The sequence below is a fragment of the Leptidea sinapis genome, chromosome 8 (assembly GCF_905404315.1).
Source record: "Leptidea sinapis chromosome 8, ilLepSina1.1, whole genome shotgun sequence".
Lineage (NCBI taxonomy): Eukaryota > Metazoa > Arthropoda > Insecta > Lepidoptera > Pieridae > Leptidea > Leptidea sinapis.
The window spans coordinates 10,304,983-10,539,743 of NC_066272.1; the positions used below are offsets into that span (position 1 = coordinate 10,304,983).

General features: G+C 36.2%; 3 protein-coding genes and 1 non-coding gene across 8 annotated transcripts; 3 read left to right on the forward strand and 1 right to left on the reverse strand.

Annotated features, from left to right (window-relative positions):
- Window positions 1-3,922: 3,922 nt before the first annotated feature.
- LOC126965681 (autophagy-related protein 16-1) lies at window positions 3,923-226,756 on the reverse strand. Of its 2 annotated transcripts, XM_050809408.1 has the most exons (13): window positions 226,386-226,756; window positions 226,073-226,183; window positions 225,160-225,322; window positions 223,797-223,959; window positions 217,444-217,532; window positions 213,861-213,914; window positions 210,933-211,089; window positions 209,886-209,991; window positions 208,245-208,387; window positions 11,963-12,083; window positions 11,334-11,513; window positions 8,893-8,977; window positions 3,923-4,073 (listed from the first exon to the last, which is right to left on the reverse strand). In XM_050809408.1, the coding sequence occupies exons 1-13, from the start codon at window positions 226,477-226,479 to the stop codon at window positions 3,923-3,925; spliced, it is 1,617 nt and encodes a 538-aa protein (XP_050665365.1). In that variant the 5' UTR covers window positions 226,480-226,756. The 2 variants fall into 2 exon arrangements, with proteins under 2 accessions (XP_050665365.1, XP_050665366.1); XM_050809409.1 differs by lacking the exons at window positions 3,923-4,073; window positions 8,893-8,977; window positions 11,334-11,513; window positions 11,963-12,083 and adding an exon at window positions 113,358-113,623.
- LOC126965668 (uncharacterized) lies at window positions 138,342-187,339 on the forward strand. Its single transcript, XM_050809382.1, has 11 exons — window positions 138,342-138,514; window positions 160,868-160,915; window positions 181,561-181,982; window positions 182,160-182,320; window positions 182,395-182,596; window positions 184,437-184,531; window positions 184,779-185,020; window positions 185,094-185,338; window positions 185,425-185,674; window positions 185,759-185,929; window positions 186,060-187,339. Exons 3-11 carry the CDS (start codon window positions 181,585-181,587, stop codon window positions 186,558-186,560), a joined length of 2,265 nt encoding a protein of 754 aa, XP_050665339.1. The 5' UTR covers window positions 138,342-138,514; window positions 160,868-160,915; window positions 181,561-181,584; the 3' UTR covers window positions 186,561-187,339.
- Trnas-aga (transfer RNA serine (anticodon AGA)) lies at window positions 165,105-165,178 on the forward strand. The gene has a single exon. It is a non-coding gene; the product is annotated as a tRNA-Ser (tRNA).
- Window positions 226,757-230,500: 3,744 nt separating the features above from the next.
- On the forward strand, window positions 230,501-232,530 carry LOC126965702 (uncharacterized). 4 transcript variants are annotated; one of them, XM_050809444.1, is made up of 2 exons: window positions 230,501-230,604; window positions 231,211-232,530. In XM_050809444.1, the coding sequence occupies exon 2, from the start codon at window positions 231,256-231,258 to the stop codon at window positions 232,501-232,503; it is 1,248 nt and encodes a 415-aa protein (XP_050665401.1). In that variant the 5' UTR covers window positions 230,501-230,604; window positions 231,211-231,255; the 3' UTR covers window positions 232,504-232,530. The 4 variants fall into 4 exon arrangements, with proteins under 4 accessions (XP_050665401.1, XP_050665400.1, XP_050665398.1 ...); XM_050809443.1 differs by having other exon boundaries at window positions 230,573-230,707; XM_050809441.1 differs by lacking the exon at window positions 230,501-230,604 and adding an exon at window positions 230,614-230,919.
- The last annotated feature ends 2,231 nt before the right edge of the window (window positions 232,531-234,761 follow it).

Here is a 234,761-nt window from a genome sequence, read left to right on the forward strand (position 1 = left end):
AGGCACGAATATTACGATAAAGCTGTAAATGTTGATTTAAAAGAGTGGCAATGAGTTTCTTGCCACTTCTTATCATTAAAGCTCAACCTTTTCCGAAGTGGTGGTAAATGTCAACAGAAAAGAAAACTTTTGAGATCTAGACATTTTCTTGACCTACATGAATAAAATGGTATTGATTCGATTTGATTTATACATTGCACTGCCGCCACACAATTTTCGAAACAATGTAAAAAGAAGTGACAATCAAAAATCACAAACTGAAATGTCCAACTTTCAGAATGTTTCATTGTCAAATACCGTAATTGTTTTATCGGACTTCATTCCAGAAAATCGTTCCAAACCACAATCATGTCGAAATTGAGTTAAGAACACAAAACTGGTCACGTGATTCATATTAACGGACTGACAAAAAATGGTAGCCCCACTGTCACTCTTTAAATAACATCATGACTTAGAAGCCCAACTCACATGCATGGAATATATTAATATTTTAAACTTTAAACACGAATTTCTTAAAGTGTGATGTTTGTGGCTTGGAACGTTTTTCAGGAACTACGTCCATCATCGTATTACAAATGTCCAGTCCAGAAACTTTCAGTATGGCCCACGTATGCAGATGAGTAGATTCATGCATACATAGTGCTATTGTACTGTCTTTTGGTATCTTTTATTGACTTTTATTTATCTTTTCACTATTTTAACTTACCCTAGCAAGTCGATTCTTTTGATATTATGTAATCACTGTATTTTAACGTGCAATGAGTTTTGACCTGAATGAATTTTGATTTCATTTGAAAATATGCAATATATGTACTCAAAAACATACACTATTTAATCAAAAACTAACTTTGATAGGTGATAAAGAGTATGAGCTATTAAAGTATGTAATATCATACTCATAAACGATAAAATCAACGTAAGTATCAAATAACTTCGCGGAAGGCTCCGAAGCGATTAAAAGGAACATTAAATCTTGTGCTAAACTGGTGGATTCATAGGCGGTTCTAATTTTATTACAACAATTTTAATAAGTCTATCTGGATACCAGCTATCGATGTTGGGGATTTTATCGTAAAACAATTTTATTGTCGCATGTGGAACCCGTTCGCAATCTACGAAATGAGAAACAAACAACAAAGAGGCAACAAACACAATGTTTAGTTTGAATCTCATATTTCAATATTATTTTAAAGTAATTTGATATCAATCGACCTACGTATTACATCAATCTGTACTAATATCTTAAGGCTCGGTCTGTAAGTCCTTTTAAAACTCAAGAATGGCACGACCGACCCAAAAATTATCAACAAAAATATTTAGAAAGAATGAATCTGTAAGTACATGTACCTACATGTATGTAGATAGTTTTTCATTCTATACAAACAGAACAGGCTCAGATGATTTAGCGGGCGACTCGAATTTCACCGTTTTTTAGTAAACGCTAAAGTTGACTCTTCACTAAATGACCGTACTAGTTCAAGCTGTTCGGTTTACATAGAAATATTTTATTATCCCCAAAAATATTTTGATAGGATAGCAAGCTCTGCTACAACCGTGGGAACAAGGAACAACAACAATCTAATAAGCAGCATGTCTTGTCGTGGACCAGTGACACATTTACATAACACCATCTGCCTGTGAGAAATAATTTGAAATTTGAAATGAAAATGCCAAAGCAAAGTTGACAGTGACCTCACGAATACAATTGTCCGTGCGACCGTACCTACTCCACATCGAAAGCGACCGACTAAACAATGTCGCGAGTAAATTAAATGGTGAAATTCTAATTTTAAACAAACGGAAACGACTTTCAGACATGAGAGATGTCGTGAAATCTAAACTTAAGAGCTTTTAATTGTAGGCCGTTTTAGGAAAGTGTTCAATGTAGGTGATACAGGAAATAACAAATGCCAGATGCGGTAACAGAACGGGAGTCTCAAGTGTCAATAACAGTACACGAGTCAGCAATCAGACCAATTCACTTTCTGAAATATGATTTTTGATATTTAATTAGCGATACGAAGATTCGTCAAGTAAATGGAACCGTGAAGGTCTACGGATGTTAAGTCGCTAGCCGGCCATACTAATATTAGTCACTTATTTTTTTTAATTTATTAAATTCCACATTTCCAGAAACGATCGGTGCTCTGAGAGTCGGGCGTGCATCACATGCCGAGCTGACAGCACAGTGTTCACACCTCCGACTGGTCAGCGCATACCAACAAGTTCTCAGTCCAAACAACTAAGCGCTTGGTAAAGATCTATCAGCGATGTCATTGCAATCATTATGGCAATTTCTCTGCCTTGCATAGTTTGACGAGCGACGCTTTAAACACTTAAAGCAAAAAAATTTTCCGAAGGTCTATTTGATTCATCTTATCTTCTTAGTTCGTCACCTGTTTGAGAAGAGCAGAAAGCACAGTCAACCAATGCCAACCCTTCCACGCGCACTTCCTATGGGTTGTACTAACAAATATTGGATGCGCAGATAAATTGGTATGGCTGCTTCGACTTCTACATGACCACATGAGGTACTGTGTTTCTGTTAAGGGTCAGACTAACTAAGAAAACTCAGACTGTTTTTCCCCGTTACTTGAGGAGTCAAACAGGGTTTGCGTCTTGGCACCAACTCTGTTTGCTTTGTACTTTTCTTTCGCTGTGCGTGAAGCACTTAGTGGATTAGGCGATGGCATTGGTATTCGGTGTCGATTCGATGGAGGTATTTTCCACACCTCAAGACTAAAGTTTAGTACTAAGGTGTTGCATGCTATAATGACAGAAATAATGTATGAAGGTAAATTATGCTTTGTAACAAACTCGGCTGACACACTAGAGATGAGAAGTGGACAAGTCAACACAGCAAGCATTTCTATGGTCCTATACTATCCCCGTGGACACGACAAGATGACGCCAAAGCAGGTCAGCAAGTCACTTCTGCGGGCGCACGGGACGTGTTGTCATTTCAGAGATGTCAGTGTTATATATAAAAGACAGATGTTATGGCCAACATCAATGCGTCTATCAACTTGGCTCCTGGTATTAGGATCGAAGGGAAGGTCTGGGGGAGAAGATGTGTTGTTGTTGACTTATAGAGAAAAAATGTGGAGGAGTTTAACCTTACCTTACTTACCTTTAAAAACCTTGGGAGCACAATAACATAGAAATGTTATTTAGACTCAGAGATCAGCAGCAGAAAAGCTACTGCAGCAGCAGAAAAGCTACTGCAGCAGCAGAAAAGCTACTACGGCAGCAGAAAAGCTGCTACATCAGCAGAAAAGCTACTGCAGCAGCAGGTAAAGTACGACCTAAGATTTTTCGGTCTCATGATCTAAAACTCACCACAACAATCAGTGTCTATATGGCAGTTGTGCTTCGAGCCTACTCTACTCCTCAGAGACTTGGGTCTTATATCGCAAGCATATTCGTACACAGGACAAATTTCATCTCAAATGCTTTCGAGACATTATGAACATGAGGTCTGATTATGTCAGAAAAAGGCTCGTCTTGAAGCGTGCACAGGTCGGGGGCATTGAGATGTATCCGATAAGCCAACAGCTGCGATGGGGTGGTCATGTATCTCGCATGTCAGAGAGTAGAGTAGCAAAACGCATATTCTTCTCAGAACTCGCAAACAAACGTGGTGGGAACACCTAGGTTACCAGGATATTTCGAAAATACACATGGTAAGGTGTAATACGGACCTCTATCAGTTTTAAAATTTAACTCTCTTTGTAGATGGCAGTAGGCAGAGTATCGCCGCGTGCCCCATGCCGTGTGTCGCTTGCGACTTGCGGCACCGTAGTACAGGGACGGGACGGCATTCCGCCCAGGGCACTGTACCAGGAAAAATCTTCCATAAAAAAATTCGAAGGCACAACTAGTACCTACATATACAATTATTACTATGAAGTCGTATTTGTACTTACGAGTGGTCCTTGAGGATCGCCTCCAGCTTCCCCGTGTGCGTGTTCCACACGTAGGCGGCGCCCTCGGCCGAGCCCACGGCCAGCAGTCGCCCACCCGGCCCGAACGCCGCCCGCGACCAGTCACACCCCACTTTGAACGATTCATGACTGCAACACAAAATCAAATTTTATCTGACACTAACTTATACTGTTAAGTAAATAGTTAAGTAAATGTTCATTTATGACACAATAATAAAGGCAACATGTAATATAGCATTAGAAAAATAAAATGTCATATAATTGAACCCCACTCATATTTATAATTGATTTTCAACACTATCTATTTATTTATTTTGTACAGGAATTAGTGTTACCGTACGTTTCCTTCAGTGACATAGTTTTTTAAATACATACACATTCAATTGTTGAAATGTGTAAAATTAAATAGACTAATGAAATACATGATAAAAAAGAGCAAACAATTATTTTATGATTGTATATATTTCACGTATCTTGGAAATAGCTCTAACGAGTTTGATGAAATTTACTACACGGGGGCTTTTCGGAGCGAAAAACAGGCAGGTGTTATCTCTGGAGAAATGCGATTTAAAGATTTTGCATGCGTCGAAATCCAAATATCTCTCTTGTTCTCTCTACAAACATCAAGCGAATCTCAGTCAGCCAAGTACTCTATCATCATATAACAACACCTGTCATCTTGTCATCCACGGTCTTCACATACTTCCCTGGCTTACTTCAGTCATTCAATCTTATACTACAAGCTCTTTATTGTTGGTACTCTTGTCGTGGCCTCATCTCTGTATGTCTTCGATCTTGTATGTACGTTTAGATTAATTGTTTTTAATACCCTCATCATGCACAGTAAGCCCATGAAAAATTGCAGTCAATATTTTAATGCATCGTTTTCACATGTCTCCTCCCCTCTACACGTTTCCTATTCAGTGTCTATCACTCATCATCATTTCAGCCGGAAGACGTCCACTGCTGGACAAACGCCTCCCCCAAATATCGCCATGACGATCGGTCCTGCGCTGCACTCATCGATCCTACTCCGGCGATCTTGGTCAGATCGTCGGTCCATCTTTTGAGGGGGCCTATCAACACCACGCCTTCCGGTACGTGGTCGCCATTCGAGGAGCTTACTGCCCTAACGGCCATCTGTTCACCGAGCTTTGTGCCCTGCCCACTGCCACTTCAGTTTCGCAATCATTTGGGCTATGTCGGTGACGTTGGTTCTCCTACGGATCTCCTCATTTCTGATTCGATCTCGCAGTGAAACTCCGAGGATAGCCCTGTCTATTGCCCGCTGAGCAACAGTGACTTCCTCATAAGGCCCATAGTTAGCGACCACGTCTGTGCTCCGTATGTCATCACTGGCAATACGCATTGGTTAAAAACCTTCGTCTTCAGACACTGTGGTATTTTGGACGAGAAGATTTTACGGAGCTTGCCGAACGCTGCCCATCCGAGTTAGATTCGACGAGTGACCTCGAAAACCCCCCGTCCCGTCTGTCACTACATCTTCATTAACTCCACCTAGATGTCTCTTTTTTCAGCAATATTTATTCAAGCCCATGCAACATATCAATTTTTATGTCAGACACGCGTCAATTCCATGAGAATATAGCATAAGTACTTCGGACAGGGTCTCAGGTTTTCCGGTTCTTGACATACAAGTGTGTATACTTGGCACAAATTAATTGGGGGAAAGTTCTGACTATTAAGGTACACTTGACGAACAGTGAGAGCAATACCAACTTGATACAATATGTTTGAGAAGAACGAAAATTATTTTAAAGCCAAAAAGACACGAATTTTATTTTATTTCGACCGGTTGGGATTCAAGACAGGTAAAAAGATATTGCCAATCAGTATAAATCATTTTAAATGCCCTTGCACTTGAAGTACGTGGTAACTGCTTGTATAAATTAACTGGTTCAACATTGCAGCTATAAAACCTACAGTCAACCTTGAATACTTATTTTTTATGGTATCAACAAGTCACATAATTGAAAGTGATCACCGCTCCCAACACTTGACGGTGACCAGCGGGAGAATCTCGAAAGCCTGCCGCCGAATTCCAATTTCAAGCGATACGCCACAAATTAGGATATCATCCCCACCATCTGGATGTGTGGCGGTCAGCCACAGTGCGGTTTTCAAGGAGCATTCTTGTACGTACTATAAACCTGTCGAATGAGCTTCCTTGTGCGGTCTTTCCGGGACGATACGTTATGGGTACCTTCGAAAAGCGCGTACACCTTCCTTAAGGGCCGACAACGCTCCTGTGATTCCTCTGGTGTTGCAAGAGAATGTTGGTGGCGGTGATCAGTTATCACCAGGTGACCCGTACGCTCGTTTGTCCTCCTTTTCCATTAAAAAAAGGCTCACCACCTTTTAAGTAGGTATGCGTAATTCAAATGAAAACGTGTTTAGATGCGGTGAACGCCTTATGTTGTGAGAGCTATGAGTCAGCTATACGCTGGGCTATGGAACCCTTGTTTGTATAAAAAAAGTACTCGAGTCGACTAGTCAGAACATAAAAAGGCATAAAAGGCATTTATTCCTCAAAATTGATTCCTTTAGAATTCTTTTTGATGTCATTTCTAATATACTTCCGCTTCGCAAACAAATGGCGCTCTGAGAGAGAAGAAGTGGCACAAGACACATGAATACACGGAGAACAGGCTGCAGGGGAACCATTCCATAGTTTGGTTGTCTCTGATGTGATGACGATGCATTCTTTGTTGTTATTAGACAGCAAGTAAGTCAATAAATTTAAATACTATATGAACATCATACTGTTTTATGTTAATTCTTATTATCACACTAAAATAAAATTTAATGAGACTTGAGATCGACATTAATATTTATTTGTTTATTTATTTATTAAGGAAACATGTATGTAATATGTCGAGAATATAACATACTTATCAGAATTAAATATTAATTATTTACATTTACATAATTTATATACTTATTACTGTCGAAACACTTGGCCAGTGGGGCCCAGAGGCGCGGAGAATGTTAAGAACTATCTTCTCGCCTCAATACTGGCAACCCAAGCGCTGGCAGCTTTTCGGTCAACGGATCAGCCTAGCTATCCAACGTGGGAATGCTGCCAGTATTCTTGGTACTCTTCCCCGTAATGATAGTTTTAATTTTATGTAATCTTAGTATCTTTATATTTATATTAATCTAATATATAAAATTCTCATGTCGCCGTGTTTGTAGTTAAACTCCTTCGGAACGGCTTGACCGATTCTGCTCCTCATGAAATTTTGAGTGCATATTGGGTAGAATCGGACAACATCTATTTTTCATCCCCCTAAACGTTAAGGGTGGTCCATGGCAATTTTTTTTTAATTTTTTTACATTTTTTTTTAATTTTTCTGATTATGAGTCAGCATTAAAAAAACACATACAACTTCAAATTTTCAACCATCTACGATCAACAGTTACTTTTGTATCGCGATTTTAATATCGGCAATACAACGTTTGCTGGGTCAGCTAGTATAGTTATAAGATTTGTTTTGTTTGAATGAAATAATATATTTTATTCTTATTAACATCTTATCAGAAAGTATAAAGAATATCAATTGCAAGTCAGTGAGTCAGCGCGCACGCTTGTATGTGTGTGTGTGTGTGTGTGTGACACATCGCAACGCCCGCGCCACTCGTATTCGATCATTTCTTTTTATATTTTTCTTATCACCGACAAGTTTCTCAGTCCGTATAATTTAATTAATGTCTTCAAGGAATAATCTCCTACAACTACTAATAAAGACCCGTGGTTTCTCCTGCGTATAATATTTTTGCCACAAAATATTTAGAATGAAATGCACATGAATTTCTAGATATTTGGACGCATCCAACACATAGAACATATTTACGTACTACATACCATTACGCTAGCTTAGATGGATAAAACAATTTTCAAAACAAGGCCATTATTTCGGCTTTTTAACAATGTGCAGGTAACCAATATTTAAGGGGAACTATGAGTGTAGCCTCGCGCTCGTAGTGTCGGACGTACAAAATAATTATTCAAATCAGACTGGTAGATCCAGAGATCAACGTGTTCAGTCAAAAAAACAAAAAACTCTTCAGCTTAATAGCATTAGTACATATTACAGTATAGATATGAATAAAATTTTAAATTTTTTTCTTCTGTATCAACCCTCAAAGTGTACTGTATACTATATTTTTCGATCCGTTATTTGAGTTTCTGCTTCGGTGACGAGTAAAAATGAAAATAACTATATGAAATTTCTATACACAAAATCTTTTGTGGTCTTGTGCGTTTATAGAAGTTTTCCATGTCATATGGCCATTCTAACATATATGAGACATACTGGCTCCAAAGCTTGGTTGTACATGGAAGGATTGAGGAACCGCTCTACCTATGAAAAACCGATATATCCACATGGGGGAGTGGTATTTGGGTTACTTCTCTTCGATAGTGAGTTTACCAGTGGGAGGTTCCTTTGCTCATGATGCCGGCTAGATTATGTGTACCACAACGGCTCCTAAGCAATGTGTAAATATTACGGTGTTTCGGAGTGAAGGGCGCCGTAGCTAGTGAAATTACTGGGCAAATGAGTCTTAATATCTTATGTCTCAAGGTGACGAGCGCAATTATTGTAGTGCCGCTCAGAATTTTTGAGTTTTTCAAGAATCCTGAACGGAACTGCATTACAATGCATTATTAGTTACTTCTTCGAATGTTTGCGTTTGTAACTGTATACTGTACTTTTGATTTTTCTTTTTGTTAGGACGCATCTATATTTATATTTTGTATCTCTTTCCTATATTGTTCAGTTCTTGTGATGTGTTTGTTATGTTTCCTAATAAATAAATAAATGTAATGGGCAAGGCGTATCAATACCATCAGCTGAACGTCCTGATCGTCTCGTCCCTTATTATCATAACATAAAAAAAGAGTTATTATTACAAAACCTCTTACCTAAATGAACGTACGATGGAGTTCATCCGCAAGTCTATCAACTGTACCGTGTCGTCTCTGACGCAGGCCAACAAATAGTTGCTATCTGTGAACAACGTTTCATATTACTCACACTCTCTGGAAGAATATCCAACAAATAGAAGAAAAATAAAGTCTATTAATAGAAACTGAATAAAAACTTTATTAATAATAAAAAATAAAGGACAAAGGAGAATAATATATAAAAGTAAATTACATATTGATGAATTGGCGAATAGGATTAGTTCTGCAGCATATGCGGTTAAAAAAGTTAGACAGTTAACTGACATAGATACGGCGCGACTAGTTTATTTATTTTCGTTGTATTATGTCCTATTCTTTATTGCTATGGGGCAGTGAAGCCGATATTAATACCATCTCTGTGCTGCAGAAGAGGGCTATTCGCGCTATTTATAACCTAGGTCCTAAAGAATCACCAAGGGAAAAATTTAAAGAAATAAACATTTTGACTGCTGCGATAGAGATCAATATATTCTTGATAATGTTTATAAGCATATTAAGGAATTTGCTATAAACTGTGACAATCATAATGTTAACACGAGGGACAAATATTAGTTAGTATGTCTTTTATTGAGCGATGTGTATGCTTTTACAATATGATCCCAGAAAATGTCCAAAACAAATGTGTTACGAAATTTAAATGAATTGTTAAAGTCAATATTTATAAGTTGTTGATATGAGCCAAGTGCAAAAGACTGCTACTGCATGTAGACCTGAAGGTTCGAAGCTTTTGACTCGACGGACACCGCATGATATAACAGATGACCAAAACAACGGTAGTAGAGTGGTGTCGGCTTGACCGGATTGGAGGAAACTGTAGTGGATAAAACCATCAAGTGAACGCTAAACAGTGACCATAACTTTTCACGTCAGTATTGTTTTAGGATTGTTGCGTTATTTGACCTCGTGTTAGCCGTTGCGATGTTTGTATGCGATTAACGAATAGAATCCACATAGGTTCAGCATGGTAAGGCAAGCATCGACGCACGCTTTTCTCCGTAGGTCATTTAAATGATAGGGCACCCGTTTTAATGCAAGTGGGTCGGTATTGTGAGGGTGCTAACATCAAACCATGCCCTAATTCTTCGGTAGTTTACTTCATCAGTTTCTACCATTTGCATTTAATTCATTATTTCTTATCTAAGTGGACTGTCTCCACCGGTGTTCATTCTTCATGTTGAAGATTCCTCTTGGAAGTATTTTTTTTAAACAGTGCGTTCACTATCCTTATCCTCTCCGTCCCATCCGTACTCTTAAAGCCGAACAAATAAACACCAAGGAAACATTCTTACTTAAACTCACATATTATTATGATCTGGTACCGATGAATGAATGTTATAATAACTAAGCCAATCATAATTTAACTATCACAAAAACCGACCAGAATACGAATAAAGATGCCGCGGTAGAGCGACCATTCCAATATCACATTATATTACAATTAACACGACAAAAAGAGACTTTCTCTTTTTTCCAAAAAAAATTAGGCTGTGGCATTCAACGCGGTCCCGGTAAGAGTGGACGAAATAACGGGAGCCTTAAATATGCTTATAATTGTGATGCAAAAATGATTGCGAAATTATACAGACATAAACTACCCATTCTGACAATTCATCTTGTATACTGCGATCAGAGTGTATTATTAGATGCTTTATGGCTTTTCTATGTTCGCGAAAGGATTAACCTTTCCAATACCAAAACCTTTGCAATATAAGGTAAAAGCATGCGGTACCGCTATATGAAGCTGGGCTTTATTATTAAATTAAATAGGACTTTAACAGTCGATAAAATCTTGCCGCATCCATCATAAACATTATTTGATGTCAGGGAAAGCAAATGGGCTATCGTTTGAAAACTTTAACGATTGCTTGGAATATGATTGCGGCAACATGTTCAAAATTTATTGAGGCATCCGAAAGCTGGCTTAATATGGGTCTACTCGATAGCTAATGTTTTGTACGGTAGAGATGATTGATATTTCTGATAGATTCGGATCGAGCGTGACGTGTAACTGTATACTGACTTCCAACTTATTAGCAGATCATTCGAGCGAGCTCGTCAGAACATCGACGTGATCCAATCAGTTTCGGAAGCCGTGGCGTCCCGAAACTTTGAAAGATCGGAGGCATCTCGTCATTCGGTGCACTCGGCATACCGTTACCGACAAAAAAGGGTCCGATCGAGACACGCGTAACGGAAATGAGCTGCATGTAACGACGATGTACCGACACAGATACACTGCGCATGCAATTACCGACAAATTTAACATCGCATCAATCCGTACTGACGAATATGTTACGAGCTCCGAAACCGTTCGAAAGTAATACACTTTGCGATGGTCGTGATCGTGTGTTAATTAACTCGGAGATCAAAACCATTTGTACGAGAACTAGAATTTATACCTCTACTGAGGTCAAGCGAGGTGACCTTGCCCTGGAGCACGATGTGATTGGCCGACATTTCTGTCCGTATGTCCCAAAATCTTATTCGCTTGTCAAAATGTCCCGAGATGATTGTTGACCCCGCGCCGTCTGATGTAACAAGGTCATTGCAAGATGATCCTGCAAATTTAGTTTCCGTACCTGTAACACAAATTATATTACATCATAAATTCTTTTGTTATTTACAAATATAATAATGCTGTGTGGATTATCTATATGTATATATACAGTACTACTTCTGAGATTGAAAAAAATATACTTCTTTTAAGGGATAAGTTTACATTAGTCTTTTTACTCGAGTGGCTTGTGGATGTCGTAAATGTGTGGGGCTTATAGCGTTCTACGTGTCACATATGCGTTTAGGAGGCTGTTGGGACTACCGTGGCGTAGTGGTTTATTTAATACTAACATAGTCCAAAATATCTGTGATCTTTCTGAATCAAACAAATAAATAAAATAAATTACCATGAAGTAGTATTGACGAATATCGGAATATACATTATTTATTGATTGATCGTCGACTGCAAGAGGCCACAAAAATAACGATTCAAAATAATTTTACACTTTAATTACTAATTAATTTATCTTACACATTCGACTCCTAAGATCCCATATTTTAAGTGTTCGGTCGTGGCTCCCAGTTATCACTTTTGTAGGTTCTCCGAGGAATTTAGCTGCCATCACCTTCCCACTGTGGCCCGTAAGCGTGTGCTGTAACAAAAACAACTGCTCAGTAAAGAGTCTAACGAATTACAAAATACAGGCAACACGACGCACATGTAAACATATATTAAGCTTTTAGGTGACGCGACGATTGAACATTTGGATAAGGAGGGCGAACAAGCAGACCTGGTTGTATGTTGCGGTCACCGCATATCAGCCGGAAGACATCCACTGATGGACAAAGGCCTCCTTTTTAACCAACTTTAAAAAGGAGGAGATTATCAAATCGATCGGTATTTTTTATGTATTTACACCGATTACTCTGAGATTTATGATCCGATTTATGTAATTCTTCTTTTGTTTGATGCAAAATAGACGCCATTTGGTCCTATAAAAATTTTACATAGTTTGACCTCTCATAGGTGACTTCAAAGCTGTAAGTAGCACATATAAATAATAGTATTTTATTCATATTAAAGGTAAAGGTTTGCATAAGAGGTGTATTAAATTAAATTTTTAGTTATTTGATACTTTTCAGTATTTGAAGTCGGTTTTTTTAAACGTAGTTATTTTTTATTGGGACAAGAATATAACATAGCGCTTTTATTTCTCAATTCAATAACATTATTGTTAGTTAATCTTTGTTTCAAGAAGAATCATTGCATTCTTCTCGATATATTCCTGAGTGTGTGATCACGGTCTACATCATCATCGCGACATACGAAATAAACATATTATACGTGTTGACATAAAATACTATTGCATCGAGCGCAGCTATTCAAACACCATAGAAAAACGCCAACTGCACACAGTGTAAATAACAAATGTCAATTAGGTTATATTAGCTTTCAACGCTAGCTGTCAGGAAACGGTCACTGCACGCAGTTAGCAGGCAGGGCGCAGGCGCACTCCCAGACCAAGGATTACTGTTTATTGCACTGACCTCTACTATATACCACTAGACTGGCGGCTGTCAAAGTGCTTTTGTGCCTGTTTGATATTTTTTTTTATGGAATAGGAGGACAAACGAGCGTACGGGTCACCTGGTGTTAAGTGATCACCGCCGCCCACATTCTCTTGCAACACCAGAGGAATCACAAGAGCGTTGCCGGCCTTTAAGGAAGGTGTACGCGCATTTTTTGAAGGTACCCATGTCGTATCGTCCCGGAAACATCGCACAAGGAAGCTTATTCCACAGCTTTGTAGTACGTGCAAGAAAGTTCCTTGAAAACCGCACTGTGGAGGACCGCCCACACATCCAGATGGTGGGGATGATATCCTAATTTATGGCGTGTCGTGCGAAGGTGGAATTCGCCATTTTGGCGCTGTTGGCCATGTAGCGAGAGTCTGCGGTAATAAAACTAGTGATGTCAACCTCAGTAAACATCGATAGATCGATTCTTGAACTATAAATAACATGGACAACGAACGAAATTAATTCAAAATACAAAAATACTTCAGAGTATTGTACGTTCCTTCGCAGCCATTTGTATTATACGTAACAATTAGATCTCTGGACGCTCGCGAGTGGCACTTCAAATGAGCACAAAAAATTTGCTCTCAAACATATGGAACAGCCTATCCAGTGGTATTTATACGGGTCAGTGGTTTCTTGTGTACGATATAGTGACCGCACCCGCTCCACACCTGGCCCATGTCCGAAAGCCCGTGCTGTACGGACGTGTCACGCACCGACTATCTGCCTATTAGCGTATGGACCATCCTTGTTAAAATGTGCTGATTACTGGCGGTCGCTTTGATTCTATTGTTATATTTAAGTCATTCTTGTTGTTAAAGCTGGTTAGCAACATAGAGGTACCGCTCAGGTTATTGTTCCAGTTTATAAGCAGTGTCCCTGAATTTACATTTGAGAACTGAAGACAATGTTACACTTTACGTTTTTAAGTACTAACTTGGTTTGATTGATTCCGTCAGTGTTTGAATAATTGAGTATTACTCTTTCCACGATATACAATATCATAATAAATAATAATAAAAAATAGTAATGTATAATGTATATTTAAATAAATACTATACTAAGACTTAACTATTTTATTTTATTAAAAAGAGCGCAAAACAGAATGCTGGGAGAGTTTCTTGCGCCGTTAATTAATTTTGAGAAAATAATGCGTTTTATGCCTTTTGAGTACCTTTCGCTATTAATCATAGTGTCGGATTTGGTCATCGACGCCCACTTGAACAATTCACACTATATTAATATGTTTGTCAATTTAAATCAATAGGGTTAATTTAATGTTCAGAAACGGAATTTTATTTTCATTACAGTTTGTAAAACACAATGTCCAAAGCTTGTTTGCTGTGACGCAAACACCAACAATGCACGCAAAATGTTATTTCAAGAGAAACCCCAACAATTTCAAATACTTGGTTTATTTCACCTCCACTTAACACACTCGTAAACGTCTCAAATGAAATAGACTTATGACAGCCCTCACACCGCTAGCGTGCTAACTACAGCTGGAATGGTCCATCAGTCCGTGCCTGTGTAACCTACATCAATTGATTCTGGGCATTTATCATAATAATATTAGGTGACAAGACCAGTAAGACGTTCACCTACCGATGGGAGGCTCCTTTGCACAGATCGCCGGCTAGATTATGGGCACCACAACGGCGCCTATTTCTGCCGTGAAGCAGTAACGAGTAAACATTACTTTTTCGATCTGAAGGGCGCCGAAGCTAGTGAAATTACTGGGCAAATGAGACTTAACATCTTAAGTCTCAAGGTGACGAGCGCAATTATAGTGCCACGCAGAATTTTTAGGTTTTTCAAGAATCCTGAGCGGCACTGCATTGTAGTGGACAAGGCGTATCAATTACCATCAGCTGAGCGTCCTGCTAGTTATTTTCATAAAAAAAAACCTGATAGATGGCAAATAATACGGATACAGGATTCATTAAAATGTGCGCGTCAGAAAACTTTGGAATTAAATAGATGGAGGCGAAGACACGCGCCCTACGCTGGCTTTCGCTCGCTCTTAAGCTTCAGTGACAACCCTGCGATGTGTAGCCAATGAGTAGAGATAGATATGGGCAAAATAGGCCACGGGAATTGTAATGGAATGGGAATATTAAATGACAAGAGTTACATTTACAGTAACAAAATAAGAGGAGCGAGCACACATTCCCGGCCGCTAATAACAAACAATTATTCCTAATCTAGAAACATCACCATAACTCAGACTGTGGCAGCTGACCCGCTCTTAATTACAGACAAAACGCTCCGTTATCGGGCGAGCGTGTCTGTGAAACTCATTCCGTCCGTGTACAGACAGCAACATAAACAAGCGGCCATCGCGCACCCAACTGCAAACATTGGTCTGCACTCGTAGCGAGCGTTCTATTTGCATTTCGGAATCCCGTTCCGCCGCCGAGCACGACATCGCATCGCCGGTTACTCCGTCTGTACTGCGTAATGCACTGTAGATGAAGCTTCTCCACTTAACCCGACTAATATATCAGTTTCACATTAAACAATTCTCGAGTTTCTGCTTATTAAGATCATGATCCAGTTATTTATTAGCACAGAACAGGTAAAATCTCTTTATATACACCCATGCTTTAAATCCTCTATTAGAAGTTTTGTCTGAAATAGTTAGCTTATTGCCAACATTAAAACACCCAATGTCCTAATAACCATTAATCATCCAAACGAGTGTTGTAATGTTGTACTGAATTTCATAGCAACACTTCTTCCTTTCTTTCTTTGTTTTTTTTTCGATCCCTTCATGCGCAAAGAGTTTTAACAGACAGCCACATTCATATTGCTCGATGCTTGGTATCCGCATGAATTAAAAAAAAATTACATTTTCGTTTACGCGCGTTCCACACTACCAGAACGTCGCGCGACGTAAAAAAAAGTAGGTTATTCGAATCCCCGCCATTTTTCTTGAAAAAATGAGCAATTCAAGTTTTGACAGCACACCGCCGGATATTTTAAACGCTGCAAAAGTACATAATAATGAAGTAAATTTTAATAATTGCACTATACAAAATATACTAAACGTAAATAATTCTTTCATTAATACTTAGTTTATTTGTATATACTCAGTAATGGGTGATATTAGGTTAGTTACTAGGACTGGCTGTTTTAATGTTAGCGGTAAGCTAACTGTTTCAGAATCTTTTAGAGGATTCATATTCTGGGTGTAGATAAAGTCTTGTATGCAACTGTTGATAATTAGGTATTAAAACACTCATGTGATACTAATTACATAAGCCCACATTCGTGTTATAATACCCCTTATTACACAACAGTTGCATAAATAACTATTAAACTGTTCTGTGTTTAACAGGAAGGAACGTTGGAATTCGAAAAATAAACCATAAACCATCTAGGATAAATTTCGCATTGAATGACGGTAGTTTCGTGTCAATACGATCAGTGGTTTAGGCTTGAAAGAGCATCAAACAAAGACCATTATATGTATTTAGATATAGATATAATATAATTAATAATATTGAGTCATATTTTAAAAAAACTTATGTCAAAAAACTATTGTCTTAATACTGATCTAACCTCAATAAATATTACTTTAATAATTCCCCATAAGACATTGGATAAGTATAATATAATGCGTTCTAAAACTATTTGGTAATTGTGTTTATATATTTTATTAGTTTAACTTAAAATTATGTAATTTTAACTTTTTATTTAAAAATCTGTAAACAAGAGCCCATTTTAGTGTTTTAACTTTTTAACAATTTTCACAACTGTCCGCAGTCCTCGCTAACTGCCGTTCAATTTTAATGAATGTTATTCAACCATACGACATTTAAATGTTTAAAACGATCTATTGTACGCAATAAACAACCAATACCTTACGATAAAAAATAATTATTATACGCATAAAAGATCTACATCAGAAACAGGCTTAGCTTACTTCTAACAACATTGGTTTACTTTGTCAACAAGGGATGACGCTCTCAAATGGCTTAGCTTATTGCCGGCCATTTCAATAGACTGGATTCTAATAATATAGCAGATATTGAACTAAACGCACACAAGGGCTAAGTACACACGGTTTTTATTAAAGTTTAACCGCCCTTTTCAGTAATTATAGTATCATTGTGCAATTATATCGCCATAAAAGATAAACAACAATATTATCGCCTTGTTTTATGTGCGCTGGCCGCTGGTCGTCTTTCAAATACAACATTCTGCTAGAGCTCGCCTCAATTTCTATAATCGGATATTTCATGATATGTTTATGCTATAATTAAAATGCTTGTAAGTTTTTAATAGCATCCTGCAAAAAGTCTGCGTCGTATTCTCGCAGGAAAATGAAACAAATGGGGATTAAATACAATTCTTCCGATAGATCATCAAATCGAGATAGATATTATAATAATATCACACACTGATAAAATACAATGAAATTTGCACGCTTATTGCCTCGAAACATATCCAAACTAGCGTCTTGCTGATAGGCGTTACTTAATTTATTACAATAATATTTGCTGGCGTATGCAGTAATATAGAGATGTCTGTGAAATTAAAATTTTTTAACAATTAATTTTGGCTATATACCAAAATATAATGTGCCCAAATTAATATACACAAGATATTTAGATATGACTGCACAATGACCTCGCTGAAATCTGTCCGAAGATGTACCGCGAAAGGGAATTAATTAAAACAATTTGCAATATTCCATTACCCAACAAGTACTGCTTTATTGCACCAACGGGACCTTATCACTGCTTTTAAAATTTATAGCATAACGGCTAATTAAGAGTGCATTTGGATGGTCTGCTCATTTCGTCACGAGCTCAGGAAATCTTACAAGCTATCAGCTCTTAGCCGCGTTTCCTTTAACATGCTCTCGTTAAAAGTTACAATTGTTTAAACAAAACTAACACAACATCGCATATCAATTATGCTATAGACGGAGTCGATAGTGAATTAACATTTCTTCTTGATCATATACTCTACAAAAGGAAGTCAGACTTACCAAAGCAGTTATACGCTACATGCTTTGATCAAGTATCGACAATTGTCACAATTTAATTGAATTATGTAAAGGCCTCGGCGCCAATGAGGAGGCCGCGGAGACACAACATATCGAACCAAGCGCACAATCAGTGTTTACCGTGGGCTGGAGCGAGGTGCAATGTATAAATTAAGGGACTTCCCTTCAAGGAATGATATTAAAGACCTAGGTTATTTTATTTTGATTTTAAAGAATTTGCCTTTAGCCTACCTGGTAAATAAAAACATGATGTTAACCTGGTGAAAGAAATTCTAACAAATTTATAGCTGATTTCAAAACCATACTTAACTGCGTATTAACACTTTTAGTAAACATCAAATGTCTTTGTTAAATTTATATATTATTTATTACTTCGACAAAATATGAAAAACATAACCATTTTCATGAAATAAAAATTAACTCTTATTTTATATCGAAATTAAGTTACTAACGAGATTGTAATATGGTTTGTTTTTAAATGACACGGAATAAAAGTTTTATTCACTTAATCCAAATCATAAAATTATGTAGGTACTATACTTTTTTTCATTCAAATGTGAGACCTGGGAGTCAGGTATTGTTCGCAAACTAATCTGGCACGCTACATACAAGTTTGCTTAAAATAGCTTGATATGCTGTCTTAGTAGTAAGGAAAGAAGAGTTCTTTTGAAGTAGAGATCTAATAGACTTAAATACATATATTTTTTTTAAATATAACGTTAATGAAGTTTTTATTGATTTCCTCCTCCGAACCTCTTCCATCATTTAACATCAAACATAGTCTGCAATTTATCTGACATTCGGAATCTTGTTTGACATTGGGAAAAATAACGAAAGCAAGTGAATTACTTGAAGTACATGACCTCGTCACTCATCACTCGTCGACCAAATTAGGGACGTTTTGATTAAAGGAAAGGTCTGAAGCACCCGAAACCGGCGAGCATGTATGAAAAGAGTTATGAATGTAGAGGAAGCGCGTGAGGTTTGTAAGGATAGAAGCAAGTGGGAAGCTACTGTTCTAATTTCTATGATCTGATATTGTGTTTATCGATGACTCAATGTGTACAATTATCAGTCGAATCAGTCTTGATAAGTGTTTTTTGAAAAATCTTAAAAATTTGATAGTGTAGCTAGTGCGATATTAGATTCACTTTATTATAAAATGTTAACAGGTGTATAATTACTAAGACACTGACTGAAATATAAGTAAAAAATAGTAAGTTATTAATGGGGGCGTTAATTGCTCAATGTTAAGTCTCTTTCTACTCAGGTAGGCCACGCTGGTTTTGCTGAGTAGCGGAATATGTTGCGCAAATATAACACAAATGATAAAACACCGCATTTTGATAGCTATAGCTACGTAGGCCAGTCAGACCAAGACTACTTCAATAAATGAACACGATTTGTTCTAATTAATGTCATTACCGCGGAGTCGAGACGAGGTCCGCGAGGTGTACCGCTGCCGGTTCTCAAAGCGCATATCTGAAATTCGCTTCACTTATCTCCCCGCCATGAATTTGAATATCCGACTAGTTGTTTAGAATATATAAATAACCCTCGTGCTCCCACGAAATAATTCATTCCTTATAAATGTTGTGATTCGAAACTGCGGTTGCTCATTAGTAATTCCAACTGAGCAGCGCTGCTCACAAGATACAACACTTACTACTTTGGCTGCACAGTCAAAGGCATGCGCAATGCTTTAATCTTTCCTACGCAATTCTATACACGTTCAGGAAAAGTTCCACTCAGTTCATGTACAATCCAAAAATTTCCTATTTGTTGCCATTATTCAATCGAAGATTGGGAATCGCGTCGTTTGCTTTGTTGAGAACCAATAGTGAGCTTGGGATACTTGGTCTCGATGGTGTATCATTACCCCGTCCATTATATCATTCATTTAGCGCTGCCGATTCAACTTTACACACATTTTCAGAAAAAAAAATTATGAGTTTAATTATTTTATTTTTTAATGTAAAGACATTTGTACCATTTATTGAAAGTAGAACCTAGCATCCATTCGAAAAGATAATTGAGCCTCCAGCCTGTGAAGAGCGGGCGCACAAGCCCACAGAGCCTATACTCGCGAGTATCAACGTGCGTCTAGCGGGGCTCGAACCCGCACCTCAGTATTTATCACTCGATCATCGATCTTATAAACAGACTTGACCATTAATTCTTCTTTTAGTCTTTCAACTCTGTCTGAGTGGATGTCAACTTAATTAAATTGAAATATTATATTTTTTAAAGGCATTGATTAGAGTTTGGGAATGGGTTAACCCCGGAGTGTTTGAGAGCCGCGTCCGCGTATGGGTTATATTCTATGCATGCTGGCCCTTGCCTCCTTTTGTAGATACAAGTTTAGGGGCGGCAGGTTCAGAAACGCATTTATAGCTGCTCCCGGCGTGCACTTCATGGCTCCTGTTGTTATACCGCATGCAGTTCTTTGAAAGCTACCTACTTTGCAATAACGGTCACTTGGACAATATTCTTGCACCAGACCACTGTACCATATGGTTTTGCAATTTTGTACAAATTTCTACTTTTTTATTTTGCGCAATACCGTCGACTTCGCTATTCCAGGTAAGTGTGTACTAGACACATTCAGACTAGTGTTCAGTAGACCTTCTGGAGTGCAACTTCAGGTCTAAGATTTAAATTAATTTCTTGACAGGAAAACTTCAACCAAACTCCGCTTATGCAACATATAAATTTAGTGCCAAATTGATATGATCGTTTCACGATGTTATCTGTTTCCGCTTCCACAGCTATTTATCTCCAAACACCTAGTGCCGTTCTTATCAACGCAACAGGTTCCTAATATATGATTAGAACGAGTGCTATCCCACTTCCGCTGCTAATTAACTCTTAATTGAGATATGTCGATAGATGCTAACGGTACAATAATCGTCACTCATTATTTGGTAACAATGCCGGGTAATATTACGACGTCAGATTATAACAGTTTTTCTAATTGCTTTATATCGACATACTTATTAAAGATCCTCACAAATTAAAAAGATACTAAGTCCTAACAACACACGGTTCAATTATTTTTGTTCGCTATCGCTCATAAGCTCACATATATATAAATATCTCACATAATATTTATGTTTTTGATGACATACATTTCTCATACACTGATTGAATGAGATCTTTGGAGAAATCGTAGCACGATTAACTCATTTTAGGACCGAGCTTGCAAATTAGAATAATTGCCTTTTCCTCGCTTTTTTACTTGATATCAGCGAGTTCTATAGCAACCGACAAATGAACTTGAACGGGATAGTTAGTAGTAAGTACAATATAGACAAAGGATGCATCTTACTATGAACCAATTACAAAGCTAAGTTATAGCTATACAGTTTACATTCACAAAATATTAACATTATTATTATTTTAGCTTAATTTTAAGCAGTAACTTTTGTACACTGTGTCCTCTTCCTGTTAAATGTTTGTCCTCCTCTTGGGTCTTACATTATTACCGATTACACGATACTTTAGTCCACATTTGTACTGTTTCAGTTTATTCTACCATCGTTTGACCTACCGTCCTCCATTCCTCTTATAGCCTCTGGGATTCGATTATTGCTTTAGTTCATTTTGGTGTTTCATTCCGCACAGTAGCCTACGCATCGTCATTGAAACTGCTTATTGTTTTCTCTGATCGGATGAGATTGACGAAATGATAATAGAGTATGACGAATTCTCGAACATTAGCATAACATATTGACATATAAGCGAACACTAGTTTTACTTGAACCCTAATTAGTAGTTATTAGTAGTAGTAGTATAATATTGAGCACTGGGGATTTTTGATATATTAACGGTAGTACCAGAGTATGTTCCTATTATATTTGCCAACTAGGATGGAGGATTAATTCGATCAGTGAAGAGTTCACGTTCCCTCAATTATTGCAAGTCAGTATTAACAACTGTCCAAAAGTTTCTACTGGAAGAACACGAAAAAGATGATGGAGTAAAAGAATAGCGATTGGTTAATATTACATTGTGTTCTGTTACATACATAAAGGATTAAATACTAAATTTGGTTTACTCAATGCAATCATTATATATTAAGGTAATTTTAGATGGACAGGTCTTCAAGTTAACAAATTAAAACTTACGGAAACGTTGGTTGTGAAAATTGTGATAGTTCTGTTTGTACTCAATACTAGTATTTAATAAAATTCTGTATATCATCAATTCACAACAAAACAATTTATATTGCTAGTACCAAAATATTTTTAGGCTTCAACAAATTAATCTAGATGGAATTTATGATTTGTCGTATAGAAGCGAGTATTAACAAACAATGCCACAGTAACATTAAGTGATTATCTTAATACTCTATATCCAACGCACCTGCAATTTGCTACTTCCGATATATTTCCAAAATTTCTACTGCTCTCATTTAAAATGTTGAATATTAATTTTTTTTTTGCATTATTAAGGCCAAACGATTTATTAATGATTTATTATCACGCAACCATAAACGAAATCAAATTAAAGCTAAAAGAAAGAACAAACTTGACCTTAATCGCCTTGTTCCATTAATGTGCCTAAAGTGATGTGTTTATCTCGAGAAATTCGCATTTCAGGCGACTGCTGTGCGAATGGATAGCGATCACTAATTAAGGTATTATTTAAGAATATTATTTTTAATTAAATAAATTTGGAGCTTATCAGATACTCCAACAATTAAAGTGATGTTAATATTCTCGTGGAAACCGAGAGATGCATGATTTTGAGCGATTAAGTAGAAGATTTAAGGTCATTGTGCAGCGTGGGAATATCCTTAGCTTTATTCACTCAGTCTCTGTTTAATTGACCACAACTTAACGATTAATTTACCAACTCACATGCACATTCTAGTCATAAGCTTCACTTTAATCGTAATCACATTTGCTAAGTTTATTGAGTTTGGGCGTTTTGATCACGTAGATATAAAAGCAGTTTTACTGCACACATTTCCACAGAGCTATTTTGTGAGGTGGCTTTGTGAGCATTCTTGACGTGAATAATGTCTTTAAAATTTCTTCAAAAGAGGGATGCAATTAAAAAAAATTGTGTGTGTACAAAGTACACATGTCAGAAGTGAAACCTGCATTGTGCATGAACCTCTAAACTGCATATGAAGTCCTGGTACATGTTGCTAGGATGACACACGATTTCAACCGCTATGAAAGACATTACTAACACCGCTACCATATTTATGTTCTCCTGGTGTCTATGGAGTTATTAGTCGTGCGTATGACATACGAATATATTAAGGTATACCTGCTCGCGTATACATTAAAATAAAATAGTATGCATATTTCTGTCTCATTGTTTGCCGGTTTCATCCTACACATTTTTGTATTTGTGTCTCTTACCTGTCGTTTTTTCTGTTGCATCCGGTTTGAAATCACAACGATTCCATTTCTTGACTTGATTCTATTTCTTCACTTTTTTTAGAGTTTCACTTCAAAAAAGTGAAGTCATATATTTTGGTGATGTAGCTACATTTATATCTTCCACATCAGAAGTTTACCAACACTCATCGATAGCTTTAGATATCTAGCTTATCTATCATTTAGCGAACTTAAAAATCAAAGAAATTATTCGAAAGTAATTTCACCCGTTTCAAAATACCCTTTGGCTTGGAAGAGCTAGGGCACTTGTTTATTATCGTCACCTCTCGCCGAGATCTATCGATTGTTAGAATGTTAGTTGTTGATAGAATGTTATAGTAAGAATAAATATAATATTTGTAATGGAATACTCGTCAAATAGTCAGGAAAGCTTATCCCACAGTTTGGTTGTACGGAAGAGAGTTTCTTGAACCACACGATAGACAAATGGCTAGTTTGACTATAATTATTCAGGTTCTTTCTACTTTAGTTCTGTTATTTCTATATTACTCTTTTAGATAGGCAGACATACTTGCAGTTTGGAAAAAAGCGTGAATTAATTAAATAAAATTTTACAACTATATTTAAATAGAAAATTTGGATGCATTTACATCGCTTATTATATAATAATAATAATAATAATAAAAGCATTTATTCACAAATACACAATCCCAAAATTATATAAATTACCTCCGGCTTTCCTTTCAATTTTTTAGCAAATGAGCTAGAATGTTCCTTTTGTATTCACTTTTGGTATTGGGCTCATTTCTGATATGCCTAGACATACTATTTAACAGTTCTGGTACAAGAAACCTTCTAGCTCGTTAACCATAATAATTCTGCGTTCTATATATACATTTCTTTACGACGAGTGTTGTATTTATATGCAATAGGGTTTTCATAACAATTATTTTCAACAAAATTGCACCTTATCATGTATGTACTGGCAACACTTTACATTCATTGAATAGCATTTCATAGTTAGTCTCTTTACAAGAATTTTTAATGGTTTCATCTAAAAGCATTTCAAGGAACCTCTTTTGTAGTTGTTTTATATTATCCAAATATGTTTTAAATAACCTTCCATAGGTAGCAAGCCTATATCAGAACATAGTATTACCTTCCTGCTTTTCATAATTATGGAAATTATAATTAACCGCCAGTTCTTGTTATACCTTGAGGGTCACCAGTTCACCAACGACCGACATTACGGCTTGCGCCATGGTCAGTTGGCGGGCGATCTTCTGGTATACCCGACACAGGTGAGCGGCGGCTATCGCCCCGACATTAGCTTTTTTAACATAGTCATCGCTTATTGTATAGTCATCGGATATTATCCTGTATTAAGGCCACATTTAACCAAAATCATTAACTAATGCGACCAATCAATTTCCTAAAAAGTAAATTAATTGGAACCGCATTATTGAAAGGCATTGTGTGTTTACGTAGACAGGTACTCCATTCCGAAATTAATTATTCATTTCGACGCGAAATGTTTACAATATACAGAATACGGAAAGGTTATTTAACTTAAAGCATCGACAGTGATGTAAAACCAATCAAAGATAATTATATAGAAACAAAATAATATACGCAAAATTACGGTACATTTAGTATTAATATTGTACATAAATTGTATACCATATCATAATACAACGTCGGGCTGGTACAACTATAATATATCTTGTATCGTGGTCATTTAAAATGATCATCAACAGCTTATGGAGTTACCGACTAAATTATACGAATACAAACCTAGTAATTATACGAAAAATACTATAATCTGCAGACTACAAGTAATTTCAGTTTTAAATTAAATAACTGAATGTAATAAATTTGCAAGTATATAAATATACAATGTCCTCATCCTTGCCTATACTAGCTATAATAGTCCTCATTTCACCCACAGTAATTATTAGGTTATTGTTTATTAGGACTTAGAGCGCTTTCGCACTAGTACGATTCGAATCCGACCCGTACCCGTGAAATTAGGGAATAAAATGTTAGTTTAAAAGTTTATCTACCGACATGCTCATGTAAAAGAAATTTCTAGAGCAGTTAGTGAGACGCAGTGCCCTCATGACTTGCTATTTTTGAATGGACCAATTTAGTTAAACAGATAACTATGTTTTAATAATTAAAATATAATATTTGCAACGCATCATTTGCATTCATTCTTAAATATATCATACGGACTTTCGGATAAATTAGAAGATATTGCTCCTACAATATAGCCTGAAGTGTTGGCTGACACGCGTCACCAGCACCGTGTGAGAGGTCATGTTCGGCGACCCTTCGAACACATGTCTCTACTGGCATGGCGGCAGGGGCATGCATTGGTTTTTTAGCAAGGTAGGCACTGTGAATCTAACTAATCGTAGTTGAGCTTTAGAATACGCAAAGATTGCTTACCGTAGGTATTTAGTATCTAAATCCGTAAGTAAAAAATTCATGAGTGGGTGTTCAATAGAAGTTTTGTTATAAATTAACGGAATCAAATTAAACTAAATTAACTTTAACACTAGTGCTATATTTATTTTGGTTTATAACGGGGTAGTACTTGCCTAATTGTCTATATGATATGCACGCCCCTGCATGGCGTTCTCCACGCAAGGACAAGGGTTACGCACATTCTGCACGGAGTAGGCAAGTGTCATGGTGTCTACTATATGTCGTATATATATGTAAGTGTCGTGTTGTATTGTTTATATGGGTTAAATACATAATTTTTTACATTTTATCAGGGTTAAATAAACACTAGCCAAAAGATATCCCGGATATATTATGTGCGAAACCGTTAATGCTACTTTTTTCATTTTCGGAAACAATTTTTAAATAGTGCCAGGTAAATAATGCAACAAGTTCAATTGATAGTTTTTTTAATATTCGTATTACGTATGATTCAAGTGATACAATTGAGTATAGAAATAAACAAAACGGTACTGTATTTTGATCGATGGAATATTTGCGTCAACGTCGCGAGCATCCACATCCCATCTATCTAATGAATATCAGTGCCAGTGAAAACGTTCTATATTGCCATGAATCAACAGTGACATAAGCGTTCAAGCTAAACAGTTAAACTTGTTATTCAGCCATTAAATTTCTCTTTTGTTCTATCGGTGGTCGTGATATTGACTACTCGGAGAAAGGACAACAGGGTTGATTCCATGAGGTCAGGTGACTTCTTTTGAAAGTTATGGTCGTTGTTCACAAAGAGGATGTAAGTACAACGTAATAAGAGGCGAGACTGCCTAAGGAAAAATTGAAATTAAGTTTACTATGAAACGTGCAGTCATTTGACACAAGTTTGAAATAGTATTAATTAGAGTATCACGATTGGCGACCAAGTATAATCCGGGTAAGTTTGAGAGCGAACAGTTGTGCAAAACGTAGTGGATTTTGGCTATCTCCATTGTTTCCATCTCTCAATGACTGAATCGCTTTTTTCTTACAGAGTTACGGCTGGTTGTTCACACTAATTCGAAATGACGTTTTAAGATATCGCCGTTCGATATTTGATTTCACATTATTTATGTTATCAGACGGTGGATACCCGGCGTGGAGTGCATTGCACTGCTCATGCAAAAACATATAAATGACGCATCAAAAGCGTAGAAATTAATTAAGCCGTACAATCTCATGTTGTGAAATGATCGATGCGAACTCGGCTCGAAGACAATGGGCCGGGAGTGAAGTGTCGACAATCGAACGGCAAAACATCTTATCCCAGTTTCTGTAGAGTTTCTCACATTTAATTCGTTAATTAATCGCGTGATAACATCGCCTTAGATAGTATAAGTCGTCTATTTATGTTAATGTCCTCGTTTGCCAAGTGTTCGTTTTCGTGACCCGTATATTAGCAGTTCGCACCTGCACGCGTATGTCGCGTCGCACACGCATTCTCCGACATTATCAATGCTAAACATAGACTTCTCTTGTTACACAGTATTGGGCTGCAAGCATGCAATTCAAATACAAATAAATAATAGAATATATGTACCAAATACAATACGAAATACAATAGTGAAATTACTGGGCAAATGAGACTTAACATCTTATGTCTCAAGGAGACGAGCGCAATTGTAGTGCCTAGTAATTTTCTGACCGATCGTCGAGGACATCTTTGGGGGAGGCGGGATGACGCACACGTTCAATACAAGAGAATCAGTTCAAAGTACAAATACAGTGTCACAGGCACCTTGTGCTTTGACAGTTTACTTATGGCTAGACGTTGGCAGAAGGAGATTATCGTGAATGATTTAATTTTCTACATGCCTTAGCTGGATCTGTATGAGTGTAACGGAATCTTCACTATAACCACCTCCAAAAAGGCCTAGCGATACTTGAAAATTTGCACAAAATATCCCAAGGACCGAAGACAATACGATGGCCTTAGATAATTTATACGTCTAGATAGTCCCTTGCTATTAGACACCCGATAAAAACAGGCCAGGAATAATATTTTAATGTGCGTGACAAGCTACGTCTTACACTGGCAATTTGTATGACACTTTGTGTCAGTGTGCGTGAATTGCTCAAAATAGAGGGTGGTTCTAAACATAATCATTTTTCGACGTTATCACAGCTGTCATAGTCTATCTAGACGTATAAATGATCTAATACGATGGCCTTATATCCTAAATAAGATCACCACGACACTAAAAACTTCGAAATAATTTGATGATTTTTGCGAGAAAAAATTAAGAAAAAACATAATGGTCCAAAAAAAAAAATAACTCAATAAGACAACGAATTTAATAATAAATATTTACTTTTAGGTTCATATTACTACAACAGTTATTTTATTTTGTATTTAACCGTAATTAAAGAATACATAACATATAACTCAATTACTTAATCATAAGTGCTAAAATAACAACCAATTATGCTAAGGATAAATTAATATCGGCTTCATTCGTTTCGTTCGTAGAAATTAAGCTGTACATATAAATTTAACCGTTGCACCATTGAATTGCAATTAATGTTATATCCAATTAATTTAAAAAGTATTAAAACTCTTAAATATCAATAACGGCAACGTATTTGTGTCCGTATTGAAAATAAATTGGCAAAAGATATTTAATCAGAACATTTTACGGTGAAAATATTTTATATAGTCAGCAATAAAAAACGCTAATAAATTCATTACAAATATATTAAGAAGTTTTACCGTTGCGAGGCGCGAGTAAGTACGGTAAAATAATTAACAAAATACGACCTAAAGTTGGGACTAAACAAAATATATTTATGGTTGCTTCGTGCTTTATCGCGCATTGCGGAAACACAAGAAGTCACAAACGCTGTTACACTCGACGATAACATATTTATGCCTGATCTAAGTTTAGTCGAATATTGAACTAAATTTTGTTTACAACATATTTAATGACAATCTGAAATAAAAAATCAAGAATGACGCATAATTGGCAAAAAAAAATACCAATCGAATTGAGGACCTCCTCCTTTTTAAGGTCGGTTAAAAATTAAATGTTTGAACGATGATAGAGGTAATTTTCTTAACCACTAAGGAGGTTGCCTTGTACCGTCCAGGGAAGCATTAGAATGAATATCAATATTAAAAAGTATTGCAGTCCACAAACTAGATAACTAATTTTCCACTATCACAACATACTTTTAAATAAAGTCGCTTTCCGCTCTCTGTCCCTATGTATGCTCAGATCTTTAAAACTGCGCAATGGATTTTGATGTGTTTTTTTTAATAGATAGAGTAATTCAAGAGGAAGGTTTATATGTATAATACATGCATAATAAAGCAAAGAAACACTGATAATTTTAGAGGTTTTTCATATGATGTCTTCAACAAACACATTTTTTGCGCTTACACTGCAAACACTGGCTAAACCCTACTACGACATAGATCAAAATAAATGTACTAGAGTATTGTACACCTTAATAAGGTCTACAAAAATGTCCTTGATGGTTTATGTTTATCTCTTACGGCCGTTTTCAATAACCTATCTATCCTTAGTTTAACTTACTAGAGGTAGACAAATCTATCCTTTTACGCTTACTTACATTTCAATAACCTATAGACATAAAGCATTTGACTATAACTATATTGTACATAACTATGGATAGATAAGATCTTGTCATTAAACGGTGACAGCAATGTATCCGTAACTAGAGATACGTTATTGAAAACGGCCGTTAGGTTATCCTACAATAGCCATTTTTTACTAGAAATAATGGCTCATTTACGAAGCGATTTTAAGCAATCATAGAGCATTAATCGTTGTCCAATTAAGTACCTTAAATACCTTGTTCATTTAATATAGATCATTATATGGCTGTGCATGTAATTTAAATGAATATTTTTGAAGATATTACAGCAAGAAAATGCAGGGATATAGCGGTTGCGGTGGTACCGTACATTTGCGTTCTGACAGGACCTTTCTGACGGAAGTCAATGATATTCCAGTTGACATAGCAACTAATTTTGAGTGGGAGTCACAATACTACTCGGATTGCGTTTGCATTCATTTTAAAAATATTTGTCCAAATTATACAAGACGTACCATGTATTGACATCGACAACATTTTCACTTACGACTTAACAATAAAAAAAAATTATGAACCATAAGAATAAACCACAAATTAAATTAATTAATTCATTTATTGACTAAAACCAAATAGTCGCAGCTCAAAACAATTAGCAATGTTTATAAATACCTAGTCTTGCCATAAATACTGAAACAAAGAAAAAATTTTCGATCGCAAATATCATTTATTACTTTTTCAGTGTGTTAGTTTAATACATAAATATAAAACAATTTAAAATATAAAAAGCTTATTCATAGCATAAATACGGCCATTTTGTTTGTTGTTAAATGTCGCTCAATTGTAAAAATATTCTCATACGTAACAAAATTTGTCTGTGACGTCCCTTTGGGTACCGCCTCAGTAGTTGCTTCGATTTTACCACCCTATTCTTTTTTAAATTATCAGTTATGAAATGACCAGTACGTCTCTTGTAAGCTGCAAGTCCCAAGTCATCTTTTAAAATACGCGACATGGTTCTAGGTGCTATTTTCATCTCCCGAGATAAAATCTTTTGGTTACGTACAGGATTTCTTCGAATTCTTTCCCTTACTGCTTTGACCACCTTTCTCGTACGAACATTACGTGAACGGCCAGGTCTTTTTCTGTCATAAGCAGAGGAGATCTCGTTGTACCTATTAATAGCCCGGTTCACAAAAAATTTTTCCAATACCAAGCGTGTAGAGAGTTTTAAAAATTACATTTGCCTCCATACCTACTTTATGTAATGCAATCACAGCGATTCGGTTCCCCTTATCACCCCACTCCATTTTAATATCGCAAAATATTGTACAATGTATTGGCGCCAAAATGAGAAAAATCATTGAATAATCATATAAAATTGACAGATTCCAAATTCAAATATAATATTTTGTTTATTTTTAATTGTAGCAGTAATTATGGCCCTAATAAGTATAATTAATATTTATTTGGCATTCACCATTGACTTTTGAATTCTTCTTCAAAATGTAATCAACCTCTCTTTTTTAATGTACAGGAAATTCATATTTCAAGTTTAGAATACCAAAAAAACATCTCGAAAGTAATTTACCATCGTAAACAGAGGCCAAAGTGAATACGTCGGCCGTGGCGTCGTAAAATTGTATAGGAACAAAACCACCTAAACTACCTTTAGGAAACCCTCAAACAAGATTTTTTATGAAACACACTTTTCCATAATCAGTTTAACGACATCAGCGACGCTGCCCGCCGACACGAAAAATGCGTGAAACTCGTCGCCATTAAAAAGACTGCGTCGTACCATTTGTCATAAAAAAGACATAAAACTATTTCAATTAAAACACGTGTGTTGATCAAAAACTGTACTCCCAAATTACGATACGTGTACAGATGAAACTTAATGTAGTTCTTTACTGCTATGCTATAGCTATATGCTATAGAACTCACCCGAAGATATGCAGAAATAATAGCATTTGGTGTAAAAAAACAGAATTGGGCGGTCAAGAAATGATGTGGTGTTATGGATTATAGTAATGCTTTTGTTGCGTGAAGGCATCGCCTCTGAGTGGAGATATCGGTCTTAGTAATTGATAGAATAACTCATTACACACTGCACGTTAGTTAGTTTCATATACACACACAATTGTAAAGGTCATTAATGATAATAACGTCCGTAGTAGATTGTAATAAATGAATACCTTCGTATATAACAAAATGTTAAAAGTCAGGCTGTATTTTTCAAAACACGCAAAACGTAATTAGTTACAAGTGAAATTTTATGTTTTTTTTTCAGAGGGGGCAAACAGAGCCAGTGGGAGGCTCCTTTGCACAGGATGCGGGTTAGATTATGGGTAACACAACGGCACCTATTTCTGCCGTAATGCAGTTATGTGTAAGCGTTTCAGTGTTTAGGGCGCCGTAGCTAGTGAAATTACTGGGCAAATGAGACTTAACATAATATTATGTCTCAAGGTGACGAGCGCAGTTTTAGTATAATTTGGGGTTTTTCAAGAATCATGAGCGGCGCTGCATTGTAATGGGAAGGGCGTATCAATTACCATCAGTTGAACGTCCTGCTCGTCTCAGCCCTTATTTTCATGAAAAAAAAAGACACGTGAGTACTAGCCGCCCGTGACACATGCCATACCAGAGGTCGTGATATGTTTTTCGCCAGTAATGGTGTTATCTACTACGATTCGTGTTTATGATTTTGAATTATTTTATACTCAATCTTAGAGGAACACACAAGTCGCTTACAATTTATATGAGAATGGCGTTTCCATCATTCGAGGGGAATTTACGAGTTGTCTCAATAAAGCGAGATTACTACGAATTTCTTGCTTCAGCAAATAACACTGATGGCAGAAGTGTTTCGATAAAATAAATAAGATTCGCCGCGAACAGGAAACGCGTCTCGTCTTTTATACTACAAGCCGTAGACATAGTTGCACATAAAAACATCGCAAACAGCGCTCTTGTTCAAGAACAACTGTTCGAGTGGCATCGTAAAAGCTCTATAACAATAAACAATATCTAAGGCGCTTTCTATTTTTAGTTCGATGTGCTAGTAAAAGTCACATTCATGCATTATCATTATTAAAATTATCTCCATAATCGGCGAGCCCCAAGAGCTCCGCGCTGACAACACAAACGATGACCGCCGATTGTTTGCTCAAGTTTGCTCTGTCGATTTTTCTAATGGGCCATTCACTAAATTATACGTTTTCATCACGAGAAAGTTAGAGTAGGATTCAAATTCGTGCTAAATTGTCTCTTTAAGTGAAAGTAGTAAAATTTTTCGTGTTTAGGATGATCGTGCCGTGCGACGGGAAGTGACTGTTTATTGACTGACTGTGGGAGTAAATGAAGCCATAACGTGGCCGGCATCACAATGTAAGGTGTTGACAAGGTGGAGAGGTGTCGTCTTGTTATTTCAGTGCAAATATCGTTAATGAGTAATTGTGCCGGCCACATTCTCGTAGGCGTGACCGTCGAGTCCGCGAGTGTTGTTTGTTACAGTGTGTTTAAATTGTAACGAACAAAGCATCGTTCACATTCGCTGCGCACACAAGAATGAAGCTCGTAGCCAACTCCGGCTTGCTTCCTCACTTCATCTGTAATTCTATTGCTAGTTGTGAATGTAACCGATACTTATGATCTGTTATGAATTATTGCTTAGAATGTTTGCGTACTTTACCGTTTCTCGTTCCGCGACTTTAGCCGCGTACGTCTATTTATGTGGCAAGTTTTTATGCGTATGTGTTTTAATTTCCAAGGTTTAAATTTTTTGCGCGGCACCCCTATTGCTAATAAAAATTGGTCCGCTTAAGTTCATCGTCACCTCAATATACGATACTAATGATTTGTTGATTAGCCCAAAAAGAAAAAAATATTAATTTTTCAGGTTAAAATAAAAGGATATGGACAAAATGTACCCCAGAGTGTACAAAAGTAAATGTATTACAAATAACAATTTTTAAACTAGTTAAGAATTTTAGAAATCTACTAATTCACTATCAGCAGCTGCAGAAAAAAAATCTTAATAAAAAGTATTTTTCTGATTTCCAGATTGAGTACCAACGTTGCTTTATATAATACCAGCTTATTACCCACGAATTCGTCCGCGTTGAATAGTTACTTTGTGCAATTTTTTAAGCACACTCCTTCCTGTCATCTGCATAGCAAAGAATACTCCTGATTTGCAGCATATATATTGATATAGGAGAAGAAACAGTGTATGTATAGCACGCAGCCTTGCGGGACACCAGGCTTTTTGGCTTGAGCTTGCACCGTTAATTACAACCTTGATCCGATTGGAATCCCATAGGATGGCACTTTCGCTATAAGCGCCTTATGCCACACCCGATCAAAGGCCTTCGCTATGTCCAAACTCGCCGCCAACGCCTCTCCCTTCGACTCAACCGCTTGCGCTCATTTATGGGTAAGGTATGCAAGAAGATCATCAGATGAGCGACCATGACGCAAACTGTTCTGGCAGTCGCTGATAAGCTGGTGCTCCTCTAGGTATCCCAAGAGCTTTTGTATTTCAATATAGCCGTTTCGCTTTTTTGGTGAGTAGAATGTATAATCAAGGGGAGTTTCGCACTTTAGATTTCTTCGTGAGTACCGAGACTGTCGCCGATCAAACATTACAACAACTTATTATATTTTAACAATAGCATGGACACGATTAAAGAAAAATCTCACTTCATAAACATCTTCATCATCTTTTTGATTTAATCCATATATAACATATCTGATTGTCATTGGACGATTATGCATATGCACATTCTAGATTATCATATGGAATATTAATATGGGGAAACTGTAGTGAAATAAAACATATATTTATTCAACAGAAAAAATGTATCAGAATTTTAGAAAATATTCAGCAGATGGATTCATGTAGACCATATTTTATTAAACACAAAATTTTAACTCTTACTTCAATTTACATCCTAGAAGCATGTAAATTTGTTAAAAAACATTCGGACTTATACTCAACACTACCAAATAACAAGCGAAAGAATAGAAATTTAAACAAATTAAAAACTCCCCAAACAAGTATGTCATTAGTGTCATCGAGTCCTCACCACATGGCAATAAAAATTTATAATCACATCCCAAACGAAATTAAAAATAAAGAGAAGCCTTCTCTATTTAAAAGACATCTTAAAAAATTTTTAGTTTCAAAATGCTTCTACGATTTACCCGAATTTTTTAATTACAAGTGTGAGAATTAGTTACAATATACACTGGCCTGCAAAAGTAAGTATCACACTTTTCAAATTAATTTTTTTTCTTAACTATAGAAGGTAGAGATTTAAGATTAAAAACGTTTTGTTGCAAATTTTATAGGCTTTAATTCTTAGAAATTAAAATTATACATAAGTAACATTTTTAACTTAAAAATGATAAAACAATGAAAACAGACATTTTTAGTTTAGTGTAAAAAATTTCAACTAAAATGTATTACATGTTATTTAATTTTTAATAACTGGTATTGCCTCCTCGAGCTCTGATTACGGCTTCGAGCCGGTTTGGCATACTGAACACTAGGTTTCGGAGCCGATGTTGGGGAATATTCTCCCATTCTTCTACCAGGGCCTGCTTCAGTGCCCTGAGGGTAGTAGGTGGTGGTCTGCGATTTCTGACTAGCCTCCCAAGCTCATCCCAGGCGTGTTCAATCGGGTTGAGATCAGGACTTCTTGATGGCCAAGCCATCACGCTGATACCGACCTCTTGTACGATATGAGCCGTGTGTGGCCGGGCATTATCATGCATCAGCATCGATCCATCACCCATATTTGCTAAATACGGCCCTGCATACTCATTGAGAATCTTCAAGAGATTGCATATCTTTGCCCAGTGAGGGTGCTATTTTCTATGGCTACTAGCTCTGTGCGACCTTCTGAAGATATGCCAGCCCATACATGTACACTGCCTCCACCGTATTGGACTCTTTCTGAGATGCAGGCTTGAAGGTATCGCTCACCAGGTCGCCTGTAAACACTTCGCCTTCCAACAGAAGTGTAAAGGGAGAATAGAGACTCATCTGCAAACAAAATTCTTGACCATTCTTCTTCATCCCACTGCATGTGTTCACGAGCGTATCGCAGTCTCGCTACTCGATGCTGTCTCTCTAGTTTTGGGCCACTCGCTGGTCTTCGGGGTTTCAAATTTGCTTCAGCAAGTCTTCTTCTCACTGTACTGTCACTTATGTAGTCCCTCCGGGTCTGAAGTAGCTGTTGCTGGACTTCAACTGTATTTTGGTGGCGATTTCTTAACACAGTGGAAATAATATAACGATCTTCTCGGGCACTGGTACACCTGGGTCTGCCATTACAAGGTCTCCTCAGATGGTGTCCAGTCTCTTCGTACCTTCGCTTTACCTTCTGGACCGTTCGTACCGTCACACCCACCATTCTTGCAGTGCGACGCATACTGATGCCTAGTTCCAGAAAAGCCATGATCCTAGCACATTCTTCAACTGAAAGAGGCATGATAAATACATGTAATGTGCTTTTTAGCATAAATTTTTAAAACAAGACCCATCGATCTTGAAAAAAATTTAAAACAGAAAGAAAAATGTGAATGGTAAAATTGTAATTCGGAAACGTCCACTTTGAAAAAGGAATGGTTTTGTTTTTGAAGTTTTTTTTCAGCCAATTCTTAAAAGAAGTTTACCGACTATAAAGTTTTTATGTACAAAATTAAATTCTCTTTGTAGTCCTTTTTAATTCGAAAGTATTTCTTGTGAACTTAAAACGTTATCCCAATTTTAAAAGTGTGATACTTACTTTTGAAGGCCAGTGTAGTATAAGAATGTATAAAATGTATAAGACTTATTTATTTTATGTATAACGTTGCTGTGCCCTTGCAGGGCGTCACATATTGTCTACCCATTAATGTACCAACCATCCTACTGTAAAATGTGACTTGCAATTTTGATTTGATTTCATTCGATTTTGTCATTATAATTGGAGCCGAAGTATACGTGGATGCAAGTCAAAACTTTCAATACGAAAAAATTCGTGTTTCTTATTTCACAACAATGCCGTTACTCCGTGACGTCTCAAAGTTTGACGTGTGCAGTATGCGGTGTGTCGTGTGATACATTATATTATGCTTGACGCGAGGTGAGAGACGCAACGCTTACGTTATCTCGATTGAAATTGATCTGGAGCAACATGTAAATTGATGCAAAATTCCACGACCGACTTCACAAATTATACTCTCAGAATACATTTCTTTAAACACTAACGGTATTATTACAAAAAAAAAAAAAATTTAAGCATGACTAAGACACGTGTTTTGTTAAACAGTGACCTAACTATAACAACGTCAGTAATAATATAAGTAATAAGTATAACAATAACGACATTTAAAATGTAGTTTATTTTTTTCTATAATAAAACAGTATTAAGCTTGTGTTTAACTAAAACGTCATTAAGCACGACATAAACAGAAGTACACAAGAACAATTAAAGGAACAGAACGCAATTTTTGACACCTGTCATCTATCTGTCATCATATAAATCTAATCTAAATCTAATATATAAAATTCTCATGTCGTAGTGTTTGTAGTTAAACTCCTTCGAAACGGCTTGACCGATTCTCATGAAATTTTGAGTGCATATTGGGTAGGTCTGAGAATCGGACAACATCTATTTTTCATCCCCCTGAATGTTAAGGGTGGTCCACGCCAAATTTTTTTTTATTTTTTTTTGTAAAATTTGATTTGATTATGAGTCAGCATTAAAAAATACATACAACTTCAAATTTTCACCCATCTACGATCAACAGTTACTTTTGTATCGCGATTTTAATATCGGCAATACAACGACGTTTGCTGGGTCAGCTAGTATTCCATATAAATTTGATCTATCCGTTAGACATAACTTAGACAAGCTTCCACTCGTATAAGCAATGTCTAAAGATTGTTGGACGCTAAATAGCAGATAGACACAGATTTGTAAAAGTTTTTTTTTTAAAACACTTGAATAACTTTTCTGTATTACACATTAATTATTTTGGCAGCGTTCACATGATAAATGAATCCGTTGTTACAAGTTGAACGCATCCCATATGCGCGAGTGATAGTAACAATTACTGGAGTAATGTTCTGTTATTTCGAGTACGATTAGGGCCCACTGTGAGCGGGCGGTGATAAATGTAGAGTTAGCACGAACGCTTATGATTCACTGTGATTGTTTTGCTCGTCCATTTTTTGTGGTATATGGAGAAAACTAAACACGTTTCATATTTTAATTGGCTTAAAAATATATTCAAAGGAGCATAGAGCTTATTGTATATATTGTTATTTATTTTATGTGTAGATAAGTTTCAGAGACGCTATCATGGAAAAATTACTGCCTTATTTAAATAAATGCTTGCAGGTATCATTGAAGTTACTCTACAATAACTACTCTTACAATAATTCACACATGCAATAATAAAAAGCATAAAAGACATTTATTTTCTCAAAATTGGTTCCTTTAGAATTATTTTTGATGTCATTTCTAATACCTAGATGTTACTACCACTTCAGAAACAAATGGCGCTCTGAGAGAGAAGAAGCGGCGCAAGAAACTCTCCCAGCAATCTTTTTTTGCGCTTTGAAAAGCTTTTAATTATATATTTATAAATATTTATATAATTAATTAAGATATACTTTAGTCATTGCTAATATTGAATAAATACTTCTAACAAAATGGAAAGAAATAGACAAGAGGTTGTCATCTAGTTAGAGCATCCTTACAATAACATTATAAATGAGATTGTAAGTTTGTTTGTTACACTTTTACGGCGGAGCTACTGAATCAATTTTGATGCAATTTGGTACAGCGATAGACTAGAGCGTGGGAAAGGACATGGGCTGAATTTTATCACGGAAAAATCCATGGTTCCTGCGGGATTTATGAAAAACTGAAATTCATGTCGGTGAGCTGTAACTATACCAATAGTAGATTTAGTTTGCCATAGCAATCTTCCTCCAAATAAGATTCATATAAGTTAGAAACGGGAGCGAGAACGAGAACCGGAACTAGAATAGGACATGAGATAATCTTCAATTCCAAACTTATTATTATTTTTAAAAACCCTTTATCTACGCGGACGAAAGCGCGGGCACCAGCTAGTGATGATATAAAGTCTAGTAGGACGCACAATTAAGTTTCAAGTAGCCCTTGATGTCCTGGTGATGTGTCATCAGATTAACATTAAATCATGACTGTACCTAATTAATTTAACCATCCACGTCTAGCTTATCCAATTAAGTATAAATTCGCAGATATTCGTTCATTAATTACTACATATTATAAAACAATATCCTCCACCGCGTTTATTCGCGATAAACTCAAAAACTACTGCACCTATCTTCATGCTGTTTTTCTTACCAATGAAAAGCGTGTTTCTCGAGTTAGGTTTTAACATATAATTAGTTAAATTTTTGTATATATATTTCTATGTATTTACGAAATTTGTTGGAGATGATGAAAAAAATAAGCAATCTGCGAGATTTCAACTTAAACGCTGTCTAAACCCTTTGAGATATAATAAAATTATGTATGGTGGAATTGTGTATCTTATATAGGTCTACAGAAAAGTCCGCAATGCCATATGTCTATCTCTTAAAGATAACATACTATATCCATTTAAATATTTTCAAAATTGGCAATTATGCAGAGGTAATGTAAAAGCCGTTTGCACAAATGAGATTTTAATCCTTATCATTTTCTATTGGCAGAACAGCGGCTGTCGGGTCAGCTAGCTTACTACTTATTACTTATATACCAATCAAAGGTTAACCAAAATATTGCGACATAAGCCGGCTATATGTCGTTGTGTGAGCTAATAAGCCAGTATTTTAAATGGGCTTTCCAAAAGATAATTTTTAATTTAGACTCTTTAATCATTAGTACCTATAATGTCTTTCTCTATACATAACTCAACATTATCTCGTGTAGAGCGAGACAAAACTGTGACAACATTTTGAGCGGCTCATTAGTGCTTTTAACGATACACAAATTTATTTCTATGTCATAAGAACTGTCCAATAAAAATCCATTTTAGTAAGCTGGTAGGAATGTAAATGTTTTATTTCCGACCAGGGTGTCTACCTCATACAATATGCGTACGCGCATTATATGAAACATGTTGTTACAAATATCCACTCTAAATAATTTATACTTTAAAAACTACCTTTTACTAGTGGGAGGCACAGGAAGCCATATAGATTATGGGTATCACAACGGCGCCTATTTCTGCCGTGAAGCAGTAATTTGTAAACATTTCTATGTTTCGGTCTGAAGGGCGCCGTAGAAGCTAGTGAAATTAATGGACAAATGAGACTCAAGATCTTATGTCTCAAGGTGACGAGCGCAATTGCAGTTCCGCTCAGAATTTTTGGGTTTTTCAAGAATCCTGAGCGGCACTGCATTGTATTGGGTAGGGCGTATCAATTACCATCGGCTGAACGTCTTGCTCGTCTCGTCCCTTATTTTATAAAAAAAAAATCATTTAAAATGTAGGAGACAAAATTTAAAGGTTTTGTAACTGGAAATCTCGTGAAAAGATTCCGTGACATTCACAGATACATATTATATTAGTATACTGGTGGGGCTCATGAAAAGCGTATGAAAACATAAAATGTAAATACTTTACACTAACAATTAAAATTCTCTACACCCCTCGAACAAAAATATGCTTAGAGTTAATCCTTCATCAATCTTAATTTTTTTAATGCGACAAATCCATGAAAACAAACCAAATCGCTCCATAAGCGACGGAGTTCTTATGATACGTTCATAAACAGGCACATCACTTATAATCTCATTGGAACAGAAACAAAAGCAGCCAAAAAAAAAACAAAGGCAAATTATTAATTCAGAAGGAAGTTAGGTAATAGTTAGGTATACAGGATGGTTTTTGAGAAGGGCGGTGATGGCCAAGTCGGAAACTACGAGACTTAGAAGAAAGTCGTGAAAGGAGTCACGCGAAAGAAGCTTTGAACTGCATATTTAGTTTTTTAAAATTTCTTTAAACTTTTGACGGAAATCGAGCCAGTGATTTTTCAAAAAAAAAATACATCTTGTATTACTGGACAAATGGACTCTGTTGCTGATAAGGATCAATCTTTGCTAAGATATGTATTACTAAAAATGAAAGCAAATAGAAAAATTTTAAAAAATTGCTTTTCACATCTGACTTTTACCTAACTAATAAGTTGCTCAAAATGACTCCAGTGCATAAGTTTATACTCTCTAATGATCTTACTGCATTTGATACCATGACAGAATTTATCCTCGATAGAATATCAATAAAAAAGTAAGATTTCTAACAAAAAGATTTAACAGGAGGTCAGTTTTCTTCCGTGTAAAAATAATAAAGCAGAAAATTTAGTATTTTCTTTCATTTTTAGCAACATATATCATTGCAAAGAATGATCATTATCAGGAACAGCGTCCATTGCTCCAATAATACAAGATGTAATTAAAAAAAAATCATTCGGGTCGATTTCCGTCAAAAGTTCGAGAAATTTTAAGAAACGTTTCGAAAAGAAATAGAAAGAATAAATTGAGGGCATGACTCCTTTCACTACTTTCTCTAAGTCTCGAAGTTTCCGACTTGGCCATCACCGCCCTTCTCAAAAAACCACCCTGTAGGTATAACAAATCGACAATGCTGACTAAACAGACGAAACCTCACGAAAAGTGCGCAGTCGTGTGACATCACAGGCAACATTACTTCTGAATGTGAGATACTCCACAATCAAAGATTGTAACATCCAAAGCATTACGTAGGAACAGTGTAAATAAGGCGAGGCTGGAGGCGCGAGGGCATCTGCCTTCGAACATCAATGTAACGGTGCGGAACTAGGAACCGCGACACGACCGCAACAACCAGCGAGCCGACCACACGCCAAATTTCGCACCCGTAACTATGTACTCGCATTATACGCACTGCGGAACAGATGTTTGTAAAGTTCACTCACCCGGTAGTGTTTCATCGTTCATACTTTAATGACAAAATACGTTTTGTTATGTGACATGGGTAGCCCAAGAAGATTAGGCACAAATAAAATTTATTCATGTAGCTCTCAAATGGTTCGTATGAATATCATTGAAATAATTATTAACATTAACCTCAGCTTCGAAAGTGTGTCCACTCCAACAAATGGACCAGTGGGAGGCTCCTTTGCAAAGGATTCCGGCTAGATTATAGGTACCACAACGGCGCCTATTTCTGCCGTGAAGCAGTAATGTGCAAGCATTATGCAATATCAATCGCATTATTAATCATTGTCAGTACGTGTGCTATAACATGGTTCGTCATGCTCACTGAATGGCATTGCTTGCGGCGGCGTCGTGTGCCGGGTCGTCTCCTTCCCTTAAATATGAGCGAAAGCAAAGATGGCTGGTCCATGCGTCAACTCGTGAACGGGTGCTGCTTGTGGTGCCAGGTCGACGTGTAATAGTTAATGAATCATTGTATTTGTTGGATGCAATTACTAATTATTACAGTAATCACGACCATCATGTTCACGAAGCATCCTTACACAAACAATGAGTTCAAGCTCTGAGGTTGATGCATCCAATATGCGATAATTTATATTTATATATTATTTAAAAACGACTCATATATTGGGTGCAGCACCTTACAAACTATTTTGTTTTGTATATTACAGTTGAGTTTCTTATATTCTTCTCACGAGCTCAATTTTTTACGAACATATGGTAAATTCAGTCATTCAAAAGAAACATTTATAATGACCATTCAGAAGCGCTTAGTTTAAGCCTATTTGAATAAAGTTTATTTCGCTTTGACTTCGACTAACCTAATAACTCACAAATTGATGCTGACACGAACAAACGTTGCTCAGTTGCATACACCGACCACATACATCATTGACCAGTGAGTGAGTGACCATCACCGTGTCGCTTGAAATTCTGTCGTCACCACCGACGATTTACTTTGTTCGTCTTTCATTACACGTTTTCATTGATTTGTGAGGCCTGACGTCATAAGCGGCCAGAAGGTATTTGCGAGCGTTATTCGAAGTATATTGGTAATCATGTAATAATAAACGTTACAACTGCTTTTTAGCCGACTTCAAAAAAGGAAGGAGGTTCTCAATTCGACTGTATTTTTTTATGTTTGTTACCTCAGAACTGTCGACTAGATGAAGCAATTTTGATGATTCGTTTTTTATTTGAAAGGTGGTGGCAAAGGCATCAACTCTCAGGTTGAATCAAAATTTGTAACAAAAATTTAAGAACGATGCGAGACTCGAACCCGTGACCTCTCGAGTTCCGTCCGAGCGCTCTTACCAACTGACCCAACCGCTCGAGTACGCATGCGACGTAAATTTTGGTATATCTTGTGCAACTTCCAGGTGGTGACTCTATCTACAAATACAAATCTATATGCAATTATTGGGGGTTGAGAAGGTTATCAACTGTATAGTAGATCCTCACATACACAAACAAACAAACATACACAGACACTTACATACACTTTAATTTATACACATGCTGTTTTAATCTCTCGCTCGATGAATGGATGCGTTATATGATGATTGTTGGTGGTGCTGCAAGTATCGTTCACAATTACTTCGGTTGTCCTACAATTACATACAGTAGTATGATAGTTAAAAGTAATATACAGCTACGTGTAATTCGGCATTGGCACCATGGAGAAACATAACATGTACGAGTACAAAATATAAAGTTTTCCCATATCACCAGGGGTGTGCATTGGTTTTCTAGCAAGGTAGGCACTGTAGATCCAACTAGTCATAGTTGCGCTTTAGTCCGAAGGGACGGCATAAGTTGAATGAAACGCTGCTTGCTTCGTATATGCAGTCTGTATCCTGCCTGCCGTTGGTAGTAAATTTATTTTAACACTAGCTGACCCGGCAAACGTTGTTTTGCCATATAAAGTATAATTCACGCGATAGTTTTATAAGTAATAAAATATTGCTTATATTATAGCCTGTACATCATTTTGTTCTATTGTCAATAGTTTTTGCAGCGCACGCAAAAATAGGTTTTCGATTTTACACCTTGTGTTACAAAATAGCAATTGTATTATGGATCCCTAATTTTGAAAAAAAAAACATAGCCTATAGCCTTCCTCGATAAATGGACTACCCAACACTGAAAGAATCATTCAAATCGGACCAGTAGTACCAGAGATTAGCGCGTTCAAACAAACAAACACTGCAGCTTTATAATATTAGTATAGACTAGTGCTATACTTATTTAGGTTCAAAACGAGGTAGGCACTGCCTAATTGCCTATATGATATGCACGCCCCTGCATATCACATATTTATTAATAGAATAACCTGCACACTTATAACCAAAGTTTGAAAGTAATTTGAATACGTACTATATTGTCGATAAGTTTTATTTCCGAACCCAAATATATTCTGTTCAGGTGTAAAAACTACATGAAACTAATTTTCCGAGAGGTGTGTAAACAAACAAACAGGAGACAGCAAATAGATGGACAGGAATTCTAGAAACAGCTGTTTGTTTTCTATCAGTCTTTTATATTCAAATTTTATAAATTTATACTTAACCTCATACTTAAAAATATATGTTATGTAAAACATTAAAATACGAACTTTTTCTTTGTATGCAAAACCCGTAATACACAAGCCTCTCTTGTCTGGTTACTTATCCATATCATACATTTGAGCACAAACCACTTTTCAAGAAAAGTGCCGATTTAGACAAACGAATGAACGGGCACGCGGCCGTTCCAAGTAAACATTTACATTTGTTTCAATAATACTTGCTTGTGATGTTTGATTAATGACCGGGACACTGTCCTTGTCAAGCGAATTTGTACCGCAAGATATACCGTTCAAAACACGGCTTTGAAATAAAATATTATTCTGACTGGACCAGCGCGCCACACTAAGAAAATTGAAATTTAGTTTAGTACTAGCTGACCCGGCAAACGTTATTTTGCCATATAAATTATTTTTAGAGTTAAACCGTTTCTTGGACATTGCAACATTACTTTATTTTTATAAAATAAAAGACATTTTCAAAAATAAACGTAGCATAAGTTACTCCTTATTTCATCGGCTCCTTGCCAATAGTAGCCGGAACAAACAGACAGACAGACAGACAAAAATTGTAAAAAATATTATTTTGGTGTATATATATTCATATACATGTAGTCAATATTTCAATATTACGAACAGACACTCCAATTTTACTTATTTGTATAGTATAGATGAAACGTGCAATCATTAAAAAGTGACATAAGTTTGAAAGTAGTAATTACAGCATGGCTATTGGCGACGAAGTATAATCCGGCTAAGTTTGAAAGCGAACGTAGTAGATTTCGGCTATCTCCGTTTTTTACAAGATTATAGCCGTCATCTGTCAATCTATCAATGACTTAACGTTTCATACAATCGAGTGAATCGCTTTTTCCTTAGAGAGATTCGCTAGACCGGCGCCACATATTCAGTTTTATTTAAATACTTTTTTCTACTCCTCTAATTTTATCGGTCATTTATACAGCCACGATCACTAATATTATAATTACATACTTTATTGAGTCTTTGGAAAAGTCTATATTATATTTTCTATAGCCTAAAAAAGCATTTTAGAACGAACTTTAATGTCGCCAAAAAAGCTGTGCTAATAATAAGATTATTCAATTTCTTATTCTCAATCATTTTATTTAATGCGTGAAAATACTTAAAATGTGAAAGTGGTATAAATGATATGAAAAATATTTAATTTTAATTTCAGTGTGTCCCGATAGTAGGCGTTGCGATCAGGTTCACAAATTTTTTGTGTTTATTATTGAATTAGAATAAATCTCGTACTATTTGAATAAATGTAATTTTGTTTGTAACCCTTTCACGCCTAAACCACTGCAATTATTTTGAAAATTAAAATTAAGAAACGTAAAATGAAATAGAAATGATGAAATTTAGTACAGAGATAGACTAGAACTTGGAAAAGGACATAGACTACCTTTAATCGCGAAAAAGAGGTTTGGAGGGGTTGAAATAGGGGGTGGAAGTTTTTATCCAAGTTCGTCATCGTCGTTATTAAAGACTAGCTGACCCAACAGACGTTGTTCTGTTCATAATAAAAAAAAACTCTTGCGGATGGAATTTCGGAAAATCCGTTCTTAGCTGACCTCTACTCGGTGAACAGAATATTCCTACCAAATTTCAAGTCTTTAGCTCTAATGGTTCCAGAGATATCATGATGAGTGACTATATATACCTTGAAACTTTGTATTTAGTGACTTGATAAGAAATAAATATATATTTGCTCAAGCGTTTTTGAAATTTCTACCTGTGTAAGTATGAAAAATGGGGACGAAAGTTCGTATGGAGTCCAAACAAAATCACGCCTTCATGGCTAACTTTGAATTCGAATTTGATTATATTTCAAAAATAGACTAGACCAACATAAAAAAGGACCTAAGCTACTTATTGTTGTAAAAAAAGGGCATTAACGGGTTGAAATAAGGCATGAAAATTTGCATGGGAATTCGTCGTTTTCGAAGATAAAACCATGAAATTGGTAATCTTTAATAATGTTATAATTGGAAAATTGATGTAACTGTGTATAACTCACTTATTAATTAAAAAAAAATGTTTAATTTGTAACTTATTTTATATAATACCCTAAATTAATTACTTCTGTGCATGCTGTGTTTATTTGTAAGTAATCACTATATTTAGTTCCTAGTTTTTAGTTCTACTTTTTATATTTGTGTGTTTTATTGTAAGTGATTGTAAATAAACCTAATAAATAAATAAATAAACTTTGTATTTAGTCACTTTATAGGACGTTAATAAACATTCGTTCCAGCGTTTGTTAAACTTTGACCTTCATGGGAATGAAAAAGGAGATGAAAGTTCGCAGGGAAGTGTAAACAAATTGTGGGAAAAGTATAAAAATTAAATGGCGAGTGTTTCATAGTATCATTTAATTTACAATGACGCGCAAAGCTTGAAGACCAAGCGATAATTATTTCTAGAAAACATTAATCAGATTTTAAAAAGAGAAGAACACAAAGAATTGGGGAAGTTGGTGGTCATTTAATGCGAGAACTAGATTAGGGTACTGTTTTATTTACAGCCGTTTTCAATAACTTATCTATCCTTAGTTTATCTTACTAGAGGTAGAAAAATCTATCCTTTTACGCTTACTTACATTTCAATAACCTATCGACATAAAGCATTTGACTACTACTACTACTATTGTATTGGACATAACTATGGATAGATAAGATCTTGTCACTAAACGGTGACAGCAATGCACCCGTAACAGATAGATATTGAAAACGGCTGTAAAGCGACAAATTATGCAGGCCATTCTACATTTGAATCCAGAACCAAAAAAACTTAGCTTAAAAAATATCTTAAAAAATAACAAATCTACTCCACGATGACGAAGTCGCGGGTAAAAGCTAGTTAAGATATACCTAATTAGTATGTTAAAGGTTTTGAGGTGTATAAGCTTATCATATTGTACATAATATAGTGCAGAATTGAAGCGAGTATTCTACATGAGTGGGAGGCTCCTTTGCACAGATGCCGGCTAGATTATGGGTACCACAACGGCGCCTATTACTGCCGTGAAGCAGTAATGTGTAAGCATTACTGTGTTTCGGTCTGAAGGGCGCCGTAGCTTGTGAAATTACTGGGCAAATGAGACTTAACATCTTTGAATCTTGAATTTTTTAAAAATCTCCACTCACCAGAGTTGTGGTAATTTTGTATTTAATTTTTGTTTCACTTAAAATTACCTACTCGTAGAAAAATTATTGTAGCGCCGTTGTATAATAAAGAAAAACGCTCGTGGCGTAATTCATTGTCATTCATGTTCGCCTGTTTCTAACATCGCACCCACACCACTTACGTTTTTTGACCCTTCTTTTACAACTGTTGCGTAAAATACCAATCTGATCTTTATTACTTGTTTGTGATATCCATCGTCCATAGAGGTTCACGCTCTGTCAATAATATGAGCTGTCTATCCTTGATGCAACTTACTGACAGACCAAGCAAAAGAATTCGGCCACGGCTGCACTTATTTACTAGTGGGAGGCTCCTTTGCACAATATGCCGGATAGATTATGGATGCCACAACGGCGCCTTTTTATGCCGTGAAGCAGTAATGTGTAAACATTACTGTGTTTCGGTCTGAAGGGCTCCGTAACTAAAAATTGACATTACTGGGCAAATAAGACTCAACGTCTTATGTCTCAAGGTGACGAGCGCAGTTGTAGTGCCGCTAAAAATTTTTGGGGGTTTTCAAGAATCCTGAGTGGCACTGCATTGTAATGGGCAGAGCGTATCAATTGCCATCAGCTGAACGTTCTGCTCGTCTCGTCCCTTATTTTCAAAAAAAAACGAATAAAAACCTGATGGAATCACGGATGGGGCTATTGAACTAGCCATAATATTTTCCAATATCGAATTCACATGTAGGCAGTTTGAAGATGACGGCGCAGGAAAAGTAAAGAAATCTATGCCTACCTACTTACAACAATACCTAATAAAACCTGCCAACCTAAACACCTGCGAGGAATTTAAATGGTTGCACCAAGTTCGTTCGTTCATGACTGACTGTAAAATACTTTAAAACACTAATTAATTAATGCTGTACGTGGCTCATATTACAACAACCCAACCACAGCCCACGGCCAACTCGTAATCTATCCGAATCACATAAAAACAAATGTTAGCCGCGAGCTCCTGATTTATTAGTCACATTACAGATGCTACATCAAACATCTAATACATCATGTTTTTGTCGCAGTGCTCGCTAGTTCGATAAATTCGTGTAACTGTTCATATTGAGTGCGTTTTTTGTGTTGTAAGTATATATTTGTATAATCGTTGACCGATACTGAACTTTGTTGCACTCTTAGCGATTTATCAGTGTCTAATTATTCAATAACACGACACTAATTGAATGTTTGTTTTCGTTAGGGTTGTCGATGCCATAAAAATTGTGCGTCAAAACGTAAAATATAAAATATTTTATTTAATTAATAGTGGTTTTAAGTCTGAAAAACGTTCCAAGCCATAAACATCATATTCTAAGAAATTAGTGTTTAAAGTTTAGTAAATATTTGTGTATTCCATAGATGTGGGTTGGGCTACAAAGTCATGATGTCATTTAAGGAGTGACAGTAAGGCTGCCATTTTTTGTCAGTCCATTCATATGAATCACGTGACCAGTTTTGTGTTCTAACTCAATTTAGACATCATTGTGTTTTGAAACGTTTTTCTGGAATTACGTCCAATTATTAAATTATAAATAAACTCCTTTGCAAAAAACAGGTACTTTTGATTTATTTGAGTACTTTTAGTAGTAACAGTTGTAAAGTGGATTTGATGCAACAAAACAAAGTAAGTAAAAACGCATTTGTTTGGTAATTAGATCGATCTTAATTTGTTTAATTTTGATTTTTAGGAAATTACTTATTTTAACAAAAAATAAAATAACTTCAATTGACTTTCTCTGAGTCGGGTCATATCTACTATATAATATACTATCGAGTGTGGCCTCGCTGAAACTAGCTGAAATAACTTCTGCAATTCTTCGAGGCATGCTTTAGACTAGGTTTTTTATGAGTTCTTGGAGAATATAGTCCCATTCAGCCGTAATAGCAATTTTATGCTGCCACCAAATTTTGATGCCACCGTTTGAAGCTACTACCAGGAGGCCTTGTTCTGAGAAGATCGGGCAAGAATCTCACCAAGTTTTGTCCTCCCTATACAGTTTTCACAGTACCTATGTGAAAGATCACGGTACCTATATATACTTGAACTTTATAGTAAGCTTTCCTCATTAAAATTTTAGCTTAGTATCGGAAATTAGGTCTCGAATTTGGCGTCGAGGGAGCTGGGCGTCATAAATAGAGCACGGCAATACTTCAAGCTGGGCCATATTCCAGAGCTCTACAAAGCGCTCTGCATGTCAATCAGCCCAAACCATTTGATACAATATTTTAACAGTAAATAGGTACACCGGAAAATTTTACAAAGCCTTGGAAATTAAGCCAACAATTAGGAAAAATGTGCAAGTTGCCATATAATAACTTACAATAATATAATGTACCACGTCGATCGATATAACGAATAACAATATTAACTTAAATATACATATAAGTCAGGTTCTGGTTTGCGTCGATAAAATACAAAGAAGCTCCAACAAATTATTGTAATCATACGTTTTGTAATGTTGTAGATTTTCACAAAGGCGATAAGTGTGATGTTCTCGCTAATTCAGTTTATGTGTGGAGCGCGCGATAGCGATCGTGGAGACGGGGCGCGACGCGGAAGGATTCTGTTAAACAATGCGTGCGGCGCGCAGTACGCAGGTCGCGTACAGCGGCCGCGGTGTACCCACGAGGCAGGCAAGAGATAACGCCCGTGAACATCTAGATACGAGAACTTGATAGCCGCAGTTGTGTGTTGTGGAGGATTAAGCTAAATACATTTGTTTTTTATGAAAATAAGGGACGAGACGAGCAGACTGATGGTATACTCTCTGCCCATTACAATGCAGTGCCACTCAGGATTATTGAAAAACGGAAAAATTCTGAGCGGCACTAGAACTGCGCTTGTGGACTTGAGACATAAGGTGTAAAGTCTCATTTGCCCAGTAATTTCACTAGCTACGGCGCCCTTCAGACCAAAACACAGTAATGGTTACACATTACTGTTTCACGGCAGAAACAGGCGCCGTTGTGGTATCTATAATCTAGCCGGCATCCTGTGTAAAGGAGCCTCCCACTGGTATAATGCACTACTATATGCCTACAGTACAGTGGCATTTAGCATAAGTGGCTTCGTATAACATGAATTTCGGTGCGTGCTTACCGCATCCCAAAAACCCTATGCAACGATAAGTTTATAACAGTTTATCAGAGGCCATTTATCATCTTTTTTTCAGCAGAAAACAAAGTAATCACAAATTAGGGACAGTAAGAGAAGCGTTTGCCGACCATATGCTTGTACATATGTACCTATATATAAGCCTGCGGATTGTACAGCCTGATTGAAAAGCTCGTTTCAAAAAAGTTTTTCTTTTGCTGACACTGCTAGTAAGCAAACAACTTTAAGAGACAGAAATTCATTTTCATTTAACTAAAATTATTACTAAAATGAATAACACACGCAAAGTAAAGGATTTAATTTATCGTCTATTATTTACGATAGAAGCCAATAACGGTTCAAACGGAGGTTAGCGAAGGTGTTATGTATTAAGTGACAATAAATTTGCATAGAATTACTAACTAATTATGTCGTTAGTATCTGTATGCTTCAACGTCGATTTAATTAATTGAGAAGAATAAATTTAAGTTAATTTAATAAATCACTGAGTTGAAACACCACAGTGTCTGAAGACGAAGGTTTTCAACCAGTGTGTGTTGCCAGTGATGACTTACGGTACGCAGACGTGGTCGCTAACTATGGGCCTTATGAGAAAGCTCATGGTCGCTCAGAGGGCAATGGAGAGGGCTATGCTCGGAGTTTCCCTGCGAGATCGAATCAGAAATGAGGAGATCCGTAGGAGAACCAAAGCTATCGACATTGTCCAAATGATTGCGAAACTGAAGTGGCAGTTGGCAGGGCACATAGTTTGACGGACAGATGGCCGTTGGGGCAGTAAAGTCCTCGAATGGCGACCACGTACCGGAAGACGCAGTGTTGGTAGGCCACCCACAAGATGGACCGACGATGTGGTCAAGATCGCCGGAATACGGTCGATGAGGTCAGCGCAGGACCGATCGTCGTGGAAATCTTTGTGGGAGGCCTTTGTCCAGCAGTGAACGTCTTCCGGCCGATGATGATGATTGATCCGGCCGATGGAGATTGGTCGCTTAGAGAGGGTGGATAAAAACAGATTGACTTCACGCATGAGTGAAGCGACGAGGATACGTTGAGCTCTACAAAGGTGAAGATCGGGGCGACCGCGACGGAGCCACATGCAGCGAACGACGCGGACGGCCAAAGAAAGCTAATGAACAAAACAAACAATAAAATATACAAGTATCATGACAAAGTATATTATTAAACGAAGAGCTTACTTGTCACTAGAGCAGCGCACATTTTCGAATCGATCAAAAATACCTACTACACATAAATAAAGGTTTTCGGCCGCTGGAAAACTTTATGTTTGTTACTCTTTCACCCAGAAACTACTGAACGGATTTATTTATAAAAATATGGGACGAGACGAGAAGGACGTTCAGCTGATGGTAATTGATAAGCCCATAAATTCTGAGCGGCACTATAATTGCACTCGTCACCTTGAGACACTTATGTCTTTATGTTAAATCTCATTTGCCCAGTAATTTCACTTGCTACGGCGCCCTTCAGACCGTAACAGTAATATTTACAGATTACTTTGATAATACTACCATAATATAGCTAACACATCAGAATATCCCGCTGTCTGTCCCTATGTATGCTAAGAATAAGATAATATAAGATCTTTAAAACTACGCAACGGATTTTGATGCGGTTTTTGAAGTGAAAACTTCTTCACCATCGTCATCATGTGATTTGAAAGTCGATGAAACAAAAAAGCGCCAGTAAAAAGAGCAGACACAAAAATTTATAAGATTTAACGTGGGAGAAAATGAGATTGCATTATACTGTGTTTTGGTACCAGGCGATCATAGTTGAAGAAGAGATTGTCTTATGTATGACGCGAGTATACCTTGATATATTCTGACGTCATGCGCACGACATATTACCTACTGCATAAACACCAGCAGAACATAAATATGGTAGCGGTGATAGAAATGTCTTTCGTAGCGGTTTAAATCATGTGTCATCCTAGCAACATGTACAAGGACATGATATGCAGTTCAGAGGGAATACATTTTGTGCGCTTTCATTGCAAACGCTGGCTGAACCCTACGAGTTAGGTCAAAATAATGTACTACAGTATTTTACAACATAACAAGGTCATAAGGTTACAAAGCCCGCGATGGTATATTTTTGTCTCTTATGGATTACCCACAATAACCATTTTTTGTCCTTAACTTTTTACGAGAAATAATGGCTTATTTACGAAGCGATCTTAAACAATACAGCATTAATGATTATTCAATTAAATACTTTAAATACATTGCGCATTAAATATATATCAATATGGCCCTTTACAGCATGTCATTTAAAAGAATATTTTTGAAGATATTCCAGACAGGAACTTAGCGTTTGCGGTGGTACCGGCCGGGGGGATAGCAGCGCGTGCCTATAAATACCTCTAAAGAAAACATGTTGGTATTGTCTAATGACAAAAAAACTGTGATCGTTATTTATAAAGACATTCTGCAGTTTATTTACTAACAGAATTGCACTGGTGCTAATCCGAGGCGGGTCGCCGTAATTTATAAAGATATAGTGATAATTATCAAAAACTTAACGATAGGTGTCAAGTAACGGCAGTTTTCAATAACCTATCTATCCTTAGTTTAATTTACTAGTGGTAGACAAATCTATCATTTTACGCTTACTTACATTTCAATAACCTATCGACAGATAGCAATGTACTATAACTACTAACGGCCGTTCCCAATATACTATCTAAAGATAGAGATAAATTACTACCTTGTCATAATCATGTCTAATGTCAGTAATTAGCTGTCAATAATCTGAAGCTGTCCCGATAAGTCATTCTTATCGCCTCATATTGGGACGCGTGAATTGCAACTTCCATACAAACTTCTATAGCTGGCAAGCTATACGTCGTCCCATTGACAGACAGCGTGCACGAATAAGGTGAGTTACCGTCGATAAGTTTATTGGGACAGAAACAGTCAACGATAGTTACCATTTTTATCTCAAGTAAGAGAGACTAAATATTGGGATCGGCCGTAATAAAATAACTATATTGGACATAACTATGGATAGATAAGATCTTGTCATTGAACGGTGATAACAATGTATCCGTCACTAGAGATACGTTATTGAAAACGGTAAGTAGGAAAAAAATCTGCCTTGTGCGACCTATTCTGGTGTGCGCCAAAAAACCGTTGGAATTACACTTAGGTATATAATGTACAATGGAAATGTTTATCTTAAATAGTGCTACAAAAATCCGCAACAGCACCTGCTAACTCCAAAATTTGCATATTAGAAAATTTACTTGATATGTCGCTCTTTCAAATATAAACAATTTATTATTTTTTCAAGTGATAACCCACATAATCACTATAACAGACTCATTGGGTTTTTCAAAAATCCTGAGCGGCGCTGCATTGTAATGGGCAGGGCGTATCAATTAACATCAGCTGAACGTCTTGCTCCTTCCGTCCTGCGTCCTTTTTACAAATATAATTTGTAATTAATCTCAGAAGCGAGAAATCTCAATGCGGGACTCGAACCCGCGACCTCGCGGGTTCTTTCCGAGCGCTCTTCCACTGAGCCAGCCGTTCGAGTGACGTATCGTCAAAAAATCTTGTATGCTTTGTTCAAGTCTCAGGTTGTGGCTCCATCTAAAATACATCATCTATAAATGTAATTAACTCCAGAAGTGAGGGTTGTCACTTTAAAAAAATAACAAATTATCTCTAACAAATAAAATAAAGTATATATTATTGTAAATAATCGTTTATATTAAAAGTGTAATGAAAGACATGAGAGATAAAACGAAGGCTAGCAGGAGTGTTAAAAATTAAATGATAATAAAAACATGCATAAAATCTAATTGATTTATTGGCACGAATAATCAAGCAGCCAAGGTGCCCTATCATCCAATCAGGAATTTCTCGCCATTTCACGAAATACGACGGCGATATTGCGACTGACTGATTAACCATTATTAACTGTATAGACATAGCTATAAATTACTCAAGCCGAAGATATAAATTCAAAAATTAATAAATGTTAGTTAATATTGGGAGAAGTTAACTATCAATTTTAGCACAAATGTTCTAAGACGCGATTCTATGAAATGACTGAAGCCTGGGGCTACACGTTTTAATTAATATTTGAGCATAAAATTTAATTTGTGTTGAAATAGATACTCACAATAAATATACTGTTATTTATTGATTAGAATATAAGTTATATATTAATAATTACTTAAAAGTATCTTAAATCCCTACTAATATCATAAATGTGAATGATTGTTTGTTACGCTTTTACCATAGAGCTACTGAACCGAGTTTAATGAAATTTGGTACAGCGATAGACTAGAGCATAGGAAAGGACATAGGCTACATTTTATCCCGGAAAAATACATGGTTCCCGCGGGATTTGTGAAAAAATTTAAATTCACGTCGATGAGCGACAACTATACCAAAAGTAGGTTTAGTTTGCCATAGCAATCTTCCTCGAAATGAGATTCATATAAAATGTTGGCAACGGGAGCGAAAACTGAAAACAGAACTGGAATAGGACATGAGATAATCATCAATTCCAAACTTGCTTATTATTTTTAAAAACCCTTTATCTACGCGGACAAAGTCGCGGGCATCAACTTGTATATTATAATACTGGCCTCAAATCAAGGAAACCACATTTAGATATTGAACAACAATTATGGAAGCATGACGTACGTAAAACGATGAGATAATTGATGAGGTGGATGCGCGTCATCGCTCGGGTGGAGTGGGCCGAATCACTCCGGCGCGGCGTACGTTAAGTCCGCGGTAACTGTTGATAATTAAGAGTGGCCGCTGACGGTAACGGGTGAGACTCACGTCGGCGGCCACCTCCTGCACTCTTGACACGCCGTGACTACCGGGTACAGTTAAACTAGCCGACCGAATGACACCTAGCTCTCACACATGTCATCATTGTATAAGATTATTTATTATCTTTTTTATTCATTACTAGCTGATACCCGCAACATCGTCCGCGTACCCACATGAATAAGCACGTAGTACTTATAAATATCTTTATTTCTTAAAACTTTATATTAAACTAGCTGATACCCCGCGACGTCATTCGCGTACATATTTTTACATCTTGTGTTACATTATTGGACTATTAGTAGGGATTTTTTTGAAAATATAATGTACCCTATATCAGCCGGGGATAATGTAGCTTCCCAACAGTGAAAGAATTATTCAAATCGGTTCAGTAGTTGCGGAGCCTATTCAATACAAACAAACAAGCAATCAAATCTTTCCTCTTTATAATATTAGTATAGATGAAGATACCGCCATACTTTATATTACAAAAAGGTCATTTGATAGATAGTCAACAACTGTAAGTAATCTACCAACTATAGTCACCTAAAATTAAGTTTATTTTTTACCTCCTGAGAGAGTTAGATATAAAAATTCTAATTAGCTATTCATTTTAAACTATTATTTTTATTTAATTTCTGTACGACGGGGGACACATCAAAGGAAAATCAATCGATGTTTTTATTCACCTTTTAAACCTTCCCTGGACTTCCACAATTAATTTAAGACCAAAATTTGCTAAATCGATCCAGCCATTCTCGAGTTTTAGCGAGACTAACGAACAGCAATTCATTTTTATTTATATATATAATATCACATCAACACCGTCCGAGACCTGTCTTAGGAGATTGTATAGAAGCAAACTTGTGTTTTAATTATTTTAAATATCATACCATATATCTGATATCTCATTGGGATTACTGTAATATTTCAAATACAAGCGTTTCACCGAAAGATTATCTCTATATTTCTCCTATTCACTGGTAAAAAACTACAAACTTCTTAATTGAAGTATATTTTTTTAGCTCAATATTAAAATGCAGTTCACAAATATTTAATAACGATAGACAAATTGGTTTATAATTGGTGAAATTATTATCAATACGGCTTTTAGATGTGCTGGCTACACTTACGTTCTAAGAATACATTGGATAAATTCTGTGGTCTGGTGCTAAAAGGCCCAAATAAATTTTTGCTCTTAATGATGTCTCTAGACTTTAAATAAAAAAATTATGTACAGATAACAACCGAATTGCTACTGCGACTTTATTATAGAAGTGTATGTATTTACCATTGCGAGTTATTTTGTGTGTCTTTTGAAGCCAGTAACAAACAATTCCTTATTTTCTAGTGTTATAACCATTAAAGTAACTATTAATAGCAAAAATTGATATTTGGAAAAATTTGCTCTTTTAGGACCAGACCACAAAATTTTATGATTTTAACAAAGTTCTTATCTAATACTAAAAGAGCATATTATATCTAATAAATTAATATTAAAGTCACCACATAACGTAATATACTACTTAGACTCAAGATAACTTCAATAGAACTACCACCTCCCATACACTCTCAAATAACTAATAGAATGCGTCTGGGGGCCTGTATTTACTTACAACAATTGATAATTTGACTAAAAATATACCCAACAGATATAAAACAATTCAAAGAGCTAGAAGGGTCAATACTAAGAATCCATTATATCCTACCTTTCCTTAAATCTTGCGAAACCTACTTGCACTCTTTTCTGGAGGAAAATATGAAAAAGGCAAGATTAACGGTCATTTTTGTTCATAATTCGCATCCACCACGAACCGAGTTAATTGACGAATAACTTTATAAATCATAAATGACGTACTTTACAGTTGGGTAACAATACGCAATCACGCTTCAGTAAGATCAGTTATAATTCTCACAAATTATGAGTGCAGTTACGTTGACATTAAAACAAAAATTGTGGGGCCATCGAACTCGAGCGCCGCTCAGGAAACGTTCCGATAAATATCCCTCATCCTCGACTCGGCTTCGGTATAAATCAGTTCTCATTTTATTGAGTAGATCGTACTCTCTTATTATGTGCATAAATCGTTATACCGAAGCGTTAGTCACGTGTGGACTCGTAGCACATTTGAAGGTACAAAGGAGACATAGACATTGAAAAATAAGTGAAGTGTACGGTCGGAGGTACGAGAACGTAATTCAAATAACATTAAATATTTATGTCCTCGCGTTCCAGCTGTGCGTCGGTTTCGCATACAATAAATTGAACATCGCATGCAATAATGTTTGCTGCAATACTTTTATTTTCCGTTTTTGTGCGGGTATCGTAACAATCCCGTTGACTGCTACTCCGTACGTAGCTTACGATCGATCTGACTCTAACTCGTATTAATGTTATTCATTATTGCGCTAGAGGCGCCTCGTAAATGCTGCAGAACTATTTGAGTGCGCTTCATCTGCAGATAACACCAATCACTAGTCCAACGTAATGAATCGCGCTCTTAGATCGATATAATCACTTTCGAATAGTTTCGAGTTATTTTCAGAAAATAATTCTTTATCATTGAAACACTCGAGTTTTAACTCAAGGCTCATTTCATTATAAAAACTGCCGGGATGCAATTGTAAAAGAATGGTTGAGTAACTTTTTTTTTTTATGGAATAGGAGGACAACCGAGCGTACGGGTCACCTGGTGTTAAGTGATCACCGCCGCCCACATTCTCTTGCAACTCCAGAGGAATCACAAGAGCGTTGCCGGCCTTTAAGGAAGGTGTACGCGCTTTTTTTGAAGGTACCCATGTCGTATCGTCCCGGAAACACCGCACAAGGAAGCTCATTCCACAGCTTTGTAGTACGAGGGAGAAAGCTTCTTGAAAACCGCACTGTGGAGGACCGCCACACAACCAGATGGTGGGGATGATATCCTAACTTGTGGCGTGTCATGCGAAGGTGAAATTCGGCGGCAGGAATCAGGTTAAACAGCTCTTCGGAACACTCCCCGTGATAAATACGGTAGAAGACACACAATGAAGCGACGTCTCTACGCAACGCCAAGTGATGTAATCAATTAATCAACTTGTAGCCGTTGATGTCCTCTTAATTAAAAAATCTTACATTTGGATCTTATAAAGTGCTTATAACATAGAAGAATATAGAGAAACTGAAGTAAATCAACTGGAGTTGTCGTAAAAATATAACATGTACGGCAGCAAAGCGATTTGAAAAAAGGAACTCGGAACTGGAAAGAAATTAGGAAAAGTTGTGTTCCAAATTTCCAAGTTTTTAATCTTAATATATATAAGTAATGTATTCTAATAACGCACAGAAGTATATCTATGTAAATATTATAATATACACACGGGAAGCGTTCGGTGACGATGACGTAAGTCACTCATTTTGTTCATGCACTAAATACTACACAACGCGACTAAATAAATTTTCACTTCAAAAAACACCGGGCGGGCTTTTCATAAAATGTTAATTGTAGGGATAAAAATTAAAAGTAGGAATGTACTACTCTACCTGTTGAAATCACCCAAGACTACGATTTCAGCGGAGGGGATCTGTGCAAGCACGTCGTCAATTGCCGTTTCTGCGTTACCAATATGGGACCTGTTGACACACGCATAGATGCGGACGCGGTCCTCAAAATCTACACGCAGCCAGAGAGTAGACAGGTAAATGAATATCATGGAAGTAATGGCAACATTAAAACGGCTCAAAAGGTGAGTGTCACTGTCCGCACAGCCTAGGTCCAAACCGATTAATATCAGTACTCGTATAACCAAATAATATCAAAGACAAATAATCTTTATTCAATTAAGCTTAAAATAAGCGCTTTTGAATCGTCACTATAAATATTTGTTTTTATTATTTTAATATTTGTTTGATTTTGCTCAAAGCTCGGCCAAGTAGCGTACCGTGCATGTATTATTTTAATAATTTACATTTTTCTTCTTAGGGAGTCAGTCACGAAATAGAATCCAAAAAGACACATTCAGAAAAATAAACGCCAAATGGAATTCACAATATGTACGTGATCAACCGACGAACCCACTCGATTTAATGATATTAATTGATACTACCGTTAGGAAGTAATGATGATGTATTGTGGAAATAATTTGATATTATAAAGTGGACCGTGTGTGTAAAAAACGTATTCGGGTCCCGCAACGAACGCAAGATCATCTGCGAATTAATGTTATTTGAATTTGCACTACTTTAGACGATTTTTTGTGGAAGAGGAAGACAAAGGTACTCTATTGTAACACAAGAGGAAGCAGAAGAGCGTGACTCTGCATCCACAATGCACGCGAGAGATTTGTTTCACACCGCGCTCACGCGGGATAATGGAGCCATTGGTGAGTAATGTAATTGATCAATAGCAGTATAATTTTGGGTAAATTAAAGCGGGATCTATAGTTTAAAGTTTTTTTGGTGAAATAAGTGAGGTCTGCTTATGTGATAGATTAGCATTATTTCTATACAAAGAGCAATAATTTAAGTCATTATTATGATAGAACATCATTGGTTCAAAGTACCATTTGGCTGGTTTTGGCTTCATCTGGCTTGATGTAAGTCGCCAACGGACGAGCTTGAGAGTCACGTGACTCTAGGATCGTAGGATCGTACATGACAGTGGGGTCCCCCCATGCTGCACCACCCATCAAGTATTTAACTATTTCAGCTACAAATACGGACGAGGGAGTACACTTGAGAGAACGAATGAGAGTTCCCTGTTCCGTCAGTATTTATGTGGACGTTACAAATTATATAGATAGTACAAGTATTCAATCTTATAAACAATGCTACATGGTTTATTTCAAATCAACACTGATGTTAAGGTTGGGGTTCATCCATAATGTTCAGAGATGAGTTTAACAAAATTTATTTGTGAGTGGAATTATAAACTGGACCAATAGTAACATCATCTTTGAGTGGCTGACGTAAAGAAAAGGTAGATGAAGTGACAAGGATGAAGTCATAAGAACATTAATAAACACCAAAATTCCGCCTTCCAATCTTTTGGGTATGTAATTAGCAGCGCGGTCATGAATACGATCCAACGTGGAAACACAAGATGTGTGAACCAGTAATTTAATACAATAATATGGGAGCATTGAACCCAGAGTAATTTAGATATATAGAAGAGAATGATCCGGCCACTTAAGAAACTAATTTTACGGCCAAGTTGAGAGCATACACTGTTGGTTGTTCTAATGACCACCGTGGCGTGTGCAATTTGCACTCTTTTAAGGCTTACTTAGCGCAATTAGTTGCGCTATTTTTGTAATTTTTAAGACATGACATGATAACAGACTATGCGAGAAGTGCGTAGAAAATATCATCAATCACGATGCTGGAAACAATACGCGAAAAAATTAAGAAAAAAAAACTAACTATGCACAGCCAAGTATAAAAATGTAAGGGGTAAACCACAAATAATTTGTTGAAAAATCGCAAGAACTTGACGTTTTCTAACGGTTCCTAATTGTTCCTACAATGCACCATCAAGCGTCTAGCGGAGAACAGGACTAACATTCAGAAACAGCAAAACTAAATTTATATAACGTGTATCTGGCGGATCAGCGCCCAGGGACAAGCGAACGGTTAGGAATAGCAGCGATGCGTCTCAGCGATATGAGACACTGTTCACTTCCTAACATAAATTCGGTTTGGGGAATCGGATATTATTATTCAATCGGTCGATCGTGGTCAGCGAGCGGGAGTGAGAACGAGCCGAGCGCCGGCGGGCTCCGTGAGTGCCGGCGCACGAGGCAGATTCCATCGCAGCTGCGAACTCCTGCGACGATTTTGGAAAACCGCTATATTTACGCAGATTGTTTTAATACCCTCACGTTGCAAATGGCACAGTCCGCCATGATAGTGACGTCACAGTGAAGTCAGGTTCATTTATGCGATTTGTATGAAAAGAAAACTTAATGTAACAATGAAAAGGATTACCTAAGAAAGTACTCTATAAGTTTTAAAAAACTTGTGAAGCGGCAGTAGCTAGAGCTCTAGAATAGATAGAATTAAGACAATATGGAACATTACAAATTCTGAATCGGGTAGAGGTAATACTTATAACAATAGATTTATTATTATTTACCTTAAATGTAAACGGTACAAAAACTATGATAAAAATGAATGAATGTGTCTTTGAGAAGTTTTTTGTTGACATACCAAATAAAGTTACGCAAGACCTTGACTCCAGTGCACCTAAAGCTAGCACTTGACTGCCACATTCCTAGTCAAAACTTTCAAAATATTAAAGATTAAAGTCACCGAGGATCTGTGGGGGTGTGTCAGTGAAAACCTTGTCATCAGGTATTAAAGTGGTTCCCCCACATTTATCTAATGATACTGATTAAACTAAGGACAACTATATTCCACTTTTAAAGTCAGGCACCACCAAGGACACCAACAACTACCGATCTATAGCAATTCTACCAGTGTTGAGTCATATCTTTGAAAAGAAGCACTAAATCAATTGCTTTATACAATTTACGGAAAATAATCAACTACAATAACTTATAATGTCATACACCCCAAGCAATATAGTTTTACCAGGGGAAAGTCAACCATGGATGCTGGAATCGCACTTCTGCAATGGACCTCCATGATAAAATAGCTATTTTCTGTGACCTTTTCGCAATCTCGATTGCGCTGATTTTAGTACCCTTTTACTTAAGCTTAAGTTTTATGGTCTTTGCTACAATTATTTAAAATTAATGATATTTTACTTAACGAGTCGTAAACACTTTGTAGACATTTGCGCTATACAATTAAAACGGCCTGTGTAGAGATAGGTGTACCACAGGGTTTGATCCTTGGCCCGTTTCTCTATTTAGTATTTATTAGTCGTTATCTTCCATTTATGGTAGAGAAACTTGGGGATAACACGTCACTTTTATTCAAAATAAAACGAAAAGACAATACGGTGGATAGCAAAATGCTCAATGATAATATTTTAAAGGTATTAAATTGGTTCACAAATAATAACCTATTGTCACATAGTAAAAAAACAAGTCTTTTCGATTTCAACTATCAAATGTAAAACAGACAGAGGATAAGATAATGCTAGATTCTAATACTCTGGAACTTGTAGCTTCAGCTGTTTTTCTTAGCATTATCATAGATAGTAAACTACAGTGGGGCCCACATATCAATAACTTAGCAAATAGATTGAGTTCTGTAGCTTTTGCTGTTAAAAAGATAAAGCGTGTTTGGTCTACTTTGCGTACTTCCATAGCATTGTGTCAAACGGTTTGTTACTATGGGGAAATACTGCAGATGTTTATAGTATTTTTGTGCTCCAAAAGAGTTATGTTAGAAAAAATATTACTACATTCAAGAAAATCTTTGATTTAAATTCATTCAATTCAAGAAGAAAACAGTACGTGCCGTTCAATAAGTTGTCTCCTTCATAGGTCTTTGAATTCAATTTTACAATAAAATACCAGACAGTGAACTAGGACTCATTGAGCACACATTCAAGAAATATAAGCTTCTTTAACAAAGAAGGTTTACTTTAATACTGTAGATTATATGGAGGATAATGATGCATGGTTCTTGTCTGGTTATGCGCAGGCCACCTAAAATTGTATAATATTATTTTAAGTAGGCTAAGTTGTTATATGATTTAAAAAGATTAGCTGAGATTTTCTTAATAATTCTTCTCCCAATGTTAAAGCTACTTTACGAAACGATATAGCTTCATGACGTTTACCAAGTGTTATTGCAATATGTAATGTTATTGTCACTCCCTATGATAAATAAATATATTTTCACGTCTCTTCCCTGTTCCAACGCGCAGGAGTTGCATATATAGGGTAGGTCTGAGAATTGGCCAACATCTATTTTTCATAACCCTAAATAATAAGGGTGACCCACCCTTGTAAATATGTTTTTTTTAGTTTTTTTCATTATGATTCAGCATTTATAAATTCATACAACATCAAATTTTCACCTGTCTACGATCAATACCTATTTTTGTATCGCGACTTTTATATAATTCTAATCTGTGGATGGAATGTTTCGGAGGTGTTTCGAAACAAACACCGCGACACGAGAATTCTATATATTAGATGAATCAGCATTAAAAATACATCAAATTTTCATCCGTCCACGATCAACACCTATTTGTGTATTGCGATTTTTATATTATTCTGTTCCATCCACAGACACGCAATAGAGTTGCAAAATGGAAAACGAATATAATGATTATTGTAGTACGATCAATTTTGTACGATATATTTGGTAGGTAAGTCTGAGAGTCGGTCGTTACAAGACAAACACTTATGTTTTTACAAGTAATTATCAGGTTTTTGATTTTCTCTTTTATTCTTATTTATTAATGAAAGAGTAAATTATTCCTGGGACTCCACCATTTCATTTCACTGATTATTATTTCATTTTATATTCTGCATAAAATTATTTAATACCACTTTCACATTTTAAAAATTTCACGTTTTAAATAATATAATTGAGAATAATAAATTGATGGTAAGATTATGTGTGATTTTTAAAAAAGATTACGGTGCAGTTAATTTTTTTTTAAAACCGTTCAATTTTAACGATTAAAAAAAAATATCTATCTTTTGCCTAAGGGAAGCACTAAGCGCCTAAAGAAGTTTTACTTCAAAAATAAGCCAATATATTTACTGGAGTGAGCAGGATACAAGGAAGGAGCAGATTCACCTGATGTTGAAACCGCATAATCTATCAGAGCAGTGATAGCCAGACGTAATGCGGTCCATGACCCTGATGCTTAAGATGAAATGCCTCGTGTTGCCTGCACAGAAATATTTGTGGTAAGTTTTACAACTGCTACTTACATCGACCTTGTAACCCATAGCCACCTAATAAAGAGCGAACTGATTTTAGACAACGCATAGGGATGAACACATAATATAGGTGTGAATCAAGAGTTGCCAGTAAAGATTGTTAAAGATATGATGGCAAGGTATAATGGGCAGCGTAATCTTGATGTTGGGCGTAAGCCTTACACTCGACCACAAAATAGTAATAACATAACCGAATAACTGTGGTGAGCAAATACATTTGATGCCCCTTTTATTACATAACAAACTTTTTACATCGCTAATATCTTATTCTGTCACCGTTATATCTATAGACGTAGTTATAAGTTTTTTTTTAAATATATATTGGATGGAATATATTATTATTCTAATGAAGACTATTAATTTTTAAAAACCGTTTAACCTTCTGACCGCATAATTATCAAGCAAGGAACCTCGACTCAAAATATTGTGGGCGAGCGGTCACAAAACATATTACCGTAAAACAAGTTAGACACCGCGACCGGGTCAAGTATGAACTGAGCCAACTTAAACTAATAAAATATCACGAATGAGAATGGCAAATAAAACTTTTATAACGACTACGTGAGGTGAAATTAAAGACGATTGTGCGGGTACAATAAAAGTGCCGCAACCGAAATTTAGACGAAGTCTAGGAACTACTCTTACATTACACATTAAATCTTAGTATAAAAAGCTAACCGCCAAGAATCATAATTTTTTACAAAGGGGAGAGGTCGAGAATACTATAATATGGCCAAGTTTGCAGACAGTTGCCAAGTAAGGGTTGAATTATGAACAAAAACCTTGACACGACTGTTAAGAGACATCAGTAAAAGTTTTTAAATATAATATTACATTTTTGATAACTGGACAAAAACCTGTCTTAGCAGAATTTGAATCTATTTCTCGATATCTATTTCTTTTCGATGACGATCTAACCAACGTTGAAAGAGGCGAATATAAAATCTAGGTAGTTTTTTGAGAAAATCGTATTCGGTACGGGCCATTCCCAATCCCGCGATGCACACTCACATGGTCACGAACGGAGTTCTTTGCGTTCTTCTGATTTTTAGTTTATTGTAAGCATTAAGTCTGGCCTCGTCAAGGCTCCTGAAATATTAGCGCTATGGAAATGACTCTCGCTCGGTCGCAGAGCAGATAGATAAGTGTATAAGGTGTTATATTTATTTGGCAAAGAACAAAAACGTGTGCCGTAAGGGTACTCAAGAATGGGTATGATAGGGATACCGCACAGGAACGAAGTTGGTCCGGCTTTTCTTCAACTTCGTCGAATTTAATTTAGTATGCACAATTTTTTTACAAGCAAATAAAAGCATTCTCCCCACGGTGCAACTATTTGTATCTCTCTTATTCTAGTTTTCATTTTCAATGTATTTTGTAGTAAATATGCAAATTAATGAATAACATCAAATACTTTCTATGAGAGAGCTTTTTATTAATTATTTTGACATGGTATACATACATAATATGCTGTGGCCATTAGTCGGCGGTATTTTGCCTTTTCTGTTAGATCTGTTTACTATAGTGGGTGCAATCCCGTAAGGGTATCTAACTCGGTTAGATTCTAACGAAGCTTAACTGACAAAGCGTGGCTTTACCTCCGCATTTATTCACAGAGTCATAATATGGCCGTTCCGCCTGCGTACGAACACGTTGACTCTGTGTTTCTTTTATTTTTATATTTTTTTTATGGAAGAAGAGCACAAACGAGCGTACGGGTCAACCTGATGTTAATAATCTTAAATTTAAGAAAGGTATACGCGCTTTTTTTTTAAAGTACTCATATCGTATCATCCTGGAAACACCGCACAGGAAGCTCGTTCCACAGCTTGGTAGTACGTGGATCAAAGGAAAGAAAATGCTGGGAGAGCTTCTTGCGCCGCATCTTTTCTCTCAGATCGCCATTTGTTTCCGAAGCGGTAGTAGTATCTAGTATATTAGAAATGACATCAAAAATAATTTTAAGGGAATCAATTTTGAGAAAATAAATGACTTTTATACCCTTTTATGCCTTTGAGGGTCACTTGATGGTAAGTGATCGCCGCAGTCCGCAGCCGATTGAATCACAAGAGCGTTGCCGACCTTATAAAGCGCCTAATATACATTCATATGAATTCCGATTATCGTGCTGTTTTCACAAATGGATAGTGTGGTTCTTGAGGAAGGTTTTAGTTTAAAAGTTAGAATTTTATATGTATTTTTGTACACATAAACGATATTAAGGAGGTGTCGGAAAAAATAAGCCGTCTGGTAGCTTTCAACGAAAACGCTGTCTTATAAGTCCTTTAAAATATATATCAAAATAATGTAGTGGAATTGTGTATTTGATACTGGTCAAAAGAAGAGTCCGCGATAGCATATGTCTTTCCCTTAAGGATACTATATATATTGTATGTTTATTTTAATACTTTAAAAATTGGCAATAATTAAGCAGTTATGTAAAAGATGAATATACACATACGATATTAATCAAAATATTTTTTTTATTACTAATTAACATATTTCTTTTCTTTTTGACAGAACAGCGTCTGTCGGGTCAGCTGCTAATTTATATAATGTATAAATAAATATATTAATAATCTATATATATAAAAATGAATTGCTGTTCGTTACTCTCGCTAAAACTCCAGAACGACTGGATCGATTTGGCTAATTTTGGTCTTGAATTATTTGTGGAGAGTCCAGAGAAGGTTTAAAAGGTGTAAATAAATAGGAAAATGCTGCTAAATTAAATAAAAACAACAAATTTGTTTTTCCTTTGATTTCCATACATAATTTCTATGAGAGAATTTATTGACGCACGGCTTGACAGTTCTGCTGTGAAACAATTTCATTACGACAGCAGGGTGCATATTTTACGAAGGAATTTTTGATGTTATGATATATTATTGACAAATTCATATAAAAACATTATTTTATTTATTATAATATACAGAACAACGTCTGTCGGGTCAGCTAGTATATTATAAATATCAACCTGTTTAAGCATGCCATAGAAGCGCTTGAATCCTTTGATGAAAAAAACGAATTGTATAACAGAGTCACAAATTAAAAATCATATATTTATATTCAAAATAGGATTTTAAATAACTTAATGAACGCCAAAACCAACCACCATTTATTACAAAACATACGCCTGAGAAGAACGGCGCAAGAAACTGAGAGGTTTCCTTTTTTTATAAAGTTTTATTAACAAGAAAATTTATAAGTTAAATAGCCTGAGGGAGTTCGTTCTAAACAATTTCTTTCAATTTCATAACACACTTGTCACATAGAAAATGTGTGGCATCAAATTGTAATACATATACCTACATCGCCCAACCAAAGACTTACCAACCCGACGACCGAGTAGTGGGCATAACAAGTTCATGATTGTTCTTGTTGTCGACATTATGGTTGTCACATTTTTCGCTAATCGCTAATATTTTGATATATTCCTTACAAATATACACTTGTTTAAAAATACTCTTTATAAAACTAGATAGTTTACGTAAAATAATTTAATGTTTAACTTAAATTTCCTTATTATGTAATTTCTGTTGTGTCCATTTTTTTTTACTGTATTTGGTGATGATGTGTACAATTATATTTGGATCTCAGCCCTCAGGATCTCATAAAATATCCTGTACTCAGATGATATTAGATAATAGTTTTATGTTGTTAAAATGTTTATTATTATATAAGATTTAATTAATTATAAGGTATCGTGTCTAATTATGTGATAGTATTAATCAAGTGCTCCAGTGAAGAAGAGAGGAATTTACCAGGATGTTTCCCACATAGCTTAAACTACAGCGCTTACTGTGCGCGAGATCAAATTTATGACTTATAGCAACTTGCTTTTTACTCAGGTTAGCGGAAACTTTACGTGGAACTGGACTTTACACGAAATGTTTATGCAATACCACCAGAAAGGAGTTTAGAGTATACAAGTTTAAGAACTATTAGTATAAATTAGATTGCAAGCAGTGCATTGTTGATATACTGCGATCAGTTTTCGTTAGAATTTTAGTCCTATTTGACACTTTCGGATGGAACTCTATTGAATAACTTATTGAAACACAGCTTTTATACGAACGTTCGGGCCGCTTGCCTCGCGGGCTGCCTACTCGAGCTTAACGTCCGTTTTTCTAGCGTCACACGAAAACGTCAGATTTAGGACCGTTACACGATAAATCAAATCAAATCAAGATCACTTTATTCATGTAGGTCACGGAAATCACACTTATGAATGTAGAAAAAAAATCTTATTGAATCTACCGCTACTTCGTAAAGGGTTGAGCTAATGAGAAGAAGTAGCAATAAACTCAATGCCACTCTTTTAAATCAAGATTTACATTTTCATCGTTTTACAAATCATTTCAATTACAATATATGTAAAGTGATATAACATACTCAAATGTCAAATAGTCAGTACCTTACACGAGTAACTCAAAAATAGTAAATGAAAATCAATACAAAAAAAAAGTTATTGAGTATACTGTACTCATTAACTGTTGCTTTTAAGCTGCATAATCCACACACACCGTAAATAAATAAAGGCATTCTGCGAGTATTTTATAAGCTCTTCGAGAACACTTCCCTTAAAGCCTCGCCTAGTATCGGAATACTGGGTCTCGAAATCTCGAGCGATTGCCAATTCCGTGGCCATCTGGAGGGCAAAGCCAAATTGGCTTCGAAGAAACTGGGCGTCATAAATAGAGATCGGCAATACTTCAAGCCGGCCCACATTCTAGCGCTCTACAAAGCGCAGGTCCGGCCTCACATGGAGTATTGCTGTCATCTCTGGTCTGGCGCACCCCAGTATCAGCTCGATCCATTTGACCGCGTGCAACGCAGAGCAGCTCGAATTGTCGGGGACCTGGCGCTCTGTGAACGGCTGGATTACTTGGCGTTGCGTAGAGACGTCACTTCATTGTGTGTCTTCTACCGCATTTATCACGGGAAGTGTTCCGAAGACCTGTTCATTCATGAAGAGATTCCTGCCGTCGAATTTCACCTTCCCATGACACGCCACAAGTTACGATATCATCCCCACCATCTGAATGTGTGGCGGTCCTCCACAGTGCGGTTTTCAAGGAGCTTTCTTCCTCGCACTACGAAGCTGTGGAATGAGCTTCCTTGTGCGGTGTTTCGGGGACGATACGACATGGGTACCTTCAAGAAAGCGCGTGCACCTTCCTTAAAGGCCGGCAACGCTCCTGTGATTCCTCTGGTGTTGCAAGAGAGTGTGGGCGGCGGTGATCACTTAACACCAGGTGACCCGTACGCTCGTTTGTCCTCCTATTCCATAAAAAAAAAACTTAAGAATCTGAAGCAGAACTTCCCGTAACAGGATCATCCTGCCACCACAAGTAGCACCCGTTCACGAGGATGACGCATGGGGCCTTGCATCGCTTCTCTCGACCATATTTTAGGGGACGGGAAGGGGACGACCCGTCATATGTCGCATCCACAAGCAGTGATATTTCACACATGGTATCTATGTAGTTCTTATTTTAAAAAATGTGCGACATTCGATTACTATTGGGTATGATAGAAAATAATATTTAGTAAGGAATAACAAGTGTTAATAGGGAGCGATGAAATGTAGTTGGTAGATATTAAAACGTAGCTCTGAATAGTATGTACCTACTACATACTTGTATGGATGTTGTAAGTATTTACCTGTGGAAAAAGATCCCATGAATCACACATCATGCAAAACAGCTATTAAATCCAAACATCAAACACTTTAAAGGTCATAGGACAGCTCATTCACAGGAGAAATGGCTTCTAATTGATGCAAGTGCATCGTGAGTGCCATCATTAATGTTAAAGCCTCATGAAATATTCATATCACTATTGTGTTTTTTGTAATAGAGGAATATCGACAAAGAATCTTTCAAGGAGCGGGCACGGTATTTTACGAAGTTTCAATGATTTAATAGTGATTCTATTTTCTTTTGTGTCTCTATTATAAAGCAGTAAAGATGTTATTTTTATCTCATTGCCAGAGAGCCTGCTGTATTGCTTTATAAATCGTCTCGAGCGAGCCGCCCATGTTGCTATTCTATAAACGAGCCTGCGAGAGTGCCTGCGATAGCCACGGGCTAAAAGAAACTTTTGCTGCGACTTAATGGATATTTAAATCGAGGATCGATTGGCCACTCGATTAGCAAATGAACATTCTGTGTGTATCGAGCGAGGGTTTGATGTATTGCGCTCTAGGCAAATATTTTGTTTGTATTACGGACGTCGCTAGTAATATTCTCTACAATAAATGCAAGAGGTGTGCTCACAAATAACGATGCAGGCTTGAGAGCCATTTAGGTTGGTACACGGTATATCCTTCTTTTTTGCATTATATGAAAGCCCTTTTTCATTTTATTTATTGTATAAGACCTGATCCAACAATTAAAGCAATAAAATTGATATTTGAGCAAAATTATTATAATATTTAATTGAATAAAATTCAATACTGGCACCACTATTTGTGATGCCTTTTCATTTTTTCGTAATAATTTTGTCAATCCCCTCGGTCACTAAAAATGTCAACTCTATATCATCCACCAGAACCACTGTCAGATATATTGCAAATACATGTCGACGTTATAGAAGTAAAGATGGTCACATACCCATCACAATCTGATGGTCCCGATTATCTACCCTAAATGTTTTTAGTGAAGTTTTGTGATTCCATATGTGTACCCATTACATTTTTATTCAACAAATCTTTCTTAGTCGGTGTAGTGCCAGATTTATGGAAAATGGCCTAAATTAATTACTCCAGTGCATAAAAAGTGGGCATTTATATCAAATTACTGTCCAATTTCGAAGCTTTGCATTATATCTAAGGGTTTTGTGAAAATCATTTATAGTCAGGTTTACCCCGCACTAAAGATAGCTTTCATCCCCTGCCAGCACGATTTTCTTAGAGGTCGCTCGTATTGCACTTCTAAAAAAAAAACGGCATTCAACCGAATACGTCATGACATCATTCTTAATGAGCTCTATAATATTGGTATCAGCGGTGATTTGATAAGATGCTGTTCCTCCTATTATTATCGTACTCAAGCTGTTGTTGTCAGTAACCATATCTCAGGATGGGTGCCCATTTCAATCGGCGTTCCTCGGGGTTCCTTGCTTGGCCCTCTATTAATCGCAATATTTTACATGATGTCAATATACTTGCTTACATACAGCCAAAAAGTTGTGCTCAGCAAAATGTATCTCGATATCAAAATCTACAGCAAGGTATCGTCACTAGGGGACATAAAAGAGTAAAGAAGTTCTATACCGATTGCAAAATTATTTTGGTGATCATAGCTTAGACCTAAACCTATCGAAATGTAGCGTAATGATATTCACGCGAAAGCGGCATCGTATGTTATTCAAATACCAGTGGAAATGTGCAGAGGAGTCTAGTACGATAAGAGACCTTGGTGTTTTACCTGATTTGAAGCTATTATTCGACCAGCATATTTATGAAAGCAATTGGCTTTGTTATAAGAAGCTCGCGTGATATCCAAGTCAAGGCACTGAAGATATTGATTGTATTGCACTTTCGTTGGCGGTCGCTTAGTAATCTAAGTCTGCCTCTCAAATCTGGAATCCCCTGTATAGTATGAAAATATTCGAAAAAGAGTTCTTACGCTTTTTATGCTACCGTACTAACGACAGATACAATTCAAAGTCCTATTAGAAACATTGTAAAAAGCTAAAAGCCTAAAAAGAAACGACGTATGATCTCTGACATTGCTTTCTACTCTAAAATAGCTCAAAATAAGGTTGATTGTCCTGATCTTCTCTCGAAAATATAATTGAGAACTTAGTCTACTCCACTACGCCATAGCTATTTATTGTATGTACCTCACACATCAAATAACTACTAGGCTAGTTCTACCTATAATAAACTAAGCAGTAAAATTATTAATTTAGATATTTTTAACAACTGAATGAAATGAGCTGTAGGAATGAATATTTTTGTGTGATGGTTTTAGGATTTGTATTGTGTAAATTACGAAATAGGGAGTAAAAACAACTTAACCTGTACAGTTACATCAAAGGTACTGAGACTACTATAAATACAATAAAACGACTGAGTGGGGCCCGGACCAGATCACATAATATTTTACGACAAAACACTAAAGTAAATTTGCCTTTAAAAATAAAAGGCTATTTCATCGTAACATTGTTTTCTATCAGAAACCGATAGCTCTACACACATTAGACACAAAGTAGTGAATGGTTACACCTGCTCGCTGCACTCATATGGGCACACTAAAACACATTTCCCGTTACAAAATAAATTTAATAATACATATCAGCGATGCATATCATCGAATAGGCTTTAATATTGAAAAATGATGCGAGCCATAGGCCGAGTGGCCACTTTGTATGACTTGTAATTATTAACTTGCATTACATGTCTGTTTTCAACTAAGTTGTTATTACATTCACGGATTTTTGATTTATATCGCATAAGAGATCTTTTAATTACTATCATTAGGTATTGTAAAACAAGTTAATGCAAGAAAAATATTTTGTAACGTTTAATGTTTTGTTGAATCTTAGAGTAGGTAAGTCTTGCACTTTTTGGTTATTTTAAGGAATATATATAATGCAAGTTTATATACCTATATTAATTGAATTCGGTATCTTTTATCGAACGTTGATAGTTTCACGTAGATGTTGGAAGGTATATAATATGTTTTCTATAGCGGTAATCATTTTCTTCTTATTGGTTACTAGTTTTGTAATAAATATTTAATAACGTTATTTTGGTTTTGCTTTAGGTGCCAGAAGGTGCGTGTGATCTAAAGGATGAGAGGTTTAGTGAAAAACTCGCTAATTATTCTAAAAACAATAGTATCGATGAATGTTACAAAATGAATAAAGAATAAGCACCAAGAAGCTCTCATAATAATTATTTTCGTCATTTTAATATTTCTACTGTACCTTATCATTACCTACATCGTTATTCTTAACATGATTCACTCAGGGAACAATTTGCCGTTCGTCAACGAAGCCACGAGCTCGATCGTTTTTAATATAAACAAATCAGTTAGTTTCACAATAGTTGCATGCAAGGTATCGGGACGGGATGCACATTTGCATCCGAAATTGGGTGCGCACGCCGCGGTGCTCTTACGAGAGTTTCTCACGCTACTCTACCAATGATACCGACCACAAGCCTTTGTAGTTACACAACTCTGCTCTAATGACGTCACGCTCCTACAACCCCTCTTTAAGACTATTTCGCAAGTTCTAAGTTTGGATATAATGGTCCTTAGTTCATCATCACTTAATATTAAATAAGTCGCTTTCAAGTAAGGGTCACCTAATGTTAAGTGATCATCGCCACCCCGCCCCTCTTGCAACACCACTGGAATCACAGGAGCGTCGCCGGCCTTTTAAAAAGATTTATCACCCTGGAAACCCCACACAAGGAAGCTCATTTCATGGTTTGGTTGGGCGTAAAAGAAAGTGCCTTGAAAATTCAACTGTAGAGGAACGCCAGACATTTATACGATGGGGATTAATTCTGTGGCAGGAATCAGAGCGAAACATCTCTTTGGAACACTCCCTGTCTTAAATGCGGTAGAAGACACAATGAAGTGGCGTATCTAAGCAACGCCTTTACAGAACACTGAATTCCCGACAATTCGAGATGATACAGGGGTGCGCCAGATCAGAGATAAGATCAATGCTCCGTTATTTTATTAATTGCATATCGCAAAATTCAGCGGAGGGATTCTGTGCAAGCAAGCAACGCAGCCCATGAGATGAATCAGTCTCTGTGTTACCAGCATAGGACCTGATAGTAGGAGCCAGAGAGTAGGTCCCTATCCTCAAAATTGAAAATTTCACTCATTAAATAAAATATTTGAGAATAAGAAATTGTAGTTTGGATGAGCACACCTCACTAAACAGAAACCCCTTATGCAATGTCTGGCTCGCACCTACAATAAAGCTTATTAGAATATAGATATGTTATACTTATACAAAGTGCAGCTAAAAAAAGAAATAGCAAAAATGAATCAACAACAATAATTATCCATACACGCACATACACCCTCAAAAACACAACACACATCCTTACATACACGCAAACACACACATATACCCTTATTTTATTAAGTTTATAGTTTAGTATAGTAATTGTAAATTTGTAAACTTATTCTGGTTCGTTAAATCATAAATGTTACTTCTTTTGTTTAATACCTATATACTGTATTCAGTTTTGGCCTAATTCTTCTACTTTATAGTATACTAATGTTGCATACAAATTATAATGCTGTAGATTACATGAAAATAAATGAATTAATAAAATAATATTTACGGCAAAATAAATTTACATTGAGGACTAACCAATAATAATACATGCAGAATGTAAAACATCTGAATAATTTCAATACACCAAAACTATTTGCTGTTCAGGGAAAGTGGAAGTCATAAATAGAGCTTTTTACTCAATGTATTCTATTATTTATACATGAAAACATAACAAACACTGAACAATATAGAAAGAGATACAAGATATAAATAAAGATGCGTTCTAACATATGTTTAACAAATACAATAATAACTGTAAATATAAAATAATAAAAATAGTACAGTCACAAACGCAAACATTGACAGAAATAACTAATTTAATTATTCACATTGATAAAAAAATATCAAAGTAGTTAAATTTAATTACAACGATTTTAATCTTAATTGTAAATCGCATCTCAACGCAGCAGGGGTGCACGAAAATATGTCGATGTCAAGAAAACAATTGTTATAAGATTTACACATCCTTTGTATTTGGCGCGCGAAACCCAATTTTTGTTCATGGGGACGATAATTCAAAAGATAATGATAATGCACGAGCGGAAAGACCAGGCCAGAGTGTGAAAGCCTACGAGAATGAGGAGCTCAGAAGAAGTCAGCTCACGAGAACATATCTTCTTTAACGTTACACAGTATTTTATAGCGGGGCGCTGACATAGCTCAAGAAAGTTGTACACAAGGAAACCGAGAAACTACAATAAATCATTGTAGCGGGCTCGGTTTCCTTCTACACGATAATGGAATTTGCGCAAGAACTTTGTTGAACAGTCTTGACACTGTTTTCGTGGATCGAGTAAAAAGGATGAAAGCTGGTCCGCACGAGGGACTTATATAATTTATCTATCTAATATTTTCTTTAAATTGATTTGATAGTCGTGTTAGGAAGCCCAGCATGCGAAGAGAGTTATTTAAAATATGGTCTATATGAGTGCCAAGGGTTAGTGTACGGTCTGAATAAATACCCAAATCTTTAATGTTAGAAACTGAGGTCAGCTAGCTAGAGCTAGCCCAGCTTGAAGTGACTCGTGATCATATTTTTATTTCTGATGAAGACTGCATGTTTAATTTTTATATGCATAATATATTATATTACATCTGCAGTATGTATCAAGTCTATTAAGGTTCTCTTGAATACAGACAGCGTCAGATGGGCAAGTAATTTTTTGTATAACTTAAAATCGTTGGGGTAGGGTATAAAATAAATGTGTAAACCACTGTAATATATCGTTGATAAAAATGGCAAAGAGCAAAGGTCCAAGAATAGAGCCCTGCGTTACACTGGATGTTACGAGAACTGGATAGGAACTTTACCCATAAACAATTACATTTACACAGAATATCACATGTTTTATTGACTTTTATAGCAAATTCTTTATAGCCTCTGTGGTGGGGCCAGAACTTGAACGGCTTCAAAAATGAGGCAGGACACTTTTTATGCGAGCAAAAATATCAGAACTAAGGAAAACTGGGATGAATACAAAAGGGAGCCTGGCACTACTTCTGCCTTAGTATAAGCTCAACAAATCAAGTCACAAGAATAAAGAAAATGCTGTCTAAAGGTGGCCTGAATCTATTAGGATACCTAAAAAAGGAAGACGGCACTTACACAATCACAGACAAATCAACCAGCGTAGTATTACTAGAGATGTGTATCTAGTAATTCTGCGCTGCTTTCCTTCCCCAGATGCCAAATTATGCCAGACTCCGTGTGGTCAAATGAGCATTACAACGCACCATCAACCAAGAAATGGAAAGTCGCAAATAAAACGGTAACTACGGATAGAATAGAATGGGCCTCCAAAAATCAAAAAAATACCTGGTAAAAATCGAAACTCCAGAGTTTACAACACTTAGAGATCTTAGCAGCTACTGGATGCAAAAGAATCACGAGTACCTCTTGAATCTTAGACCTTAAGATCTGGTCGTACAGGAAGAGGCAAAGACAACCACGTTAAGACTAAGAGCAAACGGTGTATGGAAACAAAACATAGAAACCACTCACTCTAAAGTAATAAACAACGTTTAATTATTTGTGTACCTCTTAAATACTAATTAATACGAGAATTTAAGATTAAGCTTAGATATTATAAGTAGTACTGGATGAGCAATCATGATCAACGGAAGTTGTTAAGGATTTTATTGCTTTATGGCAGAAATAATGTTCAAGTGAAGTCCTTTAGTGAAGCTTCGTGTTATTTTTAATTTAATAAATAGTTAACCTGAAATATCATGAATTTAAATATAAATATATGTAGATATATGTATGAATACGAAATTATAAGTGTGTGTGTTCGCAGTAAAAACTTTGACCTTTGTTTGATCCCGCGGTGTCAGAGCTCTATGCCTGAAGTACAGTTAAGACAGAAAACTGTTCGGCGAGCTCTCTTTTTGTTGGACGTAAAGAAGTTGAGCGGGCCGTATGGATTTTTCCTATGGTGCATAGAACGTATGCCTCTGAGTTGACTCCGGTGCTAACGCGTTTATTCCTACACTCATAATTAAAAAAGCGTAGTCTCTGACTCATAAGAAGTCAACCCTTCTCTATATGATTCAAAAAAGAAGAGACTGTTCGGATCCGGCAAACTACAGGCCTATATCTATTAACTCCCTGCTTTTCAAAATCATGGATAGTGGAACGCCAGCTCTTGGTATAATCTAGAGTGTCACCAGTTGATCAACGACCGACAATACGGCTTTCGCCATGGTCTATCGGCGGGCGATCTTCTGGTATAACTAAAACAGATGCGCGGCGGCTATCGAAAGCAAGGGAGAAGGCCTGGCAGTTAGCATGGCATGCAAAACTTCCAGCATTTTGGGCTTCCCGCGATATTAAACATATCTTTGTCTTGTACCCATAGTACAGGCTATGCCTAGTTTGGGGTTAGATTATTTGTGAGTGTGTCAATATTGTTATTAATTAAGCCTAATTACAAAGGTCTTATTACTAAACCTTTTTAAGTGAATACCTGCAAAAATATGTTTTAAATATCTATATCAAATTTGTGTAAATTATAAAAACTACCATTCTGTGATCTATCGAAATTAAAGAAATGAACAAAATCTACCAAAAGGTCGAGAAACACTTAACAGATCAAACATACATATTAATTATTTATCTATAATATATTTTTTTATATTTAAGTGAAACTTTGCCAACGAATCTCTGAATAAGTCTGAACATTTATAATCGTTGACAATTTAACATAACATCGACACAGGTGAATTGATCCCCAAAATAGTTCTGGGAGATGGCTTTTCGAAAAAGTTCACGAGTTAACATGGACGTCTTGGGATTTTATAATTTAAACACAAACGCAAGAAAAGAGTTGTCATTTTCGCTGTTAATACTTTTGTATAAGTATTTAGTGTAAATATCTCCCTTCGGTCTGCCAGAGTTTGTATATTAAAGAATGTAAGTATTTCGGTAAATGTTGCGAGCGATCTACAATTTCCAATCAAGAAAGCTAAGTGGTAAAGAAAACACTTCTGGATTCTTTCAATTCTGAGACAATGGCAAGCGTAATGTGGTCTCCAGACAATACTGCCGTATTCCAAAATACAAAAGTCTATCATGGTTTTATACAAAGCAGATGTGTGATATTACATAGAAACGTCTTCAGCCAAGTCCCAATCTACACAACTTAAATTATAGTCAACTACAATGAGTGAAAAAACCTGTATGACTAAAAATGACTAAAACTATTTGGGAAATCGGCTAAAACTATTTTACTTACTGGCGGAGGAATATAAGCAATAAAAATAGCTATGTTTTCACTTCTGTTTAACTCTAAAATACTATCGTCTGCATAGTAATGTTGGATGTGTCCAACATATCTTTGATATGCAGAAGAAACAGTGTAGGAGATAGCACGCAGCCTTGGGGCACTCCAGCATTAACGGGCTTCGCTTTAACGTTTAAACTTTATTTATACTCGGTTGGCTCGCGCGGATTCGAGTCGTGCATAGTTCATAAATTTGGTTACAATCAAGTAAAGTTTTGCAACAGAAATACTTAAACGTAAAATGCATAATGACTTACACGAGTACGTTACAAAAAATGTAAATTAATATTAAATAATAATGGAGAATATTTTTGTTTGAGTTTTTTTTGTTGCGTATATTAGGTCAGGTAACAAGTATGTATGTATCTCAGGTATATTACCTATGTTGTAACTAAACAAACAAGTATATTACATCCACTTCAGTATTAAGCACACCCCAGCTATGTATGTCTTTTACAGCATTTCTTACGAAATGGGGAGTTTCGAAGAGCGGTTTGAACTGATTCTTCCCCTGAATTCCACCTTCGCTATGAACTTGGATATAACCATATGGATTTGTGTGGCTTTCATATAACTTTGTATAATTTACAACCAAACTACGACATGAGCTAACTGGCGTGGTATTTACAGGACATTATGTCTTCCGAACCTCCTGTGATTTCTGTGGTGTTGCAGGATAGTGAAGGCTGCGGTGATTAATTAACATCAATTTAACCTACGCTCGTTTGTCCTCCTCTTTCACGACAAAAATAAAAGCTTTCATAATCACTATTTCTTCAAAGTCAAAGTCAAAAATATTTTATTGACATAAAAACAAAAATTGCTCGTCAACGTCAATCACAAAAAATACAATTCAGATACACACATATTAATTACACGAAAGTTTAAACATATACATATTTTTAAAATAATGCAATCCAGTAAAACAATACAAGGCTGAACCATAAAATCCATAAAAAACAACTATAATACTATTCAATTCCATATTGTAATATCGTTTACGTTATCTTCAATACTAAGACAAAAACAATGGAATAGATGAATCTTAAAGAGAAAACAAAATCAAATCTTCGGTAGTAGTTAGTGCCGAAACATGTAGATGGCTTAGATGAATCCAAGATTAATATAATGAAAAATTCCTTTTAATAAAAGATAATGTTTCAGACAGCATTGCTTCAGAAAAAGATTTGTGGATTCAGCATTGGAGAGATTTGTTGAAAAGAGATTTGCCAGACAATGTTATAAGCACTTATGCAAAATGCGATGCAGATATTTTTCCGCACATCAAACTAGCGCTCCACATAGTTTCTACAATGCCTGTAAGTGTTGCGTCTTCAGCACGTAGCTTCTCAACACTTAAAATAATAAAAAATTGGCTGAGAGCAACAATGGGCCAAGAAAGAATTTCAAGTTTAGCTCTTTTATACATACACCGAAATGTTGAAATTAATATTGATTCGGTAATTAATAATTTTGCTACTGAAAAAAAAAAAAAATTAGATTTTATCTGTTGAAATAATTATTTTATATTTGTGATATTATGTATCATTCTTACGTATTATCTAGTATATTATTAAATTACAAAAAAAATTTACGTTTATGTTACTTTATTATTAATAATTTTTAATAACCATTATGTTCCTTAAAACCCTAAAGTTTATTTTTGTAAAGTGTTTTTATTTTACATAGAGATTTAAAATTACAAATAATAAAATGTTATTAAAAAAGTGTTTGTTTTAATTTTTTTTCCTTTAACCCTCTCTTACAGTTACAAGGCGACTTCTTGAAGTTATGACCCCTCCTAAGAAAATGTCGTAAAGACGCCACTGTCCCATAATATACCACGTATTTAGTACATATAAGAATTCAATGTTAGCAACTTATCATCAACTTCACTGTTTTTATTCAAGAAAAGAAGTCAAGTAAGAATTCTCATAAGCAAACATTAGAGTAGGCTGTAATTAAATACGTCTTATTATACGAAAAACGTGTAAGTGCTATTTCCTGAAAATATTAAAATGTGTAATATGATATGACAGGTCTTAAACAGCTAGAGGACAGACAGGTCCTAGGTGTTGACTGATTTTTGAACAGTATTAACAGACGTCAGAGCAATTCTCTCTCCGGCAGATCACAGCACACAACAATAGGGCTTAATAACTTCGATGCACCGCTAGTTACCGTCTATTCCATGTAACGAGAAATTGCCTCCTATTATCCTATTGAGTGCGGGATATAAGGACAAGGATTCATGGAAAGTTCACTATTCATATAGCAAAGCGCAATATGAAACTAAATCATCTATGTAATATATAAAAATGAATTGCTGTTCGTAAGTCTCGCTAAAACTCGAGAACGACTGGACCGAATTGGCTAATTTTGGTCTTGAATTATTTGTGGAAGTCCAGGGAAGGTTTAAAAGGTGAATAAATAGGATAATGCTACAAAATTAAATAAGAACAACAAATTTGTTTTTCCTTTGATGTGTCCATACATAATTTTTATGAGAGAATTTATTGACGCACGGTTTGACAGTTCTGCTGTGAAACAATTTCATTACGACAGCCAAACGACAGCAGGGTGCATATTTTACGAAGTAATTCTTGATGTTATGGTATATTATAGACAAATTCATATTAAAACATTATTTTATTTATTATAAACAGAACAACGTCTGTCGGGTCAGCTAGTAATAAATAAATTGCAATAGCTGAACATCGTCTCGCGGGTCTTGATGAGTTAAAAATGAAAAAAAAAAACGTATTTCTGAATGATTTTATAATTAATTATGTAATAATTAAATGATAAGGATTAATATCGTATTTGTGTAAGCAGCTTTTACATTACCGCTTTATAAATGAAAATTTTTTAAAGTACTAAAATGGATATAGTATCTTACCCATAAAAGATAGACATGGTGCTATCGCGGACTTTTCTGTAGACCTATTTAAGATACACAATTATTTTGTTATATCTCAAAGAGTTTAGACAGACATGGATCCAAATAGATGCCGCGAGTGTATGTACTTCGCGTGTCAAAAAGAGGAGCAATGCTCTTCCTTTGACACTTTTATTTTATTTTTTATAATGATTTATACTTGCCGTTTTAAGTAATAAGCAATACCGACTATTGGTGTACTGAAAATGTCAACTAATAATGAGGTGAGTGGCTAAACGTTAGGCTCGATGCACTGGCATTTTTAACGACGTCACAGTAGGTACAAAAAAAGGGCACGCTTGGTTATCATACAGACGGAGGGATTTGCGTTATCTACTTGGATCTATGTCTGTGTTTGAGGCCGTAGCGAATGTTGACTTAAGTATTTCCCGACCTATAACAAGTATGAATCGGCGAGTGGGAACCTATGGGACGTCATCATGGTATTTGTAAGCTTGTGTAGGTACGCATGGTTTGAAACTAAAATCGCAGTACTGACATGCACAAGCGGTCCTAAAAAGAGAGCACCTTGAATAATGCTACAAACTATAACTCGCCAATAGAGAATAAGGAAAATTTTAAAAATACTTTATTTTTTAAAGTATGCCAAAGTCTCGTTAAACTAATTAGTTATTGTCGTCTGTAATTCCGTAACACAGATGCTTTCAAAATTCAAACCCATATCTGTCTCGATCTCGAACTGTACACCGTTCGTTATCTCTCGGATCGTTCGAAAGTATGTCAACTACAAGTATTTAGGAAAATTTAGAACAAAAAAGTGGAGCCACACTGAAGCAATGGCGTCGATCGATTAGCGTGACGCGGTTGACGCGACACGAGAGCGGCGTTTAGTGCAGATTGAATCGCACAGGGCGGTCGATATTGTCGTAGTTACAAGCGTTTAATACGAAGAATGAGCGGACGGCAAGCGGGCACACGCCGCCCGAGAGCCGTCACGGCAGACCGCGCGCCGCACGATCACGACCGCGACATCGGAAATCAATAATCGGATGATTTAGCCGCCGCTCCGCGTGCGAACCTGATTGGACACGATAGTGGCGCGTCTCCGAACTCTTGGCCCGATAGGTTATCACCGTCCATACTTCACACGAATGTTTTATTTCAAGGCACCGAATAACGGCGTACAACACTGACATATATCCGCCGACGATATCCATCTCACGAAAGTGAACTCAATACCGTGTCTCAGAGCCACAGTGACACTTCGAAGTTATTAATGGGATCAATTTGTTCCGTGGACGCATTGCAGTCTCCCGCGCGCCGTGCAGAATCCACGGTTCGTTGGCATTGGTGATTAGTGTGAATTTTTAGCGATAGACGGTGTAATAGTTGAGGAGGTAAGTATCAATAAGAGAAGCAAATTACATCGGTGGCCTGTGCGTGATGGTGGGTGCGTGCGCGTTTCCATCGTGTTTCACTAATGTCTCGCGGGTAATCTATCATTACAATGATTTATATCGATCGCAGGCTGGCTCGGATGTTTAATGACAGCTCTGGGTCCTTCCAGCGTTGCATATGGCTGCTGCATCTGTTCTGCGTAGGTATTGATCAATTCCTATGAAAAAATCGATAATTCCGAGTTAATGTTGTACGACCCGAGCTACGTCCCTGACTATGCTAACACGAAGACGGATAAAAACAATAATAATATAGTAAGTATTCTTTAACGAGAGAGTTACACATTAAAATAAAATTAGTTTAAAAAGTGTTTTACGAATTACGCGTCTATTAATTGTAACTGTGTTTTACATTCGATTTGGCGTAAAAGTTACATTTTTATTATTATTTTAGTTAACCATGTTTCGTCGTTTCAAAACCATTACAGATCACGTCTTCAGGGGGATTGCAGTTGAAAGTTAAAAAAATATGAAGTTTAGCACCATTTATTGCCTTTATGGTCGTATTTGCTGTAGACAGATGGTTCTCTTTTTTGGTGTGTGTAGTTTTGGGTTATACTTGGACATTATAAGATGCCAGGTGTTAGATTTTAGGCCGTCTTTTCTATTGAAATTTGAGTGTTTTTTTTTTATTTCAATGGCTACGTCTTGGAAGAAATATAAATATAAGAAAATCTGTAACCTAAACTTTTTGTTGGTCGAAGCAGATGTAGTAGTTTGGCCAGTCTGTTAAGTCTAGTCACAATAGCTCAGTCCCAAGGGGTTTTATATCCAAATATTCAGATATTTTATAGTAGACCATTGAATCCAACATTTTCTTCAGAACTAGGTAATTTGTACTCTTTTAAGAGTAATTAATGTCAACCTTTGGGAATTTGTGACTTTATGAAGACGACTTACATGATCAGCAAGCTTAAGAAAAAGCTTTCAAACATTATGTCACAATTTATTTAACATAAACAAGTTTTTCGTATATGTATTTCGATGTCAAAGTCAAAGCATCAATTTCCTTTAATTTATTTAATAATAGATAAGCCTCACGGTATTTTCATCCTTAAGTTGGCGAAGTTAATGCTCAAAAATACGGTTGTATACACAGGTTTTCAACTCATCGTCTTTTACCGCTATATTTGTTTCAACCCGTCTAACTAATTTAATATTATTTTTTTATTATATCTATATCTATATTGAAGGAAAATTTAATACATTTGGTTTTCTTTTCATTAAGAGACAGATTATTATACTTCATATAACCGCTGGCTATAAAAACCATAGTGATGGGAACGACCATACACTACTGAACGGACACACTTAAAAGCAATTTAAATTAGACTAAACATACAAATATTTAGGGGATTAACGAATTCACGAATCAAGTAAGTTAAATTAGAGCGATATAAGGGACCAGTTAACAAAAGAATATTTTAGGAGAGTTAAAAAGATAACAAATTCTTATTTAAATGTGCAAAATTTAATAAAAGGGATTTATACATAAGCTTGTTTTGATGTACTCATTTGGGGTTATAAATTATAAAAATAGCAATTTAAAACGGAACGATATGAGGACGCGTCAGTTGTTAACGATCAAGAAGGCTCACCAGCAAAAGGCAGATGTGAATAGAATTTATTTACCCATAGCAATAATGGGTGGCAGAGGATTGACTAATTTAGAAACCTTACAAAGCTCATATTTTGAAATATAAACGATATTTACAACAGAAAAATTATGAACTTATAGAAGCTATTGCACAACACGATAAGAACAGAGAAAAACATTCAATTTACAAAGAATCGGAAGAAACAGAAAAAGAAATGAAGCTAACGCCGGGCAAAGGTCAGACCAAAATTGAAATTAAAAATAGCATAATAAAGAAACTGAATGAAGCCTGGAGAAACAAAAACCTGCAGGGGCAATTCCCTAAACAGGTCCTCGACCTTGCCAATGTGGATAAGGAGCTTACCTTGAAATGGCTGAAGAAACAACCTATTTCGCCAACATTGGAGGCGTCTCTATTTGCTATACAAGATCAGGCAGAGCTAACGCGACAGCACAAACACGATATATTGAAGGGAAATACAGATGGAAAATGCCGATTGTGTGCAAATAAAGATGAAACCATCCACCATTCTAGCAGGACATGAAAAACTCGCCGGGACATATTTTGTAAAAAGACACAATAATTTAGTTTAATATGTTTTCTGGTGCTTGGCTAAGACGAACAAAATCGAAGTCAAAAAGTTCGGGTGACAGAAAGAACTTAAGCAACCTACTTTAAAAGAAAGTAGTATATCTAAACTAATGTGGGAAATCCCATTGCAAACTGACGTTACAATCACTCACAATAGACCAGATCTTATTTACATAGATAAACAAAACAACCATACATACCTTATAGATATCTCGGTACCAATTGACTATGACATTCGAGCTAAGGAAATAGAAAAAAAAATATCAAATATCACCCGCTAAAAGTGGAACTCACCAGGTTATGGAACACCGCCGTCACAACTATCCCGATTGCAGTAGGAGCCACGGGTGCAGTGACGAAGAGCCTTAAGCTGTATTGTGACAAATTAGATGCAAACATTAACGTTCACATACTACAAAAACAAGCAACATTACATTCTTCCACCATAATTGGTAAGGAACACCAACAACACACAGCACACTCAATCGATCAGCACTCATTTGCAAGACTTTCATCAACATATGACACTCATCTTCAAGAATCGACGGACCGATCACAACATTAGCTTCATATTTTAAATGGGGGGATAGAACAGGATCATTACACTAGGTATCCTTTTTCCTGAGGGTCTCGAGACGGGATATTTGGATAAGTTTATTTATTTATTCTTAAAAAGTTATTATGAAAAAATCGAGTAAAATTAATATATATTGGGGAACAGGTGATGCTTTGCAGAGTAGGGAATAAACATCCACATCCGCCGCTCATTCTGAAGAATCGACCGATCCATCACAACCTTACTTACAACATTAGCATAATATTTTAAATAGTCATAAAATCGAATAATATAGCAAAATAATAAGTCCAAATACAATATAGCAATCCTTAGAATATTATAAAAGTGAATGTAAGTTTGTTTGTTATGCTTTCACGCCAAAACCACTGAACCGATTTTGATAAAATTTATTACATAGACAGACAAGAGCTTGGTAAAGGACATAGGCTAGCTTTTATCGCGAATAAAAGGCTTGGTGGGGTTAAATTGGGGGTGGAAATTCCAATCGAAGAAAAAGTATGAAAATTTGTATTTAGGAAATAAAGAAATATTATTTGTTCTAGCGATTTCAAAATTTAGACCTGTGTGGGGTGAAAAATGGGGATGAAATAGTTATTTAGTTGGTTGCTTATAAAAATATATTCAACCACAGTAGTTTGTAGTGTTTATTTGCAAAGTGAGTATATTAAAAAATAAAAGCACGCGCACGAAGTCGTGGGTAAAAGTTAGTTTAAAATAAAAGTATCGTCTTGATACAAGTGCTCTCTTTCAATTGGCCGTATAATCCAAAGCGGTTCTTTCAATTACATATTATTAATCTCTATTATGTATTGTGCATTTCTCGCGGACTCATTAACATTACTGCCAAAACAACGACTGTTTATAATTTATATTGTAGGTTTGCCGAGCCCTGCATCACAATTATCCAATTCGATAGTGACATAGTGTACATTGTAGGTTGATTGTATATCATTATCATACCTGCCTCGTCAGTGGGACTCGCCTCTCGGCTGCAAATAACGAAAATAATAAGCAATCTTTAAGTGTAACACACATTAAGTAGTACGTGCTTGGGTGAAAAATGAGAGATTAAAATTCATTCGAACTTCGATAGCTAACAGATGTTTTTATTATTGGGACAGTTTTGCGTTGATGTATTTTTAATAAGTTAAATTAGTTTGTGAGTCAATTATATTGGCAGCTAGAGCAAGGTTTAGTTGTTGATGGGTAGACAAATTAAATGCAATAAGGGGTCAGCCCTCAAAATGAGAAAGATACGAAAATAATTTGTAAAAAAAACAATAGCCCAAAAAAGGTGAGGTTATTAGTTCAGTCTAAAACATCCGTTTATAATTATTTTATTAAATTTACTGAACCGGTCCATCTGACAGTATGAGTCGAGACCACTTGCAACTCCTAGAGGTTCGGTTACTGTTACTGTGTCGTGTAATACAAACGTTCATTTGCCATTTTTATGTCAATGTACAGAGCGTTTTAATGGTCGCTCAATGGGCAACGTAGAGGGCTATGGAGTTTCCTTTCGAGATCGAATCAGAAATGAGGAGATCCGTAGAAGAACCAAAGTCACCAACATAGCCCAAATAATTGCAAACCAAAATGGCGGTGGGCGGGGCACATAGTTCGACAGACAGATGGCCCTCGGGGCGGTAAAGTTCTCGATTGGCGACCACGTACCGGAAGACGCAGTGTTGGTAGGCCCCTCACAAGATGGACCGATGTTCTGGTCAAGATCGCCGGAATATGATGAGGCCTTTGTGCAGGAGTAGACGTCTTCCACCTGGTATGATGATGATGATGACGACGACAGAGCGTTTGAAAAGGAATTTAATGAAAAAAGACGCCATATCCACACAAAAATATTTGCTGCCAATAAAATAAATTAAATCCATTTAATGCGTAACGCAGTCGTTACTCGGTTCCAATGAAACCCATTAAGGAGTTTATGTGGAGGACTCACAAAGCGCTTTAAAAATTCACATTAATTAGCGTGCACTGGCATTTCATTATAAGGCGCCAACGAGCAGCGGGTGCATGCTGGAACTATGCGTTCCGAAAATAGACTAGGAGCCCTCCTGCAGGCTCCCCGACTAACCTACAGAGCCTCGGGATGCGATATATGAACGCAACAGTCGTAAAACATAATGCTGATTATTCTATCGCTACACACTAGTCCTGTTTTACAACCCGTACCCGTTTGTTCGAGTCCACTTTTGTTGTTAATAACTTTTTATGTTGTGAAAAAAATGTATCAAGACTATAAAATTTATAAGAGTTTGATATAGGGCTGTCGACACTAGAATTCAATGATCTGGCGGAGGTGCTTATAAGGTATCTAAAAAGAGTAAAAAGACCTTAAACCGCACCAGCCCACGGTATTGATTAAATTCTGCATTCTTCGGCACCGACTTAATGATATAATGACACGCTGATGTGCGTTAACTGGAGGTAATAGCGCTCATTATTTATAACATTAAGCATTTTATATTAAAAACTGAAAATCACGTTGTAAAAATAAACAATAGATTCAACTTGTAATGTGAACTAATACGAGTTAGCTATGTTAACCAGCCAAGCGAAACTCTCTCAGAAAAAAGCGATTCACTCATTCTGCAGTCATTGATAGATTGACAGAAGACGGCTAAATCTTGTAAACTAAGAAGAGAAATCCACTACGTTTTAAGCAACTGTTCGGTTTCAAACTTGGCCGGATTATACTTTGTGGCCAATCGCGATACTGTAATTACTACTATTTCAAACTTATGTCAAACGACTGCACGTTTCATAATAAACTAAATTTCAATTTTTGCTAATGCAGTCCCGCCTCTTATTACGCAGTATTTGATGTTAACGTCGAACAGTTACATTAAGTACATCATCTAGATATTTAAGGTCCTTGCTTAAATATATGGACAGTATGTACGGGGCCCGAACTGTGTTTATTATTATACTTATATTATGATAGTGATTTTTGAAGTGTATTTATCTATTGAAATAGAGAGATGAATATTTCACGGCTCCTATTATAGAAGTCTGTGCACCAAGGAGGGAAAGGTAGCTAACGAGAGTGCGATTTGTAGAAGTCGAGTGACTCCAACCATCAGACGTATATATCAGTAGTATGCGACACCTCCAACGAACATACGCACAAAATATTATCTATTATATTATTATTTGAAGTCTATTCCACAGAATTAAAAAAAAGATGAAGGTTACTATATCGGTTGACATACTTCATAATATGTAAATTATAACAAGCCAGTATCAAAGTCGGCCAAAATATTCAATACAAAGACTAAAACACAAATGAACAACGCGTTACAATTCTATTATAATTATTTAATAGACATCAAAAACTTATACCTACTCTAGATCTAAAATGATATATAGATATTACGGTTTAACATTTTTTAGCCAAAAATGGCCTGAAATCTCAGACGAATTCATTGAGCTTCATTCATGGGGTATTTCAATATTGTATTAAGTGAGAAACCCAAATTGTAAGTCACTTCATAAAATATGCCTTATCTGCCAGTGAACAATCTGTCAAGATCGGTCCAGACGTCTTGTGTCTCCTGTCGGGTCGTCTCTTGAAGTGTCGCGGAATGGGCTAAACTAAACCAATTAAACCCCACAATAACACAAGTTTACGCGTTAAGTATAAAAAAATTTAAAACCCATTTGTGGTAACACCGCTCTTCGACAATAATCCCCATAACATCCCGCCTTGTATCGGAATATTGGATCTCCAAATTTTTTTTAAATGAAAATAAGGGCCGAGACGAGTAGCACGTTCAGCTGATGGTAACTAATAGGCCATGCCCATTACAATGCAGTGCCGGTCAGAGTTCTTGAAAAGCCCAAAAATTCTAAGCGGCACTACAATTGCACTCATCACCTTGAGACACAAGATGTTAAGTCTCATTTGCCCAGTAATTTCACTAGCTACGGCGCCCTTCACAACGAAACACAGTAATGTTTAAACATTCAAGCCGGCCCTGGTTCTAGAGATCTACTCAGCGCTATTACACCTGGTGTGGAGGTCCTCCACAGTGCGGTTTTCAAGCTTTCTTCCACGTACTACAAAGCTGTGGAATGAACTTCCTTGTGCGGTGTTTCCAGGACTATACGACATGGGTACCTTCAAAAAATGCGCGTACACGTTCTTTAAAGGCCGGCAACGCTCCTGTGATTCCTCTGGTCACTTAACACCAGGTGACCCGTACGCTAATGTTCAGTCTGAGATTAAGGATTTGTCTCCGCTGCGCTCCAACTAGATACCGCAGGCGTAGTCGCAAAGTGCGGCAACTAATAATACGCCCAAGCGGGCGTACTTGAGCGAATCTCAAACCATAGTTCGAGTCAACGTCACACATTTGTGACGATGACGTGCCACATGTTTTATTAAACTTTGCTAATAATTGAAACTAAAATACCGGGTAGCGTAGTAAAACATTGTCAAAGTCAAAGTCAAATATATTTTATTGGCATAAAATCAAAAGATTGTAAAAATACTACAGCAAATAAGAAATACACTGGGATCACATATCAATAGCAAGTATTTTAATGTAAAATTAACACGAAGCGTATGTTACAAAATTTGAAAGATGCCATTGAGTTTGAAGATGCCACGCACACAAGCATCTGATAGTTGCCGTAATAAAAAAGCTATTGTCCTCAGGTAGTGCGGTATCTAGTTGCATCGCAGCGGAGACCAATACTTAATCTAAGTGTTCAGTCATAATTAAAAACCTGACATCGTACATAAATAACATGAGCATGGGATTAGTTTTCATGTTTTCATTATCATCAACGAGATGCGAACACTGTGCAATAAAAATAAATATCTATTGTTCCATGTACCTTTTTAAAATAGCAACAAAATAGACATAAAGACTCATCGCATCCTCAACTAATAAACACAACTGATAGCGATTGGAGTTTTTATTCGTTTATTTCGTTCAATGAAATATGATCTGCAGTGTATTCTTACATATTGACTGTACAATTATTATTATCAACACTGAAGTAACTGAACATTACTCAGACAACTTATTTAGTTATTTTGCGGAAATCCATAATTATTAAAATGTTGTGAGCCTTCTTGAGTGTACATTCCAGAATTCGTGCCAGAATTTGGCGAGTCAAAATTTCAAAGAGCGACATCTCGACTCAATTTCCTAATATGCAAATATTGGGGTTGAGCAGGTTATCAACTGTAAAATAGATCGTGTTGATGAAGCCACAACCTGAGAGTTGAACAAGACATACCAGATTTTATGACGATACGTCAATCGAACGGTTAGCTCAGTTGGCAGAGCACTCGCACGGAACGCGAGAAGTCGTGGGTTCGAGTCTCGCATCGTTCATAAAATTTTGCTATCTAATTTTATACGATGCCTCTTGTAGAAGCAAAACACGTGGCGATTTGATTGCAGACGAATCTTAGCGGAATTTACACTCAAGAAGGTTGTGAGCCTTTTGAATTTCAAACACATCACATTAACAGTCGTAACAGTCCGTGTGTGTGCTTTATATATGCATGATTTAAATGAATCATTTACATTTTTGTAACACAATAAAAAAAAACACAAAAATAGGCTTGAAAATATTCAAATTATTTTTCAAAGCGCACTTTTGATGACGTCACATGACACATCCCGACGTGTTTGTTTACTCTAACGCGTTTCATTATACATATTTTAGAACTACACTCGCTTAAGTGTTTCTTCGTATGTCAAGCGTTAAGAAGGTTATCAGTGGGAGTCTCCTTTGCACAGGATGCCGGCTAGATTATGGGCACCACAACGGCGCGTATTTCTGCCGTGAAGCAGTGATGTGTAAGTATTATTGTGTTTCGGTCTGAAGGGCGCCAAAATACCTTGCCTCAAGAAGACGAGCGTAATATTATAGTGCTGTTCAGTCAATTTTCAATTTTCGGGTTTTTCAAGAATACTGAGCGGCACTGCATTGTAATCGACAGGCGTATCAATTACCATCAGCTGAAAGTCCTGCTCGTCTCTTCCCTTACGCTACATTTAAGTCGTGTGTCTTACCCTCGCGATTTGTATGACACTTTATTTTAGTGTGCGTGAATTGCTCAAAATAGAGGTTAGTTGTAAATTCAATTTTTTTCGACGTCTATCTAAACGTATAAATGATCTTAGCTCTTTACATGTCCCGTGTCGTGATCGGGTTGCGTTACAAGATGAACACCAGGAACAGACTAAAACTGATGATGCCTACTACTCGGCTAAGTTGAGTTAGTAAGTCTTTTGTGGGTCGATGTATATGCTTTTACAACAAGATCCCAGAAAATGATCAAAACAAAAATATTACCTTGTTACCTTACGTCAAAAGAATTGTTAAAAAACGTTTGTGTGGTAAAGGTTACTATAACATAAATGACTTTCTTAATGATACCACAGATTGGGAATGGAGTGATAATAAGTTTAATTTTACAATATTACTTTATAAACATATTTATTCGATGAAAAAAAAAAGCCCGCTGAGTTTATTGCGCCCATTCTTCTCAGGTCTGAGGCATTCATTTTGGAATGGGTGGTAGTTTTTTGACTTTCAATAAGTGATGTCACATCCTATTTTGAATAAAAATATTTGATTTTGAATTAATTATGATGATTACGCACTAGAGTTCGACGCAGTATGTCGCGTTGTCGCGTAAAACAAAGAATCGTTGTAAAAACACCGGCTATTTATATATCGCCTGTGGGTGCTAACAGTTGAAGAATACGACGGTTCAGGGATTCTCTATGATACCCAGTTTATAATAAACAGTGTATTTTTAATATTTACACATTCCGCGACTGTCATAACAAATTGATTTATATTTTAATTGCCACAGTGAACAATCTATTTGAAAAAGCCAGCCGTTTATAAAGGGTTTATCCCTAACACAGACGGCACTAAAACGGTGTGTTTATTGAAGGCGTACGCGAAGGTTGTTCGGTGTATTTAAAGATGATCGGGGCAAAAACTGGTACCGGAGAAACGTGCGGCGCGCCTGTATCACTTAGGTGATCGCTGGATGGTGTCGGCTCCAGGAGTTGGTGTGCGTGCGAGTGAGACGCACACAAGGAATGCTAGTAAGTGAGAAAGAGCTAGTAAAGATTTTAATATATACATTGGGTGCAGTAGTTAGCGATCCTACCAACTATGCTGGAGGTCCCATTTTTAAATCCCGGTAGTTGCAAGCATTTATATGATGAATATGGATGTTTGTTTCCGAGTCATGGATGTTTATATGTATTTATGTATGTTAAGTAAATATATTGTATTCAATATATCGTTGTCTTGCAACAGGCTATATGACTAATTTGGGGCAAGATAATTTGTTTAAAAGTGTGTCAATATTATATTAGGATGTCCTTTAATATTAACATATATCTATATATCCGCCTCCCTTGGGTATGACTACGAGCGCTTCCTGGACATATATGGTAAGATTAACGGGCAAAGGTGATTGTCATTTGATTGAACAGATTGTTAGCATACACCAATCTATAGATGTATGCCACGGAAATTAAAATCACGATTTTTTTTTTTTGGAAAAGGAGGTCAAACGAGCGTACGGGCCACCCGGTGTTAAGTGATCACCACCGCCCATTCCCGGAGCGTTGCCAGCCTTTAATCGTGTGTAGGTGCTTTTTTTGAAGGTACCCATGTCGTATCGTCTCGGTAACACCGCACAAAGAACCTAATTCCACAGTTTGGTAATACGTGGAAGAAAGTTCCTTGAAATCCGCACTGTGGAGGTTTGCACGTAATTCAGTTAATTACAAGAAATGCAATCTACAAATACGTAATGTTATACTTTTTACCATTTACCACTAGTTCGGAAAAGGAAGAGCTTCATATTTAATACATGAAGCATAGTTTCCGAAGACTAGATGACCAGCCTTCATAAGAAGCACCCCTTTATGACCATGACGCATGGACCAGTCATCAAGCTATTCATGCCATTCAAGTAGCGCAAATTAGAAATATAAAAAAATTTAAATATAAAAAAATTTAAAGACTGCCAATAGAAGTGAAACTTAGAACTTTTAGTATTAAAATTAGAAATTTCATAATTTTTGAAACAATTAAATTATTGATTTCAATTTATGTTTAATTTCAAGTTTATTTTAAATAGTATATTAATCAACAAAAGAGACTAGTTCAACAATGCACAATATATAGGTACATATTGAACTTTTAACTAAATCCTTCAATTTCACTTAAAAGATATACACAGCACTTATGTTGCAAAATACGTCCGCTGTATAGCTACAGATATACTGTATGTATATTTCAAATTATTTATTTATCGCATGCGCCAGTCATGAGCATGTCGGTGACGCGAACACAAAAGATATTCTCCTACCAAAAAGTGACCATCGCGGCTAAAGAAGATTTCACTTCAAAAATATTTCTCCTCTTAAAATTTGACACATGGGTGCACCTCAGCTGTGCAACAAATCACTTACGATTTCAGAATAATCATTCTATTAGTGCATAATTCTTACTAAAAACGTATTTTTATGAGCAGTACTATTTTGAACAAATGTTGCACAATTTTTGCAGAATTTTAATAGGACTACATTAATTCACTGACTCTTACGCTATTGTGTGGGGCGCAAGGACGCCATTGCAAGGTCGATCGCATGTCATTGCGCCTGCACCAACTCAACCCATAACAAGTGAACTAAACATAAAGGCGTTCAACGCATCACAGGACACAAGAACCACCTAGACCCATATCGAACGTCACACTAATCACGACGTAGAGACACCCATTACACGGCACATGCTCGATCAAAAAGTATTAATCGAGAACTTGTTCTGTTTAACCATGCATCGCGTTTAATCCGTGTAATATAATGATAGTATCTATAAAGAAACGAAAGTGTGGAAGATTGTATGTAGTTAAAAGAACAAATTGCAAATGATAGCGTCGAGTGAGAATAAAGCCCGATTTCACTTACTGATTCATTGGAACAAAATACCCAGGAAACAAATTAAATGCGGCGCTATCAAAATGGATCAAATTGAACCAATCACCCGTCAAAGTGGACACTTAGGTCTTCAAGCGAGGAATTTAATTTACTATTGTTGAATAGTGGCAATGTAATTAGAATATTCATAGCTCTGTGGTCTATGTTTTATGTTTAAAGATCTCAACACAATTATATTAAATTACGAGTCCCATTTTCTGTCTCGTCAAATTGTAGAATTGATTGCAAGCACACGTAAACGAACAATAGATTACTGGATTTATGCAAACAAGTTTCTACACAAATGAATGTGCAACAACATATATAATAATAATAATCTTTATTTACGAAAACTGCCACCAACAAATACAATAGATATGAACAATTAACATTATATGAAGAAAATAAAAAATAAAACAAATGTAAAAAAAACATAAAGAAGAATTATTTAATAACTTAGAATGATGACAAACGAGGCATCAGCGCGATTCGCAAAAAGGAAAGTTCTCAGCAAACGTTAGGACGTATATTCCAAACACTGATATTATGAACTTCCTAGATTTTTTTTCCGTGCAAGCTATCGTGGCAGACAAATTACAACACAACTTATCAGTCAACTCCTGACAGACTGTGAACTCCTCCTAAACGTCTGGACCGATTTGAATAAAATTCATTCTGTGTGTGTTCAAGTGGAATCGAGGATATTTTAGATTTTGATGATTTTTTAGAATGTTCTAGTGAATTTGAGATTGGTTTAGAATTTAGATTGTCAATACAGTCGACATATAATTCTCCTACACTTGTTAGCGATCTCCTAACAACTGGACCGATTTTTCAAATTTAACACGTGTGTACAGGACAATGTCTTTCGGGTCCGCTTGTTAAATATAAATATGTAACATCAAAGCGTACTCATATATTGTGACCGTAATTATTTACTTGGTGGGCACACTCTTCTTCGGACAGAACTAATTCAATTTGGACACATTCAGTGTTTTGTAAAAGTTATTGACAGGGCCGGCATCTACTGTATTGAAGTTCGAACTGTGATTTATTTATTTATTTATTTATACTTTAATAAAACGGCGTAAGCCAATTACAATATTAAAGTAAGAATTAATTACAAACTAGACATATTACACAAATAATAGTTAATAAATACAAAGTTTACTGTAAATAACTAACAATTAATTAACATCCAAATACCGTTCATCCATTCCTCTCACAAAAACGCAAGCACTCTGTTAAAATCGTCTGCCATCCATCCGCAAATAAATCACAAGCAGGGTTGGCTTCGAGAAGAACGTTGAGAGCAGAGAGAGACCTCGGTATAGGTGAGTTGGTGCGAGCCACAGTACGATGTGTCGGACTTGAGAACAATCTATGCTTGCGCCTCGAACAGTAATTGTCCGGTACAAAGATTCTACATAGCTCAACATGCAAACTCGGCGCATCTATACCTCTGAGAACTCTGCACATAACTGTGAGCTGCTGTCGTTTTCGCCTAACCTCGAGGGTGTTGTAGCCTAATGTACCCAGAAGAAATTTTGTGGGATACATATAGGGGTAGTATCCATGCGTACGTTTGTAAAGGTACCTAAGAAAAGCTTTTTGCACCTTTGTGATGGCGACAGTCGCGGTTTTCACCATTATTACTCCATTATAATCTTCCGAGATCCTCAGAACTCACCACACCTAGCCCCAAACGATTCCGCTATTGGAATAATACATTGTGAAAATTTATTCTCAACCAGCGGCACACAATGCTTTGACAAAGGTTTAGAAGTCCTCGGAGGTTACTGCATAGCCGTAATAGTAGATTTTACAACGAGTGCACAAAACGAACCATTTTTACCCGAGACTTTTAGCAGCCCGAGCCGAAAGTGAGGCCTGATAGTAATATCGAGGATGAAATGGTTTTGTGGACGAGTTATTAACTCTGATTTTCATTTCGGTTGCGAGGAAATAAAACAGTAGTAATTAATTAGTAAACTCACGAAAAAACAAGACCTGTTTCCCGCCGCTTTTTATTTAATCTTACGACATTGATATTAGGCTTGGGCTCCAGACCTATACAGCCTGCAATTAAATTAATTTTGAAATATATATATTTTTTTAATTAATTACATAACCTGCCGTATTATAATACCCATTATGTCTTAAAAAAAACACATCAGGCAAATAAATTAAAGTAAATATTATAAAATAACAACTTCTATCTCTGAACTTTTTATTGTGTTTGGCTGTATGGCTCATTTTCTTTGCCTTAATATAGATACATTTATACGTTTATGCACTTGTGCACAAAAATCGATTTTGTGCAGCCTATATCGTGCACAAATAGGCAATTTCAGAGCATGACAAGTGAAAATGATATTTTCATGAGATGGCAAAAATGTACAGGGTAAATAACCCCCCAACCAGGACATTTCATTAACATACGGCCGTGCTCTTATTCGAGTTCATTTACCGTAACAAAGAGCACTGGGCCGTGATACAATTAGCGACTCGAGTGTCCCCCATGTTATCTAGATCTCACACGTCACGCCGCAGCCGCCCGCGCCTCAACCAGCGATAAATAATAAAGAAGTCCCCCAGAGCCCGACGGGAACAAGCTTGCGAAACCATTAAGCTTTCAAGAGTAATTAGTGACGTAACACAACTCATAAATTGTCTACAGAGTTAACAAAGATTGTTAATCGAGTTGAAAATGTCAGAATTAACATATTGATATAGATTTAGATCTTTAATTGGAATCAAGGCGTTGGCGCCTCTTTTACCTTCGGGAGTGTTGTCGCCTTAAAAGTAAACTGAGTCATCAAGTTAATGTCAACTGATTGTGAAACGGACAAATAACTTTATACTGATATATATGCGAGGATAACCAGATAACCAAAATTTTTCAAAATTTTATTTGTGTATTAATCCTAGAAGTGAGGGTTATCACTTAAAAATAACATATGATATGTACCTGAGAGTTGAACAAAGCAAACAAGATTTTATAACGATACGTTACTCGAACGGTTGGCTCAGTTGGTTAGGGCACCGCATCGTTCATAAAATTTTGTATTTCAAAATTTTATTTTTGTATTAATCCTAGAAGTGAGGGTTATCACTTTAAAAAAAAACAATACATTTTTATTGAAAAAGAGCGCATGTGCCATCTGATGGTGAGTGATCACCGCCGCCTAGAAACACCAGAGGAATCACAGAAGCGTAGCCGGCCTCTTTTCAGGCACTCCTTTTAAGTTGAAACACAGCAATGAACTCCATTGTACAGTTTGGTTGCGTGGAAGAAATTTCTATGGAAACAGCAATGTCGAAGAACACCCGTCACCCAGATGGTGCGGATGTCGTGTTAGTTTGTGGCGTATGTATGGCGTGTGGTGTGATGCAAAAGGCACAGGCAAAAGTCCTACTGCGACTGTTTTACGGCCGTTCACAATATTCTATCTATCTATCTATATCTATCGCTTACTTGAGATTAAAATCGTAACGATAAATTAATTTTAAAATCATAGCAATAAACTTATCGACGGCAACTTAACTTACCCGTACACGTTGTCTGTCAATGGAACGACGTATAGCTTACCAGCGATAGAAGTTTGTATGGAAATTTCAATTCACGCGTCCCAATATAAGGCGATAAGAATGACTTATCGGGTATATTGTGAAGGTAGTAATTTATCTCTATCTGTAGATACTATATTGGGAACGGCCGTTCGAGGTCCCCACGAGGCAGCGAATGTCAACCGGGGATCGTTTCCATAGTAACGATGGCTCACACAATAATAACCGATGCGAGGTGCGAGAGCTGGCTGCGGCGGCCGGCGACTATCTCGGCATCTCGATTTATAAATTAGTACCGTTTAACTATAATTGGATGTCGATTCACGCTACATACATTATAGCACCGGACGAGCCGTCGACGGCCCGGGTATTGTTTAAGCCGTATCGAACAATAACAATAACGAAGATAATTTGCTTCATATTGCAAATAAAAAATAACAACCATTTAACGGTACGTATATGATAAGGATATGAGTTTATAGAAACCAGTCTTATTAAAATTCAATGACTGAGTATTAATATTCGAGCCAGTTTACACAAAGATATTGACCCCGGTCGGCGGCTGATGGCTTGTGATCGATGCTGGAATTAAACCGAGATTAATAAGTTTACTAGTGGCGCGGGCGCCGCACTTCGCGTTTTGTATCAAGTAGAACGTTCTCACCGAATACAATTGGTTTAATTCTTTCTAAATAACTAATCAAACTTACGTGTTGTATTTATATATTGCGGCAGCATAAAAAGGCCGCTGTATGAGACGCTGAACAATACACTTTTCTATTACAGTTATTTGTGTCCATTCATGTACTCGGCGATCGGTCCAGCCGAAAAATAAAAGTATCGATGGCTGCATTAAATTTACATTTCGAGAGGACTGTACGGCAATAATACATTCCGTAGCAATCAAACGTGGTATGATATCACAAATAAAACAAATAGATTAGCTGGCCGGCAGCGTGGGACACGATAACTGTATCGCTAGTGGCTAGTTCATATTAAATGTTAACATTAGCGGCAGGGAGCGAGCTGCGAGCTTCAAGTCGCTCAGCGTATGTCAGACGGTCGCGGCGTGGTACAGGTACTACAGAACTTGACCCGCTATCACTACATAGTATAAATATATTTTTTTACTTTATTTATTTAGGGGCTATTATATGCATATACATATCAGCTCCATTATAACCTAAGTACATTAACACTAAAACAAAAGAAAACCAAAATTTTTAACTTACAAAACTAAAAATAGTTAATAAAAGGAAAAGCAAGTTATACAGTCTTCAACAAATAAGACGACTTATGACATCCTTAGATGCAGGACGGTTAAGTATATTTACACACATGCCCGTATCAAATCTGTTCAAACCCATAAGTGCTACAATTTCGTCTCTACTAGACATTCATTTAATAAGTGTTCAACATCCTCAATTAGTTCACATGAATGAGGTGACTCCGCAATTTTCATCAAAAATTTAAACTTAATCAAAGGCATGTGTCCGGATCTCAGTCTGTGAGCAATAACAATCAACCACCTCTTAATCGTTACATTAAAAAACCTATGAGGAGGCTGAGAGTGCAAAGTTCTATACCAAATTCCTTTTTCTAAAGATTTACGATCAAGGTACTCTCCCCATAAATCCTGACATTTCCATTTATATCATGGTAAGAATTCAGTAAAATCCGGTTTAATATACATCCTTTTACCCTTCAGTGTTGCTTCTTTGCCCAGTCTGTCAGCCTCCTCATTGCCCCTTAAACCAATATGCGATGGAACCCATTGCAATCTAAGTTTTTTTTTTTTTTTCTATTAAAATCCAAAATCTAAAGGAGTATAACATAAAATTAATGTATTGTCATCGGTCCTTGATAAATCTTTCTGTTTGTTCGCGATAAACTCAAACATTATTGTACATATCTTCACGCTGTTTTCACCAATCGACAGCATGGATCTCGAGGAAGGTTTAAGTATATAATTTGTTATGATTTTTTATACATTTTTGTATATATTAACGAAATTTGTTGGAGATGTCGGCAAAAGTGAGCCGTCTGGGAGCTTTGAACGAAAACGCTGTCAAAACCCTTTGAGATATAACAAAATAATGTATGGTGGAATTGTGTATCTTATATAGTTGTACAGAAAAGTCCCTGATGGCATATGTCTATCTCTTAAAGATAGCATACTATATCTATCGTAATATTTTCAAAATTGGCAATTATAAAGAGGTAATGTAAAAGCCGTTTGCACAAATACGATATTAATCCTTATCATTTTCTATTCACAGAACAGCGTCTGCCGGGTCAGTTAGTTCAACTTTAAGATATACAGAGCTATTGGTAATTCGACGTATTCCCGATAGGGTGACTATTTGTGATAATTTTAACCATATTGAGTTATTAGTTTTTTCAGAAGAAGTCAAAATTGCAACATCAATAATTAAAAAAAAAAGTATCAATTTAAATATTTTTTTTCTTCTGATTTATAAAATCAATTCTGCTTAATGTTCAATATTAAAACAACAAATATCGGTCCAAAATTTTAAAAATGCTAGAATAAAATAATTAAAAAAAATTATAAAAAGACGTAATTATACTATTTTAAATAGGACTAGGAGGACCCATTGCGTGGCTTGCAAGGAGTCTGGACTTAACGCCGGTTGATTTCTATGTCTGGGGTTACATTAAATTCCTAGTCTACGACGACTCGCCTGTGTTATCCGTGGAAGAACTCAAAACAAGAATTATAAACGCAGCAAATGCGATGTGAAATAATCACTTCGAGCAAGAACTTTAATTAGGCTAAATTACAAAATATCTTTATTGTTACTTATTATTATTAATTGCAATTACTACTAACACGTATTTGACATACGTACTTTATCTTTTTTATATTGTTTTTAATACATTCAATTAATTTAGTTCGAATAAGAATTTTCGCCTGCTTCCTTTATCATAATTATTTTTCTGTTTCTTTGCAATAAGTTCCTAGTTGTTATGCGTTTTAGGAGAACTAAGAAAACGGTCATAATTATCTGCAAGCCAAGTTTATTAAAAAGGGTTAAAATTATCCCAAATAGTCACCCCTATCACCCCCTACTTCCGATACGTCAAATTACCAATGACCCTGCCTTACCCTAACACCAGAGATCTCGCTCTCCAACATTACGCGAAAAATTGACGACCATCTGTGGAGTGTGTAGCAAAAGGGCTTCGTTAAACACGTTATAAATGATGAGTGATGTGCGAAACTCATACACCGTTGTACAGATAGTAGATACGAAGTTGAACATATCATCTATTTCTTAGATCAGTGCATTCAAGTAAAAAAAAATTCAAAGTGGGATTTAGATGGTCTGAATTTACCACCAATTTGAAAAGAAATGCTTCAGATTTTAAATTAACGGGCTAAAGAATCCTTGTCTATCTATAATCTGATGTCCTTAAGTTTTACATGGACCAAAAGTAATCCGAGTCTAATTTACTAACAATACATTTGCTTATTGGAGTAATATAAATTAACATATTGTCAATACAAGTGGCGCTCTAGTAGACTCCGAAAACAAATGATAGAGATTTAATGATTTGGACAGATTTTGTAATCGCACACAATACATGGAGCAGTTATTTATAATATTAACATTATAGTCGTCACATACAATCTTCCATAGTTCTTTCCAATATCTCAAAATTTGCCAGCGGCCGTCTATATACATTTTTTTTATCTCTAATGCATATATATCCACTACATGCTCAACAGATAATGCTACGATGTCTTTACGAGTTACTGAAATTGTTTGTAGACTTTAATTAAAGAATCATCGTGAATAAAGTTGGTTCTATTAAACGAGATTCCATCTATGTGATTGCTGAAATTAAATAACTGCTCATAATCTTTTAGCCAACGTTCAGTAATGCACAAAATATCAATATGATTACTGTTAAATTCTACTTCTAAATTCTTGCCTCTGGTCTTGCCTTTATTTAGTAGCCATGTTTATTATTACAAAACAAATTATGTGTTAATGTAACAAAATTGCACTTCACGCTAAAAACAATGTCTTATTTGATTTTTCAAATGGGCAAAAAGAGGTTTAACAACAAAATTTAGCTCATTTATAAGTCAAGATAGACTATAACAGCTGTGACAACGTTAAAAAAAAATTGTGTTTAGGACTAACCTCAATTTTGGGCAGTTCACGCACACTAATCAACTAACAAATCGCGAGCGTAAGACGTAGCTTGTCAGGCACACTAAACTAATATTACTAGCCTGTTTTTATCCGTTGTCTAACTGCAAGAGATTCTATCTAGACGTATATATTCTCTAAGCTACAAAATAATTATGAGATGCTCCGATAAAACTCTAATGATAATTGAAATTGAACATAAACAATGATTATTGACGGCATTTCCATGAAAGTGACTATAATGCCGGTACTAAATGTAAATGTATTACCACTATTTACGAGAACAATTAAATTTTGCTTGCTGGAAACGGAATATTGTGCCGCGGCCGCATCACTCTTAGACCAGTAGGAGGCGCCTTTGCACAAGATGTCGGCTAGATTATGGGTACCACAACGGCACCTGTTTCTGCCGTGAAGCATGAATGTCTGAAGGGCGCCGTAGCTAGTGAAATTACTGGGTAAATGAGATTTAACATCTTATGTCTCAAGGTGACGAGCGCAAATATAGTGCCGCTCAGAATTTTTGGGTTTATCAAAAATCCTGAGCGGCACTAATGGGCAGGGCGTATCAATTACCATGAACTGAACGTCCTGCTAGTATCGTCCCTTATTTTCATAAAAGAAGAGTCGATCGTTAGCAATTCGACGGTGGTTTAAAATATTGCTGTGCAGATATCCGATATAACTGGCGAATTAATTTGTCGAGGAGAATAACGGTGTCCGCGTGCCAATGACATTCGTCAGGACGGTAGCGGGTCGCTGCCATTGATCGCGCGTACTCGCTCGCGAAACGTTATGTCTTACGAGTCAATCGATATTTGGGTTTCGGGTTTTGAATCCGAAGGGGAATGGAGGCCGTTTATTTTACGAGCATAAGGTCTCACTCGATTTAGGTCAACACCTTGCTCAATAGATTATTATTGTGCATACAGCGCCGCCGATCTAATTCGAAGTGAAAATTTATGAGGGCGCATCTTAATTACAAATGGATCGGATGAGACTGAGCTGTCACGCTCATTCGGGTAACTCGCTCGCAGTGAGTGCATCAGTCGGAATGGATTTTACGATTGTCAATAGTTATTATTTAATCTATATATTATATATAAGAGATTTCCACGTATATCACTCATCACGATATCTCTGGAACCATAAGGCTTGGAGACTTGAAATTTGGTAGAAATATTCCATTCGCCGAGTAGAGATCAGCTAAGAAATTTAAAGAAATTCCATCCGCAAGAGTTTTTTTTTATAACAGAAGAACGTCGGGTCCACTAGTAGATATAATATAATCACAAACCAACCGAATATAGTATTCCGCGAAGCGTATTAACATTAAAATCATTGAAAAAAAAAAGATGGCGTGATTAAAGTAAATATAAAAAGATAGCTATTGGTTGTCTCTGTCAAACCTTGTGTTAGCAAGAAGACTGTTAAGAGGGCAGCAGATATTTGGAGGATTAAACTGAATTTGATTCTAAATTTTTATTTTCTCCTTCGATAGAAACCTAGACACAATGCACAAGTTTCGTTAAAACGCAATAATCGCGTTGGTACGAGCGTTTGTATGAAAAACGTCCGTTGACCCCTCATTATGTCAAAATGCATCTCAACTAGATCGCATTCCAGTGGCGCATTTCATGCGGTCAAAAGTATAAACTAATGAATATAATATAAAACATCACTGTAATTCAATAAATGTAAGTAAAAAGTGCTCATCATAGTTCCAAAATGACGATTCATTAAATTATAACGCGGCTCAACAACAACGGACGGGTCAACATTACATTGTACCGCACAGTTTTTTTAGACTTTTTGCGAAGTGCTCTGTTATATTATTGATTTCTATTTGAGAGTGCGACACCAACAATTGATTGTAATTAACACCCGCGGGCTTTACGAAGCTTGCGCTAATTGGTGTACAAGATCGACAGTCGTGATAAAAATAATGATCAGATAAGTCGAGCATTTATTTATGTCTAACATTGACTTTACTATTTTATTTATACAGGTAGGGCAGGAGTATGAATCTGTTTACTCTTCAGAAGTGATAAACTGTTATTGTTAAAGCCGTGTGATACGCGGAACAAAACGTGTCGTGTGTTAATCAACGATTTGTTAAATGATCTCATGAGATTGGTGACCTTGAAGACCGAAAACTGTTCCATAGTTTAAAACGCTATTCATTTAATACATTTATTCAAACAAAACAAATCTTATAACTATATTTACAACTCTATGATTTCATTAAATTAAAACTATCATTATGGGGAAGCGTACCAAGAATACTGGCAGCATATCCACGTTGGTTAGCTAGGAACGGATCAGCCGTTGACCGAAATAGCTGCCAGCGCTCGGGTTGCCAGTAGCCCTATTGAGATGCGAAGATATTACTTTGCATCAACAGCAAAGATAGTTTCGTTTGCTGTCTTCGGCCGTTGGTGCAGCCCCAGCACCAACTGACGTAACTTAGACGTAAAACGGAGCAAGTCGCGTCCCACACCAGCGTCCTTCCCCGTCCCCAAACAACCAAGGTCATTATGCCATATCATACGCTATTTACATTAAACTTATAATGCATTCACACCACACCCATTGTATGGAGTTTTGTTAACGAGTACTGGGGAGTTACACAATGCTCATCGCGTACCACTTTTTACAACATATTCACGAGACATTCCGACCATCCGGACTGTCACATAATAATAATTGTTTTCATTGTTTGGGATTGTTTTAACTAAGGGGACATAAGCCTCTCGGACACAGCCATCCTTAAGGCTCTATTGTGTCCTTAGCCCATCCATACTAAACAGAGTAGAAACAACTACAGCATCTCTCTCGGGCCAACTGCTTCTTTGTCATGGTTTTTTATCCTTTTCGTGACATAACCCGAATTAACTAAACTGGCAATTGGCTGATCAACGGCACAAACACTGATAGGAGGAGGACCAATCATACCACCCGACTGTAAGGACTAGGAGGGAAGAAATGTTGGCGGGTGGACTGACTGGATGACCGAAGAAGCAGATAAAGAAACGAGAAGGAAGCCTGAGGAGCTGACTAACACTGTCACTAACATACTACTGTATATAACTATTAGCTGACCAGACAGACGTTGTTCTGTACATAATAAATAAAATACTGTTGTTAATACATTAAGATTTAGCTCGTAAAATAAACTCCCTGTTGTTATAATGAAATTGTTTCACAGTAGAGCTGTCAAACCGAGCGTCAATATTTTCTCTCATAGAAAATATGAGAGAATATATAACAAATATTGAAAATAAAAATAAACATGGGTCCCAAATCGAAATAAAAACTATCCTATCTCTCAAATGCAGCTAAACTGCTCTCCGTGAAGTAATTCCCATTAAAATTCGTTCATTATTTTAGGAGTTCACTGGAAACAAACATCAGGACACTGGATTTATGTATATTAAGATAACCTTAACTACATATTACCTTGGGGAGAAAGTATTAAAAAGGCTGTTTTATTATTATATACTGATACTAGGCGTATATAATAATGTGTAGTACTACATCCAATGAGTCAACATTGAGTGGGGTAATTGACAAACAAACTTGATGCTACAACTGTTTATGAAACATATTTTAGTAGGCCGCAGCTGGCTTTATTGAACCTCAGTGTAGAGGCACTGCTGACAGTGCTGTCCCTATCAGCCGTTCTGAATATTCAGTCTATCTGTTACTTGAGATTAAAATCGTAACTATTGTTGACTTTTCTGTCCCAATAAACTTATCGACGGTAACTCACCTTATCCGTACACGCTGTCTGTCAATGAGACGACGTATAGCTTACCAGCGATAGAAGTTTATATGGAAATCGCAACTCACGCATCCAAATATAAGGCGATAAGAATGACTTATCGGATATATTGGGGTAGCTTCAGATTATTTACAGCTAATTACTGACAGTAGAAGGTAGTAATTTATCTATATCTGTAGATAGTATATTGGGAACGGCCATAAGTGACTTGATTAACATTCATATAAGTCGTAATAGTAGTAGAATCATCAACAAACTGAACAAATCATTCACTTACATTTTAGTTTCACTTTTCAACAAATCGGCTTCAGTAATTATGACAAGATCCAGTTAATGTATAACTTGAATGTGTCGCGACGCGCGCCGCATTTGTGTCGTTACCGATACGAAACTCATTATTGAATTGAGATGCATTCGTCTTGTCATTTTGAAATACCTCTATAGCCAGCCCATTTAGAGTTATTAAACATTCTTCTCAAATATATACAATCAATTACAACATAATACGTCTGATTATATTTGCAAGTTTAATGGTATTTGTAACTTTATAGGTAATATCTATCATGTTAATATATGTTTCATAGATGTACTATTTTTTTATGGAAAAGGAGGACAAACGACCTCACGGGTCACCTGTTGTGAAATGATCACCGCCACCTACATTCTCTTGCAACACCAGAGGAACCACAGGAGCGTTGCCGGCCTTTAAGGAAGGTGTACGTGTACTATAACCTACTAAAAGTTTTATGGGACACTAATACAATTAAAAGAGCAGAACTTATCTTCTATTTTTTAAATGTTGTATGTTTTACTATTTAACTCCGATATTCATTTAAATTAAGTTAAATTAATAGTATAAATTACGAATACAATTTTAGAATTATAATGCACTAGTAATTATTATTTTTGACACAACTTTAAGAGATTCAAAAACATAAACAATTGAGTATTTAAATTTTGTTCGTGAGGTCCGCTCTCTGGCGTAATATATATGTTCTGTTCAGTTCTACCTCTTTGGCCCAACGGTCACACAAGTTGAACAACATGCCTAAAAATATCCGCCAGTTCTCCTCGGATCCTCGACATGTCTCATTCTTATAATGGATCTAATCTTCTGTTAAAAATGTGAGTGTAACTCTGTTTATCACTCTCTCATAGTCGGACTTAAGAGAATTCATGAACAAAACCGATCAAATATAGCAAAACTCCAAGTTGACAGTCTCGCAGGCAAAAGTACAGTTCCATATACAAAGGTATAATATAATAAAATAATTCAAATGAATTTTTATGGAAAAGGAGGACAAACGAGCGTACGGGTCACCTGGTGTTAAGTGTTCATCACCGCCGCCCACATTCTCTTGCAACACCAGAGAAATCACAGGAGCCTTGCCGGCCTTTAAGGAAGGTGTACGCGCTTTTATTGAAGGTACCCATGTCGTATAGTTCCGGAAACACCGCACAAGGAAGCTCATTCCACAGCTTTGTAGAACGTGGGTGGATTATGGATAAGGATAGTGCGCGTTTCCAGGATTCGTGGTTAAATTAATAATTTTTCAAATTATTGCTGTGTATCTCAAACGGAAGTTATATTTTTTGAGCCTACACCCATATTTCAATCAAAACAAATTGATTGCAAGTGATAGTAATTCATGTTTATGATTTGACCGCGGCCAAGTGGTCTTCCCTTAAATCGTCTACAATTATTGGTCATTGCACCGCGGCCCGTAGTTACAATAAGTTAAGGCTCTACTTAAATTAACAAGGTTCGCTTAATTATTGCTTTTACGAGTACAGATTATTACGATAGTGGGAATTACAAGTTGGCGGCGGCGGAATACTTGGCGACTGTTTTAAGAAAAGACGTAAAGATAAGACCGACCGGTGTGCAAGGGGGCGGGTAAACAGATATTTATAATTTTTAATGATAATGGGTAATAGGTTAATAGGGATAGGGCTAAATTAAATGTACTAAGCAAATTGATAATTATGTCTAAACAATTCCTAGTGGCTTAGAAATAATTAAAAATAAATGATTTTCGATTCAAATAACGATATTTTAGATTTATTGAAGGACAAATGACCCCCGTTTCAGATTATTCAAATCAAATCAATCCAGATTTATTCAAAAGTCAAAGAATCCACTTATGAATTTCAAAAGATATTAATTTTACCATAACATCGACAAAGATTCAGCTTTGATGATAAGATGTGGCAAGAAACTCGTTGCCACAAGTGATATTTACAACTTCATCATATTTTAAGAAATTATTTTAATTACAGTCTATGTGATGCAATGCAACAAAAATATCAAACGACATACGTACACGAGTAACTCAAAAAAAGGGTTTTTAAAAAAAAACTTAATTCTTTCTTCATGATACCATAGATTGAGAATGGAAGACCGCCCTCAGGCTGTAAAAATAATACATTTTATTATGCAATATTACATTGCAACGATATTTTTATGAAAAAAAAGAAGCCCGCTGAGTTTCTTCCCGTTCTTCTCAGGTCGAGTCATACTTTTTTCAATTGGAGGTAGTTTTACACTCTCAATAAGTGGTTTCATATTTTATTTTAAATATTTTAATTATTGGTTGTAAAAAGTCATAAATTTAAAATCTTTAAATTAAGATCCAAGCGGCTCTCTTAGACCTCATACTATATTATATTAAAGCCTCAACAGCTATCTTTTGCAGCACAAAAATTGAATCAGTGTTAGCATTATATTTATATTTTAACTCAACGATAAATGTTTTGATTTAGGGTGCTATTTAATTATTACTTAAAAATAATCTAATACATAAACTTCTCGTGTCCCGGTGTTTGTTACCAAACTCCTCTGAAACGGCTGAACCGATTTGTATGAAATTTTGTGTCCATATCGGGTGGGTCTGAGAATAGACCAACATCTATTTTTCATACCCTGAAATGATAAGGGTGACACACCCCTAAATATATCTTTTTTTTCGCATTATTTTTATTATGATTCAGCATTGAAAAATTATGTATTTTTCAAACCTAAAACCAAAAAAATCAACTTAAAATTTAAGTCCTTCTACGATCTACAACTATTTTTGTATCGCGATTTTTATATTATTCTGTTCCATCCACTAATCTGCAATAGGGTTGCAAGATGGCAACCGAATACAATAATTGTAGTACAATATATTTGGTAGGTCTGAGAATCGGTTGCATCTATTTTTTATACCCCAAAAAGGTTTTTTTAATTACTTTATATGGCAACGCAACGTTTGCTGGGTCAGCTAGTAAACTATAAATTTGCTAAGCATATATTAAGAATCTTGTAGTATAAACTTAAAAATATGATCACGTTTAATATCTCATCTATGTCTGAAGTAAGTGTCGAGAACATAAAATTATTAAACATAAAAATAACATTTAATAATTTACTCGTCAGAAGGTTCTAAATGATACCTAGATAAATACTTAACGGATAGATGATCATCATTTCTAAGCTCGAGCTAAATTGATAAAGTTAGTTCAAGAAACTAATGGATATATCTTAATAGCACTCAGCTTCGATGCACTAATAACAGCACCGGCGCTCAGACGAGCGGCGAAACAATTCATCACCGCATTAAGTAGACTCGTGGACGCAGCTGTTCTCACGGCTGCATTATCTAATTTATTTAGTGACGGTTCTAATTCAAATTCAAATATTTTTATTCAGAATAGGATTCAAAATCGCTTATTGAACTTCAAAAACTACCACCCATTCAAAATAGATTTTTTTTTAACAAAAATAAGGGACTTGCCGAGCAGGACATTCAGCTGGTGGTATTTGATACGCCCAACCCATTACAATGCAGTGCTGCTCGTCACCTTGAGATGTTTAGTCTCATTTGCCCAGGAACCAGTGTGGTACCCATAATCTAGCCGGCTTCCTGTGTAAAGGAGCCTCCCACTGGTAGACTGCCTCAGACCTGAGAAGAACGGACGCAAGAAACTCAGCGGGCTTTTTTTTATATAAAATTATGGATAACAATGTAATATCGTACAATACACATTTATAAATAAAGAGCCTGAGGGTGTTCGCTTCATTCCCAGTCTGTGGTATCAATAAGAAAATCGTTTATGTTATAGTAACCTTTCCCACACAAACGTTTTTTAACAATTATTTTAAACATTCGTTCCTTTATCATTTCATTGGCCACTTGAGGTACACTAACGGTGCTCGCGGACACACGGACACTGCACCAGACGAATTCACTCCACTTTCCATTTTTCACCGGCCATTTTCTACAACATAGACTGTCGTAAGTGCGGGTGATTCGCGGAACGAAATGTAGAGCACTAAGGCTGTTGCTTCAATAGCCTACATCTAGTATAAATTATGCCAATGAGTCGGTGCAGCGATTACTATAGCCTCCTTTATCTCTTGATTTCTTTGCTTAAATCACTCGCGAAGATACCAGCGGTATGTTTGTAGATATAGTATGATTCAATACGACTAATTTATCCTAGACGATTGAGACCGCGGGGGCTGAATTAATTACTGATATCTCTACATTTACTATGGCTAAGCCTATGTACAACGCCCCACATAATGTTCAAAACAAATGTATTACGAAATTCAAAAGAATTGTTAAAAAACCTTTGTGTAAATGTTCCTATAAAATAAATGGCTTCCTTAATGATAACACTGAGCGACCGCCCACAGGCTATCAAATAATAAATTTTGTTGTACGATTTTACATTGTAACCATATTTTTATATTTAAAAAAAAGAAGCCCGCTGAGTTTGTTGCGCCCGTTCTTCTCAGGTCTGAGGCATACCTTTTGGAAAGCGTGGTAGTTTTTGCCTTTCAATAAGTTATTTTATATCCTATTTTGAATTTGAATTTCTGTAATGTATTAAAGAAACAAAGAATACATGGTTTTCAAAAAAAATATCACTCAGAATTGATATAAATATTGAGAATAAAAAAAGAAAAATACAAAATACGGCAACAGGACACGGCGCAGCCGCGGTTAGTGCATGCAAGGTGAATGACGTCGCGTTTCAATAATGACACCGCGTCGATTGAGGTGTCGCCGTCGGTTGATATATGACGTGTTCTGTGTGAGCCTTGACACATGACGTCATAGTTAAACTCTGGTTAAAACATCATATTAACATATTTTTATTGAATGAACTATTGATGCAATTCAATATGCACAATTATACTGTATTTATTAATATTAACTTTTTTATTTTTGACGGAAATTTCACTGTTGCAATTGCAACCAAATTAACAGATATGAGAAAACCCCATCCTATCTTCAGTATAAACCCATTTACCTGTAATTTTATTTCAATTATATTTATATATAATAATGTTAAAGATTTGTATGAGCTTGATATAAGCTGGATAGCTACCTACAGGTAATCACTGGCTATTCTCTTGTTTTGCGTGATGGTCTGGTCAGCTAGTCGTGCTATCCCAACTCCTCAAAATCGTATATCAAATGTCTGATGTCAGCCACGACCTCGGTGAGAGCCCCCGGTGACTCCAGGTTTTTGTGCCGGTATGCAGCGCTCTAGAATAATGCTCTTCTGCCACATACAATACCTGAAACGGCTGTCGATGACAGGTATATTAAACCGAGGCTTGTTAATAGGAGCGTGACACGTACTCCCATGAGTTATTTTACGTAGCCTTGGGCATCCGAGTATCACATTGCGAGAGAGCTTGAAGTCTGTGTATGTACCTCCACCCAGTACTTATTAATTGTTAACTAATAACTCCTTGGTATGCTGCCTCATGACTGATGCGCATCAAATTATACTGCGTAGAAGTTTGTATGAAACCAAAATTGGCACTCGATCATAACCGGACGATCATCAAGCAGGTTGTACTGCGAGGTGTTCGCTTGAAGCACTAGTTCATATATAATAGTTCATACGGCCCGACTGCCGGGCTCGAGTGTGATGTGTGACGTGTGAGTGAGTAGTACTCGCGCACGAAGGACCCGTACAAGATATAGCTTCTGTAAGATAATGCCTATTTATGTCGGTTTTCACTGCCACACAAACAGTTCTCTTCTACTGCGCTTTAAGTGATTGGGTTACTATTAACTCTCAAACTACTACTCAAACTCTTGTTTTTTTTATTTATAAAATAATGTATGTGTTAATATTAATTTTCAAGAGCGCCAATTAATTTCTCATTAACTTCTTCTTTCTTCTTCAGAAGATGTTAATGAGAATTAAAACTCAAGCTTTTTCAAAATGGTGTTAAATGATAAAATGTAGGTAGCCTTGCCATTCATGTCATCAATCCATCAATGTCATTTGTGACCGCAATGCAAAAATAACTTTTAAATTTTAAGTTGATCAAAGAGGCGCTGCATACACAGTCGTAGCGATTTGAGAACTGAAAAGAGAGAGTAGAACTTGCGTAAAATGTTTAACGTCACTTACTCACATTAACTCTAGCAAAACTTGCAAGTATTAAACAAACAGTGTTGGTGTTAATATTTAAAGGTATTTTACCGTTATAACAATATGGATGGACATCTTAGATGTTCTTTGAGTCTGAAATTAGAGTCGGACGTAAGTTATTCCCATCATAAAGTCACGAACTTAAGTGAATGGAATACTCGCATACAAAATGATTGTTTGTATCTATACAAACCTATATATCTTAAAATATATAAACCCATTGTCCTGATGTTTGTTTCCAGCGAACTACTAAACTAATGAGCGGATTTTAATGGCGATTAATTCATGGAGTGCAGTAAAGACCAACTTGAGAGATAGGATAGTTTTTGTTTCAATTGAGACTCATAATTATTTTAATTTCCAATATTAGTTTTGTATGGAGATATTTTCTATGATATGACACTTCTGCTGTGAAACAATTTCATTATAACAGGGAGCATATTTTACGAAATAATTATTGATGTTATGAAATATTAGTGACAAAATCATGATAAACAATATTTTATTTCATTTATGTCATATGGCTAGTATATATTTACATATCTGTACACGAAATACTGTAACAGTTGTGTCGTTATATTAACTACACTTAGCGTATCATTCATAAATAGTGTCGTTAAATTTAAGATATTGCGTTTGTAATTTAAATAAATGGAGGTATTGGAGCTATTTAATTGGAAGCATGTCGGTTTCATTTCATAATTCTTTCCTATTTGCGAGATGAAAGGTATAAATTGGGGTGAAGTTTCACAGGACCGAATGAAGTACAGGACTTTTGTGTCGGCCAAGTACCTCTTTTGGGTCGCTGCGCCGCAGGAGTATATAAATAAGGAGATAAGTAGCAAAAGAAAGCTATAAAATAATAACATGAATTTAAAAGATATATTTATTTGTAAAATGTGGATTGCCCGACCACCCACATAATGCTATAAAAAATGATCACTTCATTGCAGTGGCGACGGTGGCTCCAGAAGGGTATTTAGAGACAAACAATGTTATTCCCCAAAGTTTTCTCCCTACAAAATGTACCTAATATATTAAAACCTTAAACGTGTCGTTTATATAAGCTTAATAGCTGTAATTTTATTTATAATGTTACTAGCCCCTTACATCTACCTCCCCTCACCACGTTACAACATAATCTTAACTGTTGCTTCGTAGTTTTGGCTTTGCGTTCACAGACAGAAGAGGCTACAAGTATTGTTGAGACGTATGCACAAATACGGTTTATGAAATCCAAAAAAGAAAACTTGCAAAAGCTCGCTTTGGATTCTTAAAGTCGCAGACGTGTCGTACATTGAAGTAAAGCGAACACTTTCTCCCGCACAGTAAGTGTGTCGCAGACTTATAACTTACTGCAATGCAAATGCTGATTGAGCATTCACTTTCGACAGGTTATACCGATCCTACCGCCCGCGCCACTTACCTGAAAAAAAAAAGAAAAACACAACTTATTCGAATGAATTGATTTTAAAACGCAACGTGCACATTAATAATGACGTTGATGGGCATTAAGTGGAATGATCCCCTGAGAGCGGATACCTCATACAGATAACTTGCAATAAACTTGACATAAATCTTTACACTGCATATTATATGCCAACATTTTTACTTTACGTGCATTAAATATTAATTATTCAACAAGAAGATCCAGATTGTCGTCATTTTATAAGAATAATTGAATAGGAAAAAGAAAGCTCTTCGACATAACGATACACGCGTGTTTGACCTATGGCTGTCAAGCCTGGTCGCTAAAAAAAGAGGATAAATTAGCCATATGTCAACGTAGATAGGAAAGGATTATGTTGGGGGTAAGCCTTTATCATAGAATATGTAATCAGGAGATTAGGAATAGGACAATGGTTACGGATCTTGTTGAATGATTGAGGAGTCTGAAGTTGAACTGAGCTGGTTACATATGAATGATGCAGAGCGATAGACGGACGAAGAAAATCATGGAATGGATCCCACGACATAAAGTAAGGTCAAGAGGTCGCCAAAGAATAAAATGGACTGACCTATTCATTGAAAGGTTTTTGAAGTAAAACTTCTTTAGGCGCAACTTGGAGGTAACTCAGAATTTTTTTCTGACGGAAGTAACGCTCAGTACAAAAGTCAATTGAAATATTTTTTAAGCCGTTATAATTTAATGGTTTTAAAAAATATTTCAAATAGAATAATAATCAGTCAAATAAAATGGCAGAATCCCAGGAACATTTTACTCTTTCATCAATAAAAAAGAATAAAAGAGAAAATCAAGAACCTAATAATGACCTGACCTGTAAAAAGTGTAAGTGTTTATATTCTGATGAATAATATTATCAAAATATAACATTATATCATTCTTTGTAAAATATATGAAATCTCACTTAAAATTAATTATATTATATATTAATAACAGCATTTTTTTATTTAAGGTAGAGAAAATGCCAACTTTGCTCAAAAGATGAAGTTATATCGTCGTCAGCTTATCCGAGAAAAAAAAAATCGCAAAATATCTAACAATGCTCCTAGCTCTTCAGTAAAACGTGAGTGCTAAGTTGGTAACACTGCTTTATTTAATGTAAATTTAACGTTATATATTAATGCGTCTGTTATATATTCCTAAAGTTGTTTATTATTAAGTTTTACTTCAATCGCGCGTAAAGATCTTTAAATTATTATGTGATTTGGATGTTAACAATGAAGTTTCATACAGTTTCATTTAGAAGCACACATATACATTTATAAAAATTCACTCATGTGGTCATTCACAGTTTTGTGGAGAGATTATTTTAGGTAAGATTTTGAACAAAAATGTTTTTTTTTTTCAAAAACAACAATTAGAATATTTCTCGACGTTAAAATCATAATCATTATACACGTCTCACTTACCCTGTTAGCTTATTACTTAAAATTATTGTTAAATGGTTTGAGCCTTTACAATTACAAACCAATTTCAAGGAAGCACATAAAAAATACACGAAAGATTAAATTGAACAAAACAAATTATATTGTAGACTCACTAAATAACATAAAAATTACAAAAAAAACCATGTATGTATACACGAAAGATTCAATTGAACAAAACAAATTATATTGTAGACTCACTAAATAATATTCTGCTACTAAGACAACAATCTCTTCTTGGGAACTCAGTCTGAAATGTCCGCATTGTTTCTACCTAGATCATTTATATGTCTAGATAGACGTAGAATGAAAATGTCGAATACAATTAAGGGGTCGGACTTAGTATCCCGTAGCACGAATTTGGAGATAAAAAATATTGTAGTTGATAGAGCTTTAGTCCACGATTATAATGATACCACTCTTATTACAAGGTAATACACCGTTTTCAAGAAAAGAACAAATAAATTCTAACCTAAAACAGGTAAATCACGTAAATAAACACTACATGAGCGCTGATATCGCGGCGGGAGACTGAAAACTGTCATGAAATGATATTGGTTTGTTCGTAACCTATTAGGACAGGCAAAGGGTTCAAGCACATACAGCCATAAATTGTATGAAAAACAGTGAAATGAAATGTAAAAAATAGTGTGACAGATTAGACGGTTTCATCAATAATTATTTTTAGATAAAAGGAAAACATTTATAAAAGGGTTCATTGTTCATATTCATCAATCCCCAAAGCTCTATCAACTACAATTTATTAAAATTGGTTAGGTTAGCTTATGTTAGAACAGTTAAAACAATGCATGAGCCGAGTGTAGCGGGCCGCGGCAGTGGCCGGCGATACGAATTCTAGGCGTTTCCCTTTCTTTCCTCCCCATAAAAATGTCACAATCCTTAAAAATATCATAATTTGAGGTTAGGTTATGATATTTATAATGCTTTTTCTCTGGAATGGTGCATTACCTTGTAATAATAGTGGTAGCATTAATTCAAACTCTATCAATTACAATAATTTTTACCTCATAATTCGTGCTATGGGATACTAAGTTTAGACCCAATTAAGTTTAAAACTTATCTCTATTTTGAGCAAAGCACGCACACTAACACAATCGCTAGTGTAAGACGTAGCTTGTCACGCACACTAAAATAATATTCCTGGTCTGTTTTTATCAGTTGTCTAATAGAAAGAGACTCGAATCTAGACACATAAATGATCATAGGTTTCTACAATAGTTTCGATAGCGTAAGTAACCATTCAGCCTGAGCATGACGTGTCCCAGAATAAGAAACGCCTTGCAACGTAATTGGCCTCCGCATATTAAACGTAGAAATAGTTCGCGATGCAACTCCTTCATGTTCAAATTAACGAGGAATTATTGTATGGTGAGTGCAGCTAATTAATTCTGTTAGTTAGCCGACGATGGTAAACATCCGCCTCTTTAATATCTATCCCTAACCATACTCTGATAAAATACCTTAACTGCCATCGGGACGTGCACTTTACTCGTAAAACTAAAGCGCATTTTCCTGTCTTTCACAACGGTTTTTCAATTGATTGGTATCTCATATTTTTATTTCTATCACAAAATACAATGATTATTTATTTATTTATTAAATACAAGGGATTCTTGATAAACATAAGACATAAGAACACAATGTTATAATGTTGGCCGTAAAGCTTAAAAATTAGATTTTATTGACGCGATTAAGGAAACAATCGAGATAGACAGGACAGAATAGAAATGATGAGAAGTGAAAACGGTCGGTCTTCAGACTAAGATATAAATAATAATAATCTTCTATATAACAGTATTATTTAGAATCAGTTAAATAAAGAAGTATCAAGACAACGTAATCGTTTGAATGTCATATAACGATCCCAAGTGTGAGGGTGGACTCACACACTACAATACCTACCAAAACTACTTTTACACTACTTCCAATATTTTCAAAGTACCCGCCAAAACGAATTAATGCTCACCAAATTGTGTTTCATGAAGTATTGCTGAATCTAATTTCCATTTTATGGCATGCCATAAAAATATGTAAACGCCGTCAAAGTTAATTTCAGACCAAATATTTTATAGTATCGCTAAATAGATGCTACCAATATTTCATTTTAGTAATCTTCACCGAGGCAAAAAATCTAACGGTCGATCGTAGTTTTTTTTTAACCCAAATATAATATTGCTTACACTAAACATAAGCTACTTGTTTATTGGTTTATGAATAAAATTAAAATAGTACCGAAACAGAATCATTTGCACGGAACTAATAATTTACAAAAATATACCTATTATTGTTTACAAAGTCACCGAAGTTTTAGTTATTAAGAAAAGCAAATCAAAAACTCCTTTAAGGATTATAGCGAATTATAACGATTATTATTATTATTATTTTAGCGAATATTTAATAACGTCTCATTACTTAATTGAGAATTGTAAAAGAACTTAAAAATGAGACTAAGTTTGTATTTCAATTTCATAAGTTTGCAAGCCTTAAGCCAAGGTTAGCACAAGAGCACCTTATAATTATAAGCAAACTATACCATGTTACCTTATAGTAGTAGTACCTAGTAGAAGCTCATATTTTTAATGGAAAATGGGGGCAGACGAGCATAGTATATATAAAATAGAATGGACTTTCTTGAGCGGTGTTTCGAGGGTACGTACGACACGGGAACCTTAAAAATGGCATACCACCACTTAGGACTCCGGCTTCGCTCATTTGTCCTCCACTTCCATAAGAAAACCAAGTGGGCTCGAAACTACATGACAGAAGTGAAAACTCCATCAAGGCGAGGTCAATCATACAAAACAAAAGTAAGTTCTGTTCTTTAACATTTTATTCAACATTAACTACTCAAATGTTGTTATTTATTAAGATAATCTACAATATTATATCGAATTTACTAGAAGGACTTAAGTCAGCTTCCGTTATAGTTAATGTTTATTACGAAAGTAACTTATTCTCAAGAAAGTTCCGGCTTAAGAAAAGAAGCCAATACCGACGGATTCGCACGCATGTCCTAGATCGTGTCGCGAATATGTAACACGAGCAGGTGCGGACAAAGTAAAATTGATATGAGCCCGCTCTATCACACTTTCAACAGGATTGTGTCGTATCGTGTTGATGCTTGTATAACGTAATTTTATTGTACTACTGCGTGGCTTTTTTGGAAGGGGCGAGAAAATATCAGAGAGCATGTTTTTATATTTGCCCATTAAACAATACCTTTTTAGCGTTGCCTGGTGTTACGAGGACATTTTTTAAAAAAACACTCAGATCCTTTCAACATCGATGCAAAACCAAATTGTGAGGATGGTCTTATAAATTGTAACACTTGCATGCCATTAGATTCACACAAATTGGTAAGTTTATGTTGGTCGTTCTGTAATAGAATCGAATAACTTGTTAAAGAAATTGTTTTCGTTATTCTTATTAAGTCATCGGCATATGAATATGGTGTGGAGTATTCAAAACAAGAAACAATTTCATTTACAAATATATTAAACAAAATTGGGCCAAGGTTCGATCCCTGCGGATCCCTATACCTGACGATACAAAATTGATTGAAGAGCTAAAACTATTTATGGTATCTACCTGCTTCTCCGATTCAATAGCTTCTGATAATGAAGAAGTGAAACTAACCAAATAAGTAGTGGTGAACCTACAAGGCAAAAATCCATGCTATCAACAAAAGATTGAAATGCATTGGAAGGCTAGGAAACATGTTAGGCTAGTTGCACTATTTTTTATGAATGCATGGCACACTGTCAGATCCGCACGTTTTGCAACATCGAGACCTTTTAGCTTTTAAAGATGTCGATCTGTTTTATTTCAATGTTTGCAATATTTGTACTAACATCTAGATAGAGAATTTTTTGTATTTAATATTTATTTGAATCAGCATATACCGAAGTAAAATAACGAGAGAACATATTACAAATTTCAACTCCGCTAGTTGAGGTTGTAACTCCGTTACTCATAGCTGGATATGAGTTAAAATTACTACGTTTACTCTTTAGTCTTTAGGAACGTCCAAAATGCTTTCGGATTTTTGTGAATTTGCTTTTCCAGATCGTCATTAAAATCACGCGTAATTTATTACAACGATTACTAAGTATTCTTTGTTCTATTTGACCCATTGGGATTATTATATTTTTAAATCGATTTAGTATTTCGTGTTTTTCTTTAATTCTTATAGAACTATAACAAAAATCCATGAAGGGTACCTAGTACTCTTAACTTCTTTTAATGGAACATAATCTGTGATTGCAACCTGTAAAATCTAGTAGAATACTTTAACCATTTCATCTATATTATCTAGGTTTCAATATCTTATCCCAATCATTTCCCATCAAGTACTAGTCAATAGAATCATAATCGGTTTTCTAAAAATTGTAATGCCCGAATCCACATTGTATACCACAAAAAGCTATATGGCGTATACTGTTAGAATGGGGCACATCTACAACCTACATGAGTTAATAATGATCAATAGTAAATTATATTTACTTGTATATTATTTTAAGAAGAGTTCAGTTTTTATTGTTTACGCTTAACAACACACAGATCAGTATGTCAGCCTTTGTTGCGACTCGGCGAAGAGTAAGGTTTGAAAACGATGATCATACGAACAAAATAAATTTACATATAAACGAGAAACTTATTTATTTTATGTATAAATTGGTAGCCGTATCAGCCAACCAAAGTGGGTTAGTCTTCATTATAAACTATAGCATAATCATATATTAAGATAATTTCTGTTATAAAAGCAATTTACCGTTATTTTTGGTACCTATTGGTATCATTCGATAGGCATTAAGTGTGCTATCAATGTATACACCTTTCTATGTTTATCAATCTTGATAATAGGTTTATTTTGAAGTAATTTAATCGAGACGTAACCTACGTCTCGATTAAATTACATAATATTCTATTTTCCTAAGCCTTCTCAGTGAATGAGTAAAAGCATCTACAGCAAGAGACTGGGAACATTTGCTGAATAGCAAAAGACATATGTCTAACGTCGAATCACGCCTGCCCCGTAGAGGAATAGGCACAAGTAACAGACCTTTACTTAACAGAAATTCAGGTTTTATTAAAAATGAACCATTACCGAGATAAATCAAACTCTGACCTCAATTGAAAACCACCTTTCAAACTCAAGCGCAGATTTGAACGATTATTAATTGACACGAATGATGAATCAAGTGCCATATCCGTTGTATTTTTCACATGTTGTAATACATTGCGCTGCGTAAATACAACAGTTACAATAATTTCCACAAAGAGTCATCGCTGTAACGAATATCAATCATTATTCACAGTCGTTTAATGAGAAGCGCGTTACTTTCGCAATAGATTGGAAAACTAATCAGTTGTATAGTTCAATCACTCTTGAACGTTCAAAACAAATTATGAGTTCACACAGCTTACGGGACACAAGCTGCGATTTACGTCCGAGACTTGAACTGACGTCCGGCTTGATTGTTTTCCTATGTGGTGTCTGTGGATATTTATTGACTATTAGATGTGCTCCAGACGCATTGTAATGGAGTATAATGGCTTTTGAACCAAATATAGATAATATGGAGATTGACGGACGGTGTGGTCGAGTTAACTAGGTTATATGCATTTGGATTGGAAGATACGATTTCCCTGATTGCTAGAACATCATTATATCTCTCCTCTTTCTGTATGGAGTAGGAGTATAAACTAAATTGGTGGACGCCCAGTTGAATTATCACCACCAGCCAAATATCTATATTATATATATTATTGCAGGCAAATTATCCCCACGAAAATTGCGAAGATCTTCGGGTCTCTTGTATCATCATTTTCCCATCCATGTTAATCTTTGCATCTTAGAGATCTGAGCATATCATCTCCCAGACCAACTCTAAGTTTGACCAGTCACTGTTTCATCTCTTGGTCAAAAGGGGGAAGATGTCTGTCTGACTGTCTGGTTATATCTATGGTTAGAACGTAGAAGTATAAGTGTCAATGCGTCACTCTGAAATTTTGTTTTTCTTGCTTAGTTGTAACACTTTGTAGCTGTACAATAAAATGTTGTACGCTTGGCTTATTAGTGTTTCCATTACTACAACATTAAAGTGTATTTACAATTATTATTATTAACGGATAATCCTTCGGGAGTTCTCAGCTGCTGGATCACTGTGTGTACGTGTCGCATCCTGTCTACATCTAAGAGGCCCGTTGAGCCCTCCAGTATGTAGATGTGTAGTCTGCGATGGCCGCTCAGTCTCTCATCTGGCGTCTGTTTAAGTAACTTCTCCGAGTATTTTCATTAAAGGCTTTGAGAAGCGGCTCTGAATTTGTTTGGCCCACGGTTGTTTTCCCAGCGCTGTTTCCTTAGTTCTGGCATACCTTGTGCCACCGCCGACGCTCTGTCGCAATACTTGAGGAATTCCAAGAGCGTTAAGTTTCCAAGTCAATACGTCGCGTAAGGACGGCTCCTTGGGAAGCTCCATTGCACAGGATGCCAGCTAGATTATGGGTACCACAAGCTTGTGTAAGCATTACTGTGTTTCGGTCTAACGTGCGCCGTAGCTAGTGAAATTACTGGACAAATAAGACTTAACATCTTATGTCTCAAGGTGACGAGCGAAGTTGTAGTGCCACACAAAATTTTTGGGGTTTTTCAAAAATCCTGAGCGGCACTGCATTGTAATGGGCAGGGCGTATCAATTACCATCAGCTGAACGTCCTGCTCGTCTCGTCCCTCATTTTCATAAAAAAAGGAAGTTGATATTAATGTTTAATTATTCGTCGAAAAAAGAATCCTTGAGCAACGCACTGTGAATCAGCGCAAGTAAACGCCACACGTCTTTACCAGAGACTAAGTACCGATATGCTAAGATCCTGACAAACTTTCACTTTCTATATTCTTTACGTCAACATATTCATTGGACGTGGTGAACCACGGAATACAAAACACAATTAATGGAAGTGGCATGCAGATATCGATCGCGTGTCACAGTCGAGCGAGGTCCGCAACATCATCACATCCATTGTTTAACTTATTCCGTGGTATTCACGTCGTCTTGGGGAACTCTATATTAAACTATTGTTAATATTATAAATAAGTTATTTTTAAGGCCTTGCGTTTCCAAAACTACCATTAAGACTAGCCATTAATTCAACCAACGTACATATTGACGATAGCCGGAATTGCTCTCCAATTCAAGGAAAAAACCATTAATCAAAACATTTCTTGTCTTTTTACATTTACCACAGTGTGACATGACAAGAAACTCATTGCCACTTTTTTAAATAAACATTTATAGCTTCATCGTTTAACAAAATACTTAACTACAATAAAGTAATATTTAAATTGATGCAACAAAATACTTAAACATCAAAGTTGCTGTGCCCAGTGCTAAAGCCCTTGAAAATGGGAAAAAGTAAAAAAAAAGTAATAGTAGAATTGGAAAAGGAAAAGAATATAACAAAAATGAAATGAATAATAAAAAAACTGGCGATCTGGGGTCGTGAAGTGAAGGGTGTTATTTTCGGGTAAAAACTGTTTATCTCGATTTCAGGCAAAACTACAAGTCCTATGGAAAAGTTAAATGCAAAGTTGTAGGTGATAAAAAGATCTTAATTTATTTGAATTTAAATATTTATTTTTTCACCTTATTTCGACTCGAATATCGAAAAAGACCCCTATTTTCAATCGAAAATTCATCCCTCAAAATATCAGCTTTTTTCAAAAAGTTGGTGTGCTTTCTGTTCGTTGATATCTCTATTTTCCGATGGTGTAAAAAAATGTACATTACAATGGTAAATGTTTTGGAAATTTAAACCCATCAAAAGGCATTCCAAGGAGAATTCATACCTGTTATTTCGTAGCGGCAAAAATATTCCATTTCTAATGGGTTTCATCCTACTATTTTTGTTTTTGGATTCAAAAATTATCGACCCTGGTCTGAATGTAAATATCCAATGTGAAAAGAAACTATGTAAATTAATAAATAATCACAAGAGTTATTGAGTACAGATGTATTAAACCACACACATTGCAAATAAATAAAGGTATTGTGCGAGCATTTTATAACCGAATATACAAATATATATCTGAAACTGTAACATAACATTTTAAAGAACTTTCGTTTTAAAAACATGAAGCAGATTTTCCGGTAACACGGAAATCTAGCCACTACAAGTAGTGTACGTTCACGTAGGACACGTGGACCAGCCATCGCCTCTTCAACCATAATTTAGGGAAGAGAAGGACCTGCCCCATGGCGCCGTCACAAGCTGCGTCATTTTAGCGAGCACGACGAATCCTGTCACGGGAACTCAACCATAAGTCGTTCATCCTTACCATTACGAACATAATCACAGGTTGCCGTATACATAATCTGTGCAGACACGAATAAATAAAACGTCCATCGCATGAGCGAACTGCATACAAGTGCAATAAAGTGCACTTAACTCGGTAACATTCGCTGTAACTATCCCGTAGCATAACTTGCACATTACTGCTTCCTAATTACTGGCCCGAACCTCCTCCCCCTCAGCTCAGAGCCTCAAATGATACATTGCAGCTTCTGTATCGGAAGCCTCGCGGAGCTTTACAACCTGCAACCGCGAGACCGCGACCGCGACGCGTCCTATACTAAAAAAAAAAGTATGTGTGTACTTATGTATGCACGCAAGAATATTTCTTTGGCCTAACGCAGCAAAAATCATTAAAATGATTTATTCCTCGTTCTATTCTACGTTTTTAGAAAAAACAATTTTATAAAAATCTTGCAGAAAAAGTTTTGACAGTTAATTAATAAATAATGAATACGGCTGTATGGGCTTAAACCCTTTCTTCTTTCTTTCTGTCCTAATAATGGACGAGGAAACCCTAAAAAAATAAAAAATGACGCAAACGTCACAAAATTTTAGGAACCAACTTCAACCTGTTACTTTTGTGTTAAATCGATGCGCGCGCAACTTAAAATTTTACTCTCGTCCTGCGAATTGTACCTACAATGTGGAATTTGTATTTGTGTTATCTTTGTTCATATAATATGAATAAATAATGAAACTTCTTCATGTCTTCTTTTAAATATTTTTTTACATTGCTTACTTCATTATTTTTGTTTCCTCAAATTTGATTTTTAAATGAGGTATGAAACAGACAGACCACTATGCATTCAGTAAACTGATTTAAATATATTTTTGAAGTTAAAAGTTATTTAGCCGCATTGTGCTCTTTTTGGTAGGGGAAAACCTTATGTGATCGCGACACCGACATGCTGATGACTGATTAGTATAAAGGCGCGATTAGTAAATAATAATAAAAAATATATATAAATATTTATAGTTACACACTTTTTGGATGGGTGAAATCTCGTGATTTCGCGTCACCGAAATGCTTATAGCAGTATATCTGTAGCTATTTACATATTTATTTATTTATTTAAATGTGCGTCAACAACACATACACAATACACTTTTAAACTTAAATATTGCACAAAAATAGTTCCAGTGTACGAGTCTATTACAGGTGCACACAACATAAATGAGAATAATTTCTATTGGGCACTTATATATAGACTTTTTTAGAGACACAGAGACTTATACAGTATATAAAAAATATGATAATAAAAAAATATATATGGTAATAAAAAAATATAAATAAATTAAAGAATCACAATACTATAGTTGTAATACCTTAAGTTTAAATGCTATGAGGCTATCGCAATGGATCAGCCCCGGATGTCTCCAAAATATTAACGTTAGTTCTTACGGTGGGTAGATAGAAAAGTTTGTGTTTGCGTCTTGGCCCTAATCTCGGTATGTTTAATGTTATTTTGCTCAGTATATTGGGTGTATCTAGCATGTTGTTGAAAACTTTATATAAAACGTGCAACATTAGTGCTGTGTATATATTATCAGTGAAATTGACTGTATTAAGTGAAAAGATATACTGTGCGTTGTTGAAATAGTGTTTTAATTGGATTATTATTTGAATTGTTAATTTGTAGAATCATTGTACAGCTCAATAGTGAGTACTTAATAAATATACTAATATTTTTAAGATAAAAAAAATAAGTTACAGATATTTAAATTTAATAATAAATCTATTAAAATTAATTAATTACAAACAGTATCGTAGAGATCGCAGTCGGCAGTTAAGTTGCCCATGAAGCTGGCAACGTTACCTCTTTGCATGGCCAAACTTATAATTTGACAGATATACGTACCACACCTTGGGTCACCTGACAAATCGGAAAGACGCCTGGATAACTCTTTTATGAGTTTTTGTGCCGATGAACCCCAAGGACCCATTGTCACCACCCCAAAGGGTACTAATATGTATCAATCAGCGAATGGTGCATATTTCCTCCTTTCCTTTAGATTTTCGGCAATTCCCACCGATTCCCCCTGCCGCACTAGATATATGTTAAATAAGAGAGGGCGCTAGCGTGCCAACACAAGTCGCATTCCACGCCAGCGAAAATTATTTTAAATCCTGGTAATTATTTTGGCGTTTGTAAATTTTCATTATTATTTTAAAATAAATGTCTACCAATAATTGAATTTCTAAATGAAACAATTAATTTAAATAATATGTCTAATGATCGAAAACTCAGTAAATACAAAAAAAAACGACAATCGAGGCGGATTTTACGCGATACCTTAGATTTTCAATCAAACATTTTCATTTCTTACTTAAGTTACCATTAGCCTATTGTATCTTTTTTAGAACACAATGAAAGTACAAAAAGTCTAAGTATTGTTGAAATTAATAATAAAAACGATGCAAATAATGATAAAAATCAACTACATTATAAAAATACTATCCATAAATAATGATAATATATTAATTGTTACTTCAATTGAATTGTATTTATATTGAGCTATTTCAATTGATTTGTCATGATCTGTGAAAATGTTCAAAAAGATAGAATTTAGAACTAACGTCTATATCAAGAATTTCATGCACACTAACACAAAGTGTCATACAAATCGCCAGTGTAAGACGTAGCCTGTCACGCACACTTAAATTATAATCCTGGCCTATTTTTATCAGTTGTCTAACAGCAAGAGACTCTGTCTAGACGTATAAATTACCTAAGCCCATAACTATATAAACATGCATATAATTATACAAATGATTTAAGTTTTCTTTAGTGTTAATTCCGCCAATATTTGTTTTTAAAACAATTCTCGTGCCAGATTTTGGCGAGACAACACATCCTGAGGATGCCTCGTGTAGAGGCGAAACACGTGTCGAATTGTTTTAAAAACAAATATTGGCGGAATTAACACTAAAGAAAACTTAAATCATTTGTATAATTATGGATTTCCGCAAAGTAACGCCTAATTCAATAAATTTTCTATGCATATAGTTGGTGCTCGGAGTGCCAATATTTGTGAAAATCAAATTGATGTTGATAATTTTAATTCAAATTTTACTACTAATAGTTCTAAATTTTCACTTCTATTGTGTATGTGAAAATCTGCAATAACACTGAAAGATTTTATTTATATTTTACTTTACCGGGCTCCTTTGCACAGGATACCGAGAAGATTATGGGTACTAAAACGGCGACTATTTCTACCGATAAGCAGTTTCGGCGCCGAAGCTAGTGAAACCATTGGGCAAATGAGACTTAATATCTTATTTCTCAAGGAGACGAGCGTAACTGTTTTTGGGTTTATCAAGAAACTTGAGCGGCACTACAATTTAATGGGCAGGTCGTATCAATTAACATGAGCTGAACGTCCTGCTCATCTCGTCTCTTAATATCATAAAAAAAATGCCTCATGTTTAAAATGTCAACAATGTCCTGCCCGATCATTCACTGTCCGTCTCATCCATGTGCTCTGTTTTAACATTAAAACGCAGCAGGCTTATGTCGGTAGCGAGCACATGGACCGGCGAGGCAGCCGACCGAGCAATTCCCAGTGCCCGATAATTACGAAGCAATGAGCTATAATGAACACGAGCATCTATTATTTGCCTACTGCGGCCGCGGTCATTCCTAACCTAACTGCTTCTAATCACATGTTTATAATACGCCCTGAAAGCAACATAACGTAATGCAATTAATACAATCACTATTGTCAGATTGGATAGGTGAGCAACTCAATGTATACGAGTACTGTTGTGCGAGTGAGTGCACTCAATACTCATGCTGCACACGCTTCACTTAATTAGAACGTGCAGCACTGCACAACATACCTCGGTTAACATCTCACATGCTTTTATAAGTAATCATTTATCGTACGCATTATGATATCTCTTCAAAGGTCATCCTTATTTTTTTTTTATATGAGATCACGGGATGGGGAGAGGTGAGGCAACCGCCCATCCGGGCGTGCATGTAATATAGGCAATTAGGCAGTGCCTACCTCGTTATGAACCTAAATTAATATAGCACTAGTGTTAAAGTTAATTTAGTTAAATTTGGTTCCGTTATTTTATAACCAAACTTCTATTTGACACCCAATCATAAAAATGTTTCCTTACGCTAGATACTAAATACCTACGGTAAGCAATATTTTCATATTCCAAAGCACAACTACAGCTAATTAGATCCACAGAGCTTACCTAACTAGAAAATCAATGCACGCCTCTGCCGCCCATGGACATCCGCAACAACAGGTGTCAAGAAATGCGTTGCCGGCCTTTGCTTATGCTTTTTTCTTAACAGATACGACTTAGAGTCTGAAGGTCCCTAAGTTCTCCTCTAAGTTCGATTCGGGAAAACCGCAGCCGGTAATTGATTCCACAAAGTGGCTGTGCGAGGCGAGAAATTTCTTGCAAATCGCGCGGTTATGGAATGCCAGACGTCAATGTGATGCGGGTGGTACTTTGCACGTAATGTCCTGTGGTTGAATTCGGCCGCTGGAATCAACCCGAACAGTTCCTCTGAGCACTCCCCGTAATAAATGCGGTAGAAGATGCAGAGAGAACCCACATCTCTACGCAATGCCAATTCCAATTCAATACAGATGAATTAAATTTTCAGAAAATTAAACGAGAGTACTTCGTTTCAAGCCACCGCCTGCAAACTATATAAGGCGCAAATTCGGCCTCGCATGGAATATTGCTCCCACATCCGGGCGGGCGTTCCCCAGTACCAGCTTCTTCCATTTGACCGCATACAACGAAGAGCAGCTTGAATAATCGACGAGAAGTCTTTGTAGAATCAATTAACATCTGCAGTTTTCCCGATACAACTTAGGGACCTTCAAGCTTAGAGCATTCTTCCACCTTAAAGGCCGTCAATGCATCTCTCAAGCCCTGGTGTTCATGGATGGTTGCCTCACCTCTACCCATCACGTAAGATTCTTGCCAATTTTCACTCTCTTTTAAAAAAAAATATACAACAGCATCACCTTATTGCGAGTGTCTGTGTATTGAGTTCAGCCACAGTTAGTCAGACAAATCCCGGCGGATCTTTGACCACTACTCTTTTTGGACGTTTTTGTCGTCTTGATCCGTTTGTCATTACCAGTTAACAAACTCTTCAAAAAATGGTTCGGTTTAATGACGCCTCCATGAAGAGTCGCAAATGAGTACATGGTGCATTAGATTTCTTTCAATGAGCTCGTGTAGCACCAAACATCGGGTTTTGCTTGTATACCTAGCATTATTCAAATAGATCTAAACTCTGTTGTAGATTTTTTCCAGTGAAGGGCTACTAGAGCGAGGTTCGATATTTGACTATGTATTGAATTACTTCATTAGATTAACTTATTTTGACAGTAAGAAAAACAAATGAAAAGTGACTGAAAAGAACATAATACTAACTTGTATATTTTAGAAATGTTACCTTTTTAATCATAGTAATTTACTAAAACCAGCCATATACAAATAGTACAGCGGAAGATATTTTATTACAAGTTTATTCATACTATATATTATATCGGACTAAACTTTCACAACACAAAGTACAATTTTCTTTCTTATATTTTGTACGTGTTGTGACTTTTACGTGTTCTTTAGTACTTGCCGTATTCCTTTTGACATCTGTATTTTAAGAAGTGCTATAGCAAATATATTGGGCAGCAGTAGTAACCAACCAATTCAAAATGAATTAGAATATTATTTAATCGCTGAAAACTTTCGAATGCCGTTTGAAGTCTGCTTTGTCAGTTTCACTTCACCGAATTATTATTTTTGTAAAGCACAGCTTTAAAATAACAAAATCACTTTATAAAGATATAATTTATTTACTTTTATTATAATATGTAAGAACTACTCTCAATTCCAGACGTATTTCATAATCAGATCTGTTTTATTTTGAAATTTAAATCCCTTTCGATCAGCGACTGAGTTCTGAGGTACAATCATAGAAATATATACAAACGAAACGAAAACCATCCCCATTTCATCAAGTCGGAGGACAGCAATTTTCAGGCGGATGAAATAAGAAAAAGTAAGTCAAAGATAGCAACGTATCGTTGTAAGTAGTTACCTTGCTACACTATTAAAATATTTCCCTAGCACGTAATTGCAAATAGCTCAGCAATCGTATACTCTCAAATGACTGTTCTAATCCGAGATTTGTTCGTCAGCCTCGCATCGATCGCTCCAATCAAGACCATATTTGAGGCTTCAACTATTACAAATATCTCGTCCTAGAGCTAAGTAACACAGGCCATGAACCCAAATTTAGACATTTTTACGTGGACGTTGAATTTCCTGTGCCGTTTCCGCTTTGGATGAATTTTATTCCTATTTCATGGCCTCGATCTAGACTTGACTCAACTTAGTCTTGTTTCACAAATAATGTTTTAAATACATTTTCTGTTCATGGAAGAGGAGTACAAACTAGCAAACTTGTGGGTCACCTGTTGCTCAGGCGAAACGCGTGATTCATATTTTACAAACAATATTCACTCCCTATATAAGAGAAATGATAGTATAAGTCGACCCGTTGATCGAAAGCACAACCATACAGCTCAAGCGTCGGAATCGTTACAAAACTGCGTAAACAATACGGCCAACGCAGTAAACACAGAAAGACAGCGTTTAATTGTAATAGCTCCGGCAATATTCGCGTGAAAGCGTCGCTTTAAGCGCGCTCTAAACACGATCTAAATATAAAACACACCAATTGTATTTTCATCAACCTTTTACGGCGCACATTAAACGTAACAACAGCGCTAGTATTCGTTTTCTAGTTGTAACAAATACGAACGGAAACTTTAATAACGTATAATAATGAACATAAGCCGAGACTCAGTGACACAATTGTCTGTCTGAGTGAATTTTACTACAATCTCTCTTTCTACAAATACAAATTAAAATAACGTCAAGATTAAACCTTTTTTTTTTCTTTGATACAAAAATTATCTAGATCCAAATTAGGCATAGCCATAACGATATAATAGGTCGGGAAGAAGTCTTTTAGCATACAGTATGTTCATATAAACTTGTTATAGAATCTCTTTGGCTGTTCTATTTGTATCTGACTGGTTTTGAGTACATTAAAAAGGTTACATGTCAAAAAAAAGAAACAATTTGTAAAATGTTGTTTACAAATTGTTTATTTTACTATTTTTCAATTATTTTTGTGCTAAAATGAGAGAATCTAATAAAGTAATGAAATAAATTAATAATTTCGATAAATTAAGAAAAACATTAGAAAAGAGGACAAAATACAACGCAAGATATGAAATAATTCGGGACGATTATAGACTTAACAGTGTCAGTAAGAATAGCATAAATCCGGGAATTTTAATGTCAAAGATGCACCGGGTGCTGGTCGCCCATTTGTAGAAAAATTCACGCCAATTTTGAAATAGTGCAGCAAGATCGGTAGTTTTATCAGTAGCTACGACATAGCTGAAGAACTAGAAAATGACCACAAAATAGTTTTAACCCCTTGATGAATGAGATCGAAATTTTTGTCCCACACGAGCTCACAGAAAGAAACCTAATTAATCGTGTAGGTACCTACTCACTTATCTGCGATTCTTGGTTAAGAGAAACGGAAATGTTTTTGAAGAGATTGCGAACTGGTTATGAAAAATGGATCACGTACGACAAGAATGTCCGAAAAAGGTAGTGGTCAAAGGTCTGACAGGCTTCACAGAATGTGGCAAAACTCGGGTTAACTCTCACTATGGTGTATGGTGGGATTGGAAGCAAGCTAGATTGACGAGCAAAACCATCGCTTCCGATCTTTACTGCCAACAACTGATGAGAAAAAGCAATCGCCTGATCAATAGAAAGGGTTTATCTTTCTGATCGTGATCACTAACGCCAGACTACAACAATTAAGAGTTTCACTGGGAGGTGTTAATACATCCCTCATATAGTCCTGATGTTGTTGTATCTTCATATTTTCAACTGTAATTCTTTAGGCAGTCAGTGCCGGGTTACCATCAAGAGAGGACTGCCAACAAATTACTTTCGTTAAATCATTTTTTATCAGAGCTCCCTAAATTTCTACAGCAACGGGATCATGTTACCACCTACAAGATAACAAAAAGTCATCGAACAAAATTGCACATTTATACTGTAATTAAATGTATAGGAACTAGAAGAGTTTCTATATAAAGTACGAGAAAACCCCGACCGATTATTTGACACAATAAACAATCCATAAAATGTATATTAAAAACATCCATGACTCTGAAAAAAAAATTTGAACTTATCGGGAGTGTAACCCGGGACCCCTAGGTTAGTAGTAAGGGGCGCTAACCACTGGGCTATATTATGAGTCGTCTTAAAGAAATTATAAGTAAGGGTACATTCTCCAATGGGGCAATATTATTATTTAATAATTATTTTACATTACATTATTCAATCTAGAAAATGTTCGCCTAGTCGAACTAGACACAAAGAGTAAAAATATTTCTAAAGACGAATAAATAAATACTTTATAATTATAATATGATCCTGGTGAAATTATATAAGAGCTAATTTTTTTTTTTTATTTATTTAATAGGAAGCCCACGTTGTATACAATGTGGTCTTAATACTTATGGTATATTTACACATTAATTATTTATATTATTTAACATCGTATGTTAAATAATATAAATAATAAATAATAATTTATGGGTTAACTCGACATGCAATTAATTACTTAATTAAATTACAAGTACTTAAAAACATTATTAACATAATATGACAATTTCTTCGTTTACTTACTACTTATCTAAATTACTTAATAAATTGGTTACCTAAACAAAAATATAAAAAACTTATCACTCTAAACAAAAAAAAAACTAAATTTTATATAAACTAAATTTAAAATATAGCAACTATTATTAAATACGAAAAAAAAACGAATGATATTATTTCATTAAATGATTTTTAATTTTGCGCTTGAAAATCGATGCAGAGTTCCAAAATATGTCCAACTCTGCTATTTTAAATATATTGTTATAGGACATTACAATTCTGTTAATAGGAGCGGTCCTACCTAGGTTACTCTTTGTAATTATTGGCATAAAAGTAATTTTATTTTTAATATGTGACCGTGCATTTTGTCTTGGAACTGCTAACCTTATTCTGTTTAATAAGTTCGGGCTATCAATAGCTCCATTTACAATTTTATGCAAAAAACAGAGATCTATTGAGTTTCTACGATTGCATAGTGATATAGTTTTATAAAGTTTTAAGAGATCGTTGGTATTATTAATTTATTTTAATATATTGTCCTTGTAGGCTAAGTGTCGTAAGATTTTTTTTGTACTCTTTCTATTCTGTCTTTATGCACTTGATAGTTAGGATTCCATACAACAGAGCAATATTCAAGTTTACTTCTAATCATTGAATTAAACAGCGTTAATTTTGTGGATGATCTTTTAAATTCTCTTGTACTTCTTATTATGAAACCTAAAAGTTTAAGAGCATTACTCACCAGATTATCAATATGTGGTATGAAACTCAACTTACAATCTAGAATGATCCCGAGATCATTTATTTGATTGACCGTTTCTAATATGTAGCCATTTATACTGTAATCAAAATTAATATTTCTTATTTTTCTGCTGAAGGTGATACTGTAACATTTCAAATGATTTAATTTTAGATTATTTTCATTGCACCAAACCGAAAGTTATTATATTAGTATTGTCCATTATTTCTAAATTTTTAATTTTAACCTGGTTTAGTGTTTATGTAAACAATATTCATTACCCATCTTTTAAACAGTGCAGAGTGTTGTTCATAAAGTACATCATACATAACTCATTAATTATAGAAAACATATTGATTTTACACAGACTTTACCTACAGAAATTAAATGAAGGTTTGACAGAAACGGCAAACAGACACGCCAAGCAACGGTAACCTTCAATCGGTGCATATTCCATACTCAGACAATACGATATGATACCTACAAGTAAAACAAATATCAAAATATATTATTTACTTCGATTAAAACTTTTTTAGCATGCCTTTCATGATTACAAGGGACTCCTCAACAACCACCTTGAAATACATATTTACATTTATACCTCGCCATGACTATACATTTACGAAATTAGTATTTTTGTAATGAGATATAAATATCTTTTCGCAACTGTCAAGGAAATGTATGTATTGTTAGAAAAAAGCACCCAGGACTACTTTGTATACTTAAAATTGTCATGCCATGTGTATTCAAATATTTAATAAACTTCCCGATGCTATTAAAATTTTGAATATAGGTCCATTTAAAACTCAACTATATGAATGGCTAATAATTACAATTTCTAAATTTAAAAAGTCAGATACAGATCTGACTTTTTAAATTTGTGATTTTTATTTTATTTTGAATCTCGTGTTTAGCTTTGACTACCTATTGTATATTTAGTGTTGATGTTAATATGATGTAACAATGAATTATTATGTACTTGTATAAACATTAGAATTTTATTATTATATAATGACGTGGAGCCGATGTAATTTGCATGCCCTTTTTGGCTAACACATTAGTGTTGATTCGTATTGTATTTTTTGTTAACTTTTATCCACATATTATGCACTTAAAGAATTATTAGTATTATAATAAATTTACTCAGTAAAAAGTTCTACCTTCCCTGCGTCTCTTGATCGCAATGAATGATCCCGAATCACAGCAATATGTATTAATATCAGAATTCTTGTAACTACTAAGAATAACAAACCTTAAACGCAAGACAGAACTGGTAAGCCTTCCCATTTCAGTATTATACTTTCGGTAGGTGTCTTTCCTATATTCATCGGATGTTTCAACGTTAAACGGCCTGATCATGCAAAAGTGATTTACATTGAAATCTTTAGTACCAATGAAGCATTATGCGGTAATTTCTGCAGCCCGTTTCGAACTTAATAATGACAGCCCTCGTAAAACTAGTAGTGCTAATAGTAATATCAAAGAGGCACTATTTCATCGCCGGCTTCCATATCTCAAACAATAGTTTACGCTATAATCTCCAGCTGTAATGCACACTGGCGCGACGCCAGCAATTATTTTATGAGAAAATACAGCGAAATCTTATCTCGCTGTCGATAAGTTGAGTACATTATAATTTGCTAAGTGTGCAACGTTGAAGGATGCTACTTTTTAAGTTCGGATAAAGGACCAGCAAAGTCTGTTCATTCATGCTTCGATTGTAGTTCTGGTGAAATATGGATAATACCAGTACCAAAATATCCTTTGCACAGGATGCGGGCTAGATTATGGGTACCACAACGACGCCTATTTCTGCCGTGAAGCAGTAATGTGTAGGCATTATTGTGTTTCGATCGGAAGGGCGCCGTAGCTAGTGAAATTATTGGTCAAATGAGACTTAACATCTTAAAAATAAAACATAAAAATAAATAAATCCTTTATTTTGCTAGAAAACATGTTACAATGGGTGTAAATAGTTTTAATTATTAATTCATTTTTCGTTTCATTACAAAATTCTAGTTATTATTATAATTGATTTAATATTAATAAACTCTATATATTAGGTCAATTTAAATTATAATTATTATTTTTAAATGTCATTATTTAAAGACTAGAATTAATATATTTTTAAAGTCAATTTAATTTAATCTAATGTGTCAACATTTCATTTATGGAATAATAACATTTATCCATAAGCCATGTAAAAAGATCCTTTTTAAATCGTTGGACGGGTAATACGCGTAAGCTTGGAGGGAGTTTATTAAATATTTTAATACACATGACATAGCTACATTTTCATATGTTGACATATAAATGTTACATATGTGTACATTCTTATGAATTAAGGTGACGAGCGCAACTGTATTACCGCTCAGAATTTTTGGGTATCTCACAAAAAGAATCACGTATAAAATACACTTCACGATTAATAGCCATTGAACTTATCGATTAAACAATATTGCTGCTATAGTGCGAATAACACGAACTAGAATACGACAACACAACATCCGTAATAGTTGTCGGTCAACACAGCCAGTTGATGCGAGTGGGAGAACAACAGCCGAGCCCTCTTCGAGAGGGGGTGAATATAATTTGTATGTAAGTTATATATTTATTATTTTATTTTATAGAAAAGGAGGGCAAACGAGCGTACGGGTCACCTGATGTTAAATGATCACCGCCGCCCACACTCTCCTGCAACACCAGAGGAATCACAAGAGCGTTGCCGGCCTATAAGGAAGGTGTACGCGCTTTTCTTGAAGGTACCCATGTCATATCGTCCCGGAAAGACCGCACAAGGAAGTGCATTCCACAGCATTGTAGTACGTGGAAGAAAGCTCCTTGAAAACCGCACTGCGGAGGACCGCCACACATACAGATGGTGGGGATATATCCTTACTTGTGGCGTGTCGTGCGAAGGTGGAATGCGGCGGCAGGAATCAGAAGAAACAGCTCTTGTAAGTTAAATGGAAGCTAGTGGATTTGACAACACACTCGCATGTCCCCTTAAACAAATGTCTAATATCAAGTAAGTTCAAGCCAATGGTTACAATAAATCCGTGTTGTCAACTTTTATCTGTTTATCAAAGAAAGCGCAGGCACCTATCAGAGATGTGATTAGATTTCGTACCTAAATGGTATTATTAATATGAATCAAGACGGGAAGCCCGGCGGACGGTTCTAATTATACGCCGCGGGATAATGTTGGGAACGGGCCGTCGTGATGGGATCAGTTGAGGTAATGACGCGGCCGATGAGAAACACCAGGAATGTCCTACAACCGATATAATATAAGGCTGTTTGTTTATGAACTGAATGAAGATAGTTAATTGTTTTTTTTTATGAAAGTGAACCAATGAGCGTACGGGCCTTCTGATATTAAGTGTTCACCGCCGCCTGCATTGTGCTACAACACAGGATCAGACCAAACAAAGGAGTGTAGCCAACGTAGCCTTGAAGGTGTTCGCGCTTTTTTTGAAGACACCGATAACAAACCGTCTTGGAAACAGCTCATTCCTTAGTTTGGTTCATAGCCTTGTCATGGTTACTACTCGGTTAACGGCCGTTTTCAATAACGTATCTCTAGTTACGGATACCGTGCTGTCACCGTTTAGTGATAAGATGGTATCTATCCATAGATATGTTCAATATAGTTTATATTTCAATGTTTTATGTCGATAGGTTGGATTAAAATGTAAATAAGCTTAAAAGCAATGATTTGTCTACCTGAAAACGGCCGTAAGTCGAGTTAGCAAGTCTTTTGATTTACTTTTACAACACTTCTGGGATTACTGGGAAACAAAATTACTAAAGATGTTTCTGTGGTAAAGGTATGATATGTCAAAAAAAATTTTTGTCAATGTTTATTGAAATTTAAAAAAAAAAGCTCGATAAGTTTCTTGCACCCGGTATTCTCATGTCTGAGGCATAAATTTTCCATCAGGTAGTAGTTCATAGTGTTCATTAATTTAATTACCTATTTTAATAAAAATACTTGAATTTGACTTTAACCTTCAAGGAACACAGCTCTCCGAACCGTTTTCTATCTGAACTGTACTCCCGGCATAGAGCTCTGACACTGCGAGTTGTCGGCGGTGTTTCTCCGTTGTCGTTATGAGTCGAGTTGGAGGCAAATAGAGTGCCAAGAAGATCAGCTTACTCTTTTACCGTATGGGCCAGGGTGTCATGCCAGCGGCAGAACCACACGTTGGGTTTAACTTGAAAGCATAGACGAGGTGCTGAAATTTCGCGATTTGCCGCTATAGAATCTGGAGGTACGGTCCTAATACTCTTTAGAATATTGCAGATCGGAGGCCTGTTTAGTATTATTATTTTGACGTTATAGGTTTTGAAGTAGCCATGCTTGGTCGAACTGATAGAAAAAATTTCTCAAAGTGCTGGTAAGTTTTTAAATCAAAAATGCTGATTTACAACGCGCGAAAAGCAGACGAAATTAAAGCTATCGCTGTGATTGCTAATGAGTTGTACGTTAGCAAGGTCGGCGGTAAAAAGGTCAATAAATAAAATGGTAATAAAACAAATAAAATTGGTAGTGTGTAAGTAGTGTAAGTAGCAAATCTCTCAACGAGTCTTCACTGTACCCGATCATCACTAAATAGACAAACGATACAACTTAACATGGGTACAAGTGAAAGCTCAACTAGAAATGCATCTATAGAGCTTGCGAGGCTTAAAGATAAAATTGCAAATAATGAAGCGTGTCCTTGTGACCTGTAGAAAGCGGAGGTCGTCTATAGAAGCCACGGAGCTAATATGCCGACAGATGCAAATGCCACCGATACGTGGCCCACTTGCAATCGAACTACCAAAATATACTCGCACTTGTGCAAACTATAAATTTTAATACTACGCTGTAACTTGACTTTAAGATAGGGGGTAAAGGGACAGTAAATACAAAGCCTGCGACGTATATTTGGCTACCGTCTGATATAGGGCGAAGTATATATTACATGTTTTTCCAATAGATTATATGAATATTATTAAATACTTTTGATATACCTACGAAGAAATCGTTTTACACCTTATCAGCTTTCATTAATACCTTCTCGTTTTTATAGTACCCCTCTAGTCTATTTGTTTTTCTAGTTTAAGGGTTTCATTCGGATGGACCGTGTTATAACAAGACCGCTATAAATAAGCTGAAAGTTAATTAAAGCCGAGCCGAAAGCGTACGTATCGGTGAAGGCCGGCCCGTGAGCTGCGCGACTCGTAGAGTTAGCTGCTCACACCGCAACGTCCGGCCGCTACTATCTCTCCCTTTCTCTCGGGTTATCGCTCTCTCTCTCCGTCCTTCGGCGGCTCGTTCCTCTTTTTCTTGCAAGGTTAAGGTTACGTCAGACGTGTTATGTTATAACCGTTGGGGCGCACTCCGGCAAGTTCAGTGTCTCGTCGAGAGTGGTCGCGGTACGACCGAGCTCGCGACAACCCCGAGAACTGTGCAGCCTGTGATAGCGAACAGTGAAGTTCATCAACTGGGTGTAAATTGTTTGAACTTTAACGTGAAGCTCCACACTCTAAGTTCGTTTTGCAAATCGCTGTTTATTAAGGTAGGTTTGCTTTTTTGGAAATTTCATATTAATTAAAAATAAATTTTCACAATTAGTAAATTTTTATTTTTATGGGAAAATACCTAATGCTGAGGTTGCCTCGTATGTCCCGTTCTATAACAGGTCTATTAATATTGATTGTCAGTTCCTGAGCTGAGTTTATCTTGCACACTCGTAACTGGATCTAAAACATAATAATACTAAGTCGTTCTGGATAACATCGGGTTGATGCCAAGAGGTTGTTAACCGTTGAAAAATGCACAAAAATTTATAAATTAAAGATGCGGCTTGAACTTTGTACACGGCGAGGAATTCAAATGAACAATTGTTTAAACAAAGTTTGTTTCTCACGCGACACGTCCTAGCGTAGTATTACTGGAAACAATTATTCCACCATTCCAATATTTATAAAGATACGTGGGGCGTGATCATTTATGGAGAACCTTTGATTCGAATGTAAGGATTGATAATTTAGTATTTATATAATAAATATGGCTGCACGTCACGTTATCCCGTTAGGGTTGGTGGCCATACACTCGTGTCCAGTGCGGCCGAGAGGCTACGATGCGCAGCGGAATAATAATCGTCACGCTTCGATTGCCGTCGAACACATAAACAATCACAAAATAAAGACGCGAGCTTAAATATATAGTAATTTTTAGCGCTATACATATGATTTAATTTTTTAACAATTTTATTCCACTATTCGAATACACTCCCGTGAATTTCCCGTGATATTCTTAGTTTTGTAAAATAATATTTATTAGAATCATCCACGGAAAACTGCGGAGTTGTGCGGACAATTCAAGAGTTTGTAACTTTACTATAATTCTATTTATATTTGAAGTCTAGATTGGTTTAAAACGTTAAAAAAAAACACTTTATTATTTATACCACCACCTTATATAGATTCACTACTTTAGCTATAAAAATGAGCAACATAGTAACATACACGCAAAACTGGACCATTTAATGAAGCAAAATGCTGCTATAAAGATCTTAAAATAGTTCGCACCGCAATCATAAATAAGTAAGACAGTATTCACAATAAGTTTATCACCCTCATCGGCGGTGCGGAGTAACGTTCATATAAAAGAGTTAAACGCGTGCGAACACGGGCCGGTCGTTATCGCGTGGACACGACGCGCAAATGTGATTAAAACAACGAAAATTGCCCGTTATCGAGATGAAGCAGCGCCCATCTAATTTGTATCTGTTTAACGATAGCGCGTTTAACACTTAATTTTGTATACAAAGTATAGTAGAAGTTTACAAATGTGTGCTATTTATAAAATGTGTTCGTTACTAAAATAATAGAATCAAATGAATAAAAAATTGAGATGAAGAATTTAAAAAATATTTTGATTAAAGCAATTCGGGGGCTGGTGGCTCCGGACGGCGGCACAGCATTATTCTCTTGAAAAAAAAAGAAAATAGTAGCAAATAGTTGTTCCCAAAGGTTTTAAATAAACTGTAACTGGCATTATCCTTACCAACTAGCAATAATCGTAACCCCTCCATCTTGCAAGCCCTAAAAAGTCTAACAATGGCGGGGTCAATAGCAATTCACACAGAACTGTTCAACGAACTTCACATTAACCCTATTCTGAAAATCTCACTGGGTGAACTTGTATAGCAGGTAGTTAGGTGCAATCGAACAATAGCGCAGTGATGGTAACACGACGAATGTATCAACTAGCTGACTGGCGCGCGGGATTACCTCTAGCGAGATGATCTAAACGTTATAAATTGACACTTGAAGTTATGGCACCGTTTAAAGAGCTAGCGATAATTGATAAGAATTACTATGAGTACAAATTCAAATGTTTTTATTCAAAACAAGATGTGTTATCACTTATTGAAAATCAAAAACTACCACCCATTCGAAGAAGTAGGTATAACTCAGATCTGAGAAGAATGGGCGCAATAAACTCAGCAGGCTTCTTTTTTTTTTATAAAAAATATGATAACGAAGTAATATCGTACAATTAAACTTATTATTTATCAGCCCGGGGCGGTCCCTCCATTCTCAATCTGTAGTTTCATTAAGAAAGATATTTATGTTATAGTAACCTTTACCACACAAACGCTTTTTAATAATTCTTGTGAATTTCGTAGTACATCTGTTTTGAACATTTTCTGGGATCTTGTTGTAATAACATATACATCGCCCCAGAAAAGACTTCCTAACTCGACTTAGCCGAGTATGACAGAGTTATGACAGTTTCTAGCAAATTCACTTATATGCCTATGTACCTGCATGCATAACGTTATCAAGAATATATTGAAATAGAAAGATAGAGATTAGATTTTAATTTCTTTAAATTTTGGTCACAATCATTCTTTATTACAGAATCCTTTGTAATAGGAAAAGAACTTAGTAAAGTACCAAATATATTGCAGACTCACTTGATAAACGGTACATTCTTTACAATTTCAAATATTATAAAAGGCTGAAATATAATTACAATTTATTTGAACAGCAGTGTACCTACATATTGCTTTAAGAATGTCTTATAGCAATAGATTTAGCTAGGCTGAGATGAAAAGTATATTCGATACATTAAATGACACTTTTTTATTAATATGGCACAAACAAAAACAATGGATAGTCTGACAGTTAAAGTTAATAAGTAAGAGTGAGCGAGGCCTTGTAGTGATGGTCCGCGTGACCTCGATATAACTAACAGGTCACGTGACCGCGTGTCCCCGACGACGCGACCGCGACACGCCACTCTCACACCAATGAGAACAAGGTAAGATACAGGGAATACAAAAAAGTTTGTGTGTACTTAGGTATGCACGAAAGAAGTTATACTTCTTTGGCCTAAAAAGCAAAAATCCTTAAAATTATTTATTCCTCGTGCTGTCCTACGTTTGTAGAAAAGAACAATATTGTAAAACTTGCAACGATGGCTTGACAATTAATTATTAAATAATGAATACGGCTGTAAGGGCTTGAACCCAATGCCTATCCTAACAATGGACGAAATAACCATAAAAAAAATAACGAATGTCGCAAACGTCAGAAAATTTTAGGAACCAACTTCACCTTGTTACTTTTGTGTTACAGTGATGCGCGCGCATCTTAAAATTTCACTCTCATCATGTTTTCATAACGCGCAAAGAAATATACTTTAAAAACTTAACGAATCCGCCAAAATGAATTCATCACATGTATTTTTAAAATAGTGCATCGTTTGAATGTGAGTTTGTGTGTGGTACAAGTAACAGGCGGACGCTACACTGTAGCTCGCCGCCCGCCTCTCAGCTGACCACTCAGTGACGACATATTCAAATTCATCGATTGTCATCATTGACGTACAATAAACAACTAGAGTCACAATCACGCTCATAAACTGTCTGAAGCAAAACTCTGCCTACTAGGCGCGTCTATTAGGCAGAGTTTTATACAATAGACTTTGAATATTACTGCCACGAAATAAGGTGTTAATTTAAATGAATGTTTTAATGTTCTCATAATAAGCGATTGTGACTCAGTTGTTATCAAGTAATACGTGAATGATTGTCATTCATTATCGCGTTTAGTTCATCGGATGTGGTGCCGCATACCACGCGCGGCCCTGTCATTTACCGAAATATAAATAGCAACAAGTTTTTTTTCTCTCTCTCTCTCAATTTGAATAACAATATATATAAATAAATTTTTACGTGTGGGTTTAAATGAACTTATGACCCCAATCAATGTGAAAACAAATTATCGTAAATTATTTGATATTGTTAGATAGCATACACTACGTTTGTAGCGCCCCGTAGCCACGACTCAAACTTGACCGGAAACTACATATGTGTATAATCGATATTTACATATAATTTAGGAGTTATTGCAATAAATATTGTTATTATAATATTTCATTCCTACAAGCTTATAAAAGATTATATGAATAAAAAGTTTAACTTTATCGCTATGCATAAATATAGTTAATCGGTTATTACCAACAATGTGGAATACGGGACGAGCTGTCGAGGAGCATGCTACCATGGATCCAACAGGCTTAGTTTCCATGAAGGATTCTAATAACACAGCGCGGGTGAACAACCTTCGTAGCGCTACCAGCACGCCTAGACAACTTTGGACAACAACCTTCACAAATCAATGTTCTGGCCCGATCGATTTGGAAACATAAAGAAATAGTCTGAAAGCGCTTCGTCATCAAATTATATTTGAATGTATTGAAATTCTTCGAGAAATCGACGTCAGGTTCATATCAATCACGTATCCACTGTAATTTTCCTTTTTGGCCTGGTTGGGGCACAAAAAGCAAAAATCAAAAACACTCTAAACGGGCATCAAACCAAAAATAAAGACATTGCAATTAACAACAACACATGAATTACAAAAAGAAAAAACGTAATTATCAGAATACTATAAAGTGAACTTTAAAAAAATATGACGGTGGCTAAGATAAAAAGTACCTAATACAGTTTTTCAACCGTCCACAAAAAATCGTTCTATAAATGCATAAGACTTATGATTATCAAGTTTCTTCATAATGTTGTTAGGTATGTGGAGGACGACACAGTCGCATAGCTAGCCGGTGGCCGCCGCCGCCGCTAGATCCTAAAGCATTTCGCAGGGCAGGTGCGCGCCTGGCACAATGGGAGCCCGCTACAAGAATAAATGTTGAAGTATAAATCATGTGTGTTACTGTCACTGAGCACTGCCTTCTATGAATTATAAGAAACTTACTTGTGTGTTCTGTCTGTGACCGGACGTTGCTAAATACCTGTGGGGTGTGCTGTACGATGATGCTTGGTGTCTCAGTTCAGAGCTTGAACATTTTGTGTTAGCTTTACACAATGGCAGGCGACAGTCGTAAAGTTAAGTTTTTATGATAAAATCAGGTATTGCCATAGGCTAGATAATTAATTGCCACATAAATGTTCCGAGTAACAACTGGGTTTATTGCGAAACCCTTCTCCGTTATGTTTATTTACCAGGTAACATATAGACAGCTGCATTTGGCAAACTAAAGTTAAGTTTTTATGACAAAACTAGCTGACCCGACAGACGCTGTTCTGTCAATAGAATAAAAATGATGATATCTCAGGAATATAATAGTCGAAAGCCATCGGAAATTAATAATTTTATAATATGATTTTGTAATATATATAAGGATAAATATAGTATCTGTGTATACAGCTTTTGTATTACCGCTTAATTATTGCCAATTTTTAAAGTACTAAGATGGATATAATATGTTATCCTTGGGAGATAGAAATATGCCATCGCTTTAAAATCACATATGCCAAAACTTTTCAATTGTAGAACTATGTAAGATTCACAATTCCACAATACATTATTTTGTAATATCCCAAAGGGTTTAAGACAGCGTTTTCGTTGAAAGCTCCAAGGCGGCTTATTTTAAACCGACACTTCCAACAAATATCGTTAACAAATATAAAAACTTTGTAGAGAATCACGCCATCCATTGGTGAAAACAGCATGAAAATCGGTGGAGTAGTTTACGAGTTTATCGCGAACAGACAGACAGACGCGGCGAAGGATTCCGTTGTTCTATGTGTAGTGATAGATGTTTGTGTCATGTTTGCAATTGTCAAAAAATTCGGTTGAGGCAAAAGGAAATGAATGTGTATGTCACAAGTTTCATTTCACCGCGAGTTAAACTAAATTACATCTAATATATAATTCTTATTATAACTAATAACTTTTATAGTATGGCGGAGTATCTGTCGGCCCACTATTGCTTGCCCCACTTTCTGGAGTCAAGTATCCGCTTTGTTCCTTTTCAAGAAAAACAAAATGAAGCGCCGGGGAGTTAACACGAGGGCCGCATCGAGTTGCCGGTTCAATCGATTTATCATCGTGATTTCAACCGGAAAACGTCCACTGCTCGACTTAACCGAGTGTGAGTGGGCATATGAAAATAAATAATGTAAACTAGACGCGCCTTCAATATGGGATTCCCATTGTAATTTTGTATCAAGAGTAATGCTAAAAAATATAGCAGATTTCATAGGTTTTATCACCTCTCCGTTTAACAAAACACTCGGATCTACATTTTTGACATTTGGTAGGGTAAAGTTCATTTATTTTATTTCTGCTATTTAACATTAGGTTATAAGCGCTAAATAACTACACCGTGTCCGATAGAATATCGTTTACTTCGTTATACATAACTTGGTTTCTTTTCACTTTGAATATCAGTGAAGTGTCAACCACAAACAACCTTATCATTTTTTCTACAATGTGAGGTAAATCATTTAAGTAAATAAGAAATAGGAAGGGACCTGGAATAGACCCTTGTGGTACCCCCATACTGAGAGCAGTCCCAGGAGATCTCCTGCCATTCATAGCGATCCCCTGATGTTTTATATGTATTAATTTATGAGTGTCAAAATAAGTAAGCATTTGCCTTAAAATTATTTTTTTTAATTTTTCGACAACACTGAAACAGGACGATAGTTATTTGGGTCAGAAGTCCGACCCGACTTAAATATTGGTGTAATTTTGATATATTTGAAAAGGTTTGGAAATACGCCCTTTTTAATTAATACATAAATTAAAAACTTTTTCATGATATGGTGATATGACATCATATGGGGCATTTGCAGCTTCATAAAGTCAATATTCTTCTGAAAGTTTTGATAATTTCTGCAAGGCTTGTAAAACTGAAATTGAAATTTTGTTATTCTCCAATCTCTTCCCTCGAAATCTTCTTTGTCATTTCCCAAAAGAAGTGACTCAGCAACACTAGTGGAGGAGACAAGAGTGTTTGTGATAGAAACCGGAAGGTCAGGAAAGAAATTCTCATTCATATAGGTATCGTTCATTCGGATGACAGGCTTTTTTTCTTAAAATACAATCGATGACGCTATTAAAAGGTACACCCTTAAAATAATGAAAAAACGAAAATAGTTTATTAGATTCTTACGCACAGTACCAAAGCCCATACAAAAAACTACAATAGTGATACGTGAGACAATTTCCAACGTGACATTAAAGTTAATACGAAACTCACCGACGCAGAGATCATATTATAAAAAAGCAAGAAAAGTAGGTCCCAATCTCGCAACGCTAATAAATAACCGTTAATTGTTCCACATTCTTCAAGCACCATCCGGCGAAAATTTACGTCTACACAGACTTGACACTAAAAGGAGATGAACGCTAGTATTTTGCGAAAAAAATAAGGAAATATGGAGGCGTGGGTGCCGATGATTCAACGTGACACGGTTACAATGGCCATAACTAACGTTTCTATTTAAATAACACAGTGTGTTTAGATTCTGCTTACCATAAAAAGAAAGAGGTGTTTAGTTTAAAGATCCGGGTTATTCAGCTTCCTACATTTTTAAATATACAACAATATTTATTCGTTTCCCAAGGATACCTCTATTTGAACCTTAGACACATGTGTTCCAGGGGTTCTTAAACAAAAAGCATCGAACGGGGCGCTGTTAATAAGCCAAGCACATTTATCTCTTGGTACAAATTTAATTTCATGTTGAATCTAATCGTTTTTCCTTGGGTTTATTGCCTCCGTCCGGATAGTGTATTACAGCCGAACTCGATAATCATAATTTATATCAGAGTATTTGAACGACACTATCTATCTATCTACTATCTATCGCAGCTTAGCAGATTGAATTAGCGTGGAGAGCATCTCACTGCCAGGGACATAGTTAAGGCTGTAGAGGAGTAGAGTAAGCTAGCTAGATTCTTCACAAATTAATAACCAGCGATATACTCGAATCGACTAATAAAATCGCTAATGGAACGGTACTGGTAGCGTGTGTCGCATAACGGCCTGTTGCTAGCGCGCTCCCACGGCGGCGGGCGCATTATGCAACAACCTGTGGCGGCAGTCGCCGATCACAATGGCAGCCATTGATCGCGCTCCAGATCAAGTTCAGGTGTATCATCTATGATTCACTTGAGATATATGAGCGTGGAGCGACAGGCGCACAAGTGCATTTTATGTTGTTCACATTTAACTTGATATAAAACATATAATCAATTAGGCCAAGAACACTTAAAAATAAGCATTCGAAATAAGGTACATCAAAACTATTTTAAATATTATTTACACGTTTGATAATCGTGGAAAAATTTATAACAACGTAGTGTTGGTAGGCCCCCACAATATGGACCGACGATCAGGTTAAGATCGCCGGAATACGTTGGATGAGGGCAACGTAGGACCGATCGTCGTGGAAGTCTTTGGGGGAGGCCTTTGTCCAGCAGTGGACGTCTCCGGCTGATGATGTAGAAGAAGATATACACCGTAGACGATACTTTAATTTTTAAATAGATTTTGTCATAAATTATCTATAGTTTGTTACATTTTTAAATTTCTGAAAATTAAAAGTTCTTGGTTCGAAAATAAAATTGTCTAGGCAATTTCATAGCTTCATGCGCATAGCTTTCTAGAGATACTGTTTCTGCAATCAGTGGATAGACATCATCAGCATATCTATGACGTAGCCAGATAGATGTCTGATGTATTATATGAACAAATAGGCTGGAGTTGTCTCCTATCGAGTCTTAGTTACAAAATTTAAAACAAATAAATTGTAAAGCCTAGACTGATTGCCGTGAACATCGGCGATTTTCATGTTGAGATGTCCACCAGATGTAGTGCACGTGTATCATTTTATGATCATTTATGAATACGGTCATTGAGTGCCATAACAATATAACAAATGTATCGACCCGGTCGACTTGCTTCACTGCTCAAAATAAAGCAAAATATAAACGAGAATCCAACGTGAGTTGCGAGCTAATTTTGAATTCAAAGGGATTATTTACGGTCGAGAAATAAATTATAAATTCCTTTAGTTGGTACCTATATATAACTTAGACATTTAATATTAAGAGATCATTGAGCTCGCCATATTAATGCAACTGCAGAAGTAAGTTGATACGAGGCATTATCAAGAATGCCCGACCCCTGCTCGAGTCAAGTATGTCTCCGTGGAACTCTGCGGACTATGTCCCACAGCTGTTAGTATGTGACCCACATATGAGCGACGTTTGTCTGCTATTCGGGCGGAGCGACCGCGGGCGTGCTGTGAATGCGGAATGTCATTTACTCCAAAGCGCCGCTATTTTACACCGCAGCGCAGCGCAATGGTTAACTTCATCGTACAATTGTACGACTTGCTATTTACTCTAGCATTCTCAGATAACTGTTGCTGCAAATGATCTGCGAGTGTGTAGACAATGGCTCCGTCTCAATAGAGTTACCTGCGGTTGTTGTAGTGCTAGTAGTTGGTTTATCTTTCATATTATACTCAATGCGTACTTTCATAGTGTTCAATTTCAATACAAAGCTCGTTAAAACAACTGCTAAACAAATTAGCAGGAAATAAATTATCCGATAATAACATAACTTAAAATGATCTTTTGTTTTATTTGACTAATTTATTGAACACTCTTAAAGACAACTCGCCATCAATTTTCAACATTGCAATTAATTTCATTGTCAATGAATTTTTGAAGTAAAACTTGTTTAGGCGTCACTTGAAGGTAACACAGATTGTGAGGTATTTTTAATGAAAACATTAACAATATTGCATGTTTACAAAGTGTCATTTAATTCAAAATTATTTAGAAATTGGAAAAAATAGGACGAGATTCATAATTTTGATAAAAAAAAGAGTGCGCGAGTAATCTTTACGGCCGATTGAAGTAAAACTTAATATTGTAACTGAAAACATTACTGAGCAATTGAACAATGTTTTAAAAACATTTTAAAATAAATAATTTGGAATTAAATGATAGTTCGTAAACGTGCAATATTGTTAATGTTTTCACTAAAAATACCACTCAATAGTCAAAGAATGCACCCGCAAGTTCTATCCTCTAATGGCTTCCTGAAAAGCCGCAGTCACATCATTAAGTCGGAGTCGGGAGCCACAAGTACGAGTTTCTCTTAATGAAGTTTGTGTTCACTGTCGAAAACAGTTAAAGATAACATGGCGGTGCGGTCGTGACGATGGGTCGCATCTCGCACTGGCTCACGTACCGGTAACGAGTGCCGACAAGATCCAATGCTAATTGAGTTCAGCCTCCGCAAACATTGCTGTTTCACTGAAATTCGTCAACGAACGTAACAGCATCACGATAAACTCGCGCCATTTAACTGATAATATCCGGACGACTGAGCCTTGCTCGGATTTTTAAGAATGTACAAAACTTGAACAAAAAATAACTATTACGACATCTGGATTCGAAGCGGAGCCCTCTGCTTTCCGGATCACCCAATGTCCCATGAGCTATTTTAGTCTCGTATATAGTGGCGAAATTTACATTAATACACGGATAAATTGAAACCTAGCTAGATCGATTTATCGCCCCCGAAATCCTCTGTATACTAAATTTATATATATATAATAAGAATTGCTCGTTTAAAGATATTAATATGTGACCGCAGTCAGCTATTCTTAGAGCCTCACCAATAATTCTAAGCTAATAGTCAAGTTTTAGACTACATTACCGCGTTTTGTTCTAAGCCCTAAAGGTGTTTAGTATTTCGCACGAGAAAGTGAATTACAACACTAGAATTACAGTGCAGATTTGCTCTTGTAAGCGTAAACTAAATTATGCCTATTCTTCGAATACAATCAGTATCACAACCACGGTTTGCTTTAAGTATTGCACTTTACGTTGAAGGCATTAAGCAAAAAATGTATTATGCATATTCTATATACTGTAATATTAATGTTGTACAAGCTGACAACTGCAATGCTGACTTCAATCAAGATGTTTTTATCTATTTCTATTTGATTTCTATGATTACTATAACATGTATTGTTTTCGAAAGCAAACTTTCAGATCCTTTACAAATTCAGTATAGATTTAAGTGGTTATTGTATAGCACTTTGTACGTGTAGATTTCGTTTCGTTTGATTTGGCTAAAATTATTTCGAAAGAGATCGAATAAACATATATTTTTGGACCATCCAATATAGCATCTGCCCGTGACTACTACCGCGTGGAATTTGGATTCCATCGCACTCCTCGAGAGCTCTTCTGCGGAATTACATATAAATGTGTCCTTTTCTGTTCCCTTATGTACTAATATGCATTGTGGTCGGTCGAATAGTTGACGTGTTAAATTTCGCAGACATAATATTAAGATCACAAAGTTTAATTACATTTAGCAGCACAACAGAACTATCGTCTGGAGATATCGTCTATCCTTATCGAAATAGTGGCAATATACAATTAATGAGGAGTCGTTGAGTACAGTCTCAGGCAACAAGAAATGCGAGCTATCGCTAATGAGGAATGTCTAAGAAAATTGTCGCGCAGGGCGCAAGGGCGCGCTCCGTCGAGGGATTTACCGGGGGGCGGGGAAAACGCTTAAGTCTCACAGCTCGACCTAAGATACCATCGCTGCTGCGTGCAGACCGACATAATTGTCATTGACGTGTGCACTGGTCACTCCAAGCACTGTTGTACAAGTACTTGTAAAGTATCATCAAGTTAATGTAAAACACGTGCGCAGATCACGGGCGAGATGTTGTTCAGCCTTAAGAATGCTTGATGGAGATTCACAAGCAGAATTCCGACTTTTATGAATAGAGGCTCTGTTTTGTTAAACGGAGAGGTGTTCAAAACGATGCAATCTACAAGTATATTTCTTGATTTCAAATTATAATCTGGCCCTTATATTAAAGGATCTGCTAAAAGACTTAGTTCTGCGTATATCAATGCTGCAGAACTCAGTCTATTATAACAAATAATATTATATTCTAGCGTCCAAAAGATGAGATAATTAACTGACATAGATAGGACAACTAGTTCGCCAGTATTGTATCCTAAACGATCCAACAATATATTATTACTATGGGTCAATGCAGCCGATATTAATCTTTACCATATTTGTGCTGCGAAAGAGGGATATTCACACTACTTATAACATAGATCCTAGAGAAATTTGGAGAGAAAAAAAGAAATTAACATTTTAACTATAGGCAATAGTTAATATATAATTGATAATCTTATGTATGAAATGTGCTTATGAACTTAGGAAATTTTCAAAAAATTCACATAATCATAATGTTAACACCGAGAACAGACATAAAACTTAATGCCTTTTATTCGGTTAAATCGAGATAATAATTCCTGCTGGGCGATGTATATGCTTTAAAAACATGATCCCAGAAATTGTACACAACAAATGTTACGAAGGAAACAATTGTTAAAAACATGTGGTAAATGTCACTATAGCAGATTTTCTTAATGATACCATAGATTGGGAATGGAGTTCTTCCTAAATCCCGTTTCCGTTCTTCTCAAGTCTAACGCATGCATTTTTGAATGTGCTTTTGAAGTTCAATAAGTGATTTCAAGAAATTCTATTTTGAATAAAAATATTCGAATTTAAAACCTTTTGTTTCTCACAAAAATCATCGTAAGGTATTGAACTGTCTAATAAAGAATGGAACACGTTTGAGCACGGGATAGTTAATTGCGGGACAGTCATTAGAAGTGTCGAGTGCGGGTGCAGCCAAGGAGGTGGAGGTGTGTAGTTGGCAGTACGACGGACGTTATCTAATCGGCAGTCGCGACGCCGGTGGGCGGCCACTCGAGCAGGCAGTGTCGCGGGCCTGATAGCGCGCGGCCCACACGCCAATTATGTGGGAAGACAGTCTCGATTTTTCGCTTGACACAACTTAACAAAGATTGGTACCTACCTACCTATTATGGCTGGTTCACACCTGGTCGAGTGCAGATTTATTGGTCGATTCGAATATTACTAAATCAACACGACACGTTTATCATACTTAGATCATTTATTCGTCTAGACTCTAGATAGACTTTGAAAGCTTGGAAAAAAATTGAGCTAAGAACTAACATAAGTGTCGCACAAGCCGCGAGTGTATGACGTAGCTTGTCAAGCTTAAGTCTTACAGCAAGAGACTCTATCTAGACGTATAAATTATCTAAGCTATCATAGTGTAAAGATATATATTCTGATTTATTACAAAAAGTTCAAGTGCAAGAAAAACAAAGAAATAAGATAAACTTATTACGTCACGACAGTGTAATATTAACTAAGTATTCCAATTGATTAATTTTTAACCCTTTTATTAACTTCATGAAGCATCAACATAATGGAAACAGTAAACGAACGGTGTTATTTGGCATAGTGTCTGTATCTAATAGTGTTCAGCTTGATACATAAATGTTTCCTCAATGTTACAATATCACAAGTTCACGACTCGATCATTCGTTCAATATTTGGTACCGATCATTAGTCACCTAAACTTAACAAAATATTGACCATATATATTATATATTGACTACAAAACCGTATTTCTACAACAAAATGTAAACGGTACGACAAATAATTTTCGCGACTGTCAATTAATCCGCTCTTGTGTTTATCTCTTTCCATTGTTCGCCGATACACATAAAGTGTTGGGGTAACAGTACATTTATTTGTAATACGTTAGGTACATTATTTTGCTACATGATTCGCATTCCCTCTTAAATTGAATTTATCATCTTGAGGTATATTTTATGTTTCTTTTACATATTTCTCGTAAAGATCAGTTCTTGATATAACATTGCGTTCAAACTTTGATTTTGTATTTTACCTAGGTACCGTAGCCCTTGCTACATTATACAGCACATTGAACTTACCAAAAATAGTTCTCATAACTGAATTTAAATTTTATATAAATTTAACAAAACCTAGGCACCCGTAAAAGATAGGAAAACACCATTTAATTTGGCCCTTGCTACAAAATAGATCACATGGAGGTTATCAAAAACTGTCCTAATAATTTAATATAAATTTTATATAAATTAAACGAAACCTAAGCAACCGTAAAATATAGGCAAACACCATATAATTGGCCCTTGCTACATAATAGATCACATGGAAGTTGGCAAAAACTGTTCTAACAATTTAATATATTTTTTTTTTAAATTTTTTATATAAATTTAACAAAACCTATGCACCCGTTAAATATAGGAAAACACAATATAATCGTCCATCCCTTATTTTCCAAAGACCATTCTACCACATGTTAAGAAATCATTTGAGGAAGCTTAGTGCCGAATTGTAAGTTTGAAGCCCCAATAGTTAAGGACCCACCAATGAACCAATTAGTCATTCAGGAAAAGTGATTGAATATGTAAAGGTATGTAAAGATTGTAGGTATTTTGAAAAAAAAAAACAATATCTTCCGCGCAAAATTCACCTACATTTATTTGAAACTTTACATTTAAAAAATAACGAAGACTCATTCACAACACATTCTGAAAAGCTGGTTAAAAAATATTATGTAATATTCCAAGAAACAAATGGCTTCCTCGACATAATAATATGTAATGGAAGAAATATTCGTATTCCCGTCTGACATAATAGTGAAGCGGTGAAAAGACATGCTTATAATAAATATATCGTTCAGCTAAGGAATAGCCGACATGACAGGTTTGAGCAGAGCTCGATAGTTGTAATAGCAATTATGCAACACATCCATTGATCAGGAGGATCAGAGGGAAAACTGGACATTACAAACATTAGATACAGTTAATAATAAAGTTAATGATAAAGCAACTTAAGAAGAACCGTAATAAGGAGCTCGTAGGGGTCAACTGACATGGCCTATCACTAACAACTACAGTAGACAATTATACATCATTAGCCAATACTTTGCTACCACAATAATTAATGTAAAAGTAAATTTATACGTATGCAGCAAGTAAGTAATTGATTCAATGTCCATATAAATATTCGAATGTTGATGTATGTGCTATTGTAATTTTCTTGACATCATTGGCAATTAAAGTAAACAGAGCTGGGTTTTATGAGCCATAACGTAAGTAAGGCAACAATATGTAGGAAGTAGACACATGAAACGACAAACAATGTGTAAAAAGAGCATCGGGCCGCCAGAGGTGAGCGCACAATAATAACATCTCCGCTTGTTCTATGTTATTACAGTAATGTCAGGTTCCCCTTTATTCCCGGACGTTCAACGCCGTCTATGCGGGAGATGCTAAAAAATAGAAAACTGCAAAATGTCTACCTTGGAACAACTCTATTAGATTTTCTGCTACGCTTTTTGCGGAGATTGCCGACGCTCAGAGCAATCCCGACGCGTTACTAAAAAATTCTTTACCTTGTTTAGAAATAAAAGTTGTTAGAGAATGATGACGAAGCGTGATTTAAATTGAATATTCGCAAAAAACGGATATTGTTTGCGAAGAACAAATTAATTATTAACAAAAAACATCGTGTCTAATATTTGAGCATTCTCATCTCGAAGCACTTTCTTGTTGCATAATTATATGTTATTGTCGTAATGATTTTAATCGCGATGACAACATTAGTGATTTAGAAAGGAAAAGTGTCACAGTATAGTCTCAAGAGAGAAAGCATTTGACATATCGCAAAAGGGAAGAGCTCATGTTCAAGATACAAAGACACAGCCTGAACTCACTTAGCCTTCTGCAACAACTACAGAAAGAACTAGTAGTGTAGTAGTTACACAACTTTTTCCATTGCTATAAATGAGTACTACAAAGTACGAATACGGCGAAGTATTTCCTGATTGAGTTTTATAAATGCGGTGCACTTTTTGATATAAAGAAATGCATCTGCCGAGGCTCTCGCGCCGCTGTCCGGTTTCCGCTATTATTCTGTTTCTTTATTTCACACGAATCTCGACCAGCGATCTACCTAACGGAACGCCACGGATAGAGTCATTTGCATGATGCACGTATTAGTTACTATTGACGGCGGATGTTGATATGAAAATCTTTAAGATCGTGCGAGTTTTATAAAGGTTATAAACAGAGCGGATATAGTTGTGAGTTTATCTTGAGCTGTTTTACTTTGAAGAAATTGCTACAGCAGTTATAGTGATATCGAAGCAAATCAATAATCAAACTTTCTTAAACAGTTGAGTAAATAGGTAACTATTTCTCTCCAATCTTTTAGAAATGAATGCTAAAATATGTATAACAAAATGTATACGACTTAAGCTCAAGCCGGTGATGCACTTTTACTTGTAGAGTAGCCTCAAGGTTAGAAAGTGGGTCCAAGAAAGGCGTCTGATACGACAGCAGAAGTTGAATCGCGTGAAGTCGACACTGTTTGCATTATCATGCCACATACGACTTTAAACTACTTACTCAGTTCTCGGCAACCGTTAACCAGCTCACGCACGATGTTTGCGCCAGTGACATATTTAAGTGTAAAGTAACTCACTAGTTAACTATTAAACAATGGCCAAAAATAATAACAATTCCATCTAGAGACACTAAATAAAGTTCTTTTCCCGGATTCCATTAGTATTAATAGCAATTCACAAATCAGCATGATATATTAGATATAGATAGAGAGACAAAACAAAACTATAGTACATTCTGATTTAGAACAGCACAATATAATCTTGTTCAATATATATTATAGCGCTGTACTTTATAATAAAGTTTCAGTGTCTATAAAATTTACAACACAGCATTCGAATTGACTGCATTGATAAATATAGTAATGGTCCATTTGGGAAATTGAATCATCAGTCCGGAACATAAATGTAAACACCAACAGTCTTAATGTCGTCCCTGAATCAAGATAACGAGTTGCGTGTCTTTGTATAATAAGCGCCGGGCCCAGGGCCGTGGGCTAAATGGCTAAATTAAATCTATGACATGCATATACAAACCATGACACTTAATTTCAAACTTAAACATAACAATCACTCAATGCAATCTCTGCGTTGGTGCAGTTAACACATTTCGATCAATTGAGAGTACAATGGTTACAATAAAGTAGATACTACAGAGGAATGAATAAAGTGAATACCATCCCGAATTCGAAAAGGATAAAGTATGGAATGTGATGAAGCAAAGAGCTTTTTGTGCGTATCAAAATTGGGCTAATGTCATCTGGACGTGGTGTGCTCAATAACGTAGAAAGTAAACCGCATCCGGCAGGTAGTCGTATGTGGACTGCGGGGTTGATAAACCTGTCCAACACTCCGTATGTTCAACCGCACCAGTTTTAAACAAACAGGTTCAACTGCAATCTGAGCTTTGATGTATTTTTATCCAAATTTACACCAAGTTTCTCTTCAATTATATTAAACTATTATATGTATGTATTTCACAAGATACAGCAATAGAACCAATTGCCGTCTGCATTCATTCGTGCATTGACATTACAAAACTATTTGTTATGGTTTTACGATAGAGCAAACTAAAAATTTATAGCTGTGCAAGAATGAATTAAAGGGCTTGAAGCTTTTCCGCCATATGTGATTATTTCCCGATGAAAACAAAAGAAGGTAGTGCAAGAAGTTATTGCAGAATGCAAAACTGCAAATAAGGCTTACAGCGCCTTTGAGTTGTGGTGATATGTGTTCGCGTGGCCAGTCTCTTAACCAATACGATCGGACGTCATGCCATCCGTACATTTAACGAGAGCGCGATTCCCTGCGCCGATAGCGACAGTCTAATGAAAATCCTTGAATAATGCATTAATACCAGCGTTAAATCGTGAGCACCAGCAGCCGACGTAAAGAGTAGAAATACGAGATGCAAATTTAAGTCAATATTGAACGCCGATAAGCTTCCGGATTCAATTCGAGAAATCCGAGTAAATGTTGCAGGGAATTTATAAATAATCGATCGCTTGCAAATCACACTCGAATAAATTTTAAACACACGATTATAAAGTTCATGTTTCTTTGTCGTTCACTCAGATTCATGGATGCATTTCTGAGATTAAATGACAAATACAAATGTCTTTAGATGCGTCACACCTTAAAACTAGCGTACACTATAGAATAGTATTTCGTGCCCTCGCTCACGGCGCGACCCAAGCTCACCTTCCCGATTGAAATGTCAGTGCTTGGACTAGTGACGAGACAATCGTAAAATACAATGTTAAGGTCACATCATGACTTCAATAAACCATTCTTAACATGGAAAACGTGATATTGTCGCCGAAGACCTTTTGCGAGATTCCCCGAAAGTATGCCGAGAGCCAACATGGCGCTGTAACATAGCCGTCGACAGTGTGATATATAATATTCCTAAATTGAATGTCCAAAGTTTACCTGTGGCTTGGTCTCGAAACAATCATGTCGTCTTCAGATTCAAAAAATCCTGACAATCTCTCAAGTTACATTTGGAAATTAGATGATTCATTATATTAATAGCTACTTTTTTGACACCATCTCTATCTCTATATATCTATCATTTGGTTTCTGTACATTTATTTTATTGATATTTATAATAACATCAGGTATTCAGCAAAAATGTCCATTTATATAACTGCAAATAAACAATATTAATCCATACATTACATAATTTGTTGAGAGCGCATTATGCAAAATGTGAAGAGCAAAGGGCAAGCCTGAACAACACGATAACAAGTGGCTACAGCCGTACTTATCGTTCCCGCGTTCCACATACAGCATACTATTCGGGTCGTAATGTCGTCGTTCGAATGCCATCTTTTTACGTTGAAAATTCAACTAGACTGTATAATACTTAAGTCCTAATAGAGAACATAAATCAACCTACGTATCTTTTAGAGAAAATAAGCGACAAATAAATAAGTTTATTAAATTAACCGTACAATAAATTAAATGTACACAAATTGTCGATGGACATATAGAGTGTCCAGACAGGTTTTCCAAAAAAAAATACTTTGGTAATTTGTGTGTCACCAGGACACAGGGCTAGGCATCGCGCGTCAATATAATGGGGTTTTACTTTCTTATAGACGTGGCCTTAAGAGAGTAGTTAAGAGAAAGTAGGATTCTTATTATAAAGTAGGTATCGTGCTTTGTGGAACATATTTTAATTCACAGTGTCATATTCTTGACAATATTTGAAGTTTATGTTTAATAAAACTATTTTGCAATTCAGTAATGATGTATTGGAAATTAAGTCGATTGCTTACCAAAAGTGATTTTAAGGTAAGATGGCTGATGGCCAAAATAAAAATAGTAAGTTTCTTTTGTAATATTCGAACTGAGACGGATTTGCACGACAAACAACTAATAGAAAAAGTAATGTGCGTATCCACCAGAAAGCATACATACGCTAAATAGACATTGAGTCATAAATATTAATGGTACGCACAAAGACTTCTGTGTACATCTTTATTCTTCAACAATTAGGCTGGCGCCGAAGGATTCCGAACAAGAGGCGAAGCATTCCTCATTAGAACGCATCAAAGCTTTTCCCAATTGTTCCACTTGGCAACCGTCACGGCCAATATCACCAATAAGGCGATGACACAAACAGTTGCCAATGGGATCTGTACTGACGGAGAATACAAACAATGAAAACATTTACTTTCACATATCCGTGATTTTCTGTACACTGGAGATTTCTGCGTTTGCATTAGTCGGTCAATTAGTTTTTGTGCGTGGTTTTGTGAGTAGAATGCGGTTGGGACAGGAAACTGCGGCGAAGACTCTGCCAAGTGCTAGTGAATGACGATGACGTTTTCTTGTGCATTTATACTAAATGCATGTTACGAGGTTACTGAACAGTAAACTACGAACGATGTTATGACACTGATATACCCAAGTAACATAAATAAGTAATTATTGCAATGTAGTGATACGGGACTCGAACCCACGATATTGGGGTTGAGCAGGTTATCAACTGTAAAGTAGTTCCTGTAGATGAAGCCACAACCTGAGAGTTGAACAAAGCATACAAGATTTAATGATGATACGTCATTTGAACGGTTAGTTCAGTTGGTCGGAAGCCAGAGGTCGTGGGTTGGAGTCACGCATCGTTCATAAAATTTTGTTTTTCAAATTTTATTTGTGTATTAATCCTAGAAGTGAGGTTTATCACTTTAAAAACTTAACAAATTGTATATATAATAACGTAACTAAGATTTTTTCATTCATTTGTAGTATGTCCATACCACATATTGGTACGATGCAATTAGTTTATGTAGCAGAACTAATGACAATTTGTATCGATCACTACATTAAGTACTTGTATCTAAAATTTATAATTTAAAAAGTCCGGAGTCCAACTTTCACCACAAGTATTAATAACAGCCAAGTAGAATACAATAAAATGATTTCGTTATAAATTTTAAACACAATGATGAGCACACAAGGTAGTTTTTAACATGGGGTCACTTTCCTTAATCGACTTTTAATACATAATAAAGTAGAACGCTGTTGACAATGAGAAATGAAATCACGTACGAGCTTGCTCCAAAAATCGTGTTATTCTGTGCCGGCGGACACAGCGGATCGTTGGCCCGTTGCACTGAAATTTAATCGAATTACATTCCGGACCAAATAATCAGTTTTGAATGGCGTTTTTCTGTACGTCCGTTAACCTCTAGCGTTACAATACAGATAATTTAACCAACTAGGAACACATACATAGATATACGTAAAGTAACGCGATCAGAGATGATTTAAATAGAAGTTAACGCGTAGAATTCAAATGTATAATTAAACCAAAGAGAAAAAGTAATAAAAAAGACGAAAAGGTGACCGAGCAATGCTGATGCTATAACTGACATGTACGATGCATTTCGCTTCACTGCGATGGTGCACTGAGACCATGTTGATAAATATGAGCTTACGAATGCACATAAGTTTTGCCGAGTTGTTTAGAGGTAATTCAGATAAAAATAATTAATGCTCAAAGCGGTTCTTATTAAAATCTATAAAGAAAACTTATTCTAAGACGGTTATAATAAAATTTTCAATGCCTATATTTATACAATATTTCTTACTAAGGTTAATATGGAAAACATATATTTGGACATGTCTGTAAAGCCGTATTAGAGCTTTCAAAGGACCAGTTTCATATATACACTGGGCTATAGTTCCAATAACATTTCCCCGAAACGTTTCAAACATTGTTGTTGAATAAGCACATTTTTTTTTATGGAATAGGAGGACAAACGAGCATACGGGTCACCTGATGTTAAGTGATCACCGCCGCCCACATTCTCTTGCAACACCAGAGGAATCACAAGAGCGTTGCCGGCCTTTAAGGAAGGTGTACGCGCTTTTTTTGAAGGTGCCCATGTCGTATCGTCCCGGAAACACCGCACAAGGAAGCTCATTCCACAGCTTTGTAGTACGTGGAAGAAAGCTCCTTGAAAACCGCACTGTGGAGGACCGCCACACATCCAGATGGTGGGGATGATATCCTAACTTTCTTTTTCTTATACAAACGAGCTTCCTCAGAACACCCGGTTAAAATTATCATAAATGAGACGCCAGTAAATAATCTTGACATTACACCTGATGAGGCCGCGATAAAGGCAAGAATCATGTGCACGCGTGTTCGGATCTCGACTGCTGTTAACAAACGCAAATTTAGAACCCCAAGTTAAACTGCTAGAACGTTGCTAGAAATCTGGAGGTGTTCGAGAGGCCTCTACGGGAATAGATTAATGTACCTGAGCTATAGAAACTTCCTAGAGGTGAGAACATCTACTATTGACGTGGGCAAATTATGTTGATAATGAAAGAACGAAAGATAACATTTATATTCATTCGATGTAAATAAGTTTGAAACGAATTTTTGCAGTGGGCGAGATAAAAAGTTTAAATGTCGTTACTGGTAGCTTTGTAATAATATGCAATTTCACGAATATATTATTATGAGTATTGGTCTCACTGACTTATGGACTCTTATCGCAGAACTTGGTAGCGATGGCAACCAAAGAGGAAAAATAATTGTTATTGAAATATATTTCGTTTACCTCATTGATTATTAGACTTGATAATAAGTGCACCCATATTAATTAACATGTAAGTGCGATATAAATAAAAAAGAAATCAATTATGTTTTAAAAAACTGTTTTTAGACATGTCGAGAGTAGGGGCACTACCGATTCTCTCCGAACTCTAGGCATAGGTTTACACACTGTGTTTTCCTGCACCGTTAATATTTAAGTTCCTAGAACATAACACATAGATCCGAAATCCTTTTTCATACCATTCCATGACTAATTGTAATAAAAACATCTAAAATGCTATTCGAAAAAAGCACAAGTTTGTATGCGTGAATGAACGGATTTGGTTGAAATTTTGTAATAGATAATAACCCTTGATCAATAAATAGGTAACTTTTTATTCTAGAAAAACAAAGATTTCCCACAAGATTCCTAAATACTTATTTCCAAGCGAACGAAGTCGCGGGCAATAACTAGTCACAATAATAAAAATGTATTTGCTTTCGTATTAACTGACCGACACATCATAATGCAACCCATACTAATAACAGCCATGACATGTGATTGTATATGCAACACGAGACACAACAGTGACTAGTCGCATGCATCACCATGTGTGAACAGTTTAATTAACAATGTTTGTTTGTTTGTCGATCAGGTCGCACCGGACGCCAGGGCGGGTAGCTGAGTACTGAGTAGCCGTCAGGTCAGTAACCCTCACGCACCTTACTCTAACGATCGGAATTCGTGAATCTTCACATGTAACACATCATTATCTCTTATTAGCCGCCGAGGAAGCACTTAAATCAAATGTGAATACTCTCAATTGGTGTAGCAACTATATATTGTTAATCTCGGAGTTCCGAACTCGAACAACTGCAAAGCATCCGAGACCGATACCGGGCGTGCGGCAAATTGTCTGTAATGTTGAAATAATTTCTTAAAACGGGGTCCATTAAGTCAGCGAAGTGAAAAACGTAAATTATATTACAGTTATGTGTTGGTGACTCAACCGTTCACAAACCACACCTCTTTCGCACTAGAAAACTTGGTAAATATTTGACAATAGTGAGAAAATAACAGCATCTTGAAAAATAATTTACTTAATTGATATAATTTACAATGATATTCGACAATGTTCAATGTTATGCACATAATATTATTCGTTAGGCACACGAAGCCCTTCATTTGCAGGGTATTGAATGAGACTTTAGTATAGTCGACTCGAGTTGAGTAAAGGCGCGCGATTAGTCAGAGCAACATTTCCAAGAGTGATCTGTACATAGTTATAATTATTCGTATACATCGTAAACTTTATCACTTTACGAATCTACGTCGCACAAAAAGTATTTCGTAATATTGATCTCGCCTTCATAAAGTTTTCACTTCTGTCTTATGCGCAAGCCTTTTTTTCTTCAAAAAGAGAATTTAGAATCTAAGAAATTAGTACCAAATCCATATATCCAAGTTAATAATGAAAATAGACATGAAATTTCTATTTTCACTATTCAATAACTTTTGACGCTACTTATAGAAGAAAAACGGAAAGCTTATGGTATTTCCATTGGCAGATAGGCCACGTAACTTGGCAAATTTGTTTTAGAAAAAAAAATATAAATAACCATAAAAAACGAATTTGCACTGGCGAAGTCACACACACACAGACACAAAAAACATGAACAGTGTTACATAGGTCACGCGGTTGTCCGCAGAGGTGGCGGCAGGAATGACCAAAAACTTGGAAACCTGTTTGAGTACGTCATCTGTTACTTTTACCGTTTTACCACATGTAACCCACATTCGTGAGCTCCGCGCCGCCCATCACGTCTTATTAATATTAATTACCCGAGACACATGCCATTCCATTTAAATAGTTAAACCGGAATTTGAAATACTTAAATCTTTTATATGAGAAAATGTTCCTATTCAAGTGTCTGTTAGATGTTATCGGATACACCTCGGTGGGGTAAATAAAGCATTTTTCTGCCATACAATTATTTTTTAACATCTTGAGGAGAGTCACGCGAGACAATGTAAGCGAAAGATAAAAGATAGCGTCTCTCGATGTCTCCCGTACACGCGATATGTGGCATTGAATACAATGCGGCCATTTAAAAATAAACCTTCTGTTCTGACTGAATAATATTATCGAATCCCGCATCGTTCATAAATTTTGTTTTCAAATTTAATTTGTGTAATTAATCCCAGAAGTGAGGGAGGGAGTGAGGGTCACTTCACTCATCACTTTTAAAAATAACAAATTGTTAAGATTTGAAAGAGCGACATCTAAAGTCAATTTCCTATATGAAAATATTGGAGTTGAGCAGGTTATCAACTGTAAAGTAGATCCTGTAGATGAAGCCACAACCTCAGAGCTGAACAAGACTTACAAGAATTATCAACGATGCGTCAATCGAACTTTTCCTTTATTGAACTCCTTTCAATTAGAGTCTCCGACTACAGTCGCCGCCACTACAGACTTTGACACCTAAACAAAAGTAAATTATTTTATCTATGCAAAAATATTTGACGGCCAAACCAAAAGGCTAAGTTAAATGAGATAAAATAATTGAGCAATTTAAAGAATCAGTGAAATTAGTACGGGAAGATATTTTGATTTAAAAGTCACGTACGCAGTCAACTAGCTGCAGCAGGGAGCGGTCGTCGGACCCGTACATCTCCCTTGGGTTCACAGCTTCAATAAGGCGGCGCTTGTTGATAAACTCGATCTCACCTTATTTAGATTAAGAATGGAGATTCAATCACTCAGTATTTTATTGTTTCCGGATTGTAAGCCAATAGTTATGATACAAATTATATTTAGTAACTGAATGACCGCCGACAATGAACCCCGGTTGGATATGGACTCGGGCAACGCAGGAAATGAACAACATAGAGCTCCCTCGGGCACCGGTCGACCGGCACGCTGGAGTACAGGCCGGAGGCGCGGTGTGACAACGGGACGCGACCCGATCCCGACCCGACGAGATGCCGGCCCGATACAGTGTACCTTCGACCCGTCATTACGGCGCCTGGCTCGCTATCTCGTTTGCCCATTACAGCACAAATGAACAGTGAATTCACAATAAAGATGCTCCAAAGGATTGATGCGCTGTTGAGAATTTCATATTAAACTAATGTGCAGTCATTATAAGCAGATGCCTGCAGGCCTATTCTTTGGCTAATAGTAACTCAGGTATAGGGTTAATTTGAGATTATTATATCTATTCAACGGTAATATGACTCATACAATATCATCACATTTTCGAAATAAGGAATTAAAATTACATAAATCATGGCTAATATATATTGTCTACTAGCTGACCCGGCAGACTTCGTACTGCCTCAATCGATAAATAAAAGACCTTAACTTTTGTATAAAATAAACTTAAAACAAACAAAAGGAATCATTTTTTTAAGTGTTACCCGTGTTTTAAGGAAGTTTATTTTTTACCTCCTCAGAAAGTTAGAAAGATATAAAAATTCTAATTAGTTATTCATTTTAAACTATTATTTTTATTTGATTTCTGAACGACGGGGTTACGCCGGAGGAAAATCAAAATTGTCGTTTTTATATAAAAACGGGGATTTTCATGTTTATTCAAACCTTTTAAACCTTCCCTGGACTTCCACAAATAATTCAAGACCAAAATTAGCCAATCGAGTTTTAGCGAGACTAATGAACAGCTATTCATTTTTATATATATAGATTTATAGCATTATTGTCATAACATTAGCTAGAAGAACTTGATTCTCAGCTTAGTGAAGTAGATAAAATGAATAATATACTAACTAAGAAAGCGTAAGATTATTAAATACAAAAGCGCTGACATATTTATTTTGTACTCCGTGTACGGTAAAACATTGACATTACAGAGGATGTAAACAAGATAATTAATATAAAGCACGGCGTGTGTGACTCGCAAGTGTAACGGACTTAGAGCAATGTGTGTCGCATGACGGACAGACGCCGAGCTGTTATCACACATGTAATGTGTCAAGTGTAATCAAGTGCACGAGAAAGATAAAAAAAACATTGAAAAGGGTTTCAATCCATTGTACCTTTATTATTAGTATGTAATGTACATATTAAGAACTTCTTATTTTTTTGCTTGCCAATTTTGAACACGTTTCTCATGTATAAACTTCGATCATTCACCAACATTTATTTTAATTTAAAATCATAATAATGGAATAGGGTGTTATTAAAAAATAGGTGGTAAATGTATACACATACACACGTATATACATAATAAAGTCCCAGCCACTGTTCAGGCATTATTTATAAATAAATTTAAATGTATTATAAAAAAAAGGTTCTGTCGTAAATCCTATTACTCCACAGCTGAATATCTAAGTGATCGGATAGCCTGGGACTAGATTATGATTATTTTATAGCGATAGAAATGACTGTACAATATTGTATATTTTTACTGAAAAGAGCGCAAAAAAAGAATGCTGGGAGAGTTTCTTGCGCCGCTTCTTCTATCTCAGAGCGCCATTTGTTTCCGAATCGGTAGTAGTATCTAGTATATTAGAAATGACATCAAAAAGAATTCTAAAGGAATAAATTTTAAGAAAATAAATGCCTTCTATAGAAAACAGAATTGCAGCGATTCCTTGCACAACATGGGTATCCACTATCTAAGCTATCAGTCATTGTCAAGACATTTGAGAGGTTAATTATCAGCATCCTCGGTCGTGTTTTGTCTTTAATTAAATTAAATTAAAAAAAATAAATTATTTAGATTTACAAGAGCGACATCTCAAGTCAATTTCCTAATATGCAAATATTGGGGTTGAGCAGGTTATCAACTGTAAAATAGATCCTGTAGACGAAGCCACAACCTGAGAGTTGAACAAAGCATACATGATTTTATGACGATAGTTCACTCGAACGGTTAGCTCAGTTGGTTAGAGCACCGGCACAGAACGCCGGAGGTCGTGGGTTCGAGACCCGCATCGTTCATAAAATTTTGTTTTTCTTATTTTATTTGTGTATTAATCCTAGAAGTGAGCGTTATCACTTTAAAAACAAAACAAATTGCTTAAAAAAGTACATAGAAGTATTATTATAATTATGATATTTGATCAGATTGAAAATTGAATTGATACAGTAGATAGTACTGTATCACCATGAATTGCATAAAGAGAACCTAGCTCAAACAGAACAGGTAAACATTTGATCAATTTCCGACGCGATCAAGACGCGATCATTACATTACACTTCAGAATATAATATACAATTATGTACGCAGTAGACTATACTTGGTAATGTAACATTTTCGAAATAAATCTAAACCTAGTTACGCATAATACATTAAACTATATTCTATCTGACATCGTGGATTGGTTAAGCGCTAATAACATATTGTTAAATAGCAAGAAAACCAAATATCGGTAATTTGCTCTATAACGCGGCAGAGTGGTTTTGGGTTATAGGAAAACGCGTTATAGGGATATTCCCGTATAACGCGTTTAAACGACCTCGTAAGTCGTAATAATAATAATTATAAATCACAATTTGTAACAAGTATTTCCAAGTTTTACTATTTCATTAAGATTTTTAATACAAAAATTTAATAAAACAAATTTAATTTTGTAATAATACAATTGACACACGTGCAAACGTACGCTAAGCTAATTATGAACTGTACAAATATCATTATAAATTTCACAGTACAGAAATATACAGTATGTGGGATATCCCCGCGTTATAAGCGGAAAAGACCAGCGTTATTAAAATCGCATAATGTGAACAACTTTATAAGGATACCGCGTTATAGGGAAGATTACTGTAAGTTTAAAATGTACTGCCCTGTTTCAATGTGTATTGTTAATTCGGTCAGGTGAAAGAACTGGTGGAATCTGCTATATTTTTTGTACTCTTGATGCAAATTGTAATATTGAAGGATTGTCTAATAAGAGTTAGATCTAAAGCATACCCGGTTAAAGGGATTAAATACTACAGTTTTTTTTATAGTTTTATGTTCTATGTTATATTATTATGGAGCAAATGCAGCCGATATTAATCTTTGGCATCTGCGCTGCAAAAGAGGGCTATTCGCGCTACTCATCTATCATTTAGAGAAAATATTAAGGAAAGTAACATTTTAACCGTTGTCTCTCAATATATTTGTGGTAGTTTTGACGCTCGATAATCGATTAAAAACTCTATTTTGAAAAAAAAATATACCAACTTGAATCTTCTTCATGTCAATTTTTTTACAACAAAATGTACCTATAGAGCTTCGATATCTTATTTATTACACCTGTTGCGACCACTGTCTTCGTACTGATGTCACATCTGGGGCCAGCAGCGGGAGTCATTTATTGCTGACACAGCATGCGACCAGAAACATTATATGCAAATCTATTAATAACGTGATTATCAGACGGAGAGAATGTATGACTACAATACTATGTTTACATATATTTCTAACACGTTTTTTATTTGCTTTTTTAGGTTGACTATTGAATATTTCGACCGAAAAAAAAGCTGACCAGTTTCTATTTAAAAAAATAAGCTATGTGACATCTTTTGAAACCAATAGAGACGTAAACATTAGATTAATGATTGGCCTCTGCTGCGCTTCAACTAGATACTATGCCTAAGTGGGCGTACCTACTCGAGCCAGTCTCGAACAATGTGTGACGTTGACTTGCCACATGTTCAGTTGAACTTTGCCAATAATTGAAACTAAAGTACCGGGTTGCGTGGTAAAACTTAAAAAAATAATACTACAAAAAATAAGAAAGACACTGGGATCATATATCATCAGTAAGTAATAGTTGCCGGAATAAAAAATCTATTGTTCTTAAGAAGTGCGGTATCCAGTTGAAGCGCACCGGAGACCAATCCTTAATCTAAGACGTAAACATATCACCAAAACATCAAAAGGAACTTCATCACATTCTTCTCAGGTCTGAGGCATTCGTTTTGGAATTGTTGGTAGTTTTTGACTTTCAATAAGTAATGTCACATCCTATTTTTGAATAGTAATATATGAAATATCAACCCAAACGATAGACCCGTTATTCTTAGGTATCTAAATATTTTTTTTTTTGCCATTTATAAAACCTAAGCTAAATATTCTCATCCCAATTAAAACTCAATCGCCTAGTTCTGTAAAATCACATCCAATAAAGAACATAAAAAAGCGGTGACTCTTTGTACAACTAATTGTTCCATCAGTATGATTGACAGTATATTGTGATGTTAGATAAAAACCTGAACGGTTGATAGACTTTTAATTATGTTCAATAGGAGATCAATACACGGCATAACAAAGTTCGTAATTATCTCATTAACATTTAAGTGTCCTACTTATATCTAACTAATAACAATACTAAAGGTCTACTAATAAAATTTGAAAACATAATTTTATGAACGATGCGGGACTCGAACCTCTGACGTTCTTTTCAGAACAATTGTTTAGATTTACAAGAGCGACATCGCAAGTCAATTTCCTAATATGCAAATATTGGGGTTGAGCAGGTTATCAAATGTAAAGTGAATCCTGTAGATGATGCCACAACCTGAGAGTTCAACAAAGCATACAAGATTTTATGATGATACGTCACTCGAACGGTTAGCTCAGTTGGCAGAGCGCTGGCACGGAACGCCACAGTTCGTGGATCTGAGTCCCACATCGTTCGTAAAATTTTGTTTTTCAAATTTTATTTGTGTATTAATCCTAGAAGTGAGGTTATCACTTTTAAAACATAACAAATTGACTACAGGTCTAATTTATTGTTCACGCAAGCAAGCAAGCATTTGAACTTATAAACGTGAAAGTATCTCTGATCAGGGGCGTGCTATATATCAGCTTGGTTATAGACAGTCTCTCAAAGAAAAATTTAAAGAAATAAATATTATAACTGTTTATTGTCAGTACATTTATGAAAATTTAATATATGTTCACAAAAATCGTCACCTTTTTGCTCTTAATAGTGATTTTCATTATTATAACACTAGAAATAAGGGATTGCTTGTAACTAATTCTAGTAGGCTTCATAAGATTCATAGCTTTAAGGGTAAATGTATACACTTCTACAATAAAGTCCAAGCCACTGTTCAGGCATTATCTATAAATAAATTTAAATGTTTTATAAAAAAATGGCTCTGTCGTAAATCCTATTACTCCACTGCTGAATATCTAAATGATCGGACAGCCTGGGACTAGATTGTGATTATTTTATAGCGACTGTACAATATTGTATATTTTTAATGAAAAGAGCGCAAAAAAAAGAATGCTGGGAGAGTTTCTTGCGTCGCTTCTTCTCTCTCAGAGCGCCATTTGTTTCCGAAGCGGTAGTAGTATCTAGTAGTATAAGAAATGACATCAAAAAGAATTCTAAAGGAATCAATTTTGAGAAAATAAATGCCTTTTATGCATTGGTTTTTAGAGCAAGGTAGGCACTGTAGATCTAACTAGTCGTAGTTGCGCATTAGTCCCACAATACAACACAAGCTGCATGAATCGCTGCTTGCTTCGTATATGTAATGTTTAGACTGCCTACCGTAGGTAGTAAATTAATTTTAGCACTGGTTCTATTTTTTTAAGGTTCTTATTATTATATTTATTTTGGTTCATAACGAGGTAGGCACTGCCTAATTGCCTATATGACATGCACGCCCCTGCCTCTGACACATATTCCTGAAGGGTTAAGTATCTTCCAATTTAAGAAATTCTGAAGTCTGAATTAAGACGCGAGAATTAAGAACAATATAATTAACTAGTGGTCTCGACTGAAATTCATTCACCTTCTGGAATGATCACGGGTTATAATTATACGAATGTTTCAATACACACGTCACATGCAGCATCAGATGCCGGAACGGTAAGCTACCGTTATATAATACAGCATTAGTGTTTTTGTAACCGCCATCAGTGGGACAGGAGAGTCGTCGCTCCCTCGCCGCGGCCGCCGGGAACCAATCAATTACATATTAGCTTAATGTGGCGACGGCGGAAGGTGGACGGCCATCCAACTACGCTTATAGCATTTGCATGGTTTGCGCGAAACCGTTGACAATTTTAAGTAACGGCCGACCGACGAGGACACTCAACTCGCGATCGATACTATTTAATCAAATATTTTATGTTATAATGTTTAATGTCGGCCATTTTTGGACTATTGTACAATATTAATTTAATATATAAACAAAAGACATATTATATTTGTGCGCAGAAGTTGAAATATCAAATTTGGAGTTTGATATGGAGAATATATGCAGAAATATACAACTAATAAGGGTTGTATCTTATTTTAAAATAATAGATTCCTGCGTTAGTTGCAATACTATTAATATATTGAGAATCACAGCGCAAACGAGTTGGCAACACTTGGCTGTTTGAACGAGCAAGGTATTAGTCTACTTTACACTTCTCATACTCATGATATCGCAATGTTGATTGTGACTAGAAATGCATAGAACATCCTGGCTCAAGGGTAGGGGTCGCAGCGAACAATGGCGGCGTGTGTAGGCGGGGACTTTCGTGCTCGTGTCAGATGGAACCGCCCGCCCTGCCCTATTGAATTGCACTATAAACTCCTTTAAAACAAAACGCGCATACCTACTCGATTTATTCGAGTACACTTAGCATTAACAGTTGTAAAAACACTTTTGTCTGCTTTAAGTCGATCTTATATTCTCATTTTTAAAAAGTTGCTCATTTTGAAAACGTGGGTAACTTCAATTGACCATCTTTTCTATTACCTTTCTTTAATAAAAGTTACAAACAATAAAATAAAGATTAATATCGAGTGAGTTATTTCAGCCAGTAGAGGCTTCTGCTAAACTGCTCCAATTCTTCGTAGCATGTTTTGGAATAGATTTTTATGAGCTCTTGGGGAAAACGCCCCTCGTTCCGAAAACTCACCGTGACATGTTGTACACAGAAACAATCCTCAACTCTACGCCACATCCAAGGCTAGCAGAGGGATATTGGATAACTAAAATTTAAATCACTTTCGGTTCTAATGAAAGGAACCATTGTAATTTAAATATGAAGTAAAACATACTCAGTCATTCAGAAAATAAACGAAAATGAATGAGAAAGCGTATAGAGTACAGTAAAATACCTAAGAGACCGAGACCAGCTAAATATAACTGAACAAAAGAATTAAACAGATTCAGATACGAGCATTATAGAAGTAAGCAAACTCACCGTAATATAATATGTTGTACGCAGAAACAATCCTCAACTCTACGCCACATCCAAGGCTAGCAGAGGGATATTGGATAACTAACATTTAAATCACTTTCGGTTCTAATGAAAGGAACCATTGTAATTTAAATATGAAGTAAAACATACTCAGTGATTCAGAAAATAAACGAAAATAAATGAGAAAGCGTATAGAGTACAGTAAAATACGTAAGAGACCGAGACTAGCTAAATAGAACTGAACAAAAGAATTAAACAGATCCAGATACGAGCATTATAGAAGTAAGCAACGACAACCGGCCTTCGGCTCAATTCTGAGCGGTAATAAATTGGCATGTGAACATATCGATCCGATTCATTCATAAGATTAAATAAATAATATTGAATCGGTGTCAAGCGTGAGGTTCATGGGTACTTTGGATGATTACTCGTTCGATAATGAGTTTCGAGGTCCGTTAGAACAGACCGGTCGTCGGTGCCGTACGAACATACGGGGCATTTATACCAACCAATTATTTACCTCTGATGTCTTACATCATTTGAACACATGTAGAGCACGCTCGCACACGCACGATAGGTATCTTACTTGTTCTTTTAAAACTCAATGGCAGTACACTATTTTTTATAGAAACCACTAGCCGTTCCCGCTATGGGCGAATTTTAAAAGGAAACAAATTAGGAACGAGGAACGTTGGAATACGAATAAAATTCGCATCGAAAGGTGGTTGTTTCATGTCGATACGATCAGTGGTTTAGGCGTGATTGAGCCTCAAACATTGACCATTTTCATTATATATATATAGACAAGCGTTACTTCCAAGGAGACAAACATGCCATGATTTGCGGACGATGCATCATGAATGCTGGCTCGGCGTTAGATCCGTTCGACTAAGACCAACAGCATACCATAGTATCTGAAGACGAAGCTTTTTCAACCAGTGTGTGTTGCCAGTGATGACATACGGTACGCAGACGTTGTCGCGAACTATGAACCTGATGAGAAAGCACAGAGTGCAACGGAGAGGGCTCGTAGTTTCCCTGTGAGATCGAATAAGAAATGAAACATATATATATACATATAAGATAGAAGATAGATAGATGACGAAGAAGAAGTGGAGTGTTCGTCCTTGGCCGGAGTTTCCATGTAAATAGGATAGCTTGTGTTTAGTTAAAAGCACCAAAATAAACGCTAAAATGTATACGTACTGATAAAATTTATAGCAGACTGCATAATGATTTGTAAAAGATTGTTACATAAAAAATATAATATCAGCTAAGTCCAACGTAAAAGCTTGCAGTTTCCAAGTTATTGAACGGATTCAGAATATTGAAGGTGCAATTAAGGAAGAAGTGACACACGTACATAATATTACCAAATCAAACTTGATGAAGTGTTACGTATTTATAAATATAATAGCTGATATAAAGTTAAAAAGTTTTGGGAATTATTACAGGAGTAATAAAATTTACACATTTTGTTTGTTTTGTTTAAAAACTTTTTAAAAGTAAAGGTATGCACATTTATTCGGTTATTGTTAAAGTCTATTCTAGAGCCGGTGTTATACATAACGGACTCTTAAATGGATTAAAATGATACCTTATCTGAACATTATTTTCCAATCATTAAATTAAATATTACTTCCTATCGATATTAATAGAGGAATTACGGGTTCATTATAAATATCCGCGCCCGATGTGCGTCCGCGTTGATAAAACTCAACAGATGTCAATTTGCCAAGGAAGTGCATATCAAGGTGTTATCGTCCCGATAATATGCCCAACACATATGATTTGACTCTGATTTCAGTGGACGATAAAGCCGCAAAGCAATTTGCCGACGGCGCATGTAGCTAATACCGCGGCAATGGAACATTGAAACGAACCTGTAAATTGAATTTATCACGTAGGATTGGCGGTCATTACATCTGTTAGATTCCTCGCGGCCACTCTCCCGACACGCGAGATGAGCTACGATGACAATCAAACAAATCTCCGTGTATGTTTTCATAATGATATCGCATAATATCTAAATACGACCATTACTCTTTGCTATTAGATTCTATTAGAGCTTCTAACTCACGTCATTGGCATCCTGTTGGTTTATAATATTACGAAGCCTATGTATGATAAATGAACAAAATATTCCTGCTTCCTGTCCGTTCGCAACTATTGCAAATGTCTCAATAACCTCAAGCCTTCTATCTGCTTTCAAAGCTATTAATAAGTATACGATGTTAGCTCTGTCAGTGTATGTTTCATCGCGTGCATTACACGTCTTAACATAAACACTTTATACTTGTAATAAAATAGATTGAACTGTAACTCGACCAGTACTAGCTACATTCAATGTGGATCTTGTAATTTTATGCTTCGACCGAAGCGTTCGAACGCGGCAAGCTCGTCCCGAAATAGTATGTAGGTTAGACGCAAAAACAACCATAACGTTGGACGCTCTCAAATCTTTTGATTCTTCGGTACAATTGCGGCGCGTGTCTTTAAAAAAGCATCGATGACGAATTATAATTTCCAACGTTTTGTCGGTTTCGGTAAAATTATCGCGAGCAGACGCTCGGACAAATGATAGCGGCCGCGGTGCCTACCGTTACCGCGCTGACGTCTGTCAAGAGTACCGTCACTTACACCCTCCTCATCTCACCACACAGTCTCTCAGTCATGATCGCGATCTGAACACGGCAGACGCGTCATTGACTTCCTCGTTAGCACTTCCCTCTTCAAATACCAGCTGTTGCAATATTTTTGATTTGCGTAGCTTTTGCTTTGTTTCAATTTAAATTTTCTTTTTTCACTCAATAGTGCCATCCCTACTGGGAAATTAAAACTTTTTTAACATAAAATTATAAACGGGCCACTCTGTAAAAACAAACATGTAACATGTTACATGCGGATCGACTTGAGAACCTCCTCAATTCTTTCATAGGTTAAATGATTATTGAGTAGTTTAGTATTTTTATTAGAAATTATCATTGAAACGGAAACTAACATTTTCTTTTGTAACCCATACCTATTTGTCGAAATATTCAAAACAGAGCCAGCCCTAGCAAGTCACATAGAGGGTTCACGACTCCTGTACAATTAAATAATGATCGTGTGTGCAGCTGTTGGGAGGTTGAACGTCACATTATCACCCGTAGTGATCGTGACCGATGCGCGTGCGACGTTCTGTCATGCGCCACTTGTGATTATCTAGCTAGGTATAACACCTACTGTCAGTCACGACTTTGTATCATAAGCCGTGTACATTGACGAGTACATCTGCAAAAAAGTTATCAGTTTTAAAAACGGAAACTACCTATAATATTATATTTTTTGTGATTATTTTTACTACATTATCTCTAAGCATTTGATTAATTATTGTAATTGTGTATTGTAGGATCGTTTAGGTATGGCTTAACGTTGGTCAAATTAAATGTGCCGTAATTATTGATTGTGTTAGGCTTATAATATTGTGAAGCGAAACCATACAAATATTTGCATGTTTGTCAAGACGAAACATGTGCCCGCTCTTGAATTTGTAAGAACTTAACTTGTGTTAAGATTCAAATAAAATGAATGCATTAAACATAAAATAGACAATATTCGAGACCATAACAATTTATTTCATGCCGACCCGGCGAAAGCTATTTCCATGAAAAAAAAAGAATTCCGAACCGAAATACAAAAAGCACGACTGCAATACACGAGTCACGGACCCTAACAGTAATAGAATTAGCGCTTTTCATTACTTCTGCCCAACCATGGATCTATGTTGGAATGGAGTTCGTGACAATTTCACGTGACGGCAGTGTTGAGTAGTCTTTGCTGGGAAATGTTACCGTTTTCTGGTTTCTTGCAGATGCTTTATTAGATATCGAGGTCGCCATCGACTATCGAGCGCGACCGAGCACGTTGTAGTCGTAATGTTGGCACCAGCGATTATCTCGTTATGTTATAAACATTATTAGCATAACAATAACTTTTAATTGAAGTAGCTATCGATGCGGAGGCGCGGGTCAATGATAAAGCAATTATCGTCCAGTTCTTGGGAGTATTCTACATTTGTATAAAATGATGTTTCTAATATTATACAAATAAAAAAATGAATAGTGAGTGGCCGTTAGCGAGTCCCACTTTGTAATACCGCATTAATACACGTGTATGACGTAAATATACGTTGCCTAATGAAATATGCGGAGGTAATGGAAGCCGGGCTCGATGGGCTCGACCCGCGCAGACGCAATAATTGGGCATACAAATCAAATGACTGATGATTGATGTTGCCGTTATAACACGGATTGCGGCTTGTAGCCACTAGCCACCGGTATCCACCGGTATCCCACCGAGCAAGCAGAGCGTGTCATTGTGTGAGTCGATCACATCGGACACATTCGGAGGAGATGGAGCGCCGCGACTGTCTTACAGAATATTGGACTCACTATTCAAGGGCATATATTGTAATTAAAAGCATCACTTAAATTATTATTTGTTCGCACTTCTTCACAAATTGATTCCGATGCCTTTTAGTAACTCAATTGCTTTTGGAATTTAAGAATAACAATTAATTACTCTATTGTTCAAGCGAGATTGCAAAAGTTTTAAAGTGAGATATAAAAGGCATTTATTTTCTCAAAATTGATTCCATTAGAAATCTTTTTCATGTCATTTCTAAGACTATCACCATGTGCAAAAATAATATTGATTTGATTTGATCTTCTTGAAGCTATATAACGTGAAACCTATTGCTATTTCTTATACATAATATTGCAATCGTTTAGTGTATCTAGACAATTATACCATAAACTTGCTGACCGGCAAACGTTGTTTTGCCATATAAAGTATAATTCACGCGATAGTTTTATAAGTAACAAAATATTGCCTATATTATAGCCTGTACATCATTTTGTTCTATTGTCAATAGTTTTTGCAGCGCACGCAAAAATAGGTTTTCGATTTTACACCTTGTGTTAGAAAATAGCAATTTTATTACGGATTCCTAATTTTGAAAAAAAACATAGCCTATAGCCTTCCTCGATAAATGGACTACCCAACACTGAAAGAATCATTCAAATCGGACCAGTAGTACCAGAGATTAGCGCGTTCAAACAAACAAACAAACACTGCAGCTTTATAATATTAGTATAGATATAAGAGATATCTATAAAAAAAATTAAACCCTCTTTTCGAAAGATCATTACTTATGAATATAACCACAATATAAAAATACCAAAATTGTAATACTAACATAGTTTAATGAACTGGTAATGTTGTTTCGATAGAACTTTTATGGTTTTTATATGATGTAATAACACACAAAGCTAAAAGGCGGCAATGCTGCTGTAGTTCCTCTGGTGTAACAACACAGCATTATCGTACACAAAATAATGATGCCTGACTACTGCTTAACGATTACATCCGATACAATATAAAAGTGAAGACGCGTACTGTTATGATAAAAAAAATATTAAAGTTCCAACACGATCTGTGCGTATTCCATGTTTATTTTCGATCAATTCCTCAAATAATAATGTATCGCATAACAACCCGATTTTGAGAATTTGTAGAGAATTTAACGAAGTGTGTGCTGATTTTGATATATTCTTTACGAATGTAGACATTTTTAAAAATACTCTTTATAAAACTTTCTAGTTTACGTAAAATAATTTAATGTTTAACTAAATTTCGTTATACTGTAATTACTATTGTGTCCTCTTATTAATTTTTTATTTTTTTTACTGTATTTGGTGAATGATGTGTACAATTTTAATTGGATCTCAGGATCATAAAAATATGCTGTACTTGTTATTAGATGATAGTTTTATCTTGTTATCTGTTATTGTACCTACTTGTAAATGAATAAATATAATTTCGTCAAGATTTCCCACCGTTAAGTCGCAGGCCGCAGCGAAACCCACGCCACCAACTGCAGCTTACGATATTTGCAACATAAAACGATTAGAAGCAATAAATGCCCGCTCAGTTTACATGTATGACGTTTTACAACACCGCCTGATCTACAGCGTGCACGGGGCTTCGGTGAGACAGCGGCATGTTTCGTGCGTCGCCATTCAGCCACAATTGAAATGCCCGGAGCTACTGATGTTACTCTGTAGTAAAGCTAGTTTATTAGCAGCAAAAACTATCACAAATCTATTTTCCTAAGAATAACGCCTATAGAACTATCATCCTAATACATAAGTACTTGAGAGCGACTCATTCGCAGGTAGGGCAGGTCTGAGAATCGGACAACATCTATTTTTCATCCCCCTAAATGTTAATGTCCACGCCAATTTTTTTTTGAAATTTTTTTGATTTTGAGTCAGTATTAAAAAATACATACAACTTAAAATTTTCACCCATCTACGATCAACAGTTACTTTTGTATCGCGATTTTAATATCGGCAATACAACGTTTGCTGGGTCAGCTAGTACCCATATATTATTTTATACGAACGACAATAGACTTATTGCCAGACTTATATCACCTGGATCGGGGTAAACTACGACGACATTGGAACTCACAAATGCATAATAAAAATTACTAGATAGCGTCTCTTGCTTTTAGACAACCGATGAAAACAGGTCAGGTTTAATACTTTAGTCTCCGAGACCAGATACGTCTTACATTCGCGATTTGTATGAAACTTTGTGTTAGTATGCGTGCATTGCTCAAAATAGAGGTTAACTCTAAACTCAATTTGACGTTTTCACAGCTTTCATAGTCTATCTAGACGTTATAAATGATCTAAGGTCTATTCCTTGTTGAGCATTCATTTTCTTAATAAATAAATCTATAGCGATATATTTGTTACTATTAAGGAATGTAAGGATTAATATGATACTGGGTTTTCTTCTCACGTATCTAAACCTGTTGTTTAAAACAATAAAAGTTTGATAAGAAGAAGTCAAACAATTTAAATATCAAACTTTCAATAGTGCGTATGTTATTACATGACCTACATCAACATTAAAATTAGACCAGCATTAAGTTATATATATATAAGAGAAAAGTAACAGGAAATGATCGATAATTATTGGTCTTTCAATTGCAAAATACTCAAGCTTTATCGCTTCTAATAAACAACAACTCGTATGTCGGGCGCGCTCCACGCAGGCCGGACCAGTGCATACAATAAGCAATCTAGCTAAGTATTGTATTCAACAAAGAAAGCGATTCAAAAGACGGATGCACATTGCACCGAAAACCTAGTTTCCATTGGAGTCGCGTGGTCGCGATGCCAGGAACAATACCATTAAATTATACTACTTACACTCTACTCCCCATTCACTTACAGACATTAATCGCGGAGAAAACTGGACGGGCGTTTACGGTGCTTATTGTGACCTCTGTTACGGACATAGTTAGTGGTCATTTCCGCTCTGACCTTGCGACTTCTTTCATTACTATATTACATATATGAATGTATACACTTTTATAATAAAGTCCCAGCCACTGTTCAGGCATTATCTATAAATAAATTTAAATGATTTATTAAAAAATGGCTCTGTCGTAAATCATACTACTCCAATCCGCTGAATATCTAAGTGATCGGACAGCCTGGGACGAGATTATGATTATTTTATAGCAATAGCAATGACAGTACAATATTGTATATTTTTATTAAAAAGAGCGCAAAATGCTGGGAGAGTTTCTTGCGCCGCTTATTCTCCGTCGTCAGAGCGCCATTTGTTACCCAAGCGGTAGTAGTATAAATATTCAAGACTTATGAAGGAATATTGGAAGAATAACCTGCATTCACTAATCGACTTGTTTCTCTATGATAATGGTGGGTTATCGTTTATGGAACAATTTCTCATACTTGTTAAAGACATAAAAGGCATTTACTTTCTCAAAATTGATTCTTAATCAAATACACAATATTGTACTGTCATTGCTATTGCTATAAGATAATCATAATCTACCTAGTCCCAGGCTGTCGGATCACTTAGATATTCAGCTGTGGAGTAGAAGGATTTACTACAGAGCCATTTATTAATAAATCATTTAAATTACTCTTACTTACTCTTTGGAACTGAGGTATCGATATTTATGATACTCGAGTCATATTATTATTCGGTACATTAATTTTAAACAGTGCAGTAGATCTCGTCGCCACGTTTAGACAGCTGTGGTTAACGGCGAGACATATTCGAGCCGTGTTTGTTGTTCTACCTTATCTTAATTGAACAGTCTGGAGTTAATCGTGCGATGCCAGCCACGTAGGCGGTAGCGGTCGATAGCAATACATTGATCAGGAAAGGAGAAATCGCGATCCAGCCATTTAAGTATTGAGACGGCACTGAGGCGACCCGCGATAGCCGCGATCAACCCACTGACCCGATCGGAGATTATCGAGGGTAGACATGTTAGAAACCTTCTCCGTTGAGCTCATTAAATTACTATGTAAGCCTCTTAACATACATGATATACTCATTTATAAGTTAATATTAATGGCCAACTTATAATCTTACATTATGAACACAAGAAAATCAAATTACGTTTAATTCTGTGAAACATGAAAAGTATGTCACTGCGTAATACGAATAACGGGATATTTGCCATGATTTGAGGTGTTTTAACTTAAGGAGTCGCTTCGTGATCATGACTTTAGAAACCATGTGGAGAGTTGCTGCTAGTATGTCCTGCTCTTCCATAACTAATACTAATACATCAAATACAATGCGATTGGTAGTTAAATTAAAAAGCATGTCACTAGCTATGTTTAGAGTTTTCTTAAGCGTTAATTCCACCAATATTTGTCTTTTAAACAATTTCACACGTGTTTCGCCTCTACACGAGGCATCCTCACGACATGTTGACTCGCCAAAATCTGGCACGAGACTCAAGTCTTGAGTTGATTCTGTGCTGAGGCGAAAAACGTGTCGAATTGTTTAAAAGACAAATATTTGCGGAATTAACACTAAAAAAAACTCAAAACATTTTGATAATTATGGATTACCGCAAAGTAACGCCTACTTCAATAAATTTTCTAGCTATTTGTTGACAAGGTGAATCACAGGTATCAATGACCGGGCTCGACGGCTGTCTCCCAACACTCCGCAAAAGAAACTACAAAAGCAAGTTGAATCATGTCTACACATAAGGAAACTATCTACTTATTTGACAACGACAAACAAATCACAGTTTCATTCAATGCCAATTATACCAGAGGCGTTTGTATCAACGTTCGATTGTAAGTTCAGTTTACAACTAGATTGTTATCGTCTGGATAACAAGGCTTATGAAACACTTCATTTTGACAGCTTTTAAAAAAACACATACAATTTTATCGTAAATTTGCTATAAATTTTCCTTTCAAGAATATTTATTTTTATAATTCAATATTAACTTACAACGAGATGAACTAGATAAGCGAACTACAAATGCAAAATGAGGTTTGCAAGAAATCAAAGAAGACCTCCATAGTGTGCCAACCAGTACCGATATGGTGAAACGTAAATAGCAGGTTCCAGGTACACTGAATACGCTGACCCCATCTGATCAGGGCTCGAGGCTAGTACCTACATATTCGCAAGTGATATTCCGACATAGAAATACAATAGCCGCATAAGTAAAAACACCTTTAAGGGATCTTCTAATAGCCCTCAGATAGTACGTAATGCGTACTATAATTTTAGCCTGTTGATACAAACACAGGAACAGCATTATTAATAATGTTCGCAGCGGAGAGTTCTAAGTTATACCCAAGAATGGATAAGAAACATGGATCGCAAAATGTCTTAAGCTTTATGTTGTATTGACATATCGGTTCATCGGTCAACGGTTAGAGATAGATAGATTAGATAAGATTAATTAACAAAACAGTACTAGGGTGGCAGGATTAGCCGCCCTCCTCAACACGCAAAATAGGCGCGCTGTAGTCGTCGAGTTGCGGATAATAGCCCGTGATAACCTATAACAAAACAGTAATTTGCAACAATTGTATATTGTTATTACAGTTCATATAGTTCATATGCCTGTGTGTATATTTATCTAAATAATTAATTATGAGTCGCTGTAAGCTATTCAGTTTAGTCGACAGACGGAAAAGCTAGAAATAGCCAGAGGCACTTGAAATATTACTAGACTTTGTGGTTGCGTTTATTGTAATGAATTTACTGCGCAGCTCATTGCTACGAACTTGCTCCACGTATTTGTTCAATTTGAGTTTGCAACGTTATAAATAGATTTGTTACACAGCTTCTTCAATGAGTATAATTTACAGCTATAGATTTCACCATAGAACCACTCGTATTGTCAAAAGCAGCGACCGCTCTAAACTTTAATAAATAAAATTAATTTGAGAGGAAATTCTATTATGTGTTTATTACCGCTACTTTTCCGGTTGCTGTGTGCTTAAGTAGAAGCTTGTTATTTAGATTTGACAATAGAGTCAATAGAATCGATTTATTGAATACATTATAAAAAGTGCTTCATTGTTGTCGCTGTACGAGTGATGTTTTTGGTGGGTATTTTTATTTAATTTTTGGTTGTTAAGGAGATCGTGTCTAAAAAGGTAGTGGGAAATAGTAAGAATACTACAGTGAGTCCATTATTTCATGTAGAAAAAGTAACAATCAATAGAAAGACAGCACTTACTTTTATTGCAGGAAACAGATACAATCAATGTTCAATCATAGTACATAATAATAAAACCGCCAACTACTATAAGCATCGGTTTTAAATTAAATAATTATAAAATGGAATCGCAACTTCTTAAGTTCCTATTAGAGACATGTTAATTATAACGAGAAAGCAAACACAAGCAATTCAGGCCACAGGAATGGAAATGATGTCAATACTAAAAGCATTCTGCACTTACTTGAATGAACATGTAAAAGGAGCGCAAACTTCCTTAACCTGAGTTTTTCTTTAAAAAAAACGCTGTACTGAAACAGTCAACATCTGATTCAACAAATCGCCATTCACTCCGGCTCTAATTACCATTAGGACCATTAAAGAGTTAACGCCCTGAGATACAGATCGTAATTGTTTTACTATGATTCTCACAGTTAGTGTCGGCTTCGTAAATAATTACAGTTGTTCGTCTTAATTAAATCTGCTTTAACAATTCTGAGAAATAGCAGCACAAACATTTTTTATTTGATGAATATTGACCAAAATGTATATATTATGTAATGAATAGCTATCAGTAAAATTGAATCGTAAATTTGTTTGTTACAGATAACATAATTGAGGGCGGCCACAATGCGGATCTTTATTAGTATGGTAGTATTAATATGCGCCGTGCAGGCTGCAAAAAAATTCGAGGGCACTCTAAGATCAGCGGTGGATGCTCCGCCGCAAGATAATCTGGCCGTCGAGTCCGAGTCTCTCCAGCCCTCTGTAGTAGATGCTCCGGAAGACTATAAGAATCCAGGTGCGCCTCCTCCTGAAACACCTGAAGATGAAAACGAAGAACCTCAAACACCCGAGGAACCTCAAGAGGAGGAATCGCAAGACTCTCAAAAGCCTGCAACAGTACCGGAAACTTCTGCTGCTGCTGTTGCCCCTTCAGCACCAAGTGGCATCTCTGCGCCGTCTGCCCCCGCGAACTCACTTGAAGAATGCGACTCAGAAATGATAGGATTCGAACTTGTTACTGGGTAATGGCTCTAATTACTATTTGTAACATCCACCATCTACACACCTGTCAACTTCTTCATCTAAATAACGCGTTTGCGTTCCTTAATAGTTTTGTTAAGCATCTAAAGATTATGTTTATTAACTATCATTAATTGTTTGCATCTTGAAAGATCATTTATAAAATCTTCTGTCCGCAGGTATGTGTTCTCAGCGCCTTCGCATATTCTAGACGACATCCCCGGAACTTTAATGTTAACTGATTGTTTAGAACAATGTCAGGCGAATGACACGTGTCGCGCTGTCAACTATGAAACCGGCTTATGTGTGCTTTTTAGCTCCGATGCTGACCAACTACCTGGTAGATATTTTTTTCCACACTAGAACTAAATTTTAATATTATAAGAAACTCCACTGATTATAAAATATTTTCAGGTGCTTTGACGAAGTCACAATTTCCTGTGTTCACAATTTACGCACAGAAATCATGTTTGGGTGTGAAACCATGCGAGAGAGCTTGGTGCTTCGATCGTGTTCGCGGGTATCACCTCAAAGGAAAAGGCAAAAAAACGCACACTGTTAGCTCCAGACAAATGTGCCTAGACTTATGTTTGGGCGAAAATGAATTTGTTTGCCGGTAAGATTTACAAATTATATCTTTTATCTGATGTGACTTCATTGGTGTCAGGTATATCTTACGCTAATGAGAGACGTTACAACATCTTGCTCTTATCCAGATATTGCGGAAACTCATGAAGATAAAACGTTTAACATATTCCTAGATTTCAGATAATTCTTGTTATTACTTGGTTGAATTTAGCTTTAGCCTCATTAAAATGGAAATAATTGACTAATGCATAAAATAATACAAAACAATTATTCACACTTCAGTTATTCAACGCTTACGGTTTAAAGGTCGTCCTCAAAGCAACTATTGGAGTTCGCAAACAACTTGTAATAGACATAAATAATTGCTATAAATATAACTAAAATAATATAAACTTAATGCACCAATATATCTAGTAATTTTTTCCGCGTATTATATTCCTATTCCTATATTGTTCCTGTGTATTATTAAGTTGGTTGGTTAGATGCAGCCACATTGAATAGAATTGTATATCCATTGAGACTGGCAATAACGGGCGGGGCCCATCGCGATTCGGCAGTCACGACAAATATTCGTTTTCTCGGTTGCGAAGGATCACGCCTCTCTGTGGGAGCGGTCTGCCCTATCGCTTCCTACTTTTATAGAACAATAACCGATTAAATAATACTCAACTATCAGCACAAACACGTTTGAGTAATTTAAATTGAGAACCTCCTCCTTTTTTGAAGTCGGTTAAAAGTATCTGTTTATAGGGTTATTGTAATTAAATGAAATTGTAGTTCTTTACTTATGTGATTATTATAGTACTACAGCTGTTTGGTTGGTACAAAAAACTTTGTTTTCGTTGAATTACTAAGTATTTTAGATAATATTAATCCAGAACATTTATTGCCCATTTTTTTATTGTTTTTATGAAGTGACAAAATAACTAATAGAACCCACTCGTGCTTAACCACGAGTGGGTTCTATTAGTTATTTTGTCACTTCATAAAAACCTTCTTCAATACAAGATCTACGTGATAGTACTCAATAAAATAGCAAACAATAATTTAAACTATATTGTACAGTCCAACATTATGGTAACAAACAAGATACGCGCCCATTGTAAATCAAGATAAAATATTGATGCAGATGAACAAAGATAGTATTTCCCTTATGCGGGTGGTCACTGTAAAGTAATAAAGGTTGCCGAGGTCACGGTTACATAAGTAACATCGTGAAACCATCTCTATAAAACCAGTCCATTAATCGATCTAAACGTAGTTTCAGATAATAAACTACCACAGCAATGATATAATGTCGTTTGTATAAAATTAAAACACAATACTCCAACATTGAGACTTCATATCAATAAACTCATGCTCGCGCTGTTTGTGTTGTTGTCAGAAAATCTTATCTTTTTTTTTATAAAAATACGGGAGGAGACTAGCAGGATTAGGTCGAACAGGACGTTCAGCAGATGGTTATCGATACGCCCTGCCCATTACATAGCAGTGTCACTCAAGATTCTTGAAAAGCCCAAAAATTCTGAGCGGCACTCGTCACCTTAAGACATAACATGCTAAGTCTCATTTGACCAGTAATTTCACTAGCTACGGCGTCATTCAGACTGAAACACAGTAATTTTTACACATAACTGTTTCACGGCAGAAATTGACGCCGTTGTGGTGCCCATTATCTAGCCGGCATCCTGTGCAAAGGAGCCTCCCACTGGTAACAAGTTCATATCTCCATACGCAATCAACGATAGCTAATCATAACTAGAATTAAAACAAAAAAGGTGTCACCAGTTGAGGTTAAGCTTGGGAAAATTCACACGGCGACACAGTAAGAATAATAAGCCTTTTAAAGCACGCATTTCTTGTTACAGATCAGCGAACTATAATAATAAAACCGGAGAATGCGTTCTATCAAATATGGATCGTATTACCTTGGGTGGCACCAGCTTTTTCCAACCGAATGAAGGTGAGATGACGTCACAAAATATAGATACTAGTGTACAAAGAACATAATAATTAATTTCTATTCCTTACTTTCATCAAACGACTGGTTCATAACTATTAGTTATTAAATTACTCTTCGATGCATCGTGAATACTATCAACAATTCACACATTTAATTATTTTTAAATATCAATAAAATCGTAATAACGTACTTATTACACTGTACTGTTACAATAATAAAAAAATAAACTTATTAAAAATAATTTTAGATACCGACTACTTGGAAAACAACTGCGTTGAAGAGCCCACGAAGTTATGCGAATTTAAGAAAATGGGTGGACGAATTCTCAAAACAGTCGATTCCGTATACCAAGATGTACAAACAGTCGAAGAATGTCGCGAGCTCTGCTTGAACTCTCCGTTCCGATGCCACTCTTATGATCACGGCGATACTGGCGATCACGTTTGTCGATTATCTCATCATTCCAAAGCTACGCTTGCTGATATACAGGTTTGTGTATTTAAAATTCTTGAGCAGCCCGTTATGTGATCCGCATTCGCTATAATCACTGTAATTATTTCAGGATCCCTACTTGGAGGTTCCCGAAGCGGCGACGTACGAACTGTCTTCCTGTTATAATGTATCTATAGACTGTCGCGCAGGCGATATGGTTGCACGTATACAAACATCAAAACTATTCGATGGCAAAATCTATGCCAAAGGCAGTCCCAACTCTTGCGTCGTAGATGTAAACCAAAGTTTGGAATTTGAATTGCACATGGCCTACAACAACATCGAGTGTAATGTTAAACAAAACGGACTTGGAAGGTAATAAATTTTAATAAATCAGACTTGTTATTTCAATTTCTTAATGTTTAAGCTATTATTGATTATAAATTCTTATTTTGCTACAGATATCTTAATGACGTAGTCATTCAGCATCACGACACGATCGTCACTTCTTCTGATCTTGGCCTTGCCGTGACATGCCAGTATGACTTGACGAACAAAACTGTGGCAAATGAAGTGGATCTCGGAATTCACGGTGATATTCAAACAGGCCTATCAGAAGAAGTTATTGTTGACTCTCCTAACGTGGCTATGAGGATTACTGATAGAAACGGTGACGATACCATTGCGTCTGCTGAAGTGGGAGATCCCTTGGTATATATTTTATATTTGATTGTACAAATTCATCTACCTAGCTAATTTTATGAACAAGTCATTATGATTGTTATTTTCTTTCAGGCTCTTCGATTTGAGATCATGGACCCGAATTCACCTTTCGAAATATTTGTTCGCGAATTGGTTGCAATGGATGGTGTCGACTCGAGTGAAATTACACTGATCGATAGCGATGGTTGTCCCACTGATCATTTTATCATGGGACCTTTGTTCAAGTCAGCTTCAAGCGGAAAGGTAATACTTGCTGTACTATTATAAAATGTTGACAGTTAAGACTGTTGTGGATATTATTTTGTTTGTTTTAAATAATCATTGTTTGTTTTAAATAATCATTGTTTGTTTTAAATAATCCTTGTTTGTTTAGATTCTTCTATCAAACTTCGACGCTTTCAAGTTCCCGTCTTCAGAAGTTGTCCAATTCCGTGCATTGGTGACACCGTGCATGCCCACGTGTGAACCGGTCCAGTGCGATGGTGGGCCCAATGAACTAAGATCAGTGATGTCATATGGCCGCAGGAAGAGGCGTTCGTCATCGACTTCGCCTACTGAAGACATGCTGCTAGTGCAAACTATTCAAATTACTGACAAATTTGGATTCGATAAACAACGTGCCAAGAACGTTACCGAAGATTCTGTTTTCATTAGGGAAACTGATGCTACATGCGTTAACGCAGCGGGAGCCATGTTAGCTGCAGCTGCATTCATAGCAGCACAACTAGTCGTACTAGCCGTATGGACATGTAGCTGGCAACGTCGACGAGCGGCCGAAAAAGCCGCAGAACTATTGCCAGGACCTAATGCTCCTTCGCCACTTTGCAAAGTTTATGACGCTGGTTTCTCACGAGCGCATCAAAGGCACTTCTGATTAGATTTAAGTATCGATGAATAAGCATTTGCAATAGTAGCATAGCTTAGTTTAAATACCCCCGTCGAGTCTTTAACAGGAAAGTCCAGTCTTTCTTTATGTTTAAGGACATCGATAGCGGTTATTTAGAGTGCAACTCCGCGCCTGTCAGTACAGATTTAAACGGATTTGCATTAAGCAGAGACGGGGACGATCAAAGAAGCGTGTGTGATTCGGGATGAATGAAAGAGATGAATGAATTCTTGAATTTGTAATGTGTGGTGGAATGAATGAAATGAAACGCGTGCTTGTCGCCTTCTCTGCAGTCATCAACGGGACAATCGTTGTCGTTATCGAGATTATGTCGTAATTCTTAATAATATACATACGGACTACGTGTTTGTACTTCTTGGGTATTGTACCATATTTTTGAGTAGCGTAGCAGTAACGATATGTAAAATTAAATAGTTTGAAATAAAACATTTTTACATTAAATCATACGACAAAGTCATGAGACTTGTTGACGACTGTTCCGAAATCATAATTTATTAATTAGGATAGTTTCTTTTTTACTTTATTTATGGTCGTTTTCGAATTATACCTATAGTATAAACCATTAATGTAAAACAAGCTGTTTCTTTTAAGAAAAGTGTGTGCTATTTAATTTATGTAAGCATGAAAACTTTTATTGAACCTAGTGCCTTAGTAAGAATTTGCTATAGTTTTGAAATAGTTAAGTAACAAATTCTGCCGTCCAAATTGTAAAATTGCATACAGTGAAATAAAATGTCAACATACAACGCGTTTTAATTAGCTTTACCCTATTATACTACAATATATAGATCCTTTATTGAAATGCGAGGAAGAGGCAAAACAAGCCAAGTGCAATCACAATGTTTATTTTACCATAATTTTAAACTTTAGTTTTTAGTGCAAAAATTTTAGGACTAATGTAGATGGAAATGTTGGGATAGATCGGCCTATGACCAAGGACTTTTATTCTGGCATTCATACTCAAATAGCGTAGCCCGGGACTCATTGAAGTTAACCGCCAGATATTGGTATACCTAGATCACCCGTTGATTAAAGACCGACAGTACGGCTTTCGTCATGGTCGGTCGGCTAGCGATCTTCTGGTAATACATTGGGCGGCGGCAATCGAAAACAAGGAAAACGCCTGATAGTTCGACTGGATAAGGCGAAGGTCTTTTATCGTGTATGGCACAAAGCGCTTTAAACTGCCATCATTTGGGCTTCCAGATAGTTTATGCAAGTCGACCACCAGCATGTCGATGTCCACAGTTGTTTAAACCCGATGAACGCTGGAGTTCACCAAGGCTGTGTGCCATCTCCAACACTATTTCTTCTACATATCAATGACATGTTGGATTCTTCCAATCATTTCTGCCCCTTTTTCTTTCTACCCTATATTAAAATTAAATAAACTTGTAAAATCGGCTGTTTTTCTTTGCCTTACCATAGATAGTAGGCTACATTGAGGCACACATACCAATAACTTAGCAAATAGATTATGTTCTGCAGAAAATTTATTGTATCAGGCATTATTTCGCGGAATTCCATAAATATCCAAATGTAGTAAGTTTTTTAGATTTGTCTTTTAATCAATTCGACACGTGTTTCATTGAATCTCTCAAAAAAACTCACAGCATTTGGATGAGTTCTGCAGCTTTTGCCGTTAAAAAAATCAAAGTTGACTGATGGGAACACAGCTCGTTTGATCTATTTTGCGTACTTCCGGTTTGAATAAACTGTACTTGCGGTTCGTCTTGGTATTCGATTTTACAATAAAATACTAGACAGCAGACTAGGATCCGCTCAGCATAAATTCAAGAAATATATTTGAGACTTTGATTTTATTTACTAAGACTTCAACAAGTGTTGTTGCATTATGTTATGTTATTGTCAGTCCCTATGGTAGAGAGAAACATATTTCTATTGGCTTTCTATTTCTATCTATTGTCCCGTGTATTACGAGCCACGCACTAGACATGAATTCCACCTTCGCACGACACGCCATAAACTTAGATTTATCCTTATCATCTGGACGTGTGGCATCCGTCAAACAGTTCAATTTTCAAGGAAATTTGGTTAGTTAGATGGGCTGTTTATTTATTAAGAAACAGACAGTCACATACATAATATTTAGTTTAACAAAGAGGTGTTCATACTAAATAAGACCTACAGATTCCTTAAAGTTAATATTTTATGACATATTAAGAATAAAGGTAGGTACAGTAGAAAAAAAAATTAGACAAGAATAAAAATGAGGTATAAGTAAAAAAGTTAATAATAAACTTTTTCTTTTACTCAAATTTAAAATAAATAAATAATTTATATTACAATCGTTCACATCCCCCTTTTTTAGCACACTTAAAACATTCGTTTTAAGACTGTATAAGTTTTCTTTTCTTAACATCATGTTCAGAAAGCATCCTTACACAAACAATGAATTCAAGCTCTAAGGATGATTGTTTTTTTATGACAATAAGGGACGAGACGAGCAGGACATTCAGCTGATGGTTATTAATACTCTCTGCCCATTTTAATGCAGTGCCGATCAGGATTCTTAAAAGCCAAATCTCTGAACGGCACTACAGTTGCGCTCGTCACCTTGAGACATAAGATGTTAAGTCTCATTTGCCCAGTAATTTCACTAACTACGGCGCCCTACAGACTTAAACACAATAATGCTTGCACATTACTGCTTCACAGTAGGAATAGGCGCCGTTAACCATAACGTGGGTACCAACCCATAATCTAGCCGGCACCTTACAAACTATTTTTTTATGTATATTAACACCCATTGTATAATACTCTATTTGAATGAAAAGAGTGAACGTTGAGTTTCTTCTATGTTCTTCTCACGCGCTCAACTTTATCCGAATATATGGTAAATTCAATAATTTAAAAGAAATATTTAAATAGACTTTACAAAAGCGCTTAGTTTAAGCCTAATTGAATAAAGTTTATTTGACTTTGACTTTTGACTAACTAGGAACAAGTGTTTACTTTGACAAGTAGGATTTGTATTGGGAACTCGAAAACAAAGTGCATGTAAAGTAACGTAGTGTAAAGGAGCATCAACGTGATAATTTACGACTTTATAAAGTAACCGAAACAAGTGGGACCCTAGTGGGACTCCACAAGAGTCTATTTCGGTTTAACAAGATGGAACCACCAACACAACAGCTTGAACGATTCCCTATGTAGAATTGTATAAAACGAAAAAGATAGCTGTGTATACCAAGTCGATAAAGCTTATGTAATAAGGTCTTACATAAGTCATATTTTGTCAAAAGCTTTAGCTAAATCAGTTTATACGGCATCTATCTGTAAGTTATAATCGAAAGCATCAAAAATGAATTCACTACGACTTATTAAGATTCGTATCAACACTTCGACCTTTATAGAAACATCGTTGATGTGGAGTTATATGACGCCTTACAGCCCATGATAATTGTTCTGAAACCAGTGGAGTGCCTAGGGTTATATCATAGGGCAAGCCAAGCTAACACTGGAGGTTGTTTAGCAATAAAAAAATATGCAGTAAGAATGATTGTGTAAATTCTAGTGTATAACCTTTAGATAAATTTTTAAAAGAATTCTAGATGCTAGGAAATCCCTAAATTATTATCAATATAAAATATGTACACTATTTACTTTGTAGGTATCATGTAGATAAAAACATTCTGCCTAAAATATTGTGTTTAAGTAGTATAATGCGGTTGATATATTGATATTTAAGTTATTCAAGAAGACATCGGCTGTGTGGTTTTGGATACGTCTATATATATAAGTCAGGATATATATCCTGACTTCATTGATACACTGGTTTTGTATTTAGTCGAATATTATATCTTCGATCGAATACATCTGTCCTGGTGTTCTGTCCATACATGCAACAAGGAGTATTTCCTTCAAGATGGAGCAGAACTATGGAATATGTGGTTTCTCTGTCTTGTTTCTTCAATCCGTTTGCCCTCAGTCTTAAGGCTGTCTTTGCCTCTTCCTGTACGACAAAATCTAAATATTCAAGACAAACTCAAGCGCGGATGATAGGTTCTCATGTATCCAGTAGCCGCTACGATCACTAAGCGTTGAAGACTCCGATGTTTAGATTTTACTGTCGTTAGTCGTGATACTTTCTTTTACCAATTAGCCTTTAACAGTTTTAAAAAGCAATATGAGGCCTTCTTTGTTTTGGTTTCGATATGGCTCGCCCAATTCAGTTAATTATGAAGGAAGATTAAAGTAAAAATTAAGTAAGTAAGTAAAAAAATAAGTTTGGTGGCTATGATTATGGTAACATCCTCTTGTTTATGAAAAGGATTAATACTGTCCTTTTTTAATTATTTAGTATTGTCAGGTAATCTGCAAAACCGATAGTGGTGTCTCGTCTCCTCTTTCATTCAACCTCTTTAGGAGGCTGTTCACTCCTTTCGTACCCTCTAACTACTTTAGCTGTCACGGTAGTATTCACCACTACCTGGACAGCCATTTTGCTTACCAGTTGGGTAATCCAGTTCTTTATGACTGGTTTACATGAAATTCTAGTAGGGCATGGTTGTGCTGCTGTGATTCAAGGAATTTTACATACAACCATACTAACTTCCTTGCATTGTGTTTCCTGGACGATAAGGTATAGGTAACTAGAATAAAAAACGCGTACACCTTCCTAAAAGGCTGGCAACGTTTCTGTGATTTCTCTGGTGTAATAAAATTACAATAAAATTAAAAATAAGAGAACTTGGATAAAAAATATGATGGAAGTAGGAGAAGACTGAAAACAATCATTAATAATAATAATAATATATTTATTTCGGAACAATAACACAAGGCGAAGTACAAACAGTGAAACGACGATAGCAAGAAAATTAAAATTAAATGTAGTTTTAACAAGGCCTTGCTCCAGATACAGAATTGAATAATGTTACATCATTGACGTACATAAACAACTAAACTCCCAAAAGCTCATTAAAAGGTCGTCAAAAAATGTACGAGCGGCGTACACACAGTAAGTATACACTCGTGCAGATAGCATTAAGACATCCATTCAAATTAACACCTTGATTCGTGGCAGTAATGTTCAAAGTCTCACCCCCTTATTCATAATAGTCTGCTAACTTAAAGCATTGCTAATTCTCACTCTGTCTTCTTCTATTGACCTAAGTCAGAATGAGAAAAAATGCTCCTTAGCGGCTGTTTAAAGTTAGCGGACCATTATGAATACGGGGGTTATTGTATACGATCGTTAGAAAGCAAGAACATTTAGTTTTAGCAATTGAAATGTAATTTATAATTTATTGTATTTAGAAAAATAATTAAAAACGTCACGTTAGTTACACAATTTTGTTAATTTAAAGGAGCACTTACCTGAAATACGACACTCCATTCTTTTTATGTTTGGATAAGCTGTTCTTTTAATTTTAAACACTACTGATATTAAAAGCCATATACAGAACTGCAATTTTCACATTTATGCAGATGATAATATATAGGTATAAACCATACAAAAGCTTAAAGAAGATCTAGCCAGAAAAGCCTAAAAATTTGTCTAATGTTTTGACTAAAAAACCCGGAGTGGTAAAGCCAGTTAAAAAAAGAAACAATAATGATTTTTCGTTTATTTCCTGTATTGTTTATTCCGATCTACAGTAGCTGCGTGAATGTTCCTGTGTTCTGTTTCGTGTTCAGCTTATAGCCTCCCGCAGCCATGCCAACTCTCATGTAGCGATTAATTTACGTATTTATCCGTTTATAGGATAGATTTTTTTTTCGTCAATTTATTGAAAACAGTAAAAGTTCTATCAACTACAATTAATAAAAAATTTATTGGTCAAGTTATGTTAGAAACGTTACCACAACGAACGAGCCGAGCGTAGCATGCCATAGCAGCGGCCGGCGAGTGCCAGAACCGTATTGTAGGCGTTTCCCTTTCTTTTCTCCCTATTTACAAATTAGGGAAGGGGGGAACTTTCTGAGTTTATTTTAAGTCTTTTGTATTTAAGTGTACCTACTAAACGTTTCAAAATAAATATTATTCTTCTACTTCCTTCCTTTCTTTTCTGACGGACAGATTTTCGCACATGACAAAGTATGTCATTGCGTGGCATTGTATTCAAAGCGCGGTCGAAACACAACTGAACGAAAACTCTGCCTAATAGACGCGTAAGCAGAGTTTTGCTTCAGACAATTTCTGAGCGGGATTGTGAGTCTAGTTGTTTATTGTATGTCAATGTGTTCCATGCATAAAGTGTCTAGTATATAATTAAGTAATTAATTGGTTTTTTGATATTAAAATCAAAACACATAAAACTATGCAGGACATATCAAATCAAATACTGTTTATATATCATTTTGTTCAGTTCAGTGTTTAATGTGGCGAGTGGGTGAATGGGTGTGGGCGTGAGTGTAAATGAGGTTTGAGAGGAGTGTTCCAAAAAGTTTTCTGTTTCATCTTAACCACGAATCAAGTTCCATTTTACATTTGCTCTTGGTAAATAGAGACTGGGTAACTAGATGTAGTTGTATCGGAGGACAATCATTTAATCAATGTAACAAAGTGATCATTACAATCTAAGAAACGGATTACATTTAGAACGGGACGTCTAACGAGAATTTTGTATACAGATGCTTGATTTATTATTAAAAAAACATAAACGGCGGAGATTGAGGTAACAAACATACAAATAATACAGTCGAATAAGGAACCTCTTCCTTTTTTCGATGTCCGTTAAAAAAAAGTCCACACGTCCAATATCTCGCGTAATCCAAGATGGACGCTAGTTACTGATTCACGAAACGTACCAGCTGATAAACATTTACAGCGGTATTCAAAACGCAAATCAGATGAGATGTGCTCTCACAGCTGGACGATCACTTGTGACGGTGTGAAGGCTTGCGTCGGCGGCGGCGCGGCTGATTAGATCGCAGCCCGCGCACGCGACGCTCGTAGCACGTGCCAACATATTATGCGCTCCATTAGCCATTATCATATAAAGAATTTAGCAATTTAATCTTGCTAGTACGTAGTAGTGCACACTAAAAATCTGTAAGGCTTTAAATATTATCTGTAAATCGTCTGATAATAAATACAGTCACCAAATGGCACAACGGATGATGGGAGCGACGGGAGGCGCAGTGCTGGTTTGAAAACCAGCAACCGTGCTGGGTCGGGACCACTTTGTAACGTATAAAAATATAATATATAGTATAAAGCTTAGTAAAGGGTCGTTATAGAATTAAATGAAGCGCCACCGAACGCGCAAGTTGAACCATACAATAGTATAGCCCGCATCATATAACCATAACAGTCTTGGATATCGTCCTATCAAACGACGGTATCTAATAAGGCTGCATATCAGACAGTAGGGCTAATTAGGGAAAACTTCCACATCCTAACCAGAATCCTAACGGGACTCATCAGACTTAACACACACCACTCAATCCTAAGCCTTAGAAATTGTAGAGCATGTACATTCTGTAATAGTGCAGTTAAAACCCTGTTACACATCCTCTTTGAATTTGGTCTTTTAATGTGTACACGTAGCATCTTTTTGGGAAGTCCAATTCCAAAAACCATATGAGATATGCCAGCTCACTGTCAGAGATATAGTAAGATTCAAGAAAAGTAATTTAGCACCCATCTGTTGTGCAGTAGGTCTAGCGTCGTCCAGAAGTAGCAGTGGTCTAAGGCCACCATCCTCGTTGTTAAGCAGCTAGTTCTTCCATCATGGTTTTCTGTTGCTGATAATAGATATCTGCCGTAATAATTGGGCCAGATTTTAGAAAGCTGTGAACGACTAGCACTAGACTCCACCAAACACTCACAAGTAACTTTTTTGAGCGTACTTCTTCATTATCCACATTGGTCTCCTACCGTCCACGGGGTTCATTTGGAGGTCGATATTTCCAGAACTAAAACATTATAACCAAAAACGTACGGTGTTTATCTTTTTCGACACGAGCGCACATATCGTTAATACTTCTAGCTGATTCTGCGGCACTTGTGTCACGGGAGAACTCGTACTCCCAAATAAAGCGATATTTTAGTTAGTCACTTGTGTGCCCTATTTGTCTTGCTGATAACGGAGCAAATTTCGAGTCCATCACCATTTTAGTTGGTCGATACATAATAAGTTGTCTGTAAGTTTTGTTTTTTGCCCGATATCTCTCTGACATTTTTTGTCATAGCCCCGAATTCACAGTCATAGTATGTGATGTAGAGGAGAATAAATGTATTTTTTTATCTTAATGCCTAGTTCCTTTCTTTTCATAATTTCTTTCATACTTTGTGGTTAATGGTTGAAAATTTTGATACGATGATGAGGTTAAATCATCAGTGTTTCCGGGAAAATAGCTGTAGTGTGTGTATCACTTTTATACACCTATGCACACACTCATCTCTCCAATTAATATATAAGTAGTTGAATAGCGTAAAAAAAGAGTTTATAATCGCAGTCAGACTTATAATCATTTAATACCCGAAGTTCCAACATCGCATAACGATGGTCCTAGCTCTTCAGCAATTCATGAGTGTTTAGTGTTAACACGGATTTAATTAATGTATATATTTAAGAATAATTATTTACTAAATATAATTATAGTAGGTACACAAGAGCACAGATACCAAAGTACAGATTGCTTTAAATTTAATCAGTATGACTTGTAATAAATTGTCATGGTATTATTCAATAAATAATTAGATTATATCCGCGAGCCGGCATATCGGACTAGATGAAATATGACTACAAGTCAGAAATGGCCCAATATAATGAGGAACACGATTACATGCGTTATTTAAATGAAGCTAGCCTTAGAACACGCTTATAATAATTTGCTTATCGTAATTCCTTTGATTCAAGTGGCAGATTTATTAAACTGTTACATGAATTTAATACTTAAGAGTTCGCAAGCTTACAATCCGATCTGCTACAAAACTTTAATAATATAATATAGAGGTGAAGAATAGTTGGAATTATATTTAACTAGCTGACCCGAATTAACATTAACAAATTAACCTTTTTATACATTTTTTTACTATGAATAACGTGCACATCCTCCTCTTGCTCTAATGACTGCTTGCATCCGGTCAGGCATGCTCTGGATCATGTTTTTAATGTTCAATTTCGAAATGGTCTCCCAAGCAGTGATTCACTACATTGCGCAGATGGTTAAGGGTTTGTGGAGGGCTGACACCGGACCTAATCTTTCTTTACAGCATGTACCAGATGTGCTCTATTGAATTTAAGTCTAGACTGCGAGCTGGCCACACTAATTTCTGTATACCTACTGCATGAAGGCAGTCCTCGACACGTCGAGCGACGTGCAGGCATGCATTATCGTGCATCAAAAGAAATTCTTCGAAACCTATAAAGCCAAAATAGGGCACAACATGATGCTGGAGAATGTATTCGATGTATCGATGGGCGTTTAGTCGGCTGTTGACAATTACCAACTCTTTAAGAGCTTCCGAACTTATACCCGCCCAGACTATTATCGAGACTCCATGGAAACTTACACTTTGTGTATTCGCGATGGGACAACTGTAAGACGGTGGTTACTAAACATGTCTGAACGGATAATATTGACATCTCGATCAGACGTGCACCTAAGTCCTCCACTGCAGGGTCTCCACGAGCAGCTTTCTGTTTCTTGATAGCGTTTCAAGGATTACTGCATTAAAGGACGGAGTACTAGCGTTTCAAGGATTACTGCATTGAAGGACGGAGTACTAGCGTTTCAAGGATTACTGCATTAAAGGACGGAGTACTAGCGTTTCAAGGATTACTGCATTAAAGGACGGAGTACTAGCGTTTCAAGGATTACTGCATTAAAGGACGGAGTACTAGCGTTTCAAGGATTACTGCATTGAAGGACGGAGTACTAGCGTTTCAAGGATTACTGCATTAAAGGACGGAGTACTAGCGTTTCAAGGATTACTGCATTAAAGGACGGAGTACTAGCGTTTCAAGGATTACTGCATTAAAGGACGGAGTACTAGCGTTTCAAGGATTACTGCATTGAAGGACGGAGTACTAGCGTTTCAAGGATTACTGCATTAAAGGACGGAGTACTAGCGTTTCAAGGATTACTGCATTGAAGGACGGAGTACTAGCGTTTCAAGGATTACTGCATTGAAGGACGGAGTACTAGCGTTTCAAGGATTACTGCATTGAAGGACGGAGTACTAGCGTTTCAAGGATTACTGCATTGAAGGACGGAGTACTAGCGTTTCAAGGATTACTGCATTGAAGGACGGAGTACTAGCGTTTCAAGGATTACTGCATTGAAGGACGGAGTACTAGCGTTTCAAGGATTACTGCATTGAAGGACGGAGTACTAGCGTTTCAAGGATTACTGCATTGAAGGACGGAGTACTAGCGTTTCAAGGATTACTGCATTGAAGGACGGAGTACTAGCGTTTCAAGGATTACTGCATTGAAGGACGGAGTACTAGCGTTTCAAGGATTACTGCATTGAAGGACGGAGTACTAGCGTTTCAAGGATTACTGCATTGAAGGACGGAGTACTAGCGTTTCAAGGATTACTGCATTGAAGGACGGAGTACTCGCGTTTCAAGGATTACTGCATTAAAGGACGGAGTACTAGCGTTTCAAGGATTACTGCATTAAAGGACGGAGTACTAGCGCAAAAAGTCACGTATTACACAATAAAGTCTCAATACAGTAAACTATCAATGCATAAAATAAGAGTGTTATTGGTATTGAGTCTAGGTCGATCAGGATTTGTTGGAAGAAACCGTAAAAGGTCTCTTTCAACAACCAGATCGTCAAAACGGTGTTTGGAAATCTGTTTGCAATACAATACAATACAACGCCCAAAAGCCCAGTTTTAAACACTATGTTTTGATGATTTTGCGTCTAGGCACTTACTTAGTACATACACATTTTTATAACAAAGTAAAGAGTTTCAAAGAGTAAAAAGGAAATTACAGAAAAAAACAAAAAACGGCCACAAGTCCCATGAGAAGGAAAAATCAAAAATAAAGTGAGTTTGTAACTTAATAAAATCTTTTAGGTGTATAATAAATCGTTAGTAAAATGTGCTCCTACACTGTATACATAATGCAATCCGTCTTATAATAGTATATTACGTATCTAGGGTGAAAAGTAGGTCATTCTCACCCGCGAAATATTGACTATAGACTGAATATCATACGACAATCGCGGGTGGCAATGTCCTACTTATCTCACGTGGTGCGTATACGATTTTTTTCCCCACCTGAATGAAAAGCTTGCTTTTAGTCCCTGGTACGAGGGACAATAGTCATATTGCCGGGAGAGAATCGGCCACTTTTGTCCCTCGTACCATGGACTAAAAGACAGCTTTTCATCGAGGTGGGGAAAAAATAAGTTTTATTGTATTCTCTCGTAAATGGTGTACTTACACTTGAAAAGTGATGCCACTACGCTTGGGATGAAGATTCGTATAATTCCTACACGACATAACAACGCATGAAGGCATTTTTAATTGAAAAATCCTTGTTCAGTTTGTTCAAAAAAATCTCGTCTGACAGACTTTCAATCGCGCTCACTCGCCTAACCGAACTGATCCGCGTGTCAAGACAGTTTTTTAAGCCCAGCCCACTACAGGATAGTTTAAGTTGCGCTATTTTAAAGCGTAAGAAATGCTTCCATGTTTTATATGCCTGCACGGAATATAACATATTCATAGCCAAGTCAAAGTTAAATAAACATTATTCAAACAGAACATACAAGAAACTCAACGGCCACTCTTTTCAATCAAAGAGAGCATTTAACAATGGCTATAATATACATAACGAATTAGTATTTAAAGTGCTGCTAAATAATATAAATTATTTCATAAAAAGTAATAAATAATTAAATATTGGATGCATCAACCACTAGAGCTAGAATTCATTGTTTGTGTAAGGATGCTTCCTGAACATGGTAGTCGTGATTACTGTCACAATTAGTAATCGCATCCAACAAATACAATGATTTATTAACTATAACTGGTCGACCTGGCACCACAAGCAGCACCCGTTCACGAGTTGACGCATGGACGAGCCATCGTTCCCTTGGCACATATTTGAGGAAGGAGACGACCCGGCACATGACGCCGCCGCAAGCAATGCCATTCAGTGAGTATGCCGAACCATGTCACAGCATACCTACGCATGATAACTACAAAGTTACAAAATTTATACTCACAAAGCAGGCTAATGATTCTATGTAATGCAATTACAGTGGATTCTTTATAAACAAAAGAATATATTTTTATTTATTTATTTATTTATTTATACCTTAATAAAACGGCGTAAGCCAATTACAATATTAAAGTAAGAATTAATTACAAACTAAACATATTACACAAATAATAGTTAAAAACAAAGTTTACTGTAAATAACTAAAAATTAATTAACATCCAAATACCGTTCATCCATTCCTCTCACAAAAGCGCAAGCACTCTGTTAAAATCGTCTGCCATCCATCCGCAAATAAATCACAAGCAGGGTTGGCTTCGAGAAGAGCGTTGAGAGCAGAGAGAGACCTCCGGTATAGGTGAGTTGGTGCGAGCCACAGTACGTTATGTCGGACTCGCGAATAATCTATGCCTGCGCCTCGAACAGTAATTGTCCGGTACAAAGATTCTACATAGCTCAACATGCAAACTCGGCGCATCTATATCACCTCTCAGAACTCTGCACATAACTGTGAGCTGCTGTCGTTTTCGCCTAACCTCGAGGGAGTTGTAGCCTAATGTACCCAGAAGAAATTTTGTGCGATACATATACATATTCATATTACACTCATAAGATTATACAATCTTAAAATAAAGAATTATTATTAGCAGGATGACAGGAGCATCTGTTTTTCCACACTTCTTTATCCTTATAAAGGCTTTTTAAATAAGGCTTTTTTGAATTTAGGTGTTAGACATGTGATATTATTTGGAATTTTATTAATGAACTGCACACTGAGACAAAATAAAAGAATTTTGTATTTTACTGAGTCTCGTTTTTGGAATAGCGATTATTTCATTACTTGTATTGATATTGCCATACTAAATAGGTTCTATTAACAGAAGTGCCGCGGTTGTAAATTGTTTTTTTATAAAGCTTACAAACGAAAACACTTATAGCTAGCATCAGAAAACCACACGGTTTTGTAATATATACTAACAAAACTAAATCTAGGTACAGAACATTAGTGCCAGTTAAATATATTGTGTATATATATTTGTTTTAAGTAACTTAAAAAGTATCATTTCAGTGTTTTCTTAATATTACATTAACTAGGCGAGGAACTAGGTAAGCATTCGTGCGTTCGCCATATCCATTGACCGCGCTCGGAGTGCATAAACGGCCTCGAGTGACGGCCCGTGTGTCTACAGGATGTTGTACTTTATCCCAGTACTTAGAATGGAAAAAGTTTTCTTTTAAAATTGTTAGCAAGGGCACCACCGCCAGGCAGATATAATGCTACTGACCGCCTGTAAACTCACATACTTCGTCACTTATAGAATTAAATTTTTTGAATGCAAACTTCTACAAATCTAATGTCACTCATAGAATTAAATTAGATAGGTCAGAGTTTAATATCGCCCATAATGGAAGTTATCAAAATTTCAACAACATAGATGGAATCTGTTTGTTTGTGAAGTGAGTGAAAGTTCGTAGAAATCGAAAATATAACAAAGCCCCAAGTCAGCGATTCATACATGTCCAAACATGGATAAACCATGTTTATCAATACCATTTCATTGTTGAACCACATGACTGTGCGTATTATAATGCACAGCATTTGTCATGTTAGGCTGTCGTAAATGTTACGGTCGAAGCCGGAGGAGGTAGACCAACAGAGCTGACGCGTCTGGTAGTACTTTTAGTTTCAAACGTTTAGTTCAAAACGATCCTATTGTTGTGGTAAATGCCAACGTACTTTTCAATATAAACTAGCACACACTTTCTCCGGGAAGAAAAACGAGGCCTCGCATAATACAAGCGGACAATACTTTTAGTTACTCATTTGTTGCTATGGCATGACATACTAGCACTCGAGGCTAATCGTCACACGGAGCTCATATCGCTCTCTCGTTGAACATTATTGAAACGAATTTCAATTAAGGAAATTTCTGTGATATTTATCTATACTATTCTCGCTACTATTGACCCGATGGTAAGTGAGACGAGCCATCCGCTACTATTGACCCGATAGTAAGTGATACGAGCCGTCCGCTACTATTGACCCGATGGTAAGTGATAGGAAGCGTCCGCTACTATTGATCCAATGGTAAGTGATACGAGCCGTCCGCTACTATTGACCCGATGGTAAGTGATACGAGCCGTCCGCTACTATTGATCCGATGGTAAGTGATATGAGCCGTCCGCTACTATTGACCCGATGGTAAGTGATACGAGCCGTCCGCTACTATTGACCCGATGGTAAGTGATACGAGCCGTCTGCTACTATTGACCCGATGGTAAGTGATATGAGCCGTCCGCTACTATTGACCCGATGGTAAGTGATACGAGCCGTCCGCTACTATTGACCCGATGGTAAGTGATACGAGCCGTCCGCTACTATTGACCCGATGGTAAGTGATACGAGCCGTCCGTTACTATTGACCCGATGGTAAGTGATACGAGCCGTCCGCTACTATTGATCCGATGGTAAGTGATACGAGCCGTCCGCTACTATTGATCCGATGGTAAGTGATACGAGCCGTCCGCTACTATTGATCCGATGGTAAGTGATACGAGCCGTCCGCTATTATTGATCCGATGGTAAGTGATACGAGCCGCCCGCTACTATGCAACGCCCCTAAGAATTCTGGAAACCACAACATTATAAGCTGCTACGAGTTTACTTTCTTCAACTTGAAAAATAAGATAAATATCCCAGTTAGATCACTAATCAAATCATCAATCAATACTTACAACGATGTTGTTTAAATCCTAACGTGAATAGCGCTCTAACCAATGCTACTCGGAAAATAAAGGCTGATTATCTACGCAATTAAGTAAGACATGAAACATAAATATCGAACGTGTATTTATTCAGTTAAGAACATGATGAAGCCAGAAATAAGCACGAAAATAGGCAGCTTTTACTCTGTGATAATCCGCCATCTCACTGTGATCAGCGCAATTCTGATTGAAATTAACGTTCCAACATACAATGTAGGTAAAACAAGGCACCATGAATAACGCAACGCAGTAGCTGCGTAATGACAAACATTGATAGTCGCGAGCCTGAGAGCGAATCAACAAACTGTTAGCAGATTGTAAATCAGCCTCGACGGCGGCCCGCGACTGTGTACCAGTGCCGCTTCGCGATCACGACGCCCGATCCATTTCGCCTCATTATGATGTAGATTACTCGTGCTCGGGAATTGTGCAAATTGTGTGGGTACAGAATCGTCTACAGATCTTGCTCACGCAGACAAAATGACATTCAACAGAGTATATATATATATTTTATTTGGGTAGTATTCTAATTTCTAACACTGGATTCCAAATTAATGGAGCACCTATTAACTAACATAGATACGGCGCGACAATTTTACTTGAGTTAATTTCATAGTATATTTCATATGGTACATTGCTATGGGCAGTGAATTAAAACTATCCCGTAATGGGCAGGGCTTATAACAATTCCAAAAATAACAATAAACGTAGCTAGAATAAGATTAGATTGTATCGTATATATTATGTGTGATATTTTAGTTACAATTATTGTTATTTGTGGAATGTCCTCCCGTCCCCATTCTCTCGTCTCGCCCACTCACATAGCGCGTGCGACTCAAGCACATCTCACCTATAATCGTATGTATGCAAGTAGTTACAAACCTACCTTGGCTGACACCGGCTCTAAAAATAACAATAATCGTAACTAGGATTAGATTAATTAATTAGATTGTGTAAACACATGGGAAGCACCAGCAATCAAATAAAAAGAGAATCATGAAAATCGGTTCACCCACTGGAATTGTGAACCTCCCACTTTTTTCAAGTCGGTTTACCGCTGAGTTTCTTGCGCCCTTTCTTATCAGGTCTGAGGCATACTTTTTCGAATGGGTGGTTGTTTTTGATTTTCAATAAGTGATATCATATATTGAATAAACATATTTCAATTTAAAAGATCGAAAAGGGTTCTACTTTTAGCGATTCGATCCTTACCGGTTCAACCTGTGACGCTTTAAGTACATATTGTAATAATTAAGATAGTGATCATTTTCGCGAAAATGTATTAAACGCAACATTGATGCTAAGTTTATTGTAATAAATATTCATTTGTGCAAGAGTAAAGTGCACATTACGCAGAACCGCAGCGTTGTCTAGCTGCAGTAGACACTGCATTACGATGATCGTTTGCTTCAATTTGAACATTAATGCTCTCGTTAATAACAAAATGTTACGATCACGCGTATCAATGTCCACAGTGGGTGGCAGATGTTCATTTGTCACGGCTATTGAACCGCATTATCATCGACCAGCACATGACAGACACTTCCTTATTTGCAAAACGGGATTAAACAGGTATGGCACACGGCGCACCCGATCAATCACCCCTTCACATACAGATTGTATCTATTATTCGCTGAAATCAATTTGAGTATTGTTTCTCATTTCCGGGGTCACAATCCTGTTGGCATCATATCCATTAGGAACTGATAGTTTAAGTTGGAGGATTGTTTAATAGAAAACATGCAATGTTAGGTTACAAACGAGAAGGACCTAAATAATTTTGAACTAAGTATAACATTTTTTCATATAGCATTAAGTTGAAGGCGTTGCGGTCACATGCATCACGATCACCGTGCATTCTCTTTTGTTTTTGAGTTGTAGGGGGATGTTTAATTGTATCGTATAGTTCACAATCATTCATACTCAGGACGTCAGCACAGCCAGATTCATCCGAGTTTAATTACCTCACTCGCACAGAAAACAGCGTGAAGTACTCCGCCCCTCCACCAGAATATGACAGCGGTCCTTAAAGAGATTTTACCCCAGGCGGGGACCGGCTCTACCAGAGTCGGAGAATCCCTCCCGAGCATTCTGGCCCGCCGCCCACCACCACCTTGAGACGACGAAGCCGGCCTTGTGTTTCCTTCCAGAGTCGCAGATATTTCGACCTATCTGTACATCATATTTAACGTACCCCGGGTACAAAATTGAGGATATTTTTTGTCTCATGTATGTGTATGTGTTTACGTTAGGGAGGATATCTGCTGATGCCGTCTCGGCAATTTTGAGTGTAGGGACCTGTCTACTCTCTGGCTCCGTGTAGATTGCGAGGGCCGCGTCCGCATCTATGCGTGTGTCTACAGGTCCCATAGTGGCACCGCAGAAACGGATCATATCATGGGCTGCGTTCAAGCGGCAATTGACAACGCGCTTGCACAGATCCCAGAATCTGCTATATTTCTTGCATTACTCTAGATTCCAAATTACAATGGGGCCCCCAATTTGAAGGATTGGCGGACAGACTTAGTTCTGCAGCATACGCACTTAAAAAGATTAGACAATTAACTGACATAGATACGGCGCGACTACTATGCTTTAGATATTTACATAGTATTATGTCCTATGGTATATTGCTATGAGGCAACGCTGCCGATATTAATACAATATTTGTGCTGCAGAAGAGTGCTCTTCGCGCTATTTATAACCTAGGTCCTATAGAATCATTGAGAGCAAAATTCAAAGATATTATCATCTTGACTGTAGCTTTTTAATATATTCTTAATAATGTAATTTATGTTCATATGCACATAAGTGAATTTGCTAGAAACTGTCATAACCATAATGTTAACACCAGGAACAGATATAAACATATAATGCCTACTTACTTACTCGACTAAGTCGAGTAGGCAAGTCTTTTTTGTGGAATATGGACAATATCCCAGAAAATGTTCAAAACAAAAGTATAACGTTATTCAAAAGAATTGTTAAAAAACCTTTGTGTGGTAAATCATCATCCTTCATATCCTTCCAATCATGTGGTATTATATATCCTTCAAGCTTCATATTTTAATAAAAATACTTTTTAAAGTATTGAAGCGCATGTAATTATAAACTTAATTGTACATTAAACCTTTGTATAAAAGATACGTTTATATGTATATAATTACATAATTATAGTTTTAATTTTTTTAAAGGTATAAGTAAGACATTTCTATAACGTGTAGTAGATACGTACTTGCGTTAATGAAACAAAATATTAATGGCAAGCGAAATCAGTATTAAATTAAATTTACAATTATTTATATGGAACGGGGCAAATGAGTTATGGATGTGAGACCCAGTGTGTGAACGCCACAGTCACAGCTAAATGACAGCAAAGAAACGCGTCACCGACCTCGGAGGTCACAGTATGCTGTTAGCCTGAAGGTCTCCTGCTACTAACACTGTAGCCGGCAGCTGATTCCACAACCTGGCTGTCCGAGGCGACAAGTTTCAAACTCATTACGGATATTTCCCATCATGTATTCTTATATCTTGTACCTAGTAGGTATACCTTTTTAAGTAGGTACCTTTATAAGCAGTAGCTTATAAAGGGGAAATATTTGTATTTTTGTTTGTTTGTTATGAGTAACATGGGCTGTGCTTTGTTTTAAATAATGGAAATCCTGTTCGATAATGTTATAGTTATTTATGCAACTGTTGTGTAATATGGGGTATTAAAACACGAATGTGGGTTTATCATATATAGTAATACTATTATCAAATATATGACAATAGTATCACATGAGTGTAAACACCAAGCGTAGCTACCGTGTTGATTTGCAACACTTTGTTTATAAAAAGAATAATGCGTTACATATTTACTCTAACCTAGTTGAAGTGAGAGACTAATCCTTACTAATATTATAAATGTGAATGTAAGTCAGCTTGTTACGCTTTTACGCCGGAGGGTGGAGGGTTACCAGTGGGAGGCTCTTTTGCTCGGGAACCCGGGTATATTATGGGTTCCACAACGGCGCCTATTTCTGCCGTGAAGAGTAATGTGTAAACATTACTGTGTTTCGGTCTGAAGGGCGCCGTAGCTAGTAAAATTACTGGACAAGTGATACTCAACATCTTATGTCTCAAGATGACAAGCGCAATTGTAGTGCCGCTCAGAATTTTTGGGTTTATCAAGAATCCTGAGCAGCACTGCATTGTAATGGGTAGGGCGTATCAATTACCATCAGCTGAACGTCCTGCTCGTCTCATCCCTTATTTTTATTTAAAAAAAAGTACTGAACCGATTTTGATGAAATTTGGTACAGCGATAGACTAGAGCTTGGGAAAGGCTACATTTTATCCCGAAAAATCCATGGTTCCCGCGGGATATGTATAATTGAAATTCACGTCGATGAGCTATAACTATACGAATAGTAGGTTTACTTTGCCATAGCAATATTCCTCGAAATAAGATTCATATAATATGGAACCGGAACTGGAATAGGACCCGAGATAATCTTCAATTCCAAACATGTTTATTATTTTTAAAAAACCCTTTACATACGCGGACGAAGTCGCGTGCATCAGCTCGTATAATATAGTTTTAAAAAGTATCATTTAACTCTATGTTATGAAACAGTATATCCAATTCGCACTCGAGCAGATTTTCTAAATATCGTGACGAGATTATCCTGGCAGTGTTCGAGTCGTGTATAAAGCATCAATTTAAGATAATCTCTGTGTTAGGCGGATGTCTCGGACTCGGATATAACAACATAATAGACATCGGTCAGAACGGTGTTGTGTTGCTGCCGTGCTGCTTCGTCGCTTGCTTTTATTAACTCGCCTTTCATTATTTTGCTGATATTTTTTTATTTATTTATTACCACAGAGGATTTTCCGGCATGATAGAAAAATATTACTATCCTCTTCAATTAATATTAACTTATAAATACATAATTTAATAATATACCATAATAATGATAAAGTTATGTACAACAGGTCGAAAATAACAGTAATTATTGCAGCACACGTGAGTCGCACGGCACCGCAACGAATTGAATTTATGAGTGACCGTCTGTTTAGATATATATATATATTAATTAGTAAACAATAAAGCTCCGTAAAATCTTCTCGTCCCAAATAGACACTGCGGTCTAAAGACGAAGGTTTTCAACCAGTGTGTATTGCCAGTGATGACTTACGGTACACAGACGTGGTCACTAACTATGCGCTCAGAGGGCAATGGAGAGGGCTATGCTCGGAGTTTCCCTACGAGATCGAATCAGAAATGAGGATATCCGTAGGAGAACCAAAGTAACCGACATAGTCCAAACGATTGCGAAACTGAAGTGGCAGTGGGCAGGGCACATAGTTCGACGGACAGATGGCCGTTGGGGCAGTAAAGTCCTCGAATGGGGACCACGTACCGGAAGACGCACTGTTGGCAGACCACCCACAAGATGGACCGACGATCTGGTCAAGATCGCCGGAATACGTTGGATGAGGGCAGCGCAGGACCGATCGTCGTGGAAATTTTTGGGGGAGGCCTTTGTCCAGCAGTGGACGTTTTCCGGCTGATGATGATGATGAAACAATACTACTCAACAGTACAACGAACAGATATGTTCTCAATTGCGGATAGCACGACACGCTACGCACCAATCATGGCTTCGACAACGAAAGCGAACTCAAGACACTAAGTTATAATAAGAATAAGAATAGATATATTTCTGACGATAAACCATTTGTTGTAGGTAATGAGAACGCACTTTCGGCCCAGATTACAATTGAAATGCAGCTCTTACATTAAAAAAATATGGGATATACGTATAGTAACAACGAGGTGTCCCTCCAGGCGTTATACAATCTGATGTGACCGTGATAGCCAGTAGAGCGATTGAGTTATTTATTTATCGCAAGCATGTAGCAGGCTTACTTGTGTCGTTTTTTTTATTTATTTATTATTAGCAATCACCTTTACAATTTTACAATTCTTGAACAAACCATAAACTTATTTGAGTTTAACTCATACCGCGTACAAGGGTCGTAAAAATATACAATTGTAATATCAAAAAAAAAAACAACTTAAAACTACATACATATTTATATTAATTCCGTAAAAAACATTTTTTTAAGTGCTAAGAAATACGAAGAACATTAAAAACTAAAGAATTTACGAGTACCCTCAATGTTAATAATAAAAGTATAATACCGCATGTTTTTTTTATATAAGAGGGGGCAAACGGGCAAGAGACTAACTGGATGGGGAGAGGTGAGGCAATCGCCCATGGACATCCGCAACATCAGGTGACAAGAGATGAGTTGCGGGCCTTTAAGGTGGGGTATGCTCTTATCTTGAAGGTCCCTAAGTCGTATCGGTTCGTGAAAACCGCAGCCGGTAATTGATTCCACAAAATGGCTGTGCAAGACAAGAAATTTCTTGCAAAACGCGCGGTTATAGAATGCCAGACGTCAACGTGATGCGAGTGGTTTTTCCATTTTGACGTTATGTCCGGTGGTGGAATTCGGCCGCTGGAATCAACCCGAACAGCTCCTCTGAGCACTCCCCGTGATAAATGCGGAAGAATATGCAGAGAGAATCCACATGTCCGCCTCTTGCTATCATTTGGCGATCTGTATCTTTGCGTCCTTGTTGACGGTTTGAGTGATTTTTATTGCTTGTTATACAGAGTAATAATAGTAGTAACAGACGCAGTTGTAACAAACACACTGGAAACACTCACCCTCAGCCTCTGGTCGCCCACGGTCCACACCCGGCTCGCGAAGTCGTTGGAGGCTCCCACGAGGTACGCGCCGGTAGAGTCGAAGTCCACGGACATAACGCCCGCGTTCGACCCGACAAGCGTGCCGCGGCTCTCCGCCGTTACTGTCAACACAAATACAATCCTAAGTATCAGTGATCGAACGGCGGACAAATAAGAAAAACTCACATTCATTGATTTTAGTCCAAATACAAAAGCGTGATTTCAGGACAAATAAAAGAACTCACATTGATTGTTTTTAGTTCAAACACAAAAGCGTTATTTCAATATTTACTATTTAATGAATATAATTTTTATGATTTATTTTTTTTTGGGAAAATGACAACAAACGAGCCTACAGGTCATCTGAAGTTACGTGATCGCCACCACCACGCGCCATAATATTATTCTCTTTATTCGTAACTGATAGAACTACTTAAAACTTTTGCATAAGAAGCGCTCACGTGATGTAAGAGTAATTAATTATTCCTCAAGGCGAGGTAAGAAAGTACTCGCAAAACGCGAGGTCGTGGAATGCCAGACGTCAAAGTGATGGGGGCGGTATTTAGCATTTTGACGTAATGTCCGGTGGCTGCTGGTATCAACCCCAACAACTGCTGTGAGCACTCTCCGTGATAAAATCGGTAGAAAATGCAGGGATAACCCACATCTCTACGCAACGCTAAAGAAGCAAGATCTGAGATAACTTGACCTTCGATGATTCGAGCAGCTCTTCGTTGTATGCGGTCAACTGCGTTACTGTGGAGCGACCACCCAGAGATGAGAACAGTACTCCATGTGAGGCCGAATTTGCGCCTTATATAGTTTCAGGCTGTGCTTGTAATGCAGTATTGTCTCATCCTACCGACTACGGCAAGCTCTATAGACGCCAGTTTGGCCTTCTCTTTCAAGTGACCACGGAACTGAACGTCGCTCGTGAATTTATACAAAAGCAAAAAAAATGAAAAAACTCTTAGTTACAACATAGTAACAATCAAAGAAAATCTCTGAAATCTTGCTGAAACTCGTAGTTTTTTTTTCTTATGCCTTAAGTCTTTTGTAAGTCTACAAGAAAATTCAACAGTTCACATACATTAAACCATCAAAATACCCCTTTTTTAGAAGCGCCACTAGTCATTTAACCTACTAATTACTTCATAAGAACCTTTTCTGAATTGATATAGTTTGAAACTGAGGTATCGAAAAGCATTAATCTGGAGTATATTTTAAGGAGGCCTGCCTCCGACAGCTTGAATCCATTATCAATATTGTATTGTTACACGCGGCGATGGCGGTTTTTTTTTACGAAAATACGGGACGAGACGATCAGGACGGTCAGATGATGGTAATTGATACGCCCTGCCCATTACAAAGCAGTGCCGCTCAGGACTCTTGAAAAGCCCAAAAATTCTGAGCGGCACTACAATTGCGCTCGTCACCTTGAGACGTAAGATGTTAAGTCTCATTTGCCCAGTAATTTCACTAGGTACGGCGCCCTTCAGACCGAAACACAGTAATGTTTACACATTACTGCTTCACGGCAGAAATAGGCGCTGTTTTGGTACCCATAATCTAGCCGGCATCCTATGCAATGGAGCCTCCCACTGGCGGTGCGCTACTTACACTTAGACACGTTCCATAATTTAACCTTCCTGTCAGCTCCGCTCGTGGCCACTATCCTGTCGGTCGGGCTCCACTTTACTGCATTAACTTCGCCATCATGTGCATCCTATGTAACAAAATCACTTTACAATGAAAGAAGAAAGAATAAAATCATTGGCAAAAGAAACATGCAATGTTAGCACTTTGTACTTAATATTTGGCTTTACACATGTATCAAATATTACATTAAATTTGCCTTTTCGGTGCCTTTTTCTGCCGTAAAGCAGTAATGTGTAAACATTACTGTGTTCCGGTCTGAAGGGCGCCGTGGCTAGTTAAATTACTGGGCAAATGAGACTTAACATCTGATGTCTCAACGTGACGAGCGCAATTGTAGTGCCGCTCAGAATTTTTGGGTTTTTCAAGAATCCTGAGCGGCACTGCATTGTAATGGGTAGGACGTATCAATTACCATCAGCTGAACGTCCTGCTCGTCTAGTCCCTTTTTTTCATAAAAAAAATATCTTTATTGATACGACTAGCTGTGCCCGTTCCCGTTAAGATGAAACAAAATATATATTGGCTTGTCCATTAGTGTGATATTGAACACATTTGTTAGTGTTTGCTTGGTGTCGATACTCTCCAATAACAGTCCGCGTGTGACATTGTGGATGGAATGGAATTCCCTTAATATATATTTAAATTAAAACTATTTCAATCACCGATTACGTGCATACACCCGTTCAAACGCCGGCAACGGTCCTGTGACTCCTTCGGTGTTGGTAGAGAGCCCGGGCGGTGGTGATCACCTACTTATATTCAGGTGAAACAATGACTCATCTGTTCCTTATAAAAAAAAGTAACAATACAAATTTTCCTGCTATTTACCTTACCTGTCGCTTTGGTTAAGATAACGAGTCAGTGTGAAATTCGTATATTTCGTTGAAATAAACATTGTCTAGTAAAACTATTGATAGCTAATAAACATGTGACACGTAAAGTCCACCTTACTATATAGAACACCTACGTAGGCCACACATTTCAATTAATTACATGTATGTCACTTACAAATCTAAGCGCTACGGTAGTGGGCAGCGTGGTGCTATAGTACGGCATCGCATCAGATATCTTATCATCGGCACTCCCACCGGAGCCGATACTACTTCTACTACCACCCTCCCGTGCCGCCTCCTCCAACTCCTTCTTTACTTTATCACTCTTTTTCCTGCAAAACAAACCGGTTTAAGCTACAGGAGCTCACATTTTTACACAGAAAAGCTAGATAAGCATTATGTACAAAACTGCAACCGTGTCATTGCCCGGAAATGTGAAATATTTACGATGCGAGTTTGCTTAAGCCTTATTGCACGCCTCATAAGCGAAGCGTTAAGGTAGGTAGTGCTCTACTCTTGACATTTCAAAAAAAAATACTTTTCTCGAAACTGATTTTTTTTTTATTTATATCGCACTTACAGGCTATTATGAGTACACTTATATCAATTCAAATAATCTACGAGAAAAATAATATAAAAATAATGACATTAAAAATAATCTTTTCTGGACGTCCTTGTCCAACAACAACCAAAACATTGTAGATTTAACAAATGAAAACTCTTTTACTAATAAGATGTATATTATAATTAATTCTTAATTTTCTTTATTCTCCTAATTCATATCAAATCATAAGGTTTATAACAAAAAGTAAAAAGTACTTTAATAATCATTTCCTAGGACAAACATTTCGTCAAAATTAAGTAAAAAAATCAAGAGTTGCTGCAAAAATTACAAAAATATAATAAGGAATTAACTGAGTCTCATAAAATGTATAAAATTGATACCTAAATATTAACATTAAACAAATAATTCATCTCAGGAGCAAATACCAGAACATATTAAGCAGGCCGATTGCTTATTTCAATTAGAAAACTAAAATATGGAACGCTTTGAATCTTTTATAAACATTAATAATATGTACAACTGCTCCAGCATAACTAATTTACATTCAGTAGAAAAAGTTCAATACCCAAGTACATCTCCTATAAAAATTAGTCAAAGCATGGGTACAAGTGTATCAGTAAGTTTATAAAAGTTTCGGACAAAATTGGCGAAGGGTTGGATCTTTATTAAATATATGTAAGCCCGATATAACTTTCAAGACCAGAATGTTCCATTTATATGAAATTTTAGTATGTTAAAGAGATATACCAAAAACCTTCAAATCAATTAACTTAAAAAACCAAGGGACTTATGGTGCCATTCGACTTATATTGAAAAAACATACTTGACATTATAGTAAATGAATTAGTAAAAAGGGATTGTGAGGTTTTATGAAACCACGGTAAGAATGGAACTTTTTGTCAAATCAATTAAAAAATTTTGGAATAATATTCCATTAAAGGTATAAAAATCGCTTTATCAATCTTAATTTTATACTTGGAAAATTGGAATGATAATGGGAAATAATAAAATGAGTAATAGTCTATACACTACACGGTCAGCTGCTGCGAACTATAGGCGCCGCCCGACCGTCACGCGACATGCAACACACAGACGAAAAAGTTTGAGACGATGTAATAAAAGTTTCACTTTAATAATATATAACGAATGCATAGATGAGGCTGTGTTCCCTGGCCTCAAGAAATACAGCAAAGTTATACCTTTTTTTCAATCGGGCATTTCTTTTGACCCTGATAATTTTAGGCTGCCTATTTTTAGTTAAATATTTGAAAAACTTTTGCTTCAGCATCTACTATTGTAAATTATTGAACAATAATCAATTTGGTTTCACTAGGGGCTTATCAACAAATATTGCAGGTATCAATCTTAATAGAGGGATGTCAGGAGATATCACATGTTGGCTCAGTGAAAGAGCGCTGGCACGGAACGCGAGAGGTCGCGCATTCTCGTCCGACATGGTTCATAAATTTTGTTTGCAAATTTAATTTGTGTAATCAATATTAGTTTGGTTTCATTTCGGCAATACTGCATTCATTGACGGCACCGTGTGCAGCGAGTTTTTGACATTATTCTAAAGTTTGCTTGTTTATTACAAAATTATACCTTAATCATTCTATTATTTATTTATTATCAGACATTATAGAGAGATCTATTAGTCTTATATTATAACCTCATGCTTTCCAATCCACACAGTGCAATTCATGCAAAAACTAAAACCTGAATGAAATGAATCTAATATTGATTAATGATAAAACACGATAAAAAGGGAATTTTATTAAAAATCTATATTTGAGTGAGATATTATTAGATCGGAGATGCACAAATTACTTAACAATATTATCAGAAAATTAAAACTTATGCACCAGTCACCAGTGGATTCAGCGCATTTGCATTTTTCCTGGTATTGAATGATTAATATTTTTAAATACAGTATTTTCATTGATTAACGCTGAGTGTTAAATTTAAAAAAAAAACACTTTTAAAGGATTAAAACGCGTGTTAGTTCGTTGGTAGTTAGTTTCCCTGAAAGCGAGACCGTTAACTAAAATAATAATAGAACTATAACTTTTACGCGAAAATCTAATGTAAAAACACAGTTAAAATTACACGCGTTCGAATCCTTTAAAACTGTTTTTTATTTAAATTTTTAAAAATGCCAATGGCCTAATTAACAGCCCAGTGTTAATATGAAACTTCAAAAACACAATGCAATTACCTACTAAGTTCAAAACATTTAAAATATAGAGAGATATGTAATATTTTTTTAACATTCACTATAAGAAACAGTAGATGTATAATGTAAAAAATCAATGAAAGTAACACATTACAATCAAAATAACCAACTTTGAATACAGCCAAAAAAAACGCAAAGGAGAAATAGGATTCATGAAAAGAGAAAAACAAAATGAACCAGTTTCAGAGTGCAGTTAAGACATGTATATAATATATAAAATGGCAATGATGAGATAGTATGTTCGTTCGACGCCACATTGCCTCAATACCACCATAATATCCTCAGACATGTAATGTCAAACTCACCCGAAACTAACTCTACCAAACGTGTTGATCAAAAACGCGGTAGGGTTGCTTGACCTGTTGAAGAAATTAAACAAAAAAGAAGCAAACAAGTCTTTATACAAGCATTCTAGTACTAGTTAGATAACTCTATGACGGGACATAAACTCTCGACACTATTACTCATGCGGGAAAAGTAGTATCGTGGCGCTCGCTGTTGCGGTTGCAAGAGCCGTTTGCCCATTTTTAAGTTACGCGTGAGTTTTTTCGTGAATGAAACTGTTGTTTGACTGCGAAAAGTTTACTTGTATAAAAAAACACAATCGAAATATCAAAAATGAATTGAGGTTGACGCGTCGGACATTTTAATTTAATAAACAAAATTAAAATTTAAGTTTAAAAACGCAGTTTAAAGTCGCATTTGCAAACTTCAGTTGGTTGAAACTTGTACAAAACAAGAGCTTTTAATATTATGTATCCGTTTAAAATTGATGATTATTTTTTGAGGATCTTTAATAATATATGTCTGTTTTTATGCCAAATATGAGATAGATTATAATATTATTATATGACATAACATAAAAAAATTAGTTCAGTTTTCGTAAGTATTAATCGTTTTCACAAAATAAGGCGAGAAATCGAATAAGGTCGTGTGGATTTCGTCGTTGTTCCATATGTAACGGTGGTGTTACATTACGTTCCTCGAATTGTTACATATGGAAGTGCGGTACGCTAAGAGTTAAGATCTATGTATTTTGACAAATTTTGTGCAATAGTGTCTTGTATATTGTTTGCGTTGTTGATGGTGATGTCTATTAATTGAGCTGTTTTGTGAGGCTTACCTACAAGGGTTATGTCTGTCAAAGTAGAGTTTGTGGGTTGATTTTTCAAGTACTGTTTCGGGTGTATATTCAAGTACGAGGTCCGGGAAGATATTAAATTATATTTTAGTGTTTGTTTTTGACGAAGAATGTTGGGTAAGTTGATCGTGTCTGTGCTTGAAGTCGGTTTGAACTATTGCTTTACAGGCTTCTGTTATTTGTTCAATGTTTTCGAATGAACTATTACAATGACGACATATATCGGTACGTAAGTTAGGTGTTCGTATGGCTGTTTTTCATAATTCCTTGTTTCAATAACCTGATCTTGAATGGCAATCGGACCTCGGACCAGCCATTCGTTTGCCGCATCCTTGTCGACGTTGGCTTGGCATAGTCTACGGGGTGTCTTCCAAACAGAGACTTTCGGGTCGGTTTCACGGGTTAGGATGGATGTGTCATTAAGATTTAGTGTTGTAAGTTTGGTATTTTGGGTCATGGCTAGATAGAAATCAGAGTTAAATGCTGTGGATACATTCTCTCAGATTACTTGGATATTTGTAGGTTTTCTAGATCAATGAAACCTATTCCTGCTTCGCTGCGGGGCAATATCTGTCAATGTATCCACGCTCGTAGGTGGCGTTTCCTATGTTTTGTCATGAACACGTTAATAATTCTTTGTAGCTTCTTAATTCCGCTCTTCGTCCAGTTTTTATGCCAAATGTGTATATAATATATGTGTCTTAGATAATTTATAGGTCTAGGTAGTGTCTTGATGTTAGACAACCGATAAAAACAGGCCAGGAACATTAGTTTAGTGTTTGTCACAAGCTACGTTTTACACTCGCGATTTGTATAACACATTGTGTTATAGTGTGCGGGAATTGCTCAAAATAGCGGTAATGAAGTTCTAAATCCAATTTTTTTCGACGTTTTCACAGCTGTCATAGTCAATCTAGACGTATAAAATAATGATCTAAGATATGTGTATAGGTATAGCGAAGGTATTCATTGCTTTGACTATATTTTTAGAATTGAATCGTGATTTGTATTTAACCGGTGTTTAAATTCTTGTGTGAATATATGCCTGATTTCTTTTTGACGAATTTGACGCAATAGATTTAGGACTTAGTATTTATATGCTTAATATTTTGTTGTATGGTCCTTCCTGCTATCTAATATATAAAATTCTCGTGTCATGTTAAACATCTCGTGTTAAACTTTGAACTCCTCCGAAACGGCTTGACCGATTCTCATGAAATTTTGTGTGCATATTGGGTAGGTCTGAGAATCGGACAACATCTATTTTTCATCCCCCTAAATGTTAAGGGTGGTCCACACGATTTTTTTTTTTAATTTTTTGACATTTTTTTTTTAATTTTGTTTGATTATGTATCAGCATTACAAAATACATACAACTTCAATTCAACCCATCTACGATCAACAGTATCTTTTGTATCGCGATTTTAATATCGGCAAAACAACGTTTGCTGGGTCAGCTAGTATTTAAATAAAATTCGTTAAATTAAGTTTTGTATTTATATGTTTTGCCACTTTTATTTTTCTTCTGAACACGGTGTTAATTAACCATAAGAACCAAGTACCGTGTATGAAAATAGTTAGATAGGAGTAGTGTTACAGGAGAGAATAGCTCACATACCACCATGAGACAAATGAACACAATTATACCTTTGACTTAAATATCTGGATTAGACGTTCTACTGGACCACAAGTACCTACATAAAAAAACTTATTTTTTATTACATTTGATTTTATTACACCTATGTACCACCTAGTATTGCACATATTATACGCATTGTATAGATGGACCCAATTAAAGGTCCAATTCAAACCCACATGCACACACTCACTCACTCCACACACACACACACACACACACACACACAATTAAATGTAAATTGTAAAATTTGGTTTTTAATCATTTCTGTTTATTTCTATATTGTTTACTAAATAAAATGTATCTGCTAAGGAAGTTGCGAGATATTCCCAATACAAGTGTCCTAAGACAACTTACTGGGAAGTCTCAACCACTAAAAATGTATATGCAACCCTTGAAAATAAACGAAAAATATATTTATTTACTATACATGTTAATCTTTCGAATGATATATTTATTTTTCTTTCATTATGGATGGTAAAGGGAAATTGTAATTATAATCTCACTAAATATATGTTCGATTTGTTCAAATGTTCGTAATCGTTCGTTCGAACCAATTGTCATCAATTATCTCGAGAACCCGTTTATATTCCGTATTTTAAATGTATAATAGTTAGAGTTTATACAGTTTATGTCCCGTCATAGTATACCAAATATACACGACACAAGCGGTCCCATACTGGTCGCTCAACGAACACAGCGTTCTTCAGCATTATTAACTCACATACAATCATAAAAACACAGATAGCTACATATTGTGCTCCTTTATACATACATATTGCTACTACATAGCTCTACTATTTATAAAACAAACTATGCGTGCATATAACTTTCCCTAGCATCAAAATTTTGTATAGATTAACCCCCTTATTCATAACAGTCTGCTAACTTAAAGCATTGCTAATTCCCACTCTGTCTTTCACCTAAGAATGAGAAAAAACACTCCTAAGCGGCTCTTTTAGTTAGCGGACCATTATGAATAAGGGGGTATCTGTTTGAGTTTACTACTGTCTCACAAATATTATTTTTTTTCCAGAAGGTAACGCTGCATGCAAAATAATTATTAAATCATCACAATTGCCAGTTAAAGTTTAAAACAAATTGTTCTTACTTGATAAAATGTTCATTTTCTTCATTCATTTTATCCGCATCTTTCGATTTATATTTTATCAGCCGCTCCACCAAAGATCGATTTTCGTCCTGTAACGGAAAATTGACGGATCTTAATGGAAACAGGCACTACCACAGTATTAAAAAACATACACTAATGATATTACCCTCCGTAACATACTCTTATCTCATCGGCATATTAGTACATTTCGAAACTCTAAAATATATATCTATAATCAACACGTTAATAATATTTCCGTGTAAAACACGACTACAGGCACTAAGATATAAGCACAGAATGTGATATAGTGACAGACAGGCATAAACAATTTATGTACACCAATAATCACAGGAGTCGTAAACTATACAGGGTGCTCCAGATTAGCGAGCTATTTAAGGTTAATGTAATAATGTGATTACATGTTTACGGTATTCGATGACTTGTGGATAGGAACCTCGAATTAAAATGGATTTATACATGTAACATTATAATTTATTTTTTTCTGAATGTTAAAGTGAATTAAGATTGGTTTCAGGTACGTATAAAACAAAGTCTTTGTAAATTTCAATTTTTTTTCATTGAAATTTGATGCATTCATAATAATCATAACATTTCACACATTTTGTATGGTGTTACTTTCCTTGAGGTTTATTTCAGGTTCATATTATGAATGATATTCGCAGTTCAGAATACCGAGGTAGCACACAGATTATTTGTTTATTCATTCATGAATAGGAAACAAACGGTATAGTGATAAATATTAACAAATCTTAAACCTCACACTTTCACCAGTGAAGTTTCCAACAATTATACGACACTTTTAGTTTAAAGGTAACCAACGGTCAGATAAAAACCACTAAACAAAAGTAATACAAATTAACAACTAATCACAAGCTTTATATAGCTACACAATCTAATATATAAAATTATCGTGTCATGGTGTTAAACATTGAACTCCTCCGAAACGGCTTGACCGATAATAATGAAATTATGAGTGCATATTGGGTAGGTCTGAGAATCGGACAACATCTATTTTTCATCCCCCTAAATGTTAAGGGTTTTTTTTTAATTTTTTTGACATAATTTTTTAAATTTGTTTGATTATGAGTCAGCATTAAAAAAATGCGGACAGGCTTATAACATATAGGCCAGAATATAAATAGCAGGTATACCTCGCAGATAGGTATTAGCAGTGCCTAGGCATCATTCTCCAGCGTTCAGGAGACGTTTTCGGTACAAAACCGTCAGTGTGCATTGTATAAATTAAACATAATGTTGTATATATTTATTTTGAAAGTATTGAACATGATTTAATATAATATTATATTTATATATACCCCTCCTAAAACCGTTAATAAACTCAAATGGCAATGGGCAGGACACCTTATACGAAACAAACAAGAAAAATGGGCCAAAATAGTAACAGAATGGTATCCGAGAGAAGGAAAAAGACAGAGAGGGAGGCCGAGTCGTAGATGGAGTGACGATTTAAAAGATGCCGCTGGTATGACATGGAGCAGATCATGTCATGACCGAGAACACGGGGGCCTGAACAGAGAGCCTGGGGGAGGCCTATGCGAAAGCAAAACAATCTGTGCCGATGTCTACTGCAAACTAAATGTAAATCTAAAATTATCTAAAGATTGTTATTGAAGGCTATTATTATTAATATATATCCTTCCTAATTTACAATATTATTGTTAATATATATAGGAGGGGGCAAGCTGGCAAGAGGCTCACTTGATGGGCGGTGGTGAGGCAGGCGACCATGGACGTCCACAAAACTAGGGGACAAGAGATGCGTTGCCGACCTTAAGGTGGGAGTATGCTCTTTTCTTGAAGGTACCTAACGGCCGTTCCCAATATTCAGCCTATCTCCGATTATGGCCTACTTGAGATATAAATGGTAACTATCGTTGAGTTTTCTGTCCCATTAAACTTATCGACGGTAACTCATCTTATCTGTACATGCTGTCTGTGGATGGGAAGACATATAGCTTACCAGCGATAAGTTTGTATGGAAATTGCAACTCACGCGTCCCAATATAAGGCGATAAGAATGACTTATCGGGTGTATTGGGACAGCTTCAGATTATTGACAGCTAATTACTGGTCTACTCGAACTACTCCTCTGGGCATTACCGTGATAAATGCGGTAGAAAATCCGAAAAACCCACACCAAAGAATGATGAAAGCCAATTATGGTTAGCTTCACTTTGCTGATTAAAAAGCAAGGCATAACTTTATAAACTTCATTTAGTATCAAATGCAGTCGGAACAAAGTCGGGGCCAGTAACTAGTTAATTAAATAAATGACAATCACGCTACACACGATACTCAATCGGTTTGGCACGGTGCCATCATTTCAGTGATGTAATAAAAAGTTCTACTGGAATAGTTTCAAAGTATATGACGTGCTTACTCACGGTATATCGCGGTGCGTTGTAAGACACGGCATCTGTGTGCAGTTTGATTAACACATTAAATATTTAAATAAACTTAACAATAATTCAGTATATCTTCAAAATCTGGGACGTTAACTTCAAAATTATGTGAAGCACAATCTTTCGTCTGAATAATCATTAACATGCGCCAGAAATCCTCGCTCTAGTGTAAACAGTCCGCAAAACACAATTTATTATACAAACTATTTTAAACGCGTTAACAGCTCAATAATAGGATACCGTGAAGACATGTTACGTGTCTTGCGTGTTGCTTTTGATTATAAATGTGAATTGAAATTAATGGAAAATAAGTTTAGGTTCTGCTCACCGAGCTTATCAGAGTGCTGATCACGTGTACTGTTATGGTATACACTATATTGGCTACTTCCTGTCCGCACTATCCTCTGGACTTTAAAACGGTTCGCGGTGGTCAAAATTATTTCGTGTAATGTAATGTGGACTCCTGCTTATGGAAACAGGTGTAAGTAGGGACTCAGATTATCTTTCGGTCTGGTCAAGCTAAACTCGTGCGAGCAGAAATTTCCCGGGGACTGAATAGATGGTAGTTACTTATTCGTTTATAACATTACCGCCATTTGAGATAATTATTTACAAGTGCCATACTGATTTAACTTAAAAGCAATGGAATTGATTACGTGGCTTTCTTCTTAAATATAAAGAACGAATGATCTAATCAATACATCTATACCCTTAAGAGGAAACATTAGATGAGGCCGTTTACAGATTTAAGAATTGTAAAACAACACGAACACAACACGTTTACAGATTTAAGAATTGTTAACGAATTTTTTTCGTTTATTTTTTATTTGTATTAGTTGAAGTAATCACTCATGCAAAAAATGCATCATTGCCAACGCAGTGGCAGTTCATTGATGCCCTTCTTAAAGAAATCAGCTGGACGGGAGGCAACAAATTCTTCAAAGGCATTTCGTACTGCCTCTCTGTCGGGTATTGAATTTTTTCCCGCCAAGAAGTAATCCAAATTCTGGAAAATGTAGTAGTCTGTAGGCGCAAGGTCTGGTGAGTAGGGCGGATGACGGAGAGCTTCCAACCCCAGTTCTAGCAACTTGGAGACCGTCTGCTGTGCAGTATGAGGTCGCGCGTAGTCGTGCAGGAGCAGCGGAGACCAATGCTGTTTGGAGATGTGCCAGCTTCTCCATCATTGTGGTCAGTTCTTCACAGTACACATCTGCAGTAATGCTCACCCCGTTTGGTAAGAAGCTGTGATGAATCGCCAAACAGTGACCATCACTTTCCTAGGGGTAAGTTTTCGTTTAGGGCATTGTTTAGGTGCTGAACCACGATCCAACCAACTTGCTGAGCGCTTACGGTTATCAAACAGAATCCATTTTTCCTCGCAGGTAACAATGCGGTTAAAAATTCCTTCATTTGTGTGTCTGTTGAGGTCAACGTATGTACGATGTCAGTGTAAGGCACGTCTCGACGCGTGCTTCGCGATGGCGATCATTGAGTTCGTGGGGCACCCATTTGTCAAGCTTTTTTAGCTTGCCGATTTGACGCAAATGGACCAATATTGTTTTGACGCTAACGTCGAAAGGTCCTACTAATTGTTGCCGTAGATTGTTTATATACCTTCCACGTTCGCGTTTAAATCGTCATTGTCGACCAGTCTTCGGACGACCGCGAGGTTAATTTTTCAGGTCGAAATTTCCAGAACGGAAGCGAGCAAACCAATAACAGGTGATGCGTTGGTTTGTAGTGTTAACTCCGTAAACGTAGTTGATGTTGCGTGCCGCTTGTGCCGCGTTGCTGCAACGACGGTACTCATATTCCATAATTACTTGAATTTTTAACGTTCCATGATGACGAAACAGGTTGAAATGCGATGAAAATCTAACACTAATCAATAAACAAATGACTACTTTTGGAAAAATAATTCCATGTTTTTACAATAATGTTAATTTGAAATTAGAATTTTTAGCCAAACAAAAATTATTTTGATTTGAAATGGCCAGTACTGCAGAACGGCAATATCATAGGAAAAGACCTATTCTTTTATTAATTTGATGACGATATTTCGATCCAATTGCATGAATCGTGGTCACGACGGAACTATATTGTAAGCACGTTTTAGTAATCTAGTACCGACAAAAAAAACGGGTTGTAATATTTTGGAATGGTTAGGGAATAATTTCGCACGAATTGCTTTATTTATCAGTATTAAAGTACTAGCGTTGTATGTGGTTAAATACAATATTCATTTATTGCGTTGTCGTACACAAAAATTACAATTTATATTACTTACATAAAAAATTTAACACCAACAGTTTTTCTCTCAGAAAAATTAAATTTCATCCATAACTTTAACGACTGTCTTACAAATTCTCGATCAGGTCACGTGTCCTGACGCGAGTTTAACATTTTATACCCATACCAAGAAAAGTGCTCAACGCCGCTAAGGAAGTTTTCACTTCAAAACCGAGGAGGAAAGTGTCGAGAACGTAACTAAAATTTTATATCGAAATCGAGATTGCCTAAGTACAGACCACCGCATTACACAGACACGGTGACACAGTCTATGGGCCGTGTTTGTGCGTACGGATAGAATCGTACAGTGGGTTGGAAACGCCTGTGCACGGTTCACCGATATCACCCCGCACCAAAACATTGTCGATATACCCAAGATGACGTTACGTAGGAAGCCTCATTTAGCCACTCTCGTGTTAGAAAGGAGTTTCCTTGCCTAATGTTTCCAGGACTATACAACACTGACGTTATACCTACTCTGCCGTTGCAAGAGAGTGTGGGCGTTTGTTCATTGCAGCGGCAGTCCTCGTCATTGACCGACACGCTCCGACCCGGCAGCGGCAAGTACAAATTGGCACGTGGACGAGAGCGATGGAAGCGTATAACAAATTGTATTTATTATTTTTAACACGCAAAAAAAGATTATTATGAAACGTTTTTACATCCAATTATAAAAGTTACATATTTAGAAGGCGTGTACTACAATTTATTTGATTAGCTAACTGATGAGCCGGATAGGTTTTTTTCATTAATTCCGTAGGAGTAAAGCCACTGTCACCTGCCAGTTGTGTGTTTGTTGCATCATTTTACATTTTACATATTATATTGTAATTGAAATGATCTGTAAATCTTGATATAAAAGAGTGGCGATGAGTTTCTTGCTACTTCTTCTAATTAGCTCAACCCTTTACGAAGTAGCGGTAGATTCAATAAGAGAAGATTTTTTTTTTTTGACATTCTTAAGTGTCATTTCCGTGACCTACGTGAATAAACTGATTTTGATTTTTGATTTTGAATAGATATTCACTTTTTTTTTTCTTTTTTTTTTTTTTTTTTTGCTCTGGCAACCCTAAGGCATAGTTCAAAATTCAACTTCTCCTAATTAATTTTAATAAATTTAATTGTTAAAGCAAATAATCTAGCGTAAATATTTGTTCAATCTATGTAAAATATATTGTTAAAACTCAGTGTATATATAAACAAGTGTTATTGTGTATTAATTTGTATAACTTTTTGTGCGTCTCCCGTGATCCGTCAGCTGTTTTAAAAATGATGACCCGAGGAAACAAAGCCCGCCAAACTGAGGAACAGCTCCAACTTAAATAGATATTTATTAATTAATATTAATTTGTGCACGTCACTTCCACGCCCATGTGGAAGCTTGTGTGTGTACACGACATAAAGATGGCGACCGGACACCAATGGGAGGCACGACAGTGGCGGGTCGGGTCGGGTCGGCCAATCAATAAACACCTCAACGCCTCAATGAAGAAATACCTCCACCCATACTTACCAGTGTCCCTTGAAATCCTATGTTTCCTCCGGTCCAAAAAAAAAATTCAGAGAGAATTACTTTCAAATTTATAATGTTAGCTTTGATGTTATACTATTTTTTTATACCTGTGCTTTCCTAAGCTTCTCTTCGATAGCTGCAAAGGCAATTTGTAGTGCCTGGTGCTCATCTCTCAAGACTTGATTTAGTCCGTGTAATTCTGTCATATTCGTCTCATACAATTGAATTTCGGCTCTAAGTGATGCTATTAAAGCAGTGTTCTCTGAAATTCTAAAATTAAATTTTGTTTAAGACAACTGGTGCCAAAAGAAGGGTTGTGTTTTGTACCCCTCAAAAATTACAAGAATGACAAAGTAAATGTGGGACAATTGCAAAAATCCCATCTAGGATAAATTTCACATCAAATGGTGGTAGTTTCATATCAATATGATCAGTGGTTTAGGTGTGAAAGAGCCTCAAACAAAGACAATTTTCATTATATATATATAAGCAGTGGAATGAACTTCTTTGTGCGGTGTTTCCGGGACGATATGATATGGGTACCTTCAAAAAAAAAAGTGATTCCTCTGGTGTTGCAAGAGATTGTGGGTGGCGGTTATCACTTAACAACAGGTGACCTGTATGCTCGTTTGTCCTCCTATTCCATAAAAAAATATGCATATATATTATATATATAGATAGACATGTATCATAGTTATACTACACATTTTCACTAGACATCTAGTTCTGAGAAATAGTTTTTTATTAAGTTTTTAAATGCATTGAGTGTCTGTACTTATCTTCCATAAATAGGAAGAGCATTCAAAAGTTTGATAGCCTCAAAAACAAATGAATTCGAAAAAAAAAGGTAGTGTGATGAGAAACACATAATATTTGGTTAGCTTCACACCACATCTTGAGATCATGCAAATCACCCTAAAAAAACCTTTTCTTTCAATATTAGGGAGTTTATGGTTCAAAAAGAATACAGAACAGAATAGAAGGAATATGAGAGTACCAGCAAATCAAATTGGGAGCTACTTGAGCCTAGTACAAAATAGTCAATATAATATGAATGAAAAAAAAGTTTCTGTTAAGTTTCCTAATTAAATTCTGGTTTATTACTGACTAATTTGTGCACATTTCTGAAAGTTATTATCAATCCTAAATAACTTTTAGCCTATTATTGTTGAATCACTTTATTTTGTTGTCATTTTAAGGAATGGTATAGTTTTTAGTAGTTTCTTAAATGTTGGATAGAATGATAATAGCCGGAAAAACTATAGCATTGCTTGAGGGTTTAAGGCTCAGAGGCTAAATGTGAGACATTTGACAATTCAGACAAGCTGATAGTGATATCAAGACAAATTCTGATAAGAGAAGGCCGGGTTTGAGGAGAAAGCGATGTTAAAATTTGTAAATTAATTGTAACAAAAAATTGGTTCCCTCCTTAGGTACCCACTATTTTGCAATTTAGTTATTATGACTCACATTACATCCTTTGCTTTTAAACTTTTCTCCAATTCATTAACTTGAGCATTTAGGTTTATAATTTGTTGGGAGCATTCTCCTCTCCTTCTATGTAAATTTGTTAATTCTTCTTGTTGGTTAAGTATCTTCTGTTCTAAAGCCTGAATTTTCTCATTGCCAGCTCCTGTAATATTAAAAAATAATTCATTAATTCAAAAATATACAATTAAGTAATTCACTAATAATAAACAAATTTAAATAATAAATGAGGTTGGAGTAGATGATATAGGTAATTATAATAATTTAATCAGGTAGTTTAGGGTTGAGGGATATGATTTTCGTATATATTTTCAACAATATCAACTCAAAACTGACAACAATTCAAGATATAAGATAAGTCTTTTCTCACACATGATGTCATGATTTTAACTGTCAACTGTAACCTTTCAATCATCGCCGGTTAAAGCTATTGTTACTGTTAAATAGTGACCGGTACAGTTTGTTTCAAATAAATATTCGATAATATATACCTATTATTGGTTTTTATTAAGTCACCTGTTTTATATTTTAATACAAAATGAAGTTTTATATTTACTATAAACAATACACTAAGGTTGCCAGTTAAGAAATGGCCATTTAAAATTACTTTTTATGAAAAAAAAACACATACCTGCAGAATCAAGCAGTGTGATCTTAAACTATGATATGTCACTTTTTAACTTTAACTATGCCAAGGAATACTATTGTGCAACACATTCAACAGTCTATGTTAAAGTCAGATTTACTGTTAACATTAAAATTGACTAAAACCTAAACTACAGCTACTATGATGCAACCCAGCCTAACATATAAATGACTCAACAATAAATAAAATACAATATAACAAAAATTCATGTGTTAGCCAGAAAATTTTGGAAATAAATGATATACAAACCTCCAGCAGATGATATACTTTCTGTGTTCGAATATCTTATACGCTCATTAACCAAAGTCAGCTGTAAATTCTCATTCTTTAGAGTATTGACATTATCAAAAAGTCTGCTTTCTGAAATTTTACATGAAATTATTTTAGTTCAAAAGGATTATTAATCACAATTTAGCAATTAAATTCAATCACAGTACTGATTTAATGGTGTCTTTGTTTCTCCATTAACATTAAACTTAACATATTAATGTATTTACTTATTCTTGAGAGCTTATTATTTTCCAAGTATATGTTTTGATTTAAAAAGGTTATTTCTACTTACGAAAGGAAATAATATCTTGGAATGCAGCTGTTTCTCTTTTGTTTCGAAGTTGTAGTTGGCTTATGATACTATTCCTCCATTTACCACCTTCCATCTTATCTTAATTAATTAATTATGAAAAATATATGTATATATTTATTTTACATGTAATTCATAACAAGTTTAAAATATCATTCAAAATAACGTTAAATCAAGGTTTACTACTTATTTATAACAGCAATATACGAATAATACAGGATATATACAAAGGTACATATTTAAAACTTCATGGTATGTACTGCAAAACTGTAAATAAACTTTTTATTGTGCTTCAATATTCAATTTTAAATTAAAATCCCCTTCCTCAACTTTGTTTTATCATTTCATGTTGTTTGTATCTAATTAGGTAGTTAGACTTTAGAGTTTAGACAGAGCTAAATACGTCCGTTGTCACTTGTCACTTGTCCAATCTGACTTTGAGTCTTTTTTTTTATTTATTTCATGGTTGCTTGACTTTGAGTAATAATTAATCATATTTATGGTAAACATTTACCATTTAGAAAATGTCAAAAAAATGAAATGCTTTTTTTTTATATGAGAGGGGGCAAACGGGCAAGAGGCTCACGGGATGGGGACAACCGCGCATGGACATCCGCAACAACAGGTGTGTCAAGAAATGCGTTGCCGGCCTTTAAGGTGGGAGTATGCTTTTTTCTTGAAGGTCCCTAAGTCGTATCTGTTCGGGAAGACCGCTGCCGGTAGTTGATTCCACAAAGTGGCTGTGCGAGGCAAGAAATTTCGAACAAAACGCGCGGTTGTGGAATGCCAGACGTCTACGTGATGCGGATGGTACTTTGCACGTAATGTCCGGTGGTGGAATTCGGCCGCTGGAATCAACCCGAACAGCTCCTCTGAGCACTACCCGTGGTAAATGCGGTAGAAGATGCAGAGAGAACCCACATCTCTTCGCAATGCTAGAGAATCAAGCCGATCGGAGATGACTTGATCGTCGATGATTCGAGCCGCTCTTCGTTGTATGTGGTCAAATGGAAGAAGCTGGTACTGGGGACCCACCCGCCCAGAGGTGAGAACAGTACTCCATGTGAGGCCGAATTTGCGCCTTATAAAGTTGCAGGCGGTGGCTTTTAGTGAAGTACTGTCTCGCCTTACTGAGTACACCAAGCTTTTTTGAGGCCAGTTTGGCCTTTTCTTCCAAGTGACCACGGAACTGAACGTTCGCTATATCGACGCCAAGTATGCCAATACAGGCTGCGGCAGTTAGAGGAGTGATGTCGAATCGAGGGGATACGACAAAGGGAGACTGTTTAGTGGTGAACGCACAAACTTGTGTCTTCTTGGGGTTGAATTGGATAAATTTTGTCGGCCCCATTCCGAGACTTTGCAAAGCATAGTCTCGATTTCAGACACAAGTTTGTTCCGGTTCTCGTCGACGCTATCCCGAGATATGTTTACACGGCCGGTGAAGGAAGCATACCCTGTGCTGTCGTCCGCATAGCAATGAATATTGCTGATTTGCAGCATATCATTGATATGCAGAAGAAACAGCGTAGGGGATAGCACGCAGCCTTGCGAGACACCAGCGTTTAAGGGTTTTAAGTCGGAGCATGCACCGTTGATAACAACCTTGATGCTCCGATCAGCCAAAAAGCTAGTGACCCATTTGCACAACTTCTCGGGAAGCCCATAGGATGGCAGTTTCGCCATAAGCGCTTTATGCCACACCCGATCGAAGGCCTTCGCTATGTCCAAACTCACCGCCAAGGCCTCTCCCTTCGACTCAACCGCTTGCGCCCATTTATGGGTGAGGTATGCAAGAAGATCACCAGCTGAGCGACCCTGACGGAAACCGTACTGGAAGTCACTGATCAGCTGGTGCCCCTCTAGGTATCCCAAGAGCTGGCGGTTGATGATCGACTCCATTACTTTGGAGAAAATGGAGGTAATGGCAATGGGGCGGTAGTTAGGTGGGGAGGTAGGATCTGAGCGTACACCTTTTTTAGGGATCGGGTGCACTAAAGCCGCCCTCCATAATTTCGGGACTACGCCTGATGAGTAGGAGAGCCGGAAAAGACGGGTAAGGACCGGCGCCAGTTCCGGAGCACATGTCCGCAGCACTATCGGGGCCCGCTCGATTTGTGAATGTCCAAGGTGAGAAGCGCCTCAAACACAGCGCCATGCCGGATTTCTACCTCCGGCATGTATGCCTCGCACCGCGGAATATGCGGTGCGGTCCTTGGTCATCCAGAGTCAAGTTGGACGCGAAGATGGAGCCCAGGAGATCAGCTTTCTCTTTCGCGTCATGGGCCAGCGAGTCATCATCCCTGTGCAGTGGTGGAATGGCTGGCTGGCAGAAGTTTCCCAGAGCGACCAGAACTCACGAGTTCCCGAGGGAAGGCGTGTAAGCCTCTCGCCAATTCTGCCAATGTGCTTCAACTTCGCGTCAGCAATAACTCTTTTGAACGACCTGGAGGCATGATTGAAGTGTTTTTTAAATTCCCTGGAATTCACATCCTTAGATACCACCACATTGACCCAAGCCTGATAGCACTCCTGCTTTCGATGAGAGGCCATTCTCCAGGTGAAAGTGGACGGCATTTAAATTTGAGCGAAGCCCCCTGATGTTGCAAAAGTCCACAGCTAGTGTGGAGGAGGGTGGTTTGAGCCTCCTGCTCTGCTTGCCCCGAGTCAGCGCAGATTTGCCCCCTCCAGAATTCGCGGGGCAGCCTGGGCAACCACTATTAGGTACAGGCCCTAATTGTGGACGCCCAGGGACGGATTCTCCAGAGCTGCATAGCCTGGTACCGACCTGGAGTAGTCTATTTTTAGTCCATGCTGCCATTTGTATTTGGGAGGGGGGGGGGGTGTAGGCCTCCGGATACCCCACTCACCGGACGAAAAACAGCGGCATAGCCGCTATTTCACGCCGGTTTCGAGTGTGGGAGTGGTATTTCTCCGGGCGTGCTGGCCCAATTCGGTTGTGTCCCAACATGGCACTACCACTCCTAAAATGGTAATGATGTATTATTAAATAATTTATATTTAAAAACTGATGTAGATACTCTATCAGATTTTTGAAGTGAAGGTTATTATTAGTTGGAAAATGCTCCAAATCTCATAGTCAGATGTAGTCCTAGAATAGTAATGGATCTCATCAATGACATTCTATACATATAGAATATTCACCTCATACAAAATCAAAGCCGAATTATGGTACATGCCACAAATGAAACCATAATAAGCTTCCACTGCTATGTTTTATACATTTCTGCGTTTACTCGAGCTGTTTAAAATATTATTGTTCAATAGGCAGCAATGTCAACACTATTTCAGTTTCAGCTACATACTTTGAATTTAGAATCCAATTTGGACAGTGACTTCAGTGGAGTAGCAGTTAGGTATTTTTTAAACCCAAGTGAAAAAGGGGGTTGCTATAATTTTTACGTTCGTCAGTCTGTCCCTTTTTTTCGATCAAGATCTGTTCAGTCGGAGGTTTTTTACGTTCTTAATCAAAAATCACACTCATATTATAAAAGTTTATATTTATATTTATTGGCTTGTGTTTATATTTGTTACTTCTTTACGTTCTAAAGGGATTTTGATAAAAAAAGAAACTGGTTATTTAAATGTTAAGTTCCTTGAATTAATTAAAATTTGTCTTTTAGACTTAGATATCTCTTCCAGGGTATCTTTTTGGTATATGTAGGCCGGCAAAGCTCCTGTGATTCCTCTAGTGTTGCAAGAGAATGTGGGTGGTGGTGTACTTACCGATGATAAGTCACACCATCTTTTTTTTTGAGTCGTTAATGTATTATTTAAGCACTTTTTATTGCACACTTACTCTTGTTGATTGACACACAGTTGACACACGATTAAAGATAAAAGTGTGCTTACATTGTCTTTATGCACATTTTGCCGTTCCGTTATCAGCCTGCGAATGATATGTCCGCATGTATAGAACGTCATTGGATCTCAGTACGTATGCAGTCAGCAAGCATGTACAAGTCAAATGTGGGCATTAAATTCTTTTTGACCACAGAGTACCTTTGTATATACTTGTATCTTTGACATTGACAATTTGACACAGAAATTAGATTTCAGTGAGGACGAGTGAGGACTGACAATGACAAGCACAGAATTGGAAATTACATTTTGTATACAGAGTACAGACCAATCATAATAGTCTGTGATACAGACAAATCAAAACAAATTTGCCGATAAGGTGAATTTCTTTCCAAATATTTAGATTAAATTATATACTTGTGTTTTTTGAATCTTTATTAAATTACTTTTTGTAAACTCCAATGATATTAAACAATCATTAGGTAGGTAATATAATATTGTATGTACTCACAAAACATCTGAAAAAAGTGAGTATCGAGAAGTATTGTCCGGTGTCCGGACCCTTTTACCTTTATTAATAATAATATATCCTTTCCACAAAGAAGATGTTAATACTATGCTACATAATGGCTTTGCAATTTGTAAAATATGTGTAACAAAATAGGTTTTTAATTTAATATGAATAATATCATTGGTAAGTTCACAATAAGTAAGCATGTAAATAGGTGTTCTAAATACTGCTGTTGTGTCTCTGATCTCAATTTTATTTTAAACATTTGTCGTGTGAATTTCATTCACATTATTTTATTCTGTAAACCTAGATGCTATTATACTATATGTTATTAAGATTTAATCTTCCTTATCAGAATCCCAATTCTTGTTTGTTTTTTGTATTTGTATGTTTTTGTAGAACTTTAGACCCTACAAGTAGGTATTTTAGTTAACTTCTCAATTTAGCATATACATGTAATTAATATATTTGCAGGATTATAAACACTAATAAAAATATATCAATTGTATAATATCCACAATGCAAGTAGAAGAAACTGTTTCCATTAAAGAAGATCCATCAGAAAACAATGAAAATGATGAAAATGTTAAATTAGTGATTAAGAATGTGTTTTCAAGATGTAAACTAGAAAAGGATAATGGAAATTTGGTATTTCCTCTTGACAAGTGTATAGAACGAACATCTTTTTATGCAGGAATAGCAAAATCTACAATATATCGTGATTGTCATAATATCATCACTGAAGAACTACCAGTTTTTGATATCAACCAATATGTGGTTATTATGAGAGCAGTTAATTCTATTTTATTGAATAGTAAGCTAGGGCCATCTATGAATTGTACGAATTATTATATGGAATACATAAATCAATGTAAAATTATAGCGCTGCCTAATGTAAGCCTTAAATCTTTTTCTGACTTGTTGGTATCTTTAGGCTTCATATATAAACTAGATAGTGTTGGTAAGCTCTTTCTGATAGAAAGGCCCATACAAATTTTTACTCGTTTCCATTACTTAAGTAAAGTATTGAAGTACAGAAACATGAAAGATAAACAATTCTATTATATTGATGAGCGCTATATAGATGATAAATGTAATTTTAAAAAATGTTGGCTTCAAAATGCTAAAAATAATCCAAAGCCACATGATGTCTTTCATTGCATGGTATCATCAAAAAAATATGAGTGTGGTTTTATTAGTTCTCAAATATGTATTCTAGATTTTAAAAGATGGTTACTTGAATTAGCCTTGCCTAAAATTCAGCCAGAGAGTATCATTATCATGGATGAGAACTGTTATAACAATTTGTCTGAAGAGGATGAAATAACAGAATATCATTCCAAAGAAGAAATGATGAAATATTTGAAAAACAATGACATTCCATACACAGAAAACATGCGCAAAGCAGAAATATTTGAACTTATAAATAAGTGTGTACCACAAAAACAGAAATATTCCAATTTGTACAATAATTTTAAGGCTCATGGTCATGTTTTACTTTGTTTGCCATCAAAGTTATCAGGCTTAACATTAACTGAGCTACTTTGGGACCATGTAAGGACCATGATGACACCAAATGATACATTGAATATAAAAACTATAAGACATGCAGTATATAAATATTTGTCTACACTACCACAAAAAACATTCACAGAGTTAGAAACTAAGCTTATTGAAATGGAAAATGAAATATTTGCAATGGATGCTACTGTTGAAGATTATCTTGAAAAAGAGGTAAACATGGTTAATAGTTGTGATGATTTTTGATATAATAAAATTTTCAAAAAAATATTACTTTTTTTGTTTGAAATCTTTCTTTTGTGTCATTTCATATAATTTTTTTTCATATCTTTTTATTTCTATGGAAAAGGAGGACAAACGAGCGTACAGGTCACCTGGTGTTAAGTGATCACCGCCACCCACATTCTCTTGCAACAACAGAGGAATCACAGGAGCGTTGCCGGCCTTTAAGGTCATGTTGTCATATCGTCTCGGAAACACCGCACAAGGAAGTTCATTCCACAACTTTGTAGTATGCGGAAGATAACTCCTTGAAAACCGCACTGTGGAGGACCGCCACTCATCCAGATGGTGGGGATGATATCCTAACTTGTGGCATGTCCTGCAAAGGTGGAATTTTGTGGCAGGCTGATTCCAGCATTCCTGATTGAAACAGCTCTTCGGAACACTCCCCGTGATAAATGCGGTAGAGGACACACAATGAAGCGATGTCTCTACGCAATGCCAAGTGATCCAGCTGCTCACAGAGCACTGGGTCACCGACAATTCGAGCTGCTCTGCGTTGCACGCGGTCAAATGGATCAAGCTGATACTGGGGTGCGCCAGACTAGAGATGACAGCAATACTCCATATGTGGCCGGACCTGCGCTTTGTACAGCGCTAGAATGTGGGCCGGCTTGAAGTATTACCGTGCTCTATTTATGTCGCCCAGTTTCTTCGAAGCCAATTTGGCTTTGCTCTCCAGATGGCCGCGAAATTGGCAATCGCTCGAGATTTCGAGACCCAGTATTCCAATACTAGGCGAGGCTGTAAGGGAAGTGTTGTCGAAGAGCTCTGATACAAATGGGGGTTTTTTTAGATGTAAACGAGCAAACTTGAGTCTTCTGGGGGTTAAATTGGACATGGTTCAATTTAGCCCATTCCGCGACCTCAAGAGAGGACTCTATAGGAGACACAAGTTTCTTCCGGCACTGGTCGACGATTTCCCTAGAGAGACCTGCATCGCCCGTGTAGGTATACTGCATCGACCGTGCTGTCGTCTGCATAGCAATGTATGTTGGAAGTGTCCAACATATCATTAATATGCAGAAGTAACAGTGGGGGAGATAGCATACAGCCTTGGGGCACTCCAAAATTTATTTAAAAAAAGTATGAGTTTAGATCTAGGTAATGTTATCTTCTGATTTATAAAAACGATTAAACACTGGTTATTCATTAATATTAAATTAACAATAATTATCGGTCCAAAGATCCAAATGCGAGACGAAAAACGATATTTTCTTTTTCAGATTTTTTTCCACTAAAATGCCTTAAAACAAAAAAAAAAATTAACTTGGATGCAGATTACTTTAAAAACATAACCGTATTCTAAACTCTCCATTAATACATGCCTAATAAGCAGGAACTCATTTCAAAGAAACTGAAAAACAAAAGATCACAAAGGAAGCAGCAATTCATTCATGCAGCATTCGTAAAACTAAGATCGCTGTTTGAATATCTTACAAATACGTTTAATGCGTTATACCTACATTAATTAAAGAGTTAAGAAAAAAAAAACAAAGTTATCTTGTTTCAAAAATATTTCACGCGTGCATTAGTTTTGTTTTATAAATAGCCGCTGTGTTATTTGTAGTTTAATTTGAATTGAAAACAGGAAGAGCTTAATAGAAATGAACAGCTTATGTATCAAAAGGAACAAAACACCCTCAGGCTCTTTAATTATATATGTTTAGTGTATGATATAACATTATGATCCATATTTTTATTAAAATAAAAGCCCGCTGAGTATCTTGCGTCCGTTCTTCTTAGGTCTGAGGCAGCCTATTTTGAATGGGTAGTTTTTGACGTAGAATTAGTGTTTTTGAATCCTATTTTGAATGAAAATATTTCCATCTGAACATGGGGTACGACTAGTTCCTTCGAGGTGATTTCTCCCCGGGGCTGGGCGTCATCTGCCTTGCAGGTGACACCTTGGTCACGCTCTGGGAGAAAAGCATTCAGGAGGCGACACGATTACGCTACCAGAGGTATCTCACAGCTGGTCGGGTGCATCGAGGCGTTGGGCTTACGGGTGGCCCTGGATAAGACGGAGGCCCTTTTATTTCAAGGGTCTCGTCGTGGTCTGCCAACCGGGGACTCAGTAGAGGTGAACTCCTCGTACTGGATCAGACCAAAATCAGAAGGTGCTGCACGCGCTCTTGCGGGCAGGTGCCAGGAGGAGTACCAGATATGGTAATAGCGTTGTGCTTGGACTCCTCCTACTAATGCGCTGTATGGTACAACAT

Coding starts and splice junctions, on each gene's coding strand:
- LOC126965668 (XM_050809382.1), top strand. CDS start 181,585: ATGCGGATCTTTATTAGTATGGTAGTATTAATATGCGCCGTGCAGGCT. Junction 181,983..182,159: donor GGATTCGAACTTGTTACTGG/GTAATGGCTCTA, acceptor TTCTGTCCGCAG/GTATGTGTTCTCAGCGCCTT. Junction 182,321..182,394: donor CGATGCTGACCAACTACCTG/GTAGATATTTTT, acceptor AAATATTTTCAG/GTGCTTTGACGAAGTCACAA.
- LOC126965681 (XM_050809408.1), bottom strand. CDS start 226,479: ATGGAAGGTGGTAAATGGAGGAATAGTATCATAAGCCAACTACAACTT. Junction 223,960..225,159: donor TTAAAAGCAAAGGATGTAAT/GTGAGTCATAAT, acceptor ATTTAATTTTAG/AATTTCAGAGAACACTGCTT. Junction 211,090..213,860: donor TTTGGTAGAGTTAGTTTCGG/GTGAGTTTGACA, acceptor TTTGTTTTGCAG/GAAAAAGAGTGATAAAGTAA.
- LOC126965702 (XM_050809444.1), top strand. CDS start 231,256: ATGCAAGTAGAAGAAACTGTTTCCATTAAAGAAGATCCATCAGAAAAC.